Genomic DNA, 288,358 nt, shown 5'->3' on the forward strand with positions numbered 1-288,358 from the left:
TTTAACTTAGGAAAAGCCAAGGGATGGGATGAAAAGAGCACAAAGAGCTCACATTTAGCTTAAAAACAGCTTTTAAGAAGCCCCACAGCTCAACCCCTCCCATGAACAAATCCCGTTTTGGGAAGGGACATTTCACTGCTCCTGGGACAGGGGGCTCCAAGTTCTCTATAAAATTCCAATTCTGAAAAGCCACTCCATAACTAATAAATTCATTTATATGGTGGGAACTGAAGAATTAGGGCTGAGCCCTGATGTGGATTTAATTCTTGTTGCTCTGAACAGAACTGAACTTTTACAAGGCCATTAGTAAAGACAGAAACAGAGAAGTTCATATAGGAAAAGGAGTTAGTTCACCTTTATTTCATTTCTCCATAGTCCCAAACTTGACAGACGTAGAAAAATATCCTTGAGTCAGTAGACAAATTTACCAATGCTAAATAGCCCTTTTCTCTGACCATCTGGGCCACCCTAAATACATTTGTACAAGCATTACTTCAGGGGGGGTTCAATAAAAGGTTCTTCTAAACTATAAACAATAAACTACAGAGGAAAAACTTGAGCTACCAAAGCATGCAGATGAAGGGATCTTCCAGAACTTCCAAAAAAAAAAAAAAAAGTAAAATAAAATTAAGAAAGCAAACCAACCTTGAGATGCATTTGGAGGAGAAAATGAATTAGGACAATTTGAGGAAAAAATAATTAATTAAGAGAAGTCAAAGCAAACTCTGTAAAGGATCTGTGGATAAGTTAAAATATCTATGGCACAACTTTTCACCAAAAAAAAAAAAAAAGAAAAATTAAGGCGAAGACCAACGTTTTATATAAAAATAGCTGAGCAGGCTTCTAAAGCAGGAAATCAGCATTTCCAATGATGACTCTGTTAATAGAAGATTATAAATACCCTTTATATACACAGAAAACCAACTCAATACAAACGTCTGGACTGTTTCTCTGGGCATCTGGCACTCCAAATGCCCAGATCAGGTGTCCTGGACCATAGTGGAGGTACTTCAGTTGAAGGTTTGTAGTAGTTTCTTTGCTACACGTACTGATACAAATCATAAAAATGAAATATAAATAGTGATTTTCACACAGAAACTTAGGAATATGCTCAGGTTACAAAGCTTAAGGAATTGGCCCAAAAGGAAATGATAAAAGATTTTAAATAATTGATTATCCTGTTTTGCAGGTGAAGGAAAACACCCAAGTTATACAATAATATGTAAATTTTCAGAATATTTTTTTAAAATGAAACTGATTCCTACAGTGAAAATAAAGCAGAACTTATCACGGCAGAAGATTCATTATCTCTTCATAAATACAGCAGTTGGTTTATTTGCCAAGATCACTTAGAAATGTCATTATTATGGGCATTTTCATAAATTTCCAGGCCTAAAAGTTACCAGTTGCAAGGACATAAACCATATTTGTATGGATGCATTTGACTAATTTTCAGAACTATGCAATTGATATGCAGCAAGACACAAAAATAAGAGGAAATGAAATATATTTGAGAAGAATTTCATTAACATTTCAAGTTAAAATACCTTTGTAGAATTACTGTGATCAAGTTCAGTGTATCTGTGCACATTGTAAATCTGCATCTGTGTGTTCACACACACCCAGTAATTCCAGAAATAACCCCAGAAATGATAAAATTCCTACTGGAGAAGACAATTTTCCCCCAGCACAACTCGGTGGATTTGCCAATGACTTTTTGAACTGCATTTCACAAAATCTGCAGATAAAGCAGAAACTCTTGTTTTCCACAGCACAGAAACCTTTTAGCTTATTGAAATTTTCTTGACTAAAGCCCAGAACCTTCATTTCTGCCTCCTTGTGCCTCATTCCCTCATGCATCCTGCCACCCTCCCCCTGTGCTCCAGGGAGGGAAATGTGACAGGGGAAATTCAAGGAACCCTTTTCAGATGAAACTTGAATACAAACGTGGTCTAAATCTACATTTGACCTCACTTTGTTACTGACCCATTTTAACACTTCAAAATTCTTTCTACAAGGTCTCTCTATAAAGTTATGGGGAAAAAAAGGGAAATAACTGAAACACAAATCTGTGGAGGTATTTATGAACTGTGAAGTCTCAGAAAGTGTAAAACCCTTTTCCTTACAGTGCTGAGATCACTGACTGCTCTCTCAGATTAACTTATCTGATGCACTGAGCAATGTTCCAACAATTAATACCAGAATTAAGGGTAATACCCATTTCTCACAGTAACTGCACCAAAACCAGCACAGCCACCCCACCATCTTTCAGCTTTAACAGAAATATTTCCTCCCATTAACATATGCTAAGCTTTTCTCCCTAATATTCCATTATTTCCTTCTCCACGGATTGTGATGAACACAAATACAGAAAAATAGCATTTAAATAAAAGCAAAGTGATGGCTCACACTGAGCAAAAACTAAACACAAACTGAAGGGTGCATGTTGGGAATAATTTATTGCCTATAAAAGGTTTAAAAAAAAAATCCTAAGTTCACATTTTCTGTGTGGGTTTAAGGGGTGTCACGTTTCAGAGGTAGCGTTGTGTAAAATGTAAAACAGAGCTGGAAAAGAGTTAGTGACTTAGTTCAGTAACATGGGAAACTGTTCCAGAGCCAAAGCACTGACCTGAACTGTCTTCCTTCCAGGAACATCCTTGAACACCTCCTTCAGACAAGAGCATTTGCTCCTTTGTGGGAAAAGAACCCCCAAAAGCCCAAGGCTCTGCCCTGTTTCTGTTGCCTTCTGACCAAAGCAGCTGCTGTTTTTCAGAGCAATAAATACTCTAAACTCCTGTTCTTCCATGGAAAACACCCATTTTGTAGTGCTGCTTTGACTATTTTTTTCTCCCCAAAACTTTTCAGATTTCACATGTGGTCAATGTGGTAAATCATTCTCGATTAAAGGAATCAAGCACCACAATCCAGCTTGTGTTCTCTGCAGCCAGGTGGAGTTCGCTCACTGACCATCCCTAACTTTCCTCAGGCACCTCCCAGCCTGAGCTGGGAGGATTTGGGGCAGAAAAGCAGAGTCTGGCCAGGTTCCAGCCCTTCAGCCCCTGGTGTGGGGGAGCTGGGCAGGGGCTGGGGGTTGGACATCAAGCTTTGGGCTGGCCCAGGTTATGCATTGCTCCTGTGCCAGGAATTCTGCGCTATTCCCTTGGTGCACATCCCTGTCCCTCCTCACAGCCTGAGAGCAGAGGCCAGCAGGAAGGTCAGTGCTGTGCAGGGCTTTGTGTTCAGTGTCAGGGACACAGCAGGGCAGGAGGTCCCACAGGGGAGGGCAGATCCACGTGAAGCAGGGATTGCCATTCCCAAGCCAGGATGTCCAGGATGCTGCTGGCTTGTTCCAGCACCTCACCTGTCTGAGCCCAGCAGCAGACACAGCTTCTCCCTCTGGGGAGCAGACTCTAAAGCTGCTGCCCAGTTCAAGGTGAGGACAGAACCAGGACACTCTTTTTCTCACTCACAGGGCTGCAAACCCCCAAACTCCTCATTTCACATTTTTTATTGCCTTAGTGAAAAGAAATACTTGGAGAGATTAAAGTGCAGAGCTGCCTCCAGGGCCAGGCACTCCAGAAACCTCGTACAGTTCATCTGCTCAGGTAAACCTGCCCCAAATTCACCTACTGGAGTATTTATTCTTTTATTGGAGTATTTCCTGCTACTGTTACTCCTGTCAGACCTATGGATGTGACTGAAGCATCACCTGCAGGGAGAGGGAAGCAGGCAGAGCTCCAGGAAATAGGGTTTTAACCTTCCAGCCTCTGGGTAAAGTGTCTGTTCTGGGCTACTTTCCCACCTGGGTTTCTTCAGAAAGACACCACTGATGCTCCCATGGATGCTTTAGGAATGAACAGTGCCAGGGAAGTCATTGTTCATGGACAAAGTAAATGAGACACTTTGCAGGATGGTCAAACACTGATACATGGCCACAGGAAGGTGATACAACCACGAGCACGAGGCCCTTCTGCTGCAGTGATAATTCCCAGTACAGTCACTCACTGGGACACAAAGGGGTCACCCTTTCTGACCCTGACTTCTGTCACCCTGAAAAGCACAGCATGAGCTCCATCTCCTATGGAAGGTTATGGAATGATGAACTGCACTTACTGCAGGTGCTTGTTACTGTCCTACAGACAAGGGAAACCCTGAACCCAAACCCACCCCAGAGCCACCCCCACTGCTCTCCACCAACATTTAACCACCACTAATGGTAACAGTCATTCCATTTTTGTTGGAAATACACACTGACACTGAAAAAAAAACAGCCAAGGAGCTGTGGAGCATTTTCCTCCCCAGATTTTGTTATTCAGGGATAGAATTTATCCTCTTTTTTTCCCCTGACTATCCTGTAGTGTTGTCAAGAGTCCCAGGCTGTGTTTTGTCTTCTCACAGGAGAAAGGACCACAGAACATCCCCAGGGATGGGGTGGGCCTTGACTGCAGCTCATCTCAGCTGCACATCCAAGAGGATTCCTGGAGAACAGGGACTGACATCATTGCTTGTATCCAGCACAGTTCATTCAAAATTCATTCCTTCGATTTGTTTGGATATAAAATAGCAGCAAGACAGCAAAATAGGAATTATCAATGGAAGATTTTCTTGTAGAAAGGCAGATGATTTAATTGACCATGAAATTGAGAACTTCTGTTAAGAGTATCCCGCCCTCTCTCACGGGAATTCAAGTGGAAGAAGCAGGAAAATAGGGTCCAAATAGTGGCAAATCCCAGCACTATTTTTTGTAAATTTCACAGAAAACAAGAGGTTTCATTGTCAGTGGCACAAATTTCCTGTCTAAAGAGAACAGCAATAGAAACCATTGTCGGCCTGGCATAGAAAACCCTTTATAAATGAGTTTTTCAGAGAATTCCAGCTCAGCTCTGCCCTCCCTGTGAAGGCCAGCACTGTGAGCTCTGCTCACAAACCTCATTTCCACTCACAGTTTTAATGCCTCAGCTCACACCCAGGCCCAGCAGCCTGGAACTCTGGGCTTTCCCTGTGGAAGGGTAGCTCTGTTGGGAACTTACAGAATTGTACAGGGGGCAGAACTGTGAGACTTTTGGTTTTTCAGAACACCTTTTAAAGCTGTTCCTGCCCTTTCTGAAGCTGGTATTTTACAGTATTGCTAAAAGCTCCTCGTGTCCAAGGAGAGGAGAGACTAAAAACCTGAAAGAACAGAGCTCACTACTGATACTAAACAAAAAGAGCTGTACAAGTGATTAGGGAGGAACTGATCAGACTGAGAAAACCCTAAAACCTGAGTCTAATCCCAGTATTAAAGGAAAAAAGGTGTTATTTCCCCAGCACTCTGGATTTTCTGAGCTACACCTTGGACATCCCACTGACATTAAGGGGGTAACTTACTGCATGAACAAAGACTCCCCAGAGTCAATTATTATTTGGCATAAAATGGGAAGATCAGTTTTTTTACCAGATTCAAGTATCTGTGTGAAAAATGCTTGCTGAGGGAAATCCAGGTTGGAATTGGAGCATCAATGCCACGGGCAGGGACCTGCAGCATCCCACAGAACCATCCTGGAGGAGAAGAGCTCCAGGATTGAGACCTGCCTTGGACTGGTCAGCACCCTGACAACTCAACCACAGCACCACTGGCAAGGCCAGGCATTCCCTGGGCACCAGCACACCCCACTGAATCCACCTGCACATCTCTGCACAGCCATTCCACCACAGGAGCGAAGGGATTCAGTGCCAACAGCTCTGGGAAAGAAGAAATTCAGTTCAGCCCCTGCCTGCAATCCAGATCACAGTTTAGAAATGGCACTTGCCAAAAAATGCACCAGGCAGGGCTTCAAACCAGATGTGCAAAGCTCATTTCCAAAACTGGAAAACCTTTCAGGATGCAATGACAGCTGTGGAATTCTGACTGGCTTGGTAAACTGGAGCAAAGTTTGTGGAAAAATATATACCCAAGAATTAAAATAATAAGCAGTACTTTAGCATTCAGGCTTTGACAAATAAAAAGTGAGACTACAATCATTAAACTCTAAAGAGTGTAAACATCCAATCCCATTGCTACTGTATTAGGAAGTTGTGTCCTGAAGCTATCAGGGTTCCCATTTGCACCTCATTTCTTCCAACACTTATCACTGCTTCTTTGCATTCATAATTTATTCATGTTAATTCAAATTTTTCAGTTAGCCTTTCAAGGTTTTTCAGCTATTTTGGTCAGAAAAATGGAAGATTTAACAATCTCAAATAAGAAAACGAAAAACACTTCAGTTTAATTTCAGGTTTTCAAGCACAACTCAGAGAAAGCCTGTTATTCTATTTGGATCCCCAATTTTTAGTCCACCTACCTGAGTAAAAATGGGGAAAAATATAATAAACAGGCCTGGGGAGCACATGGAGCTGGAGAATTCACCGTGTGTGTTTCCCACTCTTGTATCCCTGCTCAAAAAGACTTTGCTACAGAGTTATTCTGGAGAGTCAAAGTTAATCCTACCCAAGGCCAAGCTGCTACCAGTGAACCCTTCCCTCACCCAGTTCTTTGATTTTCCAAACCCAGCATTGCCAATTCCTGGGCAGTGCAAGGCTGTGAGGAGCCAGAGCTGCCCTCCAGCACAGGCTGAGAACACTGCAGAGCAAAAAGCCTCTGTCTCTCCCCTGAGCCCTGCACCTCCCGTGGGGTTTGTGCTGTGTCTCTTGCAGGAAAGAGGGATCACAAACTGTCTGAGGCGTTCTTCTCCGACAGGGACGAGAGGCTGAATGAGGTATCGTCGGGCTCCGGGGACGTGTGGTTGAAATCCATCTCTTCAAGTTCAGGAGGTAAGTCTGAAAGCAGAGCCTACAAGGGAAAAACATACCTAATATATGGTATATACATTGTTAGGTGTGGTTTTATGTCAGCAGTGAGAAAATTATTTGAGATTTTCAATCATAATTTGAGCCTGTGGAGTAAACCCAAGGGAGGGATGCAACACAAAAGGACAAACTTTTTCTATATTAAACACGGATATTAAACCTGCTCCAGGATTTACCTGCTGCTGTTCCTTATCATCTGATTTAATTGCAAGTATCAAACTCCGGGTAAACGTCTGCAGCTCAAAGTATTTCTGTTTGTGGCTCTCCAGCTGACTCTCGATGAACCTGACTTCTTCATTCTGTGGGGGAACCAGAGAGCTCTGGGAATGATCTCAGAACCATGCAACCCTTTAGGCTGGGAAAGCCCTCTAAGACTGAGCCCAACCATTCCCCAGCACTGCTAAGGCCACCACTGACCCTGTCCCCAAGGGCCACATCCACGTGTCTGTTAAATCCCTACAGGGATGGGACAGGACAAAGCATTGGAATAACCACACGTAAACACCCCTGGGTTAAAACCAAACTATTTTTAGTGACAATGACAACCAAAGCCCAGATCTCTTCCTGGAAGTGATCAGGGGGCTGCGAGAAGAGACAGTGAATAAATTCCATTATTGCAGCAGAAGGCTTGACACAAAAAACAGGGAAAATGACTTGAAAATTCCTCAAAGCTGCCATGAATTAAAAGATAACAGCTGGGCTTGATGTGGATCAAGTGTCAGCTCACCAAGCTCCTCAGGATCCCCTGGCTTACAGAATAAGCAGGAATATCACACAGTGACAGAACAGTTTGGAAGGGACCTTAAAGATCATTAATTCCAACCTCCACAGAGTTGATTACGGGGCTGGAACTGGATGTAATATATTACAAAGTGAAGAAATATTAATAATTTGTGTGCTTTGGTTAAAAAGGCATTTTCCCAATCAATACTTGCAAATCTCTTAATTAAAAGTTCAGATTTGGTAAGTATTTCCACGTATCTCTTCTCTTTCAAACTTATTGGATCAAAAAGCTAAACCTGTTGATCAGTGCAGAGCTAAAATTCATTTTCTCTGGTTATTCACTTTTGCAAAGATCATGACAATCAAACTGTTTATTTAGGTTACAAGATCAAAGGCATTGCTCATTTTTGCAGAAGGGCTCTGCTTAATAGCACCAGCTCATGAGAGAATAATGAAAAAAATATGATATTCATGCTCACAGTGGATGGAATTCAGCTTTAGTTGACATGAAAAGCTGTGACTACATGATGCTCTAAAGGTTTGCAACAAGCCTTTAAAAATGGTTGTATTTTTGTTGTTTTTTCCCCAGAAAATTCACTTTTTTTTTCAGTGAAAGCACTGCTTACCACACTGTTCCAGGTGATAACAGCTCTGGGAATGAGAGAGGAATATTTGGGCTGAAATTCTGAAGCTTCCATAAAAAATCAGCTGAGTTCTTCCCTATGGATACTTAGCAGTTGCCTGTTTGGCTCTGGATTTTACCCAGCCCAGGAAGAATTCAGGTTTAGGCAGAAAACTCAGGGAGTAATCAGTGCTGTCACACAAAGCCCTGGCTCTGCAGGGCACTGTCACAACAAGCCTCTCACTGTGCTGACAGGTGACATTAAGAAAAGGTCATTCCCTCTCCTGATTCATTCTCCACTGCCCTTCCCAGGAAAACACTGCTGGAAGGAGGAATTTCTGTTCTGAAGAGATGATCTGTTTATTGTTTTGGTGATTGATTATTATCAGGAGAACAGACCTGGTTTCTTAGGGAAAAAAAAACATCAGCAATGGAGGTAAAAGCTCAAGGAAAGGGGGAATTGTGGCAACTCCTGGGAGAGCAGCACAGGCACAACCCTCAGCAGGAGGCAGGAGCTGGCAGGATCCAAGTGCTTCTCTCCCTCCCACAGCCACCACTTCCAGACATGTCCTGGGGAATGCCTTCTCCTCAGATCCCCCCACTCCAGCAGAGGATTCCCTCCAGCTGTTCAGTGCTTTCCAGAGTGGCAGCACCACGCTGCAGGAAAAGCGTCGCAGCATTCCAAGAACAATTCTGCTGGGGTGCTCCATAAATCCCTTTGCTGGGACACATGGAGGGAGTGCAGCTCTGGACAAAAGGGGACGCTGATCCAAAGGATGCTTCCAAATGCATAAATATGGACATTTTCACCTGACTGACAAAAATTTGGGGGGCTTTTTACACTGAGTTTCTAAAGATACCTAAAGCACAGTGTTAAGGCCAAGTTTAACACTGACTAAAACTCAGAAATACAGCCCATTTGGGATGAAGCATGGATAAAGTGGCTGGAGGTGGGATGAGGGGATGAGGGCGTGATGTGCACACTGGGAAAACAGCAGAGGAGCTCAGGATCCCACAGGCTTTTGCTGAATTCCTGACAGATCCACCCCCCTGCATTCCCTGGGGATTATCCCACTGTCCCTGACATGGCCCAATCACTCACCTTGTAATCCAAAAGAGAACTCATCTGATCCACTTCAGAATTGCTGATCAGATCACTCTCCTCATCATCTAAAATTTCTATTTTCTGAAACAGAAGCAGACAGTTCATTCCAACACACAGAGGAGACAAACAAATGGGGATCCACATCCCCAAGGGGCAGGAGGGAGGAAGGAGGAAGGTGGAAGGGAGAAGGATGAGAGATGAAGGAGCAAGGAGGAAGGATGAAGGATAAATGATGAAGGAGGAAGGAAGGAGAGCTCTGTGCTGGCTCCTGAGCAGTTCTGAGCAGTGCAGCCCCATTAGATGGCAATCATGCACCTCAGCCAGGAGATCCAGCAGGAATCCAGTGGGAGCTGCTACCATGGAGACTCGAGCTGTTGACAGAGGAGGAGCTCCCTGGCCCAGCTTTTTGACTTTAAGCTGCACATTTATCTCCTCACAGCCCCTGCTCTGCTCTGTTGCTGTGAAGGAGGGTCTGGACATTTATCCCTCGGGATAAAGCAGCCATCACAGCAAATCCTGAGCTACTCCTGGCCTGAAGAAAACAGAGTTCTCCTCTGACCCTCCCTGGCCACAGTGCAAGGGAAATGCCCTTAGCTGTAGGGGTGCTGATCCAAAGGACACTTCCAAATGCACAAATATGGACCTTTTCACCTAACTGACAAAAATTTGGGGAGCTTTTTATACTGGGTTTCTAAAGATACCTAAAGCACAGTGTTAAGGCCAAGCTTAACACTGACTAAGACTCAGAAATACGTCCCGAGTTTTTTTACTGTTCTTAATTGTTTTGACAGTTGTGAACATTTTTGAACGTGTCCATAATAAGTTAAAGCAATTTTCCTGTTTTTTAGGATGGTGGTTAACCCAGTGTAGGGAAGAGCCCCCACTGACCCAATCCATGTCCATGGGTCATTCCTGAGGTGCTAATTCAGTTTTTTCCTGTAGCATGTGGTCCCTCCTGCCTGCACACCAGGAATTTCCCTGAAATCACTGAGGAGAAATCCTTCCAGGGGCATTCCCAGCTCTCCCTGGCAGACTCACCAAGCTCCCAAGCCTGTGCTGAAGGCAGGGAGGATAAAGCACATTTTGTGTGCTCCAGTGTCTGCCAGCCCAGCTGAAGTGACAACAGCTCAGAGCTTTGATGTCCCCGAGTTCTGCTGCTCCATCAGACCCTCAGGAACACTGGGACTCAAATATTTTTGGTTTCAGACTCAGCTTGAGGGAAGAGTCTCTATATAACTGCCAAACATTCACATTCCCCTTCTCAGACACACTTTTCAAGATAGGAGGGGAAGGAACAGATTAGAATTTCAAATAGGAAAACCCTATCTCTTATGCAAATTCAATGTATTTTAGTCCAATTTTAAGTGCATTTTTAGAAATTTTTGTTACAGTGTTTCAGAACAAAGTATGAAGAAACTCTTCCTTGGGTTTGTTCCATTGTTGTCTCAAATGACAAAATCTGGGGTTCAGGGAGGTTGGGGAGCTGAGTCTCTTGGGCACCATCTCTCCAAACCATTTCTATTGAAGGTTTGAGGGTTTTTGTCCTGCTGTGTTTTAGAACTTTTAGTGCAGTTTTAAAGCTCAAATAGGAAGGACTTTACACAAGTGCTGGACAACAACCTCAACATTAATTAAGGAGTTATTAATTGATGGAAAAGGAAAGGTAAACATACCACATTATCAGTGGAAACTGGATTCTGGTCATCATCTTTGTGGCCAATTTCTTCATTTTGAAGAGCTTCATTTGTCTCTTCTGCAGAAATAAATTGGTTTTGTCAGATTTCATTCCAATTTTATGCTGAAGGACCATTAATGGTGTTTACCACTAAATGTCACAGCTGCTAAATTCAACAGCAGAGTCATGGTATCAATGTCTAAACATAAACAGAATATCTGCCTTATTAATAAGACATCTTGTCACAAGCATTTCAGGCCAACATCAAACCAACTGCCACCTGAAACAACAACAATACTCAGTTATTCTCTGCACCAAAACCTTCCCCTTTTCAGGTTCAGGTTGGAATATTCAATGGTGATGAAGAGTTTCACATCAGAGATGTGCAGAAGCTGGGTTTTTTTTTAATGAAAATGAATTCCTACATGAAAAACCCTGTATTCCCTGAAATTCTGGGGTACATATCTAAATCTCACTTCCCCCTTGCAGACACTGATGGGTTTTGAACAAAAAACTGATCAGATTATGGCAAATGCTTATCCCCAGTGAACTTCAAGTGCTTTTTTATGTATAAACATTTGAAAACAGAGCAGATTTTACCCTGGTATTTCAACCACAAAGCATGAGATGATTCCACTGACCGTAAAGGCCAAGGAGAACTCCAAACCCAAAGAATGGTCACTCTATTTACCCCTAAAATTGAAGTTTGTTTCTCATATTTCCTTGACTTCTGCATATTAAAACATAAATCTAGGATACATATTAAATATAAAGAGGAAAAGAGGGAAGGGGCAGCAAGGTTCAGGTGATTCCAGGGTCTGTCACCTCCACACAAACACAGGGATAACAGGATTCCCCTGGGATTACCAAAGACAGGGTAATGTTTAGGCCAGACCATAGAGAGCCAGTTAATGATTTTAAACAAATTTTAAGTTAAAAATCTCTAAACTGAGCAAATTTGATTGGGAATTGTTTCAAATGAACTCCACGTGCCACTGGTCACAGCTCTGCAGGACAGTTTGTGCCAGGAGCACACGGGAGCAAGGAAAGGCAGAGGTCACTGGGGGAGGTCACTCCTCAGGGACATTCCAGGGCACCAGGAACTCTGTAACCCTGGAGTCACCCTTGGATGCAACAGCTGAAGGAAGCAGCTCCCTACAGCATTCCCAACTCCTTAAATATTCATCCTCAGCTCACAGAACCGGCACAGCCCTAATGGCCTCCACCTACACACTGTGGATTCAATTAACACACAATTTAAAAAGGTGAGGCAATATGAGAGCTTTAATGATCCATTTGGCATCAAAGCACAGCTTATTTTTTTATATTTACACACTACATTTTAAAAGCAGAAGACATCAACTTTAATTACTCTAATTAGGTGACCAAAAATTGCTTTTGTCTGTCCTTCAGAGTGCTTTTTTTGCTGTTGTGCTTTTGGTTTTTTAATAAATTAGGACCAAAAGTTACAGTTCTCAAACATTAGAACAATTCCCTATCTGTGACTGAACATAACCCATGAGTATTGGGGGAAATATTTTCCAGGAAGTTCAAAACCAGCTGAGCTGCAGCAGTGAAACCTCCTCCTTTGAACTGGAGAAATGAACAGAAATAATTGTAGTGGGAGAATAAAGGAATGAAGGTGGGATTCCTGGATGCTGTGGAAATCCTGTTTCCTTGCACTTCCTTAGGCTTTGACACTAATAATGCACCCAAGTGTTCAGCCTCACCTTGCCTGATGAAAGCCTGGCTCAACCAACACGGAGTTATTCCTCACTTGAGCTACAGACACTTCAGACTCTTCCCTGTCACCATTTTCTCTCAAGCAGATCTGACAAATCAGCTCCTTCCACACCTCAGGCAAATCAAGGACTCTGAGATTCCTCATCTCGCTTGCCTTTCAATCACTTGACCCATTTCTTTACCATCTTATTCCCTCTACAGTCGAGTATGACAAAGCTCTCCTAAACTCATTCCCAGCCGCCTCCGTTCCCCTGGCTCTTCCCTTTAAACTGTTCTGAGGAAATGACAGGATCAAGCCTGGCACACTGAGCTGCAGAGCAGCAGGCCCGAGGTCAGACTCTCTTTTAGCTTGGAGAGCAAAGGCTCCATTGATCTCCTCTAAGCAGAAGCACTGGGAGCAATTAGTGAGTGGGGGATGTGCCGGGCTCACGGACAGGAGGGGCAGGCAGACATCGATCCCATGTGCTCCTCAGGGGGAAAAGGGAATTCAGCTGAAGGCACTTCTCACTCCAGATCCTGCAGTTTACTGAGGACACCCCCTGTGTGTGCAGTTCCAAGGCTCCTGGGCTGTGCCCTGCTCCTGGCTTTGATCTGCTGGTTGTGTTTGTCTGTCAGACAGAGCAGCAGGAGGCCTGGGCAGCTCCTTGTTCCAGCCTGAGCTGAGGGGTTCCCTGCCAGGAGAAATGGGAATGCACAGACCCAGCAGCAGCTCCAGCCCCATCAGTGCTTGGGGTGGCTGAGGATCACAGGGATGGAACTGTGGAATCATGGGTTGGGATGGGAAGGACCTTAAAGCTCATCCAGTGCCATCCCCTGCCAAGAGGGACACCTTCCAGTGTCCCAGGGTGCTCCCAGCCTTGTCCAACCTGGCCTTGGGCACCTCCAGGCATGGGGTGTCAAATGGAATGGCCATTCCAGGTGGCTGGGAAGAACTGAGTAGTTGGCAGAGAGCATTTTTGAAATCTGGCTTCCTTGGGAAGTGAGGCTTCCCCACCTGTACTGGCTGCCCAGCTCTCACTTGCACCAGCAAAACGTGAATTCTTGACTTCATTTCAGATGAATCTGGCAGAAACAGGGCTCTTATGACCAAAGGTTTCGCCAATCTTTGTACCACAAACCCAACAAAACTCAGAGACACAGAGGTAGAAGAAAGAGACCAAACAGTACCTTCAGCCCAGGCGGGGTGGAGCACTTGTGACTCTGTCAGACGTTTTTGAATGTGTACAACAGAATCCAAAGCATGCACACTGCACAAAATTGAAAATATAGGCACAGTAGTAACTGCATTCCAAATACCTTGTGAGCTTCCTTCAGATAAGCAGATTGATACTTCATCATTCCTATCATTATCATCCCCCACTTCAGTAGCAGTTTCCTCTCCTGGATTAAGTGCTGATTTAGAAACAAATTCAGATTGATCAGAGAAATCAGCAGGACCTCCTCTAGGGGGTGGGACCTCAATCCCCATTAAACGATATTTCCGTCTTCGATTCCCAATCCAAGTCTTGTAAGAGAAATAAACATGAATGATATCAGAAACTATAACAAAAGCAACAGGCCCCCAACCAAGTGACATCAGCACATCTGAGCTACAGGAGCAAGGGTGCAGCCAGCAGTTCAGGGAGCTGAGTATTCCCCAGTATTTCACCCTCCTGAGGCTGCTTCCCGAAATCCTGTGCCCAGGTTCAGCTTTCCAAGGGAAACAGGAAGGTGCACAGCAAAAGGAAAAGAAGCAAGAGGTACAAGTGGCAGCAAGGGAATTGTGATTGGAATTGAGAATGTAATAGAAAAAATAATGCTTTACAGTGAAGTAGAGGGACAGTTTGTCCATAGAAGCCTTGGTAGCTCCAGCCTTGGAGGTACTCAACATTTTACTGGATAACATCCTGAGAAACCTGACTTGATTCCAAAGTGAATCCTCCTCCAGATAAAGAGCAGGACTAGGTGACTTTGTAAGGTCTCTGCCGCCCTAAATTATTCAACAAATTTAAAGTAAGATCTTTGATCCAGGTTCTCCTACTCTGCAACTTCCAAAAGGGGACTGAAGCATCTGATGACCCAAACATCTCCCCTGTTCTAGGATTTCTCACAGCACAGGGGGAACTGGCCAAGGTGACAGATCTACAGCACTCCCCTTGGAGGACAGAAAGGAACTTGGAACAATAAAGCTCAGAGCAGCTCATCCTTCAGTCCCCTTTGGCTGTAAAACAGAGCTTTAGGAAAAGTTGTTTGCAGTGAGTGCAGAGGAGCACACTGGGAACAGTCTTGGAGATGAAGTCAGCCCAGGGAACCTGGAAACCCTGCCATGGTGGGATGGAGATGGATGCTTTAAGTTCATCTTACATCAATAAAATTGAATTTCAAAGGAGAAAAAAAAAAAAAAAAAAAAAAAAGACCCACATCCTAAATTCTTCAATTGGATCTATGCACCTGGTCATTAATTTGCCTTCTCTGATAAAGAAACATCTACACCAAAAAGATTCAGAGTTTAATAACATGATGTAACAAGAATTGTCTACAAGTCCTAAGGCTCTCCTCATCTCATCTCATCTCAACTCTGCTCAGCAGCCCTTGTGCCCCAGACCCTTCATTCCATCAAATCAATTCTCCACTGGAACTCAAGAATCCTTCCCAGAGCCAGGAATCCACTTCTTTACCAACTGCTACTCCCAGTGCTCTTGGGCTGGCTCTCACCCCCTTTCCCACCACGTACACCCCCAGAAACAGGAGCAGCAGTTCCTGGGTTTGCAAACATGATCAGGCCATGGCAAAATGCTCATCCTTTCCAGGAGGCCTCTGCTCCAAATGAGTATCCCAAGACATTAAAATATTTAGGATTTTATTTAAAGACACACTAAACATCACTCTGGCCTTATTTCAGAAATGCCTGCCCTGTTCCTCTTCCTAGGCTTCAGAGAAAGTTGAGTAAAAAACTTTTTGCTCATAATACCTTGATTACCAAAGAGAAAAAGTGAGGGAACATTAACAGCAGTCCCAACTACTAAACACAGTTTCATGCTGTGCCAGCCTTGGATAAAAAGAAAGCCCTTTTAAAGCTGCATCTCTAACAAGCTAAAAGATAACATGCTGAACACTATTTTTAGCAAATCTTTTTTGTTGGCTGGTATTTGCTTTCCCAGCTTGCTGATTTTCCTCTTCGAAGAATGCACAACAGGTATGCAGAGAACTATCTGGATCATTTTTTTCTATTACCTACAGTTTGGGGAAAAAAATTAAAGAAAACCCCCACACAAGCAGCCCTTTGAGATCTGGGTCTCTTTTTTTCCAAGCAGTGTATTGCCATTCTTTAAATTTTCCCATCATCTTGTGATTTTAACAAACAGTGTTAGCAAAATTTAAAATTGAATCGATCTCTTTTTTAGCGAAAAAGGCACTTGGGAAAGGCAGATCTTTTCACAGACTTTTCAAAGCAGAAAATCTTTCATTCAACATACTGAGAATGTCAGAGAAGATGAACATGTTTTGATAGTGTCTCAAATTAAATGGGGAAGAGAAAGTTCCCCATCCTGAGTGCTGTGCTGAACAGAGAACATTCTGGAACAGCAGAACAGTGAGGGCAAGAGCAGACTGGAACTGTCACGTGGGAAATCAGCTTGAGAGTTCTATCCCTAAAATACATTCTCCTTAAACACTTCCAGCAAGGTCTGAGTGCATGGGATCATTTGTCATCTGTTCTGGTGCAGGTGATGCCAGAGCCTTCCGGGGTGTCCTGGTCTCTGCCCTGAGGGCAGAAACATTCCAGCAGGTGCAAAGTGTCACACAGTGTCACCCCTTGTGTGCCAAGGGATGTCCCCAAGGGAACAAACCAAGGGAGCCTGGGTGTCACTGTGCTGCACAGGAGGTGCTGTCAGGGGGAACAGCCTCACCTTTCACAGAGCAAAGGGAAGTCCTTGGAAAACAAGGAGCAGCCTTGCTCTCTACAGAGAAAAGAGTGATTCTCTTCAGCCTCCAAAAGTACAATTGGGGTTTTTTAGAATTCCTGTGTGTCCACAAAAACAAATAACCAGACTGGTGTTCAACCCTAAAAGCAGCTTTGGCACCATTTGGATGCACCAAGCCAGAGGTCTCCACAACAGGAGAGTTTCACTGAGGGCTCTCAGCCCTGCTTCTGCAGCAGTGTCAGGAATTTAGGAAATAGGTGCAAAAAGAGGATGAAGCCTGAAAGGAATAATCCCAATTGTCACACGTGTCACAAGGGAAAGGAAGGCTCCTGTCCTTGTCTGACTGCAAACAGTGGAGCCATTTCCTGAGGCTGGGATGAGCAAAGAGACCCCCGAGGTGCTGCTGGGTGTCTGCTCATCCAGGACACAGTCACACAACATCCCAGCCTCTGAGGAGATGATGTGCAGAGGTTCTTGGCAGCCAGGTTATCTCCAGCACACCTGTGCCTCCCTCAGCCACCTACAGCAGCCATCAAACTGAACTGACCCAGAATTCCTCCATCACACCTCAACCTGCCCTCAAGACAAGTCTTGTAAAATATTTTTTTTTCCTATTTTGGAGCGTTTTCTTTCATACAATTTTCCCTATATGCATGAATGAGAAGTATTTTCCCTGTATCTTTGGAAAAGCCCTTTTTTGGTATCTTATTAGCAATATAAATAGTACCTTTCAGTCTTCTAGGATCTCCCTCAAAAATGTAACACTTTTACTTAAAATCTTCCTCAAGAGAATATCAAACAGCTCCTAGTGCTGCTTCTGCTGCTGATCAATAAGACCCTGACCTGAGGGCTTTTACTAAATATAGACTGCAGAAAGAGCAGGAGAGCACTTCCCAACATGGTCATTCATTATGTAATACGTGAAATCTATTTCAAGCTTCCTCATGAAATTTTTAAAGCCTTTCATCTGTCCTATTTTTGCTCCTGCGACAAGATAAGGGAAGACTCTGGATTTCTTACCCGAACTATTTCACAGTCAACATTTAATTCTGCAGCCACAGCTTCAATTTTCTCTCTGCAGACTGAGCCCAGGCTGGTCATGCCATTGTCCCAGTATTTCTTTAGGGTAGCTAAGTCTCGGTCACTAAATTGTGTGCGGTCCTGTAACTGCAAGATAAAAAAAATACTGTTAGATTGAAAAAAAATCTGCTTATCCTGAGCATTCATGTCCAGAGGTCTCCCACACAGTAACACACACATGTTCTTCTGTCTCCATGGCTCTTCTTCTCTTTTAAGACTCCTTTAAGATTTTGGTGGGGTTTTTTTGTTTTTTTTTTTAATCCAGGGCACTTCAGAGTTCCCTGGGATTTGCTGTAAAGGCAGTAGCAGCATTAAGACAAGTTTAAGGCACTTCAGCTTTGTTTCAACTCCACCTGATTTCTTTGGTAATTTGTTTTATCTCATTCTATAATGCCTTACTGAAAATAACTTTTTTTCCCCCTTGTGCTGTTTACTCTCTCCACCCAATTTATGCAAATTACTCCTTAAAGGCTTTTCAAGTTTCTCACCCTCCCCCCTTAAAGTTCTTTTATCTTACTGCAAACTACAACACATGCATAATTCAAAGGATTCTGACTTCCTAAAGGGAATACTTTAATGTTTATGTGGTTAGCTTGAGTTTAAATTGGTTCCACTGTTTATCCAAGAGTTCCCAAACTCTTTGTCTACGTTTATCAAAACATGTGATAGTGGATCAATGATAAAAGGAGTAACACTGAGAAAAAATTCCTAGACATCTTACCAGTGTTTGGACTGGTGTGAGTACAGAAAGTATTTCCCTAGTAGAGATTCCAAGCTTTATCAAAACCTTTTTGCACAGAATTTTCTCTAAAATCTACAGTTTCATTACTCCAATCCATGTTTTTCACAGAAAACCAACCACAAAGTGCATTGGTAACTTGTAGCCCATGTGCCACATGTGTCATTATTTCAGTAGCTCAATTGGGTTCATGATTTCAATAGCTGAATTCTGTGTTTGCTCATTTAACAACTGTTAAAAGTTAGAAAGTTAGAAAGAAATAATTTTAAGTGGAATAAAAAGTAGTTTTACAGAACCAGGATCATTTGACAATCTTGTACAGTTCTCAGTTTTAGCTTTTGTTACTCTTCAGAATATCGTAATTGTTGCAATTTTCTTCTCTTAAAAATTACTATTTCTCAAAATGTTAGAAGCACTTGAGTCTCCTCAATGTAGGAACACAAAAGAGGGGCATCAAACCTTTGTCTTCCTGAAGTAATTCCAGTAAAAAGATACACCAGATAAATTCACATCCCTGACTGCTCAGGGCCACCTCACCTCCTCAAGGACCCTGGGTGTTTCTAAACATAAGTAACTAACACTGCCTGCAGGTCCTGCAGAGTCCCCACTGCTGCAAGCCCTGCAGTGAACTCACAGAGCTCCCTGGGATCAGTGCCCCACACCGCAACCCCTAACATTTACCATCCACAGCCTCAACCCCCCCTGGAACATCCAAATTTGCACTCCCAGATGCAATTCTCTCATTTCAGCCCATCCACTTGATGTTGCACTCAACGATCCCTGTAGGGTCCCTTCCAGCTCAGAACAGTCTGTGGAATTCAGGGGAGCACCAGGAAATGTGCCAGGTGTTACAGCACAGGTAAGGGGGAACCTTGCTCAGGTTGGCTTTTCCCACCCAGGTGGTTGTGTTGGCCAAATTAGAACAAAACCCAAAGAAAGTTCAGCTGCTGCTGGAGGAAGCTCAGGTTTCTTTTTGCCATGTGGTTTTCCAGTTATTCAGAAATGCTTCCTCTCCTGAAAGAACCCAGGGCAAGGCCTGGGTAGCAGGAAAAGTGATCTGCAAGAGGATCCTGCCTTCGACTGAAGGCACCCAGAGCCTGCCTCGAGTTCCCCAAGCAGAGTTCCTCTGCTCAGGAAGGTGCAGAGCCTGCCCAGCTTTTACTTACTCAAAACAATGATTTTACATGGAAAAAGCAGAATTTAGCAAAAGCACCTGGCCTTCAAAAATTTTGCTTAAAAAGCAGAGTCAGATCTTTTCCATTTTAGTGGATAGATGTTAATTCTGATGACCTACTGCAAATGTTTCAATAAAAATCTTATTAGATACATCACAATTCAATGGTTTTCACCTCACAATTGCTGTATAATTATGTTAATATAATTTATATTTTCTACTTTGGGGTCTCTGTCTCATTTTGACCATTTTGCTCTCCCAAGACCAGCACTGAGGAGCCCCTGTGCTCTGCCAAGTGAGCAGCTCTGTGGGATCTCAGAGATCCTGAAGGATCATCATTTATACACCCTGCTCTCAATTGCTGCACCAGCATCATGGGATCAGTGTCACTCCTTAAGCTCAGTAGATGTAAATGACACTTGAGCATGTCCAAATCTCAGCTCCAGATTAGCTGCCTTCGTGTGCCACGCTGTGCCACAGGCCTTATCAGCACTTTCTTAGGGAAATCACAAACTACCTTCAATTACAGGATCATCCCCTTGACATGGATCATACCCAAGTTTGCCTTCTACATTATAAACTGCTTAAAAATTACATAATGCCTTTTGTCAGAAAATAAAGGATAGAATTTCGACACTGTACATGTAACTAAGCTTCCATCAATTTAGTTAATAACCTTCTCATGCTTAATATCATCAGAGGAAATGAGGGACCTAGAGGAAAGCCTGACAAATATCATAACATTCATCATTATAGGAAAAAATATCAAAAGATAATATTGGAAAGCTTCATATTTATGACAATACTTATAGGTGAAGGCAAGCCAGTAATTCAGTTCTTATTTTTTACGTCATTAACTCATCTCTGAATGCAATTCTCATTTCCTGTCTTCAGACACCCAGCTTGCTGATTCAAGGCTTGCCTTTGACAGTGCTGGCTGTTGGCTGAATCCTTTACATTTCCCAGTTCTGTTGGCCACAGTTTAAAAAGCAGCAGAGGCTCTGTCCAGCAGAATCCAGCCTATCCACTCCCAAGGAAAAGCAAATTGAATCAGCAGTTGTGCTGAGTGCAGGGTTAAACCCAGCTTATCCCCGACCTCCCAAGTGGAACAACAACATCCTTGGAGGAGATGACCCAGTTTATCAGGGACATTCCTGGCTCTTTGCCAGCCCCTCATCCCCCCCACCGTGCAGCAATTTCTGTGGTGCAAATCCGGTGTCTATAATTGGGGTGAATAATTGCACGCAGTGGAGTGTCCTTATCCTGCCTTTGCTCAGAGCCTGCGTTTTCACATCGGCTTTTATGCAGCACTTGAAAATGTTTCAGGCCACATGCACAAAAGCTATACACAAATTTCAGATTATTAATCAAAGATATGCTAAAAAATGGAAGAATTAGAGGTTTTATACATAACTTACATTTATGCTGCAGCTGAGCACTGCGTGTGGTGTTCATTTCAATTGCAGTGAAATCATATTAAATCAACATTCAGTTCTGATACTTGGTGATGAAATGGGCTGAGGTAATGCTTATTTTTAGCAAACAAACCTCTCACAAACAAATTTTCCATGCCTTTGATCCCTGTCACTGCTTCTCTGTTATATTTTGGGAGGAATGGGAAGATCAGAAGCACTCAAAGTATTCAAGGTATGAACAAATCCCAGATTCTTCTGTACAAAAGCGTCATTTTGCCTTATTCACCTTTCCCAGTGACGCCAGCATGGACCTCTCTGAACCCTGACACTAATTAATACCTGTTTTCTTCAGAGGATTATCAATTCCCACCTCAGGATCTTATTTGTATGTATCAACAGTGATTTCTGAATCATTCCAGTACGCTTCTCCCTTCATCCCTGCACCATTTAATATCATTTTTGCTTTTCAGTTCATTATTTCTTGATTTCCCACATACAAATTCTGAAGGTCTGCATTTTCCCCTAACACACCAAGATATTTAACCTCATTAAAGCTCTTCCAGATTACACATTCCTTCAGCCTGAGGTTTCAGCTTCAGGTTTCACCAGTGCCACAAAGCTGCCCCCTGTCAGTGACAGCCATCCTGAGCTTAGGCTGGACACAGCTGCTCACACACAGCTGCACAAATTCAGGCACAAAGGTGTCTGAAAACAACCTTCCACTCCTCCTGCTCACCACTGGTAGGTTTCTGCAGCAGAGACTTTTTGCATCTTTCCCCACTGGCTGGGTAAGCGTGAAGTTTGCTCTGATGGAAGCAGAACTGATAAATATTTCATAGCACCCCATTGTGAGAAGAGCTGTAACTGCTTCAGCATGCAGCCAAAATTACAGATATTCTGTTACTATCTGTTTCTAAATCAAACTCAACTAAAAAGATGAAAAAAAAAAAAAAGAAGAGATATCAATGCAATGAACAGTCTAGCAAAGAAATTACACTCTGAGCCCCAGTCATCTCACTCTAATTTCCAAACCAACCCTCAAACCACACAAACTGACAACTCACCCTTCTGGAGATTTTGAGCTGATCTGTGTAATAGTGGATGTTCAGCCTCAAAGTAAACTGATTTTTAGATTTTTAATTATGATTCTTACTTGATCTGTCAATGTCTTCCTCACATTGGACCAGAAAGTTTTGCAGTTCCTGTTCAGACAGGATGCATGCCTTGCCTGCAGGTTCACAGCACACAATGAGCCAGGGTGATCTGTGGCACTGAGGCGCAGCACATCACGGAATAAAAAATGACCAGACTTGTCCCCCTTTGCATTCCTTCAGCACTGCTGTGGGACAGGAGTGCTCTTCCCTGCCACGCTGTGGATGGTTTACCAAAGCTGAAATACCTTGAGATAGGTAGTCAAGTATCTCACAGAAGGAGGAAACACTCCAGTCAGCATTGCAAATGGCACAAAGCAGGAACAAGCCCAGTGTCCCCACGCAGAGACCTCCAGCTGGGCTCACCTCCCACTGCAGACCCCCACTGGCTCGCTCAGACACGCTCCCACTCTCTTGACTGAGCCACAGTTTTCTCCCCTCCTGGGAGAGCAGAGAAAGTGCAGAGAACTCCCCAAGTTTTAAAAGCAAAAGGCAGAGCTGAGGTGCCCTCTGACTGCAGGAGCTTTAATCCCTGCCAGGGTTTCTCTGTGAAGCTGCTCTGAGGTGTTTGCTCTCAGCTCTCATTGTTCTCCTGAGCCTTGCACACCCCAGGCCAAGGAGGAGCTTTCTTTAGAGTTGTATTGATGTGTCTCCCCCACAAAATCCAGCTGTGCTCCCATGCCCAGAACAGCTGGGGGCAGGTGTCACACCTCAGCCCCTCCAACTGCTCAAAGTGTGCCTGCACTCCTGTGACAGAGTTTCAGTCAAATAGCCAATGTGCAAACAGTGATACAAAAATCAAAATCTAGCACTCTCCACCCATTTCAGGTCTTTCCTGTCCTCAGATACATCAGTCTGAGAGCCCAGACACCCCAAAGTGAAGCTCAGGGCAGACAAACATCCTCTGTCCCCCAAAATGAAACTTCACCATGAAGGCCCAGCTTACCCAGAGCCACCACCTGTGTGCCAAATGTTCTCCAGAGCACACCAGTACTTTTAAATCTACACAAACACAACCCATTCTGCTCAGACCTCAGATGACACAGAACTGAAGCACAGTCAGTACACTCAAGACCTAACAGAAGTGAAGATATTTTCCCTTTTAATTCTCCTTAACTGGTACCTTCACTGCTATTTTTGAATCCTTGTTATCCTTCCACCACCCTGTGAAAAACCAAAAATCAATGCATTCATAAAGGCCACTGCACATGCACCAGGACAGAACACAGAACTCTGTCATTTCCAAAGACACTCTCATGAGTTACTGAGAGGGTGATATTTCTAGACTAATATTCATTAACAATCAGGATTACATCATTCTACAGCAGAGCTGAGCAGACAAGAGTTTCTGCAGAACTGCACAGCTTTTATTTCTCTCCTGATACAGTTGAAGGACAGGGCAAGGGAAACAAAACATCAAGGAAGAAGATTAAAAATTCAAAGCATCTAAAAGACAATCTTCTCCATTTTAACCAAAATACAGATTAGCCTTTTTCCTGTTTGAATGGCAGTAATTGCCATAATGGCACTTCTACAACTCTATCCATTCTATTTCTGTTCCCTCACACTCTTTATTCAAAAGAATTTCACAGTTGAAATCAAAGTTTCTAGGAAGTAGGAGCTTTTTCTCCTTTGCTTGTCTTACCCCTGTGTGTACACAGCAGTTTCAGAGTGCCAAGTCCTCAACTCGCCCCCTGAAGGAGACTGATTCTGCACTCAGACTGGGAAAGTGCATCCACACATCTGGACACAGATGTTGTCAAACAGATTGTATTAACCAGTGGGTTAATACACTTAGACCTTTACTCATTTGTAAATGAGTAAAGGTCTAAGGAAAAAGAACTCTCTAATTACCATCCTTAACGGTCTCTCACTGCAGGAACATTGAGAGGCTGGAGACAGAGAAGGGAATGGAGCTGGGAAAGGTCTGGAGCTCCAGGAGGGGCTGAGGGAGCTGAAGGGGCTCAGCCTGGAGAAAAGGAGGCTCAGGGGGGACCCTGTGGCTCTGCACAATTCCTGACAGGAGGGGACAGCCAGGGGAGGCTCTGCTCCCAGGGACAGGAGGAGAGGAAAGGGCCTCAGGCTGGGCCAGGGGAGGCTCAGGTTGGATATCAGGAAATATTTTATCACTGAAAGGGTTGTAAAGCATTGGAACAGGCTGCCCAGGGAAGGAGTGGAATCACCATCCCTGGAAGTGTTCATAAAACGTGTGGATGTGGCCCTTGGGGACATGGTTTAGTGGCATCCATACTGATGCTGGGCTGACTCAATGATCTTTAAGGTATTTTCAAACCTCAAGGGCTCTATGATTAATGAACAGGCACCTCCACATCCTTGAAAGTTTAAAATTTACTCCAGGAATGTCTTCTACAGCTGAGGTCAGGTATCCAGCATGACCACAAAGCCCAACAACCCCCCAGTGATGCAGGCAGGGGTCAACATCATCCCACTCCCAGCCCTGGGCTCCCAGTGCCAAATCTGAGCTGGCTCTGGCACACACCTGACCCCCAGAACAGCACTGAACTCTAAAAGCAACCTCAGCAGTAGAATTTGTACCTGTCAGCTCACACACCCAACCTGGATTACCTTACAGCTGGATACTGGCTATGGATGGGGTGGCAGGGTACTGGGAGGGAGGGGGAAAACCTCCCCATTTAGCTGTGAAACTCTACCCAGGACACTCCTCAGCTCCTTGGTGAGATGCTCTAAAAGGTCATTAAGTGATAAGAGGGAATGAACCTTCCAGAAAAGAGCTGCATTTTAAAAAGCCTCCTCAAGAGAATTAGCACTTAGGAAAGAAAGAAGATGGATTGAGCACAACAGGATTTGTACAAAAGTACCAGTTCCTCTGGGAGATGCTCTTATAAAGTACTCTCTGTACAAAAAGAAGTAAGTCATTGTACCAAACTCTCCAGAAATGGGAAATGCTTCAGCTGAGACCTAGAAAACTCTGAGAGAAAACACCATTAATGTGATGGTCCTTAGATTTCTACTTATACAGGAAACACTGCCACACTCACACTTTTTGAAGACTAAAAGAACCGAAAATAATAAAAGAAAAAAGTTCTGGTTACAGCAGGAGAAAGCAAGGAAAGGCTCTTCCATTGCCTAGACCTCACTGCCAGGGCACTGCCAGCTCCACACACTGGGGAGTTTGGTTACCAGACACTTCCCCAGCTGCTGCTTCTGACAGAGCTGGAGTGACAGAGCAGCCCCTGGAGAGCCTGGCTGCACCATCCCAGCTGAGGCTGGATTTGCTGGTAAGGAGGCAGAACTGACACCTCCTCAAAGACAAGCTGGAAATGCTCAGCACTAAATCAACAAAAGAGTTGGGCAGGTTTTTTTTCCCCCTGACAAAAGCTGTGTCATACCTTGTGTTATGGTTTGGAGTTGTCTGTGAATTAAGGACACTAAACTGGCTGATTCTGCTACTGTGAAATGACATTTATGTGGATAAAATTAGACTTGATCAAGTTCCTACAGCCAGCACTGACTAATTCTGTGCATGTGCAGAGAAGCTGCAGAGGGAGTTACTCTCTTAAGCAATCAGTTGCCCCAATTAACCACCACTTTACTTTCAATATAAAAACCATATTCTGAACTCCAAACTCAGTCCTTATCAACTCAGATGTTGTGTTTGAGCTAAGAGCACGATTCCTACCTGGGCATCACCTCACACTGGATTCTGACCTTGACCTGGTTTTAAAGATAGACATCAACTTCACCTCAACTGAAACACTGCACCTGCAGATAAGGTTTGTATCAAAGGAAAAAGGGAAAAACCCACCCAAGGTAAATAGAACTGACATTTTCAAAAATGCATTTTTATCAACTTTTCATTGTTTCACTCAATGCATTAGATACTTAAATGGAAATGTACTTACTGCTCTTTTTCTGGAACAACCTGTAATCCAAGGCACAGTAAGGTTTCCTGAAATCTGCAGAGGAGAAGGAGGAAACAGAACAGAAAACAAGAGCAGCTTAAGTTGCTGTGAGAGCCAATAGTGAGACTTCAGCACTGTGCATTCAATTCTCACACCAATGTCTGTAAACAGGTTAAGACTGAAAACCAAAGTCACACTCACCTTTACTGCCAAGAATAAAACACTGTTTCTTTGGGTGAGGGCAAGATAACACAGTGACAACTTGGGTGTTTCTCTACCCCAAAACTCGTACTTCACAACAGTTTCCCTTTCCACCTGGCAGGATGAGCAGGCTGGAGTCAGACAAGGGCTGAGGACTGAGCTGCCCTTCCATCTTTTCCAATTACATCACTTCAACGTCCAGAAGAAATGCTCTCATGTTTGTCACTGAGCTCTTCAATGCCTCATGTTAAAGATTTGAATACCAGCAGAAAAAATAGGGATATCAGGATGGAGAATGAGAAGGAAGGGGTGTGAAGGCAAAGGAGAGCTGCTTCCATTCCTATTGCTTCTCCATCATTCCCAGAGGTCAGAGTTTATTAAATAAAAATCTCAGAGTGTTTTCCCTGACCATCTGAGGTGTGTCACAGCCTGGAATATTTTAGGCTTATTTAAGATCCCATGTGCATCTTCTGCTGCAGACAAGCAATGCTTGAGAGACTAAACACAGCTCTGGAGAGATCAATCACCTGTGAGGAAAAAACCTGTGCATTTCTGCTGCCTGACCCAAACTGTTCTGAGAGTTTTGGTATTTGCAAAGTGCTTCACTGATGGCTCTTGCAGCATGAGCACAAGCACAGCAGCCCTGGTACAGGTGGCTGCTGTACAAGCACATAAACACTTTTATTCTTCAAGCTTTTAGCTGGAAGCACTTGGAGGCCACCCAAGGTCAGACACTTTCTCATTACAGCACAAAGAGGGTTTGAGGGGGATGGAAAGGAGCACCCTCCCCTCCCAAGGCCGGCCTGCATCAGGGTTTGAGCCTAAAATATTCTTCACTGCACACACACATTTTAGAAATTCTGTAAAGTTATGTCTGTTACAACCCTATATCCCACACAACAGCTTCACACCACAGAATCCACTGCAAAGGTACCCTGAGGAACCACCCAGGTGGCTCCTCTTCACTCATTTAAAGGGGGCTACAAAAAAAAGTGCTTTTATATGGGAATAAAGCAACATCTACCTGGCAGAGCATTAAGGGTTGCTGGGAAGACAAATGCACACAGTTCTGACAGGGATGAGGCCCAAACCAGCCAAGCTCATCTCAAGAGAACTCCCTGGAAGAGAACGTGCACGGCACTGTTCTGAGCTGCCCTCGGCAAACAGGCACAAGGGCTGGGCTTGGCAACAAAGTAAATAAAAATACGGATTCTCTACAGTGTTCTTGTCCCTTAGGGCTGGCGGGAGAAACCAAAACTAAATCCCAATTCAGCCTGGAGGACAGCACAGGTAACCTCTCCACTTCAACACAGTCAAAGTCAAACTGAGACAAGCAAGTAGGCTGAAGAATTTGTTTACTGAAACTGCTCAGGCATTAAAATTGATCACTTAATTAAATTTAGTCTTAAGTTACACTAACATGAATTTGATTAATTGAACCAGTAAGGAAGCTATAACTAATTGCTAATTAGATACCCCACCAATATATGACAGTAATTACTTCATCAAAACATGAATCACACAGTCCTGACTTTGAAGAAGCATCTGCTTGGATGTTCAACTACTCCAATAATCATTTAGCTCAGGTTTAATCTATTTTTAAATTCAAGAAGATTTCCCCAAGTTTAAGGATTTTCATCTCTGTGCTGATGGATAAATTAGCTAAACATGGGCAATAAAATTAACATAAACTGACTACAAAACAATGAAGTGTCATCCTGTACAAACCTAAAAGGATTCAAGACAGCACCTTAGAAAGTCTCTAATACCCAGAAGTGTCACCTCAGGGGTTCACAGGGTGCATGCTCACAGCACTGAGGGAATTAACAGCATCCTGCTCAGCTTTTCCAAGGTTTAAAACTCTGGAATGATAAGGGATATGACAGAAGCTCCCTCCATCCAACCTCCAAATCCAAAGAGCAGGGGGTGTCTGAGACAGGCATGGAGGTCAGCTGGGGTACAGATGAATTCCTCCCTTATCAAAAAACCAGGTGTGTTGTTACAACAGGGAGAAGTAAAAAAAAAACCCAAACAAAATTCCAGAGATCTTATTCTGATCTATAAAACACCACACAGACAGATAAAATATCATCTACCATGAACTGTTCTAGCTCTTCAAAAAGACTCAGTTCCTACCCCATAAAACCCCAAAACAAAGTTATTCAAAATTTCATAAAAAAAAAATAAAAATAGAAGAAATCAATCTCTCTGATGCTTTTTCAAGAGTGAAATAAAGCATCATGAGCACACAGCTGATGGAGGCATCAGTAATGGATTTCCCTTCATGAAACTTTATAAAATGTCCTTAACTCAATTGTAAGCACTTTTACCAACCCTTTATTGGACTGATCTGCACATTTACAGCTTTTCTTCTCCTGTGAAACTGGGACGGCAAAAGTAAACAGCATTTCAGGAATTCTATAATCAAGTAAGAAAAGAAACAGCAAACACTGAGAGGCTGTGTGAGGGTAAAGGAGAGAACATCTGATGTGCCATCTACTCCCCAGAATTTACTCTCTGTTCATCAAACCTCTGGTCTTCAACCAGAGAAGTAATAATTCAGGTGAAAAGTGGCACTGACTTGGACTCAGCAGCTTTCCTTCAAATGGTCACATGAGATAGGAACAAGTCAGGAAAAAAAGAAAAATTAAAAAACCTAAAAAAAAATATGATTCACAAAGTCTCGTTCTCTACCCTGGTGAGCAAAGCAAAGGAAAAGCTGATATGCTGTCAACATGGCTTATTTTCAGAAGAAAATAAAAAGGCAATAACAGGCAAATGCAGGCAGGTGACACACACAGAAACACATCCTGTCAGCCTTAAAAGGCTTCTACTTCAGTGTCTCCAGGCTATGTCATGCCAGATGGTGTAAAAATCCATGAAAAACACCAATTTGGATGTTTCCTGCAGAAGTATCTCTCCCCTTCTAATACCAAAAACTAAAAAAAAATGTGTCAAGTGTTGCAGTTTCTCCTAAACATCTTTTAGTTCTTCAATGATCTGCATTTAATTTCCCCTCAGTATCACTAAAGGGATTTTAGTACACGAAAAGGAATAAAGGGATTGAATGTAAAACTGATTATTTGAATTAGATGCTGTGGGAAAGGAAGCTGAGTTAAGTCCATCACAGGGGATCCTAATCCCTGACAGAACACAGAGACTGCCACCTGCACAGGGGGTACAGGATTCCAAGCTGACATCAATGGGATGAGCAGATGCACAAATGCCAGCATGACACCATGTCCTGTGCCACGTGTGATGTGTGTCCACAGGGGAACAGCCAGGGAATGGCCACGGCATGTGCTGGAAATCCAGGGCAGGACAACACAGGCCTGAGCAACCACCAGCTCGTGGGCATGACCCTCCTGCAGCCAAAATTTAGCCCTGGAATCCATGAAATCCTCACTGAACTTCAATATATGGCTACCAGGGGCTCGGCTGGACAGGCAGAAGTGCCACCACGCTGCAGTGCTGCCTGCACTGGGTTTGAGAAGGAATTATCTCCACTGAAAGGCATGAAAGGAGCACAGCCTGCAGAAAGGTGAACCTATTGCTTAATAGCTACCAACTTTGAAACCAGCATTTATCTGCAACCCTGGCTTTGAGGTGTGAAGACAGAGATAAACCGATGGATTACCTGGTAATTATTTTGGTTTTGTGACAGCCTCAGTTGACTTGAAGATGTAAAATGAGGAGAAAAGGTACTTCTGGCTGCGTTGGCAGGGCTATAAATCGTGCTGGATGTTGTGTGCAATGAGGTCCGTGCAGGCAGGTGGAACTCTCTGCTGTGGTAGAGGAGATTGTCAGGCACATCCCTGGCACTGCCCAGCTGCGCCCCACAGCCCCCGCTGCGGCCCGGCCCGGCCGCGCTTTGGTTGTCCCCGCGGCCGGAGCCGCTGCCCTCACAGTATCTGGAGTAGCTCTGGATCTGCGCTCCCATGGAGGCCAGCTCCTCCTCGCGGGCGTACTCGTCGTCCACGTCGCCGGTCTCCATGGCGATGGACAGGCAGCTGCCCCCCGGCGAGGGGCGCTTCTGCGCCGCGCCGCCCGCCACCAGCCGCTGCGGCTGGTCCGTGACGGCCAGCGAGAACACCTCGCGGATCTCCAGGTTCTGGGTGCCACACGCGGGGTCCCTGGGGTGAGCCCTCGGCCCGGGGGGCACGTGCGACGCCAGGGCCGCGGGCTCGGGTTTGTGCAAGCGCTGGCACGCCAAGGGCTCGGCCCTGCAGGGCCTGTGGCAAATCATGGGTTTCTGAGGTAACACCAGCTCCGCCGTCTGCACCGAGGAGCTGCCGTAGCTTTTCTTCGTGTGACTGTAGATGGAGTTTGCAGAATTGAGCACGCTCGTTTGCCTGGATAGAATAATGGTCTTTTCCCCCACCAAGAGGGAAGCGTTTTTACAGTGGGGTACCTGCCGTCCCAGAGGGATGTGCTGCTGCTGGAAGTCTGCGTCGCTCTTGCCCGGGAGCCGTGGGATGGAGGTTTTGTGCAGCTCTGCCACGGAGGTGTTCGTGTGCTTGGAGACTCCCGGCCGGCCCGAGGAGCTGGCAGGGCTGTAGATACCAGTCACTATCACGTCATTGTTAGAAGAGGTCCAAGAGGATTGCTGGCTTTGGGATCGAGCAATATTTACCACATTTCTCACCGCTGCTTCCGGGGGCACGGAGGGAGTGGCAGGGGCAGTCCCTGGGGGGGTGCCCCCAGATTCCACGGCGATCTTGCTGCTCATCTTCCGCCGCTTGTTGCCAACCCACGTCTTCAAACAAGACAGCAACGACAACAAACACAAAACGAGGCGTCAAAGAGGCAGAAAAAAATTAGCAATTCCATTTTTAAGCAGGTCTGATGACATGTTAAGTGTTCGAGTTGAGATCTAAGTTTACAAATATGTAAATCATGTACTGATTATGCAGTGAACACGACAGGGTGGGAATACAGGCCTGAACAATACAGGGTAGAGATCTAGGCCTCTCCTCTTTGGGATCCACAACTCACACAGGACAATCCCAACCTCAATTCCAAAGCCCCAGCATCTTAAAAATCCTGACACTCTTGTGCCTCCTGTCTTGAAGTTACCCTCAAGATTTATTTCATTGACACCACTGTGACTTATTTCATACAGGAAAAAAAAAAAAAACATCCCTGCCATACACTATTCCACTCTACTAATTTATTGTCAAATTTTACAAAATGTCTAATTTGAGGCACATTTTGTAACATCCAGTAAAATGTCAGTTACTGGTCAGCTTTGCTTCTGCTGAGAGTCCCATTCTCCTGACCAATTGTATTTAGGGAATTCGTGTGTCTATTATAATCCTATCTTCAAGTGCCAGCTGCAACTCAAATATCATTTTGCAAAGAATTAATCATTGACCAGGAGTTTTATAGGATAAAAAGAAAAAAAGGAAAAAAAGGGGGCATTAGGAGAAGCAGAAATGCTGGGTGTAAAGAAGAGAAAGGTAAGATCATGCTAAAATATGACAAATGCAGGACAGACACTGGATCTGTTTCCATTGCACTTCCTAAGTAAGAAAAAGTTTAAGTGTTGCAAATCAGGGATCAGAAAGGGAAGAAAACAGAAGGAATGATACTTGATTGCAGGAAGGGAAATGGAGAGGGAAAGGAAACATGAAGATGGAGAGAACTGCAAGGAGAGGGGAGCTGGACTGCCTCCTCTAGGACATTCAATCAGCACAAAAATAGCAAAGCAGCCCTGGCTGCACCATCAGCATCCAGATTCCTGTTACAACTGCCTGCCTGCCCCAGGAGCCTGAACCCCTGGCTGACTTTCACAGCTTCTACCACCTCCAGCTGAGAAAGTAACTTTGAATGTTTCCAGGGTGTTCTGAGGGAGGGGAATGCAGGTAAGAATTTGGGAGCAGGGTTGTTGTTGTCAATGTGCCACTGTTAAACCAATTAAAAACCAACCTAGACTGGTCCCACTTGCTCCTCCTCAGTGTCCAGTGTCACAGCAGCTCCTGGGAGTTCCACTACCCTTTGTTATTTTTCCATCTAATGCCTCAGGATTTCTATTTCTGCTCTCTCTCGGACAACAGCCATTTTGTTGTCTAGTGTTTCACAAAGGGATTATTATTTCCCTTTCCGTGGAATTCATAGACTCTGGAAGAGCTCCTGTTAGCACTGGGACATTCTTGTGTTATAGGAAAAGAATGTCCTCACTGTGAATAACCACAAAGGACCACAATATTTATGATTGTGATGTGGAATACAAGTGTGACAGACTGCATCAAAAGAAATAGTTCCACAATTGTTTCCTCCAAATATATTGATTTATAGAAACTTATTTAGCTTAAAAATAGTTTCTTAAAAACACGACCTTGCTCTGATATAATACATCATACGAAGTTTCTATAGGGCAAGCCACCCTATAATTTAATAAATAGTAACTTTAAAAATCCCAACAAAAGACAACAAAAATCACTCCTTGTGTAACCCAGGCCCCTGCTAAATTCAACAGTCATGTGAAGATATTTCAGTGAAAACAAACTCTAAATAGGCTCGCTGGGTAAAATGAATGTCTCACACACACACACACTGAAGTCTGATTTAAGACAAGGATAAAGTTAGAGACTCCAGACCTCTCTATATTTTATGTAAAGCAATAAATGTGTATGCTTAACAAATTTGGAAGGCCTCAGTACTTACCCTGACCACGCTGAAATCCAGTTTAGTTTCTTGTGCACACTGTAATATGAGCTGAAAGCAATTTTTACTTTGATTTGTCATTCCATTTTCATAGTAACGCTGTAATATCCTTTGTTGCTCTACAGTAAACACAGAACGCAGATTCATCTGAAAGGAAAAGGAGATACTCTGAAAGCTGGGGTGGAAGCTGTAACTGTGCAGGAGGCACAGGCTCTCCTTTGTGCCCCTGATAATGCTGAGGAGGGACATGTTTTCTCTACAGAACCTTTCACAAACACTCTTCCTGACTTTCCAAGAAAGCTGCTTGCAATCAGCGTTGTGTCAAGCTGAACAGGTGAACTGGATGTTTGGAACAACAGTGACTGCTTTTCACAAATAAATAAATATTACATGTTTAAGTAAGTCCATGAGGCTCTAGTTAGAAAGAAAAAGTTTTTCCCTTAAAAATGTAAATGAAATAAAGGCGTTAGGCAAAACAGAGAAACATCTGCAGCTCCAATATCAGTAGGTCTGTCTCCCATCCCTAACAACAAAAAAAACCAGACACAATCTGGTATAAAATCAAGGTGACTGTTTGACACAAGTTTCCACTGTCTCCAACTTCAGCAATTCCTGCATGCCACAAGAGCCAGTCCTTCTGCTGTGTCAGTACTGGCACTTCCAGATGAAGTCACAAGGATCAAGGACCAAAGACCAATTTGGGGGAAAACCCCCAAGGAAGGGCTTTGGGCAGCCCTGGTGCTGCCCACCCAGTCTAACAAATGCTCACTTTAGCAGAGGAGGGACACCAGTGTTCCAGGCTGCTGTGACACCTCCTGAAGGCTGGAAATCAGGATTTTAAAGAACATGTAAGGGTTGTTTTCCTGGGATATAACCAATGCTAGCTACAGGACCTTGGGATGTGCTCCTGCTCCTTGGCTTTACCCAAAATGGTGCTCTGTAACAACAGCAGTGAATAACAGGCATAACACTTCAAAGTTCCAGCAGCAAAACCCCACTTTAATGCCACAGCCTATTTTTATCCAGTTTTCCCAGTTATTGTGTTTAATTCTAATTGGTTAAGAACTTTCTTGCCACTCAATTCATTGGATAGAAGGTGCTTGTGTGTGCACAAGCTAAGGCTCTCTCTTTACACAGGTGTTTACATTTTTTCTTTGTGGATTCTCACGGGATAGACTTCTTATTTTTCACAGATGCAACTGCCTTCATGCAAGAATAGAATGTTATTCAAACTGATTCCCATTCTTATGATTCTTTCTCATGGGAACTTAACAGGCTAGCTGTTAATTCAGCTGAAATTGCAAGGCCTGATTTTACAAGGCCTTTCTTTTATAAGGTTTTACCTCTATGTAACAGTGCTCAGGAAGTCGAGCAGGATAAGCAGCACCTCCTCAGGTCAGTTCCCAGCACTGGGTCCCCCTGAGTTTCACTGTGAGGACACAGGAGTTGGCCTGGACAGGGCAGCACTTTGATGAACACATTAAACCAGACATTGCTTTGTTATGTGTGAAAATTCATGCCCTGGCGTGGGAAAGGCAAACATTATTGCCAATATTATCAATATTACCAAGTGCACAACAGAGTCCTAACAGCAAACTGGAGCTTGATGCTCTTGTTACACAATCTACACAGGCAAAGAATACAATCCTCTGGGTAGGTATCAGAAAAGAAGATCCTCATCATCACAGATTTTCAAGGCAGGGCCTTTTTTTGTGCCAGACAGGAGGCCACAAGCTGAGACAATGCAAGTGCCAGCCAGGAACAGCCTGCATCCAACGTGGTGCCTTGGGAAGCAAAAATGACACCAGCCACGAGTTCTTTTAATGCAGTACATGAATCACAATAATACAGAATGAACCAAAGGACAAGAAACCTGCCAACATCCAGTAGGAAAATAAAGGGGGTAAGGGAACCCTTTGTAGCTAAGCATTTTGGAAAATTCTGAATGGAAAGGAGGAGAGGGGAGATCTACCTAATCTTTGCACAAGGGCTGATTCTAATATAAAGCAAATAAAATTATTAGGGGCTCAAAAGCATAAGTAGACATCCAACTGCTTTCACTTTACTCTCCAAGATAATTATACCATGTAATGGTAATGGATGTTAAGAGTTCAACAGGCCTGTATAAAGAAAGAGATTGATATCTAGAATTTGGAGTAAAATGCTTGTAGGCCAGAGCTTTGACTGCAGAGTTTACTTTCCTCTCTATGTCAACAGGCAATAAAAAAATAGTAATTACCAATTTGTAAAAATTACTGTTTCTTTGAAGTAACAGATAATATAGAAGATGATTTTTCAATTACATTTTTTACCTCTGTTCTCAACTCTAATTCCCCCTCTCAATCCAGTGCATTATTAAATGCAGCACCAGCTGCATTACAAGTCAGGTTCACCCAAGTTCTGCCTCCCCCAAACATTTATTCAGTCACAGCCAGAGCTGGCCAAAGGAGACTCTTGCTCTGAATAATCTACTCCTTAAAGAAATTTATAGCAAGCAACAGAGGAGACAATTATTAGTCCATTAACAAATCAATAAAGTTCATAATAATCTCCTTTCTCATGCTGAGAACTGCCTTCAGATCTCCCATGTGGATACACAATGACAAGGCCACGGAATGATTTATGTCACTTTGAAAGAACATAGAAGAGTTAATTTTGTGATTCTTTTTCCTCCTGCACTCCCGTCTACTCCTCTTTCAGTACCAGTGCTCCTGTTTTATTGAGTAGAGCTCAGTTCCCACAAATGACCTCATCAGAAATAGCTCATCTTTCCTCTTTCAATAGTTCAACTTCCATCGTTCCAGATCCTGCTGAAGTCACCCAAAGCTCCAGCATTTCCACACTCAGGCTCATCACACCATGCTCTCCAAACAGTTCACCAACTGCAGTGAAGACTCTTCCAATGGCAAGATAAATTTTTAAAGCCAGACCTGATGACCTGCGAGGGAAGACCTGCGTCAGGTCCTTGACACGTTTTTTAATTATGTGGATCTTTGTATCCAAGGTCACTTGTGTGTTAAAATACTTTCATTGTTGCATTTGACATCTGTAATTTAGATAAAGACAGGGCGGAGCGCTTTGATTAAATCACTTGAACTTCAGATAAACCCTTGAGCATTGCCTGACAGGCTTGGCCCAGCTAAACTCAGGAGAGGTCATGCTCTGCTTTAATAACTCATTTTTACAGTGCATTTTAATCACTCATGAACTCCACCTGCCAACCAAAGTCCTGGTAAGATTCCTCGGTGGCCTCTGCCTTGAATCCAGTAAAGCAGAGCTCAAAGGATCCCTGCAGAGACCATTAGAAACTGATTTAAATAAACAGATTACAGGCTCCTCCAACCACAGAGTTATGAACTGAGTCATAACTGCAGTTTGCATTACAACATCTAAACCTTCAAATAAACAGGTGAGATTTATTAAAGCTTTTTGTGTCTTGGATATACCAAATCCTCAGTCAAAAGACAGCTCTGTACCATCTTCCACTGATTTCACACCAGTGTGAAGGACATCTGGCAATATTCTGTCTCTGGCAGATTCAAAGCTCTCTGATTAATATTATGTCACCTGTAAAATGTAGATGGAAATCAGTTTGCCATCAGCAGTTCTTAAGTGCTGATTCTGAATTATCTAAAGCAGTATCCTGTGTTGAATAAACCAATTGATAGATGTCTGGGAGCTCCCCTGGAAAACCACAGAGTCCAGAGCCATCCTGTTAATCCAGGAAGAGCTGGATTATCTCTGCAGATCCCACCTGCACAGGCAACAAGTTCTGCTCACTGCCCGAGCCTGTCACACCTGGGAATTTACCTACACTGAGACAAATTAATAAAGGATATGTTCATTAAAGAATCACACTGATTATTTTTTGGGAAGTTTTACATGTTCAGCATCAGTTTTCGTAATTAGAACAAGATATGAGCGCTTACATTTTCTTTAACACAGGAAGTAACTTGCAAGGTGCTAAAATTACTGAACACTGAGGCAGACACATCAGTGTGAAGGGAATCAGCAGGTCACACACCTTCATCACAGACTATTATTCAAAACAACCTCAGGAACTTCCAAGGAAATAAACTCTTCATCCCACTCTGTGCACCTACAGAGCACTCCAGTCTCTTCAGGATTTCTCACCTTTGTCTTGAACCTCAGACTCCAAGTTAGAAATCCACATGGATTTTTATCATAATTTCATTTTGATCTTGACTTGCCAAGCTTAGCAAACAAGCATGTAAGCTTTTGGGAAGCCGAGTGTCCAGCTGGTTGGCAACACATTGGCACTGAAAAGAGAGTTTGTTACAGAAAAGAACTCTGTGAAATTTAATAAAAATCAGGTAAAGCATTATAAAAACAAATTCTATGAATGTAAGCTGAATTTTCACTTTAATAAAAGACTGAGGTGGCAAAGCTGTATTTAAGGATTCAACATCTTCCTGCTCTAATAAAATAAAGCAGCCTTGGCCAAGTGTGTTGGTGTCTCTGGCAGCGCAGAGAATAACCCATGGCAGCTGAAAAAGCAGGTTTTCCAAGGTTTCCCTTGCCCCTGCTACTTGTCCCAGGCCAACCAACACTGGTAACTCTGCACTCCCATGGTCTCCCACCCCTCAGCCTGCTGTGAGCCCAACAATATAAAGATGTTTTTTCACTGCCTTTCTGAACTGAATGCTAATTAAAAAATCTGCTCACTGTAAGATCCCTCTGCTGTGTCACAGTTTGGGAGGTGTAAACGGAGTCCAAGTGCTGTCAGGCACTGGGGACACTGGGAGATCCCAGGGTGGACACTGAAAAGGACAAAGATGGGAACTCCATGGCCTTCAGTTTGTCCCAAGGACAGTTCCATGGACACCCTGCGACCGTCACCGGCTGCTCAGCCAATGGCATTGGGGCTGTTCTTCCAGCTGAACTTTTTCAGGCTTCTTTAGTGGTTGGAACACCTTCTCCCCAGTATTTCCCTTCCATCCCCCCTCTGGGAAGAGCGAGAGTGAGGGGACAGCACGCAGAGCTCCAGCAGAGCTGGCTCCTGAAGCCGTGGTTTGCCTCAGGGACAGGTACTCAGTGCACGATCCCAGTGCCTGCTGCAAATCCAGCCCTTCCACCCCACTTACTTCATCCAACATTCCAAAATCAGCCTCTCCAGGGAGACCTGGTGAAGCCAGGTCATTCCTTTTTAGCAACTAATGGAAACAACTTCATGTCAAGGAGTGCCACAAAAGAAAGAACAACTATAAGGAAATGGGGAAAAACAATGTAATCAAATAATTCAGGAGTTGCTGAGCTGTTCTGCAATTACTTGAGAGATCTGGGGTGAAAAATAAAGAAAAAATAAAGCAACAGCATAAGGAAGAAAAACAATTTCTGCCTACAATGTACAGCAGTATGATCTCAAGTCTCCAAAAGTCCTTAAATGTTTGGATTGCTGAATCAAGTAAACATTTACAAGGTAAGTCTTTATACTAACACTAATTAATTTGAAAAATAGGAAACAAACCCATAATTATACTAATTTCAAACAGCAACAGAAACTAGTCTTGGGTGTCAAATAAATAATAAATAAATTAATTAACTCAAGAGTACAAGCCACCAGGAAGTAAATAAGTATAAAAACACTGATGGTATAACACATTCTAAAACTGTCAGGGATTAACAGAGAGTGATAAAAGGGAACAATCATTTTCTGAGAGTTTTCTTTTTTAACTTCAGCTCCAAAAAGGCATTTTCTTAGGAAAAAAGTCACCTTACAATGACTATTTCTGTGTTAGTCTCTCCATCTGTAAGAGGTACAAGAAAATCGGCACACTCCCAATTTATGTTTTTTTTGTTCCCTCCACAGATCTCCAGTGGCAAAAAATAACAAGTCTTAGTGCCAATATAAATCTGAGACAAAACTGGAACTGTGGTAAGAAAACTACTATAGACATAAATAAAACAAGACTGCAGTAGTGACACTGTTCCTCCAGCTTTAGAAACTTGAACTGAAATCATCTCATTCACTTTCCACGGCTGCCAAAAACTCACCATTTTTTGCACATCCCAAATGGAAAGAAAACAATCAACCAACCAACCCCCAACTTACACGCTATGTGGAGATACTGGACACACATCAAGCAACAGCCTTTAATAATCTGAATTTGCAGGTTGGTGCCTCTTTCCTACACAGGCCAAACCAGTTACAACCACTCACTCCAAGTGCAGAAGATGAGGCTGATGCTTGGGTGAGTGTAATGTACACACCAGCTTGTAAAACTACTTTTAAATATCCGTGACTCGCAGCATAATTGCTTCCCTCTCCACTAAGTACAGCGTTTGGAGGATTGTATTACAGCCCTACCTATAAAATGCAGCCCTTTATTAGGGACAAATTAGACAGCCCTCAGTAACTTAATAACATAATAACCCATGACCACAATCCTGCAGGTTTCTGCATCCCATCCTGCTTTATTGATGCAAATGAGACTCCTGACTGCAGCTGGATTAGCCACATGTTTTAAATAAAGCGTGTACATGTTTTGTAAGACCTATGGCAGAAAAAGGGGAAGAAACATTAAAATACAGTGTTATTCTGAACAAGTGAGCTGCTTCAGGACTCCAGTTGGGAGGACACATACTTTAGGTGAGTTATGTGTGATCTTATCCACAGAATGAGAAACCCCAGGCTAGGAGGGCAGGGGCCAGGGCTGGGGACTGCTCGGGCAGGTGAGTGCCAACAAGCACTTGCAGGGGAGAGACCTCCAGAAGAGCACAGGCAAGGACACGTCCTCTTCCTCGTCCTCAAACACCTGAGGGATCAAAGCGTGGCAGCACAAGGCCGCCTGTCCAACCACAGGACTGCTCGTGCCTGGCACCACAGCAGGCCAATACCATGGAATCACAGAAGGGTTTGGGTTGGAAGTGATCCTAAAGTTCATCTTCTTCCACACCCCTGCCAACACAGGCACACTGAGCCACTGGGGACACCGGGGCACCAAGGACTGAGGCAATCTGTGACACAAGAGAACACAGTCTTAAGTTTTGCCAAGGTAGGTTTAGGTTGGACATTAGGAAGAAATTCTTCATGGAATGGGCAATAAGACATTGGAAGGGGCTGCCCAGGGAGGTTTGGAGTCTCCATCCCTGGTGTCCCAAGAAAGGATGGAGGTGGCACTCAGTGCCCTGGGCTGGGTGACAAGGTGGGCATCGGGCACAGGTTGGACTGGGTGAACTCAGCGCTCTTTCCCAACCTCAGTGATTCTGGGATTCTGTGATTGAGACACCGGGCAATAAGGAAACTAGTGATGACAGGACCTGTGCCAGGGGAGGTTTAGGATCGACATTATAAACAATTCCGCCACAGAAAGCGCGGTCAGACATTGTAAGGCTCTGCCCAGGGAGGCAGCAGAGTCCCCGTCCCTGAAGCGCTTAAGGCAAGGCTGGACGTGGCACTGAGCGCCGTGGTTCAGCGGCCGGGCCGGGGATCGGTGCCAGGCTGTGCTGGGGATCCCGGGCTGTTTCCCAGGCTGTGCGACCGCGATGTTTCTGTCACTGTCACGTTCCTGTGTCCGCGATGTTTCTATGACAGTGACACTTGTGCGACCGCGATGTTTCTGTGCCGGCGACTGAGGCACCCCCGGCTGAGGGGCAGCTGCCGGGCCCGGCGCGCACGCGCAGAGCGGCCCCCGCCGGCGCACGCGCGCGCGGCTGCCCCCCGGCGCGCGCGGAGCGGCTGCGCGCGCACGCGCAGTTCCCCCGGCGGCTCCCGGCGCGTGCCCGGCGCGGCCCCCCCCCCCCCGCTCGGGGCCGCGCCGGGGGGGGGGGGGGCGGGGGGCGCAGCAGCGCCTGCGCGCGCCGGGCGCGTCCGCGCGCGCGAGCCCGCGCCGGCCTCCCCCCACCCCCACCGCCGGGCCCGGGCTGGGGGGGGGGCATCGCCGGCATCATCATCATCACCATCATCATCACCACCATCATCATCTTCCTCCTCCTCCCCTCCCGCCGCGCCCCTCCCGCCCGCGGGCCCCGCCGCGCTCCCCCACGCAGGGTGGGGGCTCCCCCGCGCTTACCGTGTAGCGCGGGGCCGGCGCGGGGGCTCCGGGCTCGGCCGGGCTCGGCTGGGTCGGTCCCGGCGTCACACAATGAAATCAGCGGCCCCGATCATTAATTCTCATCATGATCGTGACGTGCGCGCAGACAGCGGCCAATGGCGCGCTGCGATCAGCGCGGCCCGGACGGCGCCCGCCCCCGCCGCCCGCCGGGGGGGCGCGCACGGGAGCGCCGGCACCGGGAGGGGACGGGGCGGCCGCAGGGCCGGCCCCGCCGCGGGCCCGGAGCCCCGCACCGCCCCCGCGCCGCGGGCCCGGCCGGCATCGCCCCTGCGAGCGCTCCTGGAAAGCCATCCCGGAGATTTCGGCGGGGGAGAGACGGGGAAGGAGCCCGCAATCCGTGTAAATGTCCCCGAGAGGGGGGTGGCGGGCTCTGCGCAGGGACAGCACAAGGAGCAGTGCCCGTAAACTACAGCGCGAGAAGTTCCACCGCAAGGCGAGGAAGAACTTCCTTCCATGAGGGTGGCAGAGCCCTGGGAGGGTGTGGAGCCTCCCTCTCTGGAGGCATCCCAAACCCACCTGGACACCTTCCTGTGTCACCTGCTCCAGGTGACCCCACCTTGGCCAGGGGGATCTCCAGAGGCCCCTTCCAACCCCATCCACCCAGCGATTCTGTGGGTGGCCATCCCTGTGACCCCACTGCATTGTGCAGCCCGGGCTCGCAAGGACTTTGTGCCCAGTGGAGCCCAAAAAGCTCTCTGAAGGACCAGGGCTTCATTTGCGTCAATATTATGGCACTCAAGAAATAAACCTTTTCCTTCCCAGGATGGATACATCTGGTCTGGGAAGGAAGTCCAGGTGGGCAGTGCAGGGCAGGTGGGGCCAGACACCTCCTGGGGGCCAAGGCTGGAGCTGGTGACAGCACAAGCCACGCACACTCACTCCTGTGTCCTCACGGGCAGCCAGGTACAGCCAGGTGCATCAGCTCCTTCGGGCTCCATTTCCCTTCCAAAGGGAAACCTCCTCAAGAAAGGAGCAGGAAGCACACTGCTGACCCGTTCTGACGGATTGTGTGGTGGAAATCGTGTAAAATCACTGTTTATTGGCTCGGCTGTCAGGGCACTGAGAAGTCAGAATCAGATTTGAGACCTGTGTTCATTCCAAAGCCTCCAGACAGGCCATATCCCTGCTCCAAATAGTTTCCTCTGAAAGTCACGATGTTAAAATATTAAACGGGCAATTAATTTTGTACGATGCTTTAATTAGAAATACCAGTAAATATTTCTGCAGGACTGAAATAAAAGAATTGCTGCTGGTTCTCTGTAGGCAGGGAGGAGAACAGCAGACAGTGTTTATGTTTACTTTAAAATTGCAAGAAGTTGTTTACATTGTTTAAAAATTTTAACACGGATCTGAACTAGTGGTGGCATCCCTTTGGGGAATTGGGAACAGATGATCTTTAAGGTCTTTCCATCTGAAACCATTCTATAATTCTATGGTGTAGTAAACATCCTGGATTTAGTAACAGGATTTTAGGGAGAGCCCGTATATTTAAACCCTAAATCTTCTGTTGTGCTGCTTTGTCTCCTGGATATGTTCCCTTCCTCTGTGTGCCATCAACACTCGCCCTGTAAAAATTAAATACAGCAACCACAAAACCTCTACACCACCGCTTTTGTAGAAAACAATTGGTTTGGAATTAGCTATGGAAGGATTCCTAAGAAACTTGGTATGTTTTCTTCTCACGTTATCTGCGGCTTGGGAAACAAAAATGGTGAGACAGTCTCTCTAACATCCCTTGAAAAATACACTGGTGTCTGATAAAATGCAGCTTATTAAACTCCTTTAAAATGGTGAATAATAGAAAGTAATATTTCGAGGGCTCTAATTTGACTAACAATGGGCTTACAGGTGCTTTTTCTATAGTTTTCATCAAAAAACTCATAAAATCGTTCTTGAAGGAGATATGAGATGTGTATTTAAGTTGTCAAAGAAACCAGTTTGCAGACTTGCGGCCCCAAAAGAAGATTTATTGATCACAGTAATGTTCTTTACAATATAGGAGGCTGAACCTACAAGTTAACAAAGCTGCTGCTGTTTGACAAGCTCCAGAAAGAATCTCATGTTATGTATTTCCTTCCCTGGCAATGTCTCTAAAGGAGCCAAACCTTGAGAAGAAAAAAACTATGTCAGGATGAAATAAACCAAATATTCTTCTCCTGCCACCAGATCTAAATGCTTCCTCCTTCATTAATGACAGATTTAAATTAACAGGGGCTGGCAGATTGGTCTGGTGGTTTAAACAACAGCCTGGGAGATGAAAGGAGTCCTTCCGTGGGGAAATAAGCATCAAAGTGAGACTGTGCTGCAGCTCCTCTGTAGGAGCTCATTAAACTGATGAGCCCAGCTCAGCATTAGTGACTTACCCCGGTGTGGTTCTAGGGCAGGGAAAGCCCTGGGGCCAGGGCTGGGTGTGGGCATTTCCTGCCACAGCTGGGAACATCTGCATCTGCTCCCTGGTGCGCCAGGGGATAGATTCCACCCTCAGGAACCCAGCTGCAGGATCACAAAATGTTCCAAGAGCTTTCCCTGTTCCAGCAGCTCGTAGGTTCTCAGACTTCTAGCAGATCGTGCAGGTGAGAGGAGTCTCTGTAGGGATTGCTCAGAATTCCCAGACAGGGACCTGGGAGCTGGTGTGTGACAGCTTTGGTCACACAGTTTAGAGCAACGGCTGCTGTTTCCATTTCTCTGGCTTTTTAGGGAGTCTGGAAAACCCTGGGGAAGCCAGAGGGGCAAACCCACCCCACTCCACAGAACCCTTTCTCAGGACAGCTTTACTTGCTTCAGGATGCCATTATTTAGGGGATATTTTAAAGGATGGAGCTCTAAGCCAGACCTTGGGCTCACCTATAAAGTCTGAGGCCTTTCAAGAGGGAGTGAAAACAGGGTGGAAAAGAGCCCATTTTCACCTGGAATTTTTGTATTTGCAGTTCTCCATCCCACTGAGTAATTTGGCTTTGATGCTGCTCCAAGGCATGAAATCATGGGGCTGCATTGCATCAGCCAAAAAGGGACCTGGATTGAATCTGCCCCCTTGTCCCCAAAGTGTCCAACTTGTGCTTGGGGAAATGTATGGAAAATCCAGTGTGGAAAAGCCTGGAGTTGATCTGGAGCTTGACCAAGCTTCTTTTGGGAACTTCTTGCTATCATTCATCCTGAATCTTTGATAAGTTCAACCCTCATAAGAGATTTATTAAACTTCAGGTTCAAGAGTGGCCACAGGAAAACCATGCTGGTCGTTTCATTTTATTGGACAAGTGTATCAGCAGCTCCCTGAGGAGCTCCTCGGGCAGTTCTGAGGCTTTGTCCCCTCCAAGAATGTGTGTGACCATTCCAAAAACCTTGCTAAAGCCAAGATATAATATTTACTGCCTCGTGTCTCTGCAAGGCTCCTTATTCTGCCACAAAGGAAAGTTTGATGTGCTTTATTCTTTAAAATAATTATTATTTATAATTATTTATTATAATTTATATAAACATTATATATTTATTATTATTATTTATAATTATTTATTCTTTTAAATATTCTTTTGGTTGATTCCACCAAAATATGCATGTCCTTCTTTTCCTATCAATACCATTGGATTTGCAGGGGAAAAAGTTGCTCTGAAAAGCAAGTTCTTGTTTAAGTTCCTTCTCTTTCATAGGTTTTCTGCTCAATGAACACCCAAAATGACAACAGCGATGCTCATTTTACAGAAATATTATAAAGACACACTAAATATTGGGAGTACAAGGCTGTAATTAAAAATCTACTAAATCAGGAGGTTCCGTGCGGAATGGTGATGAGGAAAGGATTACAGTGTGTAAACCTCAGGAAAAATGTTAATATGGAAAATTCCGTGCAGCACATTTTCTGCGTCTAAAAGCCCAGCCAGAATTAGTGGTCTTACAAGATTTACAAATTTTCTGTCTTCTTTGAACTTGGTTTTGCCATATTAATTAAAATTACTTGTTAATCCTTACCCAGTGCATAAACAAAGCTCCCATAAACTCAATCTGTAAATATGTCCTTTGTGCTGGTATGGAAAAAACAGCTGGTGCTTATGGGGAAAAAATGGAAAAGAGCCTGGTTGGGTAGATATTCTAAGGATTTGTTCCACTTTTTATCTTATTGGGATATTTTTAAGAAAATCAGGGATGCTGCTTCCTTGCATTTTTATTGCCTTTGATAATTTTTCATACACCAAGCAGGAAAAATTATGAACTCGAGGAACATATAAAAATGAGGTAAACCAAAAATATATCTGAAGAGGGAGATAATTATTGTATATTTTTTTTCACCCATTATATTCCTACCATAGAGAGTTTTATAATACAAAAAAAAAATTAAAATATTTTTAAAATAAAAATGAAAACAAAACCAGGCATGAGGAAGCAAAGAACTAGGGACAGAACCATCATTAAAAAAAAAAAAAAAATCTATACAGCCCCTCCTTTTGTCATTTATCTTCCCCCTACAGGCCTAATTCAGTTGGTGAGATGATTCACCTAAAGGTGATGCCCAAGCAATTCTTATTTCCCATGACTTTTTTAGAAAAGCAGCCAAGAAAACATTGAGTTGGAATCTTCAAAGCCTTTATTAGTTTAGGCAGCACTTTGCTTTTCTTTGACTTGTATTTCTCCAGAGGTTAAGATGGTTTTTCCATGTGCTCAGCTCTCCCAACATCAAACATTCCCCTGCTCCATCCATTCTACCTGTGGGTCCACATTTATTCCATCTCCACCAAAGCTTGTGCCTGTCCCTCTTGTTACCAGTCCTTATTTTTCTCTTGTACCCTTGACTGGGCTGAAAGAGCCTGAAAAATGTTTTTTATTTCCTGTTGTCCCTAGTCCTTTGGAATAAAAATAACCATCACCTTCAAGTGCTTCTCCTTGCTTCTCTTACCTTGTTTCATTTAGTCAAGCTCATTTTTGTCCTCAGTCACAGCAAGCCAAAGTGAGGGAAAGAAATTATACAATAAAATAAAATGTAGGTTGAGTTCTAAAGGAAACAGCACCATAAAAGCAGAGATGAAGACAAAAACTTCAGAATCAATTCTACAAATAAAATAACAGTACAAAGCACCACATCCTCCACAGCTCCACATTGCTGTTGAAGAAGGGTGAGAATCTGAATGATTCCAAGGAAATCCTTTCACCAGTGGTGAACCACAAGCACTTCCTGAAAGGAAAGCATGGAACTACTCAAACAATATTAACCCCACTGGGAGCCCTTTGGGTGTCCTGCTGAAAACTTGCTCCTCACATGACCTCCCAAAAGTGCAAGATCAGCTAAAAATGCCAGTTCTGGCAGTGCCAGATTTCAGCAAGGAGGGAAATCCGTGAGACAATTCCCATGAGACAGTTCCCATCCCTGCCTGGCTGATCCATCCATCTGTTTGCAGGTGAGGTTTCAAGAGGAGGCGAAGAGTTGCAGGAGAATCCTGGTCAGGGGAAGTGTCCTCCTTGGGAAGGAGCCACTGTCTTTTGTAGATAAAATATCCAAATAGATAAATAAAATATCCAAATGTTTGTTCAGTCCCATAGCACCACTTTTATTTTGCAACAAGACTTTGTAAGTTTAAATCTTATCACTGCTATCAGTCATTACGGAATTATCCTGTTAAGAAATATGTTTACAAAGTAATCTTCCATCTTTGTCTTTGAGATAACAATAAAATTGAAGTATCGATGGTTTGATGCCAAATATTTTCCCCTTTATTGTAACCTTGTTTTCTTTAATCTACAGAGGAATTTGTTTAAATGCAAATGACTTCTTTCATGAAAGAAGACAGCTTTTGTATGAATCACTATTTGTTTAAATAATTTCCTTAAATGAAGGAAATTAGTGGTACTTGTGGTAGCACTACATTATTGTTTCCAACCTGTTTTACTTCCTCTCCATTTAATCTTGTTTAATCTCAGCCCAGATAAAATGGAATGATGTGACATTAAAGGGAAGCTTTTATAAGAAGAGGGAAGGTTATTTCCCAATCCCTGGGGATGTAGTTTGTACTTTGGGGTTCCTGATGGATGCTTCTTCGGGAACAACCATAGCCAGGAAATGCCTTTAATCACCTTTGAGGTGAGACAAAATGCCCACTCTGGTTCAGGTGCAGGTGTGGCCACTGTCACCTGCTGTCCCCATGAGGCAGAGCTCTGGGTGAGGCACTTAGAGCATCATTTGGGGCACAAATAGAGTTGTCTCCTTTTAAATGCAATATAAGAGCACAGGAACTCAGGACAAATCTCTTGGATCATATCAAAAGCCTTTTTAGTCCTGGCTGAGTTTTTGGTGGGTGTTTTGTGTTAGAGCACAGGAGGAACTCCCACACAGAGTGATCCACACAGCTGGAATTCCAGCAGTCAGTATTTGAGATTATAGAAATGCTGCATTTATCATGTTTTAGTGCACCAAGGATGGGCTGTGGGATTTGAGTCTCCTGACAGTATCAAAGTGTTGCTGACCAGGGAATTTCCAGTTATGAAACCTTAATTAACATTACTCCTCAGCGTTCATCTGTATTAATAACTAAGATCTCTGTATTTCCCAATGAAAAATATGTATTTCATACATTTCATTATAAAAATAATAATAATATATTTTACACTCACATGGACATTTTGCTTCATTTTGCCCCCATACTCTTCCATTCTCTTGTCCTTCTGGGGTCTTTCTTCTCCCAACCCCACAGTCTCTTCCAGGACCCCCTTCCAGCCCCCTTGGGCCACCTCAGTCCTGGCTGTGACCCTGCTCCATGGGGAGCACCCATTCCTGGCTCCCTGGAAGCAGCTGCTTCCACTGTGCCTTAACACATCCTCTAAAAAAAAAAAAGCTTTTTGATATAATAGGGGAAAAAAAAAATAGCTGTTAGCAATGTATTTCAGTAAAGCTCCCAGAGCAAAAGCAGCAGCGAGCTGTCATGCTATGGAGCTGATGGATTTGCTCAGCAGCCCTAAATCACTGTGTTTATCTCGGATTCCCAGCTAATGAAAGGGTGCAGGGTGCTGCAAGCCACGGAGCTTAAGCTCCATTAACTAATCAATTTCTGACCCTGGGAATTAAAAAAAAAAAAAACGGGGAGCAAAGCTCTGGTCACTTGTAGAGTTCCAGAGGAGCGGTGCTCAAATTTCAACAGCAACAGGAAAATTGGGGGACAAAGGAGATGCCAGATGTCACTTGGTTTGCTGAGGGAACAGAGGGCAGTGAAACAGGGCAATCAATGTCCAGGATGTGCTTTGGAAGTGTGAAACATGGGAAGAAATAAATGGATAATTCTCAATGGGATGTGGGAGGTGCAGCCCAGCGAGCAGCAGAAAAGGATCTCTGTCCTTTGTAGGGCTTCACAAAGGGGCGAGAAAAATGCCCTTGTGCTGTTGCCCAAACCTGGATCTCTCCCTGCTGCTCAGAGCATCTGCAGCGCCTGGGTGTTGTGCAGGTGTGTCAGGAGGCTGCAAAGGCAGCAGCAGCCCCTTCCCAGGTTAATTAGCTGTGCCCTTCAGCGGGGATTAGGAAAGATTTGAAAGCATCTAAAGCCAGGCAGGATTGAAGAAAAGCAAATAGCCCAACTTCATGGCAGAGTCTATTGCCAGGGATTCGACTTAATCACTTAATCGGGATCTGTGTCAGCCGCCTTGATAGCCCCCCTCTCTAAGTCGTTCATGTTAGGTAAACATTTGCAAATGAACTTTTTGTATCCGTGGCTTCATTTGGGAAAGGAAAAACAAAACAAAAAAAAAACAAAAAAAAAAAAAAAAACAAAAACAAAAAACCAAACCAAACCAAAAAAAGGAATACCTTACCAGCAGCACTGGTGTCTGAATTCTACAGAAACATTTAGACCTTTCAAACTAAATGTCAAGTTGTTCCTACTTAGTCAAATTCTTGCAAATTTAAGCTAATTAACATAACCACTTTCCAAGTCAGAGCAGGCCCTTATGCTGTGCTTAAGTGGTTTCATGCATGGATTCTTTCTGATTGCCACAGCCCCACGTTTGTGTCTGCAGGAAGAGAAGGGAAAGTTCTGAGTCCAAAGGGTTTTTTATTCCAGGCAACAAGATTCTTCATGGGCATCAATGTAACTTTGCTATGATCATTTTTTATACAGAATAATATTATTTTCCTGAGCCAACTAAGAAATGTGATCCAGCTGAAATTTCTGGGACACAGAAGGGACACAACTGACTCAAAAGGAATATTCAAATAATCAAAATTGGCTTTTAATTGCAAGAGTGACCCAACAAGCCCACAAAGGGTGATGAACTGAGTTCCAGGAAATGGGAATTTAATTCTGCATTGCTTTCTTATGTCAATCCTCTCCCTGTCACATCCCTGTGAAAGCTCACCTTGATTTTGTATCACTTTCTAGGTGCTGCAGTGGCAAAGCAGTGTTTGGAAATTGAGATTCAAATCAAGTCATATTTTAGAGCTATTAACTTGGTACAGCTAAAATTGTACAAAGGGGAATGCTTATATTCAGCATAAAAAATTTATTTGCCTGGGGGAGATTTTAGTGTCCGAGACATACATTTGTGATAAATAGTAGAATTTGAAAATGCTCTTTCAATCTACAGGGTCACAGTCTGCAAGCAGAGACTTAAAGCTGGAAAGATAGGAAAATGTGAGTCATAATTGCTGAAAAGTTTTGATTCTGGTGGCAATTTAACAGCAAAATAATTAACTTTTGTATTCTAGTCTGAATATTGGAATTCCAACCAGGGTGATGTTCTACCAGAAAAGTTCATCAGAGATTTATTAACAAACATGGTACGAAGTTTTTTGCAGTAAATTAATATATTTTAAAATTAATCTCTTTTTTATGTCACATTTTTCACAGCTAATGATACATATTTTTGCTTAAGTGTGAAAACATATCACTTATAATTCTAGGGGAAAAAGTTTTCAACAAAATTTTCAGCCTAAGCTGTTTTTAATCCTAACATTTTCTGTGAATAAGTAGAAATAAGAAAATGAATTGTGCTGTGAAAAGCCACTAAAACAGTTTTCCCCCCAGGAGATTATAAATATCTGTATATATGGGCAGAATGTGCAATTAACATGAGAAATGTCCTGCTAAGTTTCATGATGATGTACTGGGAGAGAGCAGCAATAGAGCAAAACTGGTGAGCTATACAAAAGGAGTAAGAACTTTCTTAGCAAGATACATGATTGCAGGAATTAGACATTTGTTAAAAAGATGTGATGCAGAAATGCAGCAAATGTGGCACTTCATCAGGAAAATGGGCAGGCAGCATTAAACATAAGTGACGGTGTGGGGTTTGGTTTAGAATGCAGAATGAATTTATAAATAATAGATGGAGATAATATGGATAGTTTTAGATAGATTAATGGAGCCAATTTTTTTTCTAACTCTTTCAAATTAATTTGAGACGGCTGCACAGTTACGCCCCTTCCCCAAAGAGTTAAGAAGATGTTAAATGGGTAGCTCACAAGATGGAAAGTTATTATCCTGAGATGAGCCTTGGAGGAATTATGGGGAAGAGGGAGATAATATTGGAATGTATGACTTTGATTTTTATTTAAACATTATAACTTGAAATAGTCACTGAAATCCTCGAGCTCTTCCAGGCAGAAGACACAGGCCCTAGTCTGCAGGGACCAGGAAATAAGGGACAAGTCCTTAACAGGTTTCTCACCTGTCTCACCTTTTCCCAGCCCTGGCTCACAGCAGTAACATCTGCAGAGAGGCTCTGTAGCCAAAAATTGCTGCTGCTGCTATTGCACTGAACGCAAAATAAACCCACAACAGCTCAAACTGCAGGAGAGGTTTTCCTCTCCTGGGAGGGACAAAGCTGAGTCCTGGAGCTGGTGGACTGGATTCAACTGGGAAATGATCAGAAGCTTGAGGAACAAAGCTGGTGAAACTCAGTGACCTGGGGAATTGCTGGTGGACGTGCAGGAGACTCCAAGGGCAAGGCTTGGCCATGTCTGTGTTCAAAGCCTTGGCTCCTTGTTTGAGGATGAGATATTTTGATATGTGCATTTCTAATCACACTCACAGGCAAAACAAGCCCAACTAAGGGAAGAGATTAAAATGTGGGTTTTTCTCACTCTGAAGAGGCTGAAAAAGATAAGACAGACTCCTCATGGAGACCTGAAGAAGAAAGTAGCTGCTGGAAGTCTTGAAGGACGCAGATCCTGAGGAAATGCGCAGTGGGTCGGATATATCAGAAATCAGAGAGTATTTAAAGAGCTGCTCTTTCAGTAGCTGTTGAAAACCCCTAAACCAAGGGATCTATCCCTGAGTTTTTATGGCAGGGCTGTGGTTGGTGTTTGGTGGCTGCAGAACATCCTGTCCTTCCCTCCCAGGGGACAGGAGGACCGAGAGCTGCCGGGATGTGGAAGGAAGGAAGGAGCGCCGGGAGCAGGAAGGGGAGCAGGAGCTGCAGATGGCTGAGGGTTCTGACAGCCCTTCCTATAAACAAGGTTTCTGGATGGCAGGTCTTTATTTTGGAGCTGAGCTGGTGCAATTTGTGACTACAAGAAAGTGAGAGAGAAATGAAAGCTGGCTCTGAAGCTCAGCTACAGAGCTTCCCAGCTCTTGGCAATTAGTTTATGCCTTCCTCGGCTTGATCAGAGCGCGTCTTGTCACCATCTAACATGGCTTCAGGTTGTCCAAAAGGAAAACATCATGTTGTTTGCTTGCCAGGCTCTTTCAAAATAAAGCTATCCTTGCATGTAAGAGAGAGCAGAGCTGTTTGGAATGGAAAGAGCAGGGGAAGAGCCCTGAGAAATTAATTACGGGAGGAAAGCTGGTTGCTGATGCAAAGCTCCTGGTGAAGAGCAAAGGGCATGCTGCTGGGATGCAGAGGAAAACACGACAGGACACATCACCATCATCTCCTCGGTCTCCAAACAGCAAATCAAGTTAATTTGGAGAGACAGGCTGAAGGGAAGAGACCTTTTTATTCTGCATCCTTCTTTCGGATCAGTGTTTAACTCTGTGTGGCTACAGAAAGGATGAAAAATGTCCAGCTCTGTACTTAGACCTGAGGTTTCCTCATTCACAGATGTATCAAGGGCAGGACAGGAAGCCTCATGTACTAAATTCTCTGAAGTGCCCATGGTGAATGCTGCAGCAGATGTTTTCATGTCAGGTTAGTCTGGCAGGTATTCGTGGCTCACACGAATTTTCTTTTTCTAGCTTTCAGATTCTTGTATCTCTATTTCTGCTCACAATATTAAGGCAACACAAAACCTGGCTCCAGTCACACGCTGGGAATATCTCTGTAGTCACAGCCAGTCCTCCAAGCAAATATTGAGTCTAACTAAACATGGAGAATGAAGAGGCTACTGGAGTATAAAGCAGGAGCATAATCTCTGGGGTTTTAACCAAGGCATTAGGAAGACCTAATAATAGCAGGGCTTTGCAGAGATGCTAAGATAAAGGAAAAGCCATCTTGAGAATGCCTTGAAGAAAAGCCTTTGCTGTCACCAGTCACTTGGCAACATGAAAGACAAGCTTGGACCAAAAATCGCAGGGAAAATCAAGATGGGATGATAACAATTGTCACAATGTTATGAATCTGACATTCCCCGTGCCAGCACATCCTAGGTCACCCCATCAGATATCTCTGCAAGGCAAAATGACTCTTTGAATATTGGAGCCCATGCTCAGACATTTCTGCAAGGCACATTTTGCCATGGGATGGTGGAGAAGGAGATAATGATGGAACACAAAAGAATAAAGTGGTTTTTTCTCAGTGGAATGGCCCAGAGTGCACCCAGGCTCTCCTGGACACTTGAACATGAGCTTGTCCCTCCTCTCCCACCACACTGAGGGTCCCTCAATGGCAAAACAAGTCCATTTCCAACAGTGTTGCAGATTTTCTTCACACCATAAATGTCACACAGAATATGCAGCCCAATCACTGAATATTCTGAGTTGGTTCCCTGAATGCTTTAGGAAAGTCAACAGGCACTTGGGCTTCAAAGCCAACTTTCCAGCCAGCAAATAATGATTTGCAAGGGAATCTGGTATCAATAGTTTGGAAGTTTTATTACTGTTGTCAAGTTTTCCATTATTACTGGGTTTTTTTCCAAAGTAATATTGTTTACCTAATGTAGTGAGAAGCAGATGGTTTATGGCTTAAAAGTTGTTATGTGATTTTTGCAGAGGAAGTACATCGAACATTTATTCCGTTTTTATCAAATAAATATTTTCCATTTATTTAATAGAGGAAGGGGAAAAGCAAATACCAATCATATTGTATATAAATGAATATGGATATATTGACAGGAAATTAAACATATTGTAGTAATAAATATTCTGACATTTTATTTTCTTCAAAGAAAAGGAGCTGGAGTTAGCAGCACTCAAATTTTAAAATTCCTATGATTTTAGGGTCAAAAAGGAGAGGTCTGAAAATTTAGTCTGATCTCCATAATACCTACAAAATAAAGGCCATTGACCCACGTGTAATAAATTTGGCATCACATAGACGATTTCTGTTGAGCTGGAAATTATTTTGGGAGAGATTGCCCAGTTTTGCCCTCAGAAATTCTCATGCTGACCCCGTGACTCTCAGTACTGTAAGCTCCATGTCATGGAAAACTGAATTAAGATAGTGAATCCATTCTGGGCATAGAATTGCCTGCACAGTGCTACAGGATCCCTCTGAAGCTGCATGTGAGGCTCAAAGAGACTTGCTGTGAGGTATTTCCCTGTTTCTCCTTAATTTAGTTACTGTAGTCAGTTCTGAACTGAGCAGAACTTTATAGCTGTTCCTGGAGGAATTAGTGCAGGAAAATGATAACAAAGGATCTGTCTGCAGTTTTCCCCTGCTTCCCAAACTGGTGATGGCAAACTGAAGAGATCAGTGAAGCAGATGAGGCCCCTGTTCTCTGTGTTTCCCAGCAGCTCAAAGTTAAGACTTACCCAAATATCTGTGTCCTCATGAAGTTTATTTGGGGAGGAAGCTGTGACTGGTGGTGGTGGCAGTCCCCATATGGAAACTTCCTTGGCAAGGTGGAAGCCTCTTCCACTGGCATTGCTTCAAGGGACTTTCTTCTTGTCAGGGTTTAGCTTTTATATTTTTCAGATTCTGTGCTGCTTTAGTGTGTGGGTCTGGGCTTCGTATTATGGGATGGTGAGCTCTCTGCACAGAGCAGGGAGACAAAACAATTCCTGCTCCAGCTGGGCACCAAGGACAAATGATCCAAAGCTCAGGCCCAGGAGCACAAACAGCGTGGGCTGGAGAGAGAAAAACAAGCAGGATGGGAGTGCCTGGGCTAAAGCTGGAATGGGACAATGAACTGCAAGGTGCAAATGGAGCAGAGCTGATCACAGTGAGAGCCCCCGGGAGCGCTCGTGCATTTTGGGACCATTTTGGTTCCTCTTGGGTGCAGCCCTGGCTGGGCTCTGGTGCTGCCCAAGGTGGATCCATTGAGGAGATCCTTTGAATAAATCCCTGATTTATTCTGTAACTCCATCTAGCCCCTGTTGCCTTCACAAGGCATCACTTGTATCTCTGCTTTGAAGGTTGTCACAGGGATTCCCAGATGGGAGCATTCCCTCTTATTTGGGGCTCTTTGGGAGACTCTAAACATGTTGGTGATATCAACAAGCAGGCTGAAAACAGAGGATCCTGTTTTCCCTTAATATGAAAATATTTCAGTGTTCTCTGCTCATTCGTAGTCTGAGTCAAAGAACACAAAGTTCATCTTCTATGAGAAAAAATTACCCTTGTTGTAACTTCACAGTGTCTTCACTGAAATCAGTGGATTTTCTTGGAGAAGAATGATATTTTTTCAGTTATTTTTTCTACATTATATCTTTGAAATTAATACACTGCAGTTGCATTTAAAACTCTGGATAGGACTGCAAAAAGTGATCATTTTTCCACGAGATGTGTAATCTAGAGAACCTGTTTTATAGAAAAGATACTCTTGATGTCAAGGAAGTGTAACAACAGCTAAAGGGCAGCTCCTGAAAAAAAAAAAAGGTGATGTTGTGATGAAAGTGATGCAAGACAGGAGGAAGTTTGCAGTGCCTCTGTTCATGATGTTCATGTTCTGTGGCTAAATAGAGGATTTCAGTCCCAAGAGAGGTCAGAGGAGGAGCTTTTGTGAACACTAAAATACACCGAGAAAAAAGCAGTGCACAAAACCATCTCAGCCATGTCAAGACATATTTTTTAGCAAGTGATAATGAAATAATTTCTCTACATTCCTGAGAAACCAAGTATTTCTTGCATTTTTGTAGTGTTAGCCCTGATTTCCAAATCATTTGTTAAGGGTGTTTTAATACCCCAATTAATGTAAAGTATCATAAATTATGACTAACACACATTAATAAAACAGTTTATATCATCTAATGGGGCATGAAAAAAACATAAATTTCTAATGAGGCTCCATGTAAAAACTGGGATATTAATACCTGTGATGGAAAAGCAGAGACTACAGTGGGTTCCTGTGGAAAAAAAAAACTTTAGGTTGATATACAACAGTAAACGCCAGCAGTGATAATGAAATGCAATTAATTAATTAATTAATTAAGTGGTGTTTATTAAAAGGGAGGCTGCCGGAGCTGGCGGCGGGTGCGGAGCCAGCAGATGGCACTCCAGAATGTGGAACACCATCCTCCCCATCCCGGGGCTCCGCGGGACGGACCCGCTGCCCGGGGCCTCGCCGGGCTCGCAGCCGACAGAATTCCACAGAGGACAGTCCGGGCTGGTGCCTCCACCGGGAGAAAGAACCTCGGCGAAAGAACCCCAGCTGCGGGGGGTGCTGGAGAATCACAGGATCCTGGGATGGGTCGGGTCGGAAAGGAGCTTAAAGCCCATACAGTGCCACCCCCACCGTGGGCAGCGACACCTTCCACTGTCCCAGGCTGCTCCGAGCCCTGTCCAGCCTGGCCTGGGACACTTCCAGGGATCCAGGGGCAGCCACAGCAGTGCAATACCCACCCAAGAGATGGGCTCTGTTTGTTGGAGCGGGGTGCTGAGAACACCACGGGTGTGGATTCAATCCCTGGATGTTCACTTAAGAGTTGGGCTTGATCCTTGTGCCTTCTGACTCAGAATGTCCTGTGGTCTGAAATAAAGACTGATGGATCATGTGGAACCTCCCCACTGACCCTCTCTGGGATCATGGATCATGTGGAACGTCCCCATTGACCCTCTCTGGGACTCATGGATCATGTGGAACCTCCCCACTGACCCTCTCTGGGATCATGGATCATGTGGAACCTCCCCACTGACCCTCTCTGGGACTCATGGATCATGTGGAACGTCCCCACTGACCCTCTCTAGGATCATGGATCATGTGGAACCTCCCCATTGACCCTCTCTGGGATCATGGATCGTGTGGAACCTCCCCACTGACCCTCTCTGGGATCATGGATCGTGTGGAACCTCCCCACTGACCCTCTCTGGGAGCTGGGAATGATCCAAACCCTCTTCTCACAGCCCCTGCTCAGGCTGCTCCAAGCACAGGAGCCTCCCCCAGCTCTCCTGAGCTCTGTCCTGTGAGAACAGAGCCCAGCCCCTCAGTTTGTAAAGCCAGGGTTAAGTAAGGCCAAGTTTATCCCTAAACAGGAGAATCTGTCAATCCCTATCCCAAACCTAAGCTGGGTTTTGTTCCTCCCAGCACATTTATTGCTCTCATGCAACTTCACCAGAGGCACTTTGCTTGCCATCTCTCAACAAGTATCTCAAGGCTTGGAGGCAACATCAGGCGGAACCTGGCCTAGAACAGAACTGATCAAAACAAACAGTTTAGCTCCATTCTGTTTTTTGAGAATATGTTCTTTTCCACAAAAACCAGCTGTGTAATATATGAATGTTACATGATAAAAAGCTTTAGTGATAACTGAGAGTTCAACAGTCATTTCCTTGGAGATTTTGCTTACTTTTCCATTAATAATATAAATTATAGATGTCCTAAGTTATAACATTACATACCACTTTTCCAAGGCATTCATGATTTATTTAATCTGGAGCTGCATGTTCTTGTTTTTCCATAATGGACATCAAATGCCATGTCAAGACTTTATTAAACTAACCCGCTCCTAAAGGACTTATTTTACAACATGCAAGTTATTTCTTCATCAAAGAAGATGAGAATAATTGTTGCCAAATGAAAACTGCAAGAAATACATGATTGTTCTAAGTGTTAGGGTGACTATGGTACCAGATTTGAACATAATCCTTAATTGGAAAGTTATCACTGGCCATGAAATACACAAGAACATTTAACTGCCTCCCACAGTGACCATGAAAATACGGAGACTGATGGTTTAATTAGCAATCCCAGAGATACCAGGCAGTGCTCAAAAGCTACAGCACTCTCAGCATTATTGCTGGGAAGGAGGAGGGACTCCAGACCTTTCCACCAGTCTGTTCAGCCTTAGGCCTTTGCTGTCAAAGGCAGCAGCGATGATTATGGGCTGGAATTACCAGATTATTTTATATAGGCCTTTTGACAACAACGTTGCTTCGTAGTGAAAGCTCTGCTTCCTTTCTCCCTTTCAAATGCCTCCCTTTGCTCCGATGCTTATGCAGACTTCAGTCAGAAAGTATTTCTCATTTACATGACCTAGATAGAATAATAGTGAGAAAGATGTTCCTTGATCTTTTTTCTCTTGATTTGCTACATTCAGCCTGGAAGAAAAACACAGTCATGGGAATGCATTGTTGCTTTTATGTTGGCATTAGGAAGCAGTGCTAGGCAGGGTGGGGGATAGATCTAGGCAGAAGCCCTGCAATAAACAGGCAGAAAAACACATGGCAAAGCTTTAGGGTTTACACAGTTTTGCCTATTTTTAAAAAATCTCCTTGTCTAGTGACTTCACCCACTTGATCCCACTGCAGTGACCCATGGTTGACAGGAATGGTGAGGGAGCCTGTCAGGGGTGACAGCTCAGTGCAGGGGGGTGTGTTCCACAATTACTCCTTCCAGAGTCATTACCTCAGTGGGCAGAGTGGACAACCTGTATCAAAAAGTGCTCTGAACTGACCTGAACCGTGCTTCCAGAAATAGTCTGGGCTCCATTTGGCCTTTCTCATGCTCTGTTGGAGCCATCACTGAGTCCCATGGCCTGCCACAGGCTCCTTTCCTGATCTTGCCATGCTCCTGTGACATTCCCATGGGTGTAAGGAATAAATCTTTATGGAAACAACAGAAGAAGAAGCAGAGGAGATCCCCAGGTAGAGCCACCCATGGGCTGCCACGCTGAATATACCCATGGGAGTAGCTGAAGGAACATTTCCCTGGGGTTGGAATGATTCGTGACAAACCAGAGCCATGTACACTGACCTTTGCAACGGGGAATGAACCTGAATAAATCATCAGGAAGGAGAGAAATGGAGCTTTTTTAACAGCTTTGAATGTTTTATTCCAAGAGGTAGAACAAAAAAGTAGATGGTTGTCCTGAAGGCTGTAAAATCCCAGCATACAGCCAAACTGTGACTGGTAATGATAAGGAAAATCACAGGAGTTTATCTAACAGCCAGGGTGTTCCAGACAAATTATAGCTCCTGCCTGAGCCAGCACCATGAATAACAGTGGGAATAAATGAAAATTCAAACCATCATTGTGGGGAGGAGCCTCAGTAACAGGACGTGAAAGATTTAGAAGGTTCTCATTATGAAAATGGAAGTCCTGATTCCAAAATAATAGTTGGAGGCCTCTTTTGTCATCCAAGGACAATTTAAATGAGTGGAATTATTCCCATTGACATTGATGAGCTTTGAATTCAGGCTTCATCCTCTTTCAAAAATATGTCCAAATATATTAAAAAAAGTGCCCAGTCAAGCCTGGGTAGGAAATGTGAGACAAAGGGGCATTGACAGAATGTCTGTCAAATGACAGGAATTAGGGAAAGAGTCCAAACAATCATGAATGAAGATTTTTTTTTTGGTGCAAAAGTGTCAAAATACCAAGTTCATACACAACATAGCTTATCTCAAATTCTTCCATGCTGGTATTGAACTTTAAAAAATTAGGAATTTGAAGAAAGAATAGCCCCCAAACAACTTGTACAGTTTCCAATAGCTAATAGAAATATTTATTCTCAATTCTAGCCCACTATTGCCTAAAAAGAGAAGTATTGTGCCTTTGAGAGCTTTGTCATTATGATGTCCATTGTAAACAGCTATTTAGACAGAACTAAAGCTACTGAAAGTGGTCTCCCAAAACTCAGAGAGGAAGCTGACATGCTGTTCAGCCTTCTTGAAGGAGAATTGATGTGAATCCTTTTGTAAAGAAGATCTGTGCTCTGAGCACTCCAAATACATCATAGAATACTAATCACACTATTTCCCAAAGCTGAAGAAAAATAAAAAAGGATAGAGTGCATCACTGAGCTGAGAATGGCACATCTCTTTGGAGATGCTTTAGTGGGGGGAAAGATGCCTGTCTGCATCCTTAACTATAGAAAACAAAAAGCCTTGAAAGAGTAGAGAATAAACTGCCAGAGAGTAGGTTAAGATTGGATTTTAGGAAGGCATTCTTCCCTGGGAGGGTGGGAAGGCCCTGGCACAGGGTGCCCAGAGAAGCTGTGGCTGCCCCTGGATCCCTGGAATTGTCCAAGACCAGGCTGGACAGGGCTTGGAGCAAGTGGAAGGTGTCCCTGGCCATGGCAGGGGGTGAAATGGGATGGGCTTCAAGGTCCCTTCCAACCCAAACCACCCTGGGATTCTGTGATAAAGATTCCATTGGCATTTCATGTTCCCCCATATGAGAGAGGGAGGACAGATCTCAGCCTGGGGGCTTCAACCCAGCCCCAGGGGAGCAGAACATCACCATCCTCTTCCCCGATGTGCTGGGAAACTTGGAGCAGCGCAGGAGAAAAAGGCAGAGAGGAAAGATCACTGAAGAGAAAGGTGGAACTGTTTTGTTCTGCCTTTTTTTCTGGTCTCTGAGTTTCTCCCCTTAACATAAAATAGTGGGGCTGCAGATCTCAGACAGAAGGTTGGAGCCTGCAGCACCTTCTCAGCCACAGGATGCAGAATTTGTGCTGCATGAGGCGCAGAGAGTCACAAATGGGTCCAAAAAGTGCTGTTTGGCACGTCTCATTGAAATGTTTCACCTTCATCTGTCAGAAGGGTAGTAAACTTCGGGATTAGGGATACTTAAAACGTTTTTTTTTTTCTTTCATAACAAAAGGGAGACATTGACTAATGATCCCAGTACTGAGAGTCAAAATACTTGCTGTACTTGTCTATCCTAAAGTGCTGTAGTAGTACAAATTGCCTCCTCGATGCTGTCATTCTCTCCCTACAAAATGAGCAGCTCATAGGAGGAAATATCCTGCCTCTGAATGTGGCCAGGAAAAAAAAAGAGTTTTCTCCCAGTAGTTTTTTCCTTGGGTAAGACTTTTCATACTGTGTTTGACATTCTGAATTACATGATTACACAGTACAAGACTCCAGCAACATTTCGCATTGTAAAGATGGAGATGCTCAGCATTTTGCCAGATGCCAGGCGATATCCTGACGTTTCTATCTTCACTTTAAGCCGAGTGACAGTCAGCATATTCACAATGAAGCCAAGACAATCTGCTATCAAGTTACAGTAGTGACATTTTCCCTGATGAAGATCCCAGGGCTCGTTGGAATAAAGCAGCTCCGCCGAGCGCGGCGTGCGGAGCGGCTCCGGCGTGGATCGCTCCGTGTGTAATGCCATGTTTTATCCGTGCCGGTGGCTCGGCGGGCAGAGGCTTTGGTAAGTAAGTCTGTACTGCACCATTTCCTGGCTCGGTGCTCCGGGTGTTGCAGGCTGTGTGCAGTGGGGGAGGTGCCAGAGCTGATCAAGCAGTGTAATTTTATACATTACTGAATCAGTGCAGGAGGAACCTGGAGGGACAAAGCATCATCTTCTCTTTGAACTGCACTGTAAAATCCGACAGCTCTCCTAGCCCAGCCATGCTCTGATACAATTTTTCTCTCCTTTTCCCCCTGATTTTGGTGTGAATGATAAAGTGATCTGATGATGGCTCTCGTTATGGAACCTATTAGCAAGTGGACGCCCAAGCAAGTAGTGGATTGGATGAAAGGTAGGATCGTTTATTGCCGTGTATTGTGTGTACTTTGGATCCTGGCGATTTGCATCCGTGCTCTCGCATTCTTTGTTTTGGGAAGAGTTTATTCAGTTCTGATCATCCCTGTGCTGCTTTGCCCAGTACTTGTTAGAGACAGGGCTGAGGAGAGGCTGCTGGAGCTGTGCTGTGCTGTGGGAATTGCTGCCGACAACGGAGCAGGGATCAACTGCGTTTGTTGGACAATGCAGACACAAAGTGTTTGTGTCTCACGGCTCCATTATGCCTCGCACAGGGTAACGCCGGGATGTTTGGCTGCTTTAAATTTGCCCTGATTAGGTCTGGTTTGCTCATATCAGGTGATCTGATGCAGTGGCTGTGCAGCGCTTGTCTGTAGTTTTGGGTACCACAAGGAGCACCAGGAGCCGGGGGCTGGACTGAGGCATCCTGCTCCTCCAGGGACGTGCCCTGCCCTGTCCAGGCTCCTCCAGGGACGTGCCCTGCCCTGTCCAGGCTCCTCCAGGGACGTGTCCTGCCCTGTCCAGGCTGCCCAGCCGCGTGTCCGAGGCTCCGCGTCCGCGCCAGCCGTGGGAAGGCGCAGGGCTGAGCGCGGCTCCGCGGGGAAACTCGCCGGGATAACTTGACAGGAATGATGATTTCCCTGCACATTCGCAGTTTCACAACACAGCCGTCAGCTGTGACATGTTTTGCCTGACAATGCTCGGCTGTGCTGCAAACAGACCGGGATGGATGGGAGGGCGAGGGATTGTTCTGATGATAAGTGGTTTAAATTTCTCCGGAGTGGGGGGAGAATGTATTCCCACAGTGGGATGCATTAGTGTTGTTATACAGTGCTTCTGATGAGCTGCCTGTCTTTGAGACAAATAATTCCTGCCACGGGGGATCTCTGTTATATAAGGAGAAGAGGTGCAAATTTGGGGTGTAGGTTACTCATGGAAATCATTCCTGAGATGTGGTGACTGAACTTAGGGGAGGGTTGAATTGGATGCCCACTCGAATGTCCTTAAAGCTTTCAAAGTATTCTCATTAACAGAGGAATGGTTCTGGTCTCATTTTGCTGAGCTACATCTCCACACTTCGCTGAAATTGGGCTGTTTTGGTGCTCATCAGACACGTTGCCATTATCAGCTAATTATTCTTCTACAAGCACAGAGTCTTGTGAAGCAAACGGTGTCTAGGGGAATGGATGCACTTTGTATCTCAGGCTTTGGGAACTCGGGGTAATTGGGAGGGCTTAAGCAGGTCATTGGGATGGATCCTAAACCTTTAGATATCGAATTGATTCCCGGGCTCCAATGTCATTAGGTGATAGCAAATCCTCATGTATTTACAGAGGAGTTATCTGACCCACACCTTCATTCCCAGTACATAAAAGAGTTAAAAAGTGGACAGAGCACTCTGCTAATTTAACTCCTTACCTGAATTATAATGTAAATTAGGTGTCAGAGCATGTAGAATACTTGTTGCTAAATTCAAAATTACTTCCTGCTACTTTTTTATCCTTCCTGATGCAAACTAAGTACATACTGGGGACCAGTAATCCATGATGTGCAGTGGAGGAAGGTCATACAAGCAGCAGGTTTTTGAATGTCTGGAGTTGCCTGACAGTTGGATTTCCATACCAGCCTGCACAGTGCACCATCCACAGGGATATCTGGAGTAGGCAGCATTGTCAGTGCTGTGCCTCTGTGTTCAAGCTTAAGTAAATATAATGCAGTGAACATTGAAGTATTCACAACGTTGATGTTTTCCTTGGTAGCATGAGAGCTGCACATCCACAAAGAGGAAAGTTGCACATTTGTCCATTTTCCCCACGTTAATATTACAAGCCTCCTTTTTATCCCTTTGCAGATTCATTGTTCAGCTGCAGCCAAAGACCTAACCCACACAAATGGCAGACTGGAGTCAGTTTAAAACTACTTACAACTACCTTGCTTTGCAAAAATTGCCCAACTGTGGCCACTGTTTGCCTGTAATTTCCATGTGTTGTGTAGCTCAGCTCTGTTGGCTGCAGTCACTCTGCTAAATCCATGTGCCAGGGAGGTCGAAGGTCTGCACAGGCAGTGATTTGCAGTGAAAAGGTACCTTTTATGTAGTTCTTCTATTCTGAAAGGTCACTTCTTTCTCAGCATTAAAAGATAAATCAAAGACACTTTCAAAAAATTGCCACTTTAGGAATGAGTATTAGCTTGACTGTAGATAGCAACATGTTAATAAACAATGGAACAAATATTGCCTCTGTAATGTACCTTTGGGGGGCTTAAAAATATGTAGACAGTTAGTTTTATTTGTGGAGATTGTAAATGATAACACATTTCACAGGGAAATTATAGCAACATGCTTTTAAAACTTGCATTTATCATATCCCTTGAAGCCATTAGAACTTATTCCTAAAATCTGTTAGCAAAGCCCATGTTTTGAAACTAACTAGCAGTGAGTACCAGAAGCATCAAATAACTGTAGAGAAGATGGAAGGAAGCCACGGAAATGATGTTAATGGTTTGAGACCCAGGTCCCCAGAACGTGTCCTGGTTACAGCATCCGATGAGAGCAGCAGCTGCAGCCTGAGCCCCCCCCCAAGAGGAGACACCCTTCTGTTCTTTTCCTTTAGGAAATGTTACTTGCCAAAAAAGTAAAAATTGGTAGGCTTTAAGGAACATTGTAATGACAAGTTGGCATCTTGTATTTATCCACAGTTCCTTTCTGGGGAACGCGCTCAACTGGAATTCAATTAGGGAACTGCATCTGATGGTGTGGACAACCTGAAAAGGCCATGCAAGTCTGGGGAAATTGATTCCTGAGGCTCTCAGAGGTTCTAGAAGTTAAAACTCTGGATACTTTTGTCTCTATACAAACATATATTGTTAAGTTTAGCAGATGTGGTTAAAAGGGAAGGTTTCAAAGGAGCTGACAACATTAATTGGGGAGGTATTTTTAGCAACAGTTTTTAGTCAGTATTCTTTTTTCCCCCAAATTTTCCAAAATGTTAAACATCTCCAAATGGTTTTCAGGTGTTTTCCCTGGTTGCAGCCATTTCTTACATAACTTACCTGTTTTCCTGGGGATATGTTCTATGGACCCAAAAGAAAGGGGTTTTTTTAAGGAAAAACCTTTGCCTTGCTCACATTTCCCCACTGGCAAACAAACATTACCCATAAAGCTCCCCAGTGCCTTCAGGGTCAGAGTGGTTTCCAGCTGGTCACTTTTCCCTGGATCAGGTTTAACATATTAATGGGAGTAAATGGCAAAGTGCCCTCCAAGATGTGCATCTGGATTGCTTTACCTGGAGATTTTTGTTGCTTTTTGGTGCAGGAGCTCCCTGTGAAACTCAGGGACACTTTGCAGGTTATCAGTGAACACTCCAAACCCAAACCCATCTATTTTAACGTGGTCTGAGCAGGGGAGTCCTGTACAGAATCTGGGGGTTTGGGGTGCAGAGGGGAGCTAGGATGTCTTACTGAATTAACAAAAGAGTGAGAGTTTCTGTTTCCATTGGAGGCAAAATCTGATGGGAATGCTCTGTACTTTTACAAGCAAGAGCATTGGAGATGTTGTACTTCCTAAGGGGAGCAGTTTACAAGTAGGTCATTTAAAATGTGAACTCATTTACAGGGAAGTGACACCTCTGTCCAAATAAATACTCACTTTTCAAAGCAGACCAAGGAAATGAAATGAAATACAATGCAATGAAATACAGCTGTGACTTTCAGAGAATGCAGTGTTATTGAACAGCTGAAAATTAAAATGGGAAACCAGCTATTCCTTAAGGACCTGTAATAACTCCACACAGAGTCTGTGATTCAAAGTCCTGGGGACTGACAGGTTTGTCTGCCAAAACAGCCTGCAGTGGAGGTTTCTCTCCTAATAAATGTTCTGCTGTAGATACTCATTTCACAACTGCGAGCCATTTTTTCCCCTTTAAACACAGAATTTCTTCACCCTCAACGGGAGATGTAGACATAAAAAAAATAAAAATTAATTCAGTTGGTAAACTGATTAACTATGCTGCACTGATCCTGTGCAGAATAATTATATGTTTAGCTGAAGGGTTTTCCTTAGCATGTAATTCCCTGATTTCAGGCTGGCTCATGAAAGGGAAAGGCAGGGAGGGAGGGAGAGGAGAGCAGGGAAGCTGATGACGTGAGAGGACTTGTTAACATTCACATCACGCCGGGCTCCGGCAAACCCCTCTCCCTCTTCCTTCCCTTCCCATTAGATCACTACCTGTGCTGGAGCAGTGCCACAGCCAGGGAGCCTCCTCTCTTTGCAGGACATCCTATTTATCAGATCTCAGAACGTGCTGGAAGCACAGCTGGATATTGTGATCCACTGCAAAAGCAGCCCTGGAGGTGCTGAGCTGGGTGATGCTTGGCTTCCCTGATCCCCCCTCCTGACCTCGGAATCCCATCATGCAGGAGCACAATTCCACCAGATGCAATTTGAAACTGGAGTAGATAACGGAGGTCATCCCTTATTTAGAAAAATGTAGGTTTTATAGCCTCTTTTCAGCTCTTTCCAAAGACAAATATGTTTGGGAGAGACCTGAGCCACCACAAATGCAGAATAAGAGTTCAATTTCCAAGCTGTTCTAAAGTAAAGGTTTCACTGTTTTCCTCTGCTCTCACCACTTGTACAACTGAAACAAACAATTTGCTCTTGTGGCTCCCCCTTGGATTCCTGTGTTCCACTGGCACCACATTTCCAGTTGTCTGTAGGAAGCCACTGAATCAGAATTGGCTGCAATTCCTCCCCGATTTCTCTCACAAGTTTGGGACTTTAATGCTTCTCAGTAATGAATTTTGTGAACAAGTCTTGAGTGCTGCAAACTGTTTGCTTTTAAAGGCTCAGCAGAGCCTGCCTCAGAGTTGACAGCTTTGCAGTGTAAGTGCTAAAGGTCAGATTTCAAGGAACAAGTTGCCAATATTCGGCTCAGTTAAGTGCTGGAATAAGCTGTCCAGGCAGGTTGGGCCATTCCCTTTGTAGGAGGTTTTGAATACAACTGAGAAGAGCTCCAGTGTCCCTCTGGAAGTGTTTCTGTGCCCTGTCTGTCCCCAGCAGAGTGACCTAATGTCTTCTCAAGGCTTCTACCAGCTCAGACAAGACCTTGGGATGGTTTCTTGCGTGGGAATCACTCTCATCTTTGAAATGCGAAAAGTCCCAAAGAGATTATAGCTCTGGCTTCCTCCTGGATATTTCACAGTTTATATTTCCCAGAATAACCACGGGAGGTGATGCCCAAATGTCTAAAGCTCAGAAGTTTTCCTGCTGTGTTTCACGAGGAGAGCAGCAGAGCTGGTGATCATCAGAGCTGCAGCCCCAGAAGTGAACCCAGACCTGCTCCACTTCCACCAACATTCCCAAAAGGCCCATTCCTCCATTCCCCCCTGCCCCAGAGGTCAAGGTATGAAACAGAGCTCAAAAGACTGGCAGGATTACCAAGAGCCAGTGCCCTCAAGGCTTTGACTGTTACAGCTTTAATTCAGTTTGTGCACCACTGGCAGCCTGGAGGGACAACAAAACGCTTTGCTGAGCCCACGGCTCCAGTTTGTGTCCTCCCAGTAACTGCAGCTGTGCTTGGGGTCATTGCCAGCTGGCCCACAGCTAAATGTTGTACAAAGACCTTCCTAAATCAAGTCTATCTCTAATTCTCTATGGAAATTATTTTGGCTGAGGTATTTCTGCATCCCTATCACTATTACCTCATTTTCACTAACTCCACTGTGAGGATCAGTTAGAAACTGGTCTATATATCTTCCAAGAACCAACTGGATTAGCACTATCCCCATAAAAGATTTCAGCAACATTTAGCAATTTAATGGCCTGTATTTATTATCAGGTTATTTAGGACTGTATTCTGAAATTTCCCTATCTATTAAGCAGGTACGTTCAGCCCTTTTTAAGAAATGTAATTCTGCTCCCAGAGAAAAGTCTGAGCTCAATGAAAGTCTCTCAAGTCACATTTATCAAGCGTAACTAATCTTTCAGGTCATTATGTAAAGAAATTTACTTTATTGTCTTGCAGCTTAATATCAGCAGTCAGACAATGTGTCACGCCTTGCTGGGCCTTGTAACCTTTACCATCTGTTAAAATTATGCAAAATCCCCAACTTTCTCCCAGTCCTGACCATCCCAGGGAGGGCAGAGTGGCAATGCAAATTCAGAAGAGCTCAACCTTCTCCAGCTCTCCATTACTTCACAGTGTTTCACCTTATGAAGCAAAATTCAGGATAAATTGGCCGCTGTGGATGACACTTTCAGACCACATTAAATGAGGTGCTGTATGCCAGGAAGCTGCAAAGACACTGGATCCTGCTCAGCAGTAAGATGCTTTCATGGTTTCTTCCCAGACTTTCTTGGCCCCACTCTTTCCAATTTTTAAATTTTTCCTTCCTTGGGCAGGATTGACATCAGCCCACGTGCCACAACACTGAGAGCTGTGTGTAACACTGCTACCACTTTGTAAAATGTGGATTTCCTAGGAAAAGAGCAGAAGATTTCAGTGCTGCAGGATTCCTGGCTGCCTGGGTTGGAAAGCAGTTTGAGAAACATTGCATTGTGCAGAAAAATACAGTATGACTATCATGTCAGTGCATGGGAAACACTGCCTAGAGATGGGGGAGCAAATCCCTGCTCCACATCCTGTCTCAGACCCCATGGGAAGGCAGCTCCTTGTTTCCTGGGCCTGTCCTCAAGGAATGCTTCTAAATGTTCACTGTGCTTGGCTAAAGAAATATTCCTGCCTGAGAAACCTTGTTATGTCTCACTCTGATGGGTTCAATGTCTTGTGCTTCTGTTTGCAATGAAGGAAACAAAGGAAAGCAAAAAGTAAATTGGGATTTGTCCTTTTGCAAAATTGTTTTAGCACCTACAGAGCTTATCCTTTTAGTGCCATCCTTTCAGAACTGCTGTCCTGCCACGCTGACAGAAAAGGAGGTTGTGGCTCTGCTGCTGAAATTAGTGACTCTCTTGACATTAAATGAACCATTTGACTGAATAAACCACAGCAGTATCAAATATTGCTGAGCAATAATCTACATTCATCCTCTCCACCCAGAGTGATTTTGATGGTATCTTCTAAATGCTGCTTTGCATTACTAATTTCAATTGCTACTTTTGCAGTTTAGGTTTTTTAGTAAACATGACTTTCTCTTCCCTGATGCCATTGCAGTGAGGGCAGGAGCTAGAAAGGGAAGGTTCAGGAGTTACTCTTAAAGGATTCAGAGAGAGGAAAAATTATGGGGTTTTATTTGTGAAGGGCTCTAGTGATGAATCAAAATGAAATTATTTCTGATTAGCTAACACTCAAACAGCTCCCAAAACATATCCTCACTGACCCTCTGCAGAGAATGCTCAGGAGGATTCAAGGCCAATGCAATGTTTGGGTTTTCCTACTCAAATTCCCCACCAACTGTTTTCCAGCAAAGATGAATTATAAAAAGACTGTGGAGCATTTTTAGTTCCAACGTAGGTGGCATGTTTGAAATAAAAACGTAGCAGCCAGTAATTTTACAAAATACATTCAGCTTTATTCCCTACAAATATGTCCATCTTTTTTCATTCTAAGCACCAAACAAAGCCTAGAAAAAGAGTAGGGATTTCAGGAGTTCTTAAGGCAGAAATTGTGTTTTTTATAAGTGTGCTGAAAACTGCTACAGCTCTAGAAAAGATTCATTTGGCACATCTGCTTCTTTTACATGGAAAACTCTCTCTGAGTGCAGGCAGACAGGGGTGCCAGCCTGGCAGCTCAGACATGCCAGTGATCACCTGAATTAAAGCATTTTACTTCTTTCTCTCTCCACCAGCTTCCCCCATTCCCTTTTTGCCTCTCTCCTGTTTATTCACATTTCTCTCCAGCAGCATTTTTCTTGCCTTTTCCATAATGAGATGGACAATAAGCATTAGATTGTGAAGGAATTTGTTCATTTAACATCAGAATTTTCGAGCTTTGAGTATCTTGGAGAGGACTGCAGTGATTTGAAAGTGAAGTGCATCCAAAATCCCAAGGGAGGTGAAAATCACCAGCCTCAAGCAGCCAAGCACAGCTCCTGGGAGCTTGAAGGGGCAGCTGGAAAGAAGGCAAAAGTTGCTGTTTCACTGATTCTTCACTAAAATCTCCTGTGAATATCCTGGATGCTTCTCAGTTCTCTTTCAGAGCATGAAATGCTGCTTCCCTGGGAGATGTGAGGGAGGTTCAGCAGTGGTATCCAATGATGGAATCCTGCCCAGTGGAGAGGGATGCACAGTTTGCCCAGAGAAGTTGTGGGTGAACCATCCCTGGCAGTGCCCAAGGCCAGGACAGGGCTTGGAGCAACCTGGGACAGTGGCAGGTGTCCCTGCCCATGGCAGGGGTGGGATTGGATGGGATTTAAGGTCCCTTCCAACCCAAACCAGTCTGGGATTCCATGAGCTTACACCACACGGGAATGTGCTGCACATTCCCAAATCCAGGAGAGACCTCTGCAGGCATCTCTCACTGATCACTCAGCACCAACAATGAGCTCATCCTGAAAATGCCCTCAATTACAGAACACTGAGAGAGACTTTAATTGCCCATTGTCAAGAGATTTCAATTGTTCTTTGCCAAGCCACACTGAGAAATTCCCTTAGTTATAGAAAAAAACCCAACTTTGTAGTTTACAAGAGGAAAAAGACACTCAAAGCAAAGAAAAAACCCTTGAAATTTGCATTTGTATCATGTGGTTGGAGGGAACAGGTAGAGTAATGTAATGTAAGAGAAGTTCAAGACCAAGAGAGTTGAGAATATTCACTACTTGAATGTCACATGAATAGAAATGGATCCACTTAGGGCAGTAGCTCAGCAATGCTGCTCTTGCAGAAATAAATTCTGGAGAATGAAGAGAGCTAATGAATAATCCATCCAAAAATGTAACAAATAATTATTTGAGTAACAAAAAAGATAAATTAGAATAATAGTCAGGAAATTTCCACATAGGATAGAAAAAGAAAGATAAAGGATTAGTTTAAAAAAATCTTGGAAAAATGGAGGAACATCCTTCTCAAATCCTTCATTTATGGACTTAAAAACTTTGGGAAATGTGCAAAGGAAGCCATCACCTGTTGACAGAAATATACACTGGGACATCATATTAAATATTTCTTGTTTATCTGAAAATTCTCAGGCCAAATTACCAATGCCTTCTGTGGCAGCAGCAGCAATCATTATTTGCATATCAGCAATGAGGCAATACTTTAACTAGGAACCAAATTGCTCAAATGATGCTGCCATGAAAGTGTTTTAATTCAATCTGTGAATCATTCCAAGAGCCATCAATATCACTCAGCACGTGGAAAGGAGTTTTCTATTCCCCATTTTCTGTGGGTGGCTCTTTGTGTGTCCCCCCCTTGCCACATTTTATTTATCTGAAGGTAGATCTGTAGTTTCTTCATTAAGAAGGTCCCCTCTGGTATCAAACCAGCAGAGTTCTTTCTTAAAACATTTTCTATATTTCCATTTTCTTTTATGATCAACTTTTACAATGAAAGGATGCTGGTAGATGAGGAATCCTGGCTTTTGGAATGAGTCAGTTCCACAGAGCTTTTGCCATTTTATCAAAGGTGTTGAAATATCCCAATATGAGTTTGGTGGTTCTGCAGCTTCCACGTCAGGACATCCAGGCAGGAATTCCAAGTGAACCAAAGCTGTCCAGTTCTGCTCACCCCAGTGCTCTGTGCTTTCCTTTCACCCTCCAATGTCATACTTGATTTGAATTGCTGAAATTCACATCAAATTATTCTTTCAAATCTCATGAATATCCCATCTTTCCAGGGGAAAATGATAGACAATATATATATATTTTTTTTTTTTTTTTTTTTTTTGCCTGCAAACTGGCAGACTGTCACATAAAAGGACAAAATGAACCCTTGTAGCACAATGTTAAAGCCATCCTGGAACAGTCTCTGTTTGTCCCCATCATGAAATAACCAACAGTGGTGGAAGAGCAGAAAAATATAAATTTATAAATTGCACCTATGGTTAACTCTAGTAGGCATCCATGCCTGATAACATAATTATCATCAATTTGGAGCAGTCCAAAGTATCCCAGAATAATTTATATTTGACTATCAGACCATCACTAATTCTTCTGGAGCCACTGTCTTTCCACAGTTACCATCCCCAAAAACATGGTAATGAAGCTCCATGACTAAGCATTCCCAAAATGATAACAGAATTTGCATAATTGAGATTTGGTGCAGAGAAAACCCACAAATTTCTCAGAAGAAAAAATATCCATGTAGTGGATATGTTAAGATATTGGCCAAATACAGTTTGAAACAGGAACTGTGATTTTTTTTGAGAGTTAAAAATAATCAAGGTTTCTAAAAAGCATCCCAGAAGAACAGAGGAGTTTGAAGGTAAGATTATTTCATATTATTTTGGTCTGAAGGACATTTTACCACTTCCTGTAGTCAAGGTTTTTTGGCAAATAATCTTGATTTGCATATCTAGATGATCAGTTATGCTCTGAGATAAATTCACAAGATGCCTCAAAAGTACTGGAAATTATGTACTTGAAAATAACTTATGTTTTCTTCCTTAATCTCCTGTAATAACCTTAGGAATGGGGCACTAACTGAGGTTTTTCCTGAAGAATTAGGAATCCCATAGTATTTACAGTTGGGATGCACTGTGATCTGTCTTGTTTTCAATCCCAAGGACTGTCAGCACCCCTTGCACCATAAAACACAGCAAGAAGAGCATTTTTTGGTTTTAAATTTTCTGCAATATGTCTCCTAACCCTGGCTGAAGTTAAGCTCACTTTTGTGAACCTCACACACAGGTAAACCTGGCCCAAAAGTCAGGCTGGTGAGAGAGAGAGAGAGCTCTGAAAATAAATCCACTCGTGCAGTGCAGGATCCTTGCTGCAGAAGTGTCAGTCCCCCCTGCAGGCTGGCTGCACTGATTAAGGTAATAAAACTGATCAAGCAGTTTAATTAGGAAATATTCTTGAGGGACACTTTAGATCACAGTGCAGTCATGCACTGGTGTGTTCTCTTTTTTTTTATTATTTTAAAAATTGTAGTCATCTACCAAGGGTTGTCTTGGTAGAACTGATTTTAACTAGCAGAGAAGCAGAGCTTGTTAAAACAAAGTTTGTTAAAGCAGAGTTTGTTAAAGCAGAGATTGTTGAAGCAGAGTTTTTTAAAGCAGGGTTTGTTAAAGCACAGTTTGCTAAAGCAGAGTTTAGTAAAGCAGGGTTTGTTAAAGCAGGGTTTGTTAAAGCAGGGTTTGTTAAAGCAGGGTTTGTTAAAGCCAGCCTCATTTCCAACCTCCATTATCTTCCATTTTGCCTCTTTGCAATTCCCATTTCCCACTCCTGTGTTTTTATTTGTTGGTTTGGCTCTAAAAATCAATAAATGCTTATAGATGAGGAGGATGTGAACAGGAGTTGAAGCAAAACCTCCCTAGATATCCTAGAAATTGAAAAAAGACATGGAACTGCTATGGACAAATTCTGAAATGAATTCTGATAAAAGACACAGAGGCAGATATGCAACTGAAATTTTTAATTAAACAAGGACATTTAGTGCCAGGACAGGGGGAATGGCTTTAAGCTGAAGCAAGGGAGATGTAAATGGGATATTGGGAAGGAATTCCTGGCTGTGAGGGTGCTGAGACCCCAGCACAGGATGCCCAGAGAAGCTGTGGCTGCCCCTGGATCCCTGGAAGTGTCCAAGGCCAGGCTGGACAGGGCTTGGAGCAGTCTGGGATAGTGGAAGGTGTCCCTGCCCATGGCAGGGGTGAAATGGGATGGACTTTAAGGTCCCTTCCAACCCAAATAATTCTGGGATTCTGTGATTCTGTGAAAGTGAAAAGCACTGTTTATGTACAGGTGCACTGACTCTGGTTTGCAGGACATCCAATTGGAAATGGACACGCTGATGTAAAGGTAAATATGGGATTTACAGCTCAGAAACTGATAATTTTTCTAAATCTTTATTAAACCAAGCATCATGGTGGTATCTCCATTTTTTCCCTGATCCAAGTGTGTGATATTGTGATCCAAACAGATTCCAGCAGGCCGGGGTGATGGAAAGCAGTCACAATGCTTTGAAAACCAATGTTAAAAGCTGTGGCCTGGTCCCCTCCTGCAGACCCCGGGCGAGGATTGCACTGCATTCACTGAATCGAGCAGTTCTCTTTTTAATGGACAGCCACGTTCCAGCCTGTGCTGCATTTCAGGAAAGGACCACTCTGGCTGTGTGCAGGAGTTCAGAGCTGCTGAGATGAGAGGAGCTGGGTAGAGGCAGCATCATTATCAGCATCCTGCTGCTGGGAGGTTCTGCTCCTTATCAGATCAGCCAACCCAGCACAAAGCAATATTTACTGTCAAAGGGTAATGGCAGCCTTATCTACATTGTGCACTATTAACTCTTTTTTGGCTCTGGAATACAGCAAAACTCCAGTGTTTCATTGGTTTTGGATTGCTAAAGGGGCAGAAAGAGTTCTTAGGGGCTGAAGTGCAAACAGAGTAGATGCAAATAAAGGTTCTGAGTTTTACAGGTATTTCACAAGTCTTTTGCAGGTGTTTCACAAGTATTTTAAGAGTAACAGCTCTTAATAATGACAGGAAGACACAGCGAAATGCAGAGAAATGGCAATTAATACCTTTAGCATCTGTAGCACAGGAAAGTTTCATTTAGGGTGCATTTCTCTGCACCCAGTGCAGAGAAAGTGCTCCAGGAAAGACCTGGCCAGCAATGGCTTCACCAGGGAAATCACATCTTCCAGACTGAAGTGGTTTTGTGCACACACACAGCCCATTAATCAAGGGGAAAAATTGAAGCATGTTATTCATCATATTTGCTGTGTTTGGATTTGAAGTGATGAGAATGATAATAATGATCCTGAGAGTTATTACTAAGTAATATGAAGTGGTTTGTCTGAAGGAATAAATATGATTTGGCCTGTGAAGGTTCAGACATCTGGTACAAGCATATGGGTTAGAAATCATTAGATAGTTGTTACAAAAATACAAGGAAAAAGTCTTTTTAATGATAGAATCGAGGCCTTCAGGAGTGCTCCATGTGCTTCCCTCTGGAATGGAACCTTCCTGTCCCTGTTATACCCCACAGCTCTCTAAAACTGTGCAATGCCTGTCAGGCTACTGAGTTTACTTCTTTGGGACATGCTCGAAGCAGCAAACAGCTTTCAAAAGTCACTTTCACAAAATGTTTTATGCAGCGCTGGTTTTTGAGTGGTAAATTGTCTTTTCTTCTAAATGTGTGTATGCTGTGGATTCACATTGCACTGCAGTGCCAGGAATGGATGTACTCAGTAGAAAGTTCTGATCAGAGAATCCTGGAATGGTTTGGGTTGGAAAGGACCTTAAAGCTCATCCAGTGCCACCCTTCCCATGGCAGGGACACCTTCCACTGTCCCAGGCTGCTCCAAGCCCTGTCCAGACTGGAATGAGGGAAGGTCATTCCAGCTCTGTCCAAGCTGAACAAGGAATGGAGTCCACAACTTCTCTGGACAATCTGTCCTGGGGCCTCACCACCTCCACAGTCAAGGATTTCTTCCCAGCTTCTCTGACCTGGTGTAAGGTTTGGTGCAGGTGCTCAGGGAGCACTTTGGGGGTGTCAGGAGGGAGTGACACGGTGGCAGCAAGGACGGGCCAGCAGGAAGCCCCGTGGTCCTGGGGAGAACCAGACAAGGTGATAAGTGTGGCTTTGTTAGCCTTCAGGAGCACACAGAATCACAGAGTGTGATTATATGCAGGTGCTTTTATTGCAGAGCTCTGGGAATCAGGGTACAGACCCAAATCTGACTCCCACATGGCTTTCGAGCTGAACATATTTTATATTCTATCGTTATAGAACTTGCATATTAATTATTAAACTTATATTGCTCTCTTGTATACATTGATCTTATTCAAGCATGAATCTCTTGTGATCTTTTCTCAAGCTTCTGACCACAGTTTCTCATGATTATTCTTAGAATTAAAAATAATTATATTTAATTACTAAACAATCATCACATCTAACAATTATATCATTTATCATATCCTGGTTACACAGGTGCAGCTCTAGCAAGTACAAGTCCTATACTTTCCCAGGGTATTTTCCCAGCGCCTCCTAAGCCTAACTTTCCTTCTAACTCCCCAAATCCCCCCATGATTTTAAAACCCTTTTACTATCAGCTTGGTCCAGGAACTTCCCAGATAAGCTGTGGGTGCCTGTGTTGGTCCTGTGGGTGCTCTTTCCTCTGCCAGGGCTCGGGGAGAGCCTGCCTGGCTACAGCACTTTGTCACCTGCAGCGTGAGCAGGCGTGTCCTGGTCCAGTCAAACTCAGATGTCAGAATCCAAAATGAAGGGAATTCTCAGAACTTTGGGCCTCTGAGCCAAAGCTTAGAATTAAACACAGGATTTGATCCGAGGCCTTGGAAAAGGCTTCCAAACTCAGGTGGCAGAAGCGAGAATGTGGATTTATAGTTAAAGCAGAGATGTGTTAAGTGAAAGAAAGTGTAGAGTTTTAGAGTTTAAGATAGAGAAAAAAAAAAGCCATTACAAAGTAAACAAGGAGATTAGAATGCAGTGCTCTGAGTTTGTGTGTCATAACATGATTGGCTAAGAAAGCTTACACTCTAGCATGGGTCCATAAGGCAAAATGGATTGGGTCAAAAACATAAATATCCTTGTTTTATTGGTCAGTAAATCCTTAGAAGGTCTTGTAACTAGGGGTCTTGTGACCTTCTGAACCCTGCAGTAACAATGTGAGCTGAGCTCACCCTTCCTGTCTATGTAGAAGATAAAAAAAAAAAAAAATCCACATCATCCAAACCAGCCCAGAGGTCCCATCTCTAACTCGTTCAAAATTCCTTCAAAAATCCCATAACACCCCTGAGGGTGCTCCACCCAACCACTGTGCTGAGCTACCCCCAGGCCATGGAGAACATTCCTGTCTACAGCCAAGCCTCACAGATCCCTCTGCTGGGTCAGCACTAATTCAGAGCCCAGCATTAACCAGGAATCATTTACAGATCTCAGCACCACAAACCAAGCACTTGGGGAGCCAAAGCCTCTGGGAAAATACAATATTAATTCTCTGCTCCTTGCTTTGTGTATTTTGATTTCCTCTCTAATTCTGTTAAGCTGAAACATCTTCACAATTTATTCAACAAATATGACTTTGCTGCAATCTTCTTTATGCTAAGAATTTAAGGAAAAAAGGCCTTGGGCTGCACAGCATTATTAACATTGAGAGCACCTGCTGTTTCCCAGGTAGCTGTCAGCTCAGCATAAGGAAAAAAGCTAATTATTTTAAGCAGGTCATTCAGGAAGAAAACTGAAATTCTATGTGGCAGTTAGAAATCTGTGCCCGTTGACTTCAGCTGAAATTCGCTGCTGCAGAAATATGTGGCTGATGAAGAATCTGCTGGTAAAAATACAGAGTGCAAATATTTAACAGTGTCATCTTACAGGCCTTGAAATTAAAGTATTGCATACAAATTAAGTCCTTGATTTGCATTAGGTTGAGGCTGAGAAAGACGGTGAGGAAAACAAGAAGATGCAAATAAAATAAAATAATAATAAAAAAAAATAAAAGTGTGGAGGTAGGGATCATCTTTCTTGATATAACAACATTTTTCTATGCTAAAAGTGAGTAACAATTATAGAAAACTTCTCAGAAAGTGGATAAGTCATCCTAAGTAATTAAACCGTGATATATTCTGTATTTTTATAAAATATTTATAAATTTTAAAAGGCTGAAATTACACTTGGGAGTGTCAAATCCCTTGGAATTCAAAAGCATTTAAATACTTCAGTGTATTTATTTATGTTGAAGAAACACTGCTGGATTAAAAACTCAGTATATTCAACAAAACAAAATTCAACAAAAACATTAATTTCCTCTAACACGTGGTACCAAAAAAAGTTTTAATGGAGTGAAACATTTTACTACTCAGACTACTTTTGCCAGCATTGCATGCTCAGCTTTGATATTTCATTTATTTTGAAGGATGCAACAAGTTAGAAAATTTTTCTTTCCGAGAGTTACAATGGAATTTTTGTTGGGATGTTCCACCCTGGAAGTGCCCAAGGCCAGGTTGGATGGGGCTTGGAGCAAACTGGGATAGAGGAAGGTGGAACTGGGTGAGCTTCAAGGCCCCTTCCAATCCAAAACATTCTGGAATTCTGGATTTATTTAGGAAAAATGATGGACAGGGATATGATCCCACAAACTGCTTATAAAACCAAACTGATTCAGAAACAAAAGCAAATGCCTCATACAACGTCAAGGAAAATCCACTTTTATTTTTTATTGTCAGATTATTCAAACCACTTTTTTTCACCCATGGGTGACATCAACAGCCCCTGCACTGAAGGGGCCACTCAGATCCTGGGACCCCTCCCTGAATATGGAATTATTCCCTGTGATTTTGTCTCCATGACCAAACAAACTCCACAAATCAGCAGGGTTTGGTGGAACTGAAGAGCCCGATGGCAAAGGCACTTTTTTTATCCTTTTGAACAAGAGTTAAAGTCAAGTCTGTGAGCTTGCTGAGCCAAACCCTGCCCTGGCTCTGGGAACCCAAAGAGCTCTTGCAGTGATCGTTTGTCTGTTCCCGTGAACCTCCAGCCACCTGTGGGCTCAGCTTGGCTCTGATCCCAAAACTGCTTGGAGCAGAAATTCCTTGACTCCAGCAAACTCCCTTTAATAGGGCTCTCACAGTCTTAGTGAATTTTAATTTTTTCTTTCATTAATTCACATTTTCACTGCTTCAAGATCTAACCTTGTATCTTAAACTATGCATTAGACATATACTTTTGTTATTTAAATATACATTACCTGTATGTTCCTCTTAGAAAGAACAAACTTGGTTTTCCTTTCAAATTCAGGACTGGAGTTTTTCAAATTACCTCCATGCCAGATATCTTAGGGGCTCCAGCCTCAAAAAAGATGCAGATACAGAAGAAAAAAAAAAAAAAAAAAAAAAAAAAAAAAAAAAAAAAAAGAGAAGAGCCAATTCAGTTAATAAAAATGATGAGCTGCCACTGATTGCTGCCAGACTGATTCCAGCTTGGGGTCAGGTTTTCCTTAGCACGCAGTTCCCAGCATCCAGGTTGGCTTGGAAAAGGAGGGAGAATGGGAAGTGCAGCAGGGATGACAGGATGGGCTCCTTAGGGAATGGATGGGGATGATGGGATGGGCTCCTTAGGGAATGGATGGGGATGATGGGATGGGCTCCTTAGGGAATGGATGGGGTGGTGGGATGGGCTCCTTAGGGAATGGATGGGATGGGCTCCTTAGGGAATGGATGGGGATGATGGGATGGGCTCCTTAGGGAATGGATGGGATGGGCTCCTTAGGGAATGGATGGGATGGGCTCCTTAGGGAATGGATGGGGATGATGGGATGGGCTCCTTAGGGAATGGATGGGATGGGCTCCTTAGGGAATGGATGGGGATGATGGGATGGGCTCCTTAGCATTCCCCTCACACAGGGCTCGGCAAAGCCGCTCAGTCTCGGTGCTTTTCAGTAAATCAGGACCTGCTCTGTAGCAGCAGCGATTCCCCCACATTTACATAACACAAGCGCTGGATGTGCCCAGGCTGCTTGGGTGTCATCCCTAAAAACAACTTGACATCAGCATGGAAATGAGAAAGGAGGAGGAGGGCCTGAGGAAGACATCAGACAGACAGATGGACAATTCTGGAGCGTGGTGTTTGAGCAGCCAGCTCTTTGGGGAGGATACAGCTGGGTCTTTGCAGGAGCCTGTGCAGAAAGTGCCAGCCTGGAATGTTGATCATTCTCAAAAACTGGAGTTGCAAAGATCAAACAAACATCAAAACAAACCAAAAACCCTTCCACAAGTGCACTAAGCCAATAAATGTAAGCACCACAAAGGGGAATTGCAGCAAAACGAAGAATCTTCTGCACAGAACTCCCTGGAAAAGCTCTGACTGTCATCAGCTTTGTCAAAACTCTTTAGGGTTCCTTTTTGATAGGCTTTTTTGGAAGGAAAGAATGAATTTTAGGCAGAACATTATTCTAGGAGAGCAGCACATCTCTTCAGTCAAACTTCTCTTTCTACATTGAGAATCTGACACTGTGACAGATCCCAAGGTGGAATTCTGAAACCTGCACAGGTAATTAATGCTAGACTCTGGTACTCTTTCCTTGGGTGCCACCTGGGGATCACAGCAGCAGCTGGAGCTCCTGGGCCACTTGAATTTGGGAGAGTGGGAGGGTTCTGTGGCCTTTGAAAGGGACTGAGGAGGTGAAACAGAGCCAGGAGACCTCGTTCTCAGGGCCAGGATAACAAGTGATTTTCCTGTTTCCAGGGAACAATATATTTGATCACCACTGAGACAGTGCAGATAATGGTCTCTTCATGCATTAATTGCAGGTGTGGAAGTCCCAGAACTAAAGCCATGGGTGATATCCAAAACCAGAATGATTTCAGAGGCTGTTGCTTCATATTGCCAAGAACTTTGCCAATTGTCCCATTCTCCTGTTTCCCATGGGTGGGAGAACTTCATAACCAGGCCTAGGCACAGAAATATTTGGTTTTGCAGTTTAATAAAAGTTCTATGCTTAATTTCTTATCAGTCCTGCACTGCACAGATCTTTGAGACACAGAATCCCACTCAGTGTTAGACATTAACAGAATATGTAAAATGTGTAAAATGTGCTGGTTTCTCTCTTGGTACTCCCTGCATTATAGATTTTTATTAGCTCATTAATCTAGAGAACACATTGGTTTTGTGTTTTAGCTCAAAACACACTACCCAGCCTGTCTCTTTTTCACTTGAAAAAGTGCATTTCATATTTTTTCCCTTTTTCTGTAATAAATATATCAGAAAAGATTACCACTTCACAAAGAATGCAGCTGTCTGGACTGCCATGAGTTGATGCCTCTGAGTTCAAAGAAAACTCCAGGCAATCCCCTGTGTTTCTTCACTTTATGATATACACTTTATGATGCCTCTAATCACAGAATAGATTTTATAGGAATTTCCATCACAACTCTCCCTCTTGATTCTATTTTTTCCCACTGATGTAATCTCACAGATTTCATTTGTAGGGGAAAAGAAAGAGAAGAGCAAGAAATTATTCTGACACTTTTTTCTCCAGGTTTCTACCATTTGTCAGCCCTTCCACTAATGGTTGTTACAAAATTAAAAGGCACAGTGAGAATGTGGAGCACTAAACACAGTCTGAGTTACACAATTTTCACTTCAGTTTTTTGAATTTCCAACCAACAGCTCCATTTTAAGTGTTCCATCAGGAGAAAATGGAAGTAAGCAATTAAGTGGGAGGAAAAAAAAAAAGGAATAAAATGGTAACTAATTTGATTCCAGAAGATTATTTGTTTATTTTACACAGAGTTTCAAGGGCTCGTTCCTCAGTACATTTTGTCTCAGAAGAGGGAGTGCTTCAAACACAGGAAGCAGCATCTCAGAATTCTCCCTAAATGCAGGCTGATGGGCATGTTCTCTTCCTAAAATGCCTGATCTTGCTCCTCCTGAGTTCAGCAGCTGAATTCAGAGTTCAGCTGAAGCTGAATCAACTCCTGTAATCACCAGTTCACAAAGGTTTTCAGAAATGCACCAAGTCCAGGCAAAGTGGATTTCCCACAACGAAGGCTCGAAGCTGGAGTGAGAACAGGACCTCAAAAAACCCCGTGGTTGTTCTGAGAGGCAAAGACATAAATTATAAATGGGCCCTGCACTTTGCAGAAGGGGTTGCTGTGCTGAGTGTCACGGAGTGGGAACATGAAGCTCTGGGAGAGGCACGAATGGATCCCAGCAGCAAAAGGGCTTTTAGGGGTGAGGCTGCAAAAAGGAGAGACAGAGAGGTCATGAGGGGAGGCACAGATGAACAACTGCTGCACAAAACCATTTGTCTGTGCTGAAGAAGTGGATTTCAAATCCCACAGAACAATCCTCAGGACCAGGGCAGCTTCTGGCTGGTTCTCTGGTGGTTCCTCAGACATTTTTGGGCGTCCCTTTTGACAGGGAATGTCAGTTCAGAAACACAAGTGACAGAATGTACCTCTGTCCATGGGTTTTCAAGATATGTCTTTTCCTAAATAGAAAAGGCTCCCACATAATTTTTCAGTTCCAGAAGGAAAAACCCCAGATTTAAAAGTAATCTGCAGCAGAATTATAACGCAGTTGTTTGCTTTTCTGTGTTGTTTACTTCAGGTGCATCTGGTGCACTGTTGTGGTCAGTAGCTCCCACTGAGCGTCTACAACATCTTCACTGGGGTGTTAATTCTTGAGTTAATTTGACTCAATTAGGAACATCTACAATTCACATTGAATTTCACAAGAGTGACTTGGCCAATTTTCAGAATATAGGCTGGGCCTTTTTGCCTGAGGAATTACCTCTCTCACCAACAGGACTTCACTCCAAAGAAGTACCTGTGATTTAATACAATCCTTTGACATTTGGGTCATCTGCCTGAAAAATGAAGACTGGTTTTGCTTACCACTGAAATTCCCAGTCATCACGTTACCAGTTTGGCAGATCTGATCGTTTTTACTGAGTTAATTTCCATCTCAAAAGAAGTCCTTTTTTCCCTGACTTTTTAAGCTCTTTCTGGCTGCTGGCAAGAATTCAATAATGCTTCAGATATTAATGTTTATTTTTAAAATAAGTTTGTCCTTTAGGAAAAAAAATTAAAGGTACATGTGGCTTCTTAAACATTGTAGGTCTTAATGTTAAGTATGACAGTGGAGAGACCTCTCTTTTTAGTTTTATACAGTTTAAATTTGAATTTGTTCAAATGGGTTTTGACCAGTTAATTTGTCTTGACAGCTCTCAGGGTCACATTTAGTTTATCCCCATAGGTGCCGTGTTCTGTAGAAGAATAAAATGCATTTGTCTCATTCAGTTGCCTTTGATTTCCATGTTTCTGTGAGTAACTTTGAAATCATAAGAATTATGAGAATTGGATTAAATAAGATGTAAAATAGAATAAATAAAATGCCGGTATTTCCTTAAAGACTTGCCTGAAAGATCCTCTGATGGACAAAATGACCACTGAGAGTATCAAACATTGGAAACTTCTGATGGCACCCATAAAGAAGGAATATTTCTTCCTTTAGTAAATATCAATCTCAAATATTTTCACAGAAGTATTTACATTCAGGTTATGGAATGACTATGTGTGGGAGCAGGCTCAATGATGACATTCCATCATTGGAGAACATCAAGTTACTCTAAAGGAAGCAAATCAGGAAGCACATGAAGCAATAGTTCACTTTGTGTGGGCAGGAAGTATTAGTACTAGAGAGTACTGCTCTCTAAAAATATATTGAATCCCAAACTAAGCTCTGAGGGCACAGAAAATCTTTGAAAATGAGGTGCATGAAGAGAATGTCTGTCACAGCTGTTTGTAAAATGAAAGCAAATAATGAGTAGAGTTTCCTGAGCCCAGACACCTTGAGAAGCTTGTGACAGAAAACAGGTGACTAGAACAGGTTGGGGCATGCAGGAGCTTTGTGAAAATATATCCCTACATTGATTTACACCAAACCAAACCAACCAGAAGCTGAGTTGCCATTCCAAATGGCAGGGGATTTTTGCTGCCATGGGCGTGGGAGCCATTCAGGCTTTGCTGCAGCCTTTGCTGTTGCTGTCAGCTGTGTTCTCCCACACACAAAGGAGCATCGTTCCCTGGGACAGCAAACTGCACATCAGCACATGCTATGCAAATCACAGCCACTCAAAACCCTCTCCCTCTATAGAGGAATATTCAGAGAATCATCTCTCTTAATAACAGGCGTCTACAGCTGCCAAGAGGTCTGCTATTGTACCAAAATTCAAAGAATTCAGTGTCTGCAAAGAAGGAGCTCATGGGTTTGCACGTGAGTGGCAGTGACAGTGGGAAGCACTGTCAGGCTACAGCATAAATTGGAATTCTTTGACAAAAAAGGATTTATCTCACAGCCCTTCCAACAGTTTTCTTTAAAACACTTCTACTCCTAGAACCCAGACAGGTGTTTCCATCTGTAGATAAGAAAAGATGTAAATGGCTTTTAGATGCACAATTCCCCTGAAACTTAGTGGGGTTCAGGGTCTTGCTCACACAGCAAACGTGAGCTTCAGCTCAGGCTCCCCTGGCCTGAACCCCACACAAAGTGAGCACCTTCCCTTTGGAGCTGGAAGCAAAAGTCAGTGCACTTAATGAAGGACGATCAGTTCACATCAAGATCACTGCAGCAAGCAAACCATCCAGCCCGTGTGTTTTCAGGGGAAAAAAAAGACACTACAGAGGAGAGAGGTATCTGGCATTTCTCCAGAAAAATGAAGGTTGTAAAGCCAGGAACATCTGCCCAGAAAAAGGAGAATATTAAATAATTGTTTAGAATAATTAAAGAGAAGCAGATGCATAATGAATGGCTGTGAAAGGTGGGAATCTCAAACATTGACACAGTAATCAATAAAATACTGAAGGAGAAGCACAGAATAAGCAAGATTAGGTCACGGGGGTGAGATCTTGGCTGTGCTCCTGGGGGATTCTCATGTTTGTAACTGGAAAAGAACCGACAGAAGGTTATGCAGTGAAAGCCTAAATTTATATTGCTGCATTAAGTTCTCAGCCTGGAACTGGGAAAAGAATGATTTACCTGATACTGAGGGCAGTGTTTAATAAAGCCAGAACAGCAGCTGACAATATCTGCCTTCATCTATTGGTAACTCCCATCAGGACAGAATTTACTGAGACAACTTCCCAGCCTTTCAGCCTACTGTTTCACAGGAGAAGCTTTCCCAACTCAAACTCTCAGGAATGAACCACAAAACTAAATCTGACTCACTAAGGAAAAATGACCTGGACATATTCTATTTCCATCAGGCACACTGATGGACATGAAACCTTTCAAATGGGGGGCAGAGTGTTAAAAAGCACATGAGTGTTTCAGGGATCCACATTCCGTGTAAATACCTGCTGACTTACAGCAGCTGAGGAGCACTCAGTGATTTTGAGGTCTTTTGGAACCTCAGTGATTCTGTGACTACAGTTTCGACAAGCAGCTGCATATCTTCAGGATCTGCCCCTGTGGAAAGTCAGTTCTGAAAATTCTCTGGATCAGTTTAGACACTCCAAATGGGTTTAACCCACAGTTAAAGGGGTTTAACGTGGGGTTTTTTTTGACAGTCTAGTTGAGGAAAAGCCACCACCTAGAAGTGTGGTGGGGGAAGGATGTACAACCTTTGAAAGAGGATATAGAGACTTGATGGAAACATGATCAATCCACCTGTTGGTGTCTCTTAATGTGCCACTGAAACACCCTGAATTCCACATCCAACTCTGGACTGAGGTCCTAACACATGTAGATGATCTTGGAACTTATTTTGTTCTTCTTTGAACCTTCAGGCTTGAGGGCTCTTCACAAGCTTTTCAGTGTCCACCCTAACACTGGGAGTACCCAATCCTGCTGATGGGAGATTCAAGTCTGACAAGGATGGTCCCCAGGACATAAAATGGCCTTTTGGTTCATTCATCTGAGACAGGGGATGACTGGAAATGCTGGCACAAAAGTGAGAGCTGGAATATTCACATAAAATATCCATGGGAGGAGTGAAAACCCACAGCAGGAGAAGGGAGGAGGTGGAGCTGAGGGGTCTGTGCTGATGTCCTCGTCAGCTTCCCAGATCAGTGAGGGAATTCTGAGCAGGCTCTAGCTCAGCAGAGCAAGGACTCCTTGTGCTGCCTTCTCTTGAGAAGGGAAGACATGCAAGGCTGCCTTTCCAGAGGCATTTCCACGGGAGAGGCTCTGCAGGAATGCTGTGAGGACACACCAAACTTCACCTGCATCCTCGGGGCTGGCAGATAAGGTGTGTGTTTAGGTGGCTTTCACAGCTCATTTCAGTCCAGTCCAGAGGGTTGCACACGAAAATTGCTTTCAGCAGCCCTGTCACATCCCAGTGGCTCAGCAGCCACTCTCACAGTGGAGCAGAGCCAACTCAGCAGTGCCTTGGTCAGGGCTGTGTCCCTGCAAAGTGTCCCACAGGCTGTGCTACCATTATTATGCATTTACACCACCAGACCTTCATGATTTATCCAATGATCAGGTTGTTCAAACTGACTTTTTTACAATTGACTTCACTGAAAATAAATGGGTCAGTTGTTTCCTTTCATACCTTGTTGGCTTCAACCATGTTTCTCTTGGTTTTTAAGGCAATGGATGAAGAGAATAATGTGGATGCTATAAAATGCAAATTCACATGCATATGTGGATAATTTATACACTTTTTTTTTGCAAAGCTGAGACAAAAGAACAAAACCACAATTTGGTTTCATAAAGATGTCACAGAAGTAAGGGACAGTTAGTTGTTTAATTTTATTAAAATTCATTGTCTTTTCTACCTGTGAAACCCAGACATATTCTCAAATACAGTCAAGTAGCCTGTAAAATAAATACTGTTTGACAAAATATAGTTTTCAAAAGAAACATTTTCCAGTGCCAAACCAGCACAAAACACCTTCTAAGTACAACGACATTACTGTTTAGGAGGAAGATTATGTTCCTTTTACCAGGCTACAGAAATGTGAACTTTGAATTTCAGCTCTTCAGTTCTGACCTCGAGAGGTGCCAGTGAGAGCACAGATGGATGATGTGGCAGCGACTTTCTGAAGTGCTGAAAAATAAATCAATATTTATGAAATTCTCTCTCTCCTTGGAAGACAAAATTATGCTGAACTTCAGTGCTTTCTGCAATGTTTTTAAGTAGCATCTTAAAAATCCAAGGAAAAGAAAGTCTGTGCCATGAGTTTGGCAGCATTTCTGCACCAGGCTGAAGTGAACTGATGGGTGGTACTCGCTTATCAGCCATTAAATTCCCAGAAATCTGTCCATGCAATCCACCCAGCGTGATGTAAATGTTAACAAATGTGCACAAATCCTGATTTTAAAGGCTTGTTTGTTTATTTGGTGTTTGCTTTCTTCTCAAACATAGTTTTCTTTTGATTCTCTCAGGCTTTTGGAAAGGAAATGTCCCTGTGCAAATAGCACTATTTAAAATATACTACCAAAATTGCTTGGCTCCAATAAAACATATTTTAATGATTCTGTTGCATGATGAGTCCCAGCCTAACACTGGGCTGCTCTCAGAAAATACAATCAGTATGCTCAGGTATTCAGGCTTTAAACATCCAATATCCTGAGCACACAGAAACAGTTCAGGGCAGAAAAGAGCCTGAAGATTATGATCCAGTTCTCCTTGCAGCCTCCAGAAAGCTGCTTGGAAAAAGGCTCTGGAGGTTCTTTGATCTCCAATACGCAGAGAACGGTGTGAGGGAACGGTTCTGAAAAACTCTGGGTTTTCATTACCACCTCCAGCTCTTTTAGCAAGAGCTGCAGCACTTGTCACTGATTAAATAACACACTTGGTCATTTAGTTAATTGCCTGGGTCTCCAAGATAAACAAAATCACTTGAGCAAAGCTTGCTGCTGATTTTTACATGGCTGTGAGGTATACGATAGTGGGCTTGTGTGGATTTTAAATATAATTTTCCTTAAAGACTAAGATGATGTAGAGACAAGACACTTTAAATATATAAATCTGAATAGTCACAGCCTCAGCATGCTTCTCCTCAAGATCTCCATTCCTAAACAACGTAATCATGTGAACAAGCTCCATGCATTTTGCTGTGCTAAAATATTCTGTGCAGGATACGGAAAATACAAGTACACTTCCAACACATAATGCTGTTTGGAAACTGGATCTCTCCAGAGGCAATTCCTGCCTTCTTAATTTCATGTTCCTATTTAGATTAAATATCAGGGAGAAATCCTTCCCTGTGAGGGTGGGCAGGCCCTGGCACAGGGTGCTCAGAGAAGCTGTGGCTGCCCCTGGATCCCTGGAAGTGCCCAAGGCCAGGTTGGACAGGGCTTGGAGCATCCTGGGGTACTGGGAGGTGTCCCTGCCCGTGGCAGGGGTGGGATGAGATGGTCTCCAAGGTCCCTTCTACTCCAAAGCATCCTTGGGTGCAGGGCCAAGGATGGAAATGTCAGGAAATTCAGGTCTGTACATACCTGGGTACTGCTATACACACATCCATATAGCCATGGACACGTTGATATCTTAGCAGAAGGAATGCCAGCCAAGTGTGAGGGCCCAAACTGTGCCCAAAATGAGTGGGAAGAGCAGTGCCATGCATGGCTGCATGGGGGGGCTGGGATGAGAGCCTGGACCTGGGATGAGTCACAGCCGCTGTGAGCCACGAGCACGCCCTGCCATGGAAATGCAAGAGCCTTTGTACGGCCGTGCCATGGCCCTGCCATCTCCATGCTCATGTCCGTGTCCATGTCTGTGTCCACGTCCATGTCCGTGTCCTTGTCCATGCCCATGCCCATGTCCATGTCCATGTCCATGCCCATGTCCATGCCCATGTCCGTGTTCGTGTCCATGTCCATATTTGTGTCCATACCCATGTCCATGCCCATGCCCATGTCCATGTTTGTGTCCATGCCCATTTCCATGTCCATGTCCATGTCCATGTTTGTGTCCATGTCCATGCCCATGTCCATGTCCATGTCCATGTTTGTGTCCATGTCCATGTCCATGCCCATGTCCATGTCCATGTCCATACCCATGTCCATGCCCATGCCCATGTCCATGTTTGTGTCCATACCCATGTCCATGCCTGTGTCCATGTCCATGTCCATGTCCATGTCCATGTCCATGTCCATGTTTGTGTCCATGTCGATGTCCATATCCATGCCATGTCCATGCCCATGTCCATGTTTGTGTCCATGCTCATGTCCACGTCCATGCCATGCCCATGTCCATGTCCATGTCCATGTCCATCTGTCTGGATGCTGGCTGGTCCCATCTCCGGGATGCTCAGGACCATCATTCCAGGGGTGTTCCCGTGGGATGAGCTCGCTGGCACGCGTGGGTGCGTGCCGGTTCTTGGCTTCTTTTTTCTGTTACCGTCGGTATTGAAAGCGCTCAGGATGATATTTTGTGTTTTGACTCAGATGTTTATTATTTTTTATCAATATTACAGTTTCACAAGGCACGAGTTCTGCAGCATTTTACTAGCAAGCTACAAAATGGCCCCATATCTATCTTTTTAAAGTCTTTTAAGGAAAAATTATCCAATTAAGAAATGACACCTAAATTATTTTTACTTTTAACCCAATAACTAATCACTTGTGCCCCACAATGTGGACTTTTCTGTCTAATTACAAAATACCACCCAAACCCAAGAAGCAGAAGGTGAAGAAGAAGGACTAGCTTCCATCCTAAAACCTCCATCTTGCTTCACATATATATTACTATATTCTAAAAGCTTAAACTCTAGGTTTTCCACCACGTGATACTACACGCTTCTAATCAAACTACACACTCATAATCCCAGCTCTATCATTCAGTTTTGGAAGCCTTCTCCAGAGCCTCAGGACAAACACAATGTTCTCTTGGGGGCCAGAGTCTGTCAGCCTAGAAAGTCAAAAATTCTCAGTAACCAGGGTTCCAGCATGTGCAGGACAGAGGCAGCTGTGAGCACAGATTTGTGCAAAGAGCTGAGAGAGAGATGCTGCTGCTGTTTTCCAAATATTGATGAGGAGCTGCTAAAAGCAGAGTTGTCACTCACTCCCTTTGCCTGTTCAGTTTCTAAAACTGAGCACAGATTAAGTAAGAACTGGCTGTTAAACCAAAAACAAACCCCACACTCACTTCTGACCTCATCCACACCTTGATTTCCTACTCTAATGTTCTTCCCAACAGTTTTATGTGCCTTCTGCCAAAAGGAACAGCTCACTGGAGGACTTGCAATTCCTCCCTTGGGTATTATTAGCTAAAACATACCTATATTCAGCCTCAGGATGTTTGATGTGTGTCTGTTTGTTCATATATCACATACAAATAACTGTAATTATGTACTGTCCTAAGAGAATGTGATGGAATAAAATGCCAAACCACATTTTGAATTCCTCATTTGTTGTCAACTTTTGTCTGTGTAATTTTCTAAAAAATGATGAGGTGTATTCAAGTTTAAGCCATATTACTTTTAAGCCATTGAGGGAAGCACTAGTCCATTATTTTCCACTCCTTTCCTAGTCCCTTACAATCCATATGCACTGCAGTCAGGCCTTGGTGTCCATAGCTATTGCTCTGCAGAAAGCAAAAGCTTGTTTTCTTTGATTCCACCTGCAGGTGGGCAGCTTAGTTTCAACCAACATTTCAATCCCACTGTTCAGCTCAGATAAATTTCAGTCAGGTTCATTCCATGCCATTTTTGCTTCACCAACAGGTTATTGCTTCCAAAACAGTAGGTTTTTTTTTTCCTTAAAAAGAAATTAAATATACTTTAAACATCCCAATTTAAGAGAGGGTCGTGTAGAAAAACACAATTTTATAAAGTGAGTTAGGTATTAAGACAGACCTGAATGCCTTTTTATCTGTAACCAGTAGTATAAATGTTCCAGGAGTGAGTCATACTTTGAGTTCTTGCCAAGAGTGACGTGAGTAAATATCTCCCAAAGCCAGCTCTTGTTCAGCAGACTATTGTTAACTGGCATTTGATATATTACAGCAGCATTCATCACAGCTCTTCAGATAAGGTTCAGTCAGGAGTCCAGTTACATTTGCTATTTTCCTTTCCCCCCCCATCTTTTTTTCAGAGCATCTCATTCAGCTTTGTTTACAAACTGGAGCGCTTGACCCAAAATAAAATAGTGGCACAAAATTTCAGACAAATGTTTTGTTATCTCTATCTCTATAATCTATATCATCTATATCTATCTATCTATCTATCTATCTATCTATCTATCTATCTATATCTATATCTATATCTGTATCTATATAATCTCTATCATCTATATCTATATCTATATCTATATCTATATCTATATCTATATCTCCACTTGAAGTGTCCATGGTTTAGCTTTCTCCAGCCTGTATTTCTTGGTAGTGGGTGTTTCAAGCTGTGAATGCCACAGACATTGAAAACAAGTTTACTCTATATTTAAGAGCCAGAAGATGATTCAGAACTATCTGAACTGCTGTTCTTAGAAGGATTTGATTTCCAGGAGCTAATCCTGGGGTGGGTTTTAAACCAAGGTCTAAGACACCAGGCTACTACTGCACAGAGGTTTTGGGGGCAAAATTATTGAAGCTGCCTCTTTTCAGTTCTGTGCATTACATGGCAGCAAAACCAAAGCCACATCCCTGAAAATATTTATTAAATTTCTCAAAGATTTTCTAAATGCACAATTTCTGTAAGGCATCACTTACATCTTCAATATTCCCAGCACTTTGCACGCAATACAGTGCTCAAGGAATTTTTTTGGTAAAATATTGGTACAATGTCACTAAAAACATCTGTTAACAAACTGAAAGCAAGACCTTTGTAACTTAGGTTCATGATCATAATTTATCATCTAATATAAAAATATAATGATCGAAAACAAGCTCATTTTTACTTTAACCAATCATTAAACTGGCAGCAGAATGCTGCAAATGTGAAAAAAAAGAGAGTGTTTAAATCTCGTATGGCGTTCCTCTGAAATTCTGCTGCTATTTCCTGAGAGAGCCAGCTGGTAAATCCTGCCAAACGCTGCAAACCACAATGTCAAGTTCCTCAATCCCCCAGTTACTCCAGCAGGTTTTCAGATCTTCGGGCACCAGACAAGGAGCTCTTCTTTGAATCTCCAAAGAGAATAACTCTGCAGCAGAGATGTGCCTTGAAGCTGGAACATTTATTCATGGATCAATGGGTGGCGTTGCTTGAGAGGAGCCAGCAGCCTTGCAGTCTTATTCCTGTCAGTATGTTTTGATGTTAGACTGGAGGAGATTTGTCTAACACTTGAAAGGAGTCTTGGGATGAAGGGAAAAAAAAGGGAAATGAGATCAAACAGAAGCTTGATTATATAGTGTTTAAATAGGAGCTTCCAGGCCATATCGAGCCGTTTTCAAGTATTAATTTTATACTCATTTTTTTGGTGCAAGTAAAAAGATTATGCTTCTAAACAAACAAGTAATGGTCCAAATGTGCAGGGTGGAGGCCTGAGAGGTGAGCTGTTATTTTCATGTGGGAAAAAAGGGCTATCTCATCACTGTCTGCCTTGGGATGTCGAAGGAAGCCGTTGGCCCAGTTTGCATCCTGGTCAGAGCTACGAGTTATTTCTTTTTCTAGGGGAAACATAATCTGGATGCAATTTTTTTTTTTTTTTTTTTTTTTCTATTCTGCTACAGAGAAAGGGAAATGGAACTCAAGTGTGAGCACTCTTCCAAGAAAAGAACCTGCTCAGGAGTTCAGAGCAGCAGAATTGCTTCCAGGGTAAAATCATGCTCAGGGCTGAGATTGATCCATTAGGAGAAGCTGTTCCTGTGTGGGAGCAGGTGCCTGCATTCCTGGCAGGAATTTATAGTGGGATATTTGTGATGGGAGAAAGTGTATAACAAACAACTGGTCAGCTCTGGCCTGCAAACACTCCCTGGTGGTGGGGCTGAATGAGGGTCATAGAGGATTTAAACGTTGCTCCAAAAATATCTCCAGGTTTTGCTGTGCAGAAAATCTTCCAGCTGCAACCTAAGGCAGAGCTCAAGCTCTGCTTGTGCTGCTCAGGGAAATAATTTCTCCAGATCAACTGAAATGTGCACAAACTGTGGTGCTAACATGGACAAATCAACACTTTGAGAGTTGTTGGCTGTATCTACTTCTGACCATGAATCTCTTGTTTTTCCAAGGCCACTCTTGGTATTAGGGATTGCTTTTGTAATTTTTTCAGTTGTTTTAAAAATGTTCTGGGGTTGGTTTTAGCATTCAGGAAGGACTCAGTGAAATGTAAATAAAGGAGGTTTTCTGAAAAGTGCAGAATAGGGCACTCAAAATATTTTCAGATAAATCCACAGCAAGCAAAGTGAACCAACCCATGATAAGAAGATTGGTTCTCTTGTTCCAGACAGGTTTTAAGCTCAGTCATTTGCTTTCATTTCAAGGCTCCATTGCAGACACCAGGGCAACCATTTCCAGAAATACATCTATTATGAACACACAGATGTGGGGAATTAAGAGTGCACCCTTCATTGCTTTATTCATGAAATTCTCTGCACCTGAGGTAGAGGAAAGTTTAGTTAGCTGACAGTGGTCCATAACCAATTTTACATCTTTCCCATGGATTGATCTCTGGGGACTAATTCCACTTTTTATAACCAGAAAGTCACTCTGCTCCTCCCTGGGAACTTTTTGCCTCAGCCCTAAAGGATGATTTCCAGATCAGAGGCAGCAATGTTGCTCCAGTTCTTGTTGGTGTGAATAAAGAAGGTATTTGGTATCTCATGATGAATGAAAAATTAATTTGGACAGCACAATTGTAACAAGTTTCTCTTTATTTGCTTAGCCTTTTATGTTTTTGCAGTCATATCTAACAATCAAAAATATATTTTAATTATTCAAGAAGTTCTGTGAACGCCGAGCGAGTCAATCTCAGCTAGATTTGGAAACCTCCTTTTCTTTTGTTTTTTTTTCCCTACTGTTAGGAACTTAATTGACCCAGTGATTGGCACTCAGTGCAAAACTTCCCACTTTTATACCATAAACAGTTATATGCAATTTATTCCCTCCTGGTAAAGAAGGGGCATCACATGAGGCCAGGAATTAAACTCATCAAACTGAGCTTTGTCAAGGGGGCTCTGAGTGACAGATGCTGACCTATATATTCCTGAAAGATCTCTCAAACTTGCTCCTAGTCAGGAGATGGTGGTGATGCCTTAATGGCTTTGTGATTCCAGGAGTTATTCATGCTCCAGTTTTTCCCTCTGTGTTGATGCCAGCACAAGTATTCTCTGAAGGGGGTTTGGAACAACAAAATTGCTGTAAATGGAGGTGGCTTTGAAGCAGAGCTCTGTTACAAGACCTTAAACAAGAATAAATATACATTTTAAATCTTTATTTTTTTCATTTTTTAACAGCTATAATCAGAGTGAACTCAAATTTTCACTTCTGTTTTCATGGATTGTGGTATTTTCTCTCTAAATATATTAAACTTACAAGGGAAAGGGTAGAGTTTGGAAGAGTTACGCAATTGTTCCTGTTGCTATTTTTATTGACATTATTACAAAGAAATTCTAAATGAAACATAACTTTTCCCTATTATCTTTTTTACTTTCAGCTGCTTATTTGACTAAATTTTCAGTTTACCTTTAGACTAGCTTGAAACCAAACCAAAAAAATGCAAATTTTAAAGCCCATTTCCAATGATTGCAGATTGGCTCCCATCTGAAAGGCTACAAAGGGGAATGAGCAGATATTTGCTCATTTGAATACATTTTCTGAGGGCAGATTTATCCAGAACATAAAATATGAATTAAAAATTTTGCTAAGACATGCAGAATATCAAACAGAATCCTTCCATTCTTCCATATCTTTTTAATTCCAGCCATTTTTTGGCAAAGCTGTGGAAAGCTGCTGTTTTATTATGGAAAGCAAATTGCTTGGCCAGTGGTTGAAGGAAAAACAAACAGCAATTAATACTGTTTATAAGCAGTTTTTATAGTGTTAAAATCCAGAAATCAGTCTCGCTGAAAATATTGCTGGCTGAGTAAGATTTTCTGATTTTATTACTTAAGAGAAATTCATATATTTTCATTATTATCTGAGTTCTTGACTAGTATGTGGAATCAGAATAAAGGAAAAGAAACCTATCAACCATGACAAGTTTTATAGAAGTGGGGATAGAAACCTTCTCAGTCTGTAGAAATAACATTTTTTGAGGTACATGTATATTTATTTACTATACCTCTTCATTTTAGAATAAAAGTTATAGAATAAAGTTTATCTATGCACCTTTTTATGATTGGCCACGTTAATGGAAATTATTGAGTACCCTGTGAAAATAGAAACATTAAATATTTACATTTTTTTGTGTGAACTACCTTGACCTATAATAAGAATAAAATGGTTGTGAAAATAGATCCATTTAAAGAAAATGTCTCTCATCTTTTCGGAGTAAGTGACACAATGCTGTGTTTTCACACAATTATTTATTATTTATAATAATTCAATTTTTAAATTATGAATTAATACAGAGCAGTGCAGGGCATTCACAGTCCATACATTCCTTTGGTTTCAGTCAAAGCATGAGAACTGCAAAGGGAAAAATATCATTCCTAAGATGATGAGTGCATTTATATTTAATTCTGCATCAATGCAGCAACTTCTAGTCATTGATAGAATAATTGACAAATTATTGCTAGATTATAATAATAAATTATCATTTATTTATTTATTTGGAAGGGGTTTGTGGATAGGAAGCCCCTGAGGTTGACTCCAGGTTCCCCTTTTGAAAGGGAGAAAATCCTGTTGTCAATATTTAAATTATGTCAATATTTAATTAATTAATTAATTAATATAATATTTGTTTTATTTACGTCAACATTAAAATTTCTGGGCTTGGAAAATTTGTTAGAATGCAAAAACCAGAAGATTCTGATTATTTCAGAGCTTTTAGGGGGATCCACACAGATGAAGGTGTGGAAAGGGAGAAAATCCTCTTGTCAATATTTAAATTATGTCCATAATTAATTAATTAATTAATTAATATTTCTTTTATTTATGTCAACATTAAAATTTCTGGGCTTGGAAAATTTGTTAGAATGCAAAAACCAGAAGATTCTGATTATTTCAGAGCTTTTGGGGGGATCCACACAGATGAGGGTTGGCACGGTGAATTGGAATATAATGAATATAATATATGGAATGAATGGATATAATGAAAAAAAAAAATGGAGGGAGAAAGAGCACTTTATAAAGCTAATAGGGATTTAGGGGTGAAAATAGCAACAGTGCAGGGAGCTCTGGCATCTCCTCAAAGCCAGAGAGGACAGGGCTGCTGTGGAATGGATTTTAGGGCTGCATTCAGCACCATTTGGGGCAGCCTGGCCAGCAGACAGCTGCAGGCAGTTTTGGCAAACCCCACTGGCATTTGGTTCCAGATCTGAAGAATTCTGCTGGACGTTGTTTTTAATGCACAGGCTGTAAAAAAAACGATGCTTTGGAGAATTCCATGTTTGTGTCTATGCCACGTTTGCCTCCAAAATAAGGAGCAGGATGTGTAATGCAGCAAGTGCCTCATTAGATGTTTTATTGCTCTTTTCGGTGCTTGCACAGCCACGGAGCTGAGCCTTGATGGGCTTTAATACAGGAAATTCTCCTCTCTTCCTGCTGAGTTATTGACTGTTATTCTGGGGCTTTCAGGGGGGTTTGTGCGTGTTTTAAAAAGCTGGTTTGAAGTCAGCTTCAGGGATGTGGTACAAGGATTTCAGCAGATGACAGGAGCCAGTTTGGGATCCCTCTGTTAAAGGGAAATGTGTTCAGGAAGTGCCAATAATGAGAATTGCTAACGCCAGAACAGGAAACTGATTCTCAGGTTGATGAACCCACCTCTACCCGAAGTTTGGCGATAATTTCTGAATTTAATTATGAAAGATGATGTGCTAATGATGAAATCCTCCTATTAGATCAGCTGGAGGAACCTCAGCTGGCAGAAAAATGAAGGCTTGGCCTTTCTCAGGTGCAGATTTTGTCTCCATTATGTGGCTCTACCTCATCCCCTTTTTTGAGAGGTTATAAATTCAGGCAGCCCCTTTTTCAAACAGATGTGAAATGTGGTTTTCTTTTGGTAGTTACTGGGGCTGCTCACCTATACCAGAGTTTTTATGAGCTTGGGGTATCATCCCCTAAACATTTATATTGTAGAAATTTTAGCTTTTAAGCACAAAGCTGCTTCTTGTACTGAGGAATATATTTGTAAAGCAGTTCCAGAATATTTTTTTTAAGTAATACTTTTTAACCAGCCCTGTTTCATCCTGCACAGCATGTGCATGATCATAAAAACTGTGTCAGTGAGTTTGGGACCACTGGGGAATGCATTTTGTTTTCTGTGGATGCTCAGCTGGGCTCACAAACAGGAGTTTGGCTCTTGTGATGTTTAAAGAAGAAAACAGGTATGTTATGTCAAGTGTTACATGCAATATTTACTTCATTTTTCTATTTCATTTGCTTTCAGCTATGTTTGATACTCCCAGCTATCAAACCAAGTATAGGGTAAAGTAACTCAGGAATATTTTGGATAAACTATGAAAATGTCAGATTATTTTTGGCTACAACTTCAGAGCTGTGTTCTTCTATAGGTCTGGATGGAGATGAGTCATTTTAATGCATACAAACAATATGTAATTTATTCTTCTTTGCAATTATTTTGTACCCCTTCAGTTAAAAAAGTTTTTTCAATGTCTGTAATTTTACATATTTCTGCCATAGCTTAAGCCACTGCAGAACAGTCTGATCCATAATTCCTGAGGTGTGAAATGGGTAAAAGCTCCTGGTCACTGTGGTTTAGGCAGCTGGATGTTATTTGTGTTTGTGTTATCCTCAAGGAAGAAACAAACCTTACCAATACAGAAAAGAATTCAGTATTGCATTTCTAAAAACTCCTGAACTTTGTCCTCTGTCCTAAGAAAGTTCTCAGCTGTTTGTGCTTCAGTGCCAGTGTGACATTAATTAATGAGCTGTCACTCATCACTGCTGAGCATGGATCTGTGAGGTCCCTTCTTCTGAACGTCCATGACAACTCTGATGCTGCTGAAGCCCAGTGGCTTCAGAGAAGATATGTTAAATAACAACTCTAGAAGTGTAAATTCTGTTGAAAATGCCAGGTTTCCAAGCAGACTGGCTGTTCTCTTAATGAGAACTAGAGATTTCATTCTATCCCTGTCCCAGAACACCTTTCACCCCCCAGTTCTGTGCTGGGGCTGCGCTTGGTTTGGATTTTGTTTTCCTTTAAGGCACTCACTGGGGAAGTTTCTTGATTCATATCAGAGTCAGTAGTAAGAAAATGCTTAGTATATTTTGGTTAATATGTGAAATACTTGGCTACTCCCCCTTTCAGGTATTTGCCACTGTTATTTTACATTCCATGACTGAAGCTTTATTGTAAAACTTTGCTTTAATACTTTGGATTAATCTTGGGGTTTGTGTGCAAGGAGGGAAGGGGATTAAAGCTCTGATTTATTGCTGTGCTCCATGGTGCTCATGAAAGGTCAGCTGTAAACACCTCCATCATCTCCTGCAGCCTCCTGGCTGGGGTGGGGCCTCTCTGGGACCCCACAGCTCCTTCCTCACCTCATTTTTTGGGAAAACCCCTTTGGAAGGTTTGGATCCCAATACCAACACTTCCCCAGCCTGGGCTGGATATTGTTGGCCAAAATGACCTTTTGCTGGGTCCTGAGGCCTCTGACTTCACTGGTTCTGTTCTTAATTCATCAAACCTGTGATTATCCTAAGAAAACTCTAAAGTCTCACCTACTTCTGAGCTTGTTTTAGTTGGCAAATTTACCTTCTATACTCAGTGGGGCAAATACAGCAAATTGAGATGTTAGACACTGTATTCAATCCCAAACAAAACTGCCTGCAGATGTGTACTTTGGGAGTTTCCTATTCACTGTTGCATTTTTACCTTGTTGGCAAATGTGAAAAATTGATGCCTTTAGCACCAAGTCCATGCCTTTGAAATTAGAGTACAAAGAAGCTGCAGCAATGAGACTTTGAGATTGAAATTATAACTGGGAGTGGTCAAAGATTCATTAGAAGGTAATAAATGAGCCCTCTTCTCCAGCTTTTTATCTTTTTTTAGACAATACGGATTTATTGCAAGTAATCTCTGCCTATGAAGTTTGGATTTGGTTGGTTTTAATTTTATTACAGCCTGAATAAAGCCAGCACTGCTTGTTTTTTATGTGCTTTTCTGCATCTTGGTTATGACATAGGGGTGACTTCTACAGATGAGGCGATTTCAGGTGGAGATTATGGTTATTGATGCTTTAATTAAGGAGCTGGGGTAGTAAATGGCTTTCTCACATACAAAGAGTTAGTTGCTTTCACACAGTAGTAAACTTAATAGGTCTTATTTAATTCAATTGAATAATTAGTTCCATAATTCAAACTCAAAGTTTAGCTGTTGGACCAGAGTGCAGCAATATTCCATTTTTGTCATATTTAGTACTTGCTCTAATACAGAGATTTTTCAGCACACACACGAAAATCTCTGCTGAAGAGCAAAGATGATCATTTTCCCACTCGATGAACACACAGAGTTTAATATACACTTAGATAAATCTAATTGAAGTGAGATTAATTAAATTCAGCTTAATCCAATTCAATTGGTCCCCATCTCCCTGACTGTGGTGGTAACAACCATATGCAGGGTTGGCTGTGAAAAGAATCGCTGCTGAAAATGCCTCTTTCCCCTCCTTTTCTTTCTGCAGGGTCAGTTTTTAAGCAGGATCATGCCATTAATCCTGTTTATAGCAGGGTTCCAGGCATGCTCAGATGGGTCAGGAATCCTGCAAGGAGGGCAGAGAGCTCTTGGAGTGGTTTTGCTGATGAAGGGGAAAAAGTTGCACAGAATCTCTCTTGCCAGAGATGTGCCTTGCCTTGCCTGGTTCTGCTTGTCAGCCTGATTTCTGCAGGATTCCTGCAGCCCTAATTACAGCGAAGCCAAGATGCTCTTCAGAACTCTGAATTCTGTAACATTTTCTGCTGTGTCAGCAAGTGAAAATTCAAGTCACAGTCTGTCTTTAAAAATCAGGCTCCAGCCCTAATATGATAGGAAAAGGGCCTTAAAAGTGCATCAAGCTAAGCAAATATTTGATTTATTGTGATCTCTATTCAAAAAACAAAAAACACAGAAACAAAAAAGTAAACAAACCCCAAAGCCAACTCCTTCACCCAAAAAACTCTGTTTCACTATTCTGGATTCCTGAAACTGTTGTTCATCATTTTGCTCTTGTTTAAAGTAGGAGAACAAAAATGTTCCAAGGAACTTAGAAAAACTCCAGACTATATTTTAAAGCAATTCAGAGAGCATTATTATTGTAATTCTGAGAGAACCTGAATTCCACACACACACACTCTCTTCAGCACTATGATAATTTCTAAACTCTTGTTCTGTTATTATGTTTCCATTTCCTCCTCCTCCATTCATTTCTTCAAAAATAAATCACAGAGATATTGAAGAGCAGCCAGATTGTTCAGCTTCTTTAGCCATGTAATTATAAAAGAGGCTAAATGGGAACATAGGGACACCAAAATCCTGTATGGAAACATTCCTGAGAGCCCAGATTCTTATTCTGGGGTTTGGAAATTGTCTGAATGGATAGTGATCAATACAGTTCACTAACACAGCCCCTCTAATGTTCCCCTTTCCTGGCCAGAAATCTGCTTTTCCACATTTTCACATTCTGCAGGGCTCATCCCCATATCCCTGAGATCTGCGTTCTGCACAGTTCAGAGCTTTTCAGCCCAAGGCAAGATTTTATTTACATTTTATTTACAGCATTCCTGGAAGTGTAAGTTAGGATCAACCAAAAGTAATCTCAGGGAAGAAAAAAAAAAAAAAAAAGTGGATTCTTGATTGAGCAAGGTGGTGTACATAAAAATAAAATCAGAACCCGTAGAGCACTGGTGGGAGCACAGCAGTTGTTTGGCTCTTTTCTTCCATGCCTGATGTATTCTCCATATTCCTTTTGTTTTTCCCACTTTTGGTTTTCTAAAGTTTTTTCCTAAGGCTTGCAGCAGCTGGCTTGATCTTCTTACAGATCTGCAGTGAGAAGGACTAAAACTGGCAACTACACAGAGTATTTAAATATGTATTTATATTGGTAATAAATTAAGTGATCAATGCATTATGAACTGTAGAGCTGATGGAACCACAGCTCCAGTGAGGATATTCCCAAAGGATCAGGTTTTTGTGGCACCATTTACAAACCACTGGGCCTAAAATCTCTTCCACTAAAGCAGAATTTGCCTTAATATTTGAAAATATTAAGAATCAGAATTTCCATCCCTTCTCTGAGGTGCTACTTCTCTTTCAGAGCATTTGCTGACTGGTTCCCAGTGTTCTGTTGTTTGTTTGTTTTCTGGAGCAGCTCATTCCCATCTTTTTGTCTGGCTTTGGTCTTCAGCCAGTCCTTCCCTGCTGAAATGAAAGTGCTTCAGCTCCTGGTATTTTCTTTTTTTGCACAGGTACAAATAAATTGGAGCTGGATCACTCATGTCTTATTTTTTATAAGCTGAATGAAGAGAGGAGATGAACTTATGATGTTCCTCTAAATCCTGTTCCACTTTTATTCATTTTTTTTCTGATTTTTTTATTTTACCATCCTAAAACTGCAGGAGTCTAAACTGGGTGCAGTATTTAAGCACAACTTCACCCATGGTGCATCCAGAGGTAAAATCCCTCCCCTGTTTCAGTCAGTGCATTTTTACATATTTATCTAAGCTCAGGTTGAGTTTTTCTCCATGGCATTTTATCCTGAGGCTCAGATTAACTCACTGGACCATCTCGAGTCTTTCTCAGATTATTTGATTTTTCCCCCCATTCTCCAATGTGCTCTACTGGCCTCAGACCTGAATGTGCAAAATGGGTTTGGCCACTTAAAAATTGACTTCTTGGAGAAGTTCAAACCCACCAAACAATCCATATTGTGCTGTATAATTGCCCTAACCCCATCATTATTTACATTTGCCTCTTTCTTGCTGGAATCTGTCCATTTTATTTGCAGTGGTCTGATGTTTAATAATAGCAGAAACTTTTAATGAGGGGCAGAAAGAAATTGTGGTAATTGCATGTCAAAAAATGAATCACCTGCCACTGGATGGGAATAATGAAAAGACGGAAAAACTTGGTTCAAAGGAAGCAACAGAAAAAAAAGATTGATAAGACTATAATAATGCATGACAATAATTGAATGGGGTTAAAGATGCTTGCAAGGTGAAAATGAGGATTTTTACTCAGTTGCAGAAGAAGACAAGGTGTAAATATGAAAACTTCCTACCCAGTTCCAACAGGAAAAGGAGAAGAGACTACAAGATCTCTAATGTGGTTAAGAGAGAAAAAAAATAGGACAAATAACTGAAATTTGGCACTCTTTGGCTGCTTCTCTCTTTTAAAGACCAATTTCAGTGTCTGGTCAGTATATTTTTCTTTATAAATTTAAAATACACTGAGAAAAGCCCCAAAACATCTCAAGGGATCAAAGCTGGGGGATTTTCCAGCTGTGTTTTTCAGCCATGATGTGGTGTGAGTTATGTGAGATTTCCTGGTTCTTCCCCCTCTGCCCAAGGAGGGATCTGTTGGCAGTGCTGAGTCTCAGAACCTCAGAGGGTGAAGTCACTGAGCTCAAATTTGACAACTGAATCCCATAGAAAACATTTTATGGATTCCAAACCTATAGGATCCAGCTTTATCTATGGTTTTTCCTCAGTAGTGATTTTTTTTTTTTTTTCGGGGCATGCTTTCATTCTAAAAGCAAAAACCCCACAAATTCTCCCCTTGCTCTGGTTAATAAAGGCATTTGGTGGGGAAGGGATGCAATCAGAGCTTTCTGGGAGGGTTTTGGGATGCAATCAGAGCTTTCTGGGAGGGTTTTGGGATGCAATCACGGCCAGGCCAGATCGTTTCCTAGAGGTGAAGTTTTGCATAATGTCTCCACAGCATTATTACTCCACCAGGAATCCCCTGGCTTTCCTTTGGAAGTTAATTAGAGTCTGTGCAGGGAATGAGTCAGACAGAATTGTGTGGCTGAGAGCCGTGTGTTGATTACAGCACTGAAATCATCCTAATGGCTTCTCTGTCTGCTGCTAAAAGCAATTACTGGCTGGTAAATTTTTAAGCTGTGAAATGTAATTTTAAGAAATACTTTGCTTAAAATAACATTAAGAAAATAATATACACAAAAGAAGTGGTGGCCTTCACGCTCTGCCATGTTTTCAGCTTGAGCAATCTTTTTGGAGACAGTGACTCCAGGACCTGGATTTGGGAGAGACTTTTTGGGAAAAGATGGAAATAAATTCACGGAATTGAAAGCATTGTGGAGCTGTAAATGCTTTATAATATTACAGATGGCAGAAATTGGTTTGAAATGTTTGTGAAAGTGAAGGACATGCCTTTTTTTGGTGTGGGGGTTTTTTTTTTTTTGGTTTTTTTTTTTTTTTTGGTTTTTTTTTTTGGTTTTTTTTTTTGTTTTTTTGTTTTTTTGTTTTTTTGTGTTATTCCCTTTCTTTCCATCTGAGAGAGCCCAAGCAAAAGCCTTTTCAAACTCCTGGCTGGCTGACTTGCAGGAGTTCTCAATAGGAGATTGTGATGGAAGGCTGAGCATGGGAGACTTTGGTGAGGCTTTTCTCACAGAATGCCATGGATTCTACAGGCAGATAAGGATAATCTTCCTACAAGGATTTCACTCACTTTAATAATACTTTGAATAATGGTGTGATGGCTGTTGGGCTCTCCCAGATGCTATCAGAGGATATATTATCCCACTGGTGCCTGTATATTTTGCTTTCCACTGTGTGGTGATTACCTTTCAATTTTTTCAGTTAGTTCCTTTTATAGATCAGCTGTGGTTCAACAAAGTGATGTTTGTTGGTACGTTATCACAAACACTTTCTGTGTATATATATTTATTTTCGAGGAAGGAAATGATGGCAGCATGAATTTGCACTTTCCTAATTTGGTTTTGCCAGGAAAAGGAAAGGTTCCAGTGAAGTTCAGGTCAGTCAGGAAGAAGCTGTGGTGCTGTAGCATTCCTGCAGCTCCAGTTTAAAGGCTGGGAATTACAGAATGACTGAAAATTCAGGTGAGCCATTTAAAGTCATCACAAGGTAGCAGGAAAGTGATGACTACAACTGACAAATCCATGTTTTCTTCAGAGTGCTGTGATTCATTTTAGCAGCAGTCAAGAAGTAAGAGGTGCTTTCTCCCTTTTAGAAAAGCATTTTCTTTTTAAACCAACATTTTAAGGCTTATCCCAGGTTCACAGCAGCAGCAGGCTGTTCCCTCAGAAGTTCCCCTTTGTTGTGGTGCCTCCTGCACTGTTTAACCTCCCTGTTTACTTGAGGAAAGAAAGAATCTTGTTTTAGGGGGAGCAGGATTTGTTTTCCCTCCTTTCTGAGCCCCTGCTGCAGTTCTGCCACGCTGTGACCTGGAGCTGGGCTGGCACCACCCAACCTCTGCCTGCCCTGCACATGCAGAACTGGCTCAGAAGAGCTGAGCAGCCTGTGAGGGACACCAGAGCACACAAATAAAAGCTCTATAAAGGTTTAATGCTCGTGATCCTCTAGTGAGGGCAGCTTCCCACACCTGCAGGGTTTTGGGGCTTTTCCCAGACCTTCCCTTCTCTGGTGTTAACTGGGCTCACAGAGGAGTCATTCCCCAAACCCCTGAAGCCTCTTTGCAGTGGTTGTGTCCCACCTTCACCCTTCAAATTGCAGCCTCCAAGTCCTGCTTCATTCCATATTACAAAACATTTTCTGTAAAAGCTCTGAGGGCAGAAATGCTCAACGCTTTGGTTTGCAGAATTTCTGCTTGAATGTGGGATTCTCTCCTTGCTTGCTGGAAAACTCAGATTTGAAGAGGCTGCTGGAGAGCAGGACCCTGTTAGCAGAGTCATTATTGTCTGTGTTCCCTGCAGATTGGCTTGCTCCTTCACAGGCATTGCTGTGACCTGCACAGGTCTCTGGGTGTTTAAAGCAAACTTAGAAACCTCTCAACAGCTGAGGTTGCTCACATGGAGACCTCGTGTGTTCCCTCTGTCTCCCTCCTCCCTCTTGTTCTGTCACTGGGACAAACCCAGAAGAAGCTCAGCATCCAGGTGTGAACACTGTTTGTGCATTTTAGACTCTTTATTCCCTACCATTTCATGTTCTTACTGTTTTCCAAGTATTTTTCTTACTGTTTTCCAAGTATTTTTCTCACTGTTTTCCAAGTATTTTTCTTACTGTTTTCCAAGAAGGTTCTCAGCTTCCCTTTCCCCCTGCCTTCATTTTCCTCGGCTTGTTACTCTGCTAACACATTCTCTGGAAAGCTCTAATTCAGAAATTAAGTTGCATAGCTGAACCCTGGAATTACTTTAGAGGGAGGAAAATCCATGCAGGTATGAAATAATTGGTGAGAGTGAGTTGTTGTGAATTACATGCTGTGGCAGGAGCTGACAGGGTGCAGATGAGCCCTTATTGGATTTTCTTTGTGCAGCCATTTATCCACTCATTTTTCATCTGTTAACAATAGAGTTCCATTTTGATAAGAAGTTTAATTTGTCTGCTAATGATTCATTTCTATACTTAGATATCTACATCAATTAGGGAGCTGAGGCCTGTACACAGTAGAGGAAAAATATTGGGGAAAGAACCTGATTGAGTTGAAGCACAATATTCATCAGAACTGTTTTACAAATAATTGCCAATTTGAGCATTATATGTTCTTTTGTTAAACCATATTACACCCAGCACCATTTGTCTCTTGTCTGCTGAGTTGAAAATACAATGTAAAACAAATAACTCCTTGCTGGAGGAGATCAGGAGGATGCTTTTACAGGAAATGTCTGGATCAGTCTCCAGTGGAGATGTCAGCAGCCAGCTGATGTAATAAATTGGGGGCAATAAGAGTTTGGTACAAGCTTTTCTACTGAAGTGATTCTGAAAGTTCTAATACTAAACCAAAAAAAATGCAACAGAGCCTTAAATGTGAGCTAACAGATATGCAACAGCTTGTCCAAGTCAGTCCCAAAAGCAGAGGGACAGAAGACTGCAAACGAGATACAAATCCTTAAAAGGGATTATCACCTGACCGAGGTACAGTGGAGACATAAATCTGATTTCCCTGCTGGGCAAGTTTGGAAGGAATGGCTGTTAGGAATTAAGATTTAAATGAAAAAAATATGATATGTTGGGAAGAATCGATAAGGCTTTTATAAACGGGCTCATTGCCTTCTAAATCAGAGTTCTTTGTGGGAGTTGTGAGTCCTTGATCAGCTGATGGTGTTTCACATCTCAGTATGATGTAATAGCAATTCTTGTCTTAGCTCAGTAAGGTTCCCTGAATTTTTATACACCAAGTTTAGTTGCAGCTGAGTGCTGTTAGAATTCACTAAATAAAGGCTTGTTTTCCCCCTGCCTCATTCATGAGAACAGCAAAAGGAGACTCTTTCCCTTGAAAAAGGAATCTGAAACTTTAATTTTGCATTTCCCATCTTTTACTGCTCCCAGCCGGAGAAGTTCTAAGAGTTGCACTAAAACTTATGTCCAATCTTTGCTCCTTGAAGTATTTGTGTGTTTGGAATTTTAATGTGCAACCTCGTGGCTGCAAATGGTGTGCATTGGAGGGAACAGTTTGTGGTCTGCTTGTTTTTTAGAGTGTAAGACCTGAGGATCAATGAGATTTTGGAAACAAAAAAATGAAGCCAAATTTTGAAATAACTTTTACATAGCTCCAAGCTTTTATTTGACACTGCCCCTTCTAATTATTGCTTACTCCAGTTCCAGTTCTTTACACTCTACCTTGCTGTGTTTATCCTTCCAAAACTGCACATTTGTGCAAATCATTTTGCCTTCAGTTCTACCTTTGTTAGTGCATTTGTGGCATTTCCAGTCTTACTAGTTGTGAACAAAGTTTCACAGGCCTGAAAAAACTTATGTGCAAGTTAAATAAAGTCTGAGGTAACAGCAAATCATTCTGTGTTATATAACAAGCACTGCAAGCGTGCTGGAAAAATGTGATAACTTTGGTAATCTGATAAATTGATAAACGTGACAATACCCAATTTTACACTGTATTAATATAATGGGATGTGAAAAAGTGCCTGGTTAACCCAGAAATTATGCTGGCAACTTACACTGGTAGCTGCAGATCTGCTACATTCAGTGGCAGTGAATTAAATATCTCCTAAGGCACTCGAAACCTGACAAGGCAGAGGATAATTCTTCTGAAAGCTTGTAGGAGCAGATGTAGCAGGGAAAGAGAAGTGTCCCTATGGGATCCCTCACTTGTTATATACAACTCCACTTTATTATTTTCCTTGTGTATAGGTCTGTCATAAAGAAAGATCCGTTGATCAGTCACACTCGAGGTTCTGCCATCGCTGCTGCTCTTCCTCCTCTTTGTTTTTTTTTTTTACCAAGGAAGTTCCCTTGATGTAAAACCACAAGGATTTGTGATTAATCTTGAAATCAGAATTGCAGTGAGATGAGCAGAAAATCAGAGCACCCTCAATATGATCATCTAAATCTTGTGATTTCCTTTTTTTCTTTTTTTTTTTCTGGGAAACTAGGGGCTGAAAAATGCTGATGGAGCAGGATGCCTTGCATAAAATACCTGGAAGTGGGAACTAATTTTTCTGAGTGGTGCTGAGAGAAGGCTGCTCTGCTGATTTGATTGTGACCTTTAAGATCTTATTTGAAGTTTTGCATGCTTTTACAAAAATTAATTAAGCAAGATGAGTCTGCAGCTAATTCTTGTGTCAGTGGGTGGCAGAGGAAGATGAATCTCTCCCTCTGTTTTGGCCACTTTAGGTGTAGTGGTTTTTAGGGAAGGAAGAGCTGGAATAGGGATAAAACATGTGGACAGGTAACACCCCTTGTAGGTCTGGGTTAAAAGACAATCCAGTATGGCATTCCAGACTTTTCAAATATAAAATAATTAATACAATCAGCTTGTAGGATGTGCCTCAAGTCATTTATACATGACAAAAACGGAGCAGAATGGTTTTGCTTAGCAGCAATAAAACTGATTATTAAGGAAAATTTGACAGATTTATAATAGAAAAGGAGGAAATCACCACAGATTTTTAATTAATTTTAGTATGAGTAAATTAAAATATGAAAAATTTATCTCCCAATTCACTTGAGCTTTGTATTTCCCTTCCTCCCAGCCCCTCTTAGCGCTGTCAAGAGTCCTCTTGGAGTACTCAGGTTCTTCCCTTTTCCACTTCTCTTTTTTTGCTTTATCTTTTTTTTCCCTGAACTGATGACTCTCCTCACAGTAATCTGTTAATAGTCCCCAGATGGCAGGGCCTGTTGTATTTCTGTATTTCATTCATTTCCTACAGGTCTAGTTCTCAGTCACACAGATCTCTTCAGACAAATATTTCAGCCTTTTTATTGATGCAGCCTTTTAAGTTTCTTGTTAATGTGTTTCATGAGCACACCCTGCCTGCTATGGCTATGGAAATGAAAGGGAGCAGTTTGGGTGGAATGTGAAAGAAGCCAGTTTTTAAAAGGCAGGGAAAAGGGAAAATAACATCATGAGACTTGGAAGGTGAAGTGGTGGAGGAGCTATAAAGAGTTTGGATGTGGCTTCCCAGAGAGACTTGATGTTTTTCAAGAGAGAGGGAAGCAAAGGCTGCTTAAGATGAGAAATGACTGAGTAATTAAAGGACAAGGAGAGTGAGACTGAAAGAGGAAAGCAATTTGTGTGTATGAGGCTTCACAAAATGGAACTGGGAGACAGGTGTAAATTTGAGAAAAATTTTAATCAGTTTCTACCTTTAAGTTTAAGGTATAGCAGCAAATCCAGCAGCAGACAAAGAAAATAAATTAAAGTTCCAAGCAGGCCTTGCTCACATCTTTAGCAGTTGGTGTCCTTGAGGTGAGCAGGGTGAAATCACAGGAGTTTTCCTGGAGGATGCCCCTGCAATGAGGAGTCTTTCAGCTGAGGTGTGATGCTCTAAAACACTGCAGTGTGGTGTTTTCACATCAACAGCCACGTTCTTGTCTGTGCCTCTGAAAAGGCAGGGTTTGCACTGGAGCTGGAGTGAGAACCTGAGCTGTTTTCCATCCAGGGGGATGGTTCAGAGCTACTGCAGCTGCAGGAGCACCTTATCCCCACCTTGTCTGTGGAATGAGACAGAAATTAGAATTTTAAATTAGTGTAGTCCACGATGGCTTTCAGTTATGGAAACAATGCTGAGATGCTTCAGGTATTTATGAGACATTGCAGATGTGCATCTTCTTGAAGTGTTTCAGATTTTTTCCTTACTGCAGTTGGAAGCTGAGTCTTCCATGGACCCATCAGAGATCGAGGCTGTGGAGACACAGAGCCCTGGGGATCCACTGCAGTGGGAGAAAAAAGGTTGTAGGAGAGTTCTGAGAACCCTTTGGGCTGAAGTTATTGAAAAAAAAAGGGCTGGGGAAAACTTATGCTAGTGCACATCTACATTTTGGAGACATATGTAGTAAAATGTATTTTTGGTTTATCAAGTTGGCAATAAAGCCTGTGGAGGGGATGAATTTTGTCGCCGTTTGGGAGGAGAGAAAAATGGCAACGGCGCATACTTGGAGTGGAATTAAAATTGTTTGGAAGGGGATGGAGTGGATGGCACAGAGGGATGGACTGCAAATTGTACCATGCCTGCATCATTACTGTGCTCTCAGCAGCCTCTCAGCTGAGCCTCAGTGGAAATGGCACCACAAATTGCAGGTTAGGAAGGAGGAATGGAGCTGAGGTTGCAGGATGCAAATGGGAGAAACAGAAGGGTCGCTCTCCAAACTGAGGTACTGAGATAAAGAAATGGGAGTACAGAGGATTAAACTGAAAAAGACAAGATAACATTTGCAAAATGAACAAGAGATGTGTGGGAAAACAAGGGGAGTTAAAGAGCAAGCGACAGAATGTGTGAATACATAATACAGAGTAATTTGAATTTTTTGGCATGAAGAATGTGATAAAGATGTGGTAGACCAAGTGGATGTAATTTTCCATGTCTCACTTGTGGTACTTGGAATTTATTTTGATTATGAACACTTGCAAACTAAAATGTATTAGAGGAAAATGTGGCTTGAACAGTGCTTATTGCAAATATTGAAAGATTATTTTCCAAAAACAAAGGGCGAAGTGCATGTCATAAATTTCCCTTTATTCTCTCAGAGCCCATTAATATTTTGGTGGAGGATCAGGTAGTGTGTGAGCTCCCTTTCACTTCTGCTTAGAGAAGTTTCTAATTTTTCCCAGTTAATTAAGCCCATACATGAAAGCTGTGAACAGACATGGGGCCCATTTCTAGTTCTCCTGCTGCTCTTTGGTGTGATTTGATGAAAATTGCTTTACATCTCTTTGGTTCAGTTTTCCTACCTGTGAAATAGGGAATTATAATAAGATCTGAGCTTTGCTAACAATGAAAGTGCATCAGAACGTGCAGGCAAGAGCTAGAGAGCAGCACCACCACCCTTTCCAGCAGGAGGGTGATTGCAGCTGTGGAAGGTGCTCTGGTCTCAAAAAAAGTCTCTCTTTTTGTTGGTTTTTTTTTTTTTTTTTTAGGTGAATTTTTTCTCTCCCATTGTGTTTTCTCTGTTGGACAGGCTTCAAAGAAGAGAGGTGTCATTTCAGTGAGGTTGGAAAAGATTAACAACATCCATATTCATTGTGAGAAATGAGATCCTTACCAAGGGCTGAATTCTGACTGTGCCTCTTCCCAGCCTGGTTCTTCTTTGTGCATTTCTAACTAAAACTCTAAAATTCTCTCTAAAATAAATGTCTGTATTCTCAAAGGGGCTTTGCTTCAGTCTGAAAGCCCTCCTCAGACTGGCAGGCTCGATGTCTCCAGCAGGATGTGGTGGTGTTTGCAGCAGCTCCATGGAAGCCAAACCCCTCTGCTCCAGTCAGCACAGGGGCACCACACCCCTGCTGTCCCCTGGTAATCCCTGGAAATGGAATTACCTTTCTCCAGGAGCCATTCCATACAGATCAGAATCTTCTCTGGTTCTCTGTCAGTGAATTTGAACACTGAGTCAAGTTCAGCTTTTTTTTTTTTTTTTTTTTTACTTATAGGAGGAGATCCATTGACTGTCTTTTTTTCCTTTTCTTTCGTAAGCAACAGCTAAATTCAGCTCTTTGGGTTGAAAAAGAAGCGTGTGAGAACATGGCATATGGCTGCTTGCCTGAGAACTGTGCCTCGTGTTTACTGAAAGGAATTGTAATGTGTTCTTGGCATTCATTGTAATTCAGCTTAGCTGGGAGCCTGCCAGAACCCAATCAAAATGTGTTCACAGTATATCCAAAATATGGCACAATCGCCAACTTTGTAGTAGCAAGATGTAACAACCTGTTTGACAGAGAAACGTGATATTTGCCCAACATGCAAAATAAACTCGATACAGGTTGTTTTCAGCCTATTTCACACCCTTTTTAAAAGGTATTTTTGTAATAGAACTGGAGTTGCATAAAGAGAGTACTTACAAGACCATTTCAATGAAATCTGGAGTTTGATTAGGCATTTATATCTGCAAAAAGGGAGGGGAAAATGCCTCACCTTGTCCCCTGATGAGCTCCACCACTGGATTGCTTGTTCAAATATGGGTGATCATTCTGAGCCAGTAGAACTCAGAGAATTGTCTCCTTCTGACTCTGAAAGGGGAGGTGGAGGCAGCTGAGCACCTTTTGAAGGTGTTTAATCACAAAACTGATGAAAAGAACGTCCATTGAAGTACCATCTGTTATCAGTCAAGTCTCCAAGGATTTTTCCTTCAATCCTGGAAGAAGAAACTTGTTTTGACCTTTTGTCTTTCAATGTGTAGAGCCAAATCTCTTTGATTTCACTTCAGACTCGGTGTATTTACCAACCTGACCTTGCTGAGACAGACTTGTCCAGGAAAAATGGAAATAGGAATTCCTTTCATGTCTCTGTCTGACATTCCAGTCCCTGGGCTGAAAAGTGCCCAGCAGGACACCTCCACCTCTCTTGGCTCCTCACTGGCTCCAGGTCTCCAGAGCTGACCCAACCATCAGTCATGCTCTGGAGGAATTTTTTCTCATCATCTCTTTGTGGTCCATAACTTCACTTTGAAATGTGACCACTGTCCTCATATTTTCATCCCCTGGTGATTTTTTTTTTTTTCCTCAGTCCACTGAAAAGCTGTGAGTCCCTGAAAGGTTATGCAGTATTTTTCCGAGTAAACTAATATTTATGGACAATTTTAAAGGGTTTTATAACAAATTTCTCAAAGTACTATCCAAAGGTTATGACAGAGGAAGACAGTAGATTATGAGATGGAATATGAAATTTTCTTTAGTGTTTGTCTTTCTTCAACCAGCAGCCTACCAGAATTATAAGGAATGCAGTTTCTTTACAATCAGGCATAAAGTCACAGCACATCAAGTTCCTAGAGTGGAAAAACGTTGAGAGAGGTGCACTGGTCAGTTCTGGAAGATGTAAATACACTACCAAAAATCATCTTTACTGAGGAAACTGGCACTCATGTGGAGCAGGACGTATCAGGGGAGACATTAATTCCTGTAGGGGAGTTTTCAAAATGGAGGAGGCTCTAAGTGAGGTATAAATTTTCTGTGGGTTGTCCTTCCAGAGACATGGATTTTGATCTGTGAAATTGGATGGGACCATCTCCAAAGCTTTGGGCAGTGTGGGCTCAGCCCTGCACTGCTCAGCGTGCTCTGGCCACGCTCCAGCAGAGCACTTAAGTTTGATTTGAATCGTGAATATTCCCGTGAAATCAATTGGAGGATTAGCATTTTACAGAGAAGTGAGGCAGGCACTTAAGTTCTTGGTTGAATCAAGGCCACACTCTCACAAATCATCACTGCAGTGCTTCCTGTATTAAATAATGGCTGGTACCATGGAGAGGAGCCTCCACAATCACACCAGAATTCATAAAAAAGTTCTTTTCAGATATCTCTGTGTCCAGTAGCCTTTTCCGTGGAAGGGGAGATCTTTGGGAGGGAACTTTAGTTCTAGTTATGATTTCCACAGATTCCAATTATCTGGCAAACATCAAACAGGAGATAAATCTAATTAAACTTCCATTTTAAAAGGAAATATGCTTGGTTTGGAGAGTTGTACAGGCTGGCAGCTGTTTCAGTTATGAAATTAAACAATCACAAAATATGTCAAGTTGGAAGGGACCCACCAGGATCAGCTCCTGGCCCTGCACAGGACCATCCCCAAAAACCCCACCCTCTGCCTGAGGGTGTTGTCCAAGCCCTTCTTGAGATGCATCTCAAAAAGATTTCCTGTAACTGTCAAGGATTTAACCTGAAAAGTAGGAGCTGCTGGATAACAGTGGCTCAGGAGTAAGGTAGACGTAGAAAGTATCAACTTTTGCACAAAAACAGAAGGAAATGACAGAATGTAGAGCAGAATATCTTGGCTGATCAAGCCTAGGATTTCTGGTGGCAGATGTGGAGATAGTAAAGTGATCAGGTCTGAAGTCCTGAATTTCAATTAAATTTTATATTAGTATATAAATTCTACATCAAAAACTTGGTTAGCAGCATTATCACAATACAGTCTTAGAGAAGAATGAAAAATAATATTGTCAACATCAACATTTATTTGATGTATGAGTTTTCATATGTGCCTTGCTTTAGATAGTTCTGTTAAATTCTGAATTCATATTAGTATGGCACTAAGATAGACTTTAAAGAAAGTACTGGTTCTCATAGGGAGCAAAATTGCAAGAAAACAAAGTTCAAATTGATTAACTTCAGCATTTCTAGTAACAATAATCACATAACCATCAGTTCTGGCTTCTCACAGCAGCACTGGGAAGTGAGGACACAAATCATGGTAGGACCATCAGGGCCTGACCTCTGCTCTCCACTAATTGTGGGGATTTTTGCCCAAAGCAGGAGGAATCAGAGCAGCAAGGAGCCTCTGTGACCCTCACTAGTGCAGCCACTCAGTGCAATACAACTCTGACTTGGGAAATAATACAGATCCTGAAGCCCTCTAGAGGAAATACTAATTTTTCATTCTGTCCCTGAAAATGACTAAAGTAAGTCAAGGACATTCAAGTTTTGTAATTGACTTTTAGCGGTTTTGCAAGTACCTGTTTTTTTTTTTTTTTTTCTTTTAATTTAGAATCTGCAAATTGCTCACAGGGAGCAAACAACATGATTAGATGTGTGTTAAAGGTCATAATTTGAATTTTTCCAGTCCCATTGATATATTTTTAGGGACAAGAAACACTGAATAGTATTGTCAATTTGTCTACGTTATCAAGTTACTTAAACTACATTTGAGAATGCAACTTCTTGTTGATAAAAGGATAGCAAAGGAAAAGTCCAAATTCAGTCTTAAACAGCTGCTGTGTTTAAGATAAAATTGACAATTTTTGTTTCTGAAGTCCTTTAAATTCTTAATTACAGAGGCCATGAACTAGGGAGGGATATGATGGGAGAGATGTCTTATCTAAAGTAGGTCTCTTCAAAGCTTTTAAAAGGAGGAATCTTAATATATGTAAAATGTATGAAATAACTGAATTAATTTTCAGATTGAAGGTAATCAATAGTTTGTGCTCACTTCAGGGAAATAATGCACTTAACCTTTAATTTTTAAAAGAGACCAATTACGACTGTGCAATGTGATTAATGCAACCTGAAATGATTTCACACGAGTGAATCCATTTCCATAATTCTTTCCCTGTGCTGGTTTTGCATTTTGGACGGAGGTTGGGAATGCCTGGAGCTGGAGTTTGGGGTTTGGGGTCGTTGGTGCGTTGGGGTGTTTGGCTCCCAGATCCGCCCGGCGCCACGGTGGAAACGCACGCAATTCCAGCGGAAACTGGAGCCAGGAGTGAAATCCTCTTTTGGCATGAAACCATCCCTGCCCAGGGCTGGAGCCAGGCTGGAGGTGCCACCTCCACCTGCCCAGTCCCCTCAGCCCCGGTGTCCCCTCAGCCCCGGTGTCCCCTCAGCCCCGGTGTCCCCGGCCAGGCGGCAGCGCCAACTGCGGCTCAGCGCTCCCAAAATCCTCTCGGTGCTGGGGGGATCCTTTTGGGGTACCTAAAAAACAGAGGGCAGGCAAAATTAAGGGAATAAAAGCAGTTGTATTTATTGAAGGGCCGTCAGGTACATTTGGGGCAGATGAAGCTCCCCAGGGGCTGCACCCAAAATGGATCACGGGTCGCGGCTTTTCACGCTTTTATAAGTTTGGGCCATTTGCATATTGGGGTTCATCTTCCAATTACAGCTTCAGCTAATGAAGGCATTTACCCCAAGTTTGCTCCCCCTCAACTCACTTTGGTTTTCATCTCTCAGGGCCCGAGGCAATGAGGTGTCCTTGATTGCCAGGCCTGGAGAGGAATTGTTGTGTCTGCCCAGAACGGGAAAGCAGCAGCTCACACTGTGTATGGAGGTTATTCACTAAAGAATTACAGAATTACAAATGTATGAAAAATATAAGAGCTAAAATCTGAGGGCATCAGGAACAGCTGGATTTGTGGGATCAGACCCCAGCTCCATCTGCTCTTTGCTGCTCTTTGGGTGGGATCCAGCCCTGGGCAGTGCAGAGAGCCCCGGGGAGGGGCTCACCCAGAGCTGCTCTGGGTGCAGATGTGGGATGGAACCCTTGGTTATAAATGGCAACACTTCCTTTATAAATTATAGCCATCACAACCCTCATGGAAGAACTTTTCAAGGGTTTTTTTTCAAGTTTTATTTTTGCTTTTCCTAATATTTAAATGTTGGATAGAAAACCTCGTGGATCCTGGATGCACTGAGTGTTTCCATATGTGCTGAGAGTGATTGAAGCAGCCAGATTTACATTTTAATTTACCAAGTGGTGTTCCAGGAAGAAGAAATTGCAGCAATAGGTGGCACAATGCATTTTAATGGAGAAATTAATAACATCCGAATTTCTTAGGTTGAGGTTTTCTTTGTTTCGTGTGATATTTCTAAAAGTTCAGGAAAATGGCAACTTAGAAAAAGCTAATCATGCAACGATTTCAAGAAAAAAATGTTTCATAAATATGGAAGTCATGTGTTTGACCTTTTTAGACTACCTCAATCTTGGTTTTCCTGCCTATTTCTCATCACAGCTCTTTTATACAGGAACCTGTCGTTTGTACACTCACCTTTCCCAGTAACTCATTGTTTGTGTGTTACAATTTGCTTGATCCTATTAGAGCAAACTACTTGCTCAGTGAGCTTAAGGAGCCAGCTCACCTCTCCTGTCCTTCATGTTCTGTTCTCTGGCTCATATGAAAAGTAAACCAGAGGAGAATTTCATTTTTTGAGGCTTTGCTGGGAATGGCTGTGAGGGAAGTGCAAAAGAAGCCATGGGGAATGTCCCTAGAAACATTATTTCATATTGTGCTACTTTTGCTGACACAGAATTGATTTATCCTGCTCAATAGAGTATTTTTACAGTTATTGCATTTACCTTTTCACCACAGCTCTATTTAGAGGGTTTATGGACAGCACACACACTGAAATGTTACTATTGGGTTTCTCTTACTCCTTGTCTGATGACTTGAAAGAAAAGCTTTAACTGTTTACCTGTGCAGAGCATAAAAATAACCAGGAATGGTAGTTGGGAACTCTGCAGTTCTTCCAGCCTGGTGCTTCCTTGTCAGAGAGAGTGAAATTCAAGCACTAGGTCTGCCTTATGTCATTTTTTTGCATGCTGCCATGTCAAAGATTTAATCATCTTAGGCATTTTAAAAAGTCTTATTTCAAACATATGAGTGAGTGACATCCTATGGCCTTGCAATGTTGTGTAATCACTTGATTTTTACTTTTTTTGTACTGAATTATTGCTTTGCTGGATGGATTTTTCTTATATGTCGAGTTGTAATCATATTTTATTCATGGGCTTTAGGCTGTATAGTTCTTTAGATATGATAAGATTCTTGCTTGTTTCATGTTACTTCACAAAACTATTTAATCTTGGATAAACTATGCCCAGATCAAATAGCAAAACATTTGGAATTCAGAATTAAAACACAAAATAGTAGTGATTTAAGATGTAGCAATATTTTTCATCATGTAGCTGAAGCCAGAGACTTAATCTATCTTCATCTGGCACTGTATGCAAAGTGGTAGTGAATAAACATTTCTAGCTCTCATTTTGTTCAGTAACAACCATAATAAATTTGTCTGGTATCGACATGGAACAGAAACATGGAATAAAAATGAGGAAATGTAAGGAAAGGGAAAAGCTTCTTCATGAGGATTTACAGGCTGATGAGTCTTTCCTCTGTGAATTCTTTACATTTGCCTGCTTTTGTTAGTTTAGTACATTTCCTATTGATAAAAATATGGATTCCTAGTTTGGGAATTGCCTTAATTGACAATTCCTGCCAACGACCTGACTTTTAACTGAGCTCCCCACTGATTGCTAGAGCTAATTCCTCCAAACTGCTGAAGGAAAGAGCCTCATTTAAGATCATTCAGATTTACAGAGTCAACAGGATGACATAAACAAGAGCTGCAGTGCTGTGTGTGGCATCCTTGGGAAAAAAGGAACAGGAGAGATGTGGGTGAAACCTCAGCTGATCCACAGCCTTTGCTGAGTAGGTGCCAGCAGAAGCCATCACCAAAGCTTCTGAATATCCCTGAGAAAAGATCAAATGCTCCCCCCTTTCTTCACTTCTTGCAGCAATCTGATTTTTGGCTTGTCTGTGAAGAGCTGTGCGAGGAATTGCCAAGGCCACCTTCTACTTAGGGAATTTGCGTCTTGCAGGTGTCTAAACTCTGACTCATGAATTAGGTCATGGACTCATGGCTGCTGAAGAAATTGGGTTGAGCAGAAATCTGATTTGTTTGGGCTTTTCACTCCAAACGCCTATGCTGGATTTGGCTGTTCTTTTGATATCTGGGATTTTTAGTAAAATGTGTCAGTGAAGGCAAACCAAGAATTAATGTATTTTGGCACTGAAACATCTGTAGCACTTTTTGTTTGATTCTTCCTCTGTCAGCTCTTTACCCCCCTCAGCTTTGCAAGCCTTGCACTTGTGGGGGGAGGATGTGACCCGGGGATTCTGCCTGTCCCACAAGAGTTTGGTTGATTGAGAACATTCTGCAGCTGTAGCTCAGAAAATTTCAGTTTCTTAGACATATTCTGGCTGGGAAGTCACTGTTCTGAGGCCCCTGTGACACTGTGCCTGGATGGGGTTTGATATGATGATGAACTGAATTTAATGTGCAGCCCTGTTGCAAAGTGATCAGAGATACTTTTAGGGCAGGACTCGTTTCACAGAACTTTAAATATCTGTCTTGCTATTACATGAATTTTGTCTGACAGGTTGCCTCCTCTCTATTGATTAGCTCAGACAGGCTCGTTATCTCACTCTTCAGTAATTTTTTTCTTCACGTTTAAGACAGGGACAAATGGGGCATATCCCTGTAGTGCTTGTACAAGAACTTCCTTGGCGTGAGGGTTTTGTTTGATTTTGTGTGGTACCAAAGTCTTTTTTTGAACGTCAATCTTTGATTAAGAACTTTCCTGTGCACAGTACAAGATGGATAAATCCTCAGAAGTGTGGAGGAAGGAGCTTTCAGTTATATTTATTCTTGTACTTTTGCTTTTAAGATCAGTGCTTGTAGATGAGACATGGTTAATGCTGCTCCTTCCTTATTAGACTTGTTAACCTTTCTAAAGTGGAAACTGTCTGAAATAAACTCACCTCAATGTGTTCAGGCTCTAGTGAAGGAAATACTGATTCCCTAACGTTTTACTCTCTGCCTAAGAATTGTTCCTTTGTCCTGGTGGTTTTGGGGTTTTTGTTTGGTTTTGTTACAGTGAGAGGTTTTTCCCCTCTGTTGTCTTTGGCAGCAAGTTAAGGGTTACAGCAAAAACACTCTCTGGGAAGCAGAGAACTGGAAAAGTCTCCCCTGTCCCTGCCCTCCAACCCAGGCAGAGGAGAACACAACCTTTGGCACTTGCTGCAACAAGGAGGAACGTGAACCCTGATCACATCAATTCTCCACTTCTAGGCAATGCAATCCCTCCTGTGCAAAGGGTGGATGTTATTTTCTTGGCTTTTTTTCTCAGCATTCTTACTGATCCCAGAGATGTTTGTTATCACCTGAATTATTCCGACACAGAGATCTTTTGTGACTGCACAAAGAGATTTAAGAATTTAATTGTGCTAATTCTGCATTTTGGTTTGAGAATAAATCATGAAGGTTCTTCTAGATGGATTCACAGGTCCAAAAATATGTTGTATTGTCTTTTTAGTCTTTTAGGTTCTAAAAGTTTTGTTAAATTTTGACATGAATTCCAGGATGTCTGTGCTGGAACCAACACTCCTGTCAGGACAGGCTCCCATCAAACACTGTCTCAAAAAAACAAAGCAGTGTTTGCATAGTCCAGGGCAGGAAATAGAAGCACTTGCCTTGCACTGGGCCAAAGCATTTCTCTTTTAAAATAAATGTAACAAATTCAGAGTCCCATGTCCTCGGCACAGTCACTCTGAAATGTAGAATAATTTCATTAATTACACAGGAGATCTGAACCTGGAGGCTTTGGAGGCTCGTGAGCACTTCCAGGTCATCCCTCAGCCATGCTGCTTCAGGAATGACTGGGGGCTGTGGTTATATCTTCATCAAGGAGAAAATTAATGAGGCTAAGGAAAGATGTAGATTTTCATTAGCACACAGAGCTAATTAAGATGCTTCTGGGTTTTGTCACTTTTATGGGAAGTTGGTCAGTAACAGCATCAGTGACATATCTCGAGGTTAAGTTGTTGGGAAATGTGGCAGCAAGGAGCACACACTTGGGCCTGAAAATGTGATCCATTCTCTCTGCATGACACTTCTCTTCCAAAAACCTCTTTGTGGTCAGGTCTAGTTCCAGCAAGCTTCCTGAAAATTCTGTTTATTACTTCCGTGGTAATCCCACAGCTCCACGACACCTGTCAAGTGTTGAGGACAAAGTTAGAATGGCTTCACTTCCTATTATTCATTCATAGGTAATGAAGGCAGAGCTATATAAAGTCATTTACTTCATATATATGAATGTCAGTTTAAGGGTGATGGCAGAGCATTAAATCAAATTTTATTAGTTCAGCAGTTTGTTCGTTTGCTATTAATATTGCTTGTCATCTCCCCTTACAGAACCTTCTCAGCTGCTGTGAACTCTTAAAATATTGATCATTTGAGCCCAGCTTTTGTCTCGATAACACAGTTGTCTTGGAAAACTGCTGCTGGAAAGATCTGGGACTTCTAGGCACTGAGATTATGGGAAAGTCCCTTGCTTTAGCCGTACTAAAAATAAAATAATGAAGTTACAGGGTGAAGTAGCATCCCCACTGGTTTTTCTTACGGGGTAGAATTTGGGAGGCTGCTCTGTGTCTCAGACATGCACTGTGGTGAGGGGACAGTGATGTTTGTCCTGATTTGGAGGAGGACACTTTGGAGGGGAATAACAAAGGCACTTAGGAACTTGTGTGGATTTTTCTGTTCCCTGAGGAGTTTGTCCTTTGTGAGTGGAATCTGTGAGTGAAGCTCTGACCTGGTCTGGGGAGAGCAGAGGAGCAAGGTTGGAAGTTTCCAGTTCGTGCTCTCCCAGATCTGCTTCTCTGCTGGTTACAGAGGAGGCAGAGCTGAAAAGCTCTTATTTTTCACACATGGAAAATAAAAGAAGAGAGGCAGCGTGGAAGGAGAAAAAATGGGATATGGGGAAATGGGTGCTGGCAGTGAAAGAAGGAAGTTGAAGATATATACAGGGTGTTTTTAGGGGAAGAATCCCCAGAATTTTGTGCTAAGAGGGAGAGAGAGTTCTTGTGGCTGGCACAGTTGAGCCAGGGACAGCTGCAGGATGAGGATGGGGAGGATGAGGAGCAGGAATGAAGGGCCAGAAATGCAGAACTGCTCCAGCTGTCGAGAGCCCAGCTGGATCTTGGAGCTGAGAGTGTCTGCAGAGGGCTTGGACAGGGCAGATCCTGGTGCTCCTGTGGCTCCTGGCACCCTCAGGAGAGAAGAATGGAGCAAGGGGAGCACCTCATGGACTGCCCAGCCTGGAGCAGTGGCCTGACACCAGTGGAAGAGTTTATTCCCAGTGCAGTTCCACCCATGCTGCAGCCTGGAATGGAAACCAACATTTTTGGTGTCATTTGGTGCCTGGGAAGCATTAATTCAGAGTGCTCATCCCGCCCCAGTTCCTGTTCATGCAGATGAGGATCTGTAAATTCAAGCAGCACAAGTCTGCCTGTATTTGCATCTAAAACATCCATCTGTATCCCTGTGAATATCGGAGTGACGCAGAGGAAACTCAGCCGGGAAGCAGCATTTAAACACATTCTACGTGCACAGTCAAGCATTCAAAGGTCAGATAAAGCCAGAATTGAGGCATTCTTTTTTTTCAGAACAATTGGATTTTTTTTTTTCCTTTTCTGTGCTGTTGAATTTCTGCTTTATCTTGTGATTTTAAATGTACTTTTTTTGGGTGAAATTCTGTAATCTAGCCACTATATTTCTCTAGGTCAGGTTAGTGACTTGTAGGTTTAAAGATGCAAAATACTGCAATCCTTAAATTTCAAATATACTCTGAAGTTTAGGAAAGTTGAGGCCTGAAATATGCCAAGCTTGGTGTTTTACAGTGTTTTCAAACACGTTCCATCTGTCTTTTTCTGAATTGTGGTAGTATGAAGATCCTTTTCTCTTGACGCTCTAAATAGTTTTGATTTTTCCTCCTGAAGAGCTTAAGAGCAAATATCTGGTATTTGAAAGTCAGCTTAGTGTGAACATGGCCCTGAAGATTATGCCTTTTCTTTATTTGGACTGAATAGTTCTTAAAAAGCTTTTGAACGTCACTGGCAAAGCCACCCACCTGATGGACAAACAAGGATGATTTTCCTTGTTACAAGTTACGTAAGAATTGGAAAGGCTCCACTGTGCCTGAGCCCAGGGTGATAAATCAAAAGGGCTGTGATCAAGAACACGGCTGAACTGATGTGTGTATTCAATAAAATTGCATTTAGGAAAAGGCATGAATTCTCTCCACTCTCTCAGTCAGCCAGCCAGTCAATTCCTTCCAGATCTTTCGAGCTAGCTGCTAAATATTGCTTTATATGGAAAATATCCCTTATTCTTAAAAAAAAACAAAACAAAAAAAAACCAAAAAAAAACAAACCAACAAACCCAACTTTTTCTTTTCTTTCTGTAAAAATTACACTTGGACTGAGCCAGTGCTGGATGTATTTAAGCAGATCTGTATATATAAAGTGAAGGTTGTGACAGGAGCAGAAGTTCATGCTGCCTTCCCCAGTTAATCAGAGAATTTCCAGCACAGTAGTGAGAGATTTTACATTTCCTATGAGTGAAGAGCTGATTTTCTAGACTTGCAAGACCAGAAACAATAACACAACGTTAGAAAACTGGTATGTGTCCCTGTTTCACTTTGATCTGCTAGTTTTTCACAAGTCACCATTCTGCAAGAGCAGAGATAGTGTTGTTTTCCAGCTTTTAATAGTCAAATAAGGCACATTAATAGGTTATTAATTTGTCTTGGCAGGCCAAAGTGTAATTCTTCTGAGCAAACAGATCATCCTGTCAAATTTAAGCTTTTGTCCTTTGGATCCACAGACACTTCTACCTCAGATTCTTTATGATATTGATTCTATATAATATTCTGATTATATACTATATTTATTCATAGGCCTTTGTGCAACAGGGAGTTCAGTGTCATGCTGTGTGCTTTTAATTTCTAGACGTGGCTTTAATCAGGAGAACCAGTGAATACTTTGCCAGACCCTCCATCAGAGAGAGGATCTCACCCCTCTTGCAGCAGTGCAGAAGCCAGGAGTGCTCAATGCATTCCCACCGAGCTGATTTCCCTCTTTTTCACCCTAAAACCTAAAAGCAGCACTGCATTTTCCTACCAGAGGGGCTGGCTTTGCATCCCCCCGTGTGGCAGGGAGTGCCCCTGTGGGAGCTGCTGTGTCTGTGCCAGGCAGAGCTGGCAGGACCTGCCCTGCCCTGCCCCTGACCCCTCCTTTCACAGCCAGCCTTTGCTGCTCCAGCCAGCTGCTGCTTTTTCCCCTGGGAATTCGCGTGGAGCAGCAACAAGCTCATCGTTTTGGCAGGAATTTTTTAGGAGAGGTTAAAAAACCAGCGTAGTTTTCAGTGAGTTGCAAAAATCTGATAAAATGTAGGAAAAAGGAGAAGCGAGTAAGTGATGGAGAGATCTATGAAAAATTTGGAATTCTTTCTGGGATGGATCACACCTGACAGAGTTATTGCTCCTGCAGCTCTCCTGTGAGAGCTGTCCTGGCTGCACCATTCCTGCATACAAGGCAACAACTTGGGCTTTCCCTTCATTCATTTTAAAGTCATTTTTTCAATAATGGTAATATTTTCAATATTTCTGTCCAACAGTAGATGGGAAGGGACAGATGTTTACATAACATGGCAACAATGTTTGTGCTTTTAATGGAAACCAAACCTGCCATTTGTTGACACGGATGGGAAGATTCATTTTAATCTCAGTGAACTTTATTGCTCACAATATGTGGCATCTCTTCTGTAATGTTTACTCTGAATTACTGTCTAAATCAGATTTAAAGATATTTTTAACGCTTTGCTTTGTTTTCTTTTTCAATTATTCCTTTTTTCTTAATTATGCATTTCTAAAAATAAACATTTTCCAGCTGACTGGCTCTTCTTTTCCTGCCCTTTCTCCCTAACCATTTTCTATTTTCTACCTCCTTTTTATTCATGTTTCCTTGATTTTGACTTTAGATGATCTATTTGCAAAATAACAGTTTGCAGTCAACATATCAGAGTTGCTTCCTTTTCCCCTGCTCTCTGAATGTGGAGATAAAGTTTTCCTAGTCCATATGGATTCAATATGATTTTTTTTTTAACTTAAAAATGGAAAGAGAGACTATGGAATCATAGAATTTTTTAGGTTGGAAAAGACCTTTGAGATCATGGCCTCCCACCATACAGCAGGAAAATGTCAGAGTTTTCAGGTGGATGTGGTTTATGGGATGTTTTCCCTGATTTCCTTCTACGAGGCCATTTTCTGAGCACCAGGGCTTATACAGCTTTTGATGCAACGTTCAGCCAGAGCTGCTTCCCAGCTGACTCAGTCAGCACTTGGGCTGATGGATAACTCCTTTTTTCTTGTCCTCTCAAATAACACTGAGAGATTAGTAAACGTCTTCAACCTCCATTGATTTTCTGTTAAAGTGAGTTAACTCCTTGAGCCCATCTGGGTCAGAGAAATAAAAATTCTCCAACTCCCAACTGTAGTTTTCTCATCATGGGCGTTAAGCCTTGGCTTTAAAGCAAAACATCCATGTTTAAACAATTTTTCTTCAATCATTTCATTGCACTCTGAAGGAGATGTTGGTTAGTTACAAAATGCAGGCAAATAAATAAGAATGTGCAGCAAGAGAGCTGCAAATTTCTGTGTTTCTTGCCTGACACTGATGTTGTGTGTCTTGGGACCAGTGGGTTAATTTTATTTACCAACATCTAAGCAGAGCTAAAGCCCCTTCTTTCTTCAGTTATGAATCTGAACTGCTTTAATACTTTAATGCTTTAATACTTATCTGTAAACAGAAATGATGCATAAAGAGCACTAATGAGACCTGAGAAGTTTGAGGAAATAAATATTTCATTTGGTTTGGGTGAGTCAACGTGAGCTCGTTCTGTACCCCTTCTAATTTCATCTGGGATATTTTCATGTAAAAACAACTGGAGCCCTGACAATAAAGATTTTCCTGATGCTGAATTCCTGCTTTGGAATGTTTCACATTTCAGTACCTGGCTGCCAGAGAGACAGAAAAGCAGAGAGCAATGGGCAAACCTCTCTTTTTCGGTGTGTATTTATTAAGTGCTGTCATTCTGTGAGACAGCCTGGCCCTTTAATGATATATTTCTATATTCTCTTGTCAACTGCCACACTGTTTGCACCAGTAAGTAAATGCCTTGTAAAGGTGCCCTGGGGAGCTATTACAGAGCAGCACAAATAATACAAATTTGATATTTTGCTCTGCTGTCATACATTCTCCCTGGCACAAAGGCAAGTTTAATGCATCTGACTGCACACTTCTCACAGCATGGCACACTCACTTGGGTTTTCCTAAATCTCTCTTAATGCTGCAAATGCTTGTTGGGGCCACTGATCCTAAATGTTTTAATTAATTTGCTTTTGTTGAAAATGGTTTAATATCTAGTAGCAGTTTTGTGACTTTTTTCCTGAGTTTTAGGCCAATGTCCGCTAAAAGCAAATCTGGGAGGTGTGGGGTTTGGAATTTTTGCTCTAAAATGGTTTTAAGAATTGTCCTTGAGAAAGAGGGAACAGAAATGTGCAACAGCTTGGAGTTGAAAATGTTAAATAATAAATGGAGAATTTGCAGCGACTCAGCCAATTGAACTGAACTACACTTATGTAAAATCATTCATGAGAGCATTAAAAATAATGAACAGATGCAGAGAAGTTGTTGCCTATTTGCAAACCATTCTAGAATAGAGAAAAGGTTTAGATATTAGTTACAGACTGCTGATTTGAGCTTTAAAAATCTCCCAGACTACCTCATACTTCTGAATTACACCATAAAAAATGACATTTTTATCACTGTACTAGCTTTGCATGGGACATAGGTGTAAGTGAATAGAAAGCTGTGCACCTGACTTGGTAAATGAGCTTTATCTATAACATAACTTAGGAGTATCAGTTTACAGAGCACATAATTGGATCGTGTTGAAAGAAGAGTTAATTAAATGAAACTGCAATGTTGTATTTACCGAGTGAGGACAAACACTTTGGATTGTTCCATTCCATTGTCATCACAGTCCTTTTGTCCCAGCTGAGCTGTGTTAATTGGGGTGTAAAGTGGGGACACCCAGCACACCCATACGAGGTGTCAGAACTCTTTTTCACAGATGCTCTGCAGATGTGATGTCTATTCCTTGGCTGTGTGCAGAAATTGCATTTCAAAGCTCTGTCATAAATGCCCAACTTGGTCAATTCTGTGATGTCTGGATCTCTGTAATTTTATGGATTTTGGATTTACCTGCATCACTGCAGGGCAAATAACTCAGATTCAGTATTTTACTTTCCTTGGTAGATGAAATTATTGAAGGTGCTTTTTGTAGGTCTCTAGAAAATCATGTGCACATCAGGTTTCTTTTGAATGTGACAGTCTTGAGGGACCTCTGAGAGACCTCATGTAGCTTTCAGCAGTAGATCCCTGTGTTCAACTCATTGTTCTGGCTGGAAATTCAAGGCTTGTGTGGTTCAGAAACAGATTTGGAGGAAGAAAAAAAGTCTTTCAGCATCAATCAGTTTCTTCTCTGGTCTGAGAAACAAAAATAATCTGTTATTCTCACCCTATCAAGTTTCAGGGGGAAATGGAACAATTCCTTGTGCAGGGGTAAAATTGTATTCTTAGTTGGAGGTGTAACAAAACCATTTTTGTGTTGTTTGGATTCAGAAATCTGGATAATCTGGGGTGAGACTTGGCAGTGGGTGTAGCAGAGTTAGTGTGGGTGGGTACTGAGCCTGAGAAACTCTTCCTGATCAGGGACAGACAAACTCTATGACCTTGAAGAGTCCAGGAAGAGTTACAGGAAGAATTTGTTCCTAATCATAAGATAAACTTATATTTAGATCTTTGTGACATCATGAGGAAAAGGTTTTTTATAATGTCACTCTCTGTGCTGCTTTGTCCTTCCCTTGTCTCCATGAAGGTTTTGAATTACTTTAAAAAAAAAACTATTAAAATGTTTAAGAATGTTGAAAATAACACCAGTAATATAAAATTTTCTCTTCAGCAGCATGTGCTGGGTCATGTAAGTTAAATTATAATTTGCATTGCACGCTTTCCATAACAGCCCCAAACAAGGAAGCGTGCTTGCATTCCCAAGAAATTCCTGTATTTCTGAGCTACAGAACTGTTTCACTGGGTTTTTCTCCTCTCTCTGAATCTGTGCTCTTGGCTTTTCTAACCAGGCCTCGATGATTGCCTCCAACAATACATCAAAAACTTTGAGAGAGAGAAGATCAATGGGGAGCAGCTGCTGCACATCACTCACCAGGAGCTGGAGGAGCTGGGGGTGACTCGCATTGGCCACCAGGAGCTGATCCTGGAAGCAGTTGATCTGCTCTGTGCGTTGGTAAGTGATTCCTCGCATCACTCACCTTGGGCAGCTGCGTTTGCAAATTTACAAACCAGACTAAAAATAATGTAGAGATTCCTCTACGGCCACACGCTCAAACAGCCTTTGCTTCAGTAAAGGACAGACATGTCCTGGCTTCTCTCAGCTGCACAGAAATGATATTTATCTGTTTAATGATTATGTCTGATGGTCTTTGATTGCTTTTCCTCTGACTTTCTTGGTCCTGCATTCAAATGCTGCTGACTATCACTCCTGGCATCCATATGGTCCTGTAATTATGTGCCATATGCCCTCGTATTTCACTGACATTTGCCACACTGCACTGAACCAAGTAGACCTGAGTGGTTTAACCATGCCAGCGTTCAGAGGGATGGTAGTACACAGCCAGAAGGTAATGCTAATTAGACTGGAAGATGGTTTAAAATGAGCTTTAAGATGAGACTGGAGTGGTAAAATTGACTTTATCTAAACTACAGACACGTGTGTTGACTAAAAGTTGGGTTTGGGTTTTTCAGCAAGCTGCAAGCATTTGGAAGGACATTATTTGTTCATATTATTAATTACAAGGTTACTAATTTGCTTAACCTCTTAACAAAGTATTTGATATCAACAAATTCTTTTTTCCTCTGCTATTTTATTCCTACCAGCTAATAAAATATGATGTATTAACTTAATCCTAAAGACAAAATAACTTCTGTTCATGTAAGTGGACAGGTGAAAGAATATTGAAAATATTAAAACACAAAACAGTAAAATTACATAGGTAAATTACACGTGACAATCATAGTATTTTACTTCTTTATCAGGAGTTCTGCTTTTGAATAACTGGTTTATCCTGGGAATTCAATAAAGAGAAATTGTTTCCAAGAGGGAAACTGGCACTTAGAAGTAGGATAGAAAAAAATTGAGGTAAAATGCACTTGGTCTGGGGAAAAAAAGCCCCCATTTTTAAGTACCTCTTATTATTCATCTTCTTTCCTGTACCTCAAATGACAAAATACCCTCGGTGTGCCTTAGACCTGCCCCTCCACATGAATCAGCTTTGTCAGAGCAGGGAAACGCTGCTTTAGGGGCAGGTGTGTGCTGCAGAGCCCCACAGCCAGGGCCTTTTGGGAGCACCTGAGCCCAGCCTCGGGGTTTCTCCCTGGACACCTGGTGTCCCACAGCCCAGGAGCCAGCACAGCCCCGTGTCACGCTGTGTCACCGAGCAGAGCCCGCTGTGCCCGGACACTCCTCGGGCGCAGCAGCCCCCTCTGGGAAAACATCTCCTTCGGTCAAGTGTGTCCCCGAGGAGGACCCTGCTGACTCTTTTATTGTGATTTTTTTTTTTTTTCTTTTTTAAGCACAGAAAATGTACCTCTGGCTGCTGGTCAATGGCGCAGCTCTCGCTGGGCTGTCTCATGACCTTACTTTTCCTTTTCAGGCAGGATGGGGATTTTCCAGCTCCTGGTATCATTTATTTTGCCTCCTGCCTTTCTGCCCTTTCTCTTCCTTTCTCACTCTGACTCTAAAATGCCTTTTTCTTTTTTTTTTTCCTGCTTCTAAATGTTTCTCTCCCTGCCTGTTCCGTGTGCTTTTCTGCTGCCTGCAGCTCTGCTCCTGGGGGTGTTCTCCTGCCTCTGACATTTCTCCTTGGCTCTCTGTACATCATCCTCTTCAATTCTTGCAGGATCACAGAAAAGTTTTACCAGACTCAGTATAAAATCTATTTTAAATCTGTACTCATTTATTAGTATTTGGATCCATGTAATCAAAAAGCATTATTAAGAATCTCGTTTTAATTATTTTAAATAATGGCAATAATTGAATGAGAGGAGAGCTGATGCTGCCTTTATGAGATGAAATACATTTCTAAAATATCACTATTGTATTCTTATTCTGTGCTAACTCTTGAAAAATTAATAGATTGTTGCACTAATGTCTGACTGTTGCCAAGTGACCAGAAAAATTGTGACTTGGAATTGCTCACTGATATGGATTTTTAGAACAGCTAGTCCAAAAACCTGAGGAAATGTCTTATTTTCAATGTAGTTTTTAAAGTGACTATTGAGTATCTCTATTTTGTTTATGCCACTTAACAGGAGTTAACATATAGGAAATTATTGAAATCAGAATATCTTAAGGAACATATAATTTTGCCCCTGATTCCCTGAACTGCATTACAAGCAAATTTCATACAGTTTATGGGCAGGTAAAACAGAGCCCCAGGCAGTCAGGAATCAGTACTCCAATGCCCTGTGTGTGTGTTGGAAATATGGACAGGGTGCAGAGCACAAGCTCTGTTTGTACATTCATAAATACAAATACTTGAATTTTATATTCAACATTTTTAATGGAAAAAAAAAAAAAACAGACTGGGGAAACACCAATTCGAATAATCTGGTCTTAAAATGCCACCTGTGGAGGGGAGGTACCATCAGCACTTTGCTCTGTCCCTCCCTCTGTTCATCCTGGTGTGTTCCCAGTCAATGAACATTGGTTTTTTTCTGTGCATGGATTTCTGGATTGATTTCTGGCTGGCAGTGGGCAGTGCCCGAGTTCATGACCCATTTCTCCCTGGCAGCCTCAGCAGGATCTGCAGTCCACCCCTGCAGGGTGGGCTGTGCAAGGCTGGGAGCAGGAGAAATCTTTCCTGGAGAAACCTCCCAGGGAAGCTCAGGGGTGGTCAGGAGCTCACACTGGGCAGGGATTTTCCTGCAGAACAGCTCTGCTGCTCCAGGAAACCTGGGGAAATGTCACTGCCTGAGCTCCAGCCCTCGGGGCACGCTGGAATGTGCCTTTCCTGAGGGTCTGAGGGCCACTGCTTTTGTGGGATGGGCACTGGGGTTTTGGTGGGGTTTTGGTGGGGTTACACCAAGAATGGTGCCTTGACTGCTCTTCCAGGGATGTAAGAACTGGAGAACCCCCCCAGAACCAAATGCTGACCTGTAAAGAAGGTTCTAATTCAAGAAGAAACTAAAACTAAAGGAGGACACTCCTGGTTTTTATTCCCATTCCCAAACCACCTATTAGCCAGATTCCAAATGCAAATTATTAAAGGCAGGGAGGGTTTGTTATGTTGTGCGTCAGCCCTTGACATGATTTTTATATCCACTTTTCTTTTGAAAGCAAGCTGAATTCAGGTAGGAAATTCATATGAGAATCCTGGTTAAAAAAGAGTCCACACTGGAAGATGACTTGCAGTGTGAAAGAAAAAAATATAAGAAATGTGAAAAGGGAAAAATAAGAGTATTCAATACTCCCATGCAATATGGTGATATAAAAGTGTATGTATTTTACCTGAAACTTAAATAATTTCAAATGTTAAAATAATCTCCTTTATGAAAGAGTAAAATCAGAGTGCAAAAGGTGAGAGGAACTTTCTCTGTAGGAAAGAAAGTCCAGGCACAGTCTGGGGCTTGCTGAGGGGTGAATTCGTGTGCTATGAAATGCAGAGTCACAGGTGAGCTTTACTTTCAGCTTCAGTTCTTTGACCATTCTGGAAAGTCATTTTTGAGTTGTGCTTTAATTATGAAGAAAATTGGGAATGATGGCTGTGGGGAAAAAATCCAATCTGGAGCATCAAAGTCCTTTCTTGTTAGGGTGGTCAGAAACTGCTCTGCAATTATTTATTTGAAGTGACCTAAATAACATTTAGGGACTAAAAATTGTGGGCCACTTGGATTTGGACTGTAACTTTATTGAAGTTGAAATATTAATTGGGATATCTATTGGAGGACTTGTTGCAGAGAGGCTGAATCTGCAGAAGTAGCAGGGTCTGGGGAAAAGAACTTTTTGATAGAGAGTAAAGTATACTGGAAGCAGAAAAAGGAATATTTTTGAGGTCAACATGGATTGCTGTTCAAATCTGCAAGTAAATTTTAATTGAATTAAGACAGTATTGGAGTCAGTATATTGTTAAAGCCTGCACGAATTAAAATATAAACAGGGAAGAAAGACTGATAACGAAAGGATGAAAAATGAATGGGAAATGAAAAGAATGCTCTGATAGAGATTGTATCTCAAGTAATTAAAAGTACTGTTAATTCACAGGCATTCAACTTGTGAAATAAGGCCTTGTGCTGAGGAGAAATTTCAAGGAGAAATAAAGATTAGAAACTTTGTCTGCAGTTTCTGCAAAGCCACAATCCAGGCAGGGTGGGTTTTCCACCAGAAAGGCACAATAAAGTCACCATGGTCAACATGCTTTCAACAACTGCAGGAATTTAATTTATTTTTATATTTAGTTGGGTTTTTTGGTTTTTTTTTAATAATGTATGGGACACAGCTACCAAACAAATTTTTTTCCCCTATCACTTTTCTAACATATTTCTTTATTCGGCATTTCCCTAAGAAAATTACAACAGCAGTAGGAATCTGTTGGTCAGGTGGAAAGCAGTTTGCAGTGATTTATTTTGAAGCACACCATGGTGAAGACTTCCATGGCTGCCTCTGTATTGATAGCATTGTTCTTCTGAATTAAAATTATCAAGTTTTTCCTAAATTAATACCATTTTAATGGCCACACCTACAATGATCTCTCTTGAGATCCTTTTAATTTTTCATTCTGCTAATGCACTTTTTGATTTGTCAGTTTTGCAAGTACTTTAGGAAATATTTTTTCTTACTTTACCTGATTTGTGAACAAGTTTCACTTTTGTCATTCTATGCATCAAATATTTCTTTTCCACCCATGTTTCAGGGGTTATTCAAAGGTTATTATTCTAGACTAAAATCTTCATTTTATATATATATTGATGCTTGAGTAGGTGGAAATAAATCTCCTTTCTTTGGACTGGAATGCCATCCCTCCTGGTGGGAGATGAAGAGATTCCATCTCCTCAGTGGAATGAGGAACCTGGCACATACATTATTTTTGTCTCCACAAACATGTATGCATCCAGAGAGTTTTATTAATTTCAACTGGAAAAGAAGTTCAGCTTTTGGCAGTCCAGTGCTATTTATTATGCTGTGCCAAAACATTGAATTAATACTATTGAATTGAGTGGGTTAATTATTGCACATATTAGAACATGTGTATCATCTTTTGATCAGTCTAATTAGCAGCTTCATTCTTTCTTAGCCTTTCAAATCATGAAACTTGGACAAATAACTGATTTTAAGGATTGTCTGGGTTTGGGTTTGTTTTTTTTTTTTCTTTTAAAAGTCTGTTGACAATTTTGGCGTTTTCAGATTTCTCTTAGGATGAGGACATTGAAGGAAGATAATTAAGTTTGTACAAACAATTCAGAGCAGCCTAAAGTCCTGGGATTTTACAGGTGTGTGCTTGACTCTGTCTTACTGGGGAGAGGTAAAAATGTCATGGTTTTGCTAAGGTGTGCTGGGGAAATCTGGATGTAATTACACATTATTTGTGTCGAGTAGCCACCAAAATGAAATCCTTTCTAAAATCACCACCCTAAAGGCAGCTCTGGGAGTTGACCTAAGCAAAGAACAAAGTAGAGGGGAATTTTTCTTGATGTCTTCTCAGTGTTCTCTTCAATGACCACTGATTCCACACCAGTGGTTCCACAGTACCACACAGCAGGAATATTTTGGGTACTGCAGCAGCACCAGCAGTGCTGGTATAAAAGTGCAGCAAGCAAAATTCTCAGAGGTACCCAAGCACAGGGTTGTAACAAAAGGAATTTAGGACAAAATTGACTTTTGGATTTGGTTTTTTTTGTGTTAAATACATTAGAAACTTAGGCTTGGACTCTCTAGAGAACTTTATCCTCTCTGACTTCATCATTCCTGCAGAGCAGCCATGGCCACACAAGCTCTGATGAAGGCCCAGATCCCTCTGGTTATGGGGTGTGTGTTTATCCTGTAGCCAGACACAGATTGGAAATGGTTCTATTCAGGTGTTCCAGGGAGAACATCCCTTGCCATAATATGAGGTACATAAAGTGGAAATATGAGAAAGGAAGTTGGCTGCATTTTATTCAAATTTCAGCTCCTGCACACAGTCCAAAGGGGAATGCAGGGCAGATGGAATCCAGGAGACCACATCTAACTCCTGCCCACAAACAATGCTATTGGGTTGTCAAGCTTCAGATAAATTACTTCAAGCTATTTCTATATTCTTCCTACGGTTTTGTTTATGTTAAAAAAAAAAAAAAAAAAAACAGGAAAAATACAAATTTGCTGTGTTGACTGCTGCTAATTCCTTGAATTGCTGCACATCATTTGCCTCTGGAGCAAGACAGTGTTAACAGGCAAACAAGAGGAAAGAAACTTCTGTTTTTTCTGTCTTTTGACATAGTTGAGAGGTTTCCTCTTGTCACATAATAATTCTTTTTCACAAAATGGGGGGAAACATGTTCTATTCAAAGTGTTAAACCTGTTCCAAAGCTTGTAATTTTCCTCTGAAAATGCATCTGTTTAAGTAGCAGTGAGAATGAGGATCCTAATCCACAGCAGGCTTGGCTGGTGAATGGGCTCCTACAGGAGCTCCTGCATGCTTCTGAGAAATAAATGTACTTATTTCCATTTAGAAATGTATAAAAGAGTCCATTTATAATAATCCATTACTGTATTTCACGTTGGTTTTGTGTCTGGTAAGCTCAGTGGTATTCTGATCCTGAACCTTTCATTCCTTTTCATACTGTGAGTTCCTGTCACTCACTGGCAGTGAACAGCCCCCCAAAATAATTGCAATTAAATTGCATTGCTACTTATTAGGCCAATGCAGGAGCAGAAATTTATGCAAATGAGTAGTTAGGTAATGAGCTGGGGTTAAAAACCATGAGTGTGCAACACTGTAGGGTCAGGCATTAGGGCTGAAATTCACTTCAACTAGTGCTGGGATAATATAATAGTATTATATTATAATTTCTGTATGTTCTTCTATCCCTGGTTTAGGGCACATTAATGGAACACTCATTTCTGACATAATTTGGATTTCTCTTAAGGTTTGGAGCTGGAAGTCAGGGATTGTGTTTGTAATTTCAGCCCTTCTGGGGGGTCTGGTTTCTCCAAGGCTGATGGTAGTGATCCCAGTCACTGCTGGGGATAAAGAAATGGACATTTTCTCTGCACAGGGATAAAAGAAAAACCTTTATAGCAACACCCTGTTCCAGTTCATGGTGTTTCTGTTGACACCAGCTGCCCCAGCATGGCATGGTGCAGTGTTAAGGGACTGTTTATTGCTTCTTCTGCTTTGATTTCTCTGGGTTTCACAGGCATCCTTTCCTGCACAATAATCCAGTCTGCCAATACCTGTGGAGAGCAGAAAGCAGGAATGCCAGCTTTAATGTTTTAACCTTAATTTTAACCTAAATTGCTCTGTGTAAGCTTTTCTGTGTCCCCAATCTCAGACTAGCTAAGATTTGGATACTTGATTTGTCTGCAGCAATGCGGGGATCCCCTGTGGTCTCCCAAGGATGCTCACCCAGTCCTTGTGGAACAATTAGAGTTGACATATCCAATTAATTTATATGAATTATTGCTTTTCTAGGATCTCAATGTGAAGTGTATGGAACAGCCTTGCAGTGACACATGAACAAATTGTGCAGCAGACCATTCACATTTTCTTTTCCATCACTTTCTTTCTACACTAAAGGAATTAAAAAGAAGGATGCTTGTAATATTTTCATCCTGTGTCATCTCTTACTCATGATAAAATGTGTGGCTGGATTTCTACATTTCTTTTAATCAAATACATGCAAATCTGACAAAAAATTTTCCGAGTGAAGCATAAAAATACAAATGTTGCAAAGTTTGCTTTGGTTTCATAAAAATGCCTCTAAAACACCAATCTTTTGTGGAGGAGTTGAGCTGAGTAATTTTAAATTCTAAATTCCAGGGTGCCCAGTGGTAACACTTCCACTCTGATCTTTTGTTGCAAACACGGAAATAAGACTTCAAGTGGGGCATATGAAAGGAAAAAATTGATTATCTAAAATCATGGCTTGAAGCACTGAGGGCTTTGTGCTTTCTGTCAGAAGCTAGCAGAGGGTTTGGGTCTGTTGCATCATAGCAACACTTAATTGTACACTCCTGCATGAAACATTTGAATACATAATTTAAATCCATTAGCCAGCTGAGGTTGATAATCTTGACTTGGCAGCTTTATGAAAGGTCTTTACCAAAGCTGTGTGAATTCTCATATTTATTTGGGTGGGAGAACCACCCCAATGGGAGTAATTCTCAAGGCAGGTGAGGTTTGCTGTGGTTGTGCTGCCCAGTCCATCCCCACAGCACCTCTAAGTTTGGAGAGTTTTGTCTAATCCCAGCCCAACTCAATGGAGCTGTGAGTCCACAAGGATTCCTGCCAGTGCTGAGAAGGTCCCAGAGTGACATTCTGGGAGAAAATTCTCCTCATCCCTGGGGAGAGGCACTGGCCTTGGGCCAGGGACAGTCAGAGGGGCTGTCCCTGACCCCAGAGCTGGGCAGGTGTCCTGGGAGCCACACGGAGAAAGGGATGTGGGAAGGAAGAGGATGCAGACCATGGAAAATGAATCCTTTTCAGTGGAACTGCTGCCTTGTGAAGGCTGCCCTAGAACAGGGGCTAGATGGAGTTAAAGAATAAATCAGGGATTTATTAAAGGATCTCCTCCATGGATGCACCTTGGGCAGCACCAGAGCCCAGCCAGGGCTGCAGCCAAGAGGAACCAAAATGGTCCCAAAATGCACGAGCGCTCCCGGGGGCTCTCACTGGGATCAGCTCTGCTCCATTTGCACCTTGCAGTTCATTGTCCCATTCCAGCTTTAGCCCATGCAGTCCCATCCTGCTTGTTTTTCTCTCTCCAGCCCACGTTGTTTGTGCTCTTGGGCCTGAGGTTTGGATCATTTGTCCTTGGTCCCCAGCTGGAGCAGGAATTGTTTTGTCTCCCTGCCCTGTGCAGAGAGCTCGCCATCCCATAATATGAAGCTCAGACCCACACACTAAAGCAGCACAGAATGTGAAAAACATAAAAGCTCAAACCAGAGGCATCACCACTGCTCCCCAAAATGTTTGTTACTCCTTCCAGAGGATGCTAAAGCAGCATGGATGAAGAGCTGTGCCTGAACCCTTGGAATGCTGCAGGCACAGAGGGACAGCCCATTGACTGCATCCAGCTAATGGAGTATTGATTCAGTCCTAGGTAATTATGTTAAATGGGAGGGGAATATTAGATTATAGAGGATAGAGGAGTCTATTTTTAGAACAAAAAGGAAGAATAATACACACTAGTGCAGGAAGAGATAAGCTTCTCCCCTTTAAATGGAAAAATTGTTATTACACTAACGAAATTTAAATTTCTTTAAGATAACCCGAGAACTCCGTGATATACAAATATTTCCTGGGTTTCTTCAGGTGCTGAAAGTCTTAACCATCAAAGAAATTGTTCTTTCTAACGATCCACATGCACTGGTAATTCTTAGTCTTTTAATGAAAAAGAATTGCACAATTTCTTAAATGGTATTTCAGGTATTTAGGTATAAGTGATATTATGAACACTTAAAATTAGCTTTTAATTTTTTTTTTTCTAAGGCTTTCTCTTTCTTTCCCCTGGAAAGGACTATGTTGCCTTTATTCACTGTGTGTTTCATTTGCAAAAGCTTCTTTCCCTTGCAGAAAGCAACAGTTCCCTTTTTCCCTTTTCCAATCAATCTGATTGGAAATCTGTCCCATGCAATGGATGGTAGCAAGCAATATACCATGGAGAATCTCTGTGCCAAGGAAATACAGGGAGTAGCTCAGTAAAAGTTCAAAAAAAGGTCATTTTTCCCCACCAAACAATTGCTTTTCTAATTTGCGAGGAGCGTTTTCTTTCATAAATTCCTGGTAAGATATTTTTCATGCCACTGTGCTACATTATCAGTGTCTATGAGCTGCCTGAATTCCTGAGTAATTATCTGTGATCAGTTATTGTCAGGGATAAATTCATCTGCATGCAAATATCTGAGCATGCACATGCATATTCATGTCACTGTTGTTGACTGAGTTGCTTGAGCAGCCTTCAGCAAATTCACAATCCAAATAGAGAAATGAACTTTTTTCATACTCTCATTAATGCCCATTCAAACGAACCTTGTTACTAATTTAATTTTTGTATGCTGCTCTGAATTGTTATGAATATGTGGAACAATTCCACAGAACTGGTGTGGTTTTTATGTGGAGCTACCACTTCTGCAGGGATCTAAGTTAAATGTCTGACCCAAATGAAATGGTCAGTGTTAATGTTAGATTTCCAGGACCAACTTATAATTTATCCCCTGAACTTTTTATAATTCACCATTGATTCAAATTCTAATTTTGTGTTATGTACTGAATCTCCTTTTCTCTGTAATCTTACATTTTTGCCTTATAATTCATTTTAAGAGATACTTAAAAAACATGAGGAGGACATGAGGCTTTCTAGGATTGGATGGTTGGTTCTTACACAAAGCTGTTATGAAATAAATAGCAAAGTTTAATTGATCACAAGATTTTAGTGATGAATAATAAAGGTTTGTGGTTATTAAACAGTGCATTGCACATGTACAGCTCCCTTAGATATTGCAGAGAAAGGTGAATAAAGAGCACTGAACTGTACAGCAAACACTTGAGATGCTTTATCCTTGCCAGTGGATTGGTAACTGGGAATGCAGAGAAGAATTTGGGGGTCATTTAGGTATTTCTGAGACAGAACATATCAACAGCAGCCCAGTGCACACCAGGGAGCAACAGCAGCAGGTTGCTAATGACTCATGCAGGCAGGAATTGCTAATCATCTTTAAAAGTTAGCAGATCATGGTCCAGTACGGTTTTGGAGGAAATATCTCCTGCCATCCTTTGCTCTTGTTTGTTTATCACAGTCTCCCCAGTCAGCAGATTGCTCAGAGCTTGTTTTCCTACACATATGGAAAAGGTCAAGCCACCCTGGCTGTCTGGCTTGCATATGTTTTGTAATGGAAGCCGTATGCAGATCAGTCCATCCTTAACACTGAAACAAAATATTGGGAACAAAAATCCTTGGGATGTGGAAAGAGGCCACAAAACACCCGAACCCTCTCCATCCTCCTGGGCCTCCCTTTTGTGCCCATCAGAAAGGAAATGCTGCCACAGCTTTATTTCCCCACTGGTGGTTTTTTTTTTGGGAGTTGCCATTGGAGATGTTAAATGTGCCCAGATGTCAGCTTGGCACAGGCCAAGGGCTGAGTGGATGCTGCAGTGCACCCACCACTTTGTCAGCAGGGCTCTGAGAAGGTTGTTCTGGTCATGAGAAGGTTTTGTTATTTTGTGCCAATGGGATGTTAAGGTTTTGCTCAAAGAGAAGTATGAGAAAGCATTAAATGCGTTTAGAAACGAAGAATTTTTTTTTTTTTTAATGCAGATTTGCTTCCAGGGATTTTAGATCTGAGCTCCTGGTGAAGTCAGAGCTGAGCAGAAAATGTGAATTAGAAGCAGAGTGGGAGAGAAGTCAGGAGCAGCTCAAAGGGATGCTGCTGAGGTGTACAGGAAAAGCAGGAAAAGCCTTCTCCCAGAGAAATTAAATCACTGGTTTGGGTCAATTCTCCTGTTTTTGAAGCTGATGGTTCATCACCTCTGCAGAAATAACACTTGGTGGTTCAGATATGTAAATAATCATTTATTACACTTTACAACTGAAATGAGATATGACCTCTCTTCTCTTAAAATTTTCCTTTCTTAAAGCTTTGGTGAGAATGGGCACTAAATAGCCAAACAGCTCGGTTGATGTTTAGGTGTTTAGGTTATTTACAAGCAGAATGAAATTAAGGGACTTGCTGAATGAGTCATCTAAAACTATGAAAAATATAAGGAGGTTTCAGGCGTTAATTAAAATTTCTTCAGTGGGGAGGGGAAAAAGGAAAACAGCCAAAATATACATGGGAAAAAATATAATTAAGGCATTCCTTGAGCATGGTCAGGAGACTCAGAGTGGCACGAACTTTAAAAATAAATGCGCTTTCTTTATTCTTCATACCATTATGGCAGTCAGGAGTCGGCAGAACTGAAGAGCAGATCCCACATTTTTACAGACCCTATCCAAAAATGATGTTGGTGATGTGTCACGATGTGCTGGATCTCATGTGGGACAGTGAGAGAGAACTTTAAATTGCATTTTCAGAATAGGCACACCCATCACACAAATATCTCTGTCAGGCTGCTCAGTGGATTAGATTGGTTTGATTCTGTGGGACATTTTTTTACACACATTCTGTGTGTAAGGAGTTTGCTTTCCTCTCACATTGTTGTGGTTTAGGCTCCTCTCTCTCTCCCTCCCCCCACAGATCCCTGTGCAGCCCTCCACACCCAAACCAGGGAGATGTTCCAGTTTATTCAAGCTCACCCAATTAGGGGAGTATTTGTTTATTCCTCAGTTGAAATCACGGTGCTTCATTAGGATTAAGCAGACCAAGGAGGCTTTGTGCAGTTTGCTCAGAGATCTGCAGAAGAGGTGCCAGGTGAAAGCTCCTTATAAAATGTTTAGTCAGGAGATCAGGGACCCTGTTAATTCCTGCTCATCCTAATCAGTCCAGGGCAGGAACTGGTGCACTGTGCAGCTTTAGGCTGGCCTAGAGTGGGACAAGCCTTCCATAACCTGAGATCCTCGAACAATAAATCTGCATCTCCATCTCTGACCTCATCTGCTGCTTTGCTCTCACCAGGAGCCCAATCATTGACTCTGAAGTCTTAAACATAAAGCTAACAATTTATTTCAAAACCTTATTCAGAAAAATACCTGTTTCAATGGCTGGCCTTACAATCTTTTCGGGTCCAATTTTTAAGGGAAGACTATCAAGTTCTAAGTCTTATCTGAAATAAAAATCACTTTTGTTAAAAATAAAGAACTTTCCAGGACACCTTAATTATGCTTGATGACATATCTATATACCTAGATATATAAATATATAGATATAGAGATATATCAATCACAATGCAAATGCTAAAGCTGCTTCTGAAGACAAAAAAATATAATGCAGATCTTAATTTTTAAAATAGGTTAAAATATTTAATCTTATTTCTAGATCTACTTAATTTATCTATTTACAAGGTAATAGGAAGGTGTATGGAGTGCTTAGAAGCTCTGTGACACGTTCCAAATTATAGACTCAGGAGACAAAGAATTGTGACACAATTTGCTCCAGCAAGGTGGGATAATTATAATGGAAGGGGGAGCAAGGGGGAGGAAAGCTGCACATAAAAAAGCATCGAGGTGTTTCAAATAATAGACTCTAATTTGTATTATGATGTTGCATATTTGCATAGTATTAGCATAGTTATTAATGAACTCCATACTTCTATTTTGATGGAATGTCACGTTCTGTGCACATAAACTGTGCCATGATACTGCAGTTTAACTGGAATGATGGGCAAATGTTGGTAAAGAGAGGCAGAAGGATTTGGTTTATTATATATTTATGGTATGTTATTATGCTAATTTACTGATTTAGAAGGAGAAAAGCTTTTAAAGAAAAAGCTGAACCAAATTTGGGCCATATTTTATTGGAGCTGCATTCCCCAGCCATGAATGGAAATTATTTTCCTAATACATTTATAGTTTTCAAAACAACAGCGCTAGGATTTTATATATACATATAAAATACATAAATTATTGAATATGTCATTGTACAAACTGTGTGAACTACATCTAACACGTTCTCCTTAACAAAACTTATAGTTGCTTTGATTTATTTTAACTTTATATCAAGTGCTGTCATAACTTGCATCAGGAATAATAATAATAAAAAAAATAATAAAATAATAATAATAATATTAAAACCAACAACCATTCAGGAAATGTTAAGTTTTAGGTTCCAGTCTTTAGACCTGACCTGTGCACTGGTGAAAAATTTATTTGGCCTTTTTCAAATTGTTATTCAAAGGATGACCAGCCTGTAAATTCTTTTTCAAGAGGAAAACCAGACACACCTGGTGGGAATGCACTGCCTCATCCACTTGGACTTTATTCTTTCAATACCTTCAGTTTGAAGTGGTATCATAAAAACATCACCACAAAGTTTTAGTGAAATCAAAGTGTTTACAGAGCCAAGTTTTCCAGAATCAAGTTTCCACTGTTTCAAAGGCTCTTAACCTTTAAAAACATCCCTCCAGAAAGGACATTTAAAAGGAAAAAAATGTATTTTGACAGTTTTCATTCTATGTATGTGTCAGAAGTATTTATGCTAAAATCAGAGTGTATGATTAGCTGTGACTTTTGCCTTTATAATCAAACAGGCTGTGTTTGCCTGCCTTTATTAGGAGCTGACTGGCCCCACGCTATCCCAAACCTCTGATTCTCATGGCAAAGCTGGAGCAGCAGAGCCCTGACACAGCAGGGAGCTGCAGGAGCCCATCTGGCACTCTGAGCTTTCCCAGGGGAGAATCCCAGAGCCCAGAGCTCCTCTGGGGATTTCTCCTGAGTGCTCTCAGAGCTGTGATTGAGCCCCAGGTGGGACAGGGGTGGCTGTGGCACCTCCAGGCCCTGGGGACCAGGAGCAGCCTGGAAGGGATCAGGGAGGGGAGCAGAGCATCCCCACGGAGCTGCTGAGGTGCTGCACTCCCACAATAAATCAATTTATGGGTGATCCTGGAATGGCTGAACTGGGGAAGAAGTCCCTGGAGATGGAGCTTTTAAATCCCCATCCATTTAGAGCATTCTTAAAGTTTTTTGCATGAAATGTAGAAGTGGGACTGCAGCTCAATATTTAGGTTGTGGTGTTTTAAATGCCTTGAATGTGGCAAATTCCATGTGAGCTGCTTGAATTTCAGTCAGCGTTGTTTCCTTTCACCTCCTCAGTCAGATCTCCTGCTCTGCCCTTTTATTTCTCTTTTATATTCAGTGAAAATTGTAACAGTCTCAAAGTATCACCTACAGGAAAAGCTGTGTATGCACCCATGTGTTTGTGTATTTATACATATGTATATATATTTATATATATTACACTGACTACTCACACGAATGACAACATGAAGAAAAATTATTATAATTAGAAAGAAATCTGTTTTTTAAGGTAAGTTAAAGTCATTACTTATGCAATATAAACTGTTTAGCTAAAATTACATCCTGTGCCTATTAAATTTCAATGTGCATACATTATTTCTATCTCTGTCTGTCACATTACAGCAAAACAATTTCATTATAGCTCTACCTGTAAGAAAAAATGCTGGGGGAGGGTTTCCACACAAGAAATAAACTCTTCACATACTGTAGGTATTTTGTGCTTGGCTTTTGATCTTCGGGTGCTGGTGTTTATAAAAAACTGATTAGCACTTGGATATTTTTCCCCATTATATTCATTACTTTTTATCTTGATGTTGGCTACAATAGTTTGGTCCATTTTATCTCAGTAGCTAAAATTCTCCCAGATTGCTTTATTAGCATAAAATCCTCCCTGTGATGTTATTGCTTACCTGCAGTAAGGTATGAGAACACCTGAAGCCACAGCTGAAGATGTTTTTTTTTTCATTATCCAATTCTTTGGTTATGTAAAAATCTCAGATCTTATATTGTCAGATGGATACAGAATTTGCTCAATTATTTTAAAATGGAACTTCAAACCAGAATTCAAAAAACAGGCAGAGTTTTTAGCTGGAATTGTGACACGGGCACAGGGCAGGATGGTTCATTGGTGAATGAATGTGTGTTAGCTATTTCTGCATTTTGGGTTTATGACATTCAAAAGAGGAAATATCTTTTTGGAGGCAAATCTCAGTTGCCAAAATTCCGATTTTGACTATAGGGAGTATTCAACAACTTCTCTCTTTCATTGTGCCTTCTTTGCACTAGGAAAAGCAAGAGTCTTCTTCAGTGCTCAGAAAAAAAAAAAAGGCATTTTCTCTTGTCACCTGAATTCTACCGTTTCTGACAGCAGCCACCTGTTTTCTGCACTTCAGAAAACCTCCTCAAGTGTGAAAGCCCTGGGGGAGATCTGTTCCCTCACCACCTCCAACAACCCCAGGCACCAGCACAGCAGCTCAGCCCCAACAGGAGAGGGGAGCTAGGACAGAGAGCCTGGGAATGGGAGAATTCGAGGGGAAATAGCTGGATTTGAGGGGAAATATCTGGATTTGAGTGGAAATAGCTGGATTCAAGGGGAAATAGCTGAATTTAAGGGGAAATAGCTGAATTTGAGGGGAAATAGCTGAATTTAAGGGGAAATAGCTGGATTTGAGGGGAAATAGGTGAATTTGAGGGGAAATAGGTGAATTTGAGGGGAAATAGCTGGATTTGAGGGGAAATAGGTGAATTCGAGGGGAAATGGGTGAATTTGAGGGGAAATAGCTGGATTTGAGGGGAAATAGCTGGATTCGAGGGGAAATAGCTGAATTCGAGGGCAAATAGCTGATTTTGAGGGGAAATAGGTGAATTTAAGAGCTGTGCTCTGCAGCAGCCAGCAGAGTTATCCCTCCCCCAAAGCAGCTGCACGCCTCACTAAGGAGTGTCACTGCAAGCACAGCTTCATCCTGGAGTTTTGCTGATGATATTCTTCCATAATGAGCTTGTCTGCCTCTGATCTCGCACTTGTGTTTAATTTCTGCCTGCTGAAATCCTTCTCTGCAGCTCCTGTCACGGAATGGGGCGTCAGGAGCTGCTGAGCTCCAGCCTGAAACACGGGATCAGTCGCTGAACAAATCAGATAATCTGTGTAGCTCTTTTGAGGGTGTGCAGGTAATAATGCTGTCAGTGGAGTTACAGAAGTTCTTCCTGTTTGATCTGTGCTTTTATATGAAATAACTGAAATATTTAACAGATTTTTCCAGTCATCTCTCTCTGTGTTCAAGGTGTGCTGTTACTTTGGCACTTTCTGCAGTGTTCCTGTCCAGGTCCCTATTTCTGAAATGGAGCATTAGTGACTTTAGGCAGCTTTCTATTCTCATTAAGCAGATTCCACGTCCAGATTTCAGGATAATTTGACAAATTATGTGGCTGTGTGGTTCTAGACAGGCAACATCTGGAGTCGTTTTGGTAGTCAGGATTCATTCTCTAAACCTGTATATCCATTTCCACTGACTGAGTCATTGATGATGGAACAACTTGAAGCATCATGAAACAAAACCAGGGAATGAACAATCTTTTCTTGTTTATTTTTCCCTGCTCTTGGGATGAAAAATAATCCTGCCTATGCTAATGGCACCCTCTTGTCCCTTTTAGAGGTTTTCTCTTTTATTTTTCTGACTTTCTTTTTAAACCAGAAATTATATCTGGGATTTACAGTGCAAGAAAGAAATCACCTGAATCTCCTGCCAGGAGACAGAATTTTCCAGGCTCAGGAGCATCATTTCCGTGGTGTGGCTCCCAAGAGCAGCACATATTTAACACAGGGGGAGCAGAAAGTGTGGCTGGGAGAGCTGGAGTCTGGCCTGGCAGCTGTGATCATGATTTAGTCTGGCAGCTCTGGGATGCTCTCAGTTACACCGTGGAGATGAGGTGCCTACAGGAATTAGAGGAGATCTGGATTTTGGCAGTGCCATCCACAAGGCTCCTCACCTGCTTAATCATTGCCATAAATACCGTGGTTGTTAAAAATGAACGGGTGGGACTTGAGTTAAGAGGGATTTATTGTTTAGATAAATATTAATTTTAGAGCTTGTGAGATTTTAGAGGGGTAAGTAGTTGTTACAGTTTAAGTTACAATTTTTTTTTGTTATAAGGTAAAATATAATTTTTTAACTTAATACAGAGTTGTTATAGGACTTACTTTGTTTTTAAACTTATTACTTTTATTTATTTTTGATTGTGGATATTTTTGTCTAACAGACTTTTGCTTTACATGTATACATTTTTCTATTATAACTTTTAAACTTTTAGTTTATTCTATACAACTACACTTACATTATAAACTCTTTACTATTTTATTGGTACAGTTTTTCACTTACTTAAGGTATATTCTTTCTTATAACTATAGAAATATAAGATTATGATTTTTTTTGTTTAATGTCTGTGTATTGTATTTTTACATTAATCTAAGTTTCTTCTAAGGTTGCAGATTAAATGTTTCGATTTTTGTGGAAGTTTCTGGTTTTTTGATTCACACAAATTACAATTGTTTCTTTTCAAACATGGCCACTGAATTACAATTGATGCAGTTTAAATTTGGGGGGTACCCACTTCCTGGCTCTTTTCTCCTCTGAACAATCTCCTCCCTTCCCCATCACTTTGGCTGCTGACTCTGGAAGCCCAAAAGAAGCCACAGCTTCCTTCAGTCCTCTCCACATATCCTGCCACAGAGGGCTTTGGTGGCATCAGGGCATCGGGATGTGGGGACATTTTCAAGGATTATTTGTGAGCACATTTTCCCATCTGATGGCTGATTACAGTTGTTTGATTTAAAAATGAAAATCTTGGATTTTGACACGCTTAAATCTAGAACAACCCAATGTCTCTGTCTTCAACAAAGGCATTGATTTGCTGTCACTTTCATAATAGTTTTAGCTTTTCCCCTTTGTTGTGCCCCACTCAGTCTCAGGTAAACCACTAACTTGCATCAGCGCTTCTACTGTGCTGAAAAATTTCCTTTCCTCTTCTGATTGTCTTTATGGATACGTTTTATCTGCGTTTTGCTGTATTTTAAATTTTATATTGACACTAATTGAGGTTGTCATTGGCATGTAAGCAATAAACTCCAAGGTAAAGCAAAGCACTTGCTCTTTGTGAGGTGGATTTCCTCACACACATTTCCTGCTCAGTCCTCTCTGTTTCCCAGTGACTGCAGAGGATCTCTCCAGCTGATTGCACTTGCTGGGATCTAAAATACCCTCTGGTTTTAGAGATTCAGTGACCAAACTGTGTGCTTTGCTGCTTAACTCCTCTTAAAAAGCAAAGTGACAGGTTTCCAGAGGTTTTATGCAATAACAAATTATTGGGGGAGTTTTTTTTCCCTGCTTGTTTCCACGAGAATAAGCAACCAGGAGGATCTAGTTCATCACCCTTGTAATGTGTTGCTGAGTGTGCAGAATGAAACCTGTTCTGAGGGGAACCCAGGCCCTGCCCAGCTGGTTGAGAGCTGGAAAAGACATCCCAGTGCATCCACTTAGTCATCATCTTGGCATGAGTGGAAGTCAAGAGGAAAATAGAGCAGGGGAGGGAATCCCTTCAGCGCTGTAATGACAGAAAGCTGTGGTATTAAACAGATGACACACTGCTATCACATACAGCTTGCTCTTTAAACTTTTCCAAATGAGAAATATTTTCTTTGGTTATGCTGTTGCTACTTCTGCCGTATTTGCTCTTGGAAAAAAAAAAAAAAAGTTGAAGAGAGTTTTTTCTCATCTGTCGCAATTTAGTCTTGAACTGGATGATCAGACCACCAAGTTTTAGGTGTGATACAGCGTAACAATGGAATTAATTCTCTCCCTGGTATTTAAATCTAACTCTCTGCAGTCAGCTAAGGTAGCAAAGTGTTTCATTTCTCCTAGATTTCCCTCCAAGCTGGAGGCAAGGCCTTGAATTATTTCTCAGAGTGAACTTTGACAGGGAGAGTGGCTGGCAGGGAAGGCACTGTCCCCAGTGCCAGTTGTCAGAGGTCCAAACCACTCCACCAAGTGTTTGTTTGTGCTTTGTTGGCTTTCCATACAACCCCAGTTTACAATCTTGTTATTGGTCAGCCTATTTCCCTTTTCTGGAGTTGAAAATTATTATTTTTAGTACAAATATCCATGTTGGCATCTGTCAAGAAGTGTATTCTTTTCAATTCTTTATTCTCTGCTTTGAGGAAGAAGTTTAGGCAAAAATATTAATGTGTGATATTCATTATCATCTTCTGTAATATAAACACAGTTGAAATTAACAGTGGGCAATCAGTTCAGGCTCTGAGAGTTGATTTTGTTTAAATGTGCATTAAACTCTTTCATGTCCTACATCCTTTTGGGGCTGCAAGAAATCTGGGTTCAATTCAGCATGTTTGAGACTTTCTGTGTGAATTTGAATTCTTTAATGGATTTGAGCTATCTTTGCGCTTGTTATCTGGGTCGAAGGGGGGAATAGGCCTCGTGATAAAAGGACTGAGACACAGATGAAGGGCTGTGGATAGAGGGAAAAGGGACTGTGGTTGTAAACCTTCAATTACATTCAACCCTTCTCCCGCCATCAGAACTAGAACCATGGATAAAAATCCACTCAGAACTCTTAAATATGGAGCCTGTCACTGGCTGGATGTTCTGTGTTCCAGGTGTGGGACAGGGCTCAGGAGAGGCTGCTCCTTCTCGAGGGCTGGTGATCGAGGTGACCCCGAGAATGTAAAAGTCTTTTTCTCCCAGCCCGTGCAGCCAAAGAAGAAGTCTGAATGCGCAGGGTCGGCTTCTCAAGGTTGTTTATTTCCCTTATCTAGAACATTCTTTCTCTGACCTGCTGAGCTCTGTCCAGCAGGTCGGCCATGGCATTCTGTCTGCTCCCCGGGGCGGTGTTTACATTTTATACTAAAAATTCCGTGTGCTGTGTTTATAATAATGTGCTAATATCTGTCATTTATGTTACACAATGTGTCTCTACCTTAAACCAATAGAAAAGTGTCACCATCACAGCAAGACAAGGAGGACAAGAAGAAGTTCAGGACATGCTGAAATCCCTCCATCTTGTCCCCTTGAACCCCATTCTAAAAAGCCCCCAAATTCTACTTTTTCACCCTGTGTTAATTCAACCACCACACTACTCAAACCCCTGTGGCTTGTAATTCCTCACACAAAGTTGGCAGTTTTTTCCACGGGCTAAAATGGAAGCCACAGGTGATTTTGACTTCGTGCCAAGGTCTCCGAGCCCCCTGCCAGGGTCTGGAGACAGCCAGGGCAGCCAGAGGGATGTCCTGGATTCCCACATGTAAGGAGAGATCTCTTTTGGAGATCCCATGTGTCCCAACCCAAATATTCCTGTTTCATCTCAACCACAGCCACCCTCCCAGCCAAGGCAATCCAGGATGTTTCTCCTCACGGTTTCGCTCAGGCAGCTGACCACACAACATATCCATGTTCTTCTTTCCCCCAGAATTACGGTTTGGAGACTGAAAACCTGAGAACTCTGTCTCACAAGCTGAACGCCTCAGCCAAAAACCTTCAGAACTTCATAACGGGTAGGAGGAGGAGTGGCCATTACGATGGCAGGGCCTCCAGACGACTGCCAAATGATTTCCTTACCTCTGTCGTTGACCTGATTGGTGCTGCCAAGAACTTACTCGCCTGGCTGGACAGGTAATTAACAGCTCCTCAATCCCTTGGGCATGAGAATAATTCTTTGGGGAGTTTTGTACTTGTTCTTTCTTTGCCTCTTGGAGTCTTTTTTCTCTAATGTCGCAATTTAGTCTAATATTAAAATGGCAGGTCTGGAATTCTAGCTCTAGATTTTTGGAAATTTGTGAAATATTGGAAGCGAAATTTAGTACCCTTCTTTGTCAGGATAGTGTTAAAATTTGCTCTAGATACCTTTTGAGATTCTTTCAGTTGGATTTTTGTGTGAAATGAATATTTCTGTGCTATTCTCACTGCCACAGCTGGTAACATCCTCAGGAATTTCAGAATGAAGGGCAAGGAAGGAAAGCTTGTGGAGTTTGAGCTGTCTTTCAGCCATCAAAATGACACAGAAAACCTGCAGTTGAGCAAATCAATTAAGTATGTTCAAAATAAATGATAGTACTTGCTTAGTCTGAAAATTAAATGTTCTTATTTATCAGGAGTAGAGTGGATGTGTTAGGTACAGGTGTGATGGTTAATGCTCAACAACCAGCGTTGGTGCTTTACATTTAGGAACTGAGAATTTGATTAAAAGTATCTCTGTGACTGTGGCAAGACAGAAACCAAAACATAAACCAGCATGTTTCTTGTTTTTGGCTTGTTTTTCTTTGTAGTTGTAGCAGTGAATAGCTTTATCTGGAATTGCAATGCTCTGGAACTTATAAATGGCACCTTAGAAATCACAGCGAGAGTGAATCGCCCTCCTTTACAGGATTTGTATAATCCTGGTGACATCTTCCTAACCTAATGCCAGCAGTCATATTCTCTCAGGCTATGACCTTGTCAGCTCTTATAAATTCCAATGGGGTCAGATTCAGCCAGAATTTGGAAAGCCTGAAGAGAATCTGAGTGTGCAGGAAGCTGTGACTAAGTAAGCATTACTGTGCTCTCTGAATTAAGGTGCTGATTGCTGCTGAGGAGTGATGTCATACCAGAAATGCCATCTTTTTAACAAGCAGTACAAAGAAAATCTGGGCTGCTTATGGTTATGTGAAAGCTCCTATTTCTACTCTGCATAAGAACGAGAACTTGTGATGTGCTGGCCAAAATCCAGTTTACATCCTGCCTGCATTATTTTTGTTTCAAAGGCGTATATTACAAAAATGGTGCAACTTGCTGCTGGAGATGAAAATGATTTGGCATTTCTGTGCTGAAGGACTCACCTCTGATTTGCATATATCTGCCTATGGTGTAAATTCTGCATAATTCTGCATAAACCTGTCCTTCCCCTGTCCCAGGTCTCCGTTTGTCAGCGTGACAGAATATTCACTGCTGAAAAACAACATTGTTCAACTGTGCCTGGAACTAACAACCATTGTGCAACAGGTAGGAGTGGCTCTCTGCTCTGAGTCCTTTCACATCACTGCTTGCAAACTGCAATAGTAAAAATAACTGCAGCTCTAACATCAGCAGAAGAGTTGTTACAGCATTACCTCCCTCTTCTTTACATACTCTCATTTTTTGGGAGGGACAAGAAGATTTTTGGGCTTTGGGGATCCTCCTGGGTAGATTGAAGGATGGTGTGATGTTAAAAATAATCCATTTGCTCTTGAGTGGACGATTTCATGTCGGGTGATTTACCACCATGCAAGAGTTAAACAGAAGAATAAAGCCACAGTGGGAAACAGCTTAGCTACTGCTAACAGGTTGCTCCAGATTAAAATATGTGTGATCCAGAATGTTTTGGGGACAAGTTCCTAAAATACATACAAATACATCCAGAACATGCTGTGGCTTCTTCACTGAAAGGAGAGCCAGCAGCATGGAAGTTTTTAGGGATGAACACAAAAATATTCATAACATTGAAACAACAAAGTACAGAACAGATAATGGCAGCAGTGTTATCATCACTGACACTCATCAGTTAATTGTAATATACAACTCCACAAGTGCATAAAAATCATTTATCTGGTCTTTAGTTCTATGTAATAAATAGAATTATAGAATATCCTGAGTTGGATGGGACCCACCAGAATCATCAATTCTAACTCCTGACCCTGCACAGACACCCCAAAAATCCCACCCTGTGTCTGAGGGTGTTTTCCAAACACTCCTTGAAGTCAGCCTTGCTGTGACCCCTGTAAGAATAGAATGGAATGGAATATTATAATAACAGTCTCTGGCAGTGTCTGCCCCTGAAGTGAGACAAGAGGTGACACACAGGTACTGAAAGACTGAGGGTAAATTAGTTTTACAAATATTTACAATGAGCTGCTCCCCTTGTGAGCAGATAAAATATTGATGAGACAAAAGAGTGTTGCTGCAATATGTGGAGAGGTCAGAGAATGGGCAGGGCTGTCTTGCAATGAAGTAAAGGAAAAAGATGAGAGGGTTGGAGGAGGGAAAGCAAGAAGAAAGCTTAGCTTAAGCTCCAGTTTAGTAGGGACTTTAGGCTGGGCCTGTCTCCAGTGCAGAGGACTCCCCTGCCTGCCCCTGTGCTCTGCTGCCACAGATTTCCCTGCACCCTCCCAGCAGGCCAACCACAGAACTCAATTTCAAATGCTTTTTGGAGCAGTGATGGAGTAGTAGTTCTGAAAACTTTTTTATCCCCTCCACTTCAATTTTATATCAGTTCTTGGACCTAAAGAACTAAGGCTGATATGATAAATATGTCATTGTATTTTACACTATTATCCTTAATTTATAATAGTCAGCTTTATTCCTCCTGGAAATCTTGTCCTTTATGATTTTTGCAGCAGGAAACAAAGATCCTTTTTCTCTTTTCTTAGTTTAGAAATTCCTATGTCGGCATTTAATTATTTATGTATCTTTATTAAGCTTTCTCTTACAAGGTACTTATAGCACCAGGCTATTTTTGATTTACAGACTAAGCAAAATGAACTTCTCTACAGTATAAAAAGTCCAGATTCTGATTCTGTCCTTCAGCTGATATTGCACTTTGTTTGTGTGAGTTTGATTTTTCCCTGTGGTCCAGGTGAAAATAGAGTAATTTTGAATTGCTGCCTCCACTTCTGTTGTTCATGTCCCAGCTTTTGGCAGATGAAATTCTGTTCTCCTCTGCCAGCAATCGTTTGGTTCTTTATTTTTTCCAGTCCCACAGCTGTCCTCCTTTTGACAACTTAAAAACAATCTTTTAGCATAAACTCCAAGTCATTCCAAGCTGAAAAAAATGCATAGTTAGTGCATGGGTTATGCTTTAAAAATGCTTCAGGTTACAAATCAAGTTTTGTCTTTTCTTTATCTTATTGTCAGGTCTGGCTTGTTTGGTGGTTGTCTATTAAGTTCTTTTTATGTTATATTAAACTTAGCACCAGAAAGAGCAGATAAAACCAAATCAGTCATAGAGAAACATCTTTGCTGTCACTAAATCTGAGAAAAATTGGCCTTAATGTGTGAAAGCAGAAATGTCTCACCTCAACCAGAACTGCAGGCTCAGCTGTAGGCTGGAATATGAATTGAAAGGCATAACTAATAGAAACCTGGGTCTCAGATCCTTTCAGATGCTCCTTGTTTTATGAATTATATACATTTTAAATGCCTCGTTCAGCCAGTGTGAAAGTAGCAGTCAAGGGTACAGATCTGGCACATTAAGTGAGGAATGTCTTTGACATTTTGTGCAAATTGAACATGGTTTGTGTGCACAACTTGCAGCTGCCACTCCAGGTGAATTTTCTAACAGAGGACATTACCCTGGAACCTTAGTTTAATACAGAAAGTGCTTATGAATCTTCATGCTCAGATGTCCTGTGTGCTCTGAGTGACACAACCTTAGATCAAATTTATTTTTTATTTTATTATTATTATTTACATACCATGCAAATGCTATGATGAATAGTCACTTATTTAACTTTAAACAGCATCTGCTCATGCTGGTTAAAAGAAAACCTCATTCTCTAATTTTAGAGATTTACAGCTGTCCATTTCTCTTTGGAAATGTGCTTTTTTCTGCTCAGTTTTCTTAACCCTTTTGATCACTTTCACTAAGCTACTGTAAAAGAATTCTGCCATGTACAGAGCTGCAGAAACAGCCTGATTTTGAGGTGCAATGTCCCATCAAAATGTGTTTATGATAATATGCAAAAAAGCACATTAGAGCAGGGTATTGAGATGTTTGAGCTCTCTGCTGCCTTCAGCCCGAGTTACAGCTCAGGTTCAAGGTGCACTCACTCTCCTGCCTGCTCTGAAAAGGGATCCACCAGAATCTCTGAACTAAATTTGGGGTTGGTCATGATTTAGCACCAAGGCTGCCCTGAGGGAAAGACAGCTAGAGGAACTGGGGAAGAATAGCTTTGGATTTTTGTTTCTAAGATGCAGCCATTGGTTAATTTTTCATTAAGTAGGAAGAGTTCCCCAGTCCCAGAGGCAGCTGGGATTCTAATTTTTCCTCATTATGTCCAAGGTTTTGTAAATCTGATGTAGATGCTTTTGATACATGTGAAGAACAAACTTTCTCTCAGCAAAAAGAGTCTGTGTCTTACCAAAGGACGTCAGCACAACTCAGCCTAAGTTTTTCCAGCAAAAGCCAAACAAAATTTTGCTTGTTCTCCCCTTCATTACTGTCTAATTAACCTCACTGAGATAAATTCAGACACCTTATAATGGATTTTGCCCTATTTTTAGCCAAAGACTGTGTTTAGGATGAGGCATGGCTTTTCTGGTTTTTTCAAGCCATCTAGTTTGCACTGCAACTGATAGGAATTGTTGTTTCTTAGTAACTTCTGTGCCTGGTGTAAATTTTAAATTAGCCTCCCCTGAGGAGGTGGTTGGACCAGATAACCTCCAGAGGCCCCCTCCACCTGAGTTATCCTGTGATTCAGCAGCTGCCATGCAAAACCTGGGTGTTATTTTCAGTTTGAACTTTGCAGACTTCAGCTTTCAGCCCCTCCACCTTATTTTGCTTGCATTTGCTAAAGAACATTTAATCAAACATCTGTTCAGTCTTTTCTAAAAATACACTCTGATCAAGTCTCTACCTTTGAACCAAGTAAAATGAGTCAGTTCTGTGCACTTGCCATCGTATATTTGCCTAATTCCAGAGTGGTCTGTTTCTTTTGAATGTCTGAATTTTGGAAGTATTTAATTTTATGCATGCCAGCAATGTATTTGGAAATATGACTTTGTCATATCCACCACTCAAAGACTGCTGTGGAACTTTCCTGTGGTGTTGTGGTGGGAAATGCTCCTCTGTAGGGTTTTAGTTTCTTTTCAGTAGTTGACTTAACTCACACTGTTTTATAGAACTAAGTTAATGAACTCAATATTTCACAATTTTTTTTTTTTATGTTTTAGTTAACTGTCCTCAAGAACTTGCCATAAAATACTCTTTATGGTATCTGCAAAATTTTGTGGCACTTGCATTCTTTCCTTCTTTCAGAATTAGAAATTGAACTTCTGACTAGAGTGTGGGTGAGCACCAGTCCCACTGACCTTTTCTCTTTATGAATATGCAGAGGAGCAGTTTCACTTTACCAGAGACAAAGGGGGGCTGCACTTTCAATTTTGGACATTCAGGACAGTGCAGTCCTTGCCTGGTTTGCAACGCTGCTCCTGTGACTGGTTTTGTAATTCCTGGGTTTTATCCTCTTACAGAGGGAAAATAGAACACAGCCACTAATTTAAAGGTTATTTTAAACTTTAAGAACAAATATTTTTATCGTGTCATCTTGCTACTGGAGAACATAGAAAGAATGTGACTAGAACTATTATTTATTTTCTAAGAAAAATAGATCAACATCCTAAAAATGGTAGTCCTGGAAGATTATTTTTTTAATGAGATCCCTAGTGCATTGCTATGTATCAGAGAAAAAGAAATCAGAAGGATATTGTGACCTACATATCTTAATATTTTAGTGTAACACTGCAAGTGCTTTTAACCTCTCAGTTAAACTAGTCTGATGTATTTTAAAAAGAAGTCAATATGCATCTATTTTGGAAGGAATCCCAAAGCCATTAACATTTTTCATGCTAATGTAATCTTGAATGTGCATCATAAGTAGAGCTAACATTAATTCTGCTCTACAAAACAGTACAATTTCAGTTTTACTATACATAAGTCTTCTATTCTTTGACCTGAAGTAATTAAGTTTGTTCAGAGGGAGGTTCAAATTGTATTTCTAGCACAGAAATTAAAGAAATAATTTAGACAGGAACATTAGCTCTGGAGTCAAGCTGGAAGCCCTGCTGTGATCGTTTTGTTCTCTTGGTACGTGGAGGGTTAAAAGGAGATGGTGGATGAGCTGTTTGAAGTGTGCAAAACTTGTAGGGAAAACTGCCTTGGGCATTGCCAGCCAAACTGACTAATTGAATTTTTTTTTGTGCTCTAGAAAATAACAGTATGAATACAGAGGAAACATCAAAGGGATGCTTGACCATGAAATGCTAATATAAATTCTTCTGTGTTGCTTGATGCTCTCAATCTTCTGATTTTGACTTTCTTATTCTGTAGCAATATTCTTTAAACTGTAGTCACTTAGAAATTAATTTCTCCACAGGAGCAGCAATCCTCCAAAATAAATATTGACCTTGAGAGCTGAGGGAGGGGCAGTTCCTTGGGCTGAGGGTTTGGAGCAGCTGCCTCAGATGGGCTCAGGGAAAAAAATCCTCGAAGGGACACCCAAGGGACAAGGTTTGGGAGCTGGATGGAACAGCCAAGGGTTTGGGCTGCTGGAAGAGGGGAGCAGAGACCTCCAGAGGGTGTCCCAGCCCAAACTGAGCTGGGGTGCATGCAGGGAACAGGGAATGAGGGGGTTGGAATTCGTGCGAGAGCTGAAGCAATTCATTCTTGTTGCTAATATATTAAGATGCAGTAAAAAGAGGAAATCTTGGGAAGTACAGGGAATCTTAAGCTGCTTGAAGGGATATCGCAGAATATTCTGAGCTGGAAGGGACCCAAACATCAAGTCCAACTCTTAGGATAAAACCCCCAGCCTTGATGTTGCCATCTCCAGGCTCCGACCAGCTGAGGGAATCTCAAGTTACTTGAAGGGACATTTCAGGTATTACCAGTAAGGTAAATTTTACTTGGAAACTTATTTAAGGGAAAAAAAAAAACTAAACAAACACAGTTTTTTTAAATAATCCCATATCTTGTTTTGTAGAAAGTCTTTTCCAATGTGGAAGAGCCCTTGGAGAAGGATTTAACAATTTCCCAACATGATGAGAGGGAGCCAGGCCAGGGCTTTCCTCAGAGGGAACCAAGGCTTGGGGAGACCCTGTTCTAACCTCACTCTGCTTGGAAGAGATATTTTCCTTTTTATTTTATATTTTAGCAGAATATAAGCTGAGATTTGTGGTGGCAGGAGGAGGTGGGGCAGAGCTGCAGGGGATGGGTCAAACCCCTTTGCCATGGCTGTGCCTCAATTTCCAGAGGGTCACACTGAGGGAAATTTCAAACATTAATAAGTAATAGAGGCAGTTCAGCAATTTGTATCGTTTGTTTCATGAAAGAAAAACAGTATTTTAACCCCTGTATAATAGCACTAAAGTAAAAAGCAAGGTAAGGGTGACACTGGAATTATGGAGTGTAAGATTGATTATTCTTAAAATGATAGCTAAAATAGGAAATTGACTACTCCAAAAGTAACAAGTCTTAAGGTTCATCAGGAATAAGTTATGGATTGTTAACAGCATAAAACTTTCTTTCATTTCTTAACAGGAAATTTAATGTGACATTCATTTAATTGGTTTTGTTCTGCTTTACCACAGGATTGTACGGTGTATGAAACAGAAAATAAAATTCTTCATGTGGTAAGTAATTCTGCTTTGGTATTCTCTATTTTTACCCCACGCAAGGAAATTAATTCTTCAAAAAATAAGGCTGCTATAGGAAAATAAAGTTCCTTACTCTTTGGCATAATTTCTGATGAATTATATCAGTTGCTAAAAATTAAAGTTCCCCACAGTAATGCTCTCTGTTATAGCTACAGTTAATTACAAATACAGAATTATTGGTTTAGGTTTAGAAGCTGCACAATATTCTGTAGAGTTAATATTCCTACCAGAAAGGCTGGTCAGGGCCATGGACCTGGTGCATCACTGGTTGTCAGACTGAGCATTTTGTGCCTTCAGAACTCAAAGAAATCTGATGACAGAGGGGAGTGGGAGAATCTTATTCAAGATTATTGATTAGATATTGGCCTTTAAGTTCAAATACTTTGTTTTCCTGGTACCAGCACAGAAACCTGTACTGACATGAGATAAAGCCTGCGGTGAAAGGGAACTCTCAAAGGATTTACAAGTTCAGATAAGCTTTTGACAAGCTCTGCCCAAATGCCTGACTTTTTTTTCTTCTTTTTTTTTAAAGCCTTTTGCACATACTCTGCTTCCAGCAGGGATTAAAATCTGTCATAAAACATTGATGTGCTGTTAAATTTAGAAAGTGTGCAGTGACTTTTAGAGGAAAAAAAAAAAAAAAAGCTTACTATAGCAAACCTGGGTATGAATAGAACTTTTAAAAGCACCTGATACCTTCTGGGACTTGGGGTGTGTACACACGCATATAATTATAATATAATATAATATAATATAATATAATATAATATAATAATGTAATGTAATGTAATGTAATGTAATATAATATAATATAATATAATATAATATAATATAATATAATATAATATATATATTATATATATTATATATATTATATATATTATATATTATATATTATATATTATATATTATATATTATATATATTTTAAATATATTCATATTTATATTTATAGTTACATATTTTCACCTTTTAGCCCACAGTTCTAACTGTGGCAGGGACACCTTCCACAAACCAGGTTAATTTGATTGAAAACTTCTTGGTTGTTGATTTTACTACAAAAAGTATTCTCATGAGGCAACTCTAAGGTTAAAGCATTACAGTAGAAAGTAGAAAGTGTTGCTCTCTCTGGGGCTTAGTCTGCATCTGATCTGGGAAAATGCTCTCAAATGTTGAGGCATAGAGAGGTTTTCAGTTGGAAATTTTGGTAATATCTTGATATGGCAGTGGTCCAAAAGCTGGATGAAGAAGGTACTCCCACACAGGGGCACCCACTACACTGGAGATTTTTGCTATTCTTGAGTTTCTCCATCCCTGCTGGGAGAAGATGAGACCCAAACTCTGCTCAGGGGTTCTGGCCCCGAGCTGAAACTGCTTGAAATATTTGTGGAAATGGTGACCTTTAGCTGCAGGCACACTCACCTCAGTGGGATGCCTTGCATCTTGCAGCTGGTACAAAATCCAGATGCCACAGCCTGGGCTCCAGAGCTGCCCTTGGATTTCCACATGAGTAACTGCACAGTGAATGGAAATCCAACCTACAAATTTAAGCAGTTAACTTATTCATTGTGACAACTTTACTTGTTTAACTTCTGTGGATAGTGTCAAATGAGATATTAGAAAGCCTCATGGTTTTGCAAATGCCTGAAACAAAACTTCCCTGAAGGGATTTCACTGGAATTTGCTATAATTAGGAAAAATGAGAGTACAGTCCCCAAAGCAAAATAGATGCACACAGCACAGCCTTGACCAGAAACCCATCCTGAAATTCTGTTAAATGAATTCTTTCAAACGTTTTTAGGCACAGACTTTTTGAAGGAGTGTGCTCTAAGCAGCACACAGAAATCTGGGAATAAATCTTTCCACTGAATGTTGTCTGAGAGTTCAGCTCAGCTCCTCTCTGACCTACAAACTTTGCTTTGACAGATGGGGTGAATTCGTCAGCCCCACTGCTACTGTCCATGCAATGGGGCTCCAGCTTTGAGGGTGTTTCTGTGGATGTGCATTAAGATTTTGAGATCTTTAGCTGGAAGGCAGGATAACAAAATCATTGCATAGTTGTGGTGATGTAGAATATCAGTTAAAGGCTGTGTTCAAAGATGCATAAGAATTTTACTTCAGGAAATGGGTTAATTAAGGCACTTCTCTGCCAGGGTAATTTTTAACAAAGGAAATTTTCCAAGTTGAAGAGCAGAATTCACCTAATTGTCACAGTTGGTAGGGATGATGTCATGATTTGGTAGCCAAAATAGGTTATTCAGTTGTATAAGACATTTATTTTGACATATTTCACTCAACTCCCATTGTATTTATAATCATAATGGATAAAGTTCATTGGATTTGTTCTTTTGTCTTTAAAGTGCACATGGTTGGAGTGGAGAAGATAATTTAGAGATGTTCTTCTACAGCAGAACTGTACATGCATGTGCAGTTCCTTGACATTTATGGATATTTTCTGTTCCCTTAACCACTTGCCCTTGGCTTTCATACACCTGTAATTTTTACAGTGCTAAGAATTAAAATTATCTGTTTATTGTTGGTTAGCTCTTAGAATAAGAACTTCTTCACTTGTAGCTGCAGTTGGATACGAGGGATTCTATTGCCTTGTTTTCCTTTGCAGTGTAAAACCCTGTCTGGGATTTGTGACCACATCATTTCCCTCTCTTCTGACTCTCTGGTGTCCCAGTCTGCACATCTCGAGGTCGTTCATCTCACCAGCATCATGCCCAGTGAGGGGTTGGTAAGTAGCAAAGCACTTTCAAGTTTAGCTCTTAGAATAACCAGCACAAGCCTCAGTTCTTCGGGGTGATTTGGTTTTTGAATTTATCAAGAAATTAAAATGTATTTTCATGCAATATCCTAATTTTTTTGGCAAGCTGAGTCAGATTTCTGAAGGTGGTTTAATTGACATTTATCTAAACAAAGGGATTGTTTGGGGTTTTTTCAAATTAAAACCTGTTTTATCTAGGGCTTCATGTGTAACTGTATGAGTGTTAAATCTGTGATCCTTTGACAGCCAGATTGCAGTTTTTGGAATGTACTGAAATAATCCCCAAATGCAAATACATACAAATAAATTTAACTAATGTAATTCATGTGATTTCGAAATGATTAGTGAAAGGTCTGTGCCTTGGACCTGCATAAATGGAGTTCTATGCCTCCTTAATGATCAGTTCAAATAAAACTTTCAAAACTATCATCCCAGGAACAAAATAAATCTCTTTTATTTGTAAATTGTTGCTCACTGAGCAGCCTGGTTGGACGGCTCTGGACATCCCAGCTGCTCTGCACTGGTGGTGGGTCACAGCAGTGAAACGTCCTGCAAGAACAATTTCAGAATTATTTGGCTACAGCTTTCAAATATTAATGCACTGATATGTTTCTTTGGGACAATGGATTTTTGTGACATTTTAGTGGTTGGTGGGTAAAGATTTCTGCCTCCCCTCTGTAGTCCCTTACTTTGCAACCATTTGATATTGTGGGCTGTAGGAACATAAGGGTTGTGCTTGGGAACCTGAGACCCCAAAGAAAGCTGGAGTGGAAGGTGGCACTGCAGGCACTGGGGTGTTCTCACTGGCTCTCCTCAAGAGCCAGGATGCTTTTCCCAGCACAGTCTCCTAGACTGCCTCCAGCTGCCTTCTCAGAATTCTTTTTATTTTTATTTTCTCCCTACAAGAAGAGTAATTCAGGAATGTTGCTTCTGGGTTGAAGGAAGCAGTTGTAGGAGGTAAAATAAGGGGGAAGTGGGGAGTGAAATTGGCAGCCACGAGGCTTATCCACAGAAAACCCCCAAACTGACAAATCAAAATCCACTTGAGTGCCACTCTACACCTTGTGACATGTTTCCTGTTTGTAATTCAGCGTGATTTACAGATTTTAAATTTCTGTTAGTTGAGACACATTGTATTATTTCAACATCTTCCCCTTTGTTCTGACATTGAATAGCGACAAACGTCATATGCAAATACTGTCAGAGTTACAAGGGCATAATTACTCTGAGGTATGCATATTAATCTGAGAATGACATATTTTAATAACATGAGGGGGTGTTGTGTGACTGCACAAGTTTACTTTATTCTTAGGCTGATTTAGTCAACAAAGAACATTACCACAGCATAAAGCACATTCAATTTTAATTCCGTGGCATCGCAGATGCTCAGCCCAGTGTGTAATCCTGAACACAGATACAATTCCCTCGCCGTGCTGCTGCATCCTTATGGCCAAACGTGTTCCCTTTATGGCCCAGTTTCCCCTCTAGGTCTGATTTCTGGGTTAGTGCAGGGTACCCAGGAAATACAGGTCAGTACATTTGCTGTGAATGTCCCAGTGCTTTTGACTTGCTATAGGATTACTACACCCTGCAGGCCAGCCCTTTGCATGGCTTTCCTTTCTATGCAGAAATGGGATGTGTTTCTGCTGGTCTAATTAGGGGAAAGTTCATTATCAGTGCTGCAGAGAAGGTGAACACAGAGCTGCATTTTCCTCAGAGATGATGGAGCACCGCAAGCAGGGCTGGGTGCTGCTGATGCTTCCCATGCAGTGATGGCTCTGCATCTAGGACAGGGGGTAGGCTGGTGGAGGACAGGAGAGGAATCTACCCCAAAAATAGCATTTCCTGTGGGGAGCTGAGATTTCCTGGTGTGCAGGCTGGGGCAGGTGTCTGTCAGGAGCTCTTGGCAGGAACTGCCCATAAAGAGCTGGAGTGTGATTTGAGCTGTGCAGTGGCCAAGGTGAGAGCTGCTGGATGGGATTTGGGGACTTTCCTGTGGTTCACATCCCCCTTTTTTCCTGGTAGAACTTGAGGAGCTGTGCTGGAATGGTCCTGGCTGGATGGACTGGGGCTGCAAGAACCCCCGTGTGGTTCTCCATCCACGATGTGCCCGTGAGTTAAGAGCCAACAAAAGGGCAGGGAGTGGGCACTGCTGACAGAGGACATGAGACAAATACTGCAATCAAAATTGCCTGGCAATTTGTCCTTTTTCCCCCCCTTTTTTTTTTCCTTAGATGAAGTGAAATCACAGTGAATAAGTGAGTTTTCTGTGCCTAATTGTGAAGGCGCTGTAACGTGTTAGGTTGGAAAGTTCCTTGTAATCAATTTTGCTGACACTGTGTTCTGTTTAGAAGAAAATATGAAAAAGGACTATAAATGGGAATAAAAGAAAAATCATGTGAAAAGGAAAAGAAAACATTAATCAGAATCAAATATAGAACAGAGTAATGAATTACAAATGGCTTTCTCATGATTGTATAGAGGATTTTTTCCACAGGATATCTGCTCCATTCAAGAGAGAAATGAGCACTATTCAGTGAATGGAAAGTATTCAGAGTTCCATTTTTATCCTTATCATTCAGTGTAGGGGTTGAGGCCTGATTTACCACACTCCAGCTAAGCTCTGCAGTCCCCGGAGTTACTAATTTCATCGTGAGTTGTTTTATTTATTTTTTATATGGCCTTCCTGAGTGCTTCACAGACACTAATTAATTCATCCTCACAACACACTTGTGAAAAGGATACTGTAATTTTAGTTTTAGAGGTAGGAAGCTAATGAACAGCAGTTGGTGTCAAAATCACCAAAAATGTGTTTTTCAAGAGCGGCTTACTGTACAAATTTTCAGAACATTTGTTACCTTTATAGCATAAATTTAAAACACAGGCTCTCTTGGGTTTAAATGTAGCTCTAATTTTCAGAGCTACTGAGAGCAGGGTTCATCCAGGGTTGGCACCTAGAAAACAAACACAATTATTTGCCATTGGAGAAAAGTGTGTTGTATTGTAAATCACACAGATTTATGAGAGAATTCAGTTATCTGGAACGATATTCAGCTGACTAAATTATGAGTCTTCCCACGTTTGCAAAACTCCATTTGCAAAATTTTTATTACGTGTCTTCTAATTTCTTCCCCAAACGAGCCAGGAATCCTGTTGACATTGCATAAGCTCCCACATAAACAGAATTAATTTCCAGGTCCAAGTCCACACAGTTGCTGCACGGAGTCAGAACTCCTGCAGGGCAGTGTCTGTGTGTTTAATTGTGTAAATAAATTCTGGATCATAAAGCATTTTCACAAAGGGACTCTAAGTCTTTGGAATGTGCATTTTCAGTTCTAGCATTTTCGAACTTTCCCTCTGTGCTTTTATGAGCTTAATGTCACCCTTTTTTTTTTTTTTTTTTTTTATCCCTCTCTAAAATACCTTCTTTGCATTCAGCTTTATTAAAGCCTGGCCTTATCTGCAGCCCTCCCAGGACACTCTGTGTGCTGTGCTTCCCTGGCACTTTGCTGGACGAAGGAATTTGCATTGGGAACACTCGGTTTGGAGTCAGTTCCAGGTCCTGGGGACTCTCTTTGCATCCTGATCTCTGTGGGCATTTGTTGGCCTCCAGAAATATATTGGGATTTATTCTTCTCTTTTTCCATTCTTTCCCCAGCTTCACTGGTCAAATTGGTTCCTCCTTTTCCCTATTTTGCCACTGATTTTTCAGTGGCAGATACTGAAACACCCTCCGTGTATTTTCTAGTTCATTTTGAAGTAACATTAAGGATTGTAAAGCACTTTTTTTCCTGAATTGTAGTACTGGGTATGGTAATACCATTAATATCTGAAGTGCACAGCATAACCAGCACAAACAAGATGTCTGGAAGGCGAAGCTTTGTTTCAAACAATCAATTTGACAAACTTCAAATAAATTCCTGCACTAAAAAAGTATTAAATTGTGAGAATCACCGTTAGCTCTGGCAGAACATGCAGACATAAATTTTTAGGAAATCGAATAGAATAAAATAACTTTGTGATTTAAGAAAATTGCCTCCCCACTTTTAATTTTTTGGCTTGATGGATCCACAATAAGCCCTTGAGCCAGGAGTTTGGGTTGCTGTTGGCAGCTCCTGAGTTTGCTGCTAAATCCTTGGGGATGAAGGCTGATGAAAAGCTAGAGAACCTTGCTATGATTTACCTCCTCCTATGCCCAGAGCCAGCTTTGGAGCAGTTTTGCTGTCACATAAACAGGCAGCATTTTATTGGAGATTTTATAGATACAGAATGGGATCATAGAATGGTTTTTGAGGTTTGGGGCTTTTTTCCCCCCCTCCTGCTCTTGAATGATTGGGGATTGTCCATAGTGAGAGATTATTACAGCCAGTATTATTTCAGATGAAACTATTTTTTTTTTAATCTTCTGAACTTGATGTCCAGCTCATATACCCAGAGACCCTTCTGTGTAACATGCAGCTTTAATCTTATTTGATGAGATTAATGATTCCTCCTAAGCAGGAGATTCTAAACGGGGAGGCAGCTGGGGTTTTGTTGTTTGCATTTGTATCTTCTGATGTCTGTGGAATGTTTTCTTCTTTCCTTCTGGAATAAAGGAGGACTTTTATCCCTCTTCCTTTCACTTTTTTATTCTTTTTCTCTCTGTTGTCTGGGCTTCCCCCCTGCTGATAGAAGCAGAAGAATCAGACCCACTTTAATTAAGATGTATGTTGCTAATATCCAGAGCCCTCTTAATTTTTCTGCAGAGGGAACTTTTACTGTTTCATTCTGAGAATTTAAGGAAAGCAAAGATTTTTATTTGTAAAAATAAAAATTTTTATGAAACCAGATGTGTAATGTTGGAAAAACAATAAAGCTGAACAAACAGCCAAGCTTTCAGATGCACAGAACCTTCTTTATGAAGGATTATTCATCTATCCAGTGTCCAGCTACCCTTTCAAATAGTGCTTCTCTTTCTCTGGCATTTGTGATTTAAGGTGATGGAAGCCAATCTCTCCCATTTTCACAAGAAAGAATTGCAAGGTATGCAAGAAGAAAAGGTAGAATATGAAGGCAGCTTTTTTTATGGGAATATGCCTGGCCTAAAACTGTCAGGGTGTTCATCTAATTATTTCAAATTATTTTTAAAGGCTTACAGAAACTTGACAAATTTCCCTCATGCTTGACATATAAAGGTTCTCATAGCCTAAAAGCCCAAACAAACCCAAATTTTCTTATACAGAAGAATAAAATAAGTTACTCTCTTAAGTATTTTGAGAGGTGGAAGTTGTCTTGCAGGAAGGAAAGTAAAGGTGTTTAAATTTGGGCAAAGGACTGCAACATATAAGGCAGAAAAAAAATTTTTGAGAGGGACTTTTAATGGTATGAAATTTAAACAAAAAACTCCATCACCTTCTCAAAGCACTATCATGGTATTCATTTAAATGCATTTGTGTAACTTTGATAGTTGAAATAAGATTAAAGAACCGTTTTTTATGGGGCAAAGATCAAGGGGTGTAAGAGTTCCCTGATCATTTGTGGCATAACAAATCTGCATCTTTGCTGTCACTGCTTGCCTGTGCTGGAATAATTGTTGACACTTAAAAACACACTGCTGTCATTATATCCTGTTAATTAACCAGATGATTCTGCAAGAAAATTTTCAAGGAAATTCCCCTGACAACTGGATATGCTGTTTTCTGGGGAAAAGTATCTTCAAAATGGGGTTTTAAATGGTTGATGCCTTCCCATATGTTTTCAAAGGTCAGATTTTAATTAAAAACCTTTAATTCACTTTGTCACTAGGGGACAGTGGCAGTTACTCAGAAACAGCCAGGATTCTTGATTTGATGCCTGAGAAACATTTCCTTGTTCTGTAACATAGGTCAGTGTCATTCTTCAGAGTTTATGCCTGACACATCAGTTATTAAAGAGCAACTATTTATTTCTAAATGTTCACCAGTCTGAGCCATCTTCTCAGAGGAGAATCCTTGACTCTTGCCTTATCTCGAGATAAGGGGTACAGCTTGTTATTCTTTTCTCTGAGATCATTGTTGACATTCCAGAATAAACCAGAGAGACTAAAACCCCATTCTTGGAAAAAAAAAAAAAAAAGAGAGATTAATAATTTTTAAAAAGGACTCCAGTGATATTTCTAAGGGCAGGAAACAGACTGGCAAGGGAACAGAAGGAAAGCTGGGGACTGAGTCACTGGGATGGACAGGACAGAGCAGGTTGTGACAGGGAAGGACATGGTGGGACAGGAATGGACATTGCTGAGTTTGCAGAGCAGGAGGAAGGCAGACAGAGCTGGGTGGAGAGGGCAGCAGTGGAAACTGGAAGGAAAGAAGCAGGAGAATCCTCCGTGCCAGGTGTAGGTGCCACTCCAGCAGGGTCTCTGCCACACTGGCCAAACCTCTGCATGTACCTGGCCACTCGAGGTGACCAAACAATTCTCTGGATATCCCTGCCCAAGCTGAAACATATGAAGTAAAAAAAAATTAATATAAGAACTTTGATTTTTTTTTTTTTTTAATGTAGAATAATCTTTCCAGCTTTTCAGGTAAATATATGTCAAGGGGATGCTCTGCTCCTGTAATGGTCAACAAGAAACAAGCTCATTATTTTTCTTTTGGGAAAACAAGGATGGAAGCTCTCTGTAGGATAATTTGAAGGCTATGAGTCATTCACTAAAATTGTTTATTTTTTTATATATTCTTAAATTTTAATAACTAGGATGAAAGAGCAGCTAACAAAATGTAGGGTAATTCTGTGTGATTAGTCAGGTTTTATGACTCTCCAATGGCATCTGTTAAGAGAAAAAATTATAATTTGATTTTTTCCAAAAATACATAGAGATTAACAAGAGTCTAAGAACTTTAGGAAGAAATAAGTGGTAAAACTTAGTGAAAAGTTTAGCACTCTGTCCTCTTGTGGCCTTCAAGATTTTAATCTGTTGGGTTTTTTGAGCGGGGAATGAATCTTGTCAAAGCAAGTGGGGTGTTAGGACTGTGATATTAAATTTGATATAAAAGTGTGGCTGGAAATGTGTTCCTGAGGTTGATCAAGTGCTAAAAGAGCAGGAATGTTGTGCAATGTTCTCGTGAAAAGTTCACCGTGGAAATTCAGCATAACTCACACTAGATGGGCAAAATTTCTGCTCCAAGTTTTTAATGGAGATTTATAGTAAAATGTGGCAAACCCCGGCTCAGGGAAGAAATGCTGATGTTTGGCTCCAGATCAGAAGCCTGAAGGATTGCTTTATTAAAACTATCCTATATGACATTAATATTCTATTTAAAGAGATACTACACTATTCTACACACTCACTTCTCACTCCCCTCTCTAACTAACTCCAACTCGTGACTCTGCTGAGCCCGAGCCACAGCTGGACCCCACTGGTCACTGACCCCAAACAACCTTCACCAGAATCCAGCCCAGCAATCCCTGCAGGTGAACAATCTCCACACCACATTCCACATGGGGAAAACAAAGCAGCAGAGATAAAGATTGTGTTCTCTTCTTCTCTCTGTGCTTCTCCTGAGAGACAGAATGATGTCCAGAGAAGGTGAATGTCACAGAGATTCCCCATCCCATTGTCCACGGGAGCCTTCAGTTTTCCAGGATCCTGTTTGTGTCCTTGAGTTGGCAAAGAGAACTTTGTCCTTGAAGGGACCACAGAGACAGCAGAACAGATAAAATTAAACAGCTCTAAAGAAGGAAATTCTGAAGGGTTCACCAGCAGCTTCTTTCTTCCAACTAATCCCATTTTGTGAAGCTGATTTCAAGACTGGCAAGATTTAATTTGGATCTTCGGTTTTTACAAATGAAATAGTTTATAAAGTAGACTAATGTAGGAGAACAACAGAGATGGGGAGTAAAATCTAAAGCAGAGTTTCCTATGCAAAAGAGTTAAGCAACCAGCCAGCAATCAGGTTTGGACAATCTTTATTTTTAAGGTTTCAATACATTTAAATCTTGCTGAAATGGAATTAGTTTACATTAAGGTAGAAGTTACGTTTTCCCATGAAAAATCCAAACAGACCCAGCTAGAGGAGGTTACTCAGGGCCTCATCCAATCACAATTTGATAATCTCCAAATCAGAGATTCCACAGCTTTGCCAGTCTGTTCCAGTGTTTTATTTTCCTCATGGTAAAACTAAAAGAAAAACTCCTTACCAGAGTTCCAACTTGTCTTTTGCTTCTCATCCTCCCACTGTCAGGAAGAGTTTGGCTCCATCCCATCTTCCAGTTTACTTGTGGAGAGCAATATCACCTAAACTCTGGAGGACTTTCAAGTTCTGGGTTTTTCTCGAGGGGTTGGGAGGTGGTGTTTGTGTGCCCCACCCTGCCTGAAGATCTCCATTAGCATTCAGGAATCTGGAAATTGTTTTCTCTTGACAAAATGTTCTTGGTTATTGCTGGGGACTCTACAAGCTTTGGGGCTGGCAGCACAAGGTGATGCAGAACTATTGAAAGAATAATAAATCAGCAGCACAATGTACCAATTAGATTAATTAGATTTCCAAATGTGATGGATAACTGTGCTGTGTGAAGAGATGGGAAGCTCTGACCTGGCTCCTGAGAGGGAAGCACAGGAGCCACTGAGCCTCCCTGACATTTGGGGCTGTGAGTGTGTTCAGCTCCACAGATCCCTGCTCTGGTTGTCTTTCTCTATCTTGTCAGTCGCCTCCTTGAAGGAGAATTCTTGATGGACTAATTACAAAGCTCCTGTTAGTTCACTGAGCTCATTTCCCCCCATAAATTAGCAATATGAGCACTGACTCCTGTCTTTTCTGAGTTAGGCTCTGCCTTCGTTTTTACTGAATCAGGAACTCTTTGAAAATGGGGCATTTCAGTTTAAAAACTACTCCTGCTCATGATTTCAGTTTCAATGCTTCTTTTATGTCACCTGTAATAAAAAGAGATCTTGTTAAATATTTCAAATACTGAATAGACACAAGATTTTATGCTGATGCTCAGTGTTGAACTCTGTTCACAAGCTTTACAATAAAAAAAAAAACATTAAGTGGGAAAACTCTGCTATTTATAGTGGTCTGGCTATAGATCTGTTAAATCTAGATTTGCAAATGTTAATTGACCACAGCTCTTTCTAGTCTGTTCAAATGTTATGGTCCTTAGAGCAAATCTATTATTTTAATTATCATGCAAATGTCCTGTATTTGTTGCCTATAAAATATTAATTACCCTTTTTGCTCTTTATTTTCCAGGGAATGTATATCAAATCAACATATGATGGACTACATGTAATCACAGGAACAACAGAAAATGTAAGATTTTTTCTTTTAAAATGCTTTCATCGTGCTTACAATTATTTTCTGTGTATCTGCAGTGCATTTTGTAATATGTAAGCTTGCCTTAAACCAAGCCACTTTTTATTAATATCTTTTTTCTTTCTTTATGTATATGTATCATATTACCTTTGCAAAGACTTAGTACCCTTGAACATAGATATAGAAGTGCTGCTGTGTTGGAATTATTAATAACTAATGCTATAATAAAGGAATTCTCAAACTTCTGCCCTCAGTGATTCCTCAAATACTCCTTTCTAACAAGATTCACACATTTTCTGGCACAAGTGGTTTCCTTTACATTAAGTACATTATATTTTATGTTTTCTATCATTTGTAGTAAATATACAAGAAGAGATCAATTATAATTTTCATTGTAACCCCAGAGGTATTAAAAAACCTGAACTAAAATCACAGGGAGTTTTGCAGCTCAAAGAACTATGTGAGGTTTGAGGGGACACTCAAGAGTGTGGCGGGAACAGCAGCACAGCTTCTGAACATCCTCCTTGTTCCTCAACGTGCAGTTCATAATTATAAATTTGAAATCATTAAATTGACTTCAACTGCTGCCATCTAATTACTGTGACAGGCTTCATAACACGACCCTTCTGGTTCTCATCTTGTCTTCCAGTCACTGTTCCCCACCCAGGCTCGGGTCTGCTCAGAGCTCAGAGCTGGGCAAGTGACAAGTTTAGATTTTATACAGCTGATATTGAAATGATGGATTGCTGATGCCCAAGGAACATCAAATGAGCTCTGTGAGATGTAAATCCTGGCTGGCAAGTGCCAGTGCTCTGCTGGCCCATATGGGTGAGCTCCATGTGGGATATTTTAATTGATTTATATACATTTAGTGGTATTTATATGGGTTTTGTCAGTGCAAACCCATGGAAAGACAGATGATTTGTATGTCACAATTTGGGAAGACAATTCTAATGCAAATTAAACTTGAAATTCGTTTGTTCATATTGTCACCATTGGCAGCATTTAGAAGTCTAAAAATAACTATATGTGTATCTTGCGTGCTGAAAATTATTACTTGATCCATCTTGATTATGTTGGAGAGATTATGTTCATAGATTGAATTACTCATGCTGTAATTAATCCATTTTTTTACTGTAATTCTAATTCATTTCAGAAATATAATGCAGTTTGTAGGGGAAAAATTGATATATTTGCAATTGAAATTCACAGAAAGAGTTACTAAATTGCCAGCCACTAGAATTTTTATTTTTTTATTTGGACTATCAAAACTTTCTGCTATGACGCCACCAGAAAAAATTACTTTTTTCGTTTTGCTGGAAGTGTAATCACATGTGCAGATAAACCAGCTTCAAAGACCTTTAACTTCTGGTGTTTCAGCAAATTGATTTTTCATTCCTTTTGAAGGGATAATTGACCTCAGAGCCAGTGTTTAATTAGCTCAGCCTCATCCAAGTCAGGAAAGCAGCTAAAAAGAGAAAGAGGCAGGCCTTTGCTGTTCAGCTGAAGTTAACCATTATGGATGGTGGTGTTTACTGCAGCTTCCTGCTTGCCTCTCATGCCCCACTTAAAGCCAGAGAGTTTGTTAAAATCACGCTGAATTCCAGGAATATTTCTGTTGCATGTTTGCCCCTGGGCTGCCAAAATTCTGCAAGTTTCCATGAAAAGGAGAAAGTGGCTCTGGAGCCCGGTGGGTCTTCACATCATCCACCTGAAGTTTGGGGTAAAATCCTGCTTGCTGTAGAGCAGAAGGGCTCAGGGGCTGCAGTGGGGTCTGACTGCTCTGCCAGGCTCAGCTCAGGGCTGGAGCCCCAGCCCAGGAGTGACCAAAGCCCTGCCAGAGGTCAGGCAGGTGAGGGGCTGGAATTGGGCTGGGAATGAAAATCCAGCAGTGGGCAAAAGCTGTGCTTGGGACAGCCCAGTCAGGCTGGGAATCACCGTGCCCAGTGCTGGCTGATTGCCCTGTTGGCTAATTATTGGCTAATTAATGCCATCCCCTGCTCCCAGAGCCCTGCGCGGCCCTGGCAGCAGGGGATGACCCTTGGGGCTGATGACTCTCTCTGGCATTTGATTCAGAAATAATTGCAGTCATTTCCCCCTCAGTGGCAATTTGGGTTTTCCTTGTATTGCCTCCTCTTCTCTTTGTTCCTTTTATTTGTTCACCTTGTGTTTTTAATCTCCATTCACAAAAGGAGCGAGTGGGATTTTGGGTTGCAGACAGTGCAGCTGAGGAGCTCTTGCCTGCAGTGAGGTCATGACCATGAACTTCTCCACATCAATTTCAGTTCAGATAAATCCTTCCTTCCTTCGTGTTTGACACGTGGCTCGTGTTTATTGTGTTTAACAATTCGTGTTTTAGGCTGGCTCCAGGAGGTAGCCAGGAGCTCAGCTCCATTTTGGTAACAGCTTTTTCTCTGTGCAGCTCCTCAGCAGGATTACAGCCAGGCCACCCCCTCCAGCTGCACGTGGCTCCTTTTCTGCCTTTCTTAGGTGTCTCTTGGCTTGGCAGGGAGCTTGAACTGTTTCTGGAGGATTATTTTGCTTTAAAAGTTTCAGCACTGTTTGACAAGGGACAGTCAGTCCTCTCCTCTCTCTGACCTGTATCTCAGAGTAAACTTCCCACCTTGTCCAAGCCTCCTGGCTGAACAGCCAGCTTCAGCTGGGATTTATTTTCCAAGGTGACGTCTCAGCTCTTGAATTCTTTGTGTTTTTTTTTCTCCTGAATGCCAGGTTGGAGTGCTCTGTGTCAGTAGAACACTCTTGTAAGCCACTGCACAGTGCAAACAATCTGCCTTGAATTCTCAGCTCTCTACTCCTGAGCCTGCTGATCTCCTCAATGCCCCTGATTTCTCACACAGATTTAAAATTTCATCAAAGCATCTAAATATTATTTGTACAATAGTAGTTGGCCATGTTTGAGTAGCTCCTCAATGGGTTTCAATCCATTTTCATGTGCTCAGAACAAGCTATATTTAGGATAAGGGAGTTTTTCAGCTCCAGGATCACAAAATTATGTGAATGGTGTGTGTACATAAAATCTCCTGAAGAGCAAGTCCCTTACATCCATTTGTAAATTACCACATTCTGTGTTCAAATGGTTCATTTAGCACTGTCTTGGAAGTGCTGGAGCTGTATGTGAAGGTAAAAATACCCTTTGTGTGCAGAGTATCTTCAGTTCCCCTCAGCAGTGACACTGCTCTGTAGAGGACTGAGCCCTGATTTCTGTCCCACACCTGGCTGAGCCAGCCCTGTCCTGGGTGTGCTGTAACAGATTTAATTCCACGAGATGTGAATTCACCCAGGGTATTCCCAACAAGGCTGTGACTGCTCAGCTAAACACAATGGAATAGCTCAACTGGCCACAAATGGCAGCTGGAATTCTAGGTTGGAATGGCAAATGGAATTCTAGATTGCTTCATCAAATGTTATCAGAAAAAAAATTGTTCTTTATGACTATGACCAATTATCATTATTTGACAGCAATAAGACTTCTCTAGGCACAGCTTTCTTGGCTCCTTCAACATTCATTGTTTTAATTCCTGCTCTTTCCTTCCACCTCCACACCCTCTCTTGTAAAGTAAATTTTTCTCTCTTGTCCTCAGTCTCCTGCTGACCAATGTAAGAAAATCCATGCTGGTGATGAGGTGATCCAGGTCAACCACCAAACTGTGGTAAGTATTTTGGAAATTCTGTGCTCCAGGCTTTGCCTGTCCCAGTGGTAAAAAGTATTAATTCTTCTTTGCCCAACTCTATTATTATTATTTATGGCTTTTTAAAGATCATATTCACTGCTTATTCTGAATAAGAAAAGGCCCAAATTGAGTCCATAACCAGCTCAGAAGGATTAAGCCAAATTTACATTTTGCACAGCTGCTGTTCAACATCATACTCTTCTTATGTAAGGAGATCCAAGAATATTTCCTTGAAGTTCTTAGACTTCTCATTATGCACTTGCCAGCTGGTTCAACTTCTCCTCTTGAACAGAATTTTGCATTCTGTTTAATGCAGGATCCAGATTAATAATGCAGAAGTGCTGTAACAGCCGTGTATTCTGAATCTGTTGGGGGGAAGAGATAAAAACGATTAAAGTGTTGATAAAAATCTGCCAGGGTTGGGGTTTGGGCATTCTTGGATGGAGATTTATATTTTAAGATACCCATAAGCATGGGGATGCTGAACCTCAGTATTGCAGTAAGTAATTTAAATATAATTTAAGTAGCTCCAGTGTTGCTGGAGCTACAGGTGAAAGGAACACTGGTATTTATTATTTCTTAGGCATGACTAGTGACAAGAACAATGGTAATTTCCTAACAAACTCCTAATTTGGCTATTTCACTTTGTCCTGGTGACCCCCATCTCCAGACACAGCTGCTGCAAAATTAAGAAATCTCTTTCTGTCTGTCACTTGTGTGAAGTGGAAATATGAAAGTCTGGCTATTAAAGTCTTATGATTAGAGAGCAAATATTTTCTCTTGAAAAGAAGTATAACTTATTCATTTACACTTTAAATGTTAATGCAACACACAGCTCTTATCTGTATTAGAGAGTTGTCATAGTTACAAGCTGAAATATGCATTAGGCTGGCTTTCTCCATCAAACACACTCTTGAAGTGACAGATCTGATTTAATCTTTACTCCCATAGGTGAAATCCCCCATTCAGCTTCTCAAGAATTGGCTTTTTTAGCAACTCTTTCCATGTCTGTTATTACAGCAGGCTCAAGGTGGTTGATACTTGTAATCCCTTTCCACCTGAGGGCACAGGACCAACAACTGAGTCAAGTGCCATAGAAGACTTTTTTTCTAAAAAAAAATCCCCCCCATAATAAATTAATTATTCATTCTGAAGTTTCTAACAAGCCAAGGAAAGAGATAAATGGCACTGGTTCTTTTGGAAGCTTATTCTTGCTTTGAAATGGTTGAGAAAGTCCCATTTTGTCTTCAGGTTGGAAAATCAGGCAGTAATAGTGAGTGTTTGCATGGTTCAGAGGTGTGTGTCCAACTCTCACCCCCCATGGATTAGAAGTTTTAATATTTTAATATCCCTTAGATCTTCTAGTCTGCCCTTTAAGTCACTTCTGGCACTCCTTGCTGCAAACCACCCTCAGCTGTGCTGCTTCTTCCCCCAGTTATCACGTTATCATATCCATATTTTGCTTATAATTAGCATTATTTCCATTAGTGGACTGGGATTAGTCAAAGGCAACAGCTCATTACATTTCCACATAATCAAAATTCTAATATTATCACGATCAGCTCATAAAAAGGGGTGTAACCCATTTGAGAACAATGACTGGAGGGGGTCAGAGAACTCTGGCAGATCTCTGGTGTTCCTACAGGTTTTCCAGAGAAGATTTTATTTTGGTTATCCTAACCAAGACATTTGTTTAAGATTGATGTTTCTGTAGCACTTTGGTACCAATATTTTATATTATAGCAAATATAAATCCCCTTCAACACAAGGTGTTTGGAAGAAGCTCTTCTGAAGATGATTAGAAAATGTCATTTTGTCCTGCCACTGCTGGAAATACTTCCCTGGGCAGAGAAAATATGGATGTCTTTTAGCACATTCCAGTCCCATAGCTGACTACCAGCACCATTTAATCTGATTTTGACTGAACTAGGCCAGTGTATTTTCTAGACAAATTCATATTCATTTAATTATGAGCATTTGAGTTTTAAAACTTTCATTGATGTTCCCACAACCTGTAATAAATTGCTCCGGTAGTTAATTATTCTCATTGCTGGGGGGGGGGAAAGTCATTTTATTTGTAGTCTATATTTGTCTGGCACAAGCTTCCAGTCCTTTGATCTTGATGTATTTTTATCTCAAATTGGAGAGCAGGTTTCTCTTTTAGGTATTTTCAGGATGCAATCAAATTAGCTCATCACTTTTTTTTTTTAGTAAGGTGGCTAATTTGAGCACTTCCAGTTTGTCATCCTAATGCATGACCCTCCTCAGCATCCTCTTCAAATTCCCAACTGCAGCACTCTGCATTTTCACAGGAGTTATGGAGCTGTCCAGGACAAAGGTTCACTCATTGGTAGGGCAGAATTGTGATGCTGAAAGAGTAAAAATGGGATTACAGAGCCTGGAGCTGTTCCAGGGCAGGGTTAGGGTGGATTTCAGGAAAAAGTTCTCCCTGCAGAGGGTGGTTGGGCACTGAACAGACTCTCCAGGGAATGGTCACAACTTTTTACAGTTTTACTTTATTTTCCCAAAAGCTTTTCTATGGAGTTGAGAGTTCAAAAGTGTTCAGGAGGTATTAAAGGAGAGCTGCTCCCAAATTATGTAATGCAACAGCTGAAAAAGTGAGAAATGAAAGCCTTTCCACGTGGAATCTGGTCCAACCAAGGAACACTCTGTAATACAATTACAAAGATCAAAGAAAAAATAATAGTACTTTAAGCAAGAAATTAATTAAAGCAGGCAATTCACCACTGGCTGTTAAGATCATTTAATCATTATCCAATTTCCTTATTTGCTTTTCTACTTGTTCTTCTTGCTTATAAGATTTTAATAAAGCAGCGTAAGAAACTTTAAGAATAAGCTATACATTCTAAATTACTGTCACCCTAACTGTTTATTTTTCCCTACAATACAACAACAGGCACCAGTTCTGGCAGTGCCTTGTAGATTTTTACATCCTCTCCTATAAAATTCTACAGAAGTTCTAAAGATGTCACTGTAGCATTTCTTTGTTTGCAAGATTAACAATTACTCTTTAGGTGGTGTATTTTCTGCTGCTCAGATGAAATAGTAGATTTTATATTGTAATCAATTTTTTGGCATAAACTTATGAAAATTAAATTGTGTTAATTTTCCTTTTTAGAAAGGAAAATTTCCTTTTTAGTTTTTCAGACAATGAAGATATTGGAGATCAAATAAATATTGATTCATCTACCTGACCACCTGTAAAATATTTTGTCTACTTCTGGATAGAGAAGTGATTTTTAAACAAGGGAAAAGTGAATTTCTCTATCTTCTATTCTTTTTTTTTTTTTTTTTTTTTTTTTTGTTTTTGTTTTGTTTTGTTTTGTTTTTTTTTTTTTTTTTTGTTTGGTGGGGTTTTTTGTGTGTTTTTTTGGGGGTTTTTTTTTGAATTTTTTTTGAGGGGGTTGGGTTTTTTTTTTTGGTTGGTTTTTTTTTTTTCTTTTTTTTCTTTTTGGTGAGGGTTAGGATTTGAAGGTTATTTCATGGGACAGAGAGCAATAATAAGGCTTTTAGTAATTCCTGTTGAAAGCTCGATGTTACTCAGGAGCACCTGGCAAGACTCCAGGAGTCAGAATGCAGTAATTAATCCCAACCCAACTGAGCACCATAGAGCTGATGTGACTGAAAATGGCAAAGATGAACTTGGAATTAATCAGGAACAGGTTTCCAGCAGAAACTGAGTTTGGGTACCATTGTCTTGATATTAGTAATATCTTGTCTGAAATAGTGTGTGATCTTCAGGTCGTTTACAGCTATCAAAGGTGTTAAGTTAGATAGGAGCATTAAAAAAAACGTAATGGGTAGAAAGGAAAATGTGTCCTCTGTCTCATAGGAAGAGAAATTATTGAAGGATTTCAGTTTGGTTAACTCAGCCAGCTGGGGCTGAGACAGAATTCCTCTTTCTCCACAGACAGAGGCAATACAGACCAGAAAGAGAAACAATTCCTTAAGGCATAAAACACTGCTGTGCCAGAGCAAGAGGCCACAGAAATATCTGTAATAAATCTGTTGTGCTACATGGTTCTTATATTCTCTTGAAACAGCTGCAGGTTTTAACTGAACTAGTTGCATTTTCACACTCGAGGTTGTTCTTTGGAATGATGGATCCTGTGCTTTCAAGGGCATAGAAGAAAGATGGGAACAGATTTTCGTAGGGTCTGTTGTAGAGGGGCAATGACTGTACTGAAAGAGGGGAGATTTGGATCAGATATAAGGAAGGAATTTTTTTTGCAGTGAAACACAGGCACAGGATGCCCAGATCAGCTGTGGCTGCCCCATCCCTGGAAGTGTCCTAGGCCAGCTTGGACAGGGCTCTGAGCAACCCACTTGAGATTGTCCCTGTTCCTGGCAGGGGGGGTTGGACTAAATGACCCTAAAATGTCTCTTCAAACCCCAAATATACTTTGATTCTAAATACATGATCAGCAGCCTAATGCCCTTTCATACTGTTCACTGTCAAATTACATGCTTGAAATTAAGTGTGTCAAGAGCCTGGCACAATGAAATCATTTCAGCACTAATTTATTTGTGTGAAGACAGTCATTGAATTAATACCCTCGGTGTCTGTTTGCTGAATTGTAAATATGAGTCCTAATGAGAGCTCATTTTAGGTGGAGGTAATTCTGTAAATGTAGTGCCAGGTCACACCATCTGTGTTTCAGCACACTCTGCGTTGGGAAATGCAAGCAGGGAAAAAAAAAAAAGGACAAAAGCTGTCATGAGAATTTGAACTTCTTTCCCCAAAAGATGTCCTTCTGTTTCCAAACAAAGTGCCACATGTTAGTTATTCTCCAGATCCTGCCTTTCAGAAAGGCTCAGCAAAGCCTCTCTTCCAGCAGTAGATCTTGCTTCTTCTTGGATTCTTGCTGTGTTTCTCCATTACTTAATGAAAATAACTATGTAAGATAATGGGAGAACATTTGGTTTTCCATCATCAATTATTGTTAGGAGCAGCTCGAATATTAATGAGAGTGAATCAGCTACAGGTGTTAATGACGAGCTTCCCGTTCAGTGACAGAAAAGTCTTATGATCTTCCAGCACATTTTTGTCTAATAATAATTTCTGATTTCCATCTTAATCAAACCAGCTCCCTTGATTAATTCCCTAATGAGGCAAAGTGAATTACTTAAAATATGAAAAGATGATAGTCTGCTTCCTTAAAAAAAGTTGGGTTTACACCAGCTGGGTTTTTTTTTTTTTTTTTTTAATGCAAATATGAAGAGAGGTCAAACTTTGCAGGTTCAAGTAAATATCCAGATGGCTTTGCTTGTGTATTTGAAGAGTCATGAGGGGAAACATCTGTCCTGGTTCCTGTGAGGGGTTATTGCAGTCAGAGCAGAATTACTTGTTTTCAGGTGGTTTGCAATATAGTAGGATATAAATGTTTGGGAAATATTTGGCACAACTGATTTCCAGACCAAATGCCTGAAAAGGGAGCTTTTAAATTCCTGTTAGTTATTGCTCTGTGTCTGCCACCCCAGGTGATCCAGTGAACAAAGCAGGCACAAGTCCCCCAAGAAATTAAAGTGTAACCTCCCTTCCCGCTGTGAGGTGCACTCAGAGGTTCTGTATTTCTTAAAACTCTTCCATTTTTCAGAGTCCTGATAGGGTTTGGTAAGGCAGTGGAGGAACTGGGGAGCCCCATTCCTGCCTTGTCCCCAGAACTTGCAGGGAAAGCAGAGAAAGGAACCTGTCCTCTGTCCCCTGTGCACTCCCAGCTCCACCATCTGAGTTAAATTTTATTTCTGAATTCCTACCACCACAAATAGGTATCGTGTGTGAAGCAACAGGCAGGGAGGTGAATAACTGCTGCGAGGGCTCAGACCACTGGAATCCTCTGATAAACACCACCCTGCTCAGCAGTTCAGCTGTTTTCTCAGTTCCCTTTGATAGACAAATGCATCATGCCCTTCATGTCTCTGCAGACACCCAAAAATGCATTGATTTTTTTATTTTTTTGTGTGCATCTGCAGCATTAGGACATTTTTGAATGAATTTTTCCTCCATATCTGCAGTGAGTCATCCCCAGGCAGGTAGGCTTTCTTTTGAAAAGGGAGAAAAGGTGTTTTTCCAGCATGAACAGAGTTGGGATTTATAACAATGCTGAAATCCCTACTGCTAGTAGGATGCTTTCCAAATCCCATTCATGCAAATCCAGATCTTCTGAATGAGAAGGAGCAAAGTCATTATGAGGAGAGTCTAAACAAGATATTGGAGAACTAAAAAACACTGCTTTGCACTTAATGAAAGTGGGTTATGCTTTTAATGTTTTTTTCAACATCTTAGTTAAGGAGTCCCAGCTACAAAATTATCAGGTTTGGGTCTACAAAATCACCTCAGCATTGTGGAATTTCCTAGTAAAGGAATTTATTGTTTTAGCAATGAATACTTTTGGAACTAATTTCTTTTAAAGTTGCTATATTCTTAATTTTCCACCATGTAGTTTCTGTGAGAAAACTAACAAATCCTTTAATATGGACAGGAGTCCACAGGTTTCTTTTTACCTGGAGCTCTTTTTTCCACACTGAGGATGTATAAACAAATAAAAATTAATGATTGTGGCAATCTTAAGTATAAACTACGAAAATGTCAGCTGCCTGTCTCTGACCATTTTGAGTGAATTATTTTGCATTCTTCTGTGTTTCTGCCATCTTTAGCATCTAAATTAGCATCCATTTTCATTTATGGAGGGGAAAAAATCACGCTGGTCTTTTATTTCTTCATTATTCTAGCTTTAAATTAACTTTCCTTGCTGAAATAGCTTAATCCATTTTGTAGAATTTGATTTTGACTGTATGTGCTAACAATCTAAAAGGAGCAAAATACCTTTGTGGAGAATGCATCTTCCCAGAGCTAGAAGTCAGTCATTGCTTTAAAGACTGATTCTTTAGGAGTAAATGTCAAAATCTGACTCAAGGATTGGTTTTCAACCAGTTGAAAACCAAGGACTGGTTTTCAACTAAGATTTTTAATCCACTGTAATGGCTTCTCTTTTTTCAAAGCTATTTTTAGTAATACAATTTATAATAATTTGTCCAAATTCCTGAGAGCATTTTATCATTGCCCAGTAGTAATGACTGCAGACAGTTCTCTGATAGATCTTGGTATTTAATGGTTTTGTCATTAAGGTTCTCATTGGAATAATTTATCATTAACTTAATTATTTATCATTCTTTTCTAAAAGGAGCCCACGGAACTCTAAGGATTTCGGCAATCTGAAAATTACATCAATCTATAAAAATCAAAGAGAGTTCCATTTGATTTCTATAACTGAGTAAAAAAGAAGAAAAATATATAACCCCTGTGTTTTTATAAACCCAGCCCAAACTGGAGGAGTTTTCTGGGATGCAAGCTGCCATCCTTGCATTTGTTTGGATATGACCCATTTACAATTACTGCTGTTGTCTGCTTTCCTGTGGCCAGTGCATTTTTAGAAAGTTTTCAATAGAACAGCAGCATTAAAAATAGAACAGGACTTTTAAAAGTTTTTTTCAATCCTTTTTGGAATTCCGACACACCTGGCAGTTCTGTCCCAGGTGGATGCTCACAGTGGGATCCTGGCTTTGGCCCACTGTGGAGGCAGTTGGGAACCTCACAGCCATATCCCAAATTCTCCCCAGCCCTTAAAAGAGCATTTTAGCTCCAACCTCTTGGAGGTTGTCTTCTATTTTCCCTTCACCTTTTTCTGTAATCAGATATTATCTCCCTCTAAGAGGAAGTCATTATAAACTCCACCTGATATAACAAGGGGGTGAATGCAGACTGCTCTGTGCCTGAGCACCTAAATAATTTATTTTCCTTGTTTTTAACAGCACTGGGAATTTGTGGGAAATGAATTTGTAGAGAAAGTTTGATAGAAGGTTTATATAGTGTGTATTCGTATGTAAATTTTGAGATAAGAAATATTTCTTTAGAAATGTTATAGAATAGGATAGATCATGTTGAGAGAGAAATGGAATTAGAAATAAGTTTTAAAGGATGGTTTTGTAAATAAAATTAGATATTTTAGAAAAATAGAATTATGAAAGATATACTGTAGTAAGATTGATGAGGGGTAATTTCAGATAATTAGTTTTAAAGTATTTATAGTATAGTGTGGTTAAAGTTGATAGGTTAAGAAATATTTATAATAGATTGTAATTAGAAAATAGTTGGGGTTTGATTGTAATAGTGCGAATTATAATATTTATATTTTTTTATATGAGATTGAAAATAAAATCTCTCAGTTGCACCATCTCTAAATAAAAAAAAAAAATCCATAATCCAACAGGAATTCACACTTTGGTCAGAAGAGAAACTGTGATTAAAATGTTATTAGTGAGCTCTGACAGGTCAAACAGGGCCAGAATAAAGATTTTTACTGCTTGCATGTATTGGTGCTGTTCTGGGAATCACTGAGCTTTTCATTCTCACAAGCTCCTGTCAGGGCTGATGCAGCTGCCTCGGGAAGCTCTGTCTGGGAATTGCTGTGTGGACACAGCATCCCAATTCCTGCTCATGCAGCTCTGCTCAGATTTGTGGCAGTCACAGCATTTATGGCACATCTTTACCATGGCCATGAGCTACTGCTCTTAAAAATCTGCTCTGACTGGGACAGAAAAGGCAGGGAAAAGAAAAAAGCCCTAAAAATAATTTTTCTGGTTTTGTGTATAAATAATTCATGGTAAATTCCTATTTAAATAATCAAGATGATTAAGAAATGTCACTATGTAGTGTTTTTCTGAGTGGCACATCCTTACAGTAGCAGTGATTTCCTTTTTCCTGGCTCTGTTTGCCATTTGCAGTCACTTGGAGACTCAGCTGTGTCCAGGGGCTGTACAGACAAACCAATAAATGATCATTTATCTCCAGTCAGGGGCTTGCAGCTCTTCCATACATGCTGCATTTGTTGTTCCAGCACGGTCTGCCTTCCTCCTCAGCACTCCCTGTTGCAACTCAGAACCCAGACTGAAATGATTTCATGACTTCTAGACCTCATCTTCTGATTTAAAATGTTCCATGATTTCACAAGTTATTGAAAGGGTAACAGTGTTCACTTCTGCCTTATTTTGTCCAGGAACGTGGCTAAAGGAAAAAAAAAAAAAAAAAAAGATAAAAATCCAGCTGCAGCAGCATGATTTCAGTCCAATGAGTTTATAAAAACTGCTTGTGTTTGCAAGGAGCAGGTTGTAATAGACCTTGCTGGTTAACAGAACATTTCCTTCACATTTCAAGTTAAATGGAAAGCTTTCAAAATTCAATTATGGACTTTTTCCTTAGGTTGGCTGGCAGTTAAAGAACCTAGTAAATGCACTGTGGGAAGACCCAAATGGAGTGATTTTAACCTTGAAAAAACGTCCTCAGAATACCCTGGTTTCTGCTCCTGCCCTTCTGAAGAATGTCAGGTGGAAGCCTCTGGCACTGCAGGTAAGGTGGCTGCTGCAATGCTGCAATGCTCTGGTAAATCCTTCATTCAAGAGAAAACACTGGAATTTTACCTTCCAGTGAAGTGTCCCAAACTCCTCTGAAGCAGAGTGCTGGGATAAATAAGTGTGGCAATGATCAGATTGTTTTCTCCGTGTTTTGGTGACTCTGGGAGCCGCAGGAATTCAGACAAGGAAAGAACATTTACAGAAAGTTTTATGAAGAACAAGGTCCAGTGGCTGCTCTGCCTGGCAGAGGCAGCAGTGCCTCCCTCTTTCCATTATTTCACAGACTGTCACCTTCTTGTTTGTGATCAAGTGTGTCAGATCCATTAAATTCCAGGAGAGCTCTGCTCCTGTTGCACACTTCTCGTGGAGTTTTTGGTAGTAGGGATGATGGAACCTGGTATTTTCTGTGTACTCATTCCTTGAAAACCTGCTCAAGCAAAAAAATAAAAGACTGTTGTGAACATCACAACTGCTTCTTCCTACAGCAGGAAAAACTGGCTGAAACACTGAACAAAAAATGTCATTTTTAAAGGAAAGGCTTGCCAGTAAGTCAGTAACTTTTGATGGTTGTCTTTAATGCCATTTAACATCCTGTAAGAAGCTGATGCACTTCCTTCATGTGGAAGCTTCTCAGAGCTGTTTTGTTTGGTTCACACGATACATGAACGTGTTTCTGAATTATTTTTAAATTAATGAAACAAAACAAACCCTTCAAGCTTATCCAGGCAGATTTCCTCCCTGCCTGGCATTTTCTAAATCTTTCATTTCTCGGAGTGCCTGAATCCTGCACAGTGGCTTCACTCAAGGAGTTTATGGAGTTTGTGTAATCCTTGCATCCCAGGAATGCTGACAGTGGGATTTAGGATCACCTTTCTTTCTCTGTGCTTGCCTCTGGGGGAGAAGAACAGGAAAAATCCCAGAGGGATTTAGAGTCACCTTTTTTTCTCTGTGCCTGCCCCTGGGGGAGAGGAACAGGAAAAATCCCAGAGGGGATTTCTTCTGTCATCATGCTGAAGGAGTAACATCCTTTGCTCTGGCAAGATGCTCATGTATATACTTGTGAACTTCAGATGGAGCCTCCAGGGGCAGCAAAATGGAAATTGCAATTGCTCAGGGCTTCCAGAGAGACCCTCTCTTTATATTTGTACAGTAAAGAATCATAATTCACGGGCAGCACTGGATCTGGAGGCTGTGGCAGAGTGAACAGCGTGTGCTGTACACACTGCACGTATGGCACAGCATTTACCATCAAAAAAGCCAACTTTTGTCGTGGTAGCCAGAAAACTGAAAGTGCACCAAGCTGCTTTTGTGGAACTATCAGCAGTTCTGGTTTTGTGATGTCTCCTCTCCTGATGAGCCCCTGAGGAGCAAAGGGTGCTTCAAGTGTCTCCTTCCTGGGGTGTATTTCTTCTATATCAGAGAATAGTGGGGTAAAGTATTTAAATAAAAATATAAACCGCTTTGGAAAACAAAAACAGCCCTGCCAGTATTACTTCTTAAGAGTAGATTCTGTTATGAGGCATGAAAAACCAGCTTTAGATCTTTCATTCTTCCTGCCACAGAGACAAGCTCGAGTGTTAGGACCTGGATCCGTTTCAGGACGCAGGTTTTGGGTTTGCCTGTTTCCCGCAGCTCTCACCTGGGTCTGGTGTCATTTATTACTGTCAGTAATGACTTGGAAGCAGCCTGATTAAATTTCAAGATGCCACTGAAGCCTGTGCTTCCTGGACAGCTGACACAACAGCTTGTTGCTGCTGGAAGCAGTGAGCTCACTTCCCTCTCCTGTTGGCTGCAGTGCCCTCGCCTTTCGTTGACTTTGGCACTTTGCAGACTCTAGGGCAGTGGAACTGGGAGGAGAATTTCTGGGTTTCTTTGTTTGTTTGTTGTTCTGGAGGTTTCTGCTGCTCATGGATTTAATTGGATCCCGCAGAACAGGCTTTGGGATAAGCAGAGAACACAGCACAGACAGGGAAAAGCAGGACAAACAGCCAGGAGCTGCAGGAAAATACGTCAGAGAAAGCAGATTGAGGGGGAAACAGCTCATCAAAGGTCAGACTGCCACAAAAAAGGGATAACACACATGGGTGTGCTGTGTTTCATGGCCTGTTCCAGGTCCAGATCCATACAGGTTTCTCTGCACGTGCTGTTTTCATGGTACACCCTATATATCTATTGATGTGTCCACACGTGGGGCAATTTTTCCATTCTGGTTTAAAATAGAATGGGAATCATTCCATTTTCTGGAAATCAGTTTTCTGCTGGTAAAAAAAAAAACCAAAATCAACCAAAACAAAAGCAGTGCATAATTAGGGAAGGCAAAAAGGAAATAGGATATAAGAACTTGAAATGACATTTGTTACCTCAGGTTGGTGCACAGCAGGAAGTTTTAAATAAAAGTTGTGTTTTCTATTGTTGCTTAAGGCACTTAAAGAGGTTATTCATATTTTTTCTACAATAATTAAGTTTAAAATGATACCACATAGGTAATTTATGAATTATTGATGATACAGAATCTGTGAGGCCTTATAAAATGCATTGCTTGGCCTTGTTGTATCGTTCTTTTGCTTTAGAGGGTTTTCCTTGATGCTCAATTAACAACAGCAGAGTTTTCATTTGCCAGTTCTGTATCTTTCAGTGAGATTTGTGACACCATTTTCCCCTTTTGTTTCTGGCTGACATGATTATTATTTCAATTTTTAGACTCCCTAATTATTTTCCCACTCAGGACAAAATGTTTGTTTTTCATTTGCAATGGCAAACAGTGCTCTGCACACTACAACTTCATTCAAATAAAATACAACATATACTGTATTTTTTTTTCTTTTTATTTGGAGAACTTTTCAAATTGGAATAATTCTTCCTGTCATAACTAATTGATCCAGAACAATTGCACCATTTATTATTTAGTTTAACAATGAGCACAGAGAACTAATATAATTTTGACCCCTTTATACACTGACATTCTTATTAAAAAAAAAATCATCTTTTGGTATTTAGGACTGCTTTTACTTTCTGAACCACATAAAAATATTTCAGTGTTTACCTCTAGAGGATAGAAAATATTTTATTTAGAAAAAGATCAGTGTTTATAGCTTTCATCCAAATTTTGAGTCGCTGGGTTTTCCTTCCACCTGTAGACAACTGGCTGTATCTATTTAAGCATAACTTTTATAAATAAAAACATTTTCTATTTCTTGAGTATCAACACAGACTGAACCTTGGTTGAAAAATATTCTTTGTTTATATCTCTGTATCCTGCCCAGCATATTTGGTTATCATCCTCCTAGTCCTTGCAGACCATGGACTTGAGCTGCTCTGTGACATCTGAATCAAACAATCGTGTTCAACGTCATGTGGAAGTTAACAAAGTAAAAATCTTAAAGGGCATTTATTTATTGTTTAGGTTGATTTATATTTCTTTCCTATTTACCGTAGAACACACATTTGTATCACCATGGCTATAAAGCCAAAGGACAGTGAATTCTGCTTTCTTAATAAAATCAAGATGTTCTGTCCTTGCTAACAATAAATCTTCCACTGAAACCAACACAATCATTTCATTCAGTACAAGTATTCCAGAGCTCTGTAATTAACTTCTGTATTAATGGCATTTAATACACTGTGTCCTTTCTCCTCAGATAATTGATTTTCTGCATTGATTACAGATCATATTTTGATTGAGTCTCAGATTTTTCCCTTGAGGTGGCTTTTAAATTAATTTAATGGTCGTTTATCAGTTTCTTTCATAACTTTCTTGAAGACTAGAGTTTCACTGGACACCTTTTTGGAAGAAACTTCAGAAATTTAAAAAAAATGGCTAATCGAAAAAAAGAGGTCAAAATTCCTGAAATTATGCACACTGATTTTGTTGTTTCTGGTAGCACAAAAAACATTAATTTATTCTTCATGTGCCTTTTTGATTTTTACAGCCTGTGATTCCAACCAGCCCCACAAGCAGCTCTACAACCCCAACGAGTACGATGGGCATGTCCTCAAAAATGGACAACTCTGCACTCCAGGATGTTTTCATTCTCTCCCCTATGTCAGGACTCTATGGCCCCAGGTATTTATGTCCTAAGGAATTTGAGGTTTTGAAAAATAAAATTTTACACTTGGATTTCATTAGATTAATAAAAGAAAACCAAAACCAACAGCCCCACAACAAAGCTGAATAATTAGTAAAATTAAGAGCTGAAAATACATTAAGCACCATATCGTTGTTTTGAGTGACTTAATTTTCACTTAGCTGAGCAAAATGTGGGTTTAGCCCTAAATCAAGAAAGTATTTAAAGAAGTCTTTAATCAGTTAGTTTGATTTACTTTTATGTGTCTACTTCTATGTTATTCTCAAGCATTTCTGCAAGGGAAACCCTTGTCTGCTCATATTGAAACAAGTCCTTGCGTTCTCCTTCAGATCATAGAAAACTCCTGAATGTTTATCTCACAATTAAAGTGGCACCTAATTATGATTTTGTTTTTTTACATCTGTTGAATTGCCTCACTTACAAAGTGAGCATTTTAATTGCAAGACTTTTTATTTGTAGCATTTGGGAGAGGCAGTTGCATGTTGGAAGTGTCCCTTAAATGGTTCAATTCTCCATCATCTTCTGTTTTTAGGGATGAAATTGGAATAATGTCTTGTGATGACATCAGCAAGTTTGGAAAGTCTGGGATGAAAGGCTCTGAGTCTCCAAACTATTTCCTGGAGCACGAGAGTGGGAAATACTACACCCTGATTGAGGGGGAAGGCCACCCCGGGGGCTCGGAGTACGAGAGGAGCAGAGCCTCAGGCGTGAGGAGAAGGGAGAAAACCCCCACCCATGGTAGGCTGCATTTCCTCAACCTTCTCCTGACTTACAAACTGTGCTCTTACCTCTGCAACCCCCCCCAAAACCCGTCATTCTTGTCAGACCTTGCTGGCTCTGAACAATAAACACAAGTTCACATGGAGGAATAATTAGAAAAATCACACACGAACATTCCTGGTGAGGAGTGAGTTATTTATATACAGTTATTTGCCAGTTCATACTGGAACGTTGAACGATAATTAAATTAATATTATTTGAATAGCCAGCATCTTTATTTAGTCAATTTCCCCTCCCAAACTCCAGGAGATTATTCCACTTGCAATGTTCTGGGCTGTTAAACTTCAGTGAAGGTCCTGCCTTGTGGTGTGAAAGTGTCTGTAAGATGGAAGGCCCTCCAAAATTCAGCGCTGCATTAACTGCATGAGGAGTATCCTACAATGCACTCATTAGTGCTGGAACTGTACTTCAAAATCTTCACATGAGGATGCCTAAATATATAAAATGCTATTAAACAATAATTAACTCTGGTTTCCTATAGAAATTCTATGTGTACATAAATCCCTGTTGAGTGTACAGGTGTACAACCACACGTGCTTGTGTACAAGTGTATGGATCTGTATTTATGGATCTATTTAAAAGGTGTTGTTGAAAATTAAGTGATAAATTTTTTTTGCTTCTCTGTTTAAACTGAATTGCTTGGTGTTTAATGGGTTTGAGAAAAATACTGCTGAAATACAGCAGGGTATGGTCCATGTATTTTCAGTTGCTTTATTTTCAAGGCAGTAGGACAGTTTGGTAAAGCTTACTGATTTCAGATAGGAGATTTCTTTTGAAAACTGGAATTATGTCTGATTTTGAAAATGGCATTATTTCTGAGCATTGGAGAAAGAAAAGACCACAGTGTTCTCTGTGGGCAGCTGCTGTCTTTTGAGATCTATATAGATATTTATTTATATATGGCAAGCCATCCCTAAGTACTTTGTTCACCTACTCTGAGGCCTTTTTTTCCTCTCATTTTGTTAAAAAGCCCCAACAACTCCCTAAGTTTTTGTCTTTGAAATTTAGGAAAGGGAAAACCTCTCAGAAGCTCGGAGAAGTAAAGGAAAATGTGTCTGTGAAGAACACAGGTACTAAAATCCTGCTGCAGTTCAGGGAAGAGAATCCCAAGAGTGGTTCTGGTGGAAGATCCAACAGCAGCTGAAAGGGAGCACAGTGGGGGGGAAAAAGAAAACTCTTAAAGCACTGCAGTCCCTGATTCTGCTGCTGCTGAGTCTGGTGTGGGGTTTGCTACCAGGGATGTTCTTAAATGCAGTTTCTCTGCCTCCTGCTCTTAGTATTTATCTTGTGTTTATCAGTTACACAGAGCCTCCCTCCTGCTGCTGTAATTTGCTGATTGCAGCTGGATTTCTGGCAAAAATGGCAAGCAGAATGGACTTGATGGTGTGTGTATATGCACACAGAACCTTTTCAGGGCAGGAAATCTTAATAAATCTTTGTTATAGGCAGGATATTTTTAGTAACTGCTTCAGTCATCTGCTTGATGCTTGGGAGAGCTGTGATGCTGAAAATCAGGATTCCATCTTGGGACCAGTAATGTTCACTCTTTATCTCCTTGGGAAGTGACATCATTTTAAAACAAACTTAGAATGAAAGATAAAGAGAAATCTTAACTGTGATTAGAATTGGAGCCAGATGGGTGTATTTGGCTTGCTTTCATAAATTCTTCCTGCATGGTGACTTAAAATATTGGGCTCTCTGCCTGATCCCAGGAGTACACAAGATTATTTTTTTTTTTCTTTTTGTCTATGATGGACAATTTTTATTGAAATCCAGAAGGAATTTGGTTTTAAAGTCTCTGAAATATGCCTTTCTCTCAAAAATGACTGCTAAGCCAGATTTTATTTTTTTTTAATACAGATTTAATTAATCTGTTGATTAACAGACATGCAGATGATGTTCTGCTGTAGTGGAAGGTTTTGTACTTTCTGACTGAGGTGACATCAGTCATCAAAGTGACAATGTGTCTTTCAGTAAAAAGGATTTATGGCAGCTGCACCACACTGATGCTGGAACCACAGAGCCATGGGCAAAGAAATGAAAATACAACTTCTGAAGCCTTTCATGGCCAAGCAGGCACTTTCATTACTGCTTGGGCTGACACAAACTACTGCTCCAAAATTCCAGCCTTGGACTTCCCAGGATTCCAGCCATTATTAGAAATAAGTCTCCTGTGCAGCTGGTAGGTGGGTGGATACTCAGGCAGGTGATGGGTATTGATAGGATATGCAAACTCCAGGAAGGTAAATAAAAAGTCCATTTTTTTTCAATGTATTTGTGAAAATTAAGCTTGTTTTTAACAACGTTGAAGTGAGTTTTTTGTTTTACTTAGTATTATACTCTGTTATTTTTCTGACTCTAAAATGCTCTGGTCTAAAGAGCTCTTGTGGCAATGCATATCAAACCTCTTCCATTTATGTGTTAGAGGCAAAAAAATCATAAACAATTCTTTTTTTTCTTTCACTTTATTCTGGTATCCTTGTACACAACAATTTTTTGCTCCTCAGAAAAATATCTAAGCTGCAATGTCAAAACAATTTATAGGTTACTTTTCATTGGGAAAGGACTTGGAAGTGAAATAAGCAGTTTACAAAATCACTCTTCATTTGCCTTGTGTGATTCCTGTCCTGAATTTCTATTTTTGATGTGCTGTGGTATCTGTATTTGTGTATAAATCATCTCTGAGCTTCAGATCTTTTCTTTCTTTACAGAAAAACTGCTCTGTTTGGTTCTGATGATCTTCACTTGCTTTGTGCCTTCCTGTTTTCATTTTTTTTAATTTATAATCTTGTTTCTCTATCTTTTTATATTAGTGATTATTTTTTATTTACTGACTTTTTTTCTTAATTGATATTGCTCTTCTAAGGATTAGGAGTTGAGTCCTACATTTGCAGTTGAAGGCAGCTGTGAGGCAGACAATGAAATGTATTTTTCCATAGGATTATTTATCCACTAAATTTCACGGTGTGCACAAAAGTGTAATGTGGGCAAATCTCAGTAGCCCAAATATCACCCCCCTGATTTTCAGGAGCTCTGGGGGTGCTCCTGGTTTGCTGCTCTGCCATCCCTGTTCTGGTGCTCGGGTAGGGAATGGCTTGGGCACGTCAGGGTCTCACTGCCCCGGAGCCATGAAACCCCATGGATTGAAACTCCTGTGGCTGGATCCTCTTGGCTGGCTGTTGTCCCCAAACTGTGCCCCAGGTTTTCCTCCTGAGCCAGTGGAAATTAAAGTTCCTTGAAATGAGATCCCCTCATTTCTCACCGTGTGATTTCCCAGGCCAGGGGGGTTTCTGTTTCCCTGACAGATCTGTGTTGTTGCCTCTGTATTGATTCTCTCTCTACTTTTCCTACAGCATTTTCATCCACTTAAAATCTGTTTCTCTCCTTATTCCCAACACCTGTTTAATGAGTGAGGAAGTTCATACAGAGCAGAGTTTTCAAATAAATTTGTAATCTGCTTCACATTTACAAGGAATTTCACCAAAGCTGATGTGCTTCCCTTGAGGTCAGGGTGATGAAGAGGAGGCTCTGGGATGTTTCACTGACCCTGAAGGCCACAGCTCTAATGATGGACTGCTCTGAGGGGTTGTGACACACCTGGAATTTTTACTGACCCTACAGCCTGCCATTCCTAGCCTTCAAAAGTCACATTAGTTTTCCTTGCCTTGTTTGCAGATTTGAGGCCAGTTTCGATGCCTACTGAGTACAGCTGGATAGGGGAGTCCAAAGAACAGAACATGTACAAGAGGGGAAGCAGAGGTGAGTATTTTTTTTTTTCTCTGCTGTTCTCCAAGATGTTTTTTTCTTTGTTGCTTAAGGAGCATCACAGGAAAAAAATATCTTTTTTTTTTTTAGTGTCACAGAAGATATGGAACAGCCTGTTTAGTGTCTGTGCTTTTCTGTTTCTATTTCTGAAAATTTAAAATTTGTATTAGTAGGAGGAATTTAATTCTAGTATAAAGAAACATAAACATCAAGGGAAAAAGTACTTTGAAGGCTCAGATATGTGTTAAAAGCAATCAGTTTTAAATCTGCACAGCTCTAGAAAACAGTTAAGTGATGTTACAGATGTAAAGTAGCATCCTCTGAGAACATTTTGATCAGTATGAATTAAATTTTGGAACAGGAATCAGCAACTGTACTGTCAGTGTTCAGACCAGCAGTTCTAATCACATAAACTTCCATTGATCCCAGTGGGAATTATGAACTTTGCAGGAAAGAAAAGTGATTGCATAGTTTCTTTTTTTTCCTTTATTTCCTCTGGCAAAAAGAAAACATGTAATTCAAAAGAATATTCTTCCACTATACAACCATATTTATTGTGACACCGACTGTTGAAGATTCTTGAATACTATTTTTCAGAATCTTTTAGGCATGGTCTGGAAGCTGAGAGGAGTTCAACTTGACTCCAAAAAATGTGACAAAAAATGAATGATACTCTTGAAGATCAGTGCAGGATTTTAAACTACTTTTTTTCAGTAAACTTCCATTCCAAGAGAAAATAAATTTCATTTAAAGCACAAGCCTTTTCTCATTTATTCCAAATCTGTTGATGTGTGTTTAGCTCATATTTCACTGGTGCAGACAGTAACAGACTTGTTGCCTGGCCAGCTCCCATTTTGAATCTGTGCCCAAGTATGCTGCACATCTCCTTAAAACCATTATTCCAGCTTGTCAAATTCCTTGAAATTACAATCCTGGCGTCTGGAATGGTTCCAAAGATGCTCCCTGCATGATACAAGCCAGTAATATTTTCTGTGCCTGCTCCCTTTCACCATCCATGGTGGCCGTAAATGCGGAACGGAGTCCAGGGAGTTTTGCCCTGATTTTTAAAAGTGTGAAGTTTTCTTTTATAGTTCTTTTGAAAGTTTTAAAGTTCTCATAAAACTTCTTTAGCCTTCTGATAATGTTTACATATTTCTACTGGAGTTCCCACGCACTGTTCATGTAAATAATGATTGTTTTGCATTCTTCTTTGTGGGAGGAGAGAATTGATGGACTCTTGGTTTGACCAGTGTGGCTGGAGAGGTGGCAATTCCATCCTCCAATCCACTGTCACTTTTGGAATTCTATATATTGTGAGGTCAGAAATAAAATTGGCTCTTTTCCTCTCTTGAACTCACCAAGCTTCTGTGTACTCATTTCGTGTCCAACAGCGACAAGGGAGAGCCCTCACAATTCCCTGGACATTCACACGACTTTTCCCAGTTTAACAGCACCCAGTGATGATCCTCTGGCCAGCCAAAATGGTTCTGTGCTTGTTTCCTCTTCCTAATGTTTCTTTTTGTCTTCCTCCCCCTCCAACCACTGACTCTGAGAATTCGCTGCTGCGCTACCTGAGCGACGACAAGATCCTGGTGATCCAGGAGGAGCCCCTGGCGCAGAAGGACAGCAAGCGGGACACGGGCCGGAGGTCCAGGAAAAAGGGCAAAGCCCCGGGGAACCCTGGCTACCCCATCAGCCCCTCGGTGCTGGCCTCCACCGTGAGCGTCAGGCTGGAGCCAGGGCAGCAGGACGTGCTCAGCTTCTCCCTGGCCGAGAACAACACGGTTCCGCTCTACCACGTGAGTGCCCAGCCAGCGGCTCCCTGCACGGGCCACGGCGAGAGCACCAAGTGTTCTCCTGCAGGGTCATACAGGCATTCAGATGTTCTCCTGTAGGGTCATACAGGCATTCAGATGTTCTCCTGTAGGGTCATACAGGCATTCAAGTGTTCTCCTGCAGGGTCATACAGGCATTCAGATGTTCTCCTGTAGGGTCATACAGGCATTCAAGTGTTCTCCTGCAGGGTCATACAGGCATTCAGATGTTCTCCTGTAGGGTCATACAGGCATTCAAATGTTCTCCTGCAGGGTCATGCAGGCATTCAAATGTTCTCCTGTAGGGTCATACAGGCATTCAAGTGTTCTCCTGCAGGGTCATACAGGCATTCAGATGTTCTCTGTAGGGTCATAGAGGCATTCAAGTGTTCTTCTGCAGGGTCATACAGGCATTCAAATGTTCTCCTGCAGGGTCATACAGGCATTCAAATGTTCTCCTGTAGGGTCATACAGGCATTCAAATGTTCTCCTGCAGGGTCATGCAGGCATTCAAATGTTCTCCTGTAGGGTCATACAGGCATTCAAATGTTCTCCTGTAGGGTCATACAGGCATTCAAGTGTTCTCCTGTAGGGTCATACAGGCATTCAAATGTTCTCCTGCAGGGTCATACAGGCATTCAAATGTTCTCCTGTAGGATGGATCCAGGCATTCAAATGTTCTCCTGCAGGGTCATACAGGCATTCAAATGTTCTCCTGTAGGATGGATCCAGGCATTCAAATGTTCTCCTGCAGGGTCATGCAGGCATTCAAATGTTCTCCTGTAGGATGGATCCAGGCATTCAAATGTTCTCCTGCAGGGTCATGCAGGCATTCAAATGTTCTCCTGTAGGGTCATACAGGCATTCAAGTGTTCTCCTGTAGGGTGGATCCAGGCATTCAAGTGTCGTGTAGGAGTGATCCAGGCATTCAAGTGTTCTTCTGTAGGGTCATACAGGCATTCAAAGGTCCTGTAGGAGTGATCCAGGCATTCAAGTGTTCTTCTGTAGGAGTGATCCAGGTATTTGAATGTTCTCCTGTAGGACTGAACCAGGTATTCAAGTGTTCTCCTGTAGGATGGATCCATGTATTCAAGTGTTCTCCTGTAGGATGGATCCAGGTATTCAAATGTTCTTCAGTAGGAGTGATGCAGGTATTTAAATGTTCTCCTGTAGGATTGAACCAGGAATTCAAATGTTCTCCTGTAGGATTGAACAGGTATTCAAGTGTTCTCCTGTAGGATTGATCCAGGCACTCAAATGTTCTCCTGTAGGACTGAACAGGTATTCAGGTGTTCTCCTGTAGGATGGATCCAGGCATTCAGGTGTTCTCCTGTAGGAGTGATCCAGGTATTTGAATGTTCTCCTGTAGGATTGAACCAGGTATTCAGGTGTTCTCCTGTAGGATGGATCCAGGCATTTAAGTGTTCTCCTGTAGGAGTGATCCAGGCATTCAGATATTCTCCTGCAGGATTGACCAGATATTCTCCTGCAGGATTGACCCAGATATTCAAGTGTTCTCCTGTAGGATTGAACCAGGAATTCAAATGTTCACCTGTAGGATGGATCCAAGCATTCAGATATTCTCCTGTAGGAGTGATCCAGGCATTCAAATGTTCTCCTCTTAGGATTGCTCCAGGCATAAAGGTGCAGTCTTCTACTTCATGTTTTCATGCTGTATTTCACAGTCTGAGAAAGGCTGCTCAGAGTTGGTGTCATGACAAATTTCTCATAAGAGTCACTTTTTCAATGTCAGTATCACGACAGCTTTCCCATAAAAGTCAGGACAGAACAGCAAAACACAAGGCAAGAATCATTTGCTGTCAGATGCTTTAATAAAATCTTGCTCTTAATTACTCAGTCTCACCAAGTTTAGTTTAATTAGCCTGTATTATCTCTGAAGGTTCATAAGGATCCTGCACTCAGCCTCTGATAATGATTTATTATACATTAATTTATAAGCTTTTGTATTTTCACTTTGATTACTGTGTCTTGTAAAAAACAGATGAGTTTAATGGAGTTACTGTTTATTTAAATTTATTTATTTAAATTGTGGATTTAAATCTCTCTGACAGAGATTATCAGTATTACAAAGTCAAAGCAAAGGATTTCAAACCTGGAGAGAAAATTAGCAGGAAGTTTATCAGGATGAATGATAAAATTATTATACAGCCCTGCAACAAACCCCAACAATATTTCAAAATTTGGTAGATGAATCAGCGGGTTTCAGTCAATTTCTGGAATTCTGTTGATGATCTGTTGGCTCACCTGAGTTCTGAAGAGAGAGCAAATAGGTTGTTTTGGGTAAGATGCAAATTCCACTCTTGACTTCAGGACTGAAGTTGTATTTTCTTGCATGATTTCCACAGCATCATGCAATTAATTGGTGTGACCGATTAGCAGTATGATACTGGATGATAATAAAGTAAATATTTAAAATTACCCAAATGACATAAAATGTCAGCTCTAAAGGGTCTGAAGGAAAAGCAGGAAACTGGAAAACAGGAAGAGCCAACATGGAGTGGTTGTTCCACCCTAAAAGCGAGTGCAGTCCCTGTTCACAAGCTCTGTTCCATGTGCAGTGATTACAGGAGAGGGCACAGGTAAAATGGTTCTTCATGGAGTCACAGAGCAGTATTAATTCTTTCATCACCATAAATTTTTGGAGCAGCATTAAAAGAGACCTTTGCAGTCCTTCAGGAGATAATCACAGGAATCAGAATATCTGAGGCACTTTGTCAACTGCCTTATAAATATACAAGAGGAACTGAGTCGACAAATACACAGAGTTGCTGACACAGATTTTGTGGGTTCTTGCCAGCACAGAATCATTCACATTAACGTCTTTCCACTTGGAATACTGAAAGAATTCTGAAAAGCCAAACAAAAAAATGGGCATATTTATCTTGAAACAGAGCTACCCAGAACAAAAATGTGAAATATCAAAGAACATTTCATGGCAGCTTGATAGCAAAAAGGAAAAGTAGCAGAGAGTTGTTGTGTTCTTAGATATAAATTTAAGTTTTAAGTAGGTCAGCTCATTTCCTTAATATCTAAAGGTGTTACCAGGATTTTCATAAGCATTTTGATATATAAACCTTTTTTGGATAATGAGACCAAATCATCTTAAAAGAGCTTTTGCTATATTTTTATTTCTAAAGTTGACAAAACTGGTTTAGCTTCTCTTCTTACATTTGCTCTGTGTTTTTCAATGGAAGGCAAAAGTGCAGAACTGGTGGAATCACATTTCCATGAAATCCTCTCCTCTTAACACATGCCCAGTACAAATTCTGGATATAGATCAAAATTCCAGGCCAGATAAATGCTTTGGGAAATGGAGAGGATAAATAGGATTTTCATCATCTTTAGTGAAGGGAAGGTGATAACGTTTTGTAATCAAACAAGGATGGCTTGATGGAAGGAGGAATTGAGCATCACTTAGCCATTGCTTAATTTTCTAAGCACTTCCATAAATATGTAGCAAAAAAATCCAAAAAGGCACTTACTTAACAGTAGTTTAAATTACCAGACGTAAGAAGTTTTGCAAAATTGGTAATTGCAGAGATTCACCACTAGATTAATGCTTTGGAAGGAATGTTGATTTGGAACCTAAAATTAAACAATTAGCCTGATTTCATAAGTTGCTGGGAGGATGCAGAGTTCCTATATAAAATGGATATTTAGGTAATGCAATATTGGCAGCATGCCCAGGATATAAAACGATGCATGAAGCCATGTTGCAGTAAAATATTCCTGTCAAGAAACACTGCCCCCTTCCAGGATGTATTTATAACTCTAATTTAATTGATATGCAATGTCACAGAACCTAAGCAAGAGTCAATTACAATTAGCAAGGCTGTTATAAATAATTAATAATTAATAGAGTATCTCTTGGAACATGACTTTCTATGTTTACTAATGCTTCACTTCTGAAGTGACATCATTTACCAGGTTGAACCTAAATATGGGCTTACAAGGATAGAGTTAAAACCTAAAGATGCTTTTATTTTGTATTAGCAGATCTCATTCTGCAGAAAATTAACTTACCACACAGGACTCCAGCTCAGTAGACCAGATGTACCTGGGAAATTTTTCATTTTGCATTTCTGACCGTAAAACAAAACACAAAAAAATCTTGGAAAACCTTCAGGATTTTACAAAAAGTTATAGAAAACTGTACCTATGCTGCTGCCCAGTTCCATTTTGCTCTGTGGCAACCAGCTTCCATGTAAAAAGAGAATATTGAAGTTCTCATTCCAAATCCAGTCTGGATATCCACACGGTGTTCAACTCTGTGGTTTTATTGCCTCAGACTTGCACGACTTTCTGAAGCTCTGAAATTCAATTTGCTGGTTACCACATTAAATTCTCCAATTGGATAATGATCTTTCATCTGGTTTTACTTGGTGATAAATGTTCTGGGCCTATTATCTACAGAATAATTGGATATTTTCCTTTGTAGTATCATCATATATTAAAAAACTGGAGAATAGACTGGAATTTCTATTTTTTTTTTTTTGGTGAATTAGAATTCAGTGTGTTGAAAAGACTTAATTTTTAATGAGTTTTAAGATCAATTCTTTCATTTCAATGTTCCCTTCACAGTCAAACAGAAATAATGGTATTCACTGAGAGTGCCAGACCAGGAGTCACTTTTTATTTTAAAGATCATTTGAAGCACGACGCTGTTTTAGGGTTAGTCACTGTCACACAGCACTTGCTTAACTTGCTTTTTATTCCCTTCTTGCTGATCCCAGGTAACTCATCCCTGTGGCACAGGGTGATGGGAATGCTCTTTAACTGTTCCTGCAGCTTGACAAACGATATAAAGTTTAATGGTACATGCTGGGAATTAAAACCTCTGCAAAACCAATGTAGATCTGGGTGTTGTGTAATGGGTGCACGCTGGGATGTGCCAGATGTTCCAGATGCTTTTTTGGGATGACAGGCAGTCTGAGAGCTGCTCTGATAAGTAGAACAATTAAGATAGTCTGGGAGAATCACACATATTCAGCTCCAGTGACTGAAGGAGGAGCCTTTTATTGCCAATTTTGCAGGAAATGTGCTCATGTTTTATTTATTCCTTCCTGCTCTTGCAGAAAGAAACAAAACTGAGCATTACTTTCTTCAGAGTTTTATTTCCTTTCTGAATTACTGAATAAATTCTATCTTTGCTTTTTATTTAAGAATCTGTAATATGGCAAACCTTCTTTTCCTACCTGCAGTTATGCTGGGAAATCACTCTGAGGATGACTGTGTGGGTTCTGGCTGCTCAGAGAAGCCAATATAAGTATTTCTGACTTCTCTAGCTTCAAAATGAGTCTGCCCAGTTGTACTGATTGTAAAATAATATTATTTTTCATTGGGACTGTGCACATGAAGGCTGGAGTTGACAAGTGTCTCCCTCACACTTGAAGAGTATCCTTGAATAGCAATGTCCAATAATGTATTTCTTTAGAGTTCTCTTCAGACCTGACTCTCTAAACTACACTCTTCATTAATCTATAAACAGCTCAAAGGGGAAAAAGGTATTTTAAAAAGGTGTTTTACAGTATAAGGGAAAATAAAGGGAAATAAAATGTTGAGAAAGGTTCTTTTTAACAATAATATCATCAGTCTTTGAGTTTCCACATTCATTCAGAAATCAAGAACCTCGTAACTGACCTGGATCCAGAAAAAAAAAAAAAAAAAATACTAAACCAGTGTTAACCCAGAACTCAAGTTGTCTTTAATTTCTGAAAGATCCAGCCCCTTGCAGAGGCTCAGGAGAGGGGCTGGGATTTTGTTTGAACAGCCAGGTTAGGATGGATGTGTCTGCAAATTCAGCCCCGAGACAGGCTGTCATTCCTGCTGCTTCCCAAAATTCAGGCTGCCTGGTTGGCCTGGAGTTCCTTTATTTGTACTTAAATCAGGACACTGCTCAAAGCAAATATGAGGCTGCCTTTATCCAAACATATGCAGTGTTTTCAGAAGTAATTCTGCTCTATTAGAGCATATTTAAATGATGATATTCTGCATCTTCAAACAAACCACCACCAATGCAAGAGAGCAAATGAAGCATTCATTAACCTGCTGTGACTTCATGGGTAAATTGCCATTTGTAAAACATTCTGGAATCCTCTGACTCCAGAGAACCACAACACAACTAAGTTGTAGTGCGTTGTATTATTTTAGCAAATGAATTTATGCCTTGTTTTTATTGTTTTGCCAGGCTACCAAAAAAAAACAGTTTAGATACATATATATATATATATATAGTCTAAAGCCAAATTTAACAGCTGCTTGTTAATAAATATTAGTTACAACTGATTATTGCTATGATAATTGCAATATTTATCCTCCAGAAGATGCACCAAATAGAAATCTCTCCCTTAGCACACAAATATCTCCTGCTGCTTAAAGGATCAATGTGTAGGAATCCACTTGAAATCTTTTGGGGACTCTGAATTTTCTCTCTACTGAGTGTCTCAGCCTTGCTCCCTGTTCTTTCCACCTTCCTTCCCCAACAGGAGAACAAGGAGAGGGTTTTGGAGGACAGGAACAGTTCATGTCAGAAAGGCAGATTTTGGGTTTGGAGGACAGGAATATTTCGTGGCACAAAGGCAGGATTTTGGGTTTGGATGACAGGAACATTTCATGTCAGAAAGGCAGATTTTTGGTTTGGAGGACAGGAACATTTCATGGCACAAATGCAGATTTTGGGTTTGGAGGACAGGAGCATTTCATGGCAGAAAGGCAGGATTTTGGGTTTGGAGGACAGGAGCATTTCATGGCACAAAGGCAGGATTTTGGGTTTGGAGGACAGGAGCATTTCATGGCAGAAAGGCAGGATTTTGGGTTTGGAGGACAGGAGCATTTCATGGCACAAAGGCAGGATTTTGGGTTTGGAGGACAGGAGCATTTCATGGCAGAAAGGTCAGCCCTGGGCAGGGCAGGGTACCTGTTTCCCACGGGAAAGTGAGGAAGAGGAAGGGGAAGGAATTGCCAGTTTTTCCTGAGCTCCCCTGCTCCCCCCGTGTGCTGCCAGTGCTCATCATCAACCCTCACCACAAACTCCCCTCCCTCTGCCTCCAGCTCATTTTCTCACCTGCCCTCTTGTTTTCCCTCAGCACAAATTTGAGTACCTCCAACTGTACATGAATGTAGATTACAGTGGGTGATTTCCTGTCTCTGTTATCTCTCCCCTCAACAAGGGTGAGTGGAATGAAAACCTCAAAGGCCTTTTTTATTTTTAGCTCAGCATGATAACTTTGAAAGCAGATTCAGTGGGTGAAAGTATCAGCTCTCTGAGGTACAGAGATAAGTAAAGCCCCTCATAACAAGGCCACTGTTTGATTGTTTTCAACAACTATGATAATCTTCAGGATAATAAATATATGAGTTAAAGCTGCAGCAGAAGAAATAATTTTTTCTTTTTTTACTTTTATTAATAATAATTCGGTATCTGATTATAGAAGAGAGGAAGAACAGTACAATAAAGAAGCTTTTGAATTTTTGCATCTGAATAAATGATAGATGTAGATGGAATAAATATCTTGAATTTGACCACTGAGATTAGTAACACCCATTTAGAATAACTATTAGAATAAACACATTAGAATAAACTATTCTAATTTCATTACCAACACTACTCCTGTCTCTTTCTTCAGGAAACAAGTAAATAATGGGTGTTGAATATTTTCACACGATCTCTGCAGCTCAGGGTTCTTCTGTTCTTGGTGGTTTATCTGATTTCTTTACTTAGGAGAAGAAATTCTGACTCAAATAAACTCTTTTTTTGTTGTTGTTGTTGTTATAAGTTATTCATAATAGTTTCAGGTAAATGGGACTTTCTGCAGGATTTCCTCTGGGAGAGGAGCCTCAGATCTGCTTGTGGCACCACAGAGGCCTTTGTGTCCTTTCATCTCCACTCGTGCAAGCAGAGGCAGATCCATGGGGATCCCTGGAGCTCCAGAAATGTGGAGCTGACTAAAGGAGGCAGATAGGTGCCAGTGACCTGAATTTCACAGAATTTGTGCTTTATAGTCTCTGACAGCATGACAAGACTTGTGTCTCCTGAGCCTCCCACATGTCTGCTACTCATGAAAGTGGCCTTGTAGTAAGATGAAGTAAAGTTTTAGTTTGGGAACTAGGAAAAGGCAGTTTTTTCTTTTTTTTTTTTTCAAATGTCACAAAATGGAAAGCAGTAACTGCTGAAAAAAAAAGTTATATATAAGGTTACTGAAAATGCAGGTAGGAGCCTTCCACATTGTCATTGTTAGCATTGAATCTGCATGTAATTACAATTACACAAGGAAATTAATTTTAGCTATAGGTAGACATTTATAGAAATGCCAGAGTGTGGGTGTTTCTATGTATAGCATCAGAAATCCTTTACAAAGGTTGGCATTTCAAGCTGGCAACAAGATTGTTCTCTCGAGAGGGTTTCTCTGGGGAGAAAATCAGTCAAATAAAAGATGATAAATATGTGGCAAAGGTCTGTAGTAATCCTGAGTGTCCACACTTAATTACTGGTAATAATCTCTGTGTTAGTGATGAGTTGGTCAGGAGCTGAGATTTTTCTTCTAATAAATTAATTATTGATAAAGACTTTAAATGGTGTAATTATCTTTTTTATGTTTCAAGTACTAATATCAACAGTTTTCTCTCCCTCTGTATTTATATAGATATTCTTCTTTGCTCTTTTCTAAATTACATCAACTAATAATCAGTTACAATAATCTATGAGTTGTTCAATGGTTAAATCATATTTTTCTTTTTCCCACTGTTATAGAGTCTTTTTAAATTTCCCTGCTACAGACTATGCTTCAGTTAATGAGATTACATTATTCAATATCTTCGGAAATTAATGCTTGGTAATGCACAAAAAATTGTGGCGTTGAAAGACTGGCCTCTAGAAAAATGTGTTTTATTATCAGAAGCAAATTTCTCCCTAGTAAGTCTTTTTTCAGCCTAATATATGCAAGTTCACATCACACTTCTGAAATCTATCTGATCAAAAGAAATCTGGAAGCCACAATCCAAGGTGATCACGTGTGACACAAATGGTTTCTGTGCATTTTCTTGGAAGGAAATAAATAACTGAATTCTTCTAGCAGTGAAAATTTGTAATTCGGGTGCTGGAAAGAGCAGCCAGAGCAGGGTGAGGGAGGTTTAGTTCAGCTGTGGCAGGGAAGAGAGCGTGGCATGGGTCCCATCTGGGGAGAGGGAACAAACCCTGCATTTGGAAACATTTTGCTTTTACTTTGGGAGCATTTTCGGAAAAGGAAATTAAGAAATAGAAGGGGAAGCACTGACTGAATTAGTAGTCCCACTTTTAGTTGCTATAATTAGAAGCCTTAGAAGTCAGAGGGATAAGAGAAGGAAAGCTTTGAGCCTTCTGGTGGGAATAAATTCTATTTTTGTAGCAGTAGCATGGGTAGTGCTGCTGTCAAAGTTCTTTTGCTCGCTTGGCCACACAATATTTTCCTGGGCTGTCCCCAGTACTTCCAGGGATGCTCAGACTGGTTTATTTGTATTTAGCAGTGCATTTCCAGCACCAAAACAACATCTCTCAAGCAGCTATTTTGCTTTAGCTGTGTGCTGTTAACCCTTCCAATCTGCTTTGAGAAAATGTGAGTATTTCTACAGGGTATTTTCAATTTTTTTTTTAAGTTCTCTAGGCTGCATTTCAGCATACTCGGAGGAGAATTGAGGCATTTATGGCTCTCAGGAAAGGCTGTTAGGGCTTTTTGTGCTCAGTCACTCAGTGGGGAGCTCCTGCCCTTGCCTGGTTTCAACAAGGAATGTCAGAGAACTCCTGCTTTTAGTGTAAGGGCACATTTTGTTACTTTTCATCAGATCAGATTTGAGTGGGATCATCTTTGCAGCTGACATTTGCTGGAGTATCTCAGCTGAGGCACACTAAAAGCTGATAACTGGTTCTGTACCCCAGGGGTAAGGGGGACTTCTTGAGCGAGGAGGTGGCAAAATGCAAAATGTGTTTGTCCCCTGCACGTTCTAAAGCTGCCTTAGAAACCCTGCTGCAAAAATGCACCCAGCAAACTTCCTGTCCCTTCCCTTCTGTGCTCTGAGCTCATCTGTGGCTCAGCATCCTCTCTGACCAAACACCTGCTGCAGGCCTCAAGCAGTGGCATTAAAACACGAACACTGAACTTACTAAAATTGTCAGTTTTCTATTTGGTTATCCAGAAAGTCAAAGATTTTGCAGATTTCTGCATTTATAAACAAATATATGTGAATTTTGCAACCTATTTGGGGGTGGGTTTTTTGTAATTTCATTTTATGTAGATTTCAATATTTAGCTGTGGGAAAAATCCTCCATCACAAACTTGTTTTAAAGTAACTTAAACTGTCTGAAGATTTTATTTTTAACCCCAAATCAGCTGCTGCTTGCTCCATGAAGACAGGTTCATTTCCAAACCTCAGAGGAATAAATAACCAGTGTGGTAAATCAAGTTATTTAAAGCTGTGCAAGAATGATAACAAAGAAAGTTTGTCCTTCTGAAATTCTGTATTTTACATTGCAATATTTGTTCTTTGCATTTAAACTCCCCTTCAAATATTAACATTTTTGCAAACATTCAAATACATTTTAGCTCCCTTATTTTAAAAAGTTTTGATCACAATTACAGAGCATCTGAAGTTAGTTTATAAGTGCAAATGAAAGTTGTTTTAAGCATGATCTTAATTTTAAAATAACTCTTAGCTGAAAATTGAAATAAATGTTCCATTTCCTTTGCTTTAGAGTCACAGAATGACTGTGGTTTACCTCTGTCACTCGTTTCACTGTGCTCAGAGCCCCGAGGAAGTCTGGTCTTTAGCTGTGCTTAATGCTCTTTATTTTTCTTCTACAGAGAGCAGGGGATACAGTCAGTGGAGATACTGAAAGGTAATTACTTCTGTTATTCTATATTTAAATATATACACAGTTATATTTGTGGATTAAACTCCATTCGTTACTTTTAGAAACTTCGTTGCAGTATTTGAGGAATAAATTTTCAGGGTTTAGAGATATCATTGCTGATATCATTTAGCAAACGTTCATTTGCCAACATCAAACATAAATAAAAATTCCAAAGGTTTAAAAAATCCTTCAGAAAAAAAGGTTATAAAATATTTGTAAAGGGGAAAAATTCTACTGTTATGTTGCCCAATCTACTTTTTTACTTTTCAGAATTTCAGTATTTCAGACTCACTCTGAGGATGAAAAATGTCCTGTGTGTCCAACACAATTTTCATAACCAACAGGCAGAATGTTTCAAGGAATCTCTACCTCTAATTCAGTCTGTACAAAATTACTGTCAATATTTGTGCTTTGTAGTACATAGATTTTAAGAATGGGGTCCTCAGTTTGGCCTTTAGGTCTGAATTGAATCAATTTATTCTAATAAATTTTGTGTTTAATTTCTTTGCTGTTCATCTGATGAAGTGTCTTCATGTTGCATCCAAAAGTCACAGTTAAAGGAATGTTTGAAGCAACAGCTACTTTGTATCATCATATTTTCTAATTCAGTTTAGTTGTAATCTATGATAATTATTCTTTTTCTGTTTTTTTCATCCTGTATATGGCCTAAACCTATTTAAGAAGCTGAATAATTAATTAGATTTAGAGTTCTTTGACCAGTCTAAAGGATTTACAACTGCTGATGATTCCCTTCAGGGCTATAAACATCCCTGAATTGCAGCTGAAAGTCCGAGGTGCAGCACTGTCAGCTGTTGACCACTTCATGCTTGATTTTCCAGGGCATTTTTACCTCTTTATGTGTGTTTTGAGCATCACAATGCAGTTGAAAGGCAGCTGCAGTGGTGACCATTTGCTGCTGTTTCCCTGGTGTGCTGTGCATGGTTAAAATGGCATTTAACCAAACGGAGCAGCACTGTTAGCAGAGATTAAAGTGAGGTACAGATGAAATCCCACCTCATCTGACAACAGACAGTCCTGTCCCTCCAGTGCCAGCAGTTCATCACCTCAGCTAAGTGTGGGGGTTTGCTTTTACAGGAGATTAAACATATTAATATTTTAATATTAATATTTTGTTCCGCTTCACAGCATCCCTCCTGTGCAGGGTTACCTGGGGAGAGTTATTCTTGTTCTCTTTTGAAGTAACAACTTCATTTCACATTTTGCCTTTACCTCTTACACCTGAGTGTTCAAAACCTCCTGTTTTCTGTAAATCTGACAGGTTTCATTTAGTCTCCCAACCCCTTTAAATGTTCTCCTGTCCTGTTCTTCTCTCCCACTTGTTTCTCCTTATTTTCAGCCTGCTGTGCCCCCCCTCAGCTCCTTTCTGCCTGACTTTTCAAACCCCACACCCTTCCCAGAAACAGCCACGTGTTTCACCATTTCATTTCCTTCTCCACACCCACATTTTGGTGCAGCCACAAAGAAGAGATGCAGAGGGTTGTGGTTTTTTTGTTTTTTTTTTTTTTTTCTTCTGAGCAATTTTGTTCTTCCCAGAGCAAAGGGCTCCTGATTTTTCCCAGCAGGTTGCACATGCCCAGCTTGGCAGGGACGTTGCGATCCAGATGGAACATCCCTGGTGGACAGGACAGGGCATCTGCCAAGAGATACTTTCCAGGGACATATGACTTGATGAAATTTTGGCAAACTTTCATAGCAAAAGGCTATGCTTTTATATTCTTTTATAGAAGAACCCTTCTCCCACACCTTTTAGGCCCAAAGCATGACCATATTATATCTTTTCAATGTGTTGAAAAATATTTCAAGAGGCAAAATTATATCACCTTCCTAATAACCTTATTTAAAGTGATTTAAACAGCTTAAACCAAAACAAAAACCGATTTTCGGATATTTTGCCCCTAGAGTTAGGCTTTGGGGACCAGGAGACAAACTGTGTCAATAGATTGACATATTTGGGTGAAATATCATTATCTTCAATAACTGAAAGAGGGGAAATTTAGGTTGGATATACAGAAATTCTTCTCTTTGAGGGTGGGGAGGCTCTGGCACAGGGTGCTCAGAGAAGCTGTGGCTGCCCCTGGATCCCTGAAGTGTCCAAGGCCAGCTTGTACAGGGCTTGGAGCAGCCTGGGATAGTGGAAGGTGTCCCTGCCTATGGCAGGGCATGGAATGGGATGGGCTTTAATGGCCCTTCCACCCCAAACCATCCTGGGATTCTGTGATTTCAACATACAGGGACCTGTAGAGCTTCTGTGATATTTATTATTGCATCCTTTGCTTTAGAAAAGCCAAGGAGAAGGAAGCTGTTTCCTGCATGTGGTAGAACCTCCCCCAGGCTGCAGGGAGCTCCAGCAGCTTTGTGAGAGCTACGAGGCTGCAGGATCTCCCTGGGAACACGGAGCTTTTTCACTCATCTGATGAGGAGAGCGTAGAGCAAGGCTGGCAGCTCTGCCACAGCCTGGAGCAGAGCAGAAATGCGGAATCTCTGCCTTACAACTCTGAGTTCCCCCAAACTCTTGGCACCCAAACACCTCCCAGCTGGCCCAGCTCTGTGCACAGGGCAGGAGCTCCAGCAGCCCTTGGTGCAGGACACTGCAGGACACAAAACCTCCCTGCCTGCCAGGCAGACCTGAGCTCCCCTCACAGCCCCTGGGGCTGGAAGCTGTGACCTCACTCCTGAGCAGGAGTGTGATTTTGATGCTGGAGCAGAGGCTGGGCAGAGTTAAAGGAATAAAGTTGGGATTTATTAAAAGGCCTTCACAGGACACACCTTGGGCAGTGCAAGAGCCCAGCCAGGGCTACACCCTGGCTCAGAAGTTTTCACACTTTGATAAGTTTTGGTCCATTTCCATACTGGGGTTCATTGTCCAATTCCAGCTCCAGGTGCTGCAGTCCCACCCTCCCAGTTTGCTCTCCTCAATTCACTGTTTGCACTTTTTGGGCTGGAGCTGGAGCAGTGTGCTTGGTTCTGGGGCTGGAAAAGGATTGCTCTGTTTGCCTGAGCTGTGAGGAGAGCTGCTGACACTTTATATAAAGTTCAGAGTTATTCACCAATGCAGCACAGAATCTGGAAAATATGAAAGCTAAAACCGAAGGCATCAATTTAGGCAGTGGCAGCCTGCAGCTGGAGGTGGAATCCCTGGGGCTGTGGGTGCACTGAGGTTTCAGGAAGGCAGGCTTGTCCCTGAGCAGCAGCTGATGTGTTCCCCTGTTTGCCAGGAGCTTTGCCCTGTTGGGGGTTGTTTCACAGACGACGAGGAGGTAACAGGCACCCAGTGAGGAGTCACTGCTGAGCTTTCCTGCAGACAAACACCTGACTGTGCTTAGCAGGGTTCTCCCTGGTCTTTGATCTTCACTTCAGGAGAATTTTTCCCAGTAATAGGAAGCCTCAACACCTGTGGGTTCTGGCCAGGGTTGTCACGTAGCTGTGACATCCCTGTGGGGACCTGGGTGCTGATCTCTGCTTCCTTCAGCAGCCAGGGGAGGGAGGCAGAAAAACTGCATCAGTCACACGGGGCACAGCTGCTGCTTGGATGAACATTTTGCTGAATATTTGCTTTGTTTTCATGTGAAAACACTGCTCAAGTTCTTTCTCATAACACATTTTGTCTTTGTAAATAATGCTTAAAGATTATTTTAATCACGGTCACGGCGGTGTGCTTTGGAAATGACTTTTTTTTACTTGTGGTTAATGCTGGAGAGATAAGAAGAGATAAACATTTTAAAAATAACTTTCAGTCTTGACATTTTGCTGTCAGTGTTGCATGTTCAGATGCACCTGTACTGCAGAGATTTACAGGTGCACCTGAGTTGCTCGAAGCGTCAACAGCCCAGAGCAGAGACCTGAGCCAGGGATTTCAAACCTCGCTACAAAATACTCAATAATTAATCTGCAGTGAGAATTTACTTCTTGCAACAGGAATATATTATATAAGAGATGGAAGTTCTAGTAACCGAAATGTAAATCATGGATCCAGATGAGGTGATTAAAAATGCATTCCTGTGACCAGGTAGGTAAATCCAAAATTCTACGTGTGTGTATTAGTCCAAGTTCTGAAAAATTGATAAAAAGGACAAATCTGACCCTGATTCAGTGTCCTGTTTCCATCATGGCCAATACTGTTTGCACTGGATGAGGAAAGGCCTCTGGTGCTGCTGCCCTGCTTTGTTCTCCAGTCTTCACAGAACTGACATATATCAGAGATGGTATTTTGCATATTAACATGTCAATTCTTGGTATCTGTGGCATCCTGTTGCAAAATCTTATAGAACTTTGTGCTGCAGGATGCTGTGGTTATATTTAGAAATTCACAGAGTGTCTGTAAGCGCTATGTAATCAGTTTGGGATTTTTTTCCTGTGGTTATTTGACATCTTTCTTCTGTTTGTCCTAGATATGCAAGTTCTGCCATTGACCATCCAGGAAACACATCCATGAGGAAGGTAATGATTTATAAATGTGCTCTAAATAAGCAAAAACCTCCTCAACTGTTCAATTCATTGCTATAGTTTTAAAAGATACCTTAGATATCCCAAACCTTGACATTTGCCTGTGTTATGAAAGAGCTGAAAACAAAACTCTAGGAATAATTTCCATGTTGAGGAAACTGGCTGCTGCAACTACAGCAGGTCAGTGTGTCTGCAATACTTTTAGTTGAGGTTGGGAACTTAGGAATTCAGTTAATTTTAGGAATCTTGGTGTGTGTTCTCAAGTATGTGATGGTTTGGGGAGGAGAATCACAAACCACATTGGGCTGGAAGGCACTTCTGGAGGGAGGCTTACCCTGAAGGTAAAGAAAAGTTTGAAAACTCTTAGAATATTTAAATAGTACCAATGCTATGAAAAGGAGATCAGGGATTAAGATTTTCAAATATTTTTGTGGTACCAACTTTGAGCGCTCCGTTTTCAATGGAAAATAGCAGTAAAAAAATTGGTTTATTATTATTTCATACAAAGGACAAGCAACAGAACCTTCATTTGTAGACTGTCAGTTCTTCATTCTGACTTGGCACTTTTTACACTGATTAGGTTGGACAGGGCTTGGACCAACCTGAGACAGTGGAAGGTGTCCCTGCCCATGGCAGAGGGAATGGGATGAGCTTTAAGGTCCCTCCCAACCCAAACCTTTCTGTGGCTGGTTCCAAACACTTTTCCCTAAGAACTCCTGAGGTTAAAACCAGTGGAAGTTCAAACAACCAGTGTTGCTTTTCATTTAGTGTTGCTGTGCCAGCACTTCTCCAACCCCCTGATTACGCTGAGATCTCCTTAATTTACCTTCAGTAGCGTTCAATTCGACCTTCATCCATTCAGTTCTAGCACTTTTTTTCCCTTTCATTTTTCACTGGGCTGGCTCTGGGTGGGGGTGGCAGGGCGTGCACTCCCTGACTGTGGCCTCGTGGTGTGGTTTGGAGATAAGAATTGAAACGCCGCCGACAGCCCCAGCGAGTTCTCCATCACCCGTCTGTCTCCCGTAGCAACCCTGAGTCATTTGGAGTTGTGAGCTGCTTCCTTACTTGTTTGCCACCAAGTTAATTATATTATAGTGGTTCTTTTATCTCTCAGAATGTGGAGTTTGAATTTTTACGTTAGCAGTGCTAATTAACTACTGATTCCCAAGGTATTGCAAACCTTTCACTTTCTCTAGTTTCCTTGGTTTGAATACATTCTATGTGTGCATAAACAAAACAGGAAGAATAATTAGCTAAGCGTTTTAGAAGAAAGATATTTTTTATTTCAAAAAAGATATTTTCACCTCTCCCTTGATTTGTTGTGCTGTTTCTTTCATTATTTTTAAAACATCATATTAAATGATGAATAGCAGTTTCTGGTGAGTATCTCCTCTAGACATTTCATTTGTCTTGCAGTTCTTTAAATTTGCCCACGTTTCATTATAGGGTTTTATTCCATCCCTACATTTCTCTAGCCTAAACTGGGGGAAAATTTGGTGATGTCTTTTTCAGGAGCACACCTGCTTTGCCCTAATGCATTTCTCTGCAAAGAGGAACACTGAGCAGATTGTTCCAGGCCCAGCCACCACAGAACTCCAGTCGCCACACCAGGACAGATCAATATTGCTGCTGTGATTTGCAGCACATCCACAAACCCCCCAGAGCTGCTGTGCACATTTGATAGCTTCTCTCAGAGTTTTGCTGTTTCATTTTCTGGATTTTGCCACATTTCCTCCAGCACAGGAGCATTCATCTTTGTCTTTTCCTGAACAAAGAGACGCATTTGCAGAGATGAAGTTAAACAAGGGAGATGTGCTGAGCTAGTGGACGCTGCACCCTCCCTCGCTGAGCTTCCCCTGCCAGAATTGTCACGTTTTGTGGGACAATCCTGTCCTGGGGCTGGCTGGGAGAGCAGGCTGAGGTCACGAGAGCACAGAGAGCTGCTGGTCCCTGCAGCCCCCACAAAACCTTCCCCTTGTGAAGTGCTAAATCAGGGTTACAGACAGGGCTGTGGATGTCCAAACCCACTCCTCCCTCTGCTGCTGTCATTTAAAATAAACCTCTTTCTCTCTGGAGCTGGAGTCTTGTTTTCACCTGACTATTTTCTAGGTCCTTAAGCATTTGTTGATTGGAGACAAATCCTTACCAGTTTTTGAGTACTATCCCTGGTTTTAGGTTTAAATAAAGAGATGCTTTTAGGGTTTTTGTTTTTTTTTTTTTTCAGAATCTGTAGCAATGTTCTAATGCTGCCACAAAAGAATTTTTTTTTTTCCTCCTAAGACTTGTTCTGTCAACCACCAACCTAAAAAACTTGTTTGTGTGGTGGGAAGAGTGTGACTTTGACACGTCATTAGGCGCATGATTTTGTTTATAATGTTTGTGGTGGATATTTCTGTTTGAATGCATATTTTTGTAATTATTTCCTTGATGCAACAAACTTCAAATACCAGTCAGTTTATCAGCTCATTCATGGGAGTTTATATCTTTAGTTTTGAAACTACTGCACAGCTATTCATGCAAAGAATCCCTGATGCTTTCATTGCAATTGTAATTAATATTTTTAAAGCGATTTTAATTTGCAGATTTAGCAGCATGTTGTTTTCTTTACGATGTTGAGGAAAGTTGTAAGAGAAAAATGACAGAAGGGAGATTCTGTGATCACTGATGCTGTGATAACCCTGGAGAGGGGAGTGAATGAAAGCTCTTACATGTTACTGCTGTTACTTGCACTGGTGCTTCATAATTTATTTATTTTTTTCCTTACAGTCATTCCATTACGCTTCCCTCAGGGTAAAAAGCAGAAAATGGTCAAAAGGTAACTTCTTTCAGTTAACATTTTGAAACTAGAAAATGAGGCCCCTTCTCTGATAATAAGTGATCTGTAACAAAAGTTCAACGTGATTCAAATATTTCTAAATTTGACAGTGAGCAATAAAGGAAAATACCAAATTAAAATAACAAAAGAAATGTTTTACAGGTACAATATTGCTTGGGTGGGTGGAAAAATTTCTTCTTCCTTAGGAAGAAGGCAAGGAGCATCTATGAGCAAATTGATGAGAATTTGCCTGTGGAACACTGCAAAGGGTGATATCTTAAGTTCTCTAAATTTCTCCCCTGTTTCCCAGCTGTAGGACACATGTAATTCTCATAGCATCATAAACTTGATTTTTCACAGAAAAAAAAAAGTCTGGCATGTTAAGGAAATTTCCTACAGAGCTTTTTTCAGGAAAATATACCATATTTATTTAAAAACTTCATTTTATTAATATTTACAAGGCAATCTAAGCCTTTTAATTAGGATTCATTGAAATAACACCAAAAAAAAGAAAAATAACCATATTCCTGGTGCTGTGCCTTTAACAGTTTGCTGTAACAGTTAAAATATTGTTGCTCACTTCAGGATCAAAATCATGCAAGCATGTACACTGTTATGGAAGTGAACAATCTTTCTTTTTTATTGTTTATAAAAATTGTGTTTAAAAATTCCCATTATTTGACAGGGCTTCTGCTGCTAAAGGGAAGATATATGGAAAAAAGTGTTTGCATCTGTGTACAGATTGTGTCATACTCTGAGTTCCTGACTGAGGCTAAATAAATACATTCTTACTTTGGAATGGTGCTGTCCATCTTAATCAGAAAAAAAAAAAAAATGCAGCCCTTAGAGGAACGAACCCTCTAGAGATTAAATAAAGCATTGCATAAACCAGGCCCTTTGCATTTTGTGCTCACGGGCAAACCCAAATCGCAGGGCACTGCTGAGTTTGGAAATCGTTCATTCCGACTCTGGGGAGGGTTTGGCTGGGAGGGAAATTTTGGAATTCGAAATGGAACGTTTTGCCCTCTGACCCTGTGGTGTTCCCAGGGAGTTCCCTCTCCAGCGTGAGCAGGAGGCGCATCTCCTGCAAGGACCTGGGCCACGGCGACTGCGAGGGCTGGCTCTGGAAGAAAAAGGATGCCAAAGGTTATTTCACCCAGAAATGGAAAAAGTACTGGTTCATTCTGAAGGATTCCTCCTTGTACTGGTACACAAACCAGAACGTAAGTACAGGCCATGCTTGGAAAAACGTCAAAGCTTTAATTATAAACCTTAAGCTTTATAATTCTTTTAAAGTGTATTTTTACTGCGTGCTCGGATGAACTGCCACTATAATTGCCAGGTCTGGGACACTCTAACTGGAAATATTTCAATTGAAATTATTTTTTAAAATCTTCAAGTCCATGTTCAAGCTTAATAAAATAGCAGATGTTCGTGGCAGTCTTTAAGAAATGAGTATGTCTGTAGTTAATCCTTTTCCACAGATTTATTTGGACTAACACAGTGTTCACACTCAGCTCTCCCCAGTTTCACTAGGGGGGAGGGATGTGTAAAGTGTAACCATTTGTGTTAGTTAAGCATTCTGTGAAGCAGATGTGAAAATCTGAATTTGTAAATCTCTTTATCCAGAAGTTATTTTTATATCAATGTTCCTCTTGCTTTTTGCTGAATTAGTCTGGAGTTTGCAGTTTCTCATGTGTAAAATGCTGTTCTTGGTGAAATTTTCCTGAAAACCAGTGGGCCTATGCTGGTGCAATCTGCATAAATGTAGGGAAATAACAGAGGGGAGAAGCCCAGAATGGTTCAGTGCTGCTCCTCCATTCGTGTGCAGCAGCCCCAGCACTTGAGCTGAGCTCTGCAGCCTGCTTTGGCTACTGACCTTTTACTCCACTCTCCCATTTTCTTCCAGAGGATGAGTTTAGCAGCATAATTCCCCTCAGTTTTTGTGGTTTTTGAAGCCCAAGAGGCTGTTCAGGCTGTGGGTGATCAAGGTTTTGTGGAGTTTGACATTTCCCGTGCCAGCTTTGGGGCACTGGCTGTGTCCCCCTGGCTCCCAGGCCGTGCCCCAAACCAAGCCATAATTCACTTTGCACCTTTCAAAAACCTGCCTGGTGTTAATATCCCTCCCTGCTTTTCCTACTGAATTGCTTCAAAAGAAGCAAAAAGTGACGGGATGCATTTCCTGGTGATTTCCCCCCATTTAATCAGAGGTGGCCTCGCCAAGGAAGCTCCTCAGGGGCCATCAGCAGCGCACGTGGTGTGACAACTGTGACTTTCAAGAGAGACGTCCACCAAACGGCTGTAAAATGCTGATTTATGGTGAAGAATCTGAGAACTCTGCTCTGTTTAGGTGCTGTGTTTGGGCCTGAAAGGTTTTCCATGATCTTCAGCAAAAGGGGAACTGGGATGGCTGTGCCTCCTTTGAGAAATTATCAATTTAGTTACCTCACAGAGGTCATTTACATTGTGTGATGAATTGAATCCATTTCACAGGAAAAACTGTGTGTGCAAAATGCATTCAGGACTTCCTTTGACTGGGTACTTGTTCTTTGTATAAACCCCAAACAGCTGCTGCTCATTTCTCTCTTCTTTAATTCTATATTCTTTTTCAACATTTTTTTTTTTTCTTCTCATTCAATAGGATGAAAAAGCAGAAGGATTCATTAGTTTACCTGAATTCAGGATAGACAGAGCAATTGAATGCAGACGAAAACAGTAAGTAATGTGTCAATTATGTTTATAAAGGATTGCTCTTGGAAGTTTGCTATACATAGTACTGAACACTTGCAAAGTCCAGAGAAGGAAGTTACTGAGAAAAAACCTTGAAAACTGTAAATATAGCATCATAGATCCACTTAAGCTTTAATATTTAAAATATTTAAAATATAAAAGATGCAATGTAATGTAAATTCCGTTTACTGGATTAAAATGAATTGAATAACTCTTTAGCCAGCTTGCCAGATAGTCCAGTTACAGCTTCAGTTAAATAAGTAAATCAAAAAGCAATGAATACTTTAGTAAAGAGATAAAACTTTCTCAGGTTCACTAGGGCAGTATTTTCCCATAGGAAATAACATAACAAATATCATAGCAGGGAATGGTGAAAATAATCTTAATTTTCTCTTTTATGGGGGAAGCTTTTCATACCCAATATTGTGTTGCTCTCAGCTGCTAAAATATTTAGGTTCCATATGCAAAATGAACTCTGCATTATTGCTTATGTGCATATTGCTACTGCTACATTCCACTCCACTAAAATCATATTATAAGCTTTGCACAATAAAGGAATATTTAATAACAGACACCCATTGGAAACTGCTTCCAAACAGTGTTGGGCTTGCAATCAACAGGTTGAACAGAACAATTCCAGTGCTTTGAGAGTAACACTTTGCTGGTATCTCCTGAATTATTTGCATTTGCCTTCTGTGTGCTTTCCTACTTTTAACTGAGCATCCTGGATTTTTCCTCTGCTTTTCCAATGACTGAATGCAGCGTTGATCTGAGGAAACAAGTCCTACAACTATGAGCACAGTAACATAGAAATATTGAAGATATGAATTACAATGGAGACTGCTCATCAGAAAATCAAACCTCTTCAGTTGCCTGTTCTTGTCTGGAGATATTATTACTGTGTCAGAGCAGTACAAGACAGTGCAATTTACACTTCTATTTCTCCTTTCAGCTGAGGGTATCACTATAGAAATTAAACATGAACTGAGCACTATAAATACCTCAGAGCAATGAGTAGATATTAATAATGATATTGAACAAAAATACGGGAAAAATAATACCCTTTTGTTAGGAATATAAAGCACTTAACAGATTTCAGTGAATTAACCAAGATCAAACGGAAGGTCATTGTGCACAGCTAGAAATAGCTTCCAGAGCTTTCCTCAAAGCATGAGAACACAATCCCTCAGAACTCAGCTTAGAGGAGGATTTCTGTAGGGTATATGCACAGGGAAAAGTCCGATTAACTGAAACTTTGCACACAACTGAAAGCTGAGAACCTTCAGGCTTTGAATCCTTTCAAAAAGAAACAGGTCCAGAGGTAAAAGTATAATGAAGATGTTCTTAGCATATTCCCTTTTTCCCTGAGCTGAATTTCCATTTGATTTCTTCCTTCATGGACTACCATTTCTATATTTCCCCCATCACAAGAACTGCACCTTACCTTAGCCACTGTTGACACTGTTTGACCACTGCACTGTTTGAGTGCAGTGAAATTCGGGATATTCAGCATGTGGGACTGGGGGCCCTGGCTGTGTCCAGCCAGCTCCAACCCACAGCCCCTGTGAGCACACCTGGAAAACACTTACCTGTCCTCTTCTGGGTTGTCCTGCAAGGCCAGGAGTGAGCATCATTCCATTGCCTGATTCCAGGGAAAAGCCAAAACCACAGTGTCACTTTCCCTTCAGTTCTCCCCAGTGCAGAACGAAGAGTGTTTTGGACCTCAGTTTGGATTTCCCCTCAGATCTCTGTAATTTTCAGAGCTATTGATGTGAAATGTTCAATCCCTTTTGAAAGGAAAGTATTTGAAGATTTACTGGGATAATTAGTGGATTTCTCTTCCCCACTGTTCTGTTGGAGTGGGAGCTCTGCTCCCCAGCCTGGCTGCTCCTGATGTCCATGGCTCACAGTGATGGAATAGCCCTAAGAAAGCTCTCACAAGAATGTAGATAATTGAATGCATCATTCGGTATGGTTTGATGATTTGCCTCAGTAATGCATTTAATGAAGGTACCCTGATTATTTCAGGGCATTATCTCAGCCTGCTGCAGCTCTCCAGGCTATAGCTGGACGTGCAACGACCTCGTCCCTGTGAAAGGAGGTGTTTTGCATTGCCACTGAAAAACTTTCCACTGCTTTTAGGCAACACCTGCATCCTCCTGATTAAAAGTGATCACAGTGTATGAGAAATGATAGTTATTTGAGATTGTATGCTGTGCCATGACATGAATATCGTGTTATTTTCAAAGATACTGATAATTATAATGCCCCATGATGATGCTGATCCCCAAGTATAAAGATTAATTGAGCCACAGGTATAATTAATCCTTATCAACTGGTGCCTTGCCTGAACCTTCAACAATTTCCACCTAGTGAAAATTTTCATTGCCTGGTTAATGCAAATTTGGGTCTTAAATTTATCAAGGATATGCCACAGTGTTGGCACTTCATATTGAAAGTGTGCAGTCAGAGCTCTATACAAATGTCATTGTAGTACAGGCAGACATGAAGGTACAGCTTAAATGTTGCTAGATTTTCATCATTTTATTATTTCTGAAAAGAACTTGACAGTCTTTGCAGACAGAAAAGCCCCCTTGAGCCACCAGTGGGCCCCCACAGGGAAGGAACTTCTGGGCTGTGTTAACTGGAGTGCAGCCAATGGATGGAAGGATTATTCTTTAAAATGGCATTCACTACCCCACATCTTGATTATTGCAGCCAGTCTGAGGCCCTCCAAACCAAGCCAAATGTAAATATATAGATATAATTCCTCTAAATTATTCATATTTATACATCTCAAATTGTTCCCCTGGCGACTGCAGTTCCTAATGCTAGAAATGTATCTAAACACTTCCCTAATAATAATCTTAGTGACACTGCTGAGAGATGAAGATGGATTTATTGTTGTGTTTTGCAGTCCTGACACAGAACTGCAATACATTTAAATCACAAGTTTGCACGGAACTGGGATCTCCATTTCAGAGCAATAAAGATCTCTTTTCCGCAGTCTGCAGATATGTAACAGTGAATACATTATTGCAGCTTTAATGTTCACTATCTCAGGAAATTATCACAATATCAGACAGAAAGATCTCAAGGAACATTCATATAGTAACCAATTAGAGCTGTTTGCAGGGGCCTGGCATGTGGGAATTCCTTTGCAAAAGCAGCCAGACCTGCAGCATTTAACTGATTTACTCTGACAAAATTCCTGCTCTTTCTGCATTTTATGACACGTAACACGTGTTCTGTAACAGCTGAGCCAGGAGCCTGCAGACAGTGCCTGACCTGTTGCATACTCCTGATTTCACCTCTCTGTGCCTTAACTGAGGCAGGGTTTTGTGAGAATGTAAAATATTCTCATAATCACAGGCTCACAGCCTCGTGTGGGTTGGAAGGGACCTTAAAAATCATCCCATTCCAACCATACCGTGGGCAGAGACACCTTCCACTAGAAAATTATCCACTAATCACAGATTTTATCACACTACAGGAGCACAGTGGAGCCAAATTAAACTCTGTTTATCACACTAACTTCCACCCATTAACACTGACTTGAAACCCTAATACTGGCATTTGAATGCCTGTATGTATTTAAATTTCCTGTCTAGGAAAATAATCCTATTTGCAAGCAGAAACTCCATCATGTGATATTGTCTCAGGATTAGCCAGGAGGATTAGGATCTTTAGATCCAGCACCTAATCCTCCCCAATCCAAGCCAATCCCACTGGGAGATGGCTGGGCAAGTGGAGCAGGAGAAGGTGCAGATGCTGCAGGGAGTTCACACCAACAGCAGAACTACGCAGGAGTGTTTGTTTAGTCATGATTTTCTATTTTTAAGCATCAGAAATGTAGTAGTGTAAGGAATTTCTGTTAAAAGTACAGTATTTGCTAATCTCTGTGTAATGAAAGATGTGCCATGTACTGCTCTAATCCACAAGCACACAAAACTGTTCCACCTTTCTTACCCACAGCTCTTTACATAGAACCAGTTGGAGTTGCTGGCACTCAGCTGCCATAGGGGGATTAAAAAGTCCCACATCAAAAGCAGAAGACTAAGAATGACAAGAATTCTTGACACTCAAACCACATCATACCAATCAGTTAAAAGAAAGCATAAAGTTGATCAGAGCGTACTTAAAACTGCATTTATATAATGATCAAAAGAGAGATAATTAACAAGGCTGTGCCATCTAGTGGGCACCAGGAATCCCTGTGTGGGATTTCAGTCACTCACTGCTCTTATTTACAATAGCAGTAGCTAGGGCAGTGAGGCTTTGCAGTGGAAATTATCACTGTCCAGATGCCAAAACAACACTTAAATACCCCTACAGTCTTCTTTTATGGAATTTAATATTTAATGATAAGCCTCTGTGCAAAGATAACCTTACCCTTTATATCCCCAATCTCATGAAAAAAAGAAACTGCACAGAAACACAACTCTGTTGGAGGGCTTTTGTCAGGAAAGCTGTTGCTGGATGCATTTGTATTAATTATGGATACAAAAAAAATCACTGTGCCCAGGTGAAGCTTCTTCAGCTTTCATCTTGTCTTTGAAAACTGCAATAAGTCATAGTAATTAATAAAACACTCATTTGCATTTAAGCTATTAATAGTGGAAACGTTGCATCACAGGTTCTTCATAATTCCACGTGTAATGATTCCTAATCTAATTCTTACATCTGGTAATTACCATATAAATGTCAGTATTTTAACATAAATGTTATGAATGATAGCGTGGCATTTTTTTAGCATTTGCCAGCTAAGCAAATTAATAGTCTTTAATGCTGGGACCTTCTGGTTTCCTTGATAGCAAAACTCCTTTTCATTATAGCCACACAAAAAATTTGTAAAAACTGTGATTATTGTTCTTAGCAGTTTTCAACTGCTCAGCTGAGGGAGATCTCAGGGATTAGAGCACATGAAAGCATTAATAAAAAGCATTTATGTGAACTATAATCACCCATGCCATCTGATTATTATCTATTATTCCAGTGATTTCTAGCTCAACTTGGCAGCCCTCTGCATTTCTTTTTGTAGAACATAAAACAGTCATCAAATACATGAGAAGAGGTGGGGAGATCAAACATTTATTCCTTTAGTTGATCTTTGGAATATAACTAAGATGTACTTGAATATACTCAATAAGACTTTCAAATTAACCCAAGAATTTCTTAGATGTAGAACATCGGTGGTTATCAAAAGGATTTATATTTTTGAGTCATTCAAGTGCTTTTGAAATGTTTGCAAAGTATGAGGCTCCCAAACGTAGATGAAATCAGATCTGGGGGGATCCATCTATAAATTTAGGCAGCAAAATTCAGACTGAAGATGACAACTGCCTATGAAACCTGTAACATGCTGAAGAATCACAGAGCAGGACAGTCTGGTGTATTTGTAGACAAGATGTTTGAAAGGAAAGGTGGTTTTTATTCTTTGTGCTCTTTTTTATAGTGCCTTCAAAGCATGTCACCCCAAAATAAAGAGCTTCTACTTCGCAACCGACTGCCTTGAAGAGATGAACAGGTGAGTTGTGTGTCCCCTTTGTTGTGGGATGTTTTTTATCCTGGTGCTTCAATATTTCATCTCACACAGGAATGTCCTCCTGGAGCCTGATGGGATGCTGGCTCATGGTGTTCTCAGGAATTAGTTTTCCATTAATTTCAGTAAATACATCACATTCTGTGGCTCACTTTGCTGACATTTCCTGCCGTGACATGTCTCAATTCTGCAAAGGAAAGTTACTTGTATTGGTCTCTGTATTAATTAGAATTTTTTCTTTTGTTGATGGGCTTAAGGTTCATCACCCTTGTGATGTTTTGTAGGTAAAGGGTGGAAGTCTTAATGGGATTAGTGTTTCTGGTATATTAAAGAGTACACCCACACCAAAGCTCATACAGAGTACACTCAGGTGGTGGGATATGTCTGTGTGTGTGTATATATATATATAAAATATATATATAAATATAAATAAATATCTATATTTTTCCCTCCAATGCCAAGAACAACCCCCAACAACACAGAAAATCATCAGTAATTAATTTTATTCACCACATCACTGTCCCAACACAGAGCAGAGGCAAGGAAAATTCCATTGTTGGCATTGTAGTGAGTTTTAAATGTCCTTGGATGTGCTGGGAGGACATTCCAAACTTCTGACTGGACAAGGCACTGGACAACCTGATCCAACATTAAAGCTGCCCCTGCTGTGGCTGGGTGTGGGAACAGGCACTTCCTGGGAGCTCTTCCAGCCCAAATTACTCCGTGCTTCTCCTTTGTGATTCAGTGGTGGAGACAGAGACTGTGAAGGTGGGACAGGGCCTTAGATCCCAACAGGCAGAGTCAGATGTCCTCCCTCCTCCTGTTACCTCAGAAATTTGTTTATTCCCAGCTCAGGTGGAAAGCACAAGGACACCTGGGACAAGGTGACCATACTGGGAAGTCTTAAATCTTTCCTGGCACAGATAACTGAAACTTTGAGATGTTCTCACTTAGAGTTGTTCTTAATGTTTGCCAGCTTGGAAAGACAGATATGGATGGGGTTTTTCCTTTGGAATATTAAGGCCTAAAACCCACTGTTGAATTGAACATTTATATTCTGTGGCTTACATGGCTCTTGAGGTATGCTGGGGTGTGAGCCTGGCCGGGGTGAGACTGTGGAGGCCTGTTCATCCTGGAGGGTGATGAGCCTCAGTTATCAGGAGTGGAATAAGTTTGCTGAAAAATATTTTGTCAAGGTTGTCAATGTTCCATTGCTCAGTTCTGTGGTGTGGTTCAGGTTTGTCTGGAGAAAACTGAAGTGAGGATTTTTGCTGGTTTAACTCTGCCTGGTCTCCCTTGATTTCAGCTGCTGGGGTAGCTCTCGTTTGTTGAAGTGCCATTGATCATATCTGTAAATGATACATAAAATGCTCTGACTCAAGGAAAAGCAGGAAGTCTTGGCACACGTTCGATGAGCTGCTTTTACAACATCCATTGATTTTTCCATGGGGAGCCCAGGAAGCTGCAATGAGGCCTTGGAGCACAGGAGCAGCTGGGAAGGTGCCAGCATGTGCTTCCATGCCATGCCATCCTAAACATCATTTACTTTGGGATTTACAAGAGCCTTTTCCCTGATTTTCTGGGAAGAAAGCAAAGGGTGAACTTCTACTTGAAGTATTTTGTGCAGTATTTTCCCTTCAGCAATTCTGTCCCTGCAGAGTAATTGGAATTCACTCCCCACCCCAATGATGGATAACTCTGCTACCTCTTAACATCCCTGGGCACCCCTGCAGCTCTTACAATTCCTTCTCCCAGAGATCCTGGGTGAAATTTGAAATGAGGAAGCAAGATTCATAGATGAAAAAATGTGTTTAAAATACTGATTCCACAGATCTCTCTCTTCCCAGCGAATTGCTGGCCCCATAATGCGAGGAAACAGAGCAAATATTTTACATGGTATCTCTCACTCCTGTTTTCAGCACAGAATTTAACTGGATTTTCCCTGCTGATGGAAGGGGGGATCCCTCATGCTGAAAAGTGAAGGAGTCCTGGCATGGAGAGGAACATTCCTCATTCACTATGAGGGAAATTTTATCCTTTCTTCAACTGCTTTTATTTTAACAGCTCTTTTTTAGAGTTTCTCACCCCAGATCCATTGTTTAGTAATTTTTTTTCACTCTGGAAAATTTTACTGTGCCTTTAGCCCCACATTGCTGAAGGAAGAGCTGGACCCCAGTGGGTAGGGCTGGATTATTCCGAGGCACTCAGCTGTGGCTGAGTTTTGCCTGCTGTGTTACTCTGGTTTGCAAAATTCACGCTCGTGCTGTTTTGCCAGGTCTTACACGAGCAGAGCCGTGTTCTTAGAAATGAATTAATAATGAACTTGATGAGCTCATCTCTAGCTTGCTACTCCAAGCTTGTTAAAGGCCTTATTTCCCAGAAGTGCTTCATCTCCTACCACACCACACATAACCTGTTTATGGCTTTAATTAGCATTGAATTTAATATTCAGTTGTTTTACAATATCTATGTTATTTAAAACTTACCAGCCATTGAAATGCAGCGCAGTGCATTTGCAATCTCATAGTGAACTCCAAATATTAAATTTTTAAAAGTTTCTATTTCAGGCTGAATAATTTGATCACTTTTGATTTGAATAACTGGGTTAACTTTGCAATTTTAATAACTCCCATAAATCTTTGGCGTTCATTCAAGAAATATAACAAATAGTTGCTACTGAAACAGAATGATGATTGATTTTTATAGGGGTCACTCCTATATTTTCCAAGACCTGAAAGATTATAGCACAATATTTCTCTTAAAAAACAACTGTTTGAAAATTGATGTATTCTGAATTAAATTTCTATTGATTATAAGCAAACTTTATGGTGTCTCCTATCTACTTTTACATATGGAGTATAACCAAGTGAGTTACTCAAGACTTTCCCTAAGTCATCCTGTTTATTACTAAAGTTAATTCAGTTTTCTCCCTTAAATTTCAGGCATGCTGGTCTCTTTGCTTAGCCAAATCAGATGGTGAGCCAGGATTAACACATCTTTTCCAGTTTCAATGCACTTAGTCTTCACTTTATATAAAGTAGCACCCAAGTAAAGCTCTTGGCAACTAAAAATTTCAACCCTGATTCCCCATTAGATATTTTCTCCCTAAGCTGGACAAGCGAGCAGGAGATTGTCAGATCTGTCTGGCCTAATTCACCAGCTCTCTATCAAATAGAGCTGAATAAGTTGTTACAGAGCTCTTACTCTCAGCCCCTTACCTGCTGAACAGCCAGGAGATAATTCTGCAGAACATGAAAGGTACTTTTCAAACAGCAATCCCTGGAATGGAGCTTCCCAATGGTGTTGTAAATAATCATAAAGAGCAGGTTTGCCTTTCTTCCTTTTATGTTCCCATAAACTTGTTTCAAATCCGTGCCCGAGGCCATGCCAGCCCTCTAATTTATTGTTCTCGCATAAAAGCTCCTAAGTGCAGCACAAGTAAAACAATTTTGTGATCAGAATTAGCTGCAGGCCCCAAGGGCTGGGTGAAACCACGATGTTCATGGGAGTGCACAGGGTGATCGTGGAGCTGCTGTGCCCTGTCTGAGCAAAACACTGCACCAGGAGTTCCTGGCACTGAGCTGCAATATTCCAAACCTCCTTTTCTGGCCAAGTCACCTGGCTCCTCCTTTTTACAATTTATGAACTTTTTACCCTAAACTTGTGAAGTTCTATTTCCCCCCTCACTGAGTCCCAGCCCCAGTGGCTGATGGAGTTTGCAGTGCCCAATTGTGATTTATCCAACACCACCCAAATCAGCACTGGGGGAGTTCATCCCTCGTGCAGGAGGCAGGGTCTGCACTGGCTTTTTGCACCAGCTTAAATTACAAAATTAACTTCACCAAATTCTGCTGTGAATAGTACCAGTGTGAATTGATAGAGCTCTTCTGGGAGCCAAGCTGCTGCATTTCATAGAGCAGATTTAGTGATTCCAGCCCTGCCCCTCTGAGGTGAAGGTGGTGTCACAGTCCCTGTTGTGACCTTATGCTGGAGATACTGAGTTAACTCTGCCAAATCTGAAAGATTTAGTCATAGAAATAAGAAATAATAGAAATAAGTAATAGAAATAAGAAATTTCATCATGATGAATTAGCCAGACATTTAACAGTATTATTTGGTCTACTTGAGCTGAGTTTTTAAAAACTATGTAGAAGCAGAATTACACAATTTCACAAGTAAATCATCCCATTTCTTTAAAAAAATTCACCTTTAAACCCCAAAACCCCACCCATAGTTTATGCCATGCTAAGCTCAGTTCTCTTGCTTGTAAACAAAGCTTTCTTTCTCCAGAGCTTTCCTTTGGGCCAATCATTTGGTGAAAGCTGGAGCAAAAGTTTGAGTAAGTGAGTAAAGAGAAGTTGCAGTTGAATGAGTTTTTGTGACTGTTTTGGTGATTTCTTTATTATTGGTTCTGGATCAAATAGCCTATCAGTTATTGTGTGCTTTTATTCTCTGCGATACACGACTGTATTTGTACAGTAAAATGCTGGTACCAGAAAGGTAATTTATTTGCTACAAAGCAGTGAATTTCTTTTGTCTATTACCCACTGGGGAAAACAAAAAAACAAACAAAAAAACCACCCACACCAAACCAGACTTCAGAGTACAGAGACATAATATTGTGCATTTGTTTGACAGCAGAAAGTTTAAAAAATGAAAAATAAAAAAAAAAAATCCTATTAAGGGCATAAAGCAGATGCACATGCAAAGAGGGCACAGATTGGTTCACTTGTCAATTCTTAAGCTGTCTCAGGCTTTTTTCCTATTTTTCCAGCCTGACAAATCTAAGAAGACAACGCATGAAACGAGATCAGCAGTCATGTCAAATTATCAAATCAGAGAGTGCTCAGAGTTTATCCCATGAATGATTTTGCTTAAGGAATCCCAGCAAGTGTGACAAATCAAACAGCAGAGGCAGAGCTGCTGGGGGCTGGCACACGGGCAGAGATGAGCTCATGGGGAAGGATCTGCTCAGGGTCACATTTCACCAGCAGATGCTTTGGGGCTCCTTCTGTGCAGAGGAAACTCAAGGCATCATTTCAACCACCCCTATTAGAGCACCCTTTATTCTCTTCAATGAATGTATTACCTGCATAATCATAGAAAATAGGGGAAATGATGTACCTTAGGAAGTCAAATGGGAAATGCATTGATTTTTCAGGTGTTCAGTAAGAAAGACTGGTCAGAGAAGTCCACATAACAAGTACAAAATCAATTTTTAAATCTAATTGTGTATTGCAAAGAATTTTACTGTGAATTCTGGAATCTGATTATCCCCGTGACGTAAAAAAAAATGTAATACAAAGCTTTTGATCAGAAATTAAATGTAAACTGCACTCAATACCTTCTATGTGTAAAATAGATGGTTCAAGGGAATCTCTAACAGACTTAAACATAACTTGATTTAACTGAAATTTAACTTCCACTTCGTTGTATTTTTGCCTTTTAACCAAATAATCTCAAATGTAAATGCAATCTCAAAAAGGAAGAAAAAGATATTTCTGCACTGAAACATTTCTAACACAAAGCTGAGGGGTGTACAAGGGCAAGAATTAATGATGAAAAGATGCAAGGAAGATAAGAAATATATTTTATTTATTATTTCTGTTAATGTGTCAGTATTTCATAGACTTCATTTTTAAAGGAATATTTAATAGAGAGAAATAATCAAAAGTAGTTGGACTTTTTCTTGAATTTGCACCTTTTCAGGACATATAATTTTTTTATATATTCATTTGAATTAAATAACTTTTTCTAAAACCAGCCACCTGGTCTGTGCAATGAGTGAGGATATTAGCAAATCAAACTTTTCTGAGCCACAGAAATTCACTTTTTCTGCCTCTCTTCTCCATGGGTTTATGGAACAGTTCTATCTATAACCTAAAAATTGTAACTTTTCACCCCTTTTTTATAGGAAGGAAAAAAAAGGTTATCCTCTTCCCTTAGTTTTCATTCTCCTACACTAAACAAAGTAGTTCTCTCCAATTTATAGCAACTGAGATTGTCCAAGCTGTTTTATTTTTTTATTTGTGTGTTTTCACTCTGGACTTGTAGAAAGGAGCAGCCAAGGGGGTGAGTGTGGAAACTTTCATTGCCTTCACTCCCAGAATCTCCCACTGCCCTTGGGCTGGCTCAACCCTTGCTCAGCAGAGTAAATGACAACAGCCAGGAAAGAGAAATGTATTAATTTGTACATTGAGGAGTGGCATGTTCTTGTTTCAGGGGAGCAAAGCAATGTGCAATTGTTCCCAGTTGTTTGGCCCCCTTTAACATTTCCCAGTGTTTCTGTCAGCAGGTGAATGTGCTCCTGGCTCCTGACAATTTGGGGTGTTTTAGGACGATTCACTCTTCAGTCTCAGGCTGTGACAGCTCTCCTCACTGCCCTGGTGCCTTCACTCAGCACAGCCCCAGCCTGGGGCAGGATCAGACTCTCAGAAGATGCCCTGGGCTGTAATCCCTGGGTAATAACCAGAATTATCTCAGTAAATTTAACTTAAATCCTACCAGGCAGCTCTATTTTATCCCAAAGCAATGACAACAGTTCCTGTTTTACAGCCAAGCCTGATTTATTTAGAATTTAACTGGGACAAAGTACAACATTTACTTGTGCATTTTGATGACTTTCCCTGCCTTTGTTCACTGGAGTACAGGCAATAAAAAACAACCCACTTCTTGGTCCCCTGTAGGTTGTTACAACGTGCCTTGGTAAGTGATTGTGTCCTATGGGGATTTGTACATTCCTCGAGGGAAAATGTGGCAGAGGATCTGTGGGACATTTAGTGCTGTTCTGTGTCATCACAATTTCCATGCAGAATGCAAACCCCATGCTCTGCTGGGTGGCCCAAACTCAGTGAAACATGCTGGTTAAGTTGTTTAATTATCAACAGGAAAGAGTTGTTGAAGTTATCCAGGTAAAAAGGCAGGATCTGGAGGGAGGGAGCCCAGCCTGGGTCGAGGAACGGGGATGTGCACCTGAGATCCCAAAGGTGCCCTGCCAGGGCAGCCCAGGCCTCCTTGTGGCCACGGGGAAGTCCCAGAGCTGGTGGGGCACAGCTCTAGGACCCCAATCAGCATTCCAGCCCTGGGGCTCTGCTGGCAGGTGCAGCACACAGACCCTCCCTGGGATGTGCATCCTCCAACCCTCGGGAGTGCAGCTCCAACAGGAGCTCCCAGTGCCAGCTGGAACCCAACCTTTGCCCACAGGGCACCTGGGACAGGGTTCAGAACCAGCTGCCTGCCTTTCCGAGCTCTCCACAAAGAGCTTTTTATAACCTTGAAAAACCTGCAGTTTTCTGAAAAATGAAAGTGGTTTGCTCATCAAGGAAATTCATCAAGTTTATGCAGGGCTCCTTTTGAACTGAGTTTGCATTTCCTTGGGAAAAAAAAATTAGCTGTAAGAAAATGAGCTGTAATCTCACCACTTGTATATCTCCTGATTAACCTCAGAAACATTCACTCATGCTTTTCTTAAAAACACAAAACCTAAAATGGAGATTCTAGTTCTTTTATCTGAAGAGATTTTATCATGATAAGCCACTGAATGTCATCAGATAACCCTTTATGTTGGCTTGACCAAGAGCTGACTCTGAATTGTGGTAAATGAGGTAAGAAAGTCCTTGTAACTCTAGCTGGGGATGATCTTGGCCTTTGGAAGAGCAAAGCCTGAGCAGCCTTAGAGAAGGAAGATTAACTTCAGCTAATTGCAGATTTGGCCATTGAGGCCATATGCATAAAGCTGATACCCTGGGTATCCTCAGAGCATCCCTGGCTCTGGAAGGTTAATCCTAACATTTCATCTGGTGTCTATATTTGCTTCCAAGATCTGACACCCTCAAATTAACAATGAGCAACAAAAGAAATTTTGCAAGAAATTTAAGACAATATAAGTTTCCATGCACTGACCACACAAATGGATGAGTCTGTTTTAACTTGGAAAATGGTAATTAGTCCTAATTTATCATTGGTGCTTAAGCAGAACCTCAGTTGAAGGCACTGAGACATCCTGCTTAATTGCCAAAGGCATATGGCAAAGTATGACTAAAACTATTTTGCTCCAGTGCTAATGAGTTCAGAAATTCGGGAACAACTGATGAAAAACCGGTGAATACAAATGCTTGATAACGAGCAGGGAATGATGTCACTGCCATGCCTGCAACAAAGGTTCTGCCCTGCAAGGGAAGCAAATGCCAGGCGATGCAGGCACCGTGTGCTGAGGGAAATGATGCTGTGGAGAGCACTGTGCAAAAGCTTTTCTGTAAATCTGTTAATCCATTTTAAATGTACTTCCCTCATGATAAAGATGAGTTATTGATGTGTTGATGCAAACAACGGCTGTAAGCAGTGCTAAGCCTGCAGTTGCTATTTGGGAAAACTAATCATCATTTCCATTTTCATCTCCAATTTGCTCACTTCTGGCTTAATACTGAGAGGCAAAGCAATATGATTGTACAGTTCTTTATTTTCATAGTTTTGCAAGTAAATTAAACCCTGTAAGAAGTACAGGTTGTTGTCCCCTTTGGCTGCTTAGGAAAGCCATGAGATCCGTGGCAGGCTGTGTGCAGCCAGGCAGTGAGTCAGTGCTGTGTCAATACTGGAGCTGCAGATCATTGCTGGGAGCCTCTGCAGGGCTGCTGGGAGCAGGGATCAATACGTGCAGAACTGTGCGCTATTTTTAGTGGAGAGTTCACTCTTCCTTCATTTTCTGCCTCCTTGCTGTGCCTCCCATCTCCCACACACCACTCTCCTGGACAATAACAGTCACATATGTCCTTAAAAGCTTTTTTTTCTCCTCTAGTACAAGTGGGAAAGAATGACACTGAACGGTTTTCGTGTTTTAATCTGCAAAACAACTCGTCCTTTTGATATTGCATGTACTGTTCACTAATGTCTGACTTGAGGCCTGTGAAAGATGTTTTTGTCATTATAATATTCATTAACCAAGAAGATAATTGTTAACAAATTTGATGTTGCAAATGTTCGAAAAAGAAAAAAGAACTGCTTCTAAATAAGCTCTCACATCAATTTTCTGGGAAATTAATTAGATAATTAAGAATTTAGTCACCGAGGAAGGGAATGGTTCAAAACATCCCAGGCATTATAGATGTCACTATGAAGGCTTTTTCTTTGGTTATATCGCCTTGTTGATGAAAATAAGACAATTCTTGATTTTCCATTCGCTGAACATTAAGAAGTGACTTTTCCCTCTGTGTGTTCATTTCCTTTTTCCCCTAGTTTTTCAATTATATATTGTATAGACATCCAGTAATCTCACATAAAGAAAACTCAAAAGGTATTTTCCCCAAGATTAACTATAATATTTCCCTAAGGAAGTAAAAAATCTTATTTTCTATCAAACGAAATAATTTGAGGACAAAGAAAGAAACCAGCACATCCAATGCAAAATGCAAATATTGAAGCACTTCCAGTTTACCGAGACTTTAGAAACCCAAAAGTCTGTATTAAACAAATTAAGGGAAAATAATGTTGTTATCACAGCTCAACAACACTAAGTGTTTATATCACCAGCATTGTGAATAACCAAACTGCCATAGGCTGTTTTAGCTTTCTGAGGATACAAGTTTAATCCAACTCATTTCCCAACACAGGTTTTCAGACAATAATTATGATAATTCTATTTTATTTTCTAGTATTTTGGCAATTCAGGCAAGTTCTTGAAATAAACAGAAGTAGCAATCAGAATAAATGTGATAAATCCTTTGCTCCCAGTTATCAACCACCCAGCACATCAGAATTGTGGGTTTAACAGCCTTTTTGTTTAGGCATTCTGTCTGGCTTTTCCTAATGATGTGGATGCCTTCAGATTTACACGAGATGTTCCTTTTAAATACCTCTCTTCCTCATTTTTATCGTTCTCTTAGATGGATGAATCGTTTGGGTCTCGCAGCAATTGGTTACACACCTGATGACAAGGATATTCACCCAGATGAAGGTAATGCTTCAGCGATTATAATTAGGAGAAGAGAGCAGGCAGTACAAATCTGTTCAGTATTTCAATAAAGCTGGCGAAGTCATAGCTGACTTCTTTATCAACATATGCCCATATCATTCCAAATATCATTTAGATAAGAATGCATTTCCTCGAAGAACTACATTTATTGGTGCCACTAGCAAAGAAAATAAAATCCTGAGCAGTAATTTTAAGAAATGTTTAAAATTAGGGATAAAGAGAATGCGGGGTTCAGGGTGAGGTGTGATCTCCCAGATCCCAGCCCTCAGGGATGTTCATCCCCCTAAAACCAGTGCAGACATGGCAGCCCTGGGGCGATGTGTGCTTCAGCAATATTTGTTTGCACCTCCTGAGCTCAGGTGCCAGCCTTGTCCTTTCCCCATCACCCACAGTGGAACCTGTTATGCCCAATTAAATTAAGTGTTCAGGCTTGGCTCTACTTCAGCATCTGGAATGAGGTTTCTGTGTGAAAGCCTGTGAGCAGAAGTTGTTTTTTATGTGCAGTGGGAGTCAGCTGCCCGAGCTGCCTTCTGTAACCCATCCCTAAAGCATTCAGAGCTTCCTGCACTCCCTGTATTTGAGGTGTCAGACCTTCCCACCAGCCGAGCCCTGCAGGTGACTGGGGAACATTTACCTTGCCATGGAAAGTTGTTGCTAAAAAGTGGGATCTGCTTTCTTGTGGAAAAGCACCTGAATAAGACCTGGAATGCTTTGTCAGCAGATTACTGGAGTGAGAGCGATCAGGACGACATGGACGGCTCCCTGACGCTGAAGCAGGAGGGCTCCTCCACGCTGTGTGACACCTACCACCGCACCCCCTCAGTGAGTCGCACACTCTGCATGTGGCCAAGGCCACCAAAAACATCTCTGGGCCTTGGCTTGCACTTCCCTTGTCCCGGGATATTTAAACGCCGTAAAGGCGGCGGAACAAAGCCGGATGCGATTGTAAAAATGAAATTACTGCTGCTCCTCACGAGCCAAGATCTGGATTTTTCCATAGCAAATCAGTTAGAAAGGAAGGAGAGGTAAATGTCTCCTGACACAGATCTGTCACCAGACTGCAAATATGACCTTTTTTTGTAGGATTGGTAAAACTACATATCATAACAGGAACAGAATATTCAAATTTTCACTGCAGAATATGAAAAGAATGTGATGGATGTGATAGTTTGTATTAATTGAGACTGGTTTTCAATTATGAATATTGGATACTGGATGCTAGAGATTAAGATCAGCTCACATTCACCCAGTAATCATGTTTTAGTTCTTTTTTGAAGAACAAATCTTTCTAGAAAAGGGATTTTTTTACAAGATTGTGTACAATACCATGGTAATGACAGTATTGCAAATAGAACATTTCTATTAGACAAAACACAGGCAATTATGATAATTATTCTATGATTCCAAGCACAGATAGGACTGTTCTCTATTTTTCTTTCAGATTTTTCTTCAGCGTGAATGACATGATCCTCACACAGCCAGAACCAAAGAAAGAGTGACTGAGACAACAGCATCACATGGGTGAAGTTCAGACTGATTTTCACCCATGTGATGCTGTTTTATCAACTGGGATACAGGTTAAGCCTCTCCCTTTCTGTTTTTCCACATTTTTGCCTTTCTCTTTATTTTGAATTAAATTTATACACAGATCCAGAAAATTCATTCAAATAGTTTCACAAGTTCAACAGTCCCCCAGCCAAAAATCTTCCTGGGTGCTGAAGTTTTTGTTGTTTGGGTTTGGTTTTTGGTTTTTTTTTTGTGTTTGGCCCCTAAAAAAAAAAAAAAAAAAAAAGAAAGGAAATCTGATTACGGTTTCTTTTGGAGACTTCCACTGTTCTCAGCTGGACTGAATGTAAGCTGGACAGGTCTTCAGGAAACCTGCACCAGTGCTACACTTTTCTTTCCATCAGGAGTTGCTTGTGGGCAGAGAATGTGCAAAACAAGAATAGGGAGTGGTTAAAAGAGCACTTTTGTATAAAAGTTGTCACTGCTAATTCTCTTCTGTTTACAGTGGTTCATGTTATGGCAATCAAACCCATGAGTCCATCTGATTACTAGATATCACAGACTGTTTTACACGACAGTCATTTCCTTGGGCCTGTTCAAAGCATCGTCTCATGGGCAGATGTTTTTGTATCTTTCCAGGTGAATTCTTCAAGCCCATTCCCCGAAGCCAAACAAGGCCGACACTTTTCCAGTGAATCAACGTATTCCCACTCTTCTGCCGAGGACTCCCGGCAGGACGCAGCGGGCAGCACACACTCCTCGGGGTGCAGGCCTCCCTACCGAGAACGGCGCTCGTGGCAGGACCTGATAGAGACTCCCTTAACCAGCTCAGGGCTCCATTTCCTCCAGACCGTCCCTCCGGAGGCGGAGTACGTGAGCGGCCGGCCCGGAATGTCACCGGACAGACGGAGACAAGCCACGCTGCCCGTCCAGAGGCGCCACAATTTTGAGCAGGATGGGCCTTTTCCGCTGGTGGAATGTCCGAGGGGACACAGCTCCCACGGGCGGCCCCAGAAACCGCGCAGCCAAAGCCTTCCCCGGAACAGAGACGTCCGCGGGAAGGGACGCGTGAAGTCCATTGACGGGACCGACGACAGCCCGGATGAGAAGGTTCCTATTAGAAGGCACAATAGTTTCTGTGCAGAAGGTAAGCTCTGGGAGATGTTCTGATCCACTTTACTGCCATCAAAATCCAGAGCAGTATGGCCACTGTTCTCAGCAAGGAGTTTGTGGTTGAACTGCTGGATGCTGGCAAACACGGGAGTTTGTACTTGAAATGCCAGGATGTAGCGCTAAAAATTGAGCTTTTGGATGATGATCTTGTCTCACCAAAACTAACACCACAGAACTGAGTAATAGGTTAAGACAGTACTGAAGCTGCAGTATTGCTGATTTTAGAGACTTCATCTGAATGATCAGGTTTGTTATTAGGTTTCTTTCCTTCCTTTCAGAAAACATAAAAGAAATTGAAGAAGTCACAGATGGCCTGCAAGAGCTCTACAGAACTCTGGAAGAAGCCAGTCTGTCAGCTTTCGGAGAGCAGCGTCCCTCCACCAAGCAGGAGTTCCGCAAGTCCTTCGTGAAGCGATGTAACGACCCAGTGATCAACGAAAAGCTGCACCACATCCGAGTCCTCAAGAGCACTTTAAAAGTAAGGCTTTATCCCTGATTTTGTGTGCAAGGAATATAAACTAGAAAAAGTCTAATTGTGCATCACAGAATGCTGGTGGGTTGAAGGGACCTTAAAGCCCATCCAGCCCCACTCCCTGCCATGGGCAGGGACACCTTCCACTAGCCCAGGTTGCTCCAAGCCCTGTCCAGCCTGGCTTTGGACACTTCCAGGGATCCAGGGGCAGCCACAGCTTCTCTGGGCACCCTGTGCCAGGGCTTCCCCACACAGCTAGGAATTCCTTCCCAATGTCCCAGCTAACCCTGCCCTCTGGCAGTGTGAATCCATTTGCCCTTGTCCTTATTATCACTGTATGTCCTTCATGTCTTTACATTTCTATTGTTAATGCTTTTTTTTTGTAGCTTTAAAATGAAGTTTCAAAGAAACTAAAAATCCTTCAAAGCAAATATGTTCCATCTTAAAGAAAAAAAAAGAGATTATTTGGCACATGTGCGTGGGCAAGTTGTAGCATGTGGCACAGACTGAGCTGTCAAACAGTTTATGCTGTAATAGTTCCTGAATTTAGGTAAATATCAAAGTTTCCATAGTAGTTTTCCTGGCACTTGGCATTAAGGAAGAAATAAAGTGCTGAAATACAGAATTTCATTTTGACCTGTCCTCTGTCTTTCTGGAATTTGCCAGGCAAAGGAAGGGGACCTCACAGTAATCAACAGCCTTCTGGATGATCCCAACTTAACATCCAAGAAGTTCAAAGATTGGAAATTAAAGAACTATGAGTTTTTCCTGGACATTTGTGAGTTCAGTGCTGCTGGGAAGTCGCAAAACGGAGCCTCTGAACTGGCGAGCTCAGCCCCAATGCTGACACACACACACTCCTTCATCGAGACTCACGTGTGACAGGAGCCTCAGCCTGGGTCACTGCTGGGTGCCTGACAGCTGCAGTCACACAAACCCTGGTGAATTTATTGCTAAAGGTACTCAGCAGTACTGTAAATACTTGGGTAAGACAATAGTGCCACAGGATGCCTACTACATTGCATGATAAGACAATAATATTCTTTATGAATTTTTTTGTTTGCTGTTATCAACCAATGTCCGTATCAAGCTCTGCATTAGGAAGAAGCGGTGCAGAAGTGTAACTGAAAATAAATACCAGTATATTTAAAGTACTGTACTAAAACTCAGCTTATAGTATGAGCTCCTGCAATCATTTTATATATTTAGATATATATATATAAATACATATCTATGTATATAAAATGTAACATGGTAGTTGACATTTCCTTTTAAAATTCCCTAAAGTTCACATTTTCACACATTTTTTCTTGAGAAAAAAAAAAAATGAAGACATTAATGCATTGGCCACTCTTAGAGATGAACATTTATTTTTGCAACATTTCCAGGTAGTGACCATCTTTGCAAATAAAAGGACAGAGTTATCAAAATGTAAACTCAATCCCTATAGTGTGCCTTAAAATGTACACTGTACATCTAAGAAATAGATCCCAGTCTGGCCCTATGGGCACTCTGTACATGCCATTTAAATACTGTGTTTGTAACGTGCTGTGCCTGCCTTTAAACGAAGGAACATGAGCAAGCAGGTTTGGCACAGAGGTAAGATATGAGTAGAACAATATTGGTTGTTCACTAATGCTGCAACTTAAACTGGTTTTAATAGGATTTGAGGTATTTCATGGTGAAAGAAAAAAAATCTGCACTGAGTAAGGTACATACTGCAGGTTTTCATCGTTTCTTCACTGTGAATTTAAGTGACACATGACTGTGAGTCACAAAATTCAAAAAAAGCATGAGAAGGAAGCTTAAAAAACCTCCTGAACTAATCAATTACATTCTGTGATACACTGACATCTATAGCTGAGTTAATAATTCAAAATTATGTAATGTCTGGCAATAATTTTTAACTGCTAGCAGTACATTTGCAAGTGGGTGAAGTTATTCAAAACATCATTTGAAAACCAATCGGTGTTGATTGGTTTGGGAAGACACACAAGTCACGTAGTGTATTTCACTTCCTTGCCTGGGAGAGAATGGTTTGTAAGAATCAGATTTTGGGGAAAATACTTGTATTCTTGGGGGGGGGAAAAGATTGCTCTGAATGCTACTGAACATAGATTCCAAAGCCATTCGCAGTCTGCTTTGACTCTGCTTGCTAGAATAGTTCTAAAAGGCAGAATGAAGGAGATGTGAATACAGCTGATGTCATTTCACTGAAACAAATTCACTGATCATTTTTTCACAAGATAAACCTAATTGTCTCTCATCCATCAAGGACTGTAAAATTCATGCAGCTCAGTATAATAGAGGAAAAAATGTCATCTCAGTGAGGTCCTCGTATCCAGGAAGAGATTTCATTATTCCCAAAGCCAGTCCAGGTGAAGGTGTCCTGGGTGTTTAGTTCTGTCTCCACTGAGCAGCTGAGGGGGGCTGACCTTGGCTGGACAGGGGGAAAATATGTCATGGGAAAGCTCCTGGGTTGAGACAAAGACAGGTTATCATAGGCAAAACAAACCTGACTTGGGGAAAATTCATTTATTAACAATTTAAAACACAATGGCATAGTGAGAAGAAAAGACAAAATTAAAAACACCTTTCCCTTGCCTCCTCCCTTCTTTCCAGTCTTAATTTCATTCCTTCATTTCCAGCGAGCAACAGCGTAAATTATAGAATCCATTTAGAAATTAAGTCATATTTTACATGCAAGCAGTGATGGATGGTCACAGAAATAGTTACATAGATTGAACTATCTAAATGCCTAAAGAAATGGAAATATGCCTATTGTTTCAAACCCAAAAGATGGTTTGTGCTTTCATAATGAAACAATCTATATTATTTCCAAATAGCTTTCCAAAAGGATTTCAAATGCCACTGCTTCATCACTCAAGACATAACTGAGCATATTCAGTGAAGTCACAAGTAAACAGAGAATACTACTTAGAGATACAGTTGAAAATTAGAAACAAAATTGGGAAGATAGATTTCTCAGAAATGACACAAGAAGAAGGGAAAACAGATCATCTCTGTTTTAAGTTTAAATACAATTTCTGTAATATGAATAGATGTGATAAATAGTAGAGAGTTCATACTTTTGCTCAGCTTATCTTTAAAAATCTTTCAGTGTCATGAGATCATCTTTTCTGAAATTCTTGGAATTGTGAGTCTGCATTCTGCTCTTGCAGAGCAGCTCTCAGCAAATGTGATTTGCACTGAATAGGCCAAATCAATTGTCCAGGAGATTCATGAGATTCATGAGATGAGATACACTGGAGAAATTCCCTCTAATGGGCTTAAGATTAACTGGGAGAAAAGTCTGAACCATTTGTCTGGCATTGCTTGTGCCTTAGAGCAAGCAAAATCTAATTGCTAAATTAAGCAATACAAAGACTTTATTCTTTCACAAATGTCAGCTGGCATTTGGAAGCCATTGCACAAGAACTTATAATTCTCCTGGCACATTTACTCAACCCCACCCTGCAGCCCTTCCCTCTCAGCCATGGTTTCTTCCTTCTGGATGGCAGTACCAATCTAAATGGACTGCAGAGAGGAATGTGCACAGTCACCACAGCACAATTATTTGGATTTTCACCACCTTTGAACTCACTGAAATGCAAAGTGCAATACAGATACCATATTTAAAAATTCATGCACCAAATCCCGCTTATGTATTAAAGTACATCCAATTCTCCTGGACCAACAGGTACTTAAACACACAGTACAAAGCAGCTGGAATCGTTGTGGTCGTTTTGATGACATATTTTTAAATAAGAAAAGAACAAGACTTGGCTGTTGTGTTCATCAAGGGAAATTAATAGCACCTGTACAATAGATTTATTAATTTACCAGTTTTCCTGCCCGAATTCTCAGGTAAAACTTGGGTTTTAACATATACAACAACGTGGAAATGTTGTTTGGATGTGCTTTATTTAACTGGATCTTATTAAAATTAGTGTCTTCATTCAGAATTCCTTCAGGTAAAATGTCTCAGCCCATACACTTTCTCTGACACTCCACAAGCTGAGTCTTTTTGTTACCGGCTATTTTTCATTACAACTGATTTAATGCTCCCCCTGAGGTACTGATTCCCCTCCTTTTTTAATACTGTTCTGTATTCAGTGACGTGTCAGGTCTTTGAAAGTGTCTTAATAGCTCTCTCGGAATCACTTCCTGAGAGAGCCAAGACATTTTTCTTGGTTTCATTACTTTAAGTGAAAACTACCCTGAGCTTGCTCTAATTGACACGAACAAAAATCAAAGGAGGAGGAGGAGGTTGTTATCAGCACATTCAGCTCTGGCTGCTGCCTTTTGAGCTGGGAATGTGGTGCTCCACTGGCTTTTTCCAAGGAAAAAGAAATTAGTGTTGCAGAGAATTGTACATGGCCAGTTAAGTCTACTCTCACTCCACTCAGCAGTTACAGAATGCTTGTTCTCCAAGGTCCTGTGAAGGACAGTACAGGTACCTTTGAAGGAGTTACTTTACAGTGGCTCTGGGAAGGGCTCAGCCTCCTCAAAAATGGTACAATTCTGCTGCTGACCTTTAGGAGATTTCACTTTAAATGTTAATAGGACCTCTGGGAGAAAAATGAAGAATCGGTAGAAATTGTTTAACTCAACACAAATCTGAGGAGAGCAAAGAACATTCTTATCTTTGTCTCAAGTAATGCAAATCAGGACAAGATTATCACAAACCTTACTTGCCATATTCTTTCCTCATGTGGTTTTACTGTCTTCCGAAGTGATAAAAGCATTCTTTAAATGCTTTAATAAAAATATTTATGACCAAGGTGATATAGCTGGGGGCTGTTGATCCTTGAGGAGAGACAGCTCTGCCAGCAGAGCTATTTTGTGAAAATTCACCAACAGTTTGTACAGGCCCTTCATGCAGTGGGGAACAAAGTCCTTCAAAGACGGTTTGTGTAAAACGACCCTTGGCTAAGGCACGATGCAGCACAACAAACCCAGCCCCTCTGCAATGCCTGTCAGCTGCCCCTGGACTAGAGGATACCACCAGGCAATTTAATTATAGGTTAAATACTTGTCAGTAAAGCAAGTCTCGTGTCTCTACAGAGGTTCTGGCTGTCTCCAGATCCAGGCTTAGGGAGGTTCCTTAAGGAAGAGGGCACAGGCCTGTCTGTATTGCTGGGACCCCATTCAGGGCAGACACGGGTTCCCTGCATTTAACTTTAGACAAATAATTGTTGGCTGGGTCTCATAAAGGATTTTATTCTCTCCTCAGTTCTCACAGTAGGGAAATGGTGCTTTAGGGCAGCCGGAAGGACACAGGTTTTCCATGGTAGATTTTCCATGCAGCACATGCCTTAGGCCATGGCACATCACCTTCCCTGCTGCCAAATGATGTTTATTTACCACTAGGACAAACGATGGAGGAAAGATTGGAGAAGCAATATTAGCTATTCATTTATATTCAGTATTAAAAAGCTCTTTTTCTTTCAGAATGTTTCCCTCACTAAAGCTGAGGCTCAGGGTAGGTTTCCCAGGCAGGATGCTGTGGGGAAAGGTCCTCCATCTCCTCTCTCAGATGAATTCACACCATGTGGCTGAGGCTCTTGATGGGTGTTAAGTCGGCACAGATCTGAAAATCCCATCTGAAAATCCCATCTGAACTGTATCAGCTGATGTATGGAAATTTCATGGCTATTTAAACCAAAACTAGTAAGTTGTGTTTCCTTAGTTGATGTTTATAGTTATTTTCTTTGCTCCCATTACACACAAGTGAAATGTGATGTTTCTGATCAGTTCCACTCTCTAACATGTGGGCAGGGAACTCTCCACTCTGGATATAACTAACAGAAAAAGGAACATTTTTTAAAGGTTATTTTCTATATTTTACGGGTTATGCCACTCTTGCACATCCAGAAGGAGGTTTATAAATAATATTGAGTTTTTATCAGGTTTGAAGACAGGTGTTATACTACTGGGACCTCTTCTTAATAAAAATATTTAAATAATTCAGACAGAAACTGCCTTCAGGAAAAGAACCATATTCACTCTTAATGCAGGCCAGACAGATATATCTTTATTTTTGTCAAGAACATACATGTGTTAGAAGTGACAGTTAGGGACTTTAAGGACTAATGCTACTGTATGAGCAGTATTTGAAGGAAAGCAATGTTGTAAAACTGATCAAATACGTCAACAACCTGCTGTTTGACCAGCTAAGCCCTGTAGCTTCTGTCCTCACATTTCTAGAAAATTGTTCATCCTCAGGTGTTGGTGAGGGTATCAATACAGATCTTTTTACTAACAGTAAACACGTCTGTCCGAATGCTGCAGATTAACTAAGGATGTCACATTATACATATTAACTATTGCATTTTTTCACTAGCAACCACAAAACAAATATGTCTTAACAAACTGTGTTTGCTGGCCAAATTACCAGTAAGACCCTGTTACCAGTTAAGACTTCTGTTTTACTGAGAAACAAGGATTTCAGCTTAAAAATCTGATGAGAAAACAGGTTAGGATATAAGAGAAATGCACTAGTATTAATAAACGTTTTACATTTGACACATACTGTATTTACAAAGACAATATCCTTGTAAGACCATTAATTGCTGGGCCATAGGTGACTTCCATCTAGGTTACTAAATAGCTAATAAACCTTGTACAGAGCCTTTTTTAGATAACGCTTACATGTATGGAAATGTATGACACCCTTGTACTATGGCTTGCACTTTACTTGCATTAAACTGTGAAGTAGGCTGTAGTAATGTCTTTGTATATTCAGGGGTTGAAATACCAAAGCACTGGAGTCTCGTACTGCTGGTGTTCAACCTGTCCAACGTGCTGACAACGTGTATTTTGCAAACCCCACCAACTTCAAATCTTCGGCAAATAACGCTATGGGGTCTCCATGGTCTTTGTTTCTTTGTAAATATAAACATTCTTACTGTTTCTGTAGCAATAGGAGGTTATAAACCAAACTTTCACTAGGACTGTTTTCAATAACAAAAATAAAAATAAAAATAAAAATCTATAGCGCCTTGTAAAAAAATCATGGAGACTCCATGACCTGTGGGCATTTTTGTTTACAAGCAGTATGTATATATGTATTAGAGGCAGAACTGTTATTTATCACAAAGTTATATTGTGGATGATTCTTTCTTAAATAAATATATGTTTTCTGTCATTAAGAAAAATAAGTATTTTAGAGCCATCTTGAGAAGTTTGAAGTGTCAAGCTTCAAATACGAGTAATCTTCCATGTTTCAGCCTTGTTTTTCTAATCAGCTGGGAGATGAACTGAGAGGCAATGGGAAACCACCTGTCCATGCCAGGGAAAATGCTGGAGTTGTACGTTTTTGAGCATTCTGCAACGTTTCTATAATGCCCATCGTGCTTAATGCTTTGACGAGCAGATGCTCCATCGGTACCGCAGTAAATCCCTCAGCTCATGGATGCTACAGAGAGAAAACCAATGGTTCTAGACTAATACAGGTCAAACGAGGTTTCAACCCCTGGATAACACAGTATTTCTTCAGTTTCACAACAGTATTTTTAATTTTATACTTGTCTATGTTGAGAGATAATCCAATAGTTTCTATAGGTAATGAACATTAGGTTTCTTTTTTCCCTCTTTCCAGATGAGTTCTGTGTGAATTACTGTAACCGGCTGCGTTTTCTATCACAGATTAATAACTTGTTAACTTTTTGTGTGTCTACAATGAAAATTTATGAATGGAAAACTTCACTGTGTGTTGCTCACTGGGCATATACCTCATGGTACATTGCACAGACGTGTAAGTTGTAAGTTGCACTGCAACATTAAAAAAAGGAACATATTGCTCTTTTTTCAAAGATATTAACTTATTTAAGAGATATAGTCTGTACATTATTAAAAAAAAAAACAAAAAACAAAAACAAAACCAAACATTTATTCTTCCTAAATTCAAACAAAGCTTTTGTTTTGGGGGGGGAAAAAAAAAAGAAAAAGTTGTAAACTTCAGTTGTAAATTTGGACTTCAATAAACGAATTATCTGCACTTAGATTGTGTGTTTGTGGGGGATTTTGTGTGTTCCGAGGGTGATCCCGGCCGAGTGCGATGCGGGCTGAGGGGCAGCGCTGTCGATCTGAGGGAGATCCGGCTGAGGGCAATGCCGCCCGATCGGGGCGCGATCCCTGCCCCGGCTGAGGGGGATCCCTGCCCACCTTGGGGCGATGGCGGCTGAGACGGATCTCTGCCCGATTGAGGGCGATCTCGGCTGAGGGCTATCCCGTCCCGGGTGAGGGGAATCCATCCCTGCCCGCTTTGGAGCCATGCCCGCCCTTGGCTGAGGGGGATCATCCCTGCCCGCTTCGGGGCCATGCCGGCTGAGGGCGATGCCCTCCCTGGCTGAGGGGAATCATCCCTGTCCGCTTCGGGGCCATGCCGGCTGAGGGCGATGCCCTCCCTGGCTGAGGGGAATCATCCCTGTCCGCTTCGGGGCCATGCCGGCTGAGGGGAAACCATCCCTGTCCGCTTTGTGGTGATGCCGGCTGAGGGGAATCCGTCCCTGCCCGCTTTGTGGTGATGCCGGCTGAGGGGAATCCATCCCTGCTAGCTTCGGGGCGATGCTCTCCCCGGCTGAGGGGAATCCGTCCCTGCCCGCTTTGGGACGATGCTCTCCCCGGCTGAGGGGAATCCGTGCCTGCCCGCTTTGGGACGATGCTCTCCCCGGCTGACGGGAATCCGTCCCTGCCCGCTTTGGGACGATGCACTCCCCGGCTGACGGGAATCCGTCCCTGCCCGCTTCGGGGCGACGCCGGCTGAGGGCGATCCCGCCCGGCCCGAGCGCGGTCCCGCCCCGGCCCCTCGGCCCCGCCCGGCGCGGCCCTTCCCGCGCGCCGTACGCGGCGCTGTCCAACATGGCGGCCAAGGTGAGTGTCCGCCCGCCCTGAGGCGGGCGCTGCCCCGGCCCCGCGGCTCCGCTGCCCCTCAGGCTCCGCTCCCGCTCCTCCGCCGGCTCGGGACAGCTGGGGCGGCTCCGTGCGGCCCCTCGGCAGCGCCCGGCCCGCCCGCAGGTCCGCCGGTCTGGCGGGAAGGAGCCCCCGGTGCCGCGGAAGCCGGGGTCAGGTGGAGCAGTGGGGCAGTGAGAGGTGTCTGTGGTGGTGCGGGGCTTGAGGGGAAAGAGCTGGTTCGAGAGGTGGTTAAATTGTACAACAGGGAGTAAAAGCCGTGTTGCTCCTCTCTGGTTCTTCTCCATGTACTCGCAGCCCCCGAAACACCTTCAGCTCGAGGAATATCAAGATGATAGTTTGGTAGTAACATGATAAAGTGCTACTGGTGCTGTACATCACTAAAAGAAGGCTGTTAAAATCATGCTGTTACGAGCTAACAGGGTTACAAGTATCTAAAATACCGCTAGTTGTAGGAATAATACAGTGTCTTTAAACAGAAAAACATGCATGTAAAGATCTAAGCTTTCTCACAAATATTTAGACAGGTTTTCCAGTGTTGGCAGTCAAATTGATGAATAGGTTGCTCTCACATTAATCTTCTTATTTACTTTTTTAAAATATTTAAAATGTATATATATGTGGAAAGGAAAGGATGGTGCCAACAAGGACAGACAGAAATTAAAGCATTTTGCTTTAGTTTGTTAAGGCAAAAGAAACTCTTTGGCTTTGCTGTCTGGCTGGGTGATCCTGAAGTAGCTTGGTTGGCTCAGTACATAAATCTGAATGATTCAGTACCTTTAGTGAAGTGACATCATTTTACGTGTGTTATTTACTATGAAATATTTATTAATAAGAGTTTTATTCTTCTTAAGATTTCACTCTCTGTGGGTCACTCACCAGACCAAGATTAAAACCAAATCCGTGGAATATCAGTGAGTTGAGGTGAAGTGGAGGGATCTGTTCCATTTGTGGGGGGGTTTGGTGGTTGTCATCAGAGATTTATAAAGACATACCTGAATTAGGATACTGGATTTGGCCTATGAGCTTAGGGCAAGCATCATGTCTTGTGTAACTTCTGGGAAACATAAACCAAAAGGATGTGAGACAGTTTTGTGACCCACCTCAAGACATCTGAGTGGTAGGAGAAAGTCATAAACTTATGACTCTTTATTCGTTAGTTAACATTTTTTCATGGAAAATATAATACGAGGTAGCTGCTAAATTTTAATCTTATTTTTACCTGGCTAGTAGATTCCCATTTTGTGATACAGAAGTCATATATTTTTTTATATAAATCCATGCATCAGATTTTTGCATATGCTCCACTCCTTTGATTCCATTTTGAGACAGTTCCTGCCTTCAGGGGAAGTTTCCTGCTCCAATTCTTGAAGCAAGCACACAGAATTTGCAGTTTCAGTGAGAAACAATGTCTTGAAGATTAGCATAAATTAACTATATGGCTTTATTATGGTTTAGTTTGCATTCTGCATCTTCTGAGTAGAAGATAGTGAATTCTTTGTAATGATGTAGTTTTTAACTTTTTTTTTTAATAGAATCTGTATTTTTGATCGTTGATAAGATTCCAACACTTTGAAGCAGATTGTTTGAAATGCAAAGACTTAAAGCCAAAATTATCCAGGTACATTTGACAGTTTTCTTACTACATTTTGATTGGTCTTACTCCAGTTCTACTATTAAGAGGCATAGCTGCAACAGTTTTCTGCTAGAAAGAATATAATGCATTTCTTCAGCAAATAATTGCTGTGCAGGCTTCTCGTCAAAAATATTGCCATGTCTGTTTGTCTTTGGTGTGTTTTTTATTTCTGGGGGAGAACCTTCAGGTTGTCAGTGTAGGTCAGGAGCTTGGCAGTGGTGTTACAGGGAATGTTGTAACACTGCCCGTTGACCTTTCCTTCTGGTGCTGCTTAGCTCTGTGTCTGTGCAGAATTCATCTCCAGGAATGTCACCTGGCTTTTGTGCCTGCAGCAATTTCCTGGATTGCTCAAAAAGAAGATTTTTATTTATTTGTAAGTCAGTTATCAGCTGATGTTCTGGAGTCATTCTACTGGCTGGACATGCAATCCCAGGGTGTTTTACAGCTCCAGCCTGTTGCAGGTGTTTTTCTCTGTGCTTCTTTCCTAGTGTTTGATGTAACAATATGATCCTGCCATTTCTTCATTCTCAGTAACTTCTGTAGAAGTTTTCATAGGTAAAATACTTTTTGGTTTCTTTAGCTAAACAGTATATGATTTTTGTTGTTTGATACATAATGCCTCATAAGGAACTTTTAATCAAATAATTTCAATAAATTAGTACTGGAAACAACTTAGCTAATTGAGGTCTTTTTAGTGCACCTCGTGATTAGATAAGGAACAGCTCCATGCAGTGAAGCCTCTTTAGTGTAGTCAAGGTGATGTTGCTTTTTCTTTTACTCTGGTTCTTTGTGATTTCAGTAGAAAAGAGTGAAACCCTCTTGGGATAACTGCTAGAGTAAATGTTAGCCAGTACAGCTATTTCCTTGGATCTTTAAACATTTATATGTTTGTCTGCAGGCACCCAAAAGTAATGCAGTTACTGTCAGTCAGGAGCTGGACCACTTTGATCATTCCCTGTATAGCTTTCTCTTTTACATTGAGAGCAGAATCCATTGTGACTTTAAAAAATATATTTTTTTAAGTGAACAGTGCAACTTTCTCATGCTCTATCACTTTTAAATTCAGTTTTTCTTCTAGTGTCTACTGAAAATTGGTGTCTTGTTCTGGTAGCTGCATGGAAATAAGCAATCTGAATTATGATAGGTTTAAAATAGTTTTTCTTTAATAATTCTTCCAAAATGGAGTTCCTGCGTGCTGAGTAAATTACAACTGAATTTACCCAAACAGGTGATGGAAGCATCAGCGTGGCTTTGAACACAAAGTTCTTCCTGGTATTGTAGACATAAAACTGTTGTCAGGGATCTTTAACCTTTTCTTTACCATTATAATTTCAGAAAATCTTTGTGTAAGTCAGAAGACATTTCTAGAAGGCATAATGCTTAAAAAAAGGTTTTAAAAGTGACTTGTTTAATCCCATATTTGATCAATCCAGAGGGAAAATTTAATTTCAGCATTAAGGCTCCTTTTTTTCATCTCTCTGTCCCAGGTGGCAAAGCTGGCAGCTGTTTCTTCTGGGCTGCCGTTTGTATGTATTACTGTATATGCAGCAACAGAAAAGGAATCAAAAAGTCAGCTGGTGAAGCCAGATAAGGTATGAATCTTCCTCTTTCTTGGTCTTTAAAATAATACTAGAAAAACCTGCAGCGTAGCAGCTCTGTCCATTGAATTATACTATATTACCCAGTATCTAAAATACATAGCAAAGTAATATGTGATAATAAATAACTGACCACTATGGCTCAAATAAAACACAAAGTGTTGTGATACTAAATTAGTGAAGTTCTATCTCATTTTCACTATTACAGTATTTCAAAAATTCAGTCAGAAAAGGTGAAAATAGAGTACTTACTGATGAGTCCTTTTCTAATGTGCAATTTCTAGTAATACACACATCCACCTTTTAATTACTGTTGCACATGCCTTTGCTGCATACTGAGTAATTCTGATTCTTAGAACGTGTATGAGTGTTTCCAAAGAGTCAAGTCCCACTTGGGTAGAGTCAGTTTGGAACTCTTCAACTCTGTGTGGAAGTTGATAATTCCACACAGAGGCTCTGTGGGCTGCAGTGGGAACGCTGAGGGTTTGCAGGCTTGAAGAACCCCCGTGCAATGCAGCAGCTCATGAGAGCAGAGCTGTGGCCCTGCTGCTCAGCTGTGCTTTGTTTGCAGCTCCCCATTTACAGCGCGCCCCCCCTGAGCTCCAGGTACATCGAGGAGCAGCCGGGGCACCTGCAGCAGCAGCTCACGGCCCTGCGGACGACGACCGGCCGCTATTTTGGATGGTGCCAGGTAAGGGATGCACCCAGCATTCCCTGCAGTTCTCTCAGCCAGCCACTGAAAAAGCAGGTTACTTCCCCCTGGAGGGGTTTTTTTGGCAGTTCCTTGTCTTAGCATAAGATAATTTTGGATGGAAAAATGAGCCCTCCTTCTACAGCATGAATTATGTCAGTAAATTCTTGCTGGGAGAACTTAAGGGTGTTTTGGAGTCTGAAATTCCAGGTGCAGTCTGTGGAGAAGGAGCTGCTTCCAAAGGGCAGTACCTGACAAAAAAGACAAGCAGAATGCATCCCATGTATCTGTTGCAGCAGGCTGTTCCTCACGAGTCATCAGAAACACCTCTCTGTTGCTGCATGTTCCAGGTGCAGAGGGAACTGTGGTGCCTGTTACTGCTTTTGTACCTGCTGGGAAGCAGCAGCTTCACCCTGGCTGTTGGCCAGAGGAGATTTTGTGCTTGTGTTTTATTTTTGCAAAAAAATGTAGTCCCTAATAGTTGAAAAAAAAATGAAAATGTCTTCAAAATGTATTTTCTGTAAATTGTGATTACACTGGTCTGCGAAAGTGTTGTCAGTGACTGCATGACTGAAATAGTCTTGTTATAAAGCTGTACCAAACTTTTAATGTCATTAATTATTGTATGAGTTCCTGCCACTGAGTAGCACTGACCTCTGGTGGTATAAATTCGGTGCTGCTCTTTCAGTTTTCCTGGGAAGAGAAGATTTTATTTTATAATTGAATTTTCCTATACAGTTGGCATCCAGGTGTTTTCCTACTCTAGAGTTCCTGAGATGTCTGTTTTGAAAGGGAGCTTACATTAGAGAGATTTTTTTTAATTGATTGTCAGTGTAAGTTTTAAAAATATAAGTATTTCTTTGTCACAAAGAAGGTAGATTTCTCCATAGCCTTTCTAGAAGGTCATTGGTTTGGATTTTTTAAAGTTACACAGTATTTCTTTGTCTCATTGTGCTGAGATATGTGTGAACAGCTACTTTTGCAGAGATTTTACTTTCTGGTTTTGATCTTTTCTTTCCTTGTAGAGTGTCTATGTCTTTATTAAAAATGGAATAATGGATTCAATTCAGTTTGGAAAAGGTAGGCAAGTCACATATCTGTCTCATTTCATCTATATAAACTCTCAGTAAAATCAAAATTTTCACCTTTATTTCTTAAGTGGGAAATAAAATAAAATGACTGATACTGAATTGCCCTGCTTCTTTTTTGTCTTTCTTTTCCATTCCTTAGATGCTTATGTTTACCTGAACAACCCCCCACCAGAATTTCTTCCCAAAGCCGCTGTTGTTACAGTGTCGGGCCTGGCTGGTGTAGTGCTGGCAAGAAAAGGTAGGGTTGGCTTGTTTTCATTACTGGCCTGTGGGGTATGGAGCTTGTAACAGTTCTAGAGTCAGGATGCTCTCATGAAACATTGGCAAAAGCCTGTGGGACTTAAATAAATCCTTCCTGGTAAATGAAGGGACATTGTTGATTGCTGTTAGGAGCTGGCTGAGACCTGACAGAGCAGGACTGGACAGACTAATGATACAATTCTTCTTCTCATTCTTCATAATATTGGAAAACCTAGTTTGGGTTATTTCTCTTTCAGAAGAGAATCTCTCTCTCCTGCATTTAATTGCTACAACTACTTAGTTTGCATTTCATTTTTGTCTAATTATTCAAAATATTTGGCTTTGTACAGGTTCTAGATTTAAGAAAATTGCTTATCCATTGGGACTTACTACTGTAGGATATTCTGTTTGTTACCCAGCTCAGTCAGTGGTCATTGCTAAGGTAAGTTTCTGGTTTTATCTGTGGTAATTTCCAACATAGTGGGAAAAGTTTGAATCCTTTAACTTTGTGCTCCATCTATTGTGCCAACATTGCCAGAACACTGTTTGCTGATCAGGATTTGATTTCATTTGGAGTAGGTGGATTTAGCATGGAAATGTTTCCTGTGGATTCCTAATATCAATTTAAGCATTATTTACAATTTACTTGATGTAAGGTAAATATGCACTAGATCTTGAAAAGTGGATGCCTTAGGATGGAATTAAGCATGTTCTCATGCAAACGTGAATAATTTCATTTGAATGGTCTGTCTTTGTGTTCTAAAAATTGTTGTTAAATTATGTTTTTCTAAAAAATAGGTAACAGGGAAAAAGTTACTTTGTGCGAGTCATCAGACCTACGAGGCTGTGAGGTCACTGTGGGCAGACAAGGAAACTGTCACCAAGGTAGGACTTGGGAAGTAATGACAGCTCACACATTGAGAGGGAGCTTAGAAAGTTCTGGTCTCTTCTGCTGATGCTGTTCAAGGTTCACTGATGGTGTTCAGCAAGGCACAAACCCCAGTCTGATCTTTTAGTTACTTCAGTGTTTAGTTGTTTTTACACCTTTCATGCCAGTAGATCCTGAGATCCTCTCTGTAGTCCCACAATGCATGCAGGGTGCACAAGAGAAGAAGAGTTTCTCTTTAGAGCTTCTTTTTTTATCTTGGCATAGAGGATCCATTTTGATTCAAGCTTTGGTCCTAAACAGCCCCTGAATTTAGACTAAAGACACTCAGGATTACAGCAGGTATGACTGGCTTTTACTGCTCTACAACCCTTGCAGGAAGTCTGGTTTATTTACCTTGTGATATGAATTGTCCATGGCTGATTTATTTCTTCTTCTTGTCCTGTCCTCATGGCAGCCATAGTGCATAAATGATCAGTAACCTCTCTATATTGGCCTACTACATATGGAAAAGTTATCAGGCTTTTTGACATTCTCTTCCCCACCTTCTCTTACAGAGCAGGCTTTCTAACTCTGCTATAATTCTTGTTCTCCTTGGAATTTCCTCTAGTTTCTCTGCTTTTTCTGTTTTTAGGGGATTTTGTGTGTGGTTTTTAAGTGAGGCAGTCAAAAAAGGACATTAAACAGCTGAAGCCTTGCCAGCAAAGAGTAGAGGGCAATATGAACCTTCTGTAAATTACAAATGGAATTTGGATTGGTAATCCCAGATTTAAATGTGGGGTTTATCCAACCCAAAATGTGGGGTTTAACCAAAAGTTTTTTTTCCTCAAGTGGAAATTTATGAAACCTTGACAAAGTAGCACTTCCCAAGTAAAATTGCAGCTTTGCACAGTAGTTTTTCATTGCTCTTTTCAAGGAAAATTTCTATTTCTCAGTTATATTAATGTGTAGAAATATTTTGCTTTAAATTTACAGTGCTCATTGACATGCAGTCCTCACCCTTTATTTCTTCTGAGAAGCACAAATGGAATTCTGAGTTTTGAAAATGAGATTAGATAACTGTCATTAAACTGATAGCAAAACAAGAATTGATGTGGTACAGACACTTTTATTAACTTCATTTTTTTTCCCTGAGTGAAGCCTCTTCCCAAGACATATTATTTCTCATTACCAGGGTGTAACCATGATTTATCTTTCCATCTCCTGCTAACTAGGGGTAGTAAGTGTTCTGTAAACACTCAGGGCTATTTCAGTCTTGTGTAAGGCTAAAGGCTCCTCACCTGGAAATGAAATTGTGAAGTTCTTGGAGGGTCTCGTGTAAAACCACAGCTTCAGTCCTAAGTATATACTCATGAGAATTTCCCTTCTACATGAATTTATTCTATCTGATCTGTGGGGTTTCATGAATTTTACTTTTTCCAGCTGTGCCCCTTGTGTGCAACTGACTAGTTGAATATCTTTGTATGATGTCATATCTGAAAATAATTTCATAAAAGATAAGCTCCCAGACTTTAAAGCTTTATTTTGCAATAATGTATTAAGCATATACCCATGTGCTTTCTTTTATTAATATTTGGTTCACAGCTGCAGCAAGAGTCAAAACCAATTATGCAAGAAGATAAGAAAAAGAAGGGAATTTCTAGTACCAAACCCGAGTCTGCTGTTGAGTCAAGATCACTTAACAGAACAGAATCTTTTCCAGTAGAGTGCTGGAGTAATGAAGATCCAGTGCCTTCATCAGGTGAATTAAACATTTCAAGTGTAATCTCAGGGCAACTTGCAAATCCAATTAGCTGACTTTATTTTGCACTGACTCTTGCTCTAAACTGGAGCAGGCTGTCAGTGCATATTATTCTTGAGAGCATATTTTACATGCTGTCATTTAATACATATTTCAGAGCCTCAGGGGGGTGATAATTTTCTCACTGTGGACCCTGTCATAATAACAGAATTATATATTTGCTGTTCTCTCTCAATAATGTCAGAGAACCAATATTAATGTAAACCAGGTTCTTTCACAGGGCAAAATAAGGAATAATCCAAATGCAAGTCACACAAAAAGGTTTTCATTTGGATTAGAATTAGAAAATTGAAGTCTCTAATGGATTTCATTACTTTTAGCCTCTGCTAACAGTGCAGAGATGATCCACAGTGGAATGAAAGGGTGTGTAATTGAGAAATGAAGCACTGGATTTTATTTTGTTGGCTTTTCTGTAGTGGTTCCTTGTGCATCTTAAGTGGTTTAGCTAATCAACTAGATCACGTAACAGCCTGTTTAACAGGCAAAAATTTGGTAGTCCAATTTTTAAGAGAAAACAGCGGAATTACCTATTAAAGGAGAACTAAATTTGTTTTAAAATATTGCCCTTTTGAAAGGGCAACTTCTAAATTTTACTTGTTACAAGGAAATCACTTGGAAGGAAGGAATTGTGACCAGAGATTTTTTTTTCTGGAAAGCAAGCAGAACACATTTGGATGACACTTTTAGTATTTTTTTCCTTTATTTTCACTGTAGTATGCATTCACATCTTTGCTTTGCACCTGAACTTTTTTCTGATTTAGTTTGTGGAATGCTTTGATCTGTTTTTACAGTTGCTCCAGGCCAAACTGTCTTTATTGGGTTTGTGTTCATAGATCTGTCGTTGCTTTCATAGGCAGAATTAGTTCATGTCCTTAATACAGCCAAAAATATCCATGCCCTAAATGAATCTGTGTTGCCAGAGATGTTTATTTTCTCAGTCCAAGTGGGGCAAAGCTTTCAGGAGAGTGTAACACCCTTTGTTGGATCAAGTGATGTAGCTAGAAAAGAAGCAGATCAGGAGAAGGAGCCAGAGCCCCAGAAAAGCTGCCTTTACATTGCCCTAGATCCTCTGGAATTGCAGTATCATTAAATATGGCAGCCTGTGCACTGTCCTTCAGTGAGTGGGAGAGTTCAGTGCTTTACTAAACTCAGTTTCTGGTTTTTGGAAGTTCAGAAGTGAAACTAGGTGAGAGTGCTTGTCATTTGGAATTCTTGCCATCTGGCAGCAGCTTCAGGGGAGATCTGGCAGGGTTGGTTGTGGGATCCAGCTCTGCTCCTAGACAAGAAACACTAGAGAGCTTTTTCCATACCTCAAACTTTCCCTTCCTTTCCATGAGTTGGGCAAAGCATCACAATTTTTTCTCTCACTCTGCTGGGTTAGGAAGTGGTGTTGGAGAGTGAGAAGAGATCCTGCTCTTCATCCACTGCTGTGCCCAGCATTCCAACATGCCCTCATCCTCCTCTGTCAGTTCTTAACACACTCTGAACTGGAACAGACAGATTTTGATCTTTTCTGAGTGTTTGGTAATACAGAAATTCTCAAAATGTATCACTAAGCTTTTTTTCCTTACAGCTCAAGGATATGCATACTTTTTTAACCATATTTCTTCACTATCTCTAACAGGAGCAGTGAAGACATCAAAATTTAAGCCTGATCCAAAACTTGCGGACCATGGTCAGTCCAGCCCAGAAGATGTGGACATGTACAGCACCAGGAGCTAAGCCAAGTCTGCTTTACAAAATGCAAAATGTTACAGATAAGGGGGAGGGAAGAAGGGAAGGAATAATCTTTACAATACATACTCTGTGAAGTATAATTTCATCAGATATTTTCTTATCTCCAATTTGTATTATTGACTTACATGATTCTGTTTAGTGTTTATTTTGTTCCTGACTCCATATAAGCAGTGGGAATTCACTCAGTATCATTAGTGAGACACTGAGAAAACAAGATTTGTCAGTGTCTTCTCCCAGTGGGGCTTCTCTGTGCCAAACTTGCTAATAAATGTCACTTCACAAAGGATATTTGAAAATGCAAAGATATCTCTGCTTTGGCTCAGATGTTCGTTGATGTGAATGAAGAATGTGAGGGATGGGGTTTGCAGAGGCTTCTTTGTCTTTTATCTTTCAGCTCTGGAATGAAGTGCAAGTTCCTGCTGGTCTGAGTATCCTTAAAATCTCCGTGGTTGTATCATGTGATCAGCATTGGCTCTAAAGCTTGTGTAAAAGAGTCACTTTTTTCATTACAAAATAATTTGGTACTGTTTGCCTCTTTCACAAAGGTGAATGGAAACAACTCCTTGTCCTGCACACCTCTGCTGTGGTCAGATGTCTCTGAAGTTGAGGAAAAACACACAACTGATCTCTAAACATCCTTCCTAAACTGTGCATCAGCTTTCACCTACTTCTGATAATTGGAAGAACTGTGTTTGAATTGCTTAATCCATGAAACTGATACTGAATTTATATAAAATCCATTAGAAGTGTTTAGAAGGTTAGAAATCTGTAGTTTCAAGGTTTAAACTGCTGACAGTAAAAATGCAGAAGTAGCAGGCAGCCAACTTTTTCATCCCACACGTTTGTATGCAGTATCTCATTGATTTTGGTAGGATTTCTGTGAAATTCTGTTTTTCCATAAGAATGGTATTAGAAATTAAGTTTCCTAGGATGGAACTTTCAAACACTGCTTTTATCATGGTGTATATCCCTGTACTTCTGTTCATCCTCCATTTCTCTTTGTTCTGTCACCTTTTAATTAAGGAAAATACGGGCTTTGCTGTGAAGTTGAGGGGGAAGCAAGAGAAACCACATGAATAGATAGTGTAGATGGAAGGCTAAAGCCTGAAATGCTGCTGTTTTCAGCACTGGGATGTGATGTGATATTTGCTCCTGCTCTCCAGAAGAAGAAATTTCACAACCTGATTTCTTCTCCAAGGCTGCTGATGCAAAGGCAAATGACCAGTGAAATACAGGCAGAATTCCTGGTGTCCCTGTGGGATCAGCAAAGTTGTGAGGAGGTGCTGCAGGATGGAATGTGCAGAAGGCACAAATGGTGAATGAGCAAAAGAAGAAAAGCTTTTAGGACAGGTCAGAAGCAAATTGATACTTTAAAATCCAAATTTCAGGGGAAGTGTTGGTCTTTGTTACACAGAGTCCAGTGCAAGGTGAAGTCAGATGTTTAAAAGAAGAATTTTTGTAGTTAAACTTGCCTGGGACAGCTGACAGGATTTAATGCCTTTGTTTCTTTAATCATCTCTTAAAGGCCCAGGCAACTGTCAGAATTCAGGCAGCAATCAGGATATTAAATCAATCTTCAGAGAGCTCTTGGACATGACACATTTAGTGTTTCATCATAGAGAGAGGAGTAGAAAAATTAGATGGCTGGGCTTCATATACCATTTCCAGGGAAACAGTTAAGTGGAAATTGTGAAGAAATTATCATTTTCAAGTGCATGACTGGGTGCCAGAAATTGTATTATCTGTCTCCCTTTGATAACATTCTAGATAAAAACATGAAGGAAAAGCCATCTACTCCTAAATTGTTAAATTCTAACTTTGAGTGATGTGCTACCACAGCAAGTCCACAGGAAAGGTAAGATGATGGAGATTTGCTTGGATTTTGCAGGAGTTTAGTGTGGTGAGATTTTTCAGGCCATAATGAAAAACTCTGCTGAGGAATTGGTCTCGGAGCAGGGAGAGGAGCTGCAGGATTGCTGTTATGGAAGCAGCACATCTGCCCTTCCCAGGAGAGCAGCCTTTGGACACTGCCTCTTCCCTGGTGCCAGAAACTGCCCTGGGACTGCCCAGGGACTGAGGGCACTTCCACTCAGATCTGCTGATGCAGGTGGGGGTGTCTGCTCTGCAGATGTCCCTTGGCTCTTTGGGCAGGCAGGAGCCAGGAGTTCCATGCCAGCCCCTTCATTGCAGCCCTGATCCTGTTCATGCTGTGCACGGCCCTGGTGCACAAAGCTCTCCTGGGGCTGGATTTCAGGCTCTATTTACTCCTCGGAGCAAGACTGGGATAGAACTAAACCTCAGAGTTAAACATCTTCTGGGACATAACTGGAGTGTCCCTGTCCACTCTGATGAACAGCAGGATGAGGGATGCAGTTCTGTAGCTCACAGAATGGACTCCCTGTGCTGTGTCATTTTTTGGTAGGTGAGAGGAGTGAGCAGCACAGGATTATTCCAGCTCAGGGTTTGCCAGCTGACTGCCCCATCCCCAGAAGTGTCCAGGGCCAGGTGGGACAGGGCTTGGAGCAACCTGGGATAGTGCAAAGTGTCCCTGCCTGTGGCAGGGGTGGAAGAAAAGGGGCTGTGAGGTCCCAACCCATGCCAGTTGATGGTGCTGCTGCTGATGTTATGGTCATTTTTTAATTTAGATTTTTCATCAGCTGAGATTGCTCTTTCTCCTCAAGGCAGGGTAATTTTATGTTTGTTTTATTTGTATTACCAGTTCTTGTTTATTATCCCCACACAGAAGAGTTAAAATTAGAAGGTTTTGGTTGTGAAACAGTTACAGCTAAAGACAACTCTTCCTAACTACAGCCAAAGAAAGTGGGAGAAAAGTATGGAAGGTTTTGTATTCTGGCTGGGTGTGTTCTCTGCTTTCAGTTTGGACATCTGAACCTCCAGGGGTTATTTAATACTTTACAGCTGACTGCAAGGAGCTGTGGCCACATATCTGTACTAGTAATTTCTAGTAAAGGTGCTATGCAATGGCTTTAAAAAAGCAAATTGACACCTACATGATGCCATGCTTGTGAGTCTTGGGTAACCATGTGCCTGACTTGGGCTCTTGAAGATTTCAGACCCAATAGACAAATCTGTTACGCTGAAAAGTTAACATAAAACATGGGAAAAGTTTTATTGTGAGACATGATTTTATTAATTTATAGTGAAGCACTTTGAAATGCCTCTCAAATGTATCCTTAAAAGTCACTTAATTTTATTTAACAATGCAATAATACATCCTAAAAGTAAGAATGTATATTATAATTTTTATATAAGTTATATATTTGTGAAAAAATCAGGGTCTTAAAGAATGGGGTCACATGGTATTTTATAATACAGAAATAGCTTTAATATAATGCATGGGGTTTTTATTTATGTTTGATTGTATTCAATATAGAGAGATTTGGAGCTTGTTGATATTAATTTTTTATTTACATAAAATTGATTGTGATACTTTATATTGTCATATCACTGCAAAGCACCTGGAAATAAAGGGTGATAAGATACTTTTTAAAAACTAAATTTAATTTCTGTCTGTTGTTTTCATCTGTAGGAAAATTGTCAATTCCTTTCCTTTCAAGTACTTTTTGAGAGTTCATTTGTAATGACTTAGTCACACTTGGTTTATTAATATTGGGGGAAAAACATCACCCCTGAAGTACTGAAACACTCCTGGAAAAATCCCTGAAGCAGCAGGACAGACCAGTGCTCAGTGGCCTGCATTTTGAGAAGTGCTTCCATTTTCTTCTCTTGGAATTTTTTCTAAAGAATGGTGTAGTTCAGGACTTGGAAAAAACTAAAGTTTTTATCCCTGCTGGAAGAGTGACACTGTTCAAGAAGGAAGCAGGTGGTAAATGTGTTTGTCTCAGTGTGACTGTGGCAGTCTTCCAGATAAAGTAATTTGCCAAGCAAGGATCATAAATTATGTAATCCATGGTGTAACCTAAAGAGTGAGTTACTCGAAAGGAGGAAAATGGTGTGGATGAGTAATGGGGCTGTTTTAATGGCACATTGTCCCTGTGGTTCTTGAACAGCTTGGGAGATACTGGAAAGGTATGGGAATGCAGCAGTGTTGTTACCTTGTGGAAGTTTGGAGTATTTTAGTGAAATGCTGAAAACATATTTTAAATCCAATGAAAGTGGGGTCCCACGAAGCCAATACTTTCTAAAAAGGACAGTCAGTAGGCACTGGATTGTGTGTGGCTTTTATTTTAAAGTGCAGGATTCCCAGAAGCCAAGCTCAGCTATGTGCTGATGGCAAGCTGCAGCCAAGAAAGGCTGTGACTGAAGCCACCCTAGAAGTCAGTGTGTCTTTCTTCCTGGCCCTGATGTGCTTTTGTGTGGACCAGAGGAAGAGAACAACCCCAGTGAAACCCTGGATTCACTGTGGGCAGAGGCAAACACCCTTGTTCAAGGTGCAGTTACTCCTTTGTCCTTTTTTTTACAGCCATAGGAGATGGATTTTGCTGCAGCAGCTGAAAGAAATTCCATTGTTGTGACCAGGGAATAGGTGTAAACTGAGCCTGTCATGGTTTCAAGCCTTGGTAACCTTTTCTGGGCTCTATTTGTAGCAGTCCTGACACCAGTGTTTGGGGAATCCATAGCTTGAGCTTGTTTTGTGTCACTCTCAGGACCCCTGCAATGCTGCAGGAGGAGAGACTGGTCTCCACAGCCATCTTGAGCCAGCTCTGAAAGACTTAAGATTAAAGATCATGAGCAGTTCCATCTCCCACCATTAATTTTGGTCAGTAACTTTGATGTACTTCTATGTCTCTCTGTGAAGAAATTAAATGAGCCTGGGTGTTGTCATAGAATGCATTACTTGGCTCTTGATTGTGCTGAGTTCCAGAAACTCAGACAATAAGAGGAGGAAATGGGTGTGCTGTGCAGTACAAAGCTCTCAGCTGTTCAGGTCTGCTGGCACTGGGTTTATTTGCTGTTACCCAAGTGGGAACTGAAAACAGAAACCTCAGCCTCTACAGCCCTTCCTGAGGCCAGGTCCAAACCCTCTGCATCAAAAAAATGCCAATGATGTAGCAAAGTCAAGAGTTTGGGGCTTGTTTTGCTACATTAAAACATCTCACCTAAGGAAAAAACTGCCCATTGCATTTCTGCATCCTTGAGCCAAATCTGACAGCCCAGGTAAAGGTGTTTGTTCATCAGCCAGGTGAGGCTCCCACTGAACAGCTGGGAGCTGGAGCCAGAGGGGAATTCCCTGTCAGCAGGAGAATGGAGCATCTGCAGGAGCTGCTTCTTCACACGTCTGCCTTACATCTGAAGAAGGATCATGCAATTTCTTTCACTGAGGTAAATATTAATTTCTTTTTTGTGGTCTGTTGTAAAGCAACCTTCTGGCAGGACTGAGAATCTCTTATCTACTGCTGTAATATTAAGTGCTGTTGGGCTTTAGCCAAAGCAGTATTCTTTCAAGAATTTGCTAGGCATTGATTTTTAGAGATCATTATTTATTCTTTGAAAAGCAAAAGTTAAAGTTTACCTTTTGTTGTTAATGTAACTGTGCTTGGCATGTTTGCTTATCTCCCAGATGAACCATGCCAAATACTACCTGGAATTTTTCATTTTTCTGTACTTTATAGCCATAACACACGACCTGTAGTTAGGTTTTCTTGGAAAATGTTCCAGTGCTGACGCCTCTTGAGAGGAGAACATGCAGTGTGTGTAAATGGATTGGTACAAGCCTTGGTCACTGTAGTCATTTAGATTTATCTCTGATAAGCAGCAAATGTTGGATTAGATGGTCTTGGACAGTGGAAAGGAAGGAGGCTTCCATCTCTTTTTGCAGGGCAGGCTGCTCCCAGCACAGTTCCTCTGGCTAATAATGCATCAATCAGGAGTTTGTTCTGGTGGGGAGTCTGTCTGACAGTGCCAGTGCCATTAAAGCTGCCTCAGCAGTTGCCTGCTGGGCTCAGAAGGGTCTGCTCAGAGATCTCGGCCAGTTCTGACTCTGGCTTCATTCCAAACGTGGCTCCTCTCACTGGGAAGAGTTGTGCACAATTAGATTTGGCTCCAGTGGCAGTCTGGGGGCTTTCCTGAGTGTTCAGGTTGGTGCCTGGCGTTGAGTCCGAGGGCTGAGCAGGAGAGAACAGGTAGCAAAGGAGGCAGGGTGGGAGTGCCAGACGTGCTGCTGTTTGATGATGATTCAGGCTGCTGTGGGAGTTCTTTTTAGCCAGCCAAATACCTGTGAAATACTGTCAACACTCAGATTCTGGAACATAATTTACAGTCCAGTGTTTACACAGCACAAGAGATAGAGGAGAACCAACATTAATGCAAACCAGATCCTTTTGTAGGCTAAGCCAAGGAATAATCCCATTGCAAAACACACAAAAGGGTTCTAATTTGGATTATAACTGGAAGGTTGGAATCTCTAATGAGTCTCATGAATTTTAGTCTTTGCCAACAAGCCAGAGATGATATATCGTGGAATTGAGACACAAGCACACTTTAAATTATGGGATAAAAACCATAACAACACAAGCCATACAATTTCCTGGCCAACTGGAAGATGGGTACACATTCAGGGTAAAGTAATTTAAGCAGGTAAATTTTCATTTCTCAAATAGCTTCAAAATTTTCAAGGGACAAGTCACTGGAAAGTAAGATTTAGTATCATCTACAGAATACATATGAAGCATAAATTTCTGGTGTAATTAGCAACACAGCCCACTGACAGTATGTTACTGTATAATTGCATTAAATCCTTATTCTGTTTTAATTCACAGCCAACTGCAATGGAGTTGTGGACTTTGAGGCCTGTCTGGGTAATACAGATGAGTTCTGTCCTGAAAATATTCCTTGTCAGTGTAAAGATGGAGAACCTTTTTGCAGGTAGTATGTGGGCTTGGTTTGTTTGTTTAAGTATGCACCATGTCACTGTCAAATATAGTCTAAATTATGAATTAAATTTAGATCCTCCAAAGTGATCCATGAAAATAAATGCTGATCTTCATTCACAAGCTGCATAAGCTTATAGCTCTGGTAAAAAGAATCAAATCTGGGATTTGGGCATAGCGTTTTCTTTTTAAATATATGTGTGGGTCATGTCATTCCTAATGTAGGTAATCGCTGTAATCCTCAATTTTTACAGGCTCCCTGTTCTCTCAACTATTTTACTTTAGAACTGAATTAACTGTGTATTTGCAAGTTCATTTTTTTTTCTCAGGTTGATCAAATTTTCTTCTGAGTTAAAAAAAAATAGATACCTTAATGTTCTGTTCTCCATTACATAGTTGGGTTTTTTTTCCTTTTAAAAAATCTATATCATAATGACAGCCAGAAATGTGAGGTTTCACTTCCACTCAGCAGCTTTGCCATGCTGACAGCAGACAAAGAGACCTTTGACCTGAGCCAGGCCATGACTTGGGTACTGCACCCTGTTCCCATCAAAGCTTCTTATCTTGGACTCCTGAAATGCCAACTGGGACTTGGTTACTCAGAGCCTGGCAAAGTACTTTTGCATCAAATCTGGAAACAGATGGGTGTAAGTAAGATAAAAAACACCTTTAAACAAAAAAACTAGTGACTCTCTTGGCCCCTGCAGTGTTAAATAATAAATAATTATATAGCAAAATATTATACTTTTTTTTGGTATGGCTTACTTTTGAATTAAAATGCTGTTGCTAAAAGTGAATGCTTTTATTTGCAGATGTGATTACTACAGAACAGGCTGGAAGGAGTACTGGTACATGGGCCCCAAATGTAACCACCTTTGGAACACTCTGGATTTCATTTTAGTGGCTACTCTTCCTGCAGTGGCACTGGTTATCGCAGTGGTTGTAATATTTTCCGCTGTCTACTGCTTGAAAATGAAAAAAAGCTGGGTAAGTGCACTTAGAAGGAGTTTTGTACTCAAAATGGAAGTACAGCAAAAGGAGTCTGGTATTCTGGTTAATTTTTAACCTCTGGATGTTTAAAAGCACAGGGTTGCCATACTGCAAAAATACTATTTATACAATTTAAAAGTAACTCAAAGCATCTTACCTGAGCACTCAGCACTTACTCAGCATTTTACCACCTCACTCTCAGACATTGCTTTTCTTTAGGGCTCACCAGGCACGCTTTAAAGATTGATAAGTACATTTACTACTTAAATCCAACACTAGCAAATGTGTGTTTCTGATTTATTTGCTCTTAGGGATTTTTTTCCACAGGTCTAAAAAAAAGAGTAAGACTGATAACCATTGACAAGAGGCTTGGTGTTTAAACACGATTCCTCCCACTCTTGGGTCTCAGATATTGGCAATTTGAGCTTTTTGCTTTCAACACTTTTTCCCAGTGACACCTCTCCCAAGTACACAGACAATATGGGTTTTTTCTTCTGTCACTGAGCCCCAGAAGTGTGTCACTGGCACTTGCTCTGACACAGGAAAGCTGTAATAATACCCAGCTCTTGTACAGCCATTGCCACAGGACATCTAAAGCTCTGACATGGCTGTTGAACCAATCTGCAGCACCAAAAACATCTGTCAAGACCCTCACCATTGCTAATGCTCTGAATTCCCATTGTTCCCCCCCAGGAAGCAGCAAAGGCCTCCAGAAATTCCCATTGTGCCCCCCAGGAAGCAGCCAAAGCCTCCATACAGTGGAGCACAGCAGAACCCTGCATTCAGCACTGACACAGCTGCCAGCCCGGGGCACTGTCAGCCAGCCGGGGTAAGAGGTGGCACAGGAGGGCACAGCACAGCCCCCAGGCCTCAGTGATTCAGCACAAGGCAATGGGGATAGCAAAAAAAAAAAAAGGGAATTTGAGTTTAAAGTCTCCTAGCATTTGTTTTCCAAGATCAGCTGAATGCATGTGAGAAGGTGAAACTTGTCATCGAGGATTAAGTGAAACTAATTTGCGTAGGAGAAAACAAAGAACTAGGGATTATTTTTACAGGATGTTCAAACAACTATTTCCATTTTTGGCCAGTTAGAAGACCAGCTTTAAAAAGAGATTTTAAACTCTTTAAAAAGAGTTTAAAAAAAACTGCTGTGTCAGTTTTCTCCATATGCAAGATGTAGTAGAGATCATGGCTTGAACTAGTGGGTGTCAAGAGAAAAGAGGGATAAATACAATTAAAAATCAATATAAAATACAAAGAATCACTGAAAGGGGATATTTGTGTGTGAGTGTATGTCCATTATTTCATACTTCAAGGGATTATTTTACATATTAAGGAGCACACAGTGTATGAGAAGGAGACATATTTGAATACTGTCTGAGAAAAGGAAGAAAATAATCTAGTCTGCTACATTATTTTCTGCTAAATCCATCTGTAGAGTATCAATAGCTTGGCAATGCAGCAGTCTGAGCCTGCCTTTACCAGGAGATGGTGCTGTTCAATTTTTAACTAATTCAGAATTTAGTCCTGCTGATGCTGTTGTTCCCAAGGTGTGAATCAGACCCAATCCTGCAGTTTGGTAGGAAAGAAAACCCTTTGTAAAAGGAATCTTTTTGGGTTGGGGCTGCAGGAATTAGGGCTTTCTCACATCCCAGACTGAGTTGTAGCCTAGACATTGTATTTTGTAAGTGAAAAACTGTTTTATACCTTCTAACATTCTGTACCTGGAGAGCTGCTTATTCTAATTTGTTGTAATTTTGCTCTGTGTAACCACCTGATCCCCTACACACAGGATGCCTGGGTTGGACAAATTCCAAAAGCTGTGCTGAAAAGAGAAGATTTTAATGATGCCTCAATCCCAAATCAAAGGCAGAATTACAGGTATACTGCTATTTTTTGTCTTTTGTGTTCATTCTCACTTTATACCCTGGTTTGGAGACTCAGAATGACTTTGCAGCTTTGCCAGTGGCACAGCAAGCAACAAAGGTCCAGTAAATGGCAAAGCTTTTGACTGGATTATTCACATACAAATCCTAAAATACTGCTTTATCCAGAGGCTTCTCTGGTTTTCCTCTAATCCCAGAGGCATTGATTTCATTACTGTTTAGAATCACAGTTCCCTGCTTGTGCTTCCTCACTTGAATCCCCCTCAGCACCAATTGCTGCAGCTCTTACTGCAACTTCTGCAGAGAACTTGTTTGCCAGGGTGCAGCTCAGTGAGAGCACAACAGTCTCCTCACACGTAGCAGGGTTCTGCTGCAGAGACAGGCTGGAGCTTGCTGATGTTTTAGTCCCTCAAGGAGGGCTGGTGTTTTCAATATAAATGTTGAAAATGTTGACGGTATGGCTATGGTGAATTTAAGCCATTTTGAAAATAATTGTAGGAATATAGAAAAATAGGTGCTGTGGCATTGTTTCTTGTGAAAAGAAAATAAAAGCTTAAAGAGAAAGCTGTTTCCATAAATTCAGTCTTCTCTGTTTGCAGGATGAGGGTTTGACAGTAAAATGAACTTAAAAGACCTTTTAGATGTTACTGCCTCAGTGCCGTGCATGCAGTAGTGAGCTTTCATATTTTTATATATCAATTTAAAGTAATCCTTTGTGCAATTTTTCAGTTTATTATAAGGTTTTAATAACCTTTTTCTCTTTTGCATAGTCCCATGTATGCTCAGCCTCTAAGGGCAGCAGATCCAGCATCAGATTATTTCCCTCAGTCCCGAGCCCAGGGGGATGAGTTTGACTATCCCAGGAAGGGTTTGCCTTATCCAGTTTATCCAGAGGCGAGACAGTACCAGGTATGTATCAATCACATCCCTCTGCATATTAATGACATACTCTGCATATTAATTATACCATCCATCCTGGTACTGAATACAAATCATCACTAAATTGATAGTGTTTGTCACTAAGTAAAGATGTGAGCTAACTGAAAGCCTACAGCCACCTTTCACTGTGCAGGTGTTTTGTTCAGGAATGTTACAGATCCTGCTGAAATGTTTTTAAATATTTCCAAAGCTGTTTCAGTTTGTGTGCACACAGTGGTAATGCTTCCAGTTATTTGCATGAAAATCATCTTCCAAAGCTCTTGGTGAGTGAACACTCAGAAGCAGCACATACTAAGGAAAAAAATATATAAAAATGTAGTTTGATTAGATACAGATTATTTTAATAGCAAGCATACTGGGGAGTGTGTGTCATGCTACTGATTTAATTCTAATCTCTTTACAGAGATACTAAGAACAAGTGCTTCCTATATCAGAAATATCTTGGAATGCTGCATGATCACTGAACAATCCAGGTGCTGAGAGAGCAGTGAGACCCTGGTGGGACACAGAGGGAACTGCCATCCTTATTAGAGAGCACTAAGTTATTGCAAAGAGAAAGCATAGAGGATAATTGTGAAAGAAAACCTGGTGAATCCCTGATACTGCAGCACACAAGGGCCTGGCCCTGGCAGTGTGGTACAAACACAGCCAAGGGCTTGGCCTCTCTCTGTCCCAAGATTTACCAAATATCTACAGACCCATTCCCTTGTCCCTTGTCTTTTTTGCTTTATCTTCCTTCTGTGTTGATCCCAACAGCCGGAATGGTTTGCCTTTAAAACTGCCCTGGCTTGCTTTGTAACTTTTTTGTAAATGAGGAAAATAAATGAAGCTATGGAAGATTGAGTGCCTTGCCACTAAGTAACAATTAAAAGAGACTGAAGACTGGGATTTATTTCCCATTTTCCAAAAAGTCTGAAGCACATTATATTGCGATTTCTGTTAAATCGTTTTCCTTAGTGTTAGGTAATATGTGAAACTATATGACAAAGCCAGAATCTTAAGGATTTTAGAAAGGATTTCTTGGTCTTTGGTTTTCCCTCAATGTAACAAAAATGCAAAGTGGGCAAATTTCACTGGGTTTACTTCTACTGCTGCAAATTCTGTCAGAAACAAAAGAAGTGAGTCTGGTTCCCTCTCTTATCTTCAGAAACACACAGAAACGCTGTTAGCACATCTGTTTAGAGCCCAGACTGTCAGTTTAAACCATTCTGACCTCCGGAATTCAGATCCAAAGATGTCAGAGAATTGTGTCCGTGAATCGCTTTTTTCTGTCATTTCTCAGCCTCGGTGGTGCTACAATCTGACAAACTGTGGTGGTTCTTGACCTCAATCCAGCTCTGTTGTGCCGACCTCAGAGCGCCCACAGAATCTGAGTGTTCAATTTGATATTCCACCTCTGCTCCCAAAAGGAGTAGGAGGAACAGATAAGGCAGTGCTGTCAATACCCGTGGTGCTGGCAAGAGCAGAGCTGGCTAAACGGAGTCTCTCTCGCCATTTCTCCCAGTGTTCAGTTTTGTCATTACATTTTCCAGGTATTTTCCAGGTATTTTCCCTTTCATTCCTTCATTGCATTGGGCAGTTTGAAATTATTTTGTCACAAGAATGTCTGTCTCTTGCTAGAGCTGGACAAAATGACTGGTATGTCTTTCCTTCTGATTTGGTGTGTGCTGTGTTATGGGGCTTTACTCTTTAAAATAAAAAAAAAAGGAGAGGAAGGTCAAATGTAAGTCTCCAAGTTCTCTGCTAAGGACATGAAAGTCCAGGAGGATAAATCTCTTGAGAATTACAGAAGCTCCATGTCTCTCTTGTCCTGAGGAGCCCAGAACTGGACACAGCACTCCAGCTGTGGTCAGTAGGGTCCCCTGGGGACGCCCATCTCAGGATGTCCACCTTGGGTCAGCCACCCTGTGTTGGCCCAACTCCCAGAGCCCAGGTGGCTCTGCCCTCTGAACCCCCAGGCAGGGGCACCCCTGCACTCCCTCAGGGAGCTCTGAGCAATCCCCTCTCAGCATCTCAGGGCTTCGGGTCACACTTCCCAGGAACCCACCTCTGCCTTTACACTTGGAAACACAGCTCCGGCTTTGGATTCCTCTAAGGAATAGAAGACATGGAAAAGGCACCAAGCATTGCCCAAGTCCACTTTTGCTCAGATTTGTACAGCAGGCTCTCGATCTTGTGACAAAGAGTAATGCAAAGTGTCCCGAAGAAGTTGCTATGCTTGTTATAAGAAGGTTCATGTCTGTATCCTAACTAGTTTTGTATAATAAAAAACTGGTTCAACTTTGTCTTTACTTGTCACGTTTAACCAGGTAAGTCGAGTTTTCACGCTGATAAGAGACCCACAGAACTGAAGCTGTTGCCCGAGCTATTTAAATGTTGAGTGTTTTATTCACTGCCCTCACGGGGACGGGGGAACTCCCCTCATTGACCCTCCGCGGTCCCCTGGGCAGGAGCGGAGATTCCACTGCGGTGCCCGGGGCGGGAGCGGAGGTTCCCCCGCGGTGCCCGGGGCGGGAGCCGGGTCCCCCTACAGTCCCCTCATGGTGCCCCGGGAGGGAGCGGAGGTTCCCCTGCGGTGCCCGGGGCGGGAGCGGGTTCCCCTGACGGTGCCCCGGGAGGGAGCGGAGGTTCCCCCGCGGTGCCCGGGGCGGGAGCGGGTTCCCCTGACGGTGCCCCGGGAGGGAGCGGAGGTTCCCCCGCGGTGCCCGGGGCGGGAGCGGGGTCCCCCCGCGGTGCCCTGACGGTGCCCTGGACAGGAACGGAAGTTCCCCCGCGGTGCCCGGGGCGGGAGCGGGGTCCCCCCGCGGTGCCCTGACGGTGCCCTGGGCAGGAGCGGAGGTTCCCCCGCGGTGCCCGGGGCGGGAGCGGGGTCCCCTGACGGCGCCCTGGGCAGGAGCGGAGGTTCCCCCGCGGTGCCCGGGGCGGGAGCGGGGTCCCCCCGCGGTGCCCTGACGGTGCCGGGGGCGCGGGGGGGTCTGAGGGGGCGGCGGCGGCTGCGCCTGCTCGGCGCGCGGGGGCGCGCGTGACGTGCGGGGGGAGCGGAGCGGGGCCGCGCGCGCTCGCGGCCGCCGCCCGGCCCAGGCTGCGGGCGGAGCGGGCCCAGGCCCGGCCCGGCCCCGGCGCGTCCCGCGGGCCCGGCGCACCCCGGGCCTGCACAGGTGAGCCGGGGCACGGGCACGGGCACGGTGGAGCCGCGCAGGCCGCGCTCCGGCACCGCCGCCGCGGTCGCTGCGGGCCGCGGCCGCCTCTGGGCGGGCGGGCAGGGGAGCCCCGGCCGGGCCCGCCGGTACCGCGCCGGGCGGGTGGTGCGGGCGGGCCCGGCGGTGGAGGGGCCGCGCGGGCGGGCAGAAAATGGCGGAACACAAGATGTCGGCCGGGCCGGCGGGGCGGGGAGGCCGCGGCTCGGGGCCGCGGGACGGCGTTATCCCGGCCGGGACCGCGTTATTCCCGCCGGGACGGCGTTGTCCCGGCGCTGTCCCCGCCTGTCGGCCCGCAGCGCCGCGGGACACCCGCTCCTTTGTCCCCGCGCTCCCTTCGCCGCCTCCCCCCGCCCCGGCGGCACCGCGGGCGCGCCCGCGCCGGGCACGCGCGGGAGGGAGGGAGGGAAGGAGGGAGGGAAGCGCCGGGAGCCGCCGGGATGCGCCGGGAGCCGCCGGGATGCGCCGGGGGCCGCTGGCGCCAGCGGGCACCGGCAGCCCCGGCCCTTGGGCACCGCCGGCCGGCTCTGCCCGTGATTTTTACTCCGGGAAGTTTTATGTGTGCAACGCGTAGATGTAAATTTTTTTTTTTTTTTTTTTCTATTTTATCCTTTATTATTTTGTATTAAGAGCCTTTAGCGCGTTTCAGGCAGCGAGACAAAATCTCCGCTGGTTTTGTCTGTGGCGTTTTAAATGGATTTAGAGTGTAAGTTGTCGTGTTGCTTTCTAGGTGGACACAATAAAGGACTTTAAAATGGATATGCTGGTTTTTCATACCCAGTCTGTTCTCTGCCAAGGGTCTGTGCTAACCTGCACGTTATTTTATTAATTGGGGTTTTCTAATTAAGATTTCTGCACAAGCAGGACGTTTCTCATTGCGTTTCTGTCAGTTGCTGCATTAAAATTAGGGGCGGAAAAAAATGAAAACCGTGTTAACAGGCGAGGATAATTTTTTGTTCCTCAGCTTGAATATTAAGAAATTAAATGGTTACACAGCATCTGCTTCCTATTTTTCAACGGCATAGAAGTTTATTTATTGTTCCATTGCTCCATGTGTGAACCTGGTCCTTTTGGTTTAATGCAAATCTCATATGCAGCTTGTGAATAACCAAAACACCAGCAGTACATGATGTTGTGTTTTCCTTTGGAGCATGTAAACAAGGTATAAATTCTTTAGAAGAAATCCACTATTTTAAAGGAGAGATTAAGGGCTGACCATGCAATTAGGCTTCATGTGAAAATACAGCACCTGAACCTACTGTGAATAGAGGTGTGTATTAAGTGGGGAGATGCTTAACGTTTGCAGGACCACACAAAATGCATTCCTAAAGCTGCATAAATAAAGAGCTTGTATTTCAGCCGTAATTGGCATTCCGTAGAAATGTTGTTTTTATTACACACATTTGAAATATGGCAACAATGCCTGGAAGTGAGCACCGGGATTGGGAGTTTCCCTGTCCCCCTGGGAACACCAGTGACACCCTGGTTTTCCTGGGAAGGGTAGAAGTGCTGAAGCCTTGGTTGTTATCCCTCCTCCTTAAAATGCTTTGCTGGATATCTTTGCATTTGGAGTGTTTTCTTAATCTCTCTCTAAAATGAAAATATTCCTGGCTATTTTGTGATACTTTCTTTAGGAAGAGTAAGCTAAGAACAGATCAATGTGTATCCCAAGAATTTCCACCAGTTTTTCATTTGAATGTTGCTGTTAGGTGTCCTTAGGTCATTCCAAGCTGCCAGCCATTAGCCTTGATTTTAAAATTGCCATTTGCAGAAGTAATTTACAGTTGCAGTCAGAGAGGTCAGATATCCCATCTTCTACTCTAAAATTCATTGCTTGTCTCAGCTGAGTCCCATCTAAGGAAGAGCTTTGGCATAAAGAGCTGAAATAGATTGAAATGAACCTCAGGCTCATTAGAAAGAGAACTCTTATTTTTCAGAAAAGCAAAAGCATTCCAGATACAGACATATTTTAAAAATTTAGCCTTGAGACATTGCTCTGGGAGTCCCAGTGTAGGCTGCATGAAATACTTCATTTTGGGATATGATGACAATATGCTCTTTCCTGAGCCAAGATAGTATGCTGTAATTAAAAAAAAAAATGGAATATTATAAAGTAAATATTTTATTGGCTAATGTTAAAAACATTTTCACTGTCTTTAAATACCCAGAAGAGAAGGGGAATTGAGAGAAAAAACTTGAGCAGTTACAAGTTAGAGGAAGAGAGGAATGGATAAGTTTGGGATCATGACAGGGTGTGGAATTGTGGCTCTGTGCCTGATTTCTCCCTTTCCAAAGCCATGATTGGATGTGTCTGTGGTGGTGTGGGTGTGTTACACAGTGTACTACAGGAGGAAGCTGAGAAGAGCCACAATTAATCACTGCGCTGCATTTTTTTGTTGTTCCCAATAACAAGATTTGCCTGTGATGTGACATGTGGAACTGCATCATCTGCACTGCTGCAACCTGTGAGCAGAACCACCCGGACTGGGGGCAGCCCTGGGCCTCACCCAGGGTTAATTCAGTTTTCCTGCAGTAGCAGGAAGGGCTTTTCCAGCTGGCATTGCATTCCTTTAAGATCCCAAAGTTGATATAAAAAATAAGTTTGTGATTGTGTGGTTGGTTCAAGTCTGTCCTTTGTCTGCAGTGAGAGTTTACAAGAACATTCTTCATAGGGTTGGTACAGCTTCAGCAGGGTTGTTGCCTGGGTGTCATCATCCATCTCTGATTTCAGGGGAAGTTTAAGGGATTGCTAGTGCCATCCCATAACTTTGGTTCTTTTTCTAGTCACGTTAAGTACCAGGAAACTACTCTTTTAGTGATAATTTGCTTTCCCTGCAGAAATTTAAATTCAAATTATAGTCCTACTTTGTATTAATTTTTTTCTATGTGCCACAATACATAATATAGTTGTGCATCTAATTATTTAATCTGAAAATAAGTTGCTTATTGAGAAGGAAAAAAAAGTCTAGCATATTCTTGTAATCTCAGATTGATATAAATTAAATATATACATTTATTTAAAATATATATTGTTATAAATTAAGATAATTTTTCATATCAATTTCCTCTGAAAAAAGGATTCTCTGAATGTAAAGGCTGTAGTCAGGAAATGTTAGATATTGCCTTAATTCTGAAATAGTTAAATGAGCTATTTATGTTATTTATTTAATATAATGAGCTATTTATTTAATAGAATGCCCTAGAGCTGCATTCTGTTTTGGACTAGCAAGGATTCCTTAGCTACAGGGAGAATTTTGGATGGCTGTGGTAATTTGGGAGTGATGGAGCATTGCATTGAGGTTCTGGAGCTGCTCCGTGATCCTTACAATGCTGAAAAATTTTGATTTTGGAGTGGAATTGAATTAGTAAAATCCTTGCCAACTTTCCTCATGGATAATGTTTGACTTTTTTTTGTATTCTTGAATTCAGACCTCCTTGGGGTGGATCGGTGGCTTTTCCTTGCGATTGCCGTCGTTGGGCACCTTTGCTGGAGGAGCTCAGGAGTTGTGGGAGGTCCTGGCTCTGCCTGGGCCCGCTGACTCTGCCTTGGAGATCTCAGATTTTGGGCACTTGTTCCGACAGCCTGGCTTGACCTTGGCTGTGTTGGCTCTTGAGGGAGAACTCGCTGCAGTGGGGTTCTCAAGTGTGTTCTACCTCACGGTAATTGGAGTTTCCTTCATAGTTTGGATTTAGATGATAGGATTTAACAAATTCTTATGGTGGGCTACTAGTCATTTCTTTAATGAGATCTAGGAGAGCAAAACCAAGGTTGGTGCTACAAGGGGAAAGCAGCATGTTTTGGAGACTTACCTTGAAAGATTTGTACTCCCTGCCCCTCTCTGCCCCACTCAGGTCACATAGTTCTGAGTTCTGACTGCATTCACCTCCCACAACTCTAAAACTTCTTATTTGCTCTGGGATTCTGTCACTTTTTCTGATTCTTGGATACGAGAGAGCAGAAAATTACAAGGTTTTAGTCTTGTACAACAGAGATGTTTTTAGGCTTGAGATTTTTCACCTGTGAAAGCCTTGAGCTCTTTCTGATCCTGTGGGGGATTCTGTTGGGTCACTTTGCACTGAGAACTTGTGTAACGTCCTTTGAGTTGCAGCAAACTGCAAAATAATTCAAAATGCCCACACTTCAGTGCTTGGTAGCAATGCTGGAATGCTGATGTTGCCCTTCTCTCTTGTGTTTTACGGGAACACTGTCAAATGACAGATGCTTTCTCCTGCTCTGGGAGTGACTTTGTGTAGCTGTACCTTGTCAAAGAGATCTGGCATCCCCAGTTCAATTTACACATTAAAATTGGTTTTGAAGTGTCTCATATATCCAAATTTTGAAAGAATTGGAAAAATTGATACTCCCAGTAAAATTCTCCACTTTTTTAATTGTAGCTCCACACATCCAGAAGCACCAGCCTTGATAATTAGTTAATGAGTCTGTAGGCAGGCAGAGCAGAGGCTGCTTTGTGCACAATTGCTAATATTTATTGTTATGCTAAGGACAAAAAATACAAACTAAAATAGTAAAGTGAATTGTGTGAACTGTTGCTTATGGTTTTCTTGAATTTTTGGGTAACTACTTCTCTTTGTTTGTCAATGTAACGCATTGATCCAGTAAAGCTGATCAACACAAGAACACTGTTAAACATAAATTCTTGTTTTTATTTTTTTGCAGTTGTTTGTGAATGAATTTGACTGAATATGGATCCAGGTGGCGGAAGTCTTGGATTGCAAACACAGGAATCCAAAATGCCTCACACTATGATCATGCAAGATTTTGGTAAACATTTTAACTATTAAAAATAATGAGTAAAATCCAGGACATGATTGTCTCAGGTATTGGGAAGGACCATGTCTATACCAAGATATTTGCATTTTAATTACAACACTGAATAATGTTAATTATTTTTTTAAAATTTTGATAAGAACCATTTTATTGAGTGTTTTCAGAATTAAAACTGCTGTTTGTGTGTTAAAATAGTTCACTGTGCATTTTATGTTATGTCTGGAAAAGTAGTCTGCAAATATGACTGGCCAGTCCAGTCTGGTAATGAAAACCAGGTTTCTACCTCCAGCCATTCCTTGTGATGCGGCAAGTTGTTGGAAATTTTACTGTAAATATTGCATAATTTATTTTTAACAAGGCCCTTGCTGTCCAAAGGATGAGTCCTTTTATTGTAACAGCAATTAAAAAATGGTTTGTTACCACACTTCCAGTGTCACGCAAGAATTCTGTGAAGGTTCACATTGCTGCTGCAAGGAAGTGTTTTCTAACTGGGAATTAAAAAAACAGAGACTGAACTGTAAAGTAACTTCTAGTTTTTAACAGATCCTAAGTTTGGGACAAACTCCACATTATGTCTTGGTTTGTTTATCTTAGCTTGTGCAGAACAGGCTGCTTTGGACAGTGCTTATCGGGTGAAATGCAAAATGTGGCTGTGGAGAAGTACAGATTTTTCCATCTGTGTTTAACTTGCCTATGTGATAACTCCATTCCTTAGATAAACCATTGCTGGTGCAATAACTGTAACATTTTTCTCCTGGTTCATGGTTGTTCCCTAGTGGCTGGAATGGCTGGCACTGCTCACATCGATGGAGACCACATCGTTGTGTCAGTGCCCGAAGCTGTCCTGGTTTCTGACGTGGTCACGGATGATGGGATAACCCTCGATCATGGCTTGGCAGCTGAGGTGGTCCAGGGGCCCGACATCATCACGGAAACGGACGTTGTCACCGAGGGCGTCATCGTTCCCGACTCCGTGTTGGAGGCCGATGTTGCCATTGAGGAGGCTTTGGACACCAGCGACCACGTTCTGACTTCTGACCTGATCACAGAAACCGTGCGAGTTCCCGACCAGGTGTTTGTGGCAGACCTTGTCACGGGCCCCGAGGGACACTTGGAGCACGTGGTGCAGGACTCCGTGGCCGGGGCCGACTCGCCCACCATGGTGTCGGAAGAGGTGCTGGTGACCAACTCGGATTCGGAGGCTGTCATCCAGGCAGCTGGGACTGTCCCTGGCTCCACGGTCACCATCAAAACCGAGGACGACGACGACGGCAAGAGCACATCTGAAGACTACCTGATGATATCTTGTAAGTCCACAGAGGTAGATGGAAGCAGGAGGGAGCTGAGCTGGAAGTGCTCTGGTGGGGAGAAGTTCCTGTAACTGGACTCTTGGAACGCTCAGGGGATAGGCTGGTGCCCACTTAATTCCTGGTGTCTGGATTTGGGGGTTTTGATGGAAAATCACTGATACAACAAGAAAGAGAAGGACATTGATGCTGCTGAGTGAGTGGGTGTGTATGTTTGTGTTTCTGAAACTAGATATTCCAGGAAATTTCAGAAAAACACCTTGGAAAGTTAAACACTCAATTTATTTTGAATATACAATTTTTTTCTAAAAAGCACCACAGGTATATTACAATGCTATGTCGATTAATGTAAAAATAACATATTAGGATTAATCAGGAGAATCCACCAAGAAATAGGTTTTTTAAGATCTCTAACTCAAAGTTTTCTCAATATATCCACAAAATGTGGGTTTTTTTAGTGTATTAAAAATTACAATAGGTATTTCATTGTCTGTTGTGCTGTTCTGGGCTGAACTTGGAAATAAGGTGTTGTGTTTATTAATTAATGAATTGGCTCATTAACACATTCCAGTTCCTACACAGCATCCAACTCCATATGATCCTGTTGACAGTAGCTGAGGTTGGCTGCTGAAAGAACCTTGGGTACTTTGTGTTTCTTCTGTGCTGACATTATACCCAAGGTACCAGTTGTTGCTGCTACACAAATTTGATAAAATATAATCCAAGTAATTATTTTTTTTAATTCTTCAAATCACTTATTGAAACGTTGAGCAGGTCAAAACAGATTTTATTTAGTCAGAAGCAATATGTTAAAAAAAGTCAATGCCAAGTATGTCAAAGTGTCAGTCTGTTCACAACAAGCTGCATTTATTAAAAATTTCAGGACAGAGGACACCACTGATCTGTGATTATAAAGATTTCCCTCTCTTATAGCATTTATGTCTCTTATGCAAAATACATTTGTTTTCATTCAGTACAGGATGAACAGCAATGATTTTTAAAGCTTTCCATCATTACTGTGTCACTAACAGAAGCCAAAAAGAGGGTTTTTTGAAAAAGGAGCTTCAAAAATGAGTCTATAAAGCAAATTAGACCTGCAACAAAGAAAACCTTGTGTGTTTTTGTAATGAAAGGAACACCATTTTTACAGCCAGTTGTTTCACTGAACAAATTCCTCCTTTCTGACAGAGTACTTAGGGTGAATTTATTCTGTAACTGGCTATTTCCCTTGTCATTATAAGTACAGTCATCTTTGGGACTCTTTCTGAGAGAGATGAGTGTGATGGATGCTGATGATCCTGCACTTAGGCCAGAACATCTGAAGCTTTCAGTTATCTGATGGCCCCACGAGTGTCTGACACGTTCATGGTTTTGTCAGGTGTCCTCAAGCTTGGCTTTCACAATGTTTCAAAGCCATTTTGAGACCTAGTTTTCAGCAAATTAAATTTTTATATATATATATATAACAGTGATATGCCTGAATAGTCACAGTTGGAAGCTACATTATTCAGTTAGGAGTTTAAGTAATCATTTATGTAAATTAAAGCAGTCATAGAATCGTTTAGGATGGGAAAGAGCTGTAAGATTATTGAGTTTAATTGTTCTCCCAGCACTGCCAAGGCCACCACTCACCATGTCCCCAAGTGCCACATCCACATGGCTTTTAAATCCCTCCAGGGATGGGGACTCCATCACTGCCCTGGGCAGCTGTGCCAGGGCTGCACAGCCCTTCCCCTGAAGGAATTTTTCCCAGTATCCACCCTGAGCCTGCCCTGGCCCAGCCTGAGGCCGTTCCCTCTCCTCCTGTCCCTGTTCCCTCAGAGCAGAGCCCGACCCCCCAGCTGTCCCCTCCTGTCAGGAGCTGTGCAGAGCCACAAGGTCCCCCCTGAGCCTCCTTTTCTCCAGGCTGAGCCCCTTCCCAGCTCCCTCAGCCCCTTCCCAGCTCCGTTCCCTTCCCTGGACTCACTCCAGTCCCTCTCTGTCCCTCTGGTCATGAGGGTCCCCGAGCTGCCCCCAGCACTGGAGGTGCCCCAGCAGTGCCAGCACAGGGGACAGCACTGCCCTGGTCCCTGGACACCATTCCTGACCCAAGCCAGTGCCACTGGCCTCTTGCCCACCTGGGCACCCCTGGGTTATGTCCTGCCACTGTCAGCAGCACCCCCAGGGCCTTTCCCAGCTTCCCAGCCCTTCTGCCCCAGCCTGGAGCTTTCCATGGGGTTGTTGTGACCCCAGGGCAGGATGTGACACCTGTGAGCCCCCACAAATGGCCTCAGCCCAGGATCCAGCCTGTCCAGGCTCCCCTGCAGAGATTCCCACCTCCAGATCAGCACTTGCCCAGCTCAGTGTCACCTGCAAAGCTGATCCCCTCATCTGGATCACTGATGAAGGTCTTTGAGCTCTGTTGAGTTCCTAAGTTGAACCTGTGTTGTGCAGGGGATGCCAGCCTGACCCCACAAAGTGTCTGCTGTTGTGTTCTTGTCAGTGGTAATGAATCGTTCTTATGCAGTTTTTATTTTTTTTTTTATTTTTCGAATATTAGCCTTGAATTTGTTTTGTTTATGGAGATAACATGTTGTGTAGAATAGATAAAGGCTTCAATTTGTCAAGCAGGTCAAAACTTTTTATTTACTTAAATCTATTCAATTGTCAAATGCTGTCAATATTGTAGAAAGTGAATTTTATAGTATTTCAGTTGGGGTGTATATACAGGACTGTTGAACTGTTTTTATAATGTAAATCACACCAGTGATACTTCTAAAGAATTTCAAAATACTCAGTTGTCTTTTAATGAAATTTAGCATCTAAAAAGGGAAGACTGCATAAAATGCCAGATATGCCCTTAGGGAGTACCATGAGTTGTTCTGTTGAACACATGTGGGAACTACCAAAATATGGTATTTTAGGGTATGGAACTGACTGTGGAGTTTTAATTTCCCTGCTGCTTGTTAGGAGTTACAGCTTAAATGACAGAACCATAGAATAGCTTGGGTTGGAAGGGACTTTACTGAAAGGTGATTTTTCACCATTTGGAGGTGACATTCCCATGTAGATACTTTATACACTTCTGGTAATTACATATTCAGTGTAAGTACCATATGGACAATATTAAGTTTGTCTTGATAGTTATTTGACTATCTCTGTATGATTTTGTGATTGGAAAGTTTCATTGGAAGATTATCGCCACTCTGCAGATAAATTCAGCTTTTTCAAACCAGCTTTATAAGCATAGGACTTTAAAAATCTATTTTTGCTACGTTCACAACACGAATACCACGGGGTGTTCACGATTCTTTGCTTTAAGCCATCCAAACACCTCAATAAAAAGGAATTGAATCCCAAATGCTGTGGTGGGCCCCTGACCCCAGCCCTTGTCAGAGTGAGATGGAGCTGGTGAGCAGCACATCCCGTGCTGCAGGGGCAGTGGGCAGTGGAGCTGAAGCCTCCCCTCTTTTGTTTTTCAGGTTTGCGATATTCAGACCCACAGCGGGTTGCCAGCCCCCGCTCCGCGTGCCGGCCCCATGCACTATTCTGGTGACCTCAAAGCCACCACTGACCCACACTGGAGCTGGCCCGGGGGTAAGGTACTGTGCCACCAACACCTCCTTTATAGTGTCTTACACTGTTGCCTCATTTGCTAAACATTTTAGGATTCCTACTCCTCTATTTGAACCTATGGGACTTAAGTAGATCAGACATTAGAAAAACCTGGAGAATTGTCAAAGCCTTGTGGGACTTACCTTGCCCTCGTGTTGCTCCTCTGGTGGCTGTGGCATCACCAGCATAGTGCATGTGAGGCATCACATGGATTGGGAGCTGGCAATCCACGGTGAATCTGGACATCACACACCTGAAAACAGCCAAGCCAGGTAAGTCTAACACTGGGAGTGTGCTGAGTTTTCCTTTAAAGTTTGTTCACTCAGGAGGATTCAGCATCTATTTATGGAGGTTCTCCGTTGTGTTTTTGCACTTTATTTTAAGGGACCAGATAATAGCATGTAGTGCTTCTGGTGGGTGAGTCAGAGCTGGAAGATACTTTGATATTCCATTGACAGAAAGGAAGCAAGTGTTCCCTGTTCCCTGAGCTATCCCTGGGAAAAGCAGCAGAGAATTTAGCACTGATGGGTTACCAGGGATGGAAGGCATCTTACTTAGACAACAGAATATTTTCATGAGCTGTTAAAAAAACAATAGTATTTTGGAACCTGACAAAGATTACTTGTCCTGCTGCGTTGTTTTTCTCTTACCTAAATCTGATTAAAAGGTAGATGGAAGCCATGAGATTTACTTCAGATAAGATGGGACTTTAAGCAAAAGCAATTGCCAACTCAGTGTATTTTGTTGTATTTGAAAGAAAAAGCAACATCTTAGAGAAAATAGTCTATATTGATGTCATTTTCTCAGGCCAGATGATATTTTCCAAATTTTGCTATATTACACATTTGCTGTTTTAGAAAAGTGATCCCAGAGGCCCTGGATGCACAAACTTCCTAATAGGTTTCCATTTTTTTAGCTTAAATTGTACAGACTGATTTTTTTGGAGAATACACAGAATGGTTAATGGTGTAGAAGTAACCACAAATGTTAAAAGTACTGTTCTAAGTTTGCCCCTCTAAAACAGGACTCTCTATTTTTGAAGGATATTGAATATAATATTAGTTAAATAGTTGGGAATTCTTCCATAAAGAAAACTTCCCATCACACATGTGGTAACTCCCCTGTTCAGCAGGAAGTTGCTGTTGTTGAGTAACTTCCCAGGACAGAAAAACTTATTTCTGTTAAACTGGTAATGTGTTATATTTATAAAATATGTGAGTTTAGAAAAAAATGGTGTTGCTTGAGTTGCAGATTTGAAAAGAACTTTATTACCACCTCTCAATTCTAAATTGGCAGGGTTTGTGAGCTTTGAAATATTATTTCTGGCAGTCATAGTGCTGGGTATATAATCCCTTCTCTTACTGGGGATTACCTCCAGTCCTTCCAACACTCACACATGCAGTGGGAATGGTCATTGTATTAAATTAAACTTATATTTATCATTTTCCAGAACATGCATAAGAAACTTTGATAAATTTTAAAAGCCTTGCAGAAAAGAAAAAAAAAAGTATTTAATAAATTCATGGTTAGTAAATGTATGGAAATACTTATCCCAAGATAAGAGAATTTCGGCATCTCCACTTTTCTGTCTTCTGACAACCCCATTCTGGCAGCTTAAAAAATGTCAATTAGCAGGTGCAGTAACACTCCCACAGGGGATAGAAAAGGGTTTAATGACCTGGTGCTGGGAAAGTCGAGTGGCAGAGGAATATTGCAGGTTCTCTGTTGTGGCTCTCTCAGTGTTTGTGCTCTGAGGGTTCCCAGTGTCCTGCCAGGTCACACAAACATCAGGCAGCGCGTGGCAGACTCTCACTCATGAAGGTGTTGATGTTCCTGGCATTGATTTCAGTAGATGTTTAGAGAGTTTTTTAATTAAAAAAGCAAAAACTCTCTTCCTGAGGAAATTTATTTTTCCTGATCCACGTTTGATACTTTTTCAGCAATGGAATTAATCCGTTAGTTACCAAAAAAAACCCAAACTCCACCAAACAGCTAAACCAGCATTTTTTAAATGTTTTCCATAGATGTTTCAGGTTATAGAGCCTGGTGCTGATAACAGCAAGGTTTTGGGATCAGTCCCCATATGGATCATTCACTTAAGAGTTGGACTTGATGATCCTTGTGGGTCCTTTCCAACTCAGAATATTAATTTTCATCGAAGTGTAGACTTCACAGACGTTCTAAAACAAAACCAAATATTTACTTGTACTTCCCAACATTTTACCTGGTTCTGTCCTCAGTTACTTCTGTACTCACCTGGTGCAGTCCGAGATTTGTGAATAGAAATGAGGTTTCCCAGTGCTGTGGGCTGGGTAGGTGTCTGTGGGAAGAGCTTCGTTTGGGATTGCTGGGGTGGATTCCACTCCCCTGCTGCAGGAGAGGCACCTTCTCCTTCCCACCTCCAGTGGCTGCCCCGAGCATTAAAGGCTTCAAGCGACTCCAGCTTAGCCCAGTGCCCAAGGGGGTTAAAGCAGCTCTTGGGAGCAGCCACCAGTGCCCTGGGAGCAGGAAACTGGGAGGGGACTGGGGACCACTGCAGCCATCCCAGGTAAGGCAGCTTTTCCCAGGGATCAGGGCCTCAGCATCCCCATGGAGTCAGGAAGCCCTGCTGTCACCTCAGTGTTCATCCTCAGGAGTTTTTCTTTGCTTTGTGCACACATACTTTAATGTTACGTGTGCAGTAAGATGCTGTTTCCCTGGAATGTATTTCATTCAGATTTTGTCTACGTTTTGTGGGATTCTCCTCTGTTCAGAGGACTTCAGTGGGTGTTCAGCACTGCACAGGTTTGTGTTGACCATCTGCACAGGAGCTAAATTTATCCTCAGTGAGAAGTGTGTCAGTACATGTGTCAGAGAGATGCTGAGTTCAGTGCCCTCTGGGTTGGCAATTTGAGGTGTATCTATGGTCATCTCTGTGAATGCCCTTTTTACCAAAATATGTTGCTTTTAATAGTTTGGATGTATTTTTCTTCTTAGAAATTAAATGAGCATTTTGAATGTGTAAACCAAATAATCAGCAAGTGAGTTGTGTAAAGAATGAGAAGTCAATCTCTCATAGTTGTATTTGGATTTATTGTCAGTGCATCTTCTAATCAGCTGTATATCATACATTAATCTTCATTAATGTATATGTTTTCAAGTGATAAAGTGGATAAATTCATAATTTCTTTGAGGAAGAAGACACAGTCAGATTCTTGATGCACCGTTCTTTAGCTGGGAATATGCTCCAATCATCACACTCCTCAAGAGTTTCAGCCACTAAATTTTAGTCACTATGCATCAAAGTGAAACTTTTGAGAACTCTTAGACTCTAACAGGCAATTCTGAGTTAATTTTTAATGCTTTTGTATAGATATTTAATATGAATTATTGATAAATTTTTGCCTTCTAAGAGTAATAGTTTCATCCATAACCAGTTACCTCATTCCCTTTGATGACAAGCTCCCTCTTGTGTCCTTTATTCTGTAATTCCTGCTGTGTTTCCTGAGTTGCAATAAAATACTGAACTTCTGGAATATCTTAAGTTTCTTGAGATGAGCTGCTTTTAAAGGCCACTTATGAATACAAATCTTTCCTGTGCATGGGGAGAATAGTGGAGAAAATCATGCTGCTGATTACTTTGGCTTCTAAAAATGTGTTTGAACCTCATTTTTATTCTCTTCTCTTTGCAGTGGATGATGTTGGAGAGAAATTGGACCATATAGGAAGCACTCCCTTGAAGATCAGTACTGAGGTGGCAAATGATGATGTTGCTAAAGATGATGGCTTTGGTTCAGAAGTTATCAAAGTCTATATATTCAAAGCTGAAGCTGAAGATGATGTTGAAATAGGTACCTTGAAATCCTATTTATTCTTTCAGTAGTGTGAAGTGTTTCAGGGTCTTTCTCTTTGTTCTTCATTCCACGTAATCCAGTGACTGGAGTGTTTTGTAGAATGTGACATTTGTGGAGGCTGCCCAGATGCAGTAAATGCTGGGTGTGGATTAGTCTCAAGTTCTTTTTTGATTAGCAGGGCTATTTTCAGGCAGCCAAAGCTCAAATGTAGAAGTGGTTGTGTGTCTGCAGCTGTTTTTTCAGCTGCTGCTTTTCTCTGACTTTGCAAGACACAAGTGTGTCAGCACAGCAGAGGCTTCTGGACTGGATCCCTTTTGTTGGTGGGAGCATTTGGGGGCCTTTGCAGAGAGAGGGGAGGAATTCTGGGGCTGCAGGTGAACCAAAGGGCTCAGAATTCTCTGCAGTTCCCTTTCCCCATGGATAGACCAGCAGTGCCCATGCTCTGAAGGCATGCACAACTCACCTGTGTCTGTTCCTGAAAAAGCAGAATCCCCCTCTTGGCTGTTCTTGGAGCTGAAACCTCTGGATCATTCCCAGGCCCTGTTCCCAAATTCTGTTTGTTCCTCTGGGGACGGGATCTCAGTGTCCAGGGACAGAAGGGACAGACTGCTCGTGCAGCAGCAGGGACAACCAAAATCTCTGATGGCTGAGAAGTAATTCTCAGCAGGGCTGTTCTCTGAGCTGCTCTCAGGGAGGTGGTCCCAGCAAGTCAAAAAAATACTTGGATCTGAAATGAATCTTACCAGTGGCTTTGTTCACATTGACTTAATGTGTGTAACTTCTTTTTGTTTGAGGTGGGACAGAAATTGTCACCGAGAGTGACTTCCACAATGGCCATTCTGTAGCTGGAGTCATTGAACAAGGAGGTGTTGGGAGAATGCAGCGAGAAAAAATGGTTTACATGGCGGTTAAGGACTCTTCTCAGGAAGATGAAGATATTAGTAAGCATAATAAGAAACATTTTTGTTTCTCATGCTGTTTGTACACCCATATAACCATCATTCTCAAGGACATTTTTAGTTATTTTCTGAAGGATTCTTCAGCTTGAAGTAGTAGAAAGCTAAGCTCATCTTCCCTAAAAATAAAAAGCAGGCTATAATTATTTAAAAGTGTTGTAGATAATGCACTTTGTGCATACTGTGTGCAATCATTTAATTATTTATATTAAATTTAACATATCCATGGATGACGTTAATGAGGTTAGTCACACTTCTTATTTTTCTATTTTCCTACTGTGAATTAAGCAGCTTTCTGAAAAAGTGGCAAATGTCATCAGTTGCAAGTTCATGAGTTTGTCTGTTGGAAATTTTGTGGGCATTTGTTTTGGATTAGTATTTATTGATACGTGTTTTCTCTCTTTAAGGAATATCTGAATAAGCAATGATCCCCTAAATGCCAAAGGAAGAAAATTAATTTATAATGGGTATCAATCAGAGCGAGAGCAAATTAAATGAAGGAAAGGTTTGGAAAGACAGAATAAAATTAAAGATTTATTCTCCTCCCTTCACCCAGGCTGTGCTGAAATAGCAGATGAAGTTTATATGGAAGTTATTGTAGGGGAAGAAGAAGCCACATCCCTTCCAGACACCCAGCTTGAGGACTCTGGCGTGAATAAAACGTTTGTCCCCGTTGCTTGGGCTGCTGCTTACGGTAGGAACCTGTGCTTCTTCCCTGAAAATCCCTGCCATTATTTCCTCCCTCATCCAGCTGCCAGCATCTCTGGGATGACCTCACCTTGTTGTTGGGGTTTGGAAACAGCTTCTGCTCTCTGCCATGCAGCGATTGCTGTGTGGGGGGTTTCATGGAGTAGAAAGGAAAGCTTGTTAGGAGAAGTTTGACTTTGTTTCAGATCCCAGCTCAGATGTACAGAGTATGTGGGGTTTGATGCTTAAAATGTTGAAGATCTTAAACAAGAACAGCCTTAAGTATTTTACATTAGGAGGTGGAAGGGGGAAAGACTGTAAAAAGGGAATAGTAGGAATAAATGTGTTCCTAATAATTTCAGTTTATAGACGTGTTTTAAGCCTGTTAGTCCTTCAGGTGAGAAACAAAAAAGTGATTTGTTTTCAAATAGTGGAAGTGTCTTAGGATATTGTGAGTTCTGTCTATTGTTTTGTATAATTTCCTTGGATTTTGGTGTGTTAAATGTTTGTTAAGAGGGTATCAAGTTATCCATAGTTTCTGTTATAATTAATTAAGCAAGCTAGCGAAAATTCCTTGGTCTGGCAAAGAGAGCCCAACAGTTGGGCTGGTAAAGTGCTTTGGAACCACAGAGCTTTGGCACAGGTGCAGATACTTCCAGTGCAAAGTGAGGAATGTGCTCCTGAGGTATTCCTTGTGAATCTCCAAAACTCCATTGTGCTGAGAGGCTGATAAGGGCCAAGTCCTCTTATCTGCCTCCTTCTCTCCAGACAGATAACGTGCTTCCATCTCAGGAGCAAAATGTGCATTTCAGATAACCTCTGCATTGCTATCTGAGGGGATAGATGAGGTTAAAAGTTTGCAGAAACAAGCATATTAATAATGGAAAGCAGGAGAGCCAGCAGGGTAAGCATGCAGACACAGATGGGGTGGATATTAACTCCTCCCAGAGATGGGATTTTGGTTCCTGAGGCTCATGATTACACAACACCAAGCTGCACATCTCCACTTGGATGGTGTTAACCTGTGACTTATTAGCTAAGTTAGTTTTCTCTCATTATCAGGCTTTCAAAAGCAGCATCTTTAAAAAGAATATTATTTTATATTGACTAAAATACCATTTTCTGCAGGAGATGAAAGAAGGCTTCCCCGAAGATACGAAGATGGTCAAGCGGCAGGTGAGAACTTTTAACAGCATTAAAACTAAAACTGTCTTTGAAAAAACAGATATTTCTGTGTTAGTGCTCCTAATCAGAGATGCAAAGAATAAGCTATAAATTAGATATTGAAGGACTCCACAGTCTTTCTCTGCTGTTCTGAATGAAAACAGTTCTAGATGTCTGTAGACCTTTGGAGGGGGTGGGGAAGTTGGGAGGCACTGCCAAGTTTTTAATGTAGTTTTGCAGACAGAAAAGAGATAATGCAGTTGTTAAGAAGTGAAAACAAATTAAATAAAAATCAAGGAATATAATTAGAAATGAATCAGTGTTTAAACAATCATACCCTTGACTTTTGCCAGGAAAGATAGATAGTGGTTCCCATTAGCACACTTCTTTTTAATGGATATTGTGATAGAGAAATGGGCAGTGCTTGTTTTTAAAAAGTAGATAATGCTGCTGTGCAATTCCAGTCGTCAGTCCCAAAGAAACAAGTTGTTTAAGGTTTTTTATGGTGTCTAATTTTTGTTTCTAGGAAATAACTTGGATACACGATTAGAAAACAAAAACGGTAATGCAACACAGTACCTGCAGATTTGTGATAGCATTAGCACTAATAGAGTGCTCAAACAAAAAACCAAGAAAAGGAGGAGAGGAGAGGCCAGGCAATGGCAAACAGGTAAACACTGGATGGTTACGGTATTGTCACGGAGTGCCACTTACTCCTGTCCTATTCCTTTTCTCTTTTTTAAGCTGATGCAGAATTAAAAGCTATAAATGATGATTTGCGTATTTCCTGTGTCCTTCCCCCCTCCAGTTCTGTGCCTAGAAAATGTCATATTTTGCTATTCAGAGTCAGTACACCCAGGGCTGATGCAATTCATTGGAATGTTGCAAGCTATTAAAAAGTACCCATGGCTATATTCAGTGCACATGTGATATTCCTGATCTGTTTGAGCAGTTTCTAAAACAGAACTATATAAACTATAGGTGCTGTGGATTGGTTGTTTTTAAACTACTGAGCCACTCTCTCTCTGCTGCAAGTGTAAGTGCATGAATCTGAACAGCACTTGGCTGATTTAAAACTTCTTAATCAGTAAATGTGTTTCTTTCATAACTTGTTTTTGTTTGTTCAAAAACAGCTGTTATAATAGGTCCTGATGGACAGCCCTTAACAGTTTACCCTTGTCATATTTGTGGGAAAAAATTTAAATCCAGAGGATTCTTGAAAAGGCATATGAAGAACCATCCCGATCATATGATCAAGAAGAAATACCAGTGTACAGACTGTGACTTTACAACTAACAAAAAAGTAAGTTTCCACAATCATCTGGAAAGCCATAAACTTATAAATAAAGTTGATAAAACGCACGAGTTTACAGAGTACACGAGAAGATACAGAGAGGCGAGCCCGTTGAGTTCCAATAAACTCATCCTGAGGGACAAGGAGCCCAAGCTCCACAAGTGCAAATATTGTGACTATGAGACTGCAGAGCAGGGGCTGCTCAACAGGCACCTGCTGGCAGTCCATAGCAAGAACTTCCCTCATGTGTGCGTGGAGTGCGGGAAGGGCTTCCGCCACCCCTCGGAGCTGAAAAAGCACATGAGGACCCACACGGGGGAAAAGCCATACCAGTGTCAGCACTGCGTGTTCAGGTGTGCTGACCAGTCCAACCTGAAAACTCACATCAAAACCAAACACGGCACCGACCTGCCCTTTAAATGTGAGCACTGTCCCCAGGCCTTCGCCGACGAGAAGGAGCTGCAGCAGCACACCGAGCTCTTCCAAGGGCATAAGACTCACCAGTGTCCCCACTGTGACCACAAGAGCACCAACTCCAGCGACCTGAAGCGACACATCATTTCAGTGCACACCAAGGATTTTCCCCACAAGTGTGAGGTGTGTGAGAAAGGCTTCCACCGGCCCTCGGAGCTCAAAAAACATAGCGAGACCCATAAAGGGAAAAAGATCCACCAGTGTAGGCACTGTGACTTCAAAACCTCCGACCCTTTTGTGCTCAGTGGGCACATCCTCTCCGTTCACACCAAGGACCTGCCTTTTAAATGCAAAAGGTGTAAAAGGGGCTTCAGGCAGCAGAACGAACTGAAGAAGCACATGAAGACCCACAGTGGCAGGAAGGTGTACCAGTGCCAGTACTGTGAGTACAGCACCACGGACGCGTCGGGCTTTAAGCGCCACGTCATCTCCATCCACACCAAAGACTACCCCCACAGGTGTGAGTTCTGCAAAAAGGGCTTCCGCAGGCCCTCCGAGAAAAATCAGCACATAATGAGGCACCACAAAGAGGCCATAATGTGATAGGTGAGCTCCAGCAGGAAGCGATGTAGAAACTGTGGTATGCTAATTGGGGAAAAAAATAAATCTCACGAACTGTTTCTCCTGGTTTCAAAGCTTGATATTAAACCATAACTTTACATTCTTTGTATTAAAAGTCTTAAAAAGTATTAGGGTTGGCAGGGGATCTCATAGCCCTATGATTGTTGCTGATCAGAACCTAAAGAGCACTAGAGAATGCAGAGGATGGATGAATGTCTTAAATTTGCAGAAGGATGGATGAATGTCTCCAAGTGAACGGTATTTGCCATTGCTGAGTCTAGAGGACAGGGCAGAGCTGGTTGTGTGACCCATTCTGTCAGTCCCAACGTGTGTCTCCAGTATGGAAGCAGATCCCTGGTGAGGTGAGCTACAGAGGGTTTGCAAAGGAGCCCCCTCTTCACTTCTTGAGCAGTTTGGAACGGGGAGTTTTAGTCAGACACTTCATCACAACGTTTTCAATTGTGCCTAGAAACTGAATTCCAGAACTGGCGAAATTTGGGGGGGGGGTGTCCCTTGTTCAGTTTGGTTTGGTTTTGTTTTTAAACATTTCATAGGGAAACTTTTTGGTTTCCTTTATTAGTTTAGGTCCAAGAAGCATTTTTTTACTGGTTTTCAAAGCTGCTAACCTATTTTATTGCAGGATATGATGTTTAAAATAGAACATTATGTTATGGTCTCAGAGGTGGTGTTCTGGTGCTAGGGTTAAAGATGTATATGTATATAATTTCCCTTTTTTTATCTGAAACTACAGTTGAATGTTGTTCAGTATGGCACATATAACAAAATTAACTTTGAATTTGACTTTTTTTTTTTAAAGGATAAAAATGGATGCAGCTCATAGTGTTGTGACTCAACACTAAATTTTTTTTCCTCGCTACTTTAAAGTCTTCTCTAAAAAGAATATTAAAAACAGTTGAAAACTGTAGGGGTTTTATAATTAAAATTCAAAGTACTTAGAGGTTCTTTAGGGCAGTGTTCTTAACAGGTATGACAGTTGCTGTCCTACCTCCTAATATGAAATTTTCCATATAGATGTAAAATTGCACCTTTTAATCGATTCTTTTAAAAAAAGATCTATACCATGCTATAAACATGCATTTTCAACCTGTAAGAAAGTATATATGCAGTATTTAACCAGAAAAACCTGCTGCCACTAGAGTTTGGAGGTGGATCTTGAGTTTACAGTGTATACATTTAAAATATGCATCCCTTTAAAAATGCTTTGTGTTAGCATGCTGCAAATCCAATGGCGCTTATATAACGAGCTGGTCTAGGGCTATTTAATGAAAAACCTGGTCATAAATGTTATGCATATAATGTGTATTTTTTACTTTTTTTAGTTGCTTCATGTTTGCACACAGCTGTTCACATGAGAAATTGTAACTTCATGCTATATTGTGGCTTTGTGTTCCAGATAATGTTCATATTTTGTTTTTGCACCAGATGAGAATCAGTTCCTTGAGAATAAATTTTTTTTATATTTCTAAACTTCAGAAAGTTAAAATTTGGGAAATCTCTTAGACAAATAAGTGTTCTATGTGGCTGTAAAAAATGATGTACACGCTGTAAAATAAGATTGTCACTGTTCTGTGGGATTATTATTTCTAAATGTGTTACTCATCGTAACGGGCATACAATAAAACGCATCTCTTGCACTCCAGATTTTTTGGAGTTTCCTTTTCATTTTTGGTGTTTAGGAAAGTGCCATTCTGTAAATTCACCTGATATTTTTAATTGCATTATTCACTAATTAATATCTAATCACATTTCAAGTAAACAGGTTACTGCAGGTCTATTTATCAGAATGTTGAGGAGAGAACATTGGGTTTGATTTAACCCTTTAGACCCACAGGTAATGTATTTGTGTTTGTTTTGCTTATTTCTAAAATAATTGTCAAATCTGATACTGACATTGCTTTGAAATTTTTTTTTCCTTTAAGAGAACAAAAAACTTCTCACATACTTTAGGAAGAACCAGGTAGGTTTTTGTCTTTTTACCTGTGTAATAACAGCTTGCTGAATGAAATGCTAAAAGCACTGCTATCCTAAATTCCCTCTCTTTTTAGAATGTTTGAATTGCAACATCAGTAACAGATTAAAAAGCTGAAGAAGAACATGTGCTATTAAATGAACCCTTCACTGAGGATTTCCAATGGGCTTTGAGCCACTGAACTCGTAGGTTTTGCACAAAGAACAGAAATTAAGCAGACAGGAATTAATTCATCTGGGTTTTGTTACTGCTTTTCCTTGCATGCCCAGCAGTCAGAAGGGAAAAAAAATCTTAGTGATTTAAGGCTGTGGATTTCTGACAATGTCAGTGCTTTGTTCCTGAATGTTATGTTGAATACATGGACTGAAGGATGATCCCTGAAGGTGATCCCTGACTCTGCCCATGGCTGTGCTGCCTCATTTTTCCACCCCACAGATGGACCAAATAATCAGGTAATTAATTGTTCTGTATCAAAGCAGGAGGTAGGTTGCTGTTCTTGACATAAGATTTTACTAGGAAGTGGTGTGTTAAATCTTCTGAAATGGAAGGATAAAATGCCACCTGAGTCTTCAGCAGTTTGAGGGACAGTTCCCAAATTCTTCTCAGTGCCCTCTCCCAGTAAATATTTGAGAGCTGTGACAGGTCAGGGGTGCTTGAGCAAGCAGAGCCTCACAAAGGTGTGCAGGGCTTGCTCTGAAATGTCAGATCTGTTTGGTGTGTTTTTATTGGGCTGACGGGTGCAGTTAAAAGTGATTCACATCCTGATCATCAGCTATGTTTTTCTTTCCTCAGGTTTCAGCTGCCCACAATTAAAGGCAATAAATTAGAGAGAAAACACGGAAGAGCTGCAGCAGGACTCTGGAGGTAAAGGTGAGGTACTGGGTGTGGGCTGGTGGCTGCTGGAGTTGTCAGGGACTTCCCAGCCAGAGCTGTCTGGCTTTTATTTTACAGGTGAGGCAGAGAAACTTCAATACTGCAGAAAGGTCAGTCAGAACAAAGACAGTTTTCTCCTTTTCAGTGTAAAACAAGACTCCCCATTCTGGCAGATAAAGACAGGGCAGAATGTATGTTGTTGTAATTATATAAAGTAAGTAGTGTCTGATTTTTTTCTAATTTGTTCCTAGAAAAAATGTAGAAGTCTTGGTGAACATACTTGAAAATTGAGGTGGCAAATGAGCTAAAGTAAAATCTTCTAACCAGCATTTACAGAGCTGAGTAAATGAGAAAATGTTTTTTTGTAAACTCCAGCAGAAACCACATTAGGTAAATCAGTTCCAGTTCCACAGTCAAGAGGGGACAGCTGAGCCCACAGTAACAGGTGCTTCATAGTAAAAAATACTAAATTTGCTTTTTAAATACATATGGTTTGAAAACAAAACCAGCCTATAACTAAATGGCCATATGCTTTATCTACTAGTCTAATTCAGCTTTTTGACAATTGCTTTGTGTTTTCTGTGAGTACAAAGTGTAGTTCTGCAGCATTTACAGGGTCTGGTGACCTTCAGATTCTTTGAGGAACTGTGCTTGTCCCCAGGACAGAGAGCTGGCTGGCCTGAGCAGCAAGCTGGGCTTTTTGTAAGCAGGCTGCAGCTTTCCTGGCTGCCCCAGGATGGTGTTTCCACTGGGATGGATCAGCTGGATTTGAAAACAGCATTTGCCTGTTGGTGGCCTTTGCCATGGAATTATCTTACCACGCCCAGCAGCTCCTGGTCTGAGCCCTGTCCCTCCTTAAGGAGTTCCCTGTGCTGTGCCAGGGAGTGGAGGAAACACAGGTTGGTGTCACTGAGGGGCTGCTCAGGAAATCCATGGCTGGGATGAGCCAGCAGGAGCTGTGGCCATTAATAACTCCCTTTTCTGCTCTTGTAGCTTCGTCTGAGCTGTGGGAAACCCCCGGCCCTGGTGGGAGCACAGGGAGCACCTGCACCCACACACCTGCACAGGTAACTCTGCTGGCATTGAACAGACATGGTGCTGTTAGTCCTTTTGATGTTTAAGATCACCAAAGATAAAAAGTCTTTTGCTGACAGTGTAACTAAAATTATTTATTGCACTGCCACTGTCCCATGGCAGGAGCACGTTAGCTCTGAGTACAGATGTACCTTTTATTCACTGCTCTGCAGAAAAGGGGGCTGCTTTAGAATCTGTTTTAGAATAATTACTGAATGCAGAGGGGCAAGGCACTCTGCCTTCAAATGAGGGTATTTAACTAATTAAAGCCAGGCTGAAGTGGGGACCAGGCTGGTGAAACTGCAGGCCCATCTCAGCCTGAACACACGCAAAGAGCTGCAGCAGGAACAGGTTTTACTTGTAGCTCTTTGCCCAGTCCTGAAGAGCACAAGGCCAGCTGGACATCCAGCATCATCTTAGGGAGTTCTGGCACCAGCAGCCAGAAAAGGGAGACAGCCCCAGTCCTTCACTTGTAAAGGTTCATGGAGAGGAACAAGACACCACCTACACCCCCCCCCCCAGCTGTACACAAATTGTTTCCAGGACAGACAAACAGACAGTGATGCAGAGAGTTAGACTTGGGTTTATTTCATGGTTACAGGGAGCCTCCAGCATTCTTTCCCCATTAAACATAGCCCAGGGTCTGTAGTATCTGGGAACAGAAATACATGGCTGCAGCAGGAAAGCAAAGCAAGAACCCCACGATAAAAGAGCACCTTTGGATTGCAGTGTTGCAAATTTTCCCTGTGCTGTGTTGCTCAGACAACTACTGAATCATGAACTCCAAATCAGTTTGAAAAAATTTCTGTGGTCCTTCAGAGAGTGGAAATTGTAAATGGCAGGTTGCTCTGATAAGGAAATTTGGTCCATGAGTTATTTTCACACAAAATTCTTCTATATAAAAATATACCAAGTTCTTAAAAATTTAAAGCACAGCAAATAAATACAGCTGGTTTGGGGCTGAAAATACATCACCTCTGAGATCAGAAGCATTCTCTAAAGTGAGCCTTGGCCCAGCCCTTCACTGAACTGGGTCCCTGGCATTTGTCAGGTCAGAAGCTGGGTTTGATGTAAGTTTTGTCCGTTGTGTCCGAGCTTCCCAGACAGAGGCAGGTGTAGGGTAAGGAGCAGTTCCCAGTGAGGTATTTCTGAAGTTCCCATGCAGCCCGTGACTCTGCACTGAAAGCAGCTGTGGGAGGGGTGGGACTGACATCGGGGTCATTCCCACTCTCAGCATGAAGAGACAGAACATGGCTACAAGGATGAAGAGGAAAAGGTTTCAGGTATCTTCCTTTTGTCTCCTAGATTGCCTCAGGACTGGCTGAAGAACAGGAGTTAGTCAAGAACAGCTGAAGTCCACAGAGGGATAGCATCCCACTCTTCCGAGGGAAAAGTGAGTCCTTAATGTTTTCCCAGCCTTCTTCACGATCAGACTGAACCTTTTCTTGGATGCAGAAGAGCAGAAAGTAAAGCAGTTTTAGTGGTTTGTGAACTCCTTGGAGCAGCTCTGAGGGCTCAGAGGTTTCTCTCATTCCTAAAAGAAACAGGCAGCTTGTTAGAAGAAATACACAAACCCGTTTCTGTTATGAAACAGAACTACCTCCCATAAAGCATCTCATTTAATTACCTACTTGTTCTCTCTTGTACAGTGTCCAAGGGGACCAGTGAGCCTTTCCTCTGTACAAAACACTTTACTTTTTCATTTCTCTATTGATGTTTCCTTGCTTGACATTTCACTAGGTTGCAATGTACCTGGGTGAGGTTTAGGGATCAGTACTAAAACTCTGCTCTTTCCCAGTGCTCTGAGCTTTTTACCTTTTTAATCCTGCTGCAGGCAAGGTCCCCTTGAGGGACATGCCAGGTGTGTTACTTGCATCTGCTCAGGCTGTCACAGAACTGTCCCCTGGCTGTGCCCCCCCGTGGTTGTGTCCAGGTGCTGCTGTGACCTTGTGCCTGCAGCCAGCAGCACCCCTGCTTGGCCACTCTAGCATTTCTCCAGCCTTTACCTTGTAGCCTTGGCACCGTGAGCCCTGCCTATAACAGAAATAGCTTCTGCAGCCCTGTTTTCTATTTTTACTCTGAATCACTACTTAAAATGTCAGCACTCTTCTGCATTCCTGGGCTCGTCACTGCCCTGGCTCAGGGTGAGTTTCAGGGATGTGGTGCTTTGTATGTTTTAGTAATGGCTTGGAGTCATTAACGCTCCTAATGCAGAGGAGCACAGCCCTCCCAAATCCCTCCTCACCTGAGAGCACAGCAGGACACAGTCCCTGCCTACCTGCCCAGTACAGCAACACCCTGGGGCCGGTGTTAGAGCAACGCTGATGCTTTTGTTCAGGGGAATTACGTGCCCGAGAAAACAACAAAAGGTTTTATTTGTACCACACCCACCAATTACTGCCTGCTCTAAGAGCTAGGACAGTTCCCTGGCTGCAGTCAGTCACTTCGCTTTTTGCAGTTAAATTACCACAGGGCATCCCTGAGCTCTCAGTGTGGGTAATACTTGCTTTGAAGTTAAATTGAACACTTAGGATTGCAGAGGGAACAGTCCATCTCCAGGTACACTTACGTGTTTCCAGATCTCTCCAGTCCTCTCAATTACAATCGTTTGTGATTTATTGACAGGTGATGTGACCTTGTAGTCATCAGACAGCAGACCCAGAATAGGATACTGATTCCTGTACCTGTAGAGAGTTGAACAGGTTGCTAAACAGAGCCTAAACAAAGGAAAGCCCAAAGGATGTGCTTTTAAAAAAGGTGAATAACACATTACTTTTTAGTGATGATGGCTGTCACCCCAGGGGACTGACTGCCTGATACCTTCTCATGCTTCAGTCTGAAGAGCTCCTGACAAAACCAAAAGCAAACATTGATATGAAGTCATGTTTTTTGAAGTATCAGTTCACTAAAGCCACAACAAAATATTTGCAGAAATTTGTCTCAACAGTCTGAAAATCTGCCCTTTCAGAAGGCTGGCTGGCAAAGGAACAGCATTCAGTTAGAACAAATCCTAACCCCCTTTTCTGAGCCAGGAGAGGACAAGGGACTTCCTGGTAAGGTTCCACCTACACAGTACATGGAGGCTTAAACACAAAAACCCTTAGAAGAGAAGTAACTTGTATTATTTTACCTCTTGCTGTTGTTTAATAAAAGCCTCTTTGTCCTCCAGCAGCGATGTCAGTTCGTGCAGCCTCATTTGCAAGTCGCTGTTGCTCCCCTCTCTCCTGGTTATGTCCTGCTGGAACTGGCACAGCTGGGACTGTAGAACAAGGCAGGAGCTCTCAGGTGTGGGGGGCTCTGGGCAGGGCCCCTCAGCACCCACCCAGGGCTCCAGGGGTGGCATTTCATTAACACCATCAACAGTGAGACCCAGGGATTTTCAGGTCAGGAAGTTGAGCCGCACGGTAAATTCAGAAAGTGCTAATTGGACTGAATTTGACCCTGTATTAATTTAATGATTTTAGAATTCTCAAGCTAAACCAACACTGGACCAGTTAAATTGGCTTCCAGAGTTGGAGACTTTTACCACTGATTTCCATGAGAGACATTTCCTAAATACAGCTGTGACTCAGATTTATTTTTGTTTCCTATTAAGCATATTTTGGTTAATTTCTTACCTTATTAGGACACACAAAATATCCTTTTAGGACAG

At 41.5% G+C, this 288,358-nt stretch overlaps 5 protein-coding genes across 13 annotated transcripts in view; 3 read left to right on the forward strand and 2 right to left on the reverse strand.

Moving 5' to 3' along the window:
- Window positions 1-331: 331 nt before the first annotated feature.
- Window positions 332-41,140, reverse strand: HDX (highly divergent homeobox). Of its 5 annotated transcripts, XM_053990276.1 has the most exons (11): window positions 32,906-33,331; window positions 30,651-30,995; window positions 30,146-30,552; window positions 29,877-30,021; window positions 26,039-26,092; window positions 17,616-17,762; window positions 13,990-14,197; window positions 10,949-11,028; window positions 9,273-9,356; window positions 7,002-7,124; window positions 332-6,808 (listed from the first exon to the last, which is right to left on the reverse strand). In XM_053990276.1, exons 1-11 carry the CDS (start codon window positions 33,152-33,154, stop codon window positions 6,683-6,685), a joined length of 1,968 nt encoding a protein of 655 aa, XP_053846251.1. In that variant the 5' UTR covers window positions 33,155-33,331; the 3' UTR covers window positions 332-6,682. The 5 variants fall into 5 exon arrangements, with proteins under 5 accessions (XP_053846251.1, XP_053846249.1, XP_053846250.1 ...); XM_053990274.1 differs by adding an exon at window positions 40,939-41,140 and having other exon boundaries at window positions 29,877-30,995; window positions 32,906-33,052; XM_053990275.1 differs by adding an exon at window positions 37,040-37,224 and having other exon boundaries at window positions 29,877-30,995; window positions 32,906-33,052.
- Window positions 41,141-60,605: 19,465 nt separating this feature from the next.
- Window positions 60,606-230,533, forward strand: LOC128814387 (connector enhancer of kinase suppressor of ras 2-like). Its single transcript, XM_053990187.1, has 25 exons — window positions 60,606-60,646; window positions 60,904-60,977; window positions 125,440-125,603; window positions 146,498-146,700; window positions 147,978-148,065; window positions 154,405-154,446; window positions 157,090-157,209; window positions 166,449-166,508; window positions 170,114-170,182; window positions 179,484-179,630; window positions 183,565-183,698; window positions 184,253-184,458; window positions 188,176-188,258; window positions 189,810-190,064; window positions 200,933-200,967; window positions 205,392-205,440; window positions 208,213-208,261; window positions 209,309-209,484; window positions 210,903-210,976; window positions 216,447-216,518; window positions 226,412-226,482; window positions 227,219-227,322; window positions 228,646-229,153; window positions 229,458-229,657; window positions 230,318-230,533. The coding sequence occupies exons 1-25, from the start codon at window positions 60,606-60,608 to the stop codon at window positions 230,531-230,533; spliced, it is 3,240 nt and encodes a 1,079-aa protein (XP_053846162.1).
- Window positions 230,534-238,483: 7,950 nt separating this feature from the next.
- Window positions 238,484-251,761, forward strand: APOOL (apolipoprotein O like). 4 transcript variants are annotated; one of them, XM_053990487.1, is made up of 9 exons: window positions 238,484-238,528; window positions 241,691-241,795; window positions 242,373-242,492; window positions 243,518-243,572; window positions 243,723-243,821; window positions 244,174-244,265; window positions 244,622-244,708; window positions 246,294-246,450; window positions 248,135-251,761. In XM_053990487.1, the coding sequence occupies exons 1-9, from the start codon at window positions 238,517-238,519 to the stop codon at window positions 248,230-248,232; spliced, it is 825 nt and encodes a 274-aa protein (XP_053846462.1). In that variant the 5' UTR covers window positions 238,484-238,516; the 3' UTR covers window positions 248,233-251,761. The 4 variants fall into 4 exon arrangements, with proteins under 4 accessions (XP_053846462.1, XP_053846461.1, XP_053846464.1 ...); XM_053990486.1 differs by lacking the exon at window positions 238,484-238,528 and adding an exon at window positions 240,103-240,188; XM_053990489.1 differs by lacking the exons at window positions 238,484-238,528; window positions 241,691-241,795 and adding an exon at window positions 242,792-242,859 and having other exon boundaries at window positions 242,412-242,492.
- A 10,227-nt stretch (window positions 251,762-261,988) lies between these two features.
- Window positions 261,989-282,429, forward strand: ZNF711 (zinc finger protein 711). Of its 2 annotated transcripts, none has more exons than XM_053989950.1 (9): window positions 261,989-262,071; window positions 266,789-266,893; window positions 267,676-268,206; window positions 275,472-275,630; window positions 276,428-276,574; window positions 277,146-277,283; window positions 278,405-278,452; window positions 278,967-279,110; window positions 279,574-282,429. In XM_053989950.1, the coding sequence occupies exons 2-9, from the start codon at window positions 266,815-266,817 to the stop codon at window positions 280,749-280,751; spliced, it is 2,424 nt and encodes an 807-aa protein (XP_053845925.1). In that variant the 5' UTR covers window positions 261,989-262,071; window positions 266,789-266,814; the 3' UTR covers window positions 280,752-282,429. The 2 variants fall into 2 exon arrangements, with proteins under 2 accessions (XP_053845925.1, XP_053845926.1); XM_053989951.1 differs by having other exon boundaries at window positions 278,967-279,002.
- A 2,842-nt stretch (window positions 282,430-285,271) lies between these two features.
- POF1B (POF1B actin binding protein) overlaps window positions 285,272-288,358 on the reverse strand; it is a 17,864-nt gene continuing 14,777 nt past the window's right edge. Inside the window, exons 12-15 of the mRNA XM_053989952.1 lie at window positions 287,837-287,965; window positions 287,480-287,553; window positions 287,276-287,390; window positions 285,272-286,240 (exon numbers count right to left, since the gene is read on the reverse strand). Of these exons, the coding sequence (XP_053845927.1) occupies window positions 286,235-286,240; window positions 287,276-287,390; window positions 287,480-287,553; window positions 287,837-287,965 (324 nt within the window). The 3' untranslated portion in view covers window positions 285,272-286,234. The remainder of the gene's footprint in view (window positions 286,241-287,275; window positions 287,391-287,479; window positions 287,554-287,836; window positions 287,966-288,358) is intronic.

This window comes from Vidua macroura, chromosome 14, assembly GCF_024509145.1.
Source record: "Vidua macroura isolate BioBank_ID:100142 chromosome 14, ASM2450914v1, whole genome shotgun sequence".
NCBI classification, from domain to species: Eukaryota; Metazoa; Chordata; class Aves; order Passeriformes; family Viduidae; genus Vidua; species Vidua macroura.

Bases quoted from the DNA above. Each gene is read 5' to 3' on its own strand.
- LOC128814387 (XM_053990187.1), top strand. From the start codon at position 60,606: ATGTTTTATCCGTGCCGGTGGCTCGGCGGGCAGAGGCTTTG. The intron at 216,519-226,411 runs GTGAGTTGTGTG...TCGTTCTCTTAG, and splicing joins TGCCTTGAAGAGATGAACAG to ATGGATGAATCGTTTGGGTC. The intron at 227,323-228,645 runs GTGAGTCGCACA...GTATCTTTCCAG, and splicing joins CCTACCACCGCACCCCCTCA to GTGAATTCTTCAAGCCCATT.
- APOOL (XM_053990486.1), top strand. From the start codon at position 240,159: ATGCAAAGACTTAAAGCCAAAATTATCCAG. The intron at 242,493-243,517 runs GTAAGGGATGCA...CTTTCCTTGTAG, and splicing joins GCTATTTTGGATGGTGCCAG to AGTGTCTATGTCTTTATTAA. The intron at 244,266-244,621 runs GTAAGTTTCTGG...TCTAAAAAATAG, and splicing joins AGTCAGTGGTCATTGCTAAG to GTAACAGGGAAAAAGTTACT.
- ZNF711 (XM_053989950.1), top strand. From the start codon at position 266,815: ATGGATCCAGGTGGCGGAAGTCTTGGATTGCAAACACAGGAATCCAAA. The intron at 276,575-277,145 runs GTAAGCATAATA...CCCTTCACCCAG, and splicing joins TCAGGAAGATGAAGATATTA to GCTGTGCTGAAATAGCAGAT. The intron at 277,284-278,404 runs GTAGGAACCTGT...CATTTTCTGCAG, and splicing joins TGCTTGGGCTGCTGCTTACG to GAGATGAAAGAAGGCTTCCC.
- HDX (XM_053990273.1), bottom strand. From the start codon at position 33,154: ATGTCCCTCCTCAGCATTATCAGGGGCACAAAGGAGAGCCTGTGCCTC. The intron at 26,093-29,876 runs GTAATCCATCGG...TCTCCTCTGCAG, and splicing joins AAAACCAAAATAATTACCAG to ATTTCAGGAAACCTTACTGT. The intron at 9,357-10,948 runs GTATGTTTACCT...CTTCTGTTTCAG, and splicing joins CAGTTTCCACTGATAATGTG to AAAATAGAAATTTTAGATGA.